General features: G+C 41.5%; 4 protein-coding genes across 7 annotated transcripts; 1 reads left to right on the top strand and 3 right to left on the bottom strand.

Annotated features, from left to right (window-relative positions):
- The first annotated feature begins 16,847 nt into the window (after positions 1 to 16,847).
- On the top strand, positions 16,848 to 30,872 carry HDDC2 (HD domain containing 2). 3 transcript variants are annotated; one of them, XM_054978015.1, is made up of 6 exons: positions 16,848 to 16,965; positions 17,631 to 17,752; positions 20,349 to 20,451; positions 23,044 to 23,112; positions 26,415 to 26,553; positions 30,686 to 30,872. In XM_054978015.1, the coding sequence occupies exons 1-6, from the start codon at positions 16,921 to 16,923 to the stop codon at positions 30,739 to 30,741; spliced, it is 534 nt and encodes a 177-aa protein (XP_054833990.1). In that variant the 5' UTR covers positions 16,848 to 16,920; the 3' UTR covers positions 30,742 to 30,872. The 3 variants fall into 3 exon arrangements, with proteins under 3 accessions (XP_054833990.1, XP_054833982.1, XP_054834000.1); XM_054978007.1 differs by lacking the exon at positions 30,686 to 30,872 and adding an exon at positions 28,267 to 28,425; XM_054978025.1 differs by lacking the exon at positions 30,686 to 30,872 and adding an exon at positions 28,128 to 28,260.
- Positions 30,873 to 31,408: 536 nt separating this feature from the next.
- Positions 31,409 to 78,721, bottom strand: TPD52L1 (TPD52 like 1). The gene is made up of 9 exons (XM_054971782.1): positions 78,650 to 78,721; positions 77,579 to 77,792; positions 76,057 to 76,169; positions 69,449 to 69,597; positions 48,785 to 48,886; positions 44,017 to 44,031; positions 41,923 to 41,961; positions 34,459 to 34,519; positions 31,409 to 31,557 (listed from the first exon to the last, which is right to left on the bottom strand). The coding sequence occupies exons 1-9, from the start codon at positions 78,719 to 78,721 to the stop codon at positions 31,426 to 31,428; spliced, it is 897 nt and encodes a 298-aa protein (XP_054827757.1). The 3' UTR covers positions 31,409 to 31,425.
- Positions 78,722 to 94,194: 15,473 nt separating this feature from the next.
- On the bottom strand, positions 94,195 to 124,197 carry LOC129344958 (centrosomal protein of 135 kDa-like). The gene is made up of 9 exons (XM_055001888.1): positions 124,069 to 124,197; positions 120,378 to 120,445; positions 118,674 to 118,788; positions 110,044 to 110,228; positions 109,600 to 109,754; positions 106,475 to 106,637; positions 98,636 to 98,794; positions 97,924 to 98,091; positions 94,195 to 96,634 (listed from the first exon to the last, which is right to left on the bottom strand). The coding sequence occupies exons 2-9, from the start codon at positions 120,402 to 120,404 to the stop codon at positions 96,431 to 96,433; spliced, it is 1,176 nt and encodes a 391-aa protein (XP_054857863.1). The 5' UTR covers positions 120,405 to 120,445; positions 124,069 to 124,197; the 3' UTR covers positions 94,195 to 96,430.
- Positions 124,198 to 133,781: 9,584 nt separating this feature from the next.
- On the bottom strand, positions 133,782 to 197,174 carry RNF217 (ring finger protein 217). 2 transcript variants are annotated; one of them, XM_054982980.1, is made up of 6 exons: positions 196,430 to 197,174; positions 175,646 to 175,879; positions 166,828 to 166,992; positions 159,845 to 160,046; positions 149,196 to 149,267; positions 133,782 to 140,622 (listed from the first exon to the last, which is right to left on the bottom strand). In XM_054982980.1, exons 1-6 carry the CDS (start codon positions 197,021 to 197,023, stop codon positions 140,543 to 140,545), a joined length of 1,347 nt encoding a protein of 448 aa, XP_054838955.1. In that variant the 5' UTR covers positions 197,024 to 197,174; the 3' UTR covers positions 133,782 to 140,542. The 2 variants fall into 2 exon arrangements, with proteins under 2 accessions (XP_054838955.1, XP_054838964.1); XM_054982989.1 differs by having other exon boundaries at positions 196,601 to 197,174.
- Positions 197,175 to 288,358: the final 91,184 nt, after the last annotated feature.

Genomic DNA, 288,358 nt, shown 5'->3' with positions numbered 1-288,358 from the left:
GGCGGTGGCCTCAGGCACGGGGTGCCGGAGGGAGTGCCGGAGGAGGCGCAGGGGGTGGGAGCGCACACCACAAAGCAGCAGCCTCCTATCCCTCCCGCCCCACGCCGCCGCCAGCACAAGCCCCCGGCCGGGCGCAGCCACCGCAGGCAGGCATCTGTGGCGGCGCAGGCTACCGAGCAGGAGAGCTTGGAGGCCACCCACCGCAGCGATCGGGCCGGTGGCAGCGTGCGCACTCCTGTGATGATGTCACGCGTGACATCATCACACAGCCTGGTGCGCGTGCGCACGCTTGCGTGCGCGTGGGGGTGCGCCCGGCTGGCCGGCCGCGAGCGCTGCAAACCCTTGTGCCACCCCTGGCCACTGCTTAGTAGTAGAGCATCTGCTTGGCATGCAGAAGATCTCAGATTCAGTCTCCAGCATTTCCAGTTTTAAAAATATCAGCTAGTAGGTGGTGTGAAAGACCTTTACCTTTGAGACCTGAGAACCACTGAGAGTCTGAGTAGACAATACTGACCTTAATGGATCAGTGGTCTGATTCAATATAAGACAGCTTCAGAAGAAAGTTAAGTTGGAGGAAGGCCCTTTAAGATACAAGAAGAATCTTCAAACTGGAGGAACTTCTTCCACCCTACACATGCCATTGCCAATGTGAATATGTTCTTTCTAGAGCATAGGCTATTAAGAAAACAAAGAAACATTGATATTGCTTTTTCCACCTCCTAATTCATGGAAAGGACATGCCATGATTCTGAACCTTAAAGTAGCATTACTCATCCCCAGCTGCTGCCCCCTGCCACCACTCGCCTGGCTCTTGGGGGGAAAGGTTCTAGGAAATGGGGGCAGCATGCCAGAGACACATGCATGAAGCATGCACGTGCCCATCTGCAGCACTGGGGCAAATGGCATCATTCTCCATTATGTATTCTCCTGAATGAATGTTAATATGCACACACATGTGCTGTAAGCATATTCTAAAACATACTGCTTTGGATTTTCAGCTTCTTTGTTTTTTGCAGCCAGTGGTTGTTTGCAAGGTTTTTTAAACATTCCATGACACTGTTCTGGAAAAAAAATGCTTTCTGTCTCACTCTTGTTTAATGAATGCCACCACTAATTAACTGACAGTAACATGCAGCTGTTCTTGGCTGCCTATGGATCTTACTGAGGTCATAATGGCTGTTGATAGCGTAATTTATTGCTCCATAAAGCATTTTGAGATACGGTGCAAGAAAGCCACTTGGAAAGTACCAAAGCATTGATGAGTCAGAATTTTCCTTAGCAAGGCGGTATGTTCTATACTTGATACATATCAAAATAATAAAGGATCAGAGTCAAACAGGGCCTCCAAATGAAAGATCCCTATAAACCATGTGTTGGGGAAGTGGATCTTCCTTCTTAGAGCAGAACCACAAGTGACAAAAGGCACAGATTGGACACTTGTCTGCTTCCCTCAAGTTTTGATGGGAAATGTAGGCATCCTGGTCTCGCAGCTTCGCTCTCTGACTGCTGTCCAATGGACTTTTCAACTGTCACTTGTCCAACATTCCGCCAAGCTGCCTACATTTCCCATCAAAACTTGAGGGAAGCAGACAAGTGTCCAATCTGTGCCTTTTGTCACTTGTGGTTCTGCTCTTAGAAAGTGAGTAGGGCAAGGGGTAAGAATAGGATACCCTTTTTTTCTTTATTTAAAAAGAAGAGTTAATATATTGAGATATAAGTTTGTTCTTGAAGGAAGGAAGGAAGGAAGGAAGGAACAAGCAAGCAAGCAAGCAAGCAAGCAAACAAACAAACACTGAAGTACTGTAAAGGGATCCAGTGTAGGTAGGTTAGCAGCATGGCAGATAATGAAAAAGTCCATGTTAGGGCTTTAAGTTGCACTCTAGTTGAACTCTACTAAATTAACCACACATAATGCCACATTCTCTTTTTTCTGCAGGGATAAAAGTTGCTGGATTGTGTCCCAGACTCCAACAGATAGCAATATCACATGCTACGTTGGCACCTCTTTTCCACTTATAGGACAACTATGTTAAACATTTCAATGTATTTCTGAGTTTGCATCCACACGTAGGGGTGAGATGGCCACCACATTTTTTCCTTGAGTCATAAGGCTGTTACTTGAGATCTCTTATGCAGCATGCTTTACAGTCATCTGGCGTGGTGCAATGAAGTTTTTCTCTTGCTCCCATAAAGGAGCAAGAGTCTATTTTTACAAGAGTCTATTTTTACAGAATCAAAAAGAGTCCAGTAGCACCTTTAAGACTAACCAATTTTATTGTAGCATAAGCTTTCGAGAATCAAGTTCTCTTCGTCATATGCCTGATACAGAGACTGTCTCTGTATCAGGCATCTGACGAAGAGAACTTGATTCTCGAAAGCTTATGCTACAATAAAATTGGTTAGTCTTAAAGGTGCTACTGGACTCTTTTTGATTTTGCTACCACAGACTAACACGGCTAACTCCTCTGCATCTATTTTTACAGAAAAAATACAATATAATTCAATCAGCATATTGTAACATACATGTTCTTGAGCTGTCTTTTCACAAGTTAATCAATATGATTTGCAAACCACTTAAGCTATAGTACTTTTAGATCCAGAGGAATTAGCCATGTTAGTCTGTAGTTGTAAAATAGTATAGAATCCAGTAGCATCTGACAAAGAGTGCTATGGCTTTCGAAAGCTTATGCTGCAATAAAGTTGGTTAGTCTTAAAGGTGTTACTGGACTCTTTACTATTTTACTTAAGTCAGTTCTCTTGATCATTTATGTTATTTTTAACCATTGAAAACTGGCATGAATAGAATCAAACTATCCACAAGTCAGTTTACTAACATTGTGGATCTTGCTTATAGTGAATGAAACATGCAGCATTAATTTATCTCATTTTTATCTTACGTTTCCTCCAAACAGTATTTTAGCTTTACAGTGAAGGAGTTTAATCATGAGACCTTAATTTCTTCATTGCATTTTATGATTTGAGTGATTTGAACTTAGATGATCCATATCCGTGCTAAATAGCTAATGACTGTACCATATTAAGTCAACTCTTATTATATTTAATTTTTAGGCAGTTAGGCAGTTAATGAAATAGAATGACACTTTTAAAAATCCTACTAAGAAACAGGTATAAATAATTAAAAGGAAATGTGGACTTTGTCATAATTTGACATTTCTTTGTAAATGAACAAGCTAAGCAGGCTAGAACATGAAGTCAGAAAATACACTTTGCAGTGCAATCCAAAGAATACTTTCCTGGGAGTAAGCCACATTGAATAGACCTGAGTAGGATTCTGAGTAGAGCTGCTCTCTAATTTAACTAGCATCACCAACATGCTCATTGGTCTTCATCAATTTTTTGTCATAATGTTGTCAAGTTTGGTTTGGCAGTTTTCACAAAAGATGCTTTAAGGCAGTAGATACCTTACTGACATGATTTGTAGAAAGCCAATCTTGCTTTAAAACGTGAAGAGTTACACAAAGTCAGATGGAGGAGTTTTTATTCTGTCTTGGATTGCCAGGTAACCAGTTTGCTTAAAGGTCAGCCAATTCCTGTTATCTTAGGCAATTAAGAATGCCACCATAAAGCTCTTCAGTTTGAGCCTTGTGTCATTGTTTGGAATTGCCCTGTAAGTTAAGTACAAAGCAACAAATATGATTCCTGTTGAATCATTCTTAAAGTATTGCTATAATCTTCCTAATGTCACCACTGCAACTTGTCAGTACATGAGGTACGCTGCAATGTGAGACAGCTACATGTCAGTTTATCAAAATATAAATTCCTTCTGCTTGAATAATTTGTCTGCCAGCAGTCTTGAAAAGTATTTTGGGATCTTATGTATAGGAAGAACAATCTGGTACATCAAGGAGACTTTTAAAAAAGAATGCTTGCAAACGTGTGTTATGTCCACAAGTGGGAATAGAAGGAACAAGCATATGGAGCTAGGTAAAAACTTAACACTCACATATCCAAATAGCCTGACAACTAGAAGGCAGAGACTTAAGTGTCGTATGCTGGATAAATACTGAAAGGAGGTTGGCCCATGGTTGTGCCAGTCACAGGTCAACAATTGCTGCCATTACCAAGTCCCCTGGGTGAATTATGGCTTTTTGGTATTTTTATTTGTAAGATTGTTTTGAGTGCATAAAACCTCTGCAATCTTTAAGGAAGTTTCCTGTATGCTCATGTGTGCCTTAAATGCTGGTTGTGACAATACGAACTGCCTGGTTCCACCTATCAAACTTCTCAAGGGATGTTTATGAGAAAACAACCCCACCATCCCAGGGCCTATATGCTCTGTGGATCAGATTCATGTGGATTCTTTGCCAGGCTGCAACACAGCAACCCAAACTCAGGGTGAGTGGCAGAGAGGATGGGCCACAATGGGCCACAGCTCAGAATCCTCCCTTCTGTATATGTTCTGGAAGTGCAGTTCTAGTCTGTTTCCATCATGTTCCAGTCCCAAGGAGTGGAAAATTGCTCAGTAGAATATGTGACAAGCTAGACGTCCTCTTTATGTGACTACATTAAGGCACTTGAAGCTGACTTGTACCACTCCATACCATAGTTCTATCAAGTTCGGTATTGTCTACTTGGCCATGACTTTCCAGGGTGCCAGGACAAGATCTTTCATTCTCCTACTACCTGCTGTTTTTAATTGGAGATGCTGGGAGTTGAACCTGGGACCTTATGCATGCCAAGCCGATTCTCTACCACCAAAACAAGCCCTTTCCCATCTTACTAGGGAGCCATGATGACCCTCTCTTTCCTGCTACATCACTTCTACTGGGTGCTCCCCATTCTTGTCTCCATCTTGGACACAATGAAACTCTTTCCTGGCATTTTCTTTGCAAATCAGGAAGTGAAAACAAAGGGTGTAGTTTGTAGACAGTATCAGGTTGCTAGATAAAATGTTTACCCCCAAAGAAATAGTAAACTGTGGTAGTGTCTTCTCTGTAAACCATGATGTTCTAGCTTTCAGAAATAAGGGGCAGTATTTTATTCTATGAAGCCATCATGCTTTGAAATAAGCATGTTTTCACCAAAACATGGGCAGCCTATAATCTTATTCCTTCTGTTCTTCTAAAATGAGTTCAGAAATTTGAATAATCAATGTTATATGGATCAATGTCATGTTAACCTCATGAACAGTAACGTAGAAGCCATGAGATATTTTCAGTTTGTCACGCAATCCAGGACTACCTTTGTGACAGTGCAGTTGTATGAAATCTAATCTAAGTTTCTGTTGCTTCTCTGTTGGAGGTATTTATGCTGGATGTGTAAGACACTGGTGGGGGCACTTGACCTTTCACCCACAGCCTGTAGCCCTGCACGAGTTGGCCTAAGTGAACCCAGGACCAAACCACTAGCTGGAGTTGTGCATCTCTCCCCCCCCCCACACACACACACTTTCTTTGTCTACATTATATTTTTATGTTTTTGGAAACTCCTTTGACTCTCCAAGCATTGCCATTTAAGAAGGTTGCTGACAAACTGGAACACATACAAAGGAGGGCAACATAGATGGTGAGGGGTTTGGAGACCAAGTCCTATGAGGAAAAGTTGGAGGAGTTGGGTATGTTTAGCCTGGAGAGAAGATGACTGAGAAGATAGCCATCTTCAAGTATGTGAAGGGCTGTCCCATATAGGATGGAGCAGAGTTGTTTGCTATTGCCCAAGAGGGCCAAACCAGAACCAGTGAGTTAAAATTAAACCAAGAGTTTCTGGCTAATTATTAGGAAGCATTTCTTGATAGTTAGAGAAGTTTCTCAGTGGAATAGGCTTCCTTGGGAGATGGTATGCTCTCCTTCTTTGGAGGTTTTTAAGCAAAGACTAACCCTGACTCACCTGGGATAATCCAGGTGAGCCTGATCTCGACAGATCTCAGAAGCTAAGTACGGTCGACTTTGGTTTGTATTTGGATGGAAGACCTCCAGCGCAGACCAAAGTTGCAGAGGCAGGCAATAGAAAACCACCTGCAAGTCTCTTGCATGAAAACTCTGCCGGGGTTGCCATAAGTCAGCTCTGATTTGAGGGCACTCTCCACCACCAAGCAGAGACTACTAGATGGCCATATGTTATCTCTGATTCTATGACTCAGTATGAATTTAGGCAGCTTGTGAGGAGAGGGAAAGTAGGGATGAGCCAGTGCTCAGCTCTTGTGGTCCTTTCTAATATGTCCAGAGAAATGCTGATCACCACTCTGGGGTCAGAAAGACATTTTCCTCCAGGCCAGACTGGCCAGGGATCCTGGAAGTTTTTTGCCTTCCTCAGAATGTTGAGCAGGGGTTACTGAGGTGTGACAAAGTGATTAGCTGTGGATTTCTTGCATTGTGCAGGGGGTTGGATTAGACGACCCTTGAGGTTCCTTCCAGTTTTATGTTTCCATCAAGTCACAAACAACCTATGGTGACCCCAGCAAGGGGCGTTCAAGACAAGTGAAACAAAAGTGGTTTCCATTGCTTTCCTCTGCAAAGCCTTCCTTTGTGGTTCCCCATCCAAGTATTGACCCTGCTTAGCTTCCATGAACTCACAAGATTGGGCTATACATGCTACCTTGCCTCTCATGAAAAGTAGAATGCACATATCTAAATCAATAACTAAAGTTGGCTAGCACAAAGCTTAGAGTAGGTTGAATAGTGCTACTATGAGAGTGGATTAGCTTGTAAACTGGGTAACTGCTGAAACTTTCATTAAAAAACCTTCTCAAATATCAGGACAACATGGGTCAATTCTCATGACCCACCTTGCTTGCGGCCTCTACTTTTCCCCCTCCGGCCATAGTATGGCTTTCTATTCTTAGTGAAAGATTCTTCTGGCTTATTTACTCTAAACAGCATCTTGAGTTTTGCTCCCAATTACAAATTATTTCAGCTGTGCTTCAGTCCTGGCTGATAGTTTTTATTCTCTACTCATAACCAAACACCACAAGAGGTGCATTCTTCATAAATGTCTGTATCAATATAACTGGAGACACACATGTGTCAAAAGGCACCCACTCACATACATCTCTGATTTCTTTCCATTAGGTTTAATTTGATGCATGGGAAAAACAGTTTTACACATTCAAAAACTTCACTTCAAGACAATACACTGTTGGCTGCTGGAAACATATGTCACATCACCATGTACTTGACTTTAGGCCACATAAACATTGCAGTTTTATTGCTGATGAATACTGATAAAGTGTTGTTTTGGATTACTCTCAAATGAAGTAAAAACAGAAATGCTTTCCTTCTATGGGATATTACAGTATGTTCTGCAATTCTCTCTACAACCTGGAGACTAGATTTTATTTTTATGAGTAACAGATGACTGCAAAACACTGTCTGGCAAATGGAGGCTTCTTTTTTTAAATTTTTCACAATCACGAGAGATCATTCTTCTCTAAGAACCACATATGTTGCCACTGTGATCATTATGTGGATGGTGAATCATGGCCACCAGCAGAATATTTCTGTTGCCTTTGTAGTGAGGAAAGACAGTGCTGTTTCCACCCTCAAGAATTGTGAATGTACTTGGTTAGGTTTTTTTTTTTAAAGTCCTGAAATGGTTTTCTTTCACACTATGCAACCCTATCACTGAACTCATTTTTTAACGTGACAAACAGCAACAAGGCCACAATCTCTCCACGTCTCCTTGAAAAACATTTAATGGACAGCCATTTTAACAAAAGTATCATGTAGGTACTATTCTAGTGAGAGCTACAGTATATTCTAGAAATGGATTTTTTGGGGAAGTACCCATGAAGACTACAAGATGGCAAACACCATTTTAAAAGACAAATTCTAGCCCCTTCTCTTACACAGGATGGAATGTCTCTTCTAAGTAGTGGTTGCTGTGACACACACATCATATAAACACCAGGGGAAAAACATTTTCTTTTTAAAAGAAAAAATTAATAGGCTGGATCCTGCAGTCCTTTAGTGGAAGGTACTGACAGTTGTGGATTTTAACTGCATTTTCCTTTTCAAATTCAGAACCCTTCTGGATGAATAGCAATGCAAGACTCAGTAGAGATGGGCACGAACTGAAATACGAGCCAAAATTAAGCACGAACCAGGCCGGTTCGTGGTTCGTGAACCAGCGGTCTGTCAGATCCCATTTCTGACGAACCACCATGAACTTTAGGCTGGTTCGTTTGGTTCATTTTTTGGTCCGTCACTGCAGACAGCCTGGTGCCAATCAGTTTCCTAGGCAACAGGGGATGGACTTCCTGCAGACCTTCTGCTGACCCGGAAGTGATGGTTTTCTGACCTGGATGTGATGTTTTCATGAACCAAATGAACTGGTTCGCGAACCAGTGGCAGGTTCATGAAAGTTCGTGGTTCGCGAAATTTGATGAACTATGAAGCACATGGTTTGGTTTTTTCCCAGTCTGTGCCCATCTCTACTCAGGAGGCTTCAGTATGGAGAGGAAAGGGAGTAAAATTGTCCTTTCTGCCTACTTCATTAGTACAGGTCCCCTGACACTAGAGGGAGGAGACGGTGACTTTGTCCTCTTCTTTCTCTCAGCCCACATGGCTATTACTCCACATGAGTCCCACAACACTGGGAATAAACTTTCCTGGGGTCAGAAATGGTTGCTGTGGAGAGGGGAATGCAGGAAATCTATGATCCTTGCACCCAGGATTCTCTGGGTCCAACCCATTATTTTTACTTACATGCAAATGTGTTGTATCAACTCACAGTTACCCGAATGATTAATATTTCTTTAATTGAATGACAGCCCCCGAAAATTTTCAACCATGCCTTGTGGCAATTTTGCCTCTTATTTACCAGAAGCAGTTTGGGAGCAGTAGGGAACAATCCTAAGCAGGTCTGCTCAGAAGTAAGTCCCATATTGTTGAGTGGGGTTTACTCCCAGGAAATTGCCTTTAAGATTGCAGTCATATTGATCCAAAACTATGCTGTAACCATGAATGTAGGCCCCTTTTTCTGTGCCTGTCCTGGAGTGCCCCATATCTTTGCTGCCTATGCCCCCTGTTTTATTAATTTTTCATTCTACCCTCTTCTATCCTGCAGTGCATATTCAGAAAGAGTTTTCAGGGAGGCGAGGAATTAGGAGAAACATGGCCATTACCTCCTTGTGTGAAATTGCAGTTCTCATTTTTTATTAGAAAACTCATAAGGAACAATTCAAGGAGTTCTGCTTGCAGCCATTGCCTTAAAGGCACATATAAGGGATACCATCACACACACATTCATGTATCCATCATATTTCAGCCACATGTTATACTTCATTAGAAGAACAAACATTTCTGATTCAGTGTTTCTATGTACTATGTATGTATTATAAAAGATTATACGGGAAACTTTAACAGGGGTGACTTCTGTTGATAAGACTTTTTGTTGTTTTTAGGCATTAATAAAATCTAACAAATATCTTTAAAGAGCACTATAATGTCTGTTATTTGTAATGCACTGGAATAACTAATTTATGGTACATTTATTTACGGTACATGTATTTATTTATTTAATCATTAATTTATGGTACATATAGTACATTTATTCTATTTCATTTGTTATAGCACTATTATTACATTTCATTTGCTATAGCACTATAGTACATTACTGTGCATAAATATAACGGATTGAATTTAGTAACTATTCAGTTAGATTGGGGCCTAACAATCCTGCTGTTATGTCCCTGCAACTAGGTTCATAGCTTTTGAATTCTTTTCCATTTGGTAAGGTGGGCAAAGTCACTGCTGAGATAGATCAGGAAAGAAAGGCACACAATTCACACAGGGCCAGTCTTAACTACAGGGCATTTGAGGCTGCTGCCCCAGGCCCCATGCTGGGGGGTTCCCTGGCTTCAGGGCAGCTCATCTGTATAGTGGTCAGAGGCCTCCACACATACCTGGTTGCTGCCCTGCCTGAATAAAGTTGCTGCCCATGTCTCCAGAGTCATGGGCAGCAGCTTCCTTCAGGCAGGGTGGTAATCACTGTAGGGCTGTGGGGGCCATCTAACTAATCTGCAGACAAACTGCCCTGAAGCCTCCACTGCTAAAATTCCAGAGGCTCCAGTGGCAAACAGACATAGGGTACATGGACCACTCCGCCCACCACAGTGATTCTGCAGACTTGACTTTTATCCATGGCCTCAGAATCACTAAGACTGCCCCTGCATTCCAACAGAAGTGACCATTTTGCCTCATACTTCTTATACAATATATGTAGGGTCTGATGTTGCAAGGTCAGTCCTTTATGATGCCACTAGAAGCTGCCTTCACTCATCAACTTTTGTTTTTGCAATCAACTCTCATTCTGGTTTTCTATAGCCACATATTTAATTTGAGGATGACACATGCCTAGATGGGCATATAGTGCCATATAGTGGCTGTGAAGTCAAAAGCATCTACACAACTCCACTGCTTTGTGCTGTGTAATATAACACCTAAGGAGAAACAAATGTTTTAGCAAAGATATCATTTAAAACATTTTTATGTCATCTGTGATATTTCAATTGTTTACATATGAAAAGCTGGTTCCCAGCCTTCTCCCCTCCACCCCCCCCCCCCCGCCTAAAAAAAGTCCTTCATTTATCACTGAAAGGAAAAAATCAACACAGTAGGAAATCTCCATGTTGACACACTCACATTGGTGACATTTTTTTGATCTAATCGGGGAAGGAAATGACCTTACAAGTAAGATTTACAAGCCTGGGTCAACAGCCTTCACTAGGCAGCAGCCACCCGTGATTCCCTCCTCATTCAGGATACTCAGTTTTCTAGGACTTTTTCCCAGTCAGTCACTCATCCACCACCTACCCTAGCTGTTCAAAGTCTGTTTTTAGTGAAAATGATGCTTATTTTGTTTTTAGCTTTTAACAATAATTTGTGTTTGTCCAGGGAGTGATTCTATAGCGCTATGATAAGCTCTTCCAATCTCTTTGGAAATGTTGAAGCAGACTATCAAAGCATATATTAAAGTTAGATATTTTTACTTTTATCAGGACAAGGCTCAGAAAAAAAAATCTAGAATTAAAAGTGCAGCTCTTAATTTAAAAAAGCCGGTGTTGGCGAATTTCTGGCTAGTCTGCCATTCTTGGGCAAGGTGCTAGGGTGGATGGTTGCTTCCCAGCTTCAGGGGCTCTTGAAAGAGATTGGGGGTTTTTTTTGGGACCACTTCAATCTTGCTGCAGGCCAGGATTTGGAACAGAGACTGTTTTGGTTGCCTTGGTTGATGACCTCCACCATGAACTAGACAGGGGGAATGTGACCCTACTAGTCCTTCTGGATTTCTCAGCAGCCTTCAGTACTATCAACCATATTATCCTGCTGAACCATCTCTTGGTGCTCAGACTAAGAGACACTGTGTTATGGTGGATCAAGCCCTATTTGAGAGGTTGGTCTCAAAAGATGGTGCTGGGGGTTTCCTGATAGGTCCCTTAGCCATTGGCCTGTGGGGTTGTGGTTGGTTCAGTCTTATCCCCCAGGCAAATTAATATCAATATGAAGCCATTGGGAGAAGTTATCAGGAGGTTTGGGCTATGGAGTCAATACGTGGATGATACCCAGCTCTACCTTTCTTTTTCGTCTATTTCGAAGGATGCTGTTGATGTTTTGAACTGGTGCTTGGGGTCAGTCATGGGCTGGATATGGGTGAACAAGCTGAAACTGAAACCTGGCAAGACAGAAGTTCTCCGGGTTAGTAGAAAGGCAGACCAGGAACTTGAGATCTCTCCTGTCTTGGATAGGGTTATACTTCAGAAGGCATCTGAAAACATTTTTTATTTAGGACTTCTTTTAATTAACTTTGTTTCTGTGTTTTATAGGTTGTCTTAACCTGTGTTTTTATTCATTTTATGATTATTTTATTTATCTTGTAAGCCACCTTGAGTTCCTGCAAGGTAGAAAGGCAGCTAATAAACGTTTTAAATCAATCAGTCAATCATAGGGGGAAAATACACTACTTCTAAAGATTTGAAAGATATGAAAACTTTCAAAACTGCCCTTTCCAAATCAGCTTTCAAAACAGCACAAATCTGTCAAAGGTGACAACTTTCAACATCTTGAGCAGTGTAAATAGACCAGTCCAGGGATTAGGGCTGAATCCATTTCTTGAGTTTGGATTTTTGTGCTGAATACTCAGCATGCCCCACTGATCAAATATTTAAACAAAAATAAAAATGTTGCTATGTATGCTGTTCATGATTTACATTACTGACCCAAAGAAGGTTTGCAACATTATTCACCTGGTTCTGCTCCTCTTGAACATGAGATCCAGACAGTGAGAAAAACTTAATCTACTAAATTTCTGTGTCTCATGTAGGGTTGCCAGCTCCAAGTTGGGGAATTCCTGGAGATCTGGGGGTGAAACCTGGAGAAAGTGGGGTTTAGGGAGGGAAAGGACCTTGGCATGGTATAATTCCATAGACCCCACCCCCCAAAGTAGCCATTTTCTCCAGGTGAACTGATCTTTGTGGCCTGGAGACTAGTTGTAATTCCAGGAGATCTCCAGCCACTACCTGGAGACTGACAACCCTAGCCTCATGCTATTTGATCAAGGCAGTGGAGGAGGGCCAATAAAAATGGTCACACCCCTAGTGTTTTAAAGCAGGCCACCAAATCAAATTTCTTCCAATGCAGACTTTAATTTTTGTGGTTAACTGGTTTCCCTCATATATTACGCCTTCAATGGATCATTACAATTCTGCTACCCCTAACAAGTTTCAGATTTGAGAAAATGCTATTTGTTGGTTGTGTGTGATCATTAGCTACTCCAACATTGCCAATGACAAATAAACTGCCTGTGGACAACACTTATGAATTAGGGAACTAAACTCAAAGAGGCAAAGGAAAAATTCCAAACCACCACTGTGTGGCAACACTGGGAAAGAAGGAAAGGGTCTTAAAAAATGTGTTACAGCTGTAATTTTCCACTAAGTCTCCAAAGAAAGAAATGCAAAACGGCTGCTGTTCAGCACTGAGCAACTTCTTTTCTTTTGAACAATAAACAAACAAACAAAAAATCACCTTTAGAATATTATCTTTTTGTAATGTAGGGAAAAGGTGAAGTGTGTTCTTTTATAGTATCTAAAGGCTGAGGGACTGGATTGATATGATCTCCAGAAGGAATGAAAAAAGGTAACTTCCTCTTTAGACAATTTCTAGGTAAAAGGGGAAGGGACCCATAGCAGTTTTAAGGGGAAAAAACATCTTAAAGTCCTGTGAATCCTGCATAAGCAGTCCCTCCCTAATGTGAAGAGACAAGCTCAATAGATGGATTAAAGCATTGCCTGCTTAGCATTATTTGATCTTCTACTATGAAAAAACGTTATTTGCCTTTCAAAACATTTAATCTTCGGAAGGGATGGCAACATCATAAACCATAAATGAAACCACCTTTTAAGAAATTGCTAAGCATAAACTTGGCCTTGAGTGTTTATGATAAAACTGTCAACAAATTCTGATTCAAGTCAGAACAGAGATGCTCTTTGCTTTTTGAGGTTAGCACATACAGAGCCCGGAATGAAGTTGTGGGTTGTAAATCTGTTGGGCTACAAACCACTTTTCCAGAGAAGCAAGATGACTAAAACTCACAGATTTGAGGAGGACCAGAAAAAATCTAAAACATGTTAGAAAATGTATTAATTTATTTGGGATTTTATTGATTTGCCATTTGGGTTCTGAATTGAATTTAGCATTGTTTTCAGAATTGTAAAACTTCACAAAAGAAAATGGACATCCTTCAGAGTGATGGTACTATTTGGATCATACAAAGCTTTGTTTTAGCCCGACTGAGGCATTTAAAACTGTTCATGATCAGAATTCTGTCACAAATTCTAGATGCTTGATACCAGATATTTCTCAGTTTTGAAAGAAGAAAGCTGCCAACTTGCAGTTAACAAGGGAAAGATGAAAATTATACAAAAGATACCTCTCTGGGTTGCCTAAAATTTCCAGGTAGTGTTTCAGTTTTGTACTCATAAATTGCATAATTTAAGAACCATTTCCTGCAGATATGTTCAAATAGGGTGAGGGTGTCATCCACATCTCAAGTCCCACATTACAGTATTTAATCACAACAGCTTATATGCCAGTTCATTGTGAAACTCTTATGGAATAGTTCACATGCCTACAGTCATCTTCTAAGTACATTGATAATCTGCAACAAGAAAATAAAAATATTAAATTAAATATGCTATGTTGTATACAACTTTGTCAATGCTTAAACCATATTAGAGTTCAACCTTTGGCAGGCAGTAGTATAATATAAAAGGAAGAAAATTCATTTGAAATGTGGTGGAGAGTTTTACAGATACTATGGACAGCCAAAAAGATAACTAAATAGGTTCTATATCAAATCAAATCTGAATTCTCCCTAGAAGCTAAAATGACAAAACTATTGAAATTTGGTCACATCAGGAGACGACAAGACTCATTGGAAAAGACAATGCTAGGGAAGGTGGAAGGCAGCAGGAAAATAGGAAGATCCAAAACGAGATGGCTTGACTCAATAAAAGAAGCCACAGCCTCCAGTTTGCAAGATCTGAGCAAAGGGTTGACATAGGTTGGAAGTGACTTGATGGCACATAACACACATACAGTGTGATATGAATTTTAATTTAACTAGTAAAGTAATACTTTATTCTTGGATTTTGTTTTGGACCTACTGGGTTGCCTGCAACTAGTTTCAATAGCCTGGTTAATAACAGCAGGCTGATTAATACAAGATAAATTAGCAAAGAGCGCCATCTGTCATAATGAAAGGGAATTACCTAAAAAGATAATCATAAACAGCATGTTTGTTGTATCAAGTTGACCAAATAATTGAATGACAGGAATCAAAATGAGTGCAGTGCCATTTCACATGACATTCCTCAAAGACCTAGAGCTTGTGACATATACAATGAAAGGTCATTTAAAATTAATCCAAAGTGGCAAGTAAAACCATAATTTTATTATAATGGATTAAAAGCAAGCAAGATGATTTAAATTAGTTTTTATTGCTAATATCTTAGATATCTCGACTCCTGGTTTCAATATGCCCATGAGCTAAAATGATATGTGTAACCGTTTTTGATAAACTGGAAGCTGAGACTTTAAATAAATATACATTATTCAAAGTATCCATCCCAGGTGCCTCCCCCCAACATTTATTTAAAGCCCTACTTGGAAGTAAGGCTTTGTAATGACACCCTTTCTCCAGATCTAGAAACTAGGAAGTTAAAATTTCATACCCTACAAACTTCTTTGTTTTTTTAAAAATATATACTTTTATTTTTATAATTAAGGCTATTAGCCTTCTAGTTCTCAATGAGGGCAATATCTGGACTCAAGCATTCACTTTACCTATTATGAGGGGATTATACGCTTGAAGGAACCACACAGTGGGCTTGATGAAAATAACTAAGAAAAAGGTTTATTTTAGTAGTATGTGTGGCTTGGTTGTTTCTTTGTTTTCCTTTTATCCAGTCCTTTCAGTATTACTGTAACAAAGTTACTGGAAAGCTGGGGCCTGAGAAAGCGTGATTAAGGCTTATAACATGGAACAAAAAGACTTTTAACTTCTGTTTTGACAGGAACAGCATCCAAATCCTACAAGCGTTCTGTATTTATAAGAGCTTTTAAGCAGCTGTAAACGCAGAGACACTCCTGCCCACACTGGGTGGTTTTTCCTTCTTTCCTCTCCATTCCCTTGTATTTGTCACCCTCAACTCCACTGCTGGAGAGTTTTTTGTCATTTTTTTAAAAAAATGATAGCAGCCAGGTATATTGCTATACTGTTATAGCAATACACCCACTACTGTTTCTTAAAGCTGCAAAAAGTCTATGGAAGGGGGTGGTATGGCAAGTGGATCAGGACATGAAATGGCAAGTGATGTGGGCTGGGAAGTTGAGAAAAGAAACATAATTAACAAAAGCAACACTATTGCTACTACTGAATTACAAGAAATGCTCCAAAAAGCAGATTACTTTCAGTGTATTTCACCTGTTTTGAAGAGTTTTTCATATTCCTAATTGCAACAAGATCGATCGCCCAATAATATTTAAATAATTACATACCAGTTTTTCAAATTAGCTTAAAGCACGTCTACACTGATTTTATATAGTAGCTGAAGAAACTGAATTTTTTAATTCTTAATTGCGAGTTAGTTTGTTTAGTGGGTAGTATCAGGGGGGCAGCCGTGTTGGACTGCAGTAGAAGAGCAAGATTAAAGCCCCGTAGCACCTTAAAGATCAACAAGATTTCCAGGGTAGGAGCTTTCGAGAGTCAAAGCTCCTTCTGAGGAAGAAAGCTCGAATCTTGCTCTTGTTTACCAGGCAGGAAGTCTCACCATGTTCAATTCGAGGCACTTTCAAATAGTCGCATATAACACTGCAGACCGCAGCCTTCGCGCTGTGTTTAGCTTTGAGATGTCAGATTGATGCTTCCATCCACTACCACCTTAATAATCAGTTTGGCAACAACAAAACAAGCCATAAAGTAGCACTTTCTTCTTTTTTAAAAAGAAAGTTGAGGTAGATACACGCCTAGTTCTAATTTGTAATAGTACCTAACGGATTTAACTCAACCCCCCCCCTTTTTTTTTAATATTAATCAGGCAGGCAACGCTATCCCGGCCTGTTCCATAAAGCAGGAGGGGGTGCGGATACGGTCTTTCCGGGTCGTTCTTCAGAAGCTGCTCCTTGGACTGACGGGCAAGCCTAGCTTCACTGCAGAAGTCGGTCCCGTAGCGCCCAATATGGCGCACTCTCACTCCAAGGGATCCTCGATTGCAGCTCGGATTTCCAACATTTTGATTGCCGCTCTGATTTGGGGGGCGAGGAGAGAGAAAGGAAGGCGACTGCTCGTTCCAGCCAACCAGCTTCGGAGGAGCTGCCCGGCTCTGACGCCACTTCCTTCTCCTCCTGCTTCAAGGATCTGAGTGGTGCCGGGCGTTGTATTCCTTGTGAAGTTGTAGTAGGCAGGATGGGGAGCTTGTTACAGTTCATAAGGCTGGTGGGGCAACTGAAGGTGAGCAAAGGTGGCCAGGGGGAGTTGGAGCCCAGGTGGGTTTTGCTTCTTCCTGCGACGCCTGCGATTTCCGCAAGCGCGCGAGAATCGCCGCTGCAACCTTTAAGGCGGCGCTTGCGAGGGGAGTCGTTTTCATTACACTTAGGCTTGTCCTTGAATACAGAGATACTAGAAGTCGCGCTGTGTAGCTAGATCTTTCCCGGATTTCCTTTCCTAGCCAGCTTGCATGTCGCTAGGAGGGAAAGATGCAGGGCGACTTGGAGGAGGACCTAATGCAAAGGTGGCGATAACAGGACAGGGATGCTGGAGGAAAGTCGAGAGAGTACAAGGCTGCAATTCAGTGCACTCTCACCTGGGAGTAAGCTGTATGATAGCACGGTGGGACCTACTTCTGAGGAAGTATGCCTACAGTTGCACTGTAAAAATAAACAGTGGCTGACCAGCAGAGGCAATGGGCTGACATGTCTGCTTGGATTTTGCAAGGGATGGCGCTATTGCCTTGGGGGAGGCAAGACTGCAACTGAGTTACTTGGTGCTAGCCTTGTGAAGGCCCCCTTGGATCCAAGGATAATACCGATCATTTTAAATGTAGGTGTGATGTGACAGCGTATAGTAATGAATAGTAACAAATCCTTGACAGTATTGCTCAACCTATTTTCAACTAGAGAGTACCACGGACAGGCTGGGTATATAGAAAAGTAGCAAATCCAGAGAGTGTCTCAGATCATATGTACAGGATGGCAGTCATGGCTTTGGTAACTGAAGATAAAGAACTTAATAAAGATAGGTGAGTATGCTAAGATACGTCATTGTAGGTATCTCTTGATCATTGTGGGGAACTGCAGATAATGGCCTCAATCCTGAGAAAAGGTAGTTGCTCCTATATCCTGTTGAAATCAGTGAGACTAAGATATGCACAGCTAACTTAGCCAGTGGGTTTCAGTGAAAGTTGCTCCTAAATTTTGTCTGGATCAGGGCTTGTTTATTTGCAAAACTGAACCATCAGAATTCCAAACCATCCAAGTAACAGAGAAATCAGAACTGTTCTTTTTCATTGATGCTGCCTTAATTGCACCATCCCCTGTAAGTGTGTCAAACTGGATCACAAAGGGCTCTTAATGTTTGACACATGATTTAACCAGTGCAGTTTCGAAAAGCTGGGACATGTTTAACAAGGTTTGAAGTCCCTTTATAGGTCCAGCCTGTTTTATTTCCTTCAGATTTCTAATGTGCAGAGGATTTTATATTCTTGCTTAATATATAAAAATCATTGGTTCCCAACCTTTTTGGTATGGCAACCCAGAAGTTCACTTGATTGATGTGGTGACCCATTGATTTACTGTCACATAAATTTTGGACCATAGGTTTTTGGCATCCATTGTTTTCATGCATTTTAACTGCAAGTTTGCCTATTTTATTACTGTTACTTCCAAGCAAAAATGTATTTAACACTTATTAATGTGGAATCTGTTGAAATGTTTATTGTACTTAGTTATTCAGTTTTTAATGCAAAAGTACAAATATAACTATATGATTGCAGTTTGTATCTTCATGAACTAAAAAAATTAGTCTAAAAATTTACAATTATGCAAGTAGTATAGATATGACATACTAAGAATCTTTTAATAGTTCAATTCACAATAAAGTCCATTTTGGCTAGTATCAGTGGATAAGTATGTATAGAGATTGAGAAAGCATAACATGGAAAAGAAGTTAGGGCTTAGCTGAAAACACCTGTTTAGCTGAAAACACCTTCTGTTTTCTCATCATCAGCTTAGACCAGTACGTCCTATCCAGAGTCCCAGACACATTCTGTCTGACAATGTCTGGTGTGAGGGAGGGAATGAAGCTGGCATTTTAAGCTTGTGAGATATAGCCTTGGAGAGCACATCAAAAAGAGCCTTCTTGGATTGAAAAATAATACATACATCTATGAGAGGAAAGTACAAGAAGATCATTCTATTCCTCTACCAGTGCTACCACACTGATCACTAATTTTACCCATTAAAATAGCAACTTTAAAAGGTTAATGTTGCTAGCCAGTAACTTGTGGATCAACAGAGCAGACTTAGTTATCTTTAAAAATGAAGAGCATCTAACAGTTGATAAGTGGTTATCATCCTTCTGGACCAAGCAGAACCCCATAGCCCCCAATCTGCAATTTCTTTTCTTTGTAGAAGTTTGAAGAGGTGTGCCCAGGAGACGTATATAAATTGTGGCTTCCCCAACAAGTCAAGGATTGCTTGGTCCTGACATTCCTCCCCTGTGGACTACCAGAGTATAACAATCTCAGTACTACTGCCCATGACCCCCCTGCGCTCCCATCCCTATAAGCACCTGGCCTCACAGACAAACTGCCTGGAAGCTGCTGCTGCGCTAAGCAAGGCTGCAGCAAGAAGCAGCAGAGGCACAACACATCTGAAGCACATAGGAGTTCAGATTTCCTGGGTAAGGTAATTCCTTTGGCCATTTGGTAAACATGCAACAGCAGACACAGCTCACAAATGGCATTTTTAAAAAAGGACCTCAGCAACTGCTGAGAAAGGGCTAGGTGGCATGGCATTAACGTCAAAGGAAATTGGGGGTGGGGGGGAGCATGGCTGAAGAAAGAAAAAATGCAGCTTCAGTTAAAAACACAGCAAGGCAAGCAACTCCTGTACAAAATTCTAAGGAACCTCAAAGATCCAAAGCTGTTCAGAAGGCTCCAGCAGAGCAGCTTCCGACCTCAAAAATTAGGGGAGGGGCATCAGATCAACAGCTAAGCTTGCCTAACAAAGATAGGGAGGGATAAAAGTCCATGCAGCTCACTCACTCACACCAGCCTTCCTCACTCTCTGTGTATCACTTTGCAACTGAAAGGGAGAGGTAGAAAGCCGTTTTGTTGCAACAGAAAATGCTGCTTAGTGTGTTTTACAATCATCCCAAAGTTCCGGACAGCTATCTACTGAGGAGGAAAAGACAGAGCCTGCTGCTGGTTTGCTGGGGAAGAAGGCATGTGCGTCTGCTGCTTTCCTGGCATGCAGGCATCCCTGCAGCTGAAGCCTTGCTATGGACTGCTGGTTGGCTGGCTTTCTATGCTCCACGCCCTCCGCCTCAGAGATTCAGTGTGTGTTAGCTGGACACCAGACATGCAGGAGAAGGAAACAGCTGTCATAAGTCAATGAGAACCCACAACACACCTCTGCATGCTTTGTGACTCACTTTTGGGTCAGGACTCACAGGTTGAGAAATGCTGAGATATATCAGTATCAAATAATGATACAAGCTTTTTCCATTGGTTGCAGAGGTTGGTTAAATATAAGGTGAATGAAATTTGGTTTAATGAACTCTGATGTAGACATAAGAGAGGGAGCTTAATTCTTGAATGCTTCTCTTCATCCCAGATGTATACGACTCGCTCTGGTTCATGATATGGCTGAGTGCATTGTTGGTGACATTGCTCCTGCTGATAACATTACCAAAGAGGAGAAACATAGACGAGAAAAGGTTAGTCTGATGTCATATAGAATGTCTACATGTACTGAACTTGTTGAAAGAAATAAGGAAGAACTATCTGAGAGCTCTTCCAAATACCTTCACTCCTATGCCAATTGTATAAAGCATTCTAATAGTTAGAATCTTTCTCTAGCCTGAGAAGATACTTAAGTTTAAAGCCATTGGTAAATATCTGAGTCCAATTCAAGATGTTGACCTTTAAAGCCCTACATGACTTGGGACCAGCGTACCTGAAGGACTGTCTACTCCTGTATGAACCTACCTGGTGGCTAGAAATCTTCCAAGGCTTTGTTTCAGGTGCCCTCACCTTCTGAGATCAGCTGGATGGCAATCCAAGAGAGGTCCTTGTTGACCATGGCATCAAAACTGTATAGATCTCTTAAAGCGCTGAGATTAAACAAAATGCATAGTAGTCTCTATAGTAATTATACTGGAGATAAATTTTAGTTCATGTCCTAAGTAAAGAGTCAATATAAGCCAACGTATAATAATATCCCTAGTGAAATTTCCCAGGCTTATTCCCTGCTTTTTATTTTTAACATCCAGCCTGGGAAAGATTTTGGACAACTCAGCAGCTTGCGCTCTTATGTTGTATGTTATTTTAGATAATCTTAATAAATATTACTGCAAAATGAAACAAATAATAGGGGCGCAAAAGAAAACGAGCAAGCTGGAAATACATCCAGAAATTGCTGTTTCATTTTGTTAAAGCAGCTTTCAGAATGGTGAACCAAATCTTGGAAACCAAATTGTAACGGCACCCTCCCACCAAAAAGTTTGTGTGTTTCTTTTTGGTTCTTGTCTCACAGTGGCAGGAACAGGAGGCAGGCACTGGGCTTGCATGGCAGCATCTTGTTTTCTTAACGGCATTCGCCAATCAGATCCCAAAGGGAGAGAGCCCTTATGTTATTAACTCTGTTGACAGGAAGGGGAAATGGGTGCAGTGTGCACGAGTGCATCATTTTTTTCCCTGTCACCACCCAGGCAATGGCATAGTCTCCCTGCCAGTTAGGTCCTTGCAAGGGGAGACCCCTCCCTGTGTGTATCAGCTTTGGAAACAGTTGGAAGGAGGAATGTGCAGACTTCAGTCATAGGCTGCAATATTAAAGACACTTCCCTGAGAGCAAGCACTAGTGAATAATATGGGACTTGCATCTAAGTAGACATGTTTAGGGTGGAATGTGCATCTTGGTTTGTTTTGAAGTGCTACCTAGGCACTGGTTCGTCTCTCCTACCCCCATCAGGGCACTTGGATGGATGGTCATTATAAGGAAAAGGCCTGTGGGGTGTGTGTGTGTATGCGTATGCACAAGTAGTTTGTTCAGACAGTGAAACTTGATACAAGTCCAGAAGACTTCAATCATAGGCCACAATTCTAAAGACACGTCCCTGGGAATAAGCACAATTAAATTTGATCTGGGTAGACCTGTTTACAATTGCTTACCCCACATCCTGCAAGCCATTCACCTAGTTTGCCCTTTGCATGCAATCCTGCAGCAAAAGGAAAACGTATGGAGAAAACACAGGTCTGTTTAAGCTGGAGGGTGGAGTGGGATTCAGACAGTCATGCTGCCTGCCAGTCTGCACATGGGCGATGGAGATTGGTGCTGATTAATGCAAGACATCCCCCCCCCCATTGTAAGACCAGAACTACAAAGCACAAGGAAGCATGGCACCAACAGGCAACAGCAGAATGTAAAGGTAATAATTTATTGGCGCTATAGAAAAAGAAAGAAGTGAACATAAAGCAAGATTGTTTTTGCCGCCGCCATCTCACTACCCCTTTGCCATCCAGCTTCCTGCCATAGTGTTCATCCACTAGCAGTCCCCTTCTTCAGGGTCTGTTGTATGTGTATGTAATGTAAAAGAGGAAAAACTTGGTGGATCAATGGTTTAGAAGAAGGACTGTGTTCTGTGTGACTTTGGTGTCGTTAAGTGCAAAAATGGCTGCCCAAAAGAGCCTGAAAGCCTACATTGCAAAGAACGGGGCTGAAACTCATGATAATGAGGAAAAAAAAACAAATGGAGTAGATCTGAGTTGGCAACTCCCCATCCAGAAAAAAAAAACAGTACATAGTTCCTTTGGAAACGCTGGAACCAAAACTGAAATATAATTTTTTTCAATGCACACCACTGGTTACTGCATGGCTTTCCCCCCTGGATTTTGCTGTGGACCAATTTAGTACCTATTTTTTGTCTATTATGATGGCCAGTAGAGGTCACCATCATAGTCTACTTCTAGAATCTTGTTAAGGGCCTACTGCCTTGCTTGTTATAGCGTTTGTTTGTTTTTTGCAGTAACCACTCTCTTTTAATTTCTGCCTTGATTACTACATTTTATTATGGGAATTAGTGATCAGCTAGCAGCTCATATAATTTTCTGCTTTCTTTGGCTGCTATTCAGTTGCTGGGGATAAGCTGTTCTATAAAGATTTTTTTTTGTATGTTGACAACTATTATTCTACCAGGATAATCTGGCAGTTCCTGCAGGTTCTAAAAAACATGGTGCTTTCCCGCAAAGCAGGAACTCAAATGTAACATTTTGTTTTAACACAAAACAAAATGTAGGATTCTGTTTTTCAGGAGGCTATGAAACATTTGACCCAGCTGCTGTCGGAAGACGTAAAAAAAGAAATTTATGAACTTTGGGAGGTGAGCTTTAAACATCTGAAATATGCTTAACTGTCAACAGGCTGAATCATGAAATGAAATGAAAACAGGCTGAATCATTCTAGGAAATAAGATGTGGAAAAATATTAAATGTGAAGACAAAGATAATATGCACATTTCTGGAATTTAAGAAAGTTCATTGCCATAAATAGTTAAACTGAATAACTCTAAAGAAAAGAGTTTTGTGTGTTTATTTTAAGCCCTCTTGGTTGGGTGAGAAGGTAGAATTATAAACATCTTAATTAATGTTATTTTGTCTTGTATGTACATCTTGTATACCACAAATTCTCCTAGTATATAAACATTTCTAATACATTTTGGTATGTGAAGGGAGCTGTTAGGATCCTAACCTTGGTGGCCTGCGGAAGCGTTCACTAGAAACAGCCCTTCTTGTTGGATTATGGATTTCAAGTTAATGAGGGTCACAATCTGCTCTCTCACCCACTTGATGCTGTTTGAGTCTTCTAGAGTATATGAGCAAAACTCAGCAAAACAGGTTTTAAATACCAGTGTTACACAGAACAGTCAGTAATTAGATAGAAATGAAATGAGAGCCAGCTCTCTATTCTGTAGATTTCCGCCTTCCCAGCCTCTTCTCATGGGAAATGTCAGGAGGCTGTAACTAGTCCATGGGTGCCTCTTCATATTTATTGTGCCTTGAGGTACCTTTCTGCCTTGTACAGGAACAGAATCCAGTCGCCTACTTTCCACCCACCAAAAATTCAACATATTCTTTTCATCTTTGTCACTAAAATCATTTACAGCATGCACATTTGGTCACTAGTGGTTTGTTTATGCCTACAGAATAATTGAACTGGTTGGATACCTCATGAATTCATGGTAGCATGGTGAAAGGATAAGTAGAGGCTTGCTTAACTCCATTTAAAATAATTCTATGAAAATGTTCGGTAACTTTGCACTGGCACAGGCAATTAATTCAACAGAAAAAATGTAACTTCTTCTCTTTCTGTTTGGACTGTGGCTTCAGAATGGGAAAGGAGCTGGAGAGTTATGTAACCCATCTAGCTTTAAAAGGGCCAGGTTGGTGGCTAGAGTTATGGAGGCCCCATTCAAAGCCTGAACTGCTGCTTATCTACAGCTTTTATTGAAAGATGAGGAAAACAAGTGGTATAGAACTGGGAGTTTTGAACAAAAAACTGTTGACAATGAGTAGTTCCAAATTTAAGGCAAGGGGAGAAGTTACGTCTCAGACACCAGAACTCATGAAATCAAGGAAAGTCTGGATGCCTAGTGAGGGTTTCCCTCTTTACAGGCACTGAAAAGCAAATTTTCCCCAAAGCAGCAGGAGACACTTTGGAACAAAAGGCTGATGAAGATCTCCAACTACTGTTCTCACTGCCCTTCTGCCGTCTGCTCTTCTCACTGCTCCATAGACTGTCTTCTCTGGAACTTTGTCCACAAAGAAATCTCCACCTCCTCAGGAAAAAACACCTCAGCTGCTGCTTCTCTCTCTTTTGGAGTTCTTGTGCTGTTCTGTGCAACAGCAAGCCTGCACAGAAACCCCTGTTCAAAGAGCAATGTTTTCAAAGGGTCACACAGTAACATAGCTTGTTACTGAACTTGCTCCCCTCCATCTACATCTTTAGCCTTATGTAGAAGCTGTTTATCATTTCCAGAATGCATTTATTTATTTAAAATATTTGTCTCTTTTCCACCTAATTAATGGTTCCCAAGGTAGCAAACATTAAAAAAGCATTTAAATACAAATATACATAATACAAATACATAATACATAAAATACAAACATATAAAAACACACAAATGGAGGGCTATTAAAAGTTAGTGAAAGAATGCCAAACAAAACAAGATTTTTTATAGAGGATAGGTAACTAAAGGGAACCTCCGAATCCAGAGGCAGTAAACCTCTATGCCTTGTTGTTAGCCCTCTAGAGTAACTGGTTGGTCACTGTGTGAAACGGGATGTTGGAGAAAGAGACCATTGCTACGATCTAGCAGGGCTCTTTTAAAAAAAATTATGTCTTTACCTGCTGGCAGAAAACAAAGATAGAGGGAGACTGATGAATTTCCCTGGGGAGGGAGTTCCAGAGGTCTGGAGCTGTGACTGCCACCTGTCTAGCATGAAATGACAGGGCCTCTGAAGATGACTGGTATGGTCAGGTATACAGGAATAGCCGATTTTTCACATATGCTGGCCCAAAGCTGTATAGGGCTTTAATGAAATTCTGGGAGTCATTGCAAGCTTGAAGAAAAGGACAACAAATTGGTTACTTTACAAAGAAGAAGCAATTGAAACATCAAATATTTAAAATATTATGAGGTATTCAGTGGCATTCCTTTCTGTGACATGGAAATATATGTGCATAATGGAAATCCTTGAGTAAGACAGCATTTTTACATGTAATAGATTTCAAATTACTGCAATGTTATATTGGTTTTCTTTCAGTTTAACTGTGTGGTTTTCTCCAGAGAATCATGGGAATTGTTGTTTGGCGAGGAATTCTGTTAACAGATAACTTGACTCTCTTGCAGTGCTACCATTTCTAGTATTTCCTGGGGAGAAGGAATTACTATTAAACTAGCCACTTCTTAATTATGGATTGAAAAGCAAAGACCTCAGTGTAGGGCTCCTGTTGAAAGATATATTCAAAGCTAGGAGCTAAAGATTCAGCAGGTACTACTGAAATCAACTAAAGCATTGTTTGAAACCTTCAGTGCTATTTTGGGGGAAGTTTCAGTGGTGCTTCAGTTTCTTGAGTAAACAACAACGCTACTACATAATAAAACTGAGACTGGTTCAGCATCACAAGTGATCTTAGCAATCTTTTATAAATGGGTAAATGAAGTTCTTGGGAGCTATTTAAGACACTGAATACAAATATTTAACTTCTTGCTTCTCTAACCATAAAAGTAGAAGTTGGAGAGTACTTTTGTTATGCTGACACTTGTAAATGTTGAAGGACTCTGAGGAGCCTCTTGGCTAAAGCTTTTGTGTCTAGGTGATTACATAGGTTTGCAATCTCTGGCTGGATATTGTTTACATCTGATCGAACAGTAATTTCCAGAACTCTAGTTTTGCATTTGCAAAAAGTGGTTCATGTTGACATCTTAACAAACTTACAGGATTAATGACACAGTTAAATGTAGGATAACTGTTGCATGTAATAATTTGATCCCTAGACAAGTTACATATTTGATGATTCAGGGGCGTAACATTCCAATGCACAACCTATATGGTTTCTTTCATCTTCCCTCTCAATAAAAGGGAGTTGAATACATTTTTCAATGATGCTCATTCCATTTAGGAATATGAATACCAGGCTAGTGCTGAAGCAAGATTTGTGAAAGAGCTGGACCAATGTGAGATGATACTTCAAGCTTTTGAGTATGAAGAGTTAGAAAAAAACCCTGGAAGACTACAGGAATTTTATGACTCAACTGCAGGTAAAAGTTGTGTTTGTTATTGATAATGGTAGAAAGATTCTGAACTACAGTACTTGGGTTCCATGAGGACCAAACCAGATTTGACAGCTGGACTTTTTCAATAGAGCACACCTTCAAATCACATAGAGACCATGGCATGAGAGGCAATCGAAGCCTTCCAATCTGAAATGGCCCCTGCAGAGCTAATATTTGCCATGTTGGGTAATCACAGCTGTAGATATGGGTACCTGTATGTTCACCCCAGTAGGAAAAACAGCAGCTCTGCCGGCCTGTTTCAAGACAGGAAAATGGTACAGAGGAGGCAGCTTCAAAGCCACCTCACACTAAGGTCTAATTCAGACCACTCCACTCCTGCAACTTCTGTTTAAAGAGAGCATAGCACATTGACCTTTGGAAAACTGAACTAAATCCCCAAGGAGGCACATTTGTTTGGCATTTATTTTGGGAATCAGACTCTCACATGCAGCCAGTGTATGCTAGGATTTTCTGCCAGCACTGGCTTTATTGACCGGTTTCCAGTGAAGAGGTGTACCCAGGTATGCAATATGCAGTCTAACAACAATTTCCTTCTGTATTTGTAGGACTATCTTGATGCAAAAACAGACCATCTCTGGTCCTTCCAGAACTGAACTTGAAATGTAGATAGCTTCCTTAACTCTGGGACTAATACTGCAAATTTGAGTGAATTCTAATATTAACCACAGCCAAATGTGCTTATAAAATTAAAATCATGGAAATGAAACTACTTGTAATAAATTTAAGCATTTTAGTGGCTATTTCCTGAACAAAAGAAAAGCCTTCTAATTTTGGAAAGGTTATCAGTGAGTCATTTGATTGCCAAGTAGCCGAAAGCAGGCTGGAAATAAACCTGTTCAGTGTTCTCAGGCTTTACATAGTAAATGGCTTCTATAATCAAATTGGGAGGACTGTAGCTCAGTGGCAAAGCATCTGCTTGCCATGCAGAAAGTCCTAGGTTCAATCCCCAGCATCTCATTTTTTTTAAAAAAAATACGTTAGTAGTAGATGATATGAAATACCTCTGTCCGAGACTCTGGAGAGCCGCTTCCAGTCTGAGTGGACAGTACTGACCATGGTGGACTAATTGATTCAGTATAAAGCCGCTTCAGTTCTAGCCATTGCATTTTAAATTCAAGCTGTCCACTCATACCTTTTCATTATACAAGGTTATAATTGTTTTCATGAAATTGTTAGACTCCCTACATTTTTGTGAGTCAAAAGGTGGGATGGAAATGAAAATATAGAGGTATTTTACAGAAGCATAAGGTTTCCATGCATTCAGTGGAATAAATTTCTTCTTCTTTTTAAACAAATCTGCCATGCTTATCACAAACATGTTGAAAAGCTGCTGTCTTGGAAGACCCATTTTGGGCATGTGGAATTAGGTGCATTGTTCATTGTGGTCTATGCTATTAACATTTCAGAATTATACAGCCTACACAGTATACTTTCTTCTCCATACTAGTGTGAATTGCTGGTACTCCATCTCTGTACTATTGGTGACAAGAGTCCCTACTTTATTGTGCCCCAAGCTTCCACTGTGGTTTATTGAACAGGTTGCGAAGACTAATGGGATAAAAAGGCATGTGCAGTAAGGAGCTTGTGTTGAAAAGTGCTTAGAAGTATCACTATCATTTTCAAGCACCTAGCAGAATGAGAAAGCATGTTAACGAACTGTGGTCTCTTGATCTACAGGAAAATTTAATCACCCAGAAATAGTTCAGCTGGTGTCTTCCATAAATACAGAAAGAAGTACCAAAATAGCTGCATCAAACAGTGATCCTGCATCTTGAGTAACATTTTGAAGTCATTTCAGCTGTTGTCTAAAATAAAAAATATTTTATGCTCCCAGTACCTTGTGTTGGTTGTGATAATTGTCCTTTAGGTGACATACAATGAAATCCTAAGCAGTTACTTCAGTATAAGCTCACTGATAAGCAACTGCAGAGCTGATGCCCACTGCTCTGTTTTTTAGCAGCTCTCATCAAAGTGACAAGATTCCTATTTCTGAAGTCAAGGATAAAGTGAAATATGTAGTGATTCTTTCATGAAGGATGGGAAGAAATGTGATAATCTGAAGGAAGGGCCAGGATCTGCTGTCCCCTTGGTATCTTAGCAGCTCAACCAAGGAGGTGGTGGTGGCTGCCTTCCAAGGGACAACAACTGCCTTGCTCTAGTGGAAGAGTCAAGCTTGAATTGGTTTTGTTAAACAGTATATATGCTGAATTGGACTTAACTGTCCTCTTGGGGGCACAACAGACTAATTTGTAGTTAGGATAGTTATATACCCCTCTCAGAAGGATGCCCATGAGCTGGTATATTTCATATTCCGGAATACAGACACAAACATCATGTTTTCTAGAAAGATATCTATAGTGAGGTTTCACAAGCGTTGTTATTTAAAACGTTTGTTAGCTGCCTTTCTACCATGCAGGAACTCAAGGTGGCTTATAATACAAATCAAAACAATCACAATCACATATTTGTTGACAAATCCATTGAAGAAGGACCTTGTTGCATTCTCTGCAATCAAGTTCTTTGTATAAAGAGCATGAAACCTAGCAAATTAAAGTACCACATTGAACCAAGTCTCACAGAGTTTGCAGGAAAATACTGTGATTTTTTTTAAAGGAATATATCCTGAAACTGTTCTGTGTAGATTCAGGGGGACCTGCTGCTCAGATAAATGAAGCTGTTCTTGCCTTCTATGGCACTGCTTTACATATTGCTGAATTTAAGATGCTCCTTACAATCACAAGATCTGGGGCAGCAGAGAGGTGAGCAACAAGCCAGAAAGATAAACAGAGACATTTGGATCAAGTAGTCGCAAGCTCCTGTTTGTGCTTCTGGGTGTATAAATTAGCAAGTGTTGTGTTGTACCAAAGTGCTTGTATATGCACAGTTCTTCAAAGGCACCAGCAATTCAAAGGACATCACATACTTGTGGAGGAGATGTGTTCAGGATTGAAAACTAATGCTCATAAGGAACTGGAGTTAGCAAAGATATCTGTTGTATTCACTGAACGGGCACAGTTGCTAATGGGTATTTGTGATATAGGTTGCTACCTTCCCAGTGCACACATCAAATTCTCCTATTGTATGCTTCATCAATAATCTCTTCCCCCTGATTTTGTCGAGGTCTGTTCTGATATTGTTAAAATAGTTAACATGTGAGGCAATACCACAAACTCCAGTTTTCAAAGAATTCCATGAAGAGGCTGCAGCCAAGTTCAATAGAGTTCTATTCCACATTAGTGTTTGCTGGTTATCATGTAGAGAAGTAAGAAATCATTGTGTTCCTGGGAAGGGGGAGAACTGCTAAAGACCAAGAATTTAACATGAAATTCTACCGCTGACCTCACACAGTTTTTTTGGCTGAGATCAATTAGCTGAACTTTTGTACAAATGATAATTATGATTTTGACAGCTAGCTCAACCAATTAGAGTCAAAATTCAGACCCACTGTATCTCAGGGGGAAAAGAACTACAATAAAATAACTCTCATGTGACTTTTGTATAAAGAGCATAAAACCCACATTAGTTTCTGCCTAAAAATGGCAGACACTGCTTGTATGAATTAACCCCTAGAATACATCACCTATGGCACCCATTCATGTGTATGTTAAGGCTCATGGTAGGCACAAATTGCATTACAAGGAAGGTGGTGCTGTCTCAATAGAACACCTGTGTTTCTTGCCCATGTCTTCCCAATGAGGTCAACTTAGAGATGTGATATTCTTATGTTTGGCGGGCCCACCAGCCTTGAGCAAGCTATTTGAAGGAAGCATAAATATGAATATTCTGAGTGTAATAAGATTATGTAACATGTCACCTTGAACTAAAATGTTACCATAGGGATTGGGCACATGTTTCTTGGCCCTTAATCAGTAGTAAGTCAATATGCTTTTACACGGAAATACGAAACAAGTTGACTAGATAACTTTGAAACAGTACTTTTGTCTTCATTTGTCTTAATTAAAAGAGGATTTTGATGTTTAACAAAACAATTTTAAAAATAAGTCAGCATTTCTTACTCTAGAACAGCAGCTAAAAAGTGCAGCTTATGTTATTTCTGAATACCTCAATTCTCTTACATTATTTTACTTTTTGATAGTAAAGAAACGGAAGCTTGGAGCCAGAATCCTCGAACAAAGGAAAACAGTTTATTAGTAACAAAAGTACTTTTGCTGTGGCACTGAATGCTCATTACAAAAGGGAGCAATCCACCAAGTCACAGTGAATCAAGTGAAGCCTGTGGAACAGCTGTGGTTGGTAGACTAAGGACAAAGGATATGTCTAAAGCTGCAGCCTGCCCTTTAAAAAAAGCCAGTCAAAAAACCAAAGCAAGAACATGAGAAGAAACAAGACATTAAGGACAAGCTGGTCATTTGTTAACAAATGCCAAATTATGAGAAATTCAAGTTAATCAATATATTATTTGAATGGATTGCTGAAAATATATAACATATATACATATATGGACAAATTTCTATAGAATACAACATTTGCAGAAGCCATGTTCAAGAGTGGAACAACCTTATCTTGTAAAAACTGGATGTGGAAAAAAAGCATTTATAAAATGACACATTTATTTTCTGCAAGTTATCATGTTCTGTGGCCGCACAAAAAAAATGCTAGAGATAACCAGGGTCCATTTCTGAACTAGTACCGTCAATCTTCCAGTGTCCTGTTCTGACAGGAGAATAATTATTGATGTCTCTGGTGCTTCCTGGTTCAAACTAACATTTTTCCATTTGATGTTAACCAATCACATAGCGAATATATATGCAGTGCTTACACAGCTGAATTGGTCTTATGTGGAGGCGTGGAGAAAACTAGTGCCATCTGTGCAATCTAACACTGAAGCTCCTCTTCTGTTTCTGGAAGTCGACTGCCTACACTGGAGCTCTGGGCACTGGCATGGGCAGTAGAACTGAGAACTTCTTCAAAACTTCCTCCACTCTGGCTTGCGCCTCCAACTTTTGTCTGAATGAAATCAGCAAGGACAACAAGGATAACATTTGATTAAACAAGATGGCTTGTTTTTCTGTTGTCTAAGTAAATGCTTAGGATCATTGTAAATAGACACAATCTGCATGTATAGTTGCTAAACGAGTAAATTCCAGGTAATCTTTTGTTTCTTTAGTTCGTAACAGAAGAGGTTATAACTATAGGTGGGCATGGACTGGGAAAACCCTATGGACCACCAGCCCGTGGTCTGTCAATTTTCACGAACCACGAACTTTTCACGGACCAACCCTGTGCACGGACCAGTTCATTGGTCCATGGTCTGTCACTTCCAGCAGCCCTGGCTCCGCCCCTTCACACCAAGAGAGCCCAAACTCGTAGAGAATCTTCAGCAGCCTCTTCTCCAGCCACCCTCCAAGTTTGGTCAAGATTGCATTTTGGACGTCCAAGTTACAGACCCCCAAAGTGGCCGCCCTCAGGAAACTTCCAGTAGATACTGGAAAATTGAAAAGAGTCCAGTAACACCTTTAAGACTAACCAACTTTACTGTAGCATAAGCTTTCGAGAATCACAGTTCTCTTCATCAGATGAGTCCAGTAGATACTGGAGTTGCAAATGCCAATAGACTTGCATTGGCTAGCAGCACCAAAAAGTAGCAATGAGGCAAAATCAAACAGAAAAGGGTGGGGGAAGAGCCCCCTCACTTACCACACAGACACCTTCTCAGCCGTGGCCTAGGGAATTAATTCTTGTTCCTTGCTCACATAGAGACAAATGAGAGCTCTCTGGTTGGCAGGCAGAGTTGCCTATCAAGGTTTTCAGGGCTAAGATTGGCTGCAGAACTTCCACCCCTCCCTTACAGAATGGGAGCTCTCCGGTTGGCAGGCAGAGCTGCCTATCAAGATTTTGAGGGCTAAGATTGGTGTTGCCATGGCTGCAGAACGTCCACCCCTCTGTTGCCTAGGGAATTCTTTCTCCTTGCTCACAGAGTAGAATGGGAGCTCTCTGCTCAGCAGACAGAGCTGCCTATTAAGTTTTTAAGGGCTGCAAAAGGTCTGTGGACATCCTCTCCATTGGCTAGGGAATTGATAGATTGGTGCCAGGATTGGTGCCAGGACTCATGGACTACCGGACCAGCCCAAACAGACCAAAATTCGTGAATGTGAGTCCTATGAACTGCGAGTTTGTGAACCACGAACTGGGCTGGACCATGCAAAAATTTTGTCTGTTTTATGGACCATGCCCACCTCTAGTTATAACTGTAACAGCAAGTGCCTTAAGGAGACACAAACACCTATTTAAACAATCCCTTTGCTGAAAGCTGCTAGAGCCAATTGCCAAATTGAGAATTATCTAGTTGTACTAATATCTCTTGAAAGTAAAAGGCAAAATGTGTGCATGAACAGCGTTTTGGCCCAGGTTACATTTTTGTTACAAATTCAGTTTTATGTAAGAGTATTCTAAATCCATTATAAATATATAGACTTTAATCGTAAGCCTTGCTTCCATTTGTGCTGTACCTTATTCTGTTGCAGCAGCAATCCTTCACTAGCAGCTTCTGCTTATGCAAAACCAGGATCTTTCAGTAAGCTGAAAAGCATTTAGAGCCACAGGAAAACACACACTGGAGGTCCACTTTTGCTGCAGTTTACAAACTGAAGCTACACCAGATCATATTCTTTATACACTTACATCACTGCTTGACTCAGGATAACTTTAAAACCAGATACAAGTATACTTCTGAATTGGTTGGTCATCATTGGTGTTTTCTAACATTAAATTTATAAAGATGTAATCATGCAGCAGAAGCAGGAAAAATTGCTATGCAGTACAAATTTTATTTAAAAACATATTATTAAATTCAGATCCTAAGATAAAATAAAAGCTAGCATATGAAGCTAAGGATTTGATCTGGACAAAGGCTGAATGTACTTTGAATGTTTCATGACAAGCTGTTCAAAGAACAAGAGTACATTGAATTCCACAGCAAGAACTCCATAAAATTCAACCTGGCTTTGGCAGAAGTGTCAGCAACAACAAACTGTCAGCAACAACAACTTTCGCCAAACAACAAGGGCAGTATTTTATTCTGCGTCTGTACCTTATTACCTTTTCACACATTTTCAGATACATTTGACCCCTAAACTGGAATGTTTTAATGCTCTAGCAGGTTTCAGTAGCAGTTTGTGGGGCTGTCATCAAGAATTTATTTTATCCATACTGTTGATCTAATTGCACAGAAGTATAAGTTAGTATGCACTGTACATGAACACAGTCAGAAGATGTTCTAGATCAGGGGGCTTCGATCAATGGCTTGTGACCACTAGGTGAGTCACCAAGCCTCATTTGCTAGGCTGTAAGCTGCTCTAGAACTGCCGTTTTGTTTTGCTCCCCTGCTTTTGCTGAGTAAAGGTACTATTCCTCCTGCCTTTCCTTGCATGCACTCTAACAGCAACAGGATGGAAATTCTCAGCAATGAAGTGGATTTCTCCATTTTTCTTGCCAGTAGCTTGTTCTTCTATGCTGCATCTTTTGGCAGTCTGTCTGTGCTTCGTATCTCCAGCTCTGCTGGTCTGCTCCCCACAGTCTTGGTCTTGACACCAGTGACATAACACTAGTTAACCTGGGGTGTTAAAGAGTGAAAACCACTGCTCTAGGTTGATCTTACATGAGGAAGTTATAGTTTCTTGGGTATACACAACCTGAAAAACTCTAATGGGGGAAAATTTATATTGCTCTAATGATGTACTGACTTGTCGATAACTGCCCCTTCTCTCTCCCCAGAAGTGAAAGAACAATCTGTGGCTTATCACAGGATAAGTTATGGTTTGCTCCCATTACTAACACTATTTCCAGTGAGAGATTCATGAAAAGCCAAGTGGGGGCAGACTGAACCTGTCACTACTTTCTTTCACATACCTTAAGGCTTGTGACAGTGGTCTCAACCTTTTCTTCAAAGGATTTGAATGTAGGAGAATTCCTAGAAGAGAAAACAACAAAACTGTCAGCTCTTTAATAGGTTCATGTCCTCAGTTTCTGCAAGGTTCTACAAAATTACTCTCTGTCAGGATTTATTTTTGTAGTTTAGCAATTGCAATTAAACACTTGCCACTGCCTCCAAATTTCAGTTATGATTTATGAAAACACAAGAGCAAGACCATGAGACTTAAAAGTTTATGATGTTATTTATCATTAGTATGTTTGTCATGTATTATCATTATTAATCATTTATCATGTATCATTTATTATGTTGCCATATTGAACATCTCAATGGCTACTGGAGTATTAACAATTAGACATGGGCACGAACAGCATTACGAATGGAAAAAACCCATGAACAGGCCGCTTGGCTGCTCACGAATGGCCTGTTTGTGATGCGCCATTCCAGCCGAACTGTCGGTTGGCGCAAGCCTCATTCGTTGTGCTCGGCCGCCGTTCGGGAAGCTAGACACTCAGGCGCCTTCAATCAATTGCCTTGGCAACAGAGGGCGGGGGAGTGCCTGAACTCTGTCTGCACTTCCTCTGTCGCCCTGGATCCAGAGGAGTTAGCCGTGTTAGTCTGTAGTAGCAAAATCAAAAAGAGTCCAGTAGCACCTTTAAGCTTTAATTGGTTAGTCTTAAAGGTGCTACTGGACTCTTTTTGATTCTGTCTCCCTGGACACCCCAATCAAAGCCCAACTTAGCTTGATGGGCAGGTCTTCCTTACAAGTGTGGAGCTGCAAATCAGTTACAATTGGTAATGTGGGAGCAGACACCAGGGGGGAGGGAGGGAGGAGGGGGTGTTCTGTGGCCACAGGAACTCCAATCTCATCCCTGCAAACCCTGTTAGGCAGTTCTGACTGCCAACCATAGGCCTCTTGCGTTTCTCAATCAGTCCTCAGCTTATAAAAGGGCACTGTGCTCCCAGTTCTGGTTTCACTTTCAGCAAGCAGTGGAGTGGGACAGAGCTCTTAATTGCCTTTTGGGGGAGAGAGAGGGAGAGTGCATTGGAGCTGGGATTTTTTCTGTGTGTGGTGGGTGGGATAGGGAGCTATCCTCTCTGGTTCCAGGGCTGCTGCCAGGCCCTGGGGCCAAGCTCAGTTGGCACCTAGGCTGAGGGCTCGCCCTGATTATTAGTGCCTGATCTGGTCAGGTCTCTGGGAGTGTTGGGCTAGGGCTCTACCCCTTCCATCTGGAAATGTATAACGCCGAGATCCATACTGCAATCTTGACCAAACTTGGGTGGTGGCTGGAGAAGAGCCTGCTGCACATTCCCTGTGAATATGGGCTCTCTAAGTGCTAAGGGGGCCGCTCTGGTGCCAATGAACACCAAACACTGAACACGTTCAGTAACGGGACGTGTTTGGGTCCGGTCGGCTGTTCGTGTTCGTCGTTGGGAATGAATACCAAACAACCTGTTCCGGTTTTCCCCCCCCCGTTCGCGCCCATGTCTGTTAACAATATGCACACCAGGTCAGCAACTGGCAACCAGAAGATAAATTTGGTTCCTTGAATGTAGATGGCTTCAGAAATCACTTTTCTCATCAAGGGGACACAGGTCTGGGACAAGCACTTAAGAGGGACCTGAGATGGGTATGGTGTGCCACTTTGGAAGAATCCTCAAAACCTTCTGCACCACCAGAGATAACTTGTGGGAGCATTCTTTCTGTACCAAACAGTTGGGTCAGAAGTAGGGATGTGCGTTTCGGCATTCAGAATGCCGAAAGAATGCCGAAACAAAAGTGTTTCGGCTTCTTTCGGGGAATGCCGAAACGTTTCGGGGAATGCCGAAACGTTTCGGGTAGCCGAAAGAAAAAAGCCGAAACGTTTCGGGATTCTTTCGGCTTTCTTTCGGCTTTTCTATGGGAAAATGCCTCCGTCTTCCAGGACGCCTGGAGGAGGCATTTTCCCACCGAATAAGCCCAAAATTGGTGGGGACCTTCCTCTAACCCATCTCTAACAACCACCCAAGTTTCAGACAGATTGGACTTTGGGGGGCCATGTTATGGCCCCCCAAAGCAGGTCCCCCCATCCTCCCATAAGAAAGCGAAAGAGCAGCATATTGTTAGCATGCTGCTGCTGATCTTTCTTCATTATTTCCTATGGGGAAAAAATGAAGAGGCAGGCTTCCTTTGCCAGGGGTGGCATTTTGCATGCAAAATTCCCCCCAGCCCTCAGGGGCCCTTCTCCCACCCCTCCTCCCACCCCCCACCAAGGCTCAGCCTGCTCCCACTTGGGGGGGCCATTTCATGGCCTCCCCAAGTAGGTGCTCTAATCTCTACCACTGACAGCTGGGGGAGGCTTGTGTTGCCAGGGGTGGCATTTTGCATGCAAAATGCCCCCCAACCCTCTGGGGCCCTTCTCCCACCCCTCCTCCCACCCCCACCAAGGCTCAGCCGGCTCCCACTTGGGGGGGCATTTCATGGCCTCCCCAAGTAGGTCCTCTCAGCCCCTAAAGTCCACCCCTTACAGCCCCACACAAACCCAATTCCCCCCAGCTGCCACACACAGACCCAAATCCCCACATTAGCCCCTCACAGACCCAAATCCACCCCCACCTGCCCCACTCCCATAACCCCAGGAACAGGCTGGCAAAGGCCAGCCCTCTCCCTTTGTTCCCTATGCTGGGAACTTCTAAACTTTCTTTCCCTAGGCAATTCTGCACAGCCCAGGGGTGCCACAATGGTGGGCACACTTCTGAGTACCAGCTGGTCCCTGTGAAAGAGCACCTGAACCACAGACACCCTCCCTCAAATTCCCCCACCACCTACAGAGATGGCTGGCCAGCCAGCCCCATTGTTCCCTATGATGGGAACCAACTGCACAACAAAGAATAAAACAAGAACAACACAAAATAAAGTTTTAATTTTTTTTTTCTCCCTTCCAAAGTACAAGTAGGCAAAGCATTATGACACATTACACCAGCAGTCCCCCACACAGAAAAATTAAAACAAAACTCACTTAACATCAGAGAATCACAAAGCATGATACCTGTCAAAAACACTTTATTTCTTGAACAGCTTTAGGTTACACAGCAGGGGGGAACACCAAAGGGCATGGCAGCACTATCTTACACAAAAATAACACAACTCACTTAACATCAGAGAATCACAAAGCATGATTCCTGTCAAAAACACTTTATTTCTTGAACAGCTTTAGGTTACACAGCAGGGGGGAACACCAAAGGGCATGGCAGCACTATCTTACACAAAAATAACACAACTCACTTAACATCAGAGAATCACAAAGCATGATTCCTGTCAAAAACACTTTATTTCTTGAACAGCTTTAGGTTACACAGCAGGGGGGAACACCAAAGGGCATGGCAGCACTATCTTACACAAAAATAACACAACTCACTTAACATCAGAGAATCACAAAAGCACAATTCCTGTCAAAAACACTTTATTTCTTGAACAGCTTTAGGCTACACAGCAGGGGGGGGGGGGACACCAAAGGGCATGGAAGCAGTATCTTACACAAAAATAACACAACTCACTTCACATTAAAGAATCACCCCAAAAAATAGCTGTCAAAAGCACTTTATTTCTGTAACTGCTTTAGGTTACACAGTAGGAAGGCACCGCAGAGCAGGAAAGCAGTGTACTACGCAAAAATAACACAACTCACTTCACATCAGAGAATCACACAAACACAATTGCTGTCAAAAACGGTGAAGTGGGTTGTATTATTTTTTGTAGTACATTGCTATCATGCCCTGTTGTGCCCTCCTACTGTGTAACCTAAAGCTGTTCAAGAAATAAAGTGTTTTTGCCAGGAATTGTGTTTTTGTGATTCTCTGATGTTAAGTGAGTTGTGTTATTTTTGTGTAAGATAGTGCTGCCATGCCCTTTGGTGTTCCCCCCTGCTGTGTAACCTAAAGCTGTTCAAGAAATAAAGTGTTTTTGACAGGAATTGTGTTTTGTGATTCTCTGATGTTAAGTGAGTTGTGTTATTTTTGTGTAAGATAGTGCTGCCATGCCCTTTGGTGTTCCCCCCTGCTGTGTAACCTAAAGCTGTTCAAGAAATAAAGTGTTTTTGACAGGAATCATGCTTTGTGATTCTCTGATGTTAAGTGAGTTGTGTTATTTTTGTGTAAGATAGTGCTGCCATGCCCTTTGGTGTTCCCCCCTGCTGTGTAACCTAAAGCTGTTCAAGAAATAAAGTGTTTTTGACAGGAATCATGCTTTGTGATTCTCTGATGTTAAGTGAGTTTTGTTTTAATTTTACTGTGTGGGGGACTGCTGGTGTAATGTGTCATAATGCTTTGCCTACTTGTACTTTGGAAGGGAGAAAATAATTTTTTTAAAACTTTATTTTGTGTTCTTGTTTTATTCTTTGTTGTGCAGTTGGTTCCCATCATAGGGAACAATGGGGCTGGCTGGCCAGCCATCTCTGTAGGTGGTGGGGGAATTTGAGGGAGGGTGTCTGTGGTTCAGGTGCTCTTTCACAGGGACCAGCTGGCACTCAGAAGTGTGCCCACCATTGTGGCACCCCTGGGCTGTGCAGAATTGCCCAGGGAAAGAGAGTTTAGAAGTTCCCAGCATAGGGAACAAAGGGAGAGGGCTGGCCTTTGCCAGCCTGTTCCTGGGGTTATGGGTGTAGGGCAGGTGGGGGTGGATTTGGGTCTGTGAGGGGCTAATGTGGGGATTTGGGTCTGTGTGTGGCAGCTGGGGGGGAATTGGGTTTGTGTGGGGCTGTAAGGGGTGGACTTTAGGGGCTGAGAGGACCTACTTGGGGATGCCATGAAATGGCCCCCCCAAGTGGGAGCAGTCTGAGCCTTGGTGGGGGGTGGGAGGAAGGGTGGGAGAAGGGCCCCAGAGGGCTGGGGGGCATTTTGCATGCAAAATGCCACCCCTGGCAACACAAGCCTCCCCCAGCTGTCAGTGGTAGAGATGAGAGCAGAGCACCTACTTGGGGAGGCCATGAAATGCCCCCCCAAGTGGGAGCAGGCTGAGCCTTGGTGGGGGGTGGGAGGAGGGGTGGGAGAAGGGCCCCAGAGGGTTGGGGGGCATTTTGCATGCAAAATGCCACCCCTGGCAACACAAGCCTCCCCCAGCTGTCAGTGGTAGAGATGAGAGCAGAGCACCTACTTGGGGAGGCCATGAAATGCCCCCCCAAGTGGGAGCAGGCTGAGCCTTGGTGGGGGGTGGGAGGAGGGGTGGGAGAAGGGCCCCAGAGGGTTGGGGGGCATTTTGCATGCAAAATGCCACCCCTGGCAACACAAGCCTCCCCCAGCTGTCAGTGGTAGAGATTAGAGCACCTACTTGGGGAGGCCATGAAATGCCCCCCCCAAGTGGGAGCAGGCTGAGCCTTGGTGGGGGGTGGGAGGAGGGGTGGGAGAAGGGCCCCTGAGGGCTGGGGGGCATTTTGCATGCAAAATGCCACCCCTGGCAAAGGAAGCCTGCCTCTTCATTTTTTCCCCATAGGAAATAATGAAGAAAGATCAGCAGCAGCATGCTAACAATATGCTGCTCTTTCGCTTTCTTATGGGAGGATGGGGGGACCTGCTTTGGGGGGCCATAACATGGCCCCCCAAAGTCCAATCTGTCTGAAACTTGGGTGGTTGTTAGAGATGGGTTAGAGGAAGGTCTCCACCAATTTTGGGCTTATTTGATGGGAAAATGCCTCCTCCAGGCGTCCTGGAAGACGGAGGCATTTTCCCATAGAAAAAAGCCGAAAGAATGCCGAAATAATGCCGAAAGAATCCCGAAAGTCAAAAGCCGAAAGAGATTCTTTTTTCGGCTTTCGGCTTTAACGATAGAGAATCTTCTTTCGGCTTTCTACTTTCGGCTATAGCCGAAAATTTTTGGCTTGCACACCCCTAGTCAGAAGTAGTAAAACTGCCTCTCATGCTGCTGCCCTGAGTGAAGCTGGAATGCAGTGCAAAGTGACACAGGGAACCACCAATCAAAAACAGCACATATGACACAGTATATTTATTACTGGTTGTATGCAACAATGAAGGAATCCTAGAACCCTGTCTCACTGTACACACAAGGTCTGTATTTCCATAACCTCCCAATTGCCTTTTTCTGCCCACTATTACAGGGTATAGCAAGACATTTGGGAGGAAAGATGGTTGTGATCTTATTACTACCAATGAAAAATGACTCAATATACCAGGCAATACACAAATTAAAATGCATTCACACTCTCTTTCTTGGTGACAGTCATGTCAGAAAATCCTGAAGACAAATTACAGTCACAGATGGCCTCAATCTAGATTAAGGCTGCCTGCAGAGGGCATTTAACCTGTTCATCCCTGCCTAGTTTTGCTAATTAAAATTACGCCGCCCCCCCCCCAATATTATTAGTCTTTTAGAAGCATAAGAGTATCCACATTTTGTCCTTTTCTCCTTTAGAGGGCTCTAATAGTGCAGGAAGTCCTGTTCCAAAGTCTGCAGGGATAAAGGGATTAAAAATCTTCTGTCCCATTCATGCATTGACAACACACAGCTGAAGTTGGACTTTAAGAGATCCTCAGAGTATACAGTCACAAATTTCCAGAGTCTCACCTGTTCTGAACTGGTCAGTTTAGATAGAACATTTATTTGGGAGTACTGTCAGTATTGGAAATACTTCAGTGTGCATATGATGTGCTAAGTTTTGAATGGTGACCAACCTGAAATGCATGTTAACTCCAAGCTGTGAACAGGAGGGATAAGGTAGCAGAAGCTCTTAAATTCCATGGAAGAAAACAGCATGGAGCATTAAACACAAAACTCTTTGTCAGTTCTATATACATTTCTGCATATGTTCAGGGTTTATTATTACAAAATTACTGTAAGCAATGGCCACATAGCTTAGACAGTCTTGCCTAAAGAAATCCAAAAATTGGTAGCATGACTGCTGCCAAGTTAAGACAACTTTGAATTTGGAAATATTTTTTACTTGGTTCTATTTTAAAATATGTGCCACTGAAAGACAGAAATTTTAACAGGGACAAACAGTATAATGTGAAATTTGAGTAGGATCTTTTCCCCTTTTCAGGGAGAACCCGAAAGCATTCCCTAGCGATGTCACAAAAGCATACAGACTGTTCCCTTATAGAACGGCAGCCAATTTTTCATCATTAGTATGTCCTGTTTCCTCTGTACCTCTAGCTGGTCCTTTCTGAGTGCAGTATAAACTTTCACTTTCATCATCACAGAACTGCCACCATCTAGATAGCCATCTTGGTTTTCTCTAATTTCTGATAAGGCATACAAGATATTTTCTGTGTGTGAGTTTAAAATAAAGTAGCAGTACATATTAAAAGAGAGAGGACTTTCCCCCCTCACATTAACATGAGCATTTCACAACAACTAGGGGCTTAGGATTACAAATCATGTTCTGCAATACACTAATATAACTACACTAATATACATTTTCCATAATACATGTAATATGTGTAACTTTTACCTCATAGCAGGCATGCTTATGGAATGACGAATAGAATAACTGTCAAAAAAGCATGGGAGAGAAAAGAGAAAAATATTAAATACAGGTTTATGTTATGATCAGTTTTGAAAGCTGAGAATTCCATTTCTAAATCAATATCTAGTAGTCATGACACAGTGGAAATTACATTGGAATTCACGTATAAGAGATGCAAGTGTCAAAAAAGATGAAAGGACCCCAAAGAAGAACAGTGTAGAACACAGGTTTCCAAATTCTTTAATGTGATTTACAGTGAAAGCTAAATCCCTTCTCACTGGTAAACCTGGTAAAAAGTATTAAAGAATGACATAATTCACAGGCAAATATAGAGGGAAGTGATGTGCCCAAGGTGGGAGATTATAAAATTTCATGAAAACCCCAAGGGATATATACAGAATGCAAGAGTTCCATGAAACTCTAGTAGGGAGACAGGTGTAGAAGATTCTCCTGGTGAAACTCTACTTTATACATTATATAGGTGTTGCAGTTGTCACTGAAAAACACTTGTCACACATTTGAAGTCTCCTTCAGAATGAAATTAATTACACTACAGGGTTCTTGTGATACGATCTAAATTTCACAACAATATTGACTGGTGGGAGACTAGAGAGAAAAGGTGAATTTAAAAAATGGGCAAAGCAGCCATGCCTGTCCCACAGAAAGGCATTTCCCCCCATTATTATGGAACTGCTATTGATCAATCAGGAATGAGACCTGCATCTCCTTGTTTCTCTTTTTACTTTTGGGATGATGAATGCCATGCTCAAGAATAATTATTGCCAGCTGTAATAAAATTTGGAACCCAAATAGTTCTTGAACAGACCATCTAGATATTTACCTAACTTGTCACATATTTTTAAAAAACTAAAGATAAAACCTTTAAAACAGTACCCAAAGTGTTTTGGATCAGGCCATGGTAAAGATGGGCACAAACCAGAAAAAAAGAATCATGTGGTTCGTGGTTCGTCATGTTTCACAAACCACAAACTTTCATGAACCTGCCCCGGTTCATGAATCGGATCATTTTGGTTCATGAAAATGTTACTTCTGGGCCAGAAAATCACCACTTCCGGGTCAGCAGAAGGTCACTTCCAGATCAGCAGGAGATCTGCAGGAAGTCCATCCCCTGTTGCCTAGGATACTGATTGATTGGCGCCAGGCTGTCTGCAGTGATGAACTGAAAAACAAACCAAACGAACCAGCCTAAAGTTCATGGGGGTTCATCAGAAATGGGATCTGACAAACCACTGGTTCACGAACCACAAACTGGCCTGGTTCGTCACAAATTTTGGTTCGTATTTTGGTTCGTGCCCATCTCTAGGCCACGGTAATGTTATGGACATTATTCAACAACACCATAACATTATAATACCGATACAAAAGCATATCCATCTATTGCAGCTGTGTGAGCAATGCTCTTGGGGCAGGTTTTACCGTGGAAATTAGTTGAGCTGCTATGAAAAAAAAACAGTCAATTTGATCAGAGACTATGGTAAGCACAAAAAATAAATGGATGTACCACAGACAGTGCCCTCATTCTGTATAAAAAGAAGCACACAGTCCAACAGTATTTTATAAAAATTGGAACAGCCAGATTAAAGCACACTGACACCTTAAAAACCAAGATTTTTGAGTATAAGATTTCGAGAGTCAAAGCTCCTTTCTTTGACTTTTGAAAGTTTATACCCTGAAAATCCTGTTGCTTTTTAAGGTGTCACTGTAATCTTGCTGTTCTACTGCAAACCAACACAGTTTCCCACCTGGAAAAATCAGAATTGTTGAAAGATAATCACATTTAATTAGTTTTGTCTGAGTGAGACATATTTTGAATGAACTTCACTATATGAAATTGGACCTTGTCTAAACCTGCCAAGAATAAGCAACTTCCTGAATCCTGTCCCAGGTTTTTGTTTGGTTTTTTTTAGTATTCTCTGTACTGGAGAACTGCAACAAACTGCAAAATTAAGATGTCCTGGTTGAAATAACACAAGTTTCTAATCTTTGGCCACAGTTATCAAGTACCATGTCAAGTCCTCTTCCACAAAACAAACAATGCCAAACAAGCATTAATCTTACCCAAGTGAATGTGACCTGGAACAGCAGCGCAAGGAAAAATTAAGAAGAATTAAGTGTTGGGATACAGGTAAACAAAACAGCTGGACACAGAATAATCAACATCAAAAGTATTCACACACTATGTCAAAAATAAATGCAGAGGTAAAAACAAGTTCCACTAGTTCTTGTCTGTACATTAGTCTATTTTGCATGAAGAGGCTCGAACACTTGACAGTTTGGCTCATACTATGTTTGCTGGTTGTAAACAGGGAACTGATTTTTCAGTTATCAGTTCAACTGAACATTGACTCATTCGTGGCTGTTTGGCAGATCGCTTCACTGTATTCTTCCATAATCATGCAGTACATCAATTGGCTTTTCACGCATGTGAAACACAGCCTCAGTCCTTCCTGTGCAAATGCTCCACTCAGCAGGCAATTGTTTAAATAGATAAATGAGTCACACAAAGCATACAAATCAGTCATAAAAAAATGCTATGTTTTAACAAAAGCCTACTCTTTGATGTTTGTCTAAGTAGTCCCTAGTGACACTAATAGCCTATTTGAATCAGCAGCATCTTTATTCATATGCATGTTTGTTTGGCAAAAGCCAAATACACTGGGTGATTGGTTTACATCTGATCTGCGCCTCTGAGCACAGTATGTTCAACATTCAAACACATTCGTGGTGAAATCTGCAGCATCGCTAAATGTGTATACTTTATTTGCAACATATTTCTTCAGCAATAAGTGGTGAGTGACATATGAAGAGATGGTTACATGCATGAAATGGCTAGAGGACACTAGGGTAGGATTCATAGTATAGATATTCCTCTATCTGAGCATGGAATCTTTTAAGCAGATTCTGACTGCAGGAATCCAAGTGTATCTCTACAAACATGAATGCTAGAAGTGCAATTTCCTGGCATCCTCTGCCAGTGCTGGCAGTTCAGATTGCTGACCTACCTTGGAGACCATGGTCTTTTGCTACCATTTGAAAACATGGGGTTTAGCCCCTAAGACCATCTCCTTCTTTAGAAGGGCCTGTGGCTACCCAGACCCACGCGATTCCTTATTTTGCCTGTAGGGCTTTGGAGGGTTGGAGATGGGTGGCACCTTCGATTCTCACCATCCCATAACTGTGGCCACTCTCACCAATATTCTACAGCAGCTCCCAGGCAATTGTTCTTCATCTTTTGAGGCCCTGCCGTTTAGGCCCAGCATCTCTGGGCGCACCACAGGGGATCAGGACATTAGGGTGTTGGCAGCCTGGATTCATATCCTCCTACAGTGTTCCAAGACTGACCAAAGAGTAATGCATCTTCATATTAGCCACAGTTGATACATCACTATGCCCTGTCCCAGCTACCATGATGACTATCACACTGTCCACCCACAGCACCCACAGCACACAGGCCCCTTCCTTATACACAGGGACTGTTCTCCCCGGATCTGGTTCTAGTGGCTGGCATCTTCAGAGGTGTAGCACCAAAAGACAGAGATCTCTCAGTGTCACAGTGTGGAAAAGATGTTGGCAGGTCATTTGTATCTACTCAGGAGGGGTGGGGTTGAGCTGAGTCATCCTGTATATATGCCAGCCCCCATTTGTAGTTGTATCACCACCCCCGACAGAAAAGAGGCATAATGAAAACATTAGTGGATCGTGCAAGACGGATATGTGAGCCGCACTTTCTCAATGAGGAAATTAATCATCTAAACCACGCACTTCAGGCAAATGGCTACTCCAGAAATGAAATCCGAAGAGCAATCAAACCCAGGATGAATCAAACAACCAAGGAAAAACAGTCTCCTACAGGAAAAGTGTTTTTGCCATATATCAAAGGAATTACTGATCAAATGGGAAAGCTTATGAAAAAGCATAACCTTCAAGCAGTATTCAGACCCACCCGAAAAATACAACAGATGCTACGATCAGCAAAAGACAGTAGAGACCCCCTCACCTCTGCAGGAGTATACCGTATACCCTGCAGCTGTGGACAAGTTTACATCGGGACCACAAAGCGTAGCATCCAGACAAGAATAAAAGAACATGAAAGACACTGCAGACTTGGACAACCTGAAAAATCAGCAGTGGCTGAACATAGCCTAACTCAAACAGGGCACAGTATCTTATTCCAGGACACCAAAATACTGGACAACACTTCCAACTACTTTGTCAGACTGCACAGGGAAGCCATTGAAATTCACAAGCATAAGCAAAACTTCAACAGGAAAGAAGAAACCTTAAGAACGGACAGAGCATGGTTTCCAGTTCTGAAAAACACCAGGCTAACAAAACACTCTATACTCGACAATAGCCCTGCAGAGAAGATTAGCACATCAAGCCCCAATCCATATGCAAAAGAACCTCCTCAGGATACAGTGAAGCCTCCCGCCATTAGCATTCCACACCCTGGGAAACTCTTACAGGATGACTCAGCTCAACCCCACCCCTCATGAATAGATACAAATGACCTGCCAACATCTTTTCCACACTGTGACAATGAGAGATCTCTGTCTTTTGGTGCTACACCTCTGAAGATGCCAGCCACAGCTGCTGGCGAAATATCAGGAACTACAATGCCAAGACCACGGCAATACAGCCCGGAAAACCCACAACAACCATTCACTTGTATTTCTTGTGCAACCATTTCTTTGCACCATTCTTTAGCATATGAGGAAGAGATTGGAAGCATTTTCTCAAGATAAGAGACAGCTGACAATGTCAAAATACTCACTTAAATTGGCTCTCAATGATAATTCATGTATAACTTGGACCACAACAGCAAGTGATGGCCTACCTGAGGGAAGCTGCCATCACAGGTTAAACATAAATTTCCAGTATCACCTCTCAATACCCACCATACAATGAAGGATATTCAAACAGCTATGAATCACCAAATAAGTGATTACTTTTATGTACATGTATATTTGTAAGTTATTCCAAACATAAAGACATTAGGGAGCCATTGCTATGGTATATAAACTTAGAAATGGTTAACAACAGTAGCTTCTTGTACTAAATGCATCTGATAAAACCAAGCTGTAATCAGCTCTGTCGTTTTCAATTAAATTGGCACATAAAAACTTAAAAAACAAACAAAAATGGTATTGGATCTAATTGGATACCAAACTTACTGACAAAAAGCTCTTCTGCAAACAAGTAGTTAATGAAGTATTGCTGGACCAGACTTTTTTTTTTTTAACCCTACCTCTGTTCTACAAATGGACATTAATTGTTTCCAAGTTGTCCCTGGTTTGTAATGAAAGGGTTGTTCTGAAATATGAAATGAGCAAAATAAAAGGAAGTCTGTCCAGTAAGTTAAAATCTAGCATGTAGTCTGTAGGAAAAGGAAACATCTCAGCATTTCATACTAGAACTTTTACGCAAAACATTCGTGTAGCATCTACAAAGCTCCACAGATCATGCTGTCAATGTCAGCCAAAGGGAAGTATAAAGTGACATGAAAGCAAAGGGTATTTTCCCATATGCCCACTGCAATGGAAGTGGCATTTCAACAATACATTCATTTTAGTTTTAGTTTAGTTTTATATAGCACCATCCATTTATATGATGCCTGGCAGAGTAACATAAGCAAAAATAACCAAAAAATTGCCACATCCCTATCCCCAAATAGTTTGTATCTCAACAGCAGAGGAGAAAATACAGGAAGTTTGTGGATGGACAAGAAAAGGTAACAGAAACCCTTTCATATGAGAACACACAACAAGCAGAATTCTGATATGCACACAAACCAGAACCCTGGAAAATCAGTGTTCTGCTACACATGTACCAAGGCTGAAAATATGAGTGTTTCCCCTTTCAGACAAAATGATGATTGTGCATATCAGGAGATTTGTGTGTTCTATGTTCTCCTGTAAACATAGTAAAATGTTAACTGGAAAGGGCTAGAGACAATAGAGGATTATGTAAAACAAAAAAATAGCAAGCATATACAGTTAAGATGTTCACAAATTGCTTTATTTCATTCAGGAATAATGAAATTGGAAATGCCAACATAAATAATTACACGGGCCTAAGAGCTGGCAGAAGTGATAGTCCCAGGACACAATCTTACTCTGTTAAAGTAATTAGGAGGCTTTCCACTAAAACCAGTGGAAGGAGGATTGCAAACATACACAATTTAATGACAACAGGAATCTTTCCTATCCTACAGGGTTAATCACAACTGCTTTCCCCCCCTACTTCTAGATGCCATATTAGAAAAATCTGATCCCTAGGCAAAAGAAAGTGTCTCTGGCCAGATCAACCATTCTTTGCTTAGAGCTCTCCACTGAAGTCAGCAAAGGGAGATAAGTAAAAAGAAAAAAAAGTCACACAAAATTCGCTGAATATGGACAAAAGTCAAATTACATTGTGCTCATTTTACAAATGTCTTTATTACAGCTTAAAATCCTTCAGGAATTTGTTAAAAAGATACAGTAAAAAGTACTGGATTAATCTTTCAAAGAAGAACTTGGAAAGAGTCTCTTCCTCAAAAGCTATCTACCTGTAAACCTTCACTCATGACACAATTCTTTGATTTAGTTTATAAAATTCCAAGTGGTATTAATTATAGAATTCTAACAAGTAGTATCTTTAGTTGTTTTGGGTATGCTAGGTTTTGAAACAAATGTTCATCTTTATTAAATTTATACTCCACTTTCCAGGCATAAAGGTCCTCTTAATAAACTCAATAATAAAGAAGCAATCATATACGATAAACAGAATGAAAGGTAAAGATGAATCGTGGCTGAAGAGGAAAAGAAAGAAAACAAACTTTCTATACCTCATATCTCCAAACTTCTTGCTGATGACTGTCCCAACATTGCTGAAAGCAGCTGTGGCTTTTTGTCCTGCTTGACTAAGAGTCTCTTGAGTCTTCTTATAACTGGCAATAAAGAAATCATAATATAAGCAACTGTCCTAGAAGAAAACAACGTGAAGGTTTTCAGGCCTCAGACCATTTGCTTATCATCTTCATCCTCAGCACTTCCATAGCTTCAGTGTTCAAGACACTTTTGTGTAATTTATCTCTTTGCAATCATTACAATGCCCCTGTAAAGTAGGTCAGTATTATTATTCTGCATTTGCAGATAGAGAGATTGAGAGAGCTGAGTGCTTCATTGTACAGAGATTAAACACAATAAACACTCCATTTTAAGCCAGCAATTAATAGACTTAACTCTGAAAGACAAAGCAAATAATAATACGTTATAATAGTAATATTGCAAGTGGGAACTAAAAAAATTTTCAGAAAGGATGCAAGCAAGTGTTACCTCCAAATTGTTCCCATACATGGACACATAAAGCTGCCAGGAGGACTGGGAAGATCAGTTTTGTCTACTCTGAGGGGCAGCATCTCTTCAGGATGCCAAGGAGAAGCCATATCACCTGATTTCTTTAAGATCAGAGATGCCGGGGATTGAACCTGAGATCTTCTACAGATTACACAGATACTGTAAGGATGCCAGGCAACTCTCAAGAGGAACATCTCAATAAGGAACATTCCCAATTCATCTCATGCATACATCTGAGCATGAGATGAATTGGGAATGTTCCTTATTTTGAATTGTGATTTTCTTTCATGGTAACTGCCCAGAAGGACAACAGAAATGGGACAGAAACACTACTACCCCCGTTGCAGTTACACTTCAGCTATGGAATAGTTCCATTTTTTGAATTTGATGGGCATTTCCCTTTGAAATTTGTACATATAGTATCTTTACATTGTGTACATTACTTGTAACTCAAGGCACTGACACTTTTATTTATAAGCACTGGTCACATTCTTACCTATATTTATTGTATATGAGCATATTGCACTTTATTGCTATACTGTTCATGATTATTGTAAGTTTGTGACCTTTACTGTTGAATGTTTACCTAATGGTCAAGCCTCTGAGTTTCTTTGTGACAGTCATGTGTGATGGACTCAGCTTCAGATACTGAGATTTCCAGTCAGCGAGCTATGATTGACATGTCTCCTCGCCCCATGTGGCTAGCCTGCAATGGCAGTTGGGGATGGAATGTTGGGGCAGCTGTCAGTTGGAGTTGGAGAGGAAACAAGAGAGTGAAAGAGAGTTGGAGCCTGGCTTTTGACCAGAGAGGGTCAGCCAGAGAATCCTCTGTGAGAGGAAATGATGTTTGTGAAGTACCGTTAGTCCTCGGACAAAAGTGGAAAAAACCAGCACTAACTCCTGCTTAGACTTGAGAGATCTGGAAATTATAGTGGGCCAAGAAAGTGGGTAGAAAGGAGTCTCCCCTTCAGTGCCAGGAACAGGGTTATAGCTCATAACTATAACACCTGCCCAGTATCTAGTAAGGGTTTGTCTCAGTGGAACACCCTTAAGTCTGGAGAGGGGGGGAGGAGTCGTGCTGTGTCTGTGCTTTAAAAGGGAAACATTTGTGAAGCAGTGTCAACCTCTGAACGAAGCCAGCAACCTAGTGTTATTCCAAGTGTTTTGTGCCTCACACTAGTGAAGTTCCTGTACAAAAACCTTTGTTTCTTCAGTTCAAACACCTGCCTACCTGCTTTTTGATTTTAACCTTCTGTAAATAAACCTTCTGTTACATTTTGAACCTCCCCAAGCCTTGTGTGCCAGTTTCTGCTAAAGGGAAGCGCAAACCCCTGATCTGTCCCCTACTAAGAGTTGGCTGGGTAACCATTTTTAATATTTCCTAAGGGTGAGACAAGAAGGAAAATTGAAGCTTAACATCAACCACGCTACCAGAGGCTTCCCAGCACAGAATACAACTTCATAGGCTTAAAGAGGAGAAATTTTACCTCAGAGTACGGGAAGGTCAGCCTAAGCCTGAGTTGGACATGGGTTTGTGGCATCATGTTATATCACTGAATCACAGAATCACAGAGTTGGAAGGGGCCATACAGACCTAGTTCAACCCCCTGCCCAATGCAAGACAAGCCTATAGCATCTCTGACAAATATTCATCCAGTCTGTTCTTGAAAATTGCCAGTGAAGGGGAGCTCACCACCTTCCTAGGGAGCTGATTCCACCTTTGAACTACTCTGACCATGAAAAAGGTTTTTCTAATATCCAGCCGGTACCTTTCTGCATGTAATTTAAGCCCATTGCTTCGAGTCCTATCCTCTGATGCCAACTGGAACAGCTCCTTGCCCTTCTCCAAATGTCAGCCTTTCAAATATTTAAAGAGAGCAATCATGTCCCCCTTCAATCTCCTCTTCTCCAAACTAAACATTCCCAAGACCCTCAGCCTTTCCTGTAGGGCTCAGTCTCCAGATCCCTAATCATCCTCATTGCTCTCTTTTGCACCCTCTCGATTTTGTCCACATCCTTTTTGAAGTGGGGCCTCCAGAACTGCACACAGTACTTCTGGTGCAACCCGACCAAGGCAGTATAGAGAGGGACTATGACCTCCTGCGAATTCGATGCAATGGCCCTTTTGATACAACCTAAGACTGAGTTTGCCTTTTTTGCCACCGCATCACACTGACTGCTCATATTTAGTTTACAGTCCACTCTTACTCCAAGATCTCTTTTGCATACACTACTACCCAGAAGTGTACCCCGCATCCAGTATTTGTGCTTCACATTTTTGTGACCCAGATGTAATACTGTGCACTTATCTGTGTTGAACTGCATCTTGTTCACAACTGCCCACTTCTCCAGAGTATTCAGGTCTTGTTGAATTTTAACTCTATCTTCTTGGGTGTTTGCCACTCCTCCCAATTTGGTATCATCAACAAATTTAATGAGTAGCCCATTTACCCCTTCATCCAGATCATTGATAAAAAATTGAAAAGTACTGGGCCCAAACCCGAGCCCTGCAGCACCCCACTGGACACCTCCCTCCAATCTGATGAAACGCCATTGACCATCACTCTTTGGGTGCAGTCCTCTAACAAGTTCCCTATCCACCGAACTATCCTGTAGTCCAGTCTGCCGTCTTCCAGTTTACTCATTAGAATGTCATGGGGAACCTTATCAAAAGCTTTATTGAAATCCAGGTAAATCAAGTCGACAGAGTTCCCATGATCCAGTAAGTTCATCACTCGATCAAAGAAGGAATCCAGGTTGGTTTGACAAGATCTGTTGGGGACAAACCATGTTGACTTCCCCAGATCACTAAGCGGTCCTTTAGATGCTTACAGATCAATCCCTTTAAAATCTGCTCTAATATCTTCCCAGCAACAGAAGTCGGACTGACTGGCCTGTAGTTTCCTGGGTCACCCTTTTCCCCTTTCTTAAAGATTGGGATGACATTCACTCTTCTCCAATCTTGTGGTACATCCCCCGTCCTCCAGGAGGCCTTGAAGATGATGGACAGAGGCTCTCCAAGTTCTGTAGAAAGTTCTTTGAGCACTCTTGGGTGCATACCATCCAGCCCAGCAGATCTGTATTCATCCAGTGCAGCCAGGTGCCTCTCCACAATCTCTCTGGCAATGTCAGCTAGCCACCCAGGTGTCCTGTCATGTCTTCTACCATCTCTAGATGGGCTTGAGTTCTTTAGAAAACAGAGGCAAAAAAAGTCATTAAGCCTGTCTGCTTTTTCTCTGTCCTCCATCAGAGTTTGTCCTTCTACTCCCAGCAGCGGTCCCAATTGCCTCTTTTACCTTGCGTTTGCTTCTCACATATCTGTAGAAGGTTTTCTTATTGTAGTGAGCCCCCCCACCCAGCCCAACCCAGCTCATACTGAGCTTTGGCTTCTCTGATGGCTGATCTGCAGTACCTAGTAACCCTCATATATTCCTCTTTAGAGGTCTGTCCTTCTCTCCATTTCCTGAACATTTCCTTTTTCCCCTTAGCTTATTCTGCAGCTCTCTGTTCATCCACATCAGTTTCTTGGAGCCCTTACCATGTTTCCATCTTGCTGGAATAGTGAGGGCTTGAGCTTGCAAAAGCTCATGTTTGAGAAGAACCCACCCTTCACTTGCTCCTTTCCCTTCCAGCACACTCCCCCATGGAATAACCCTCATCAAGCCTCTGAGTTCATTGAAGTCGACCCTACGAAAATCTAACCTACGAGTCTGGCTATAAACTTCCTTGGTCCCCCCACAGCAACTGGAATTCAAGGAGGACATGGTAACTTTCCCCTAAGGTCCCCACCACCTTCACCCCATCTACCAATTCTTCCCTGTTGGTTAATATTAAGTCTAGTATGGCCGAGCCCCTTGCAGCTTCCTCCCCCATTTGAAAAAGGACCTTATCAGCCAGGCAGGTCAGGAAGGTGTGTGATTCTTGTTGCTTTGCTGAGCTTGTCTTCCAGCACACATCAGGGAAGTTGAAGTCAGAATCATAATTATAAGGTTCTGATGTCTGGATACTCCACCAATCTGTTCAAGGAGGCAGCATTATATGGTTGAACCATTATATGGTTCAATGAATATGAGACTGAAGACATTTAATTTTTGTTTACTTCTTTATTTAGATACATTTTTTCTTTGTTTAGTTAATTGTTCATGGTGCCTGTACTGCTTTCTCTTATGTCCTTTTCCTCTCTTGGCAGCTCCATGCTGTTGGCCAGCTTGGTGTTGCAGGTGAAGTAGCTTTACAACCTCTTCTCCGTTTTCAATCTCACACGCCAGTTGTATCCACTCCAGCAAGGTACGTGGGTCATCTTACACCATGGCTTTGACCACTAAGTCTGGATTCAAGCCGGCATGGAAAAACTCCACCTTCACCAATTCAGTCCAGTCTTGAATTTTGGCAGCAAATGCTCTGAACTCGGCTGCAAATTTGCACACCGGGTGCTTCCCCCGCCACATGTACTTCAGTTTAGTTCTTGCTCTTTCCCCATCAAGGGGATCTTTGTACTAAACCTGCATTGTGTGCATGAACGCACTCACACTTTGCAGCTCTGGGGCTTGAGCTGTGTAGAGAGAGTCACATACTATTTGACCGCTTCTCCCCGCAACCAGGAGCCCATGCAGCTCACCTGGCTGGCTTCATCAGGGAAGGTGTGGCCAATTCTCTCAAAAATTCTGCCGCTTGCGCTAGCAAGTACTGCAGCTCCTCTGGGACCCCCTCAAAGTGGGCTTCTAGTTTCTGTAGCCCCCACAGCAGCTGTGGCAGAGGTTCATTGGTCCAGCTGAGATTCCCACTGGGCATATGGGTTGGACCGGTAAGCCAGCTGGCTCTGTGGCTCCTTGCCTGTCTGGGGAAGGGACAAGCAGCTAGCTGTGGCACCCTTGGGTGGCTTGACCCATTTGGCCACCTTGGCCTCCCAGGGGACCGGGCTGGAAGGCCACCTGCATCATCTGTTGAATATTCTCCATGAAAACATCCAATTCACACTTCGTCTCCCCCATCTCAGCTCGGATCTCTTACACTTCATCAGCGGAGGGCGCTTCCAGCATTCCCCTCATTTCTGATTCTTCACCACTGTTCCCCTCATTTGAGGAAATCATCCCATTGGATCAGGGATGGTCTGTGGAGCTGAGCCCTCTGATGATCTCTTGGGTCCAGCTCTCTCCTTGCTGACGCCACTTGCAAAGTCCATTCCACCAGGGTCCCTTCCATCCAAGCTCTGTAATCGATAGACTGCCAGGAAACACCTGTGCGGAGGCTTGCGCCAGCTCTGACTCCAGCCAATGCTCCTGCATTGAGCCTATGCTCCTTGGTGGGGTCTTTAAAGTTTCCCTCGGTCAGTTCTGCTGCCCCAGTACCCTTGCCTCCCTCAGCTGCCATGGCTGAGTTAGAAGTCTACGGTGTTAGGTCCAAGGATTAAGAAAGGCAGTCCTAGCAATCTGTAACAATGCCAGGCAACTCTCAAGAGACTTCACTTCATGAGTAAAAGTTCTATACTGATAAGATGCCAGTATCATACACTTATCCCATCCTTTCTAGGACTGGCAGCTACAGACAACTATCAAGCAGATATAGGTTCCCCAAGGCTACTCCTAATTCCCCCCACCCTTTCTCCTAACAGTCCTCTAACTCTGCAGACAGGAAAACAGGCTGTGTGATTCATGGACTGCTCGAGGTCAAGTCTCTCCCAGATTTGGGAAAGATTACAACAGGAAAAATACCTCCCATTCTCACTTTTTCACTCCTGGTTCAAATAACGGAATCATCCCAACAACATCAGCTCAGCTGCAGAGGGGTATTGGATATGACAGGTGATCCTGAGCACCTGACAGATACTACTACTGAGCCATTTTTCCCTATTCATTTTCCCTCACTTGTCCACTTTCATACACAACAGCCTTTTATGACCACCATGTATGTGTACAAGGTTAACATGCCACGCTAATGATATCTGCCCCAAGGATCATTTTTGTTGCATCATTTTAGGATGCTCAATGTATATTTTATGTTGTTGTATGCTGCCCTGTTTCAATTGAGTTGTGTTTTTTTTAGTGGCTTATTTTAACAAAGTTTGCTTATTTAAAGGCGTTATTTTACTTTTATTGGTTATATTTTAATGGTTGTGTTTTATTGTTTTAGTTATAAGGCACACAAATTTTCTAAATGAATAAATAAAAGCAGTGATACTATCTTCCACCTGTAGCCTACATGGGCAAAGAGCATATAACACATCCAGACTCTACATGCTTTGTTCTCATAATTGTGAATACTGCATTTCAATTGATCCCATTCATGAGGAAAGACCCGTTGTACACAGTTAGGGGAAGGGCCAGCATTCTTGGTTCCAGATAGGGGCAGAACCAATGTACTCTGTCCTACTGCCTCTCTGAACATACTGCCCTGTACCCATAATACCATGTGTATCAAGGGGGTTGAAGTTTTGCTTGTACCCGTTAAGGAGGATGGTTTTGAATATTTTCCTCATGTGAAAAGATGACTATATTACTGCACATGATAGTATCTGTAAAGCTCCTTAAGAAATTCTAGACAGGAGGTACATATTGAAAGCAGTCCTGTTTTTCCCCCCAAAAGCAGTCACATAATACATGCCATGTTTATTCAGACCCAATCCTCTTAAATCTCCACATGACCAAGGTACTTTGATTCACTGGCATTCATCTGGGATGCTAAGCTGTTTTAAAATCTAGAGACCAGCTATTCATCTACAAACCCATTTGCTAAGTAGGTACATTCTCATCTCACTATTCACTTCCTGTCTTTACTCTCAGGAGTGTATATTTTAATGTTACTGACCTAAAAAAAAACACCTTGTTGTGTATTTACACATTAATTCTACTGCTAGTAAATATTAAAAGTAAAATGGCATTCCAAATATTACCTGTATTTTTTAAACATATGCCACACACACACACACCATGGAAACCAGTGCTTAGTTTCTTTCAATATACCTAGGCAAGGCGTTTTGCTATCTGCTCTAGGCATTCAAAAAAAACATCAAGAGGACTTGGAGAGGAACAAGGACCAAATAAAAATAAAATGCTATCAGTAGGACAAGCAGTATTCTAGGGACATCCACTGTGCAAAGAAGATGACACTGACATTTATTTATTTATATCCCACCTTTCTCCCCAATGGGAATCCAGAGCAGCTCACATTGTTCTCCTCCCCTCCATCTTATCTTCACAACAACCCTGTGAGGCAGGTTAGGCTGAGACGGTGTGGCTGGCCCAAGGCCACCAAGTAAGCTTCCATGGCAGAGTGAGGATTTCAACTTCACCTCCCACCCCCGATCCTGCCGACTCTAACCATCATGCCACATTGTCTCGTATAACTCAACTGATCTGCTTTGGCTTTTGACTTAAAATTAAAATTCTGCAACAAGATATGTAACTGCTGCCACTTCATATTAATGTTCTCCCTCAAATCCCCTCACCCATGGGCTACATTCTGCATTGCTCTTCACCATGGATAACACTGATCAGGCTCTCTCTTATTAGGATTTGTAAAACAGCCCCATACCCCAATCCTGGTGGTTCCGTCTTCTTTTCTTTGCACCATGGTTCCAACAGTACCCACACAGAGGTGCAATTGTTTTTACAGTGCCATCAAATGTGCTTTACAAAGTAATCAACAGAAGACAAAGTCCCTGGATCAAATAGCTTACATTTTAAAATTAAACACAGGGGAAAGCACCTCACTGAAGCATATCAAGCCAAAATCCAAACACATGAGTGATTCTACAAATAGTTCAACTTTGTAAGGTCCCAAAAAAACTTCCATGGGGGACATGGGTAGGCTACAGATATGCTCACAGCTTATGGGCTTTTCCTTGTACAAGTTTTCACTTGTTTCCCTTTGGTCTCATTATATATGAATCTACACCCTTGGTAACTATTTTCCCTCTTGTTTTGTATGTACATAATTATTATTTCTGATTCTGATGTACTTAGAATTCCCCAGTTACACCATTGTTTACCCATCCCACCCTTCATTCTTAAAGTTGATGTGCTGTATTCTTTCAAGAAGCAAAGGACTATGGAAGATACAACTTTGATGATCCCTGAACTATTATTTATTATTTACAAATGTGCACTCTGAGAATCAGAAGTTTTAATGTCTTATCTTTAATACAGAACTCCTGGGAAAGATTGCTGGATCTTCCAGAGACTGCTAAATCCTTCCTTTCCTTTTCAGAGCTCTTATGACCAAATGATTTTAAGCAATGACTAACAGAATAAAAAATTAATTTCTAAAGAAAAATATGTTAGAAATTTAGCAATTGACAAGGTTATATTCAAATCACTATCCAGCACAAGTTAAAAGAAACAACATTCAATGATTCCTAAAAACAGAAAAAAGAAGACATTCCAATATTTTATGAGACCAGGTATCAATTTTCCCCTGGTCACAAGAATAGAAGCAATCTGAATATGGGATATGACAAAATCTACCATCCAATACTTCAGAGGGGTTAGCATTCAATCAAGCTAGGGCAAATATCTCATGTAGGACAGCAAGGAAGAGACTGCTAAATAGAATTTAACACAGAAGAGCCTCCGGACAATGGCAAGACATTGAAGTGCACTGACACAACATCTGCTCTACTGTAGGTCTAGTCAAGATATAAAAGTAAACTTCACAGTGTGTGAGCTCTATTTCTCTGAAAGCCCTCTTGATGATATGGATCCTTTCTAGACATAACACAATCAAAACGGTGTTATATATTGTTGACGTGGAAATTAATTCTGGCGAGCAAGTAAATGAACACAACTCAATAGGCAGCAAACTGCTTATACTCCCATCTTCTGCATACTCCAGTAATTGTGTTGTGTTGCATCCCAGGCTATGACCGATGCAGAAAACAACCTTGCAGAAGAAAAAAACACCTTGAGGAAGACTAAAGGATAATGATAGGATACTGTCTTCTAGTCAGCCAGCCATTGTTCCAGCAATTTTAAGTCCATAACTGGCTAAAAGGGTATCATCCAGGTATCCATTTTAAGCAGTTTCATCTAGCCTCTTTGTACACTGCAAAGAAGCCATTCACTTTGTATTCCTGAATAACTGAGATGGAAAAGAGGATTAAAATCAAGACAATTACGGTTTCAAAAGAGTGAGGATAACTTTTGTAGAGAGTTTCATTTAGGACCAGGAGTTCTCTGAAAACTTCTAAATTACTAGTCAAATTACAATTAACATGTCACACATTCAAGATTATATTCATAAATGAGAAATTATAGATCCCTTAATAACAATATGCAACTTGTCATTATAACTGGCTTTCTTACTGGAACTAGAAAAATAATAACTTATCCTTAAAAAGGAACTGGGGAACGGGATACAGGTAATTTTAGTCCAATTAGCCTAACATCTGTTCTGGGTAAATTAGTGGAAACAACTTTAAAGAAAGCGAGATAAAGCATACAGAAGAAAGAGCCTTCTGAGAAAGAATCATCATAGATTCTGTAAAGGCAAATCCTGTCTCATCAATGTTCAGTTTTTCAAGAATGGCATGGAAACAGAGATGCTAAACAACCCTTATGCCCTGCTAGTGAACTCCCAGTGGCAAATAATTTGCTAGTGGGTGGGAGGGGAAATGCTGGACTAGAAGGACTTTGGATCTGATCCAACAGGAATTGTATGTTTACTCAATGCCTAATCACTAGTCCTCTGCCCCACATGTATTGAAAAATATTTTCTCTTTACATATTAATTTCTCACACATTTGTACCCCATTCCAGAAATTATTTCTCCTCACAAACCTCTCTTTCAAAAACATTTTTCTCCCAAATTGAGAGACTCATTGGGGAGGGAGTTCATTATATTCTCTCCCTCCCCAAAAGGACCCAATTTCTTCCTCATCCGTTCTAGTTCTGCCTCTGATTCCATCATCTTTAACGCACGCAGCTCAATCCTCATGGTTCTCATTCAGTTGCCAGGCTGCCAGCTCCATTCTCCTTCTTCAGTAAAAAAATGTAGTTCAATCCCGAGGCTTCTGCTCTCCCAGCAATACTTCCAACTTATATAGGTGCAATGTTTTAAAGATGGGCAGCCATAATCAGCATCCATCCACCCCAGTGGCATGACAAAACAGCCAGCCTCCATCACTCACCCAGTGTAGCATAAGAGTACATAATCATATATATATAGCAGGCAGCAAACAAGCCCCTATTACCAACACATACTAGTGCACTGACTTCAGCTGAGAGCCTCAGAAAAATATTTTAAAGGATTTTTTAAAAATCACTGCGTGTTCAATAATGAAATGTCAATTTATTTATTTAGGTTACCCACATGGCCACTGATAATGATTTCTTTCCTCTCCTTTTTTTCCTTTTGCTGCCTCTTTTCAAAATGGTTAGCTTGGAATACTGTGCAAGCTGTTTACGAAGATAGCACTTCTCCTTGCTATGCAGCCATTTAAATAATGGAAGCCACTTTGGGACAAGAACAGCAATTTACACACACCTCAGAGAATGGGAAGGAGAAAATCACAAGGCAATCGAAGTAAAAACTACAGGCAGTCTACTAAGTCTATAGTTTTAAAATTTATTCTTTTATTAAAATAAAAATACAACATAACACAAATATAATACAAGTGTTATGGGACTAAACAGAGTTACACCAGTCTAAGCATTCCACAGATTTAGAAGAGTGTAATGCTGCTTAGGATTGTACTGTAAGTGCTTGTCAGCCATGTTAATGTCTTTACAGTCATTGGCTAAAACACTGATAGTACAGACTGAGCAACTGGGTAGAATAATTGGTAGGACTGCCAATAAGGCAACCAGCAGGACACTGGGGTGGTGGTAGCTGGCAGTGACAGCATAATATCACTTCTTGAACTTCCGGTTACGATGGCGTCAGGGAAACAACTTGCCAGGGAAGCTCTTGCAATATCACTTCTTGGAAAAACCCAGTAGTGACATCAGTCCTCTCTAGAAATCACCAAAAACTTTATGGTTTTAGGGAGATGATTAGAAAGGCGTGATGTCTCATCTGAATTTTTCCCAGCACTAATGTCATGGCACAGGCCCAATGGCCATTTAAAACATTTTTTCTGCCTGCTGCTGCTGCTCCAAGTGATAGTAGGAAACAAGAGGCAGGGGATCACCTGCTTCCCCCCCCCCCCCACCCCCAGGTCAGGGGCTGTCAGCCCTCAATACTGGGGTTATATTATTTTCTTTATATATTTCCATCAGTAAAAGATCTAAACAATATATGGGTCTTGAAAGCCTACAGATGCATGTACCTGAAGTCAGCCTCTCTCTGTATGAGTCCACCTATATATTAAGATCAGGGCAGCAAGATTAATCTCTCAACAGAGCAAAATTTCAGAACAAGATTTAGCCTAATAGAAGCGTGGATGTCGCATGGTCTGTCCTGAAATAAGTATGCAACCACTCACTATTATAGACTTGTTCATTTGCTCCAGCCAGACAGTCACTGCCGGCGCCAGGGTTTCTGGCGCCTGTGGCAACCCCCTTGTGTGTGCGTGCAGCGTGTGCGCGCCACAGACTGCGTGATGACATCATCGCACAGCGCAAGCCGGCGGCATTCGCTGGCGGATGGCTGGGGTGGCGGGCGGAGGCTGCTCCGCACTCCGCACACTGCCCTGGCAGCGGCTCGTGGCTGCTGTGCCCGGCTGGGGGCATGTGGCGGCAGCGGCGGCACGGGGCTGGCTGGCAGCAGCAGCTGTGGGCCAGCCACGCCAACTCCGCGGCACACGCCTTCGCCCCCGACACCCCCTCTGGCGTCTCTCCAGTGCCCTCGTGCCTGAGGCCACTGCCTACCTGGCCTCTATGGGCACACCGACCCTGCAGACAGTATGGCGAGGCTCCCGACTTACCGGGGAGCCTGTTTTGCCGCCGATGGGCCGGGCGGGAAGCTTGCTGGCGGCTGCCATGGAGTCCTCTGCGTGGCCTCCGACCAATCAGTTTGAATCCAGGGCGCCCAATCACGGATGCCCGGATTCGGACCAGGGTGGGCGAAGATGGCCGGCGGACTGCAGACCTGCGGTGTCCTCTATGGTCTGGCGAGCAGGTATAAATTCCGGTGCCTCACCCGCTGCCCTCTCTCTTCGCCGCTGGCTCAGACTGCCCTGTTCGGAAGAAGGACGAAGCGGGGAAGTGCACGGCTGCAGCAGGGCGGAGTGTGGCTGAGCTCCTGACCCTGTGCAGCTAGGAGCAGGCCAGCCCCCTTCAGAGAAGGAGCCGGGGAGAGCGGGCGATTCAGCGGTGGTGGCAGGGCGGAGAGGGGCTGAGCTCCTGATCCTGCGTAGCTGGGAGCGGGCCATCCCCTTCGAGCCTGTCGGAGAATGAGCCAGGAAGAGCGGGCGAAGGTTGTAGGGCAAGGTTGAGCTGAGCCTTCACCGTGCACAGCCAGGAGCCGGCAAGAGCGACGGGGCAGCTTCAGGCTCAGCAGCTGGGTCCTCCTTCGGAGCCTCCAGCGAGGCACCCACTCGGGGCGGGCATTTGCGGCTGGCAGGATAACAGACCGGGCACAGGGAGTATGGCTCCTGCCAAGAAAAAACCAGCGGGCAAGGGTCGCCCTCAAGGGGAGAAGGCTGCTGGTGGGGCGAAGCCACTTGCCAGCTGAGCCTTGGGGGTGGGTTCCTCTCGGGTGAAGGCAAGCCAGGGGGGCCGGTAAGGCCAGGCCGTCTCAGGGCCAACAAAGGGACAGCAGGCCGGCGAGGCCTCAGCCTACCTCTAAGAGGCCTGGCTTGAGTCCCAGGCCAAACTCACGCACTGCGGCGAGCGGGAAGCCTGCTCACCGGGCTGGGGGGCCCCCAACCAAGGGGAAGAGGCAAAAGTGCGGGAAAAGGGTTCAGGATTCCCAAGCTGGGAATAATGACGCTGGTTCTTTACAAAATATAGCACGTGCCTTGGAGATTCTAACGGCTCGTGTGGACAGCTTGGGGAACTCCGGGCCTGGGGCGGCCCCGCCTGCCCTGGTGCCTGTTGAGGTCCCCCAACATGGGAGTGGCAGGTCTAAAAGGAGGAAAGCAGCTTCCAGTTGGCAGAGAGCAGGTTCTCCTTCCAGTTCAGACGAGGTCAGCAGCATGGAGCACCATCGGCCTAGTAAGAGGAGGAAGTCTTCCCGCAAAAAGAGTAGCCGTCACAGTTGTCATGAGGAGTCAGACAGTGACTGGAGCACAGGTGAGTCATCCTCGTCTGAGGAGGAGGCCCTCGGGGGGGACTACTGGGAGGTTGATGCTTGGGTCCCGGGTCTCCCAGCCTGGGCACGCCGCCGGAGGGCGAGGGGCTCAGGAGGGGAAGGGGACCCCAGGGAGGTTTGGGGTTCTGAAGCCCCCCCGGGGGCCATCATTCACTGACGATGAGGACCCCCCTGGGATCCACCTTGATCGCAAGGTCCGTGAGCGCATTTGGGATGGGTATTATATAGACGTCCTGTCCTTGCTCCGGCCTGAGGCGGAGGATGAACGGTCCGCCCCCTTATCAAAACGCGATAAAAAAAGGGATAGGAAGGAACTGGCGGAGTGCACGTTCCCCAACTGGCTGGAGGGCTTCACTGTGTATATGGGGGTGGTCCAGGCAGCCTACCCCGATAGGGGTTGGCACCTATCGAATCTTTTGGGGAATGTGCTTCACGCTCGGGCCTTAGCGGGGAAGGGCGCTGCTATGGATTACAATGAGGCCTTCTCTAAGAGGCCATCCCATAATCCTAGGGCAAGATGGGACCTTATCAGCCAAAAATTATGGCTTTAACTTGCTGGAGGCGGGAAACCGCCCAGGACCGAAGAAATCACAGTTAGTCAATATCCAATATCCAATTATTTCATATAATTATACACAGACCTGAATCAAACCAATAACGTAGTACTTTCTTTTCTCACAAAAGGTCATGTGTAGCAGAACAATGTCATTTCTTATAGACTGTTTCCATACATAACTTTTTAAACCACAATAAACAGCTGTTACATACGCGTCCCACAAAGGAGACCTCGGGAGTGCAAGGTAAGTCCAGAAAGTCCATACAGATCATGTAGTTGGTTCATATAATAATTTTCTTCTTGTATTTTCTTGCAGGTATAGTGTAAAAAAAGCGCAGATTTAAAACATGCCCAGAGCTGGGGTCGACAATTTCCTCACAGCTTTTCGTCTGAGACGACTTCCTCAGGGGCAACAGCCTAACCCACTGTACAATAAAGACAAACGTTTCACCATTTTAGAGCTTTCTCCTATCCTGGTAGCAGTCTCCATTGGGGGGGGGGGGCTCCTGCATGACAGCCGGATCACCTTCTGGTGTGACAACCAGGCCTCTGTTAAGGTTATCAACAGGCAGTCCTCTCGCTCTGAGCGGGTCATGGGTCTCATCCACCATTTCATGTTGTGTTGCCTCAAAACTAACATCACGTTTTCAGCACGGCATGTAGCAGGTGTCGATAACGGCTTGACGGACGTCCTGTCTTGCTTCCAGATGGAGAGGTTCTTCAATCTGGCTCCAGAGGCTTGTCGCACTTCCGATCCATTCCCGGAGGAACTTTGGACGATTGGCACGACTCCATAATGCAGGGAATATTAAGCTCCGTGGCGCCAACCACGTTGTGGGCCTATTCCTCAGCGGCCACCAGGTTTTTAACCTTCTCCAGCGGTACGGGGGGGGATGGAACCTGGCCCCCTTCACAAGCCATGGTTCTCCGCTACCTGGGGCATCTGCAGAATCTGGGGCTTGCACCCAGAACCATGCACAGGGACCTTGCAGCCATCTCCTTTTCCTGTAAGGCTTCTGGCTTTCCTGACCCGTGTGATTGTTTCATCGCACGGTGGGTGGTGGAGGGCTGAGCCCGCCTGGCCCCACCGCATCCTGATCGCAGGCGCCCGATAACCCTGAGCATCCTCAGGGACATCCTGCGGGTGGTCCCTGGGCGTTGTAGGTCCTTTTATGAGGCACAGCTCTTCTGCACGGCCTTCATCCTGGCCTTCTATGGGGCGTTTAGGGTCAGCGAACTGGTGTCTGGCTCAAAAGGGGATCTATCGGGCTGTGCGGTGAGCGCAGGGGACGTCACCTGGTCATCCCACTGGGTGTCCATCAGGCTCAAGTGCTCCAAAACGGCACAGTGGGGCAAGGGGCATTCCATCCACCTGCAGGCGTCACGCAGGCTGTGTCCGCTCCAGGCGGTGAAGGATTACCATGAGCTATGGCCTGGCCAGCCAGGGCCGTTCCTGGTCCACAGGGATGGTTCACCCCTCACCCATTATCAGTTTTCTGCGATACTGCGGGCCTGTCTGCAAGTGTGTGGGCTGCCGCCGCGGGAGTTTGCCACCCACTCCTTTCGCATCGGGGCTGCCACGGTGGCTGCGGACCTAGGCCTCCCCAGTTCAGCCATACAGGCCATCGGCCATTGGTGTTACAGGGCATTTCAAACGTACATTCGTCCCACAAAAGGGGTTTCTCAATGAGGGTTTTTTGTTCCTTATGTTCCATCGTGCAGGTTCCAGGAAAATGGTTTGGGTTTGTGGCCACAGCATTGTCCATTGGGCCAGGAGATACACTGAGTCATCTGGCTGGGGGAGCCATCTGGGACTGGAGGACCGTCTGCGGCTTCGTTGGATGGGGGCCGAGGCATGCTCTGGGAGGCCTTGGTCCCCACTCTTCTGCATCAAGCGCGCCTCCTGGGCCCTCTGGACGCGATCATCATCCAGCTTGGGGAGAATGATCTGGGCAAGAGGGAAGGTCCGGAATTGCGGTGTGCCATGTGTGCGGACTTGGACTATCTCTGTGGGATCTTTCCGGATACCTTCTTTATCTGGTCGGACTTGCTCCAAAGGCGCACCTGGCGTGGTGCTCGTTGCCCTAAGAAGGTGAACGGGATCAGGCAGAGGCTGGCCAGGGCCATGGGCCATTTTGTCTCTGAGGCTGGCGGCCTCCTGATCACTCACTGGGACATATCTCACCTCGTTGCCCCCCTTTACCGACCCGATGGGGTTCATCTGTCTAGCTGGGGGATGTATATATGGCTCCAGGATCTGTGGGACGGCCTGCTGGAATGGTTACAGCGTTAGGAGTGTTGGCGGGAGCCCAGTGGGCTCTTGTGGCAGTTGGCATTGGATCAGATCCCATTTGGGGGGAGTCTGGGCCTGTGCGCACAGGCTCCCCTTGAAGGGGATTCCCTTAAGGAATCTTGGGAGTGAGCTGTGAGGGGCATGCCCAGCTCGGGAGCTGCCAGAGCACGCCCACTCCCAGGTGGCAGGGGAGTCACCAAGGGGTGTACACCGGGTGATCTCCCACTTTAATGCCACTCCTGGTTTCCCCCCTTGGCCAGGTCTGAGGGGGATGGGGATCATCGGCTGACAGGTGGGTCACCCGATGTTGGTCAGATCTGATCCAGATGCTGCGCCAATACACCTTACTGCTGGTACAATAAAGTTGTGGCCTTGTTTACTCCAGCTCTGTGTTTGTCTGAGTCTGTTACCAAGCTGCGTGCTTCCCTCATGGCCTTCAACCATAGGAGGCAAAAGTGCAGCTCAGAACATGTCAATAAGTAAATTTACAATGCTGCTTCTTCTGTCAAACTGAGTGGGGAAGCCATTCTTAAAGAAACTCATCAATACAAATAATAAATATAAATAGAATACTTAATAATAATAACTGCACTTATATACCACTCTTCTAGACAGATTAGTGCCCCACTCAGAACGGTGAACAAAGTCATCAGTGTTATTATTCCCCCCCCCCCCCACAATACAGCAGGAGAGCTGGGGTGAGAGGAATGGCTTACCCAAGGCCACCTACTGAGTTCATGGCTGTAGTGGGATTTAAACTAGCAGAGTGTTGATTCACGTTCCAACCACTAAACTACTATGCTACAGCAGATCTTGTATTCACATAGCGCTTTCACTTCATGCACTCATGATCTCATTACACTTTACTCTATGTATTGATCAGAACAATTACTAACCTCTGGATGGGGGAGGTAATATTCTCTTGCAGCAACATTTAGAGATCCACATGGACTCTGAGGATCATCAGGAGTTAACTGGCTTTTGATACTATGAGATATGTTTGCCCACACCTGTTAATATTTGAACTTTATCTCACTATTGGCGCAAACTTTATTCCACAGAAACAAAGGGAAATACTGCCAATCTTTCCATAATGTTATTACCTTGCTCTTAAGAGCATTACACTCAAATGAACAAAAAGCAGCATATTGTAGTTAGCAAAAATACTTTCTCTTAACATAGCTTGTTAAGAAGTCAAGCGTAGGTCTGTCAAATTATCAAGTTCTTAAACTCCACAGGGAGGTTAAAATTGCTACAATTATGGCTGACCTTATAAGAACATGCCTCTGAATTTCTGGGAACAAACCAGCATACATTTAGTGACAGGTTAGTTACTAAAGGCTTTCATACAACTATACATCTGGGCGTCCAAGGTCATCAAGACTAGCTCCCTAGTGGAATATGGAATCCTAATCTAAGCTAATTTTGTCAAAGGTAGCATGCACTTTCCCTTCAACCGACAGGAATTCTTGAATATCCAACTGGAAATAACCTTAAGCCAGTTTTCAATTGCTCCTTCCTCAGGGATTGAATCCATCTGAAATTAACCCAAAAGCTTGTATTACCTCTTTTCAGTGAGTTTTGTTTTTTTAAACAAGTGCTGGTACTCATACATAAGGCTGTGCCCGTTTGCGCCAATTTCCCCCTCCAAGTGCTGTGACGCTCCTCTAACTGTAATAGTCAAAACGTTGTTTATTTGATAGTGTGTGCCTGTAAAAAGATGTATGTAGGTTGTACTGGCAGAACTATTAAAACAAGGATACAGGAGCATTGTTCGAGACTGAGGAGGAAAGTTGAAGACGCTCCACTAGTTTCGCATTTCAAAGAGAGGGAACATAAGGAAGAGGACGTCACTTACACTGTGCTACATGTGAGCCAATTCAAGGACCCCTCGCTGGCACAACGGGATCTTTTGAGAAAGGAGGCTTGGTGGATCTTTAAACTACATTCTATGGACCCACATGGTCTTAATAATTCCTTTGATCTTTCTGTCTTTCTTTGAGGACGTCTAAGGGAGTACTGGCACTTTAAATTAGATAAAAACGTTGTAATTAATCAATTGGATGAGAGTATTTATGTGGATTCATGTATACATTGTGTGCTTACACCATTGAGCGAGCCGCTATTATGCACTTTAGAGGCTGTGATATTTTCTGACTTGCTGCTTGTAAGTATTAGCTTGAGTAATGGCTATGTTTGATTGTATTTATAATTGTATTTATAATTGTGAGACTGATGAAATGTTATATATATAATCTTTTGTTTTACAGTATTTATTGAGATTGCACATCCGTTTGAATTGTGGTTTGTGAGTATGGAATGGAATTTTAAATAATTTAAATAATTCATATACTATTTATAATCATGAATTTTTGTATTAAATATTTTCTGTATTTTTTACAGTTGTAACTGCTTTGAGGAAGGGGCATCCGGAAATGGGAACCTCTTGCTGGCGAACCCGTCAGCAGTTACATAATTTATCTTTGAAATACTATTGTCAAAAATTGATGTTTTGTGGGGTAATTTATGTACCTCTACATGTTTGTTGCAAGTCTTGGATCATTCATATTATTGTTAGATCCTTAGTGGTCTCTTTTTGAATTATTCATGCCTTTTTGATACTGTCCTAAACTGTCCTTGCCTGGTGTGCAATACAAACATTTTTGTTTACTCTGGGAGCAAGTGTTTTGCAGGGAGGATTGTGTGTTCTTCCCTTCTTCGGTTGGGAAAGCACATGTTTTTCACCAGTATTTAGAGCTTGGATAGCTAACTGCTGCATGTAGAGTAATGTGAAGAAGCTTAACAAAGTTTGTTTTTCACTTTTTGTATGTTTAAGTTTAGTAACGTTTCACTTAATTCCAGTTAGCTGGTCACGGTTTGGTATTTGGTGGGGTAGTTTTTTCCATGCCTCTCTCGACTGTTTGGTTACTTTCCATATATTTGGGAATCAAATGAGATTAGTTTGTCCAAAGGGGTTCAATTCACAATGCATTCAACAGCCAGTCTTCAATGGAACAGCTATTAAAATTATATTTGTACAACAAGCTCCTTCTAAAGCTTTTTTTCAAGTATGCTGGCATTGGCACTCTATAAATCCAATCACATTATATACAATCAGTAAGCCCCTGAGAAAACCAGTGGATGACCTACAAGAAATTGTGTGCCTGTGTGTTGGGGTTATTCTCATCCTCCCACCCATCTTTCTTTCTGCCATCCTCTTTTCTCCACCATTATCTTACCTCCTTGTTGTGCATCCTCAGTGTCAGCCCATTTTGCTAAGGCAATTCAAAATGGCGGCCAGAAGTCTTGTACAAAAAATGATCAGGTGTCCAGCCCCTGTTGTGCCACTGGAGTCTGTCCACAAAATATTGGTTGGGAGTCTGGGACACCTATAGCACCATAATCTGTAGATTGGCCCTGTGGCACAATAGAAGTCACACACTCTGGCATCTGCCAAATTGCTAAGGCAACCCAAAATTGCACCCAAAGTCTCACAAGGTTTTCAGGTGCTATTGCAGTTGCTTATGCAGTCTTATCTGTCAGCAATGCATCTCAGACACATTTGCCATTCACAGAAAGCTTGGTGGGCTGCCCAATTTGGGGTTTAAGGGAGGAAATCACATTTTCCTGCCTATCTGGGGATTTGCTGGATAGATTTTGCTATCTGTACAGGGAAAATACTTCAGATTTAGATACAGTATCTATTTGTAGAGTCTATTGTGCACTGGATTTTTAAAAAGTGAGTTAAATCTATTAAATTGTATAACTGGGGCCAGAGCATGTTAACTTCACTGGATTATAATTGCACAGTTATAGCAAGACCAGCAACAACAACAATGGCTGAATCTATCGTATTTATTTATTTTCCTCATGTGGAAAATCTCAGAATGACAACCCTGTGTGGTATATTAAACAAAAGGATAAGGAATTACCCAAGATCACCAGTGAGCTTCATGTTTCTGCAGCTGTTAGACCCAGTCCTCCCATTCCTAATGCTAGTATGGTGTGGTTAGCAGTCAAACCATTGAATCACATTAATTTTCTGACGATCCATGAAAGAAACACTTAGTGGTACACAAAAGTAAAGAATGAATGTGTAGGTAGTTTGTTACTCACGCAGTAGTGGTTTGCACATCATGCCAGCTTTTGCTAAAGTTCTGTTTCAGTTCATTCATCAGGTTGATACCAAGCTTTTGTTTCATTTCCACAAGATGCTTCTCTTTGGCTACCAACACTTGTCGTAAAGTTGCAATTTCATCCTCTAGCTGAAGAAAATTAAAAACAACATTCTTTTCAATATTTTCATTATTTATTGTGTTGTAATTACAAGTTAGGTTGACAGATCCTCAATTTTCATGTTGCATCATCGGGCTTCCTCTCTCTTCCTCATATGCACAACTTGAAAACTCACTGCTTTCATGGCAAACTACAGTTCTGTGGTTTTATCTGAACCAAATACCATAGGACCTTTCTTCGAAATCAAGATTAAATTGTGATTTGGAATCCTGGTTTTCAGAAAAGAGAACAAACTCCCCCCTCTACTTCTTTCTAACTTTCATCCTGTTCTCATCCTTGCATCCTCCCTCCTTTCTCTCTTCTCATCATCATCCTTGGTGTTTTGCCATATTGCTACAGCAATCACCTTCAAGCACAAATTGCCACAGTAACAGAAAACCCTACAAGCATGTAGAAAGTAGAGTCATGATACAGCAAAATACTGCAGCATATATTTCATTGCAATTAATATTTGGAGAACGAAGATTTATGAATATAGATCTATGGATTTTGGAATACTCATGGCACAAATTAAGCATTTTACCTTTCACTGCATTTTTGAAATTATTATTACTGAATGAGACACTTGGCTACACAATTCTCAGATGCTTGCATGTCGTCCTTATCTTCCCGAACATCAGTCTACCTCAAAAGGCTCACAGAATCATTGATTTAACCTGTTTTACCATATGCATACCTAGTTGGTAAACCTTAAAATTCTGCTTCAAAACTATGGAACTCTTTTAAAAGTCTCTCTTTTTAATACTAAAGATTTCCTATGCCAGCACATAATGATAAAGATATACTGAACATTCAACAACTAATCCCAAGCAATCTCCTAAAACCTGGAACTGAGCTATTGTTGTGCCCTAATTCCCTAGTATGAATGTCAAAGTATTAAATTTGCTGGACCTCCCACTGTCTCTTTGCATAATGCTAATATGTTTTAGAATATGAGGATTCAGGACTGGCTGACTTACACCAATAGAACATAACACACACTTTCACACTGATCAACAGGAAAAAATTAAAGAAAGAACAGAAATGGCCATGTTTTAAACTTAATGTTTAAATTTTCTAGGATCAGTATAGGAGGGGGGTTATTTTTGTATTTATTGTCCATAACGACCCTTCTCTAAAGAGATTCATGCACAACAGTGAACCATGCACCTTGCTAGGATATACAAGTATGTACTTACTTAAATGATACTGCTTTAACGGCCAACTGCCCACAAGCAGCATCACACTGAAACAACCCTGTTATCATCCCCGTTTACATTTAATTACCGCTGACAGAATTTTTTGCAACCAATAACATAATCCTTTTACCATTATCTAATAGTAATATCTGAATTCATCTCTGCAAAGAAAGATATAATTTATAAAATATAAACTGCCCTAAATATTTCTTCTCCAAGTCCTCCCCAAAGCAACTAAACAACAAAATACGCTCCAAAGTCTCAATCTGACCATCTCCACATTTACACATTCTATTTGAATAAGGTATACCAGCATAATGGCTCTCAGTAATCATAGATGGAGAGGGTCTTCCAGATACGTAGAATGAGGCAAATATTACCTTGATACCAAAAGAGTCACAGGAACTGACTGATGTTAAAAACTACAGACCAATTTCGCTAATAAACAATGACTATAAAATATTGGCAAGAATACTAGCAGATAGACTTAAAATATGGTTAATGGATTTTGTAGGAGAGCATCAGGCGGGGCTTTTACCGAACAGACAATTAAAAGACAATCTGAGGGTGGTTATAAATGCCATTGAATATTATGACAAGCATCCAGACAAAGAAGTCGGGTTTTTTTTTGCAGATGCAGAGAAAGCCTTTGACAACTTGAATTGGGATTTTATGTTTGCATCGATAGAAAAGATGGATCTAGGTAAAGAGTTTATAGAAGCTGTAAAAACAATCTATAAGAATCAAAGAGCAGCAATCTGTGTTAATGATGACCTGACGGAGAAATTTGAAATAAGGAAAGGAACAAGACAAGGTTGTCCACTGTCGCCGCTGTTATTTGTAATGGTCTTAGAAATATTATTGAGGCAGATAAGAGAAGATGAGAATATAAAAGGGATTAAATTAAAGGGGTCTTCATACAAGCTAAGAGCATTTGCAGATGATGTGATGTTTATTGTTGAAGACCCAGTACAAATTCTGCCAAGATTGTTAGCAAAGATTAAAGAGTTTGGAGATTTAGTAGGCTTTTATATAAATGAAAAGAAGTCGAAAATAATAACAAAAAATATGATGAAGAAGCAACAAGAATTGATGGAAGTAACAGATTGCGAAGTGGTACAAAAAACAAAGTATCTGGGAATAGAGATGACAGTTAAAAATATTGATTTGTTTAAAAACAACTATGAAAAGCTCTGGACTCAAATTGAAAAAGATATGATAAAATGGAACAAATTGGATTTATCATGGTTAGGTCGGATTGCTACAATCAAAATGAATGTGCTGCCTAGAGTTATGTTTTTGATGCAAACGATACCAATTGTTAAGGACAAAAAACAGTTTGAAAAATGGCAGAGGAAAATATCAGAATTCGTGTGGGCAGGAAAAAAACCTAGAGTAAAAATGAAAGTGCTCTGTGACGCAAGAGAAAGAGGTGGCATGCAATTACCGGATTTTAGACTGTACCATGAAGCAATATGTTTGGTATGGCTAAAAGAATGGGTGTCCTTATCCAATCATAAGTTGTTAAATTTGGAAGGCTATAACAAACTTTTTGGATGGCATGCATACTTATGGTATGATAAGTATAAAATGTACACAATGTTCCAGCACCACTACTTGAGAAGAAATTTACTGTCAACTTGGTTAAAATACAAAAAATTTATAGAGCAAGAGAAACCAATGTGGATTGTCCCTACAGAAGTAATTAACCCGAATTTGGAATATAAAGGAGATGAATGGCTTACTTATAAAGAATTATTAAAAACCGAAAACAATGAGTTGAAACTTAAATCGAATGAAGAATTACCATTTAAATATGGTTGGCTGCAATATCGACAAATCAAAGACTTATTTGAATCAGATCAAAGGAAGGCAGGCTTCAGAAATAAAAACTCAGAATCAGAAGAAGTTTTATTGGGGGATAATAATAAAATAATTTCTAAAATGTATAAATTATTGTTAAAATGGTATACTGAAGATGAGACGATTAAGGTTCAAATGGTAAAATGGGCAATAAATTGTAATAATGAGATTATGATGGATGCATGGGAACAGTTGTGGAAAAATACTTTAAAAATTTCAACTTGTACCAGTATCAAAGAGAACGGATATAAAATGATATACAGATGGTATTTAACACCGAAAAAGTTAGCCATCGCTAATAAGCAGCTATCCAATAAGTGTTGGAAATGTAAAGAGCATGAAGGCTCTCTATTTCATATGTGGTGGACGTGTGATAAGGCTAGAGACTTTTGGTCTAAAATATGTACTGAAATGTCTTTAATATTCCAAAATAATGTAGTTAAGAATCCAGAAACGTTATTGTTATCCTTGCATTTAGAGGGCATTGATAGAAGGGATAGAGTAATACTGTACTATATGATAACGGCGGCAAGAACTTTGTATGCACAATATTGGAAGAAAGAAGAAATACCGAAAACTGAAGAGTGGATACAAAGAGTGCTATATAGGGCGGAAATGGACAAATTAACAAGGAAACTGAGAGAGCAAGATCCAAAGGAATTTTTTGAGGACTGGGCGAAATTGAAAAAATACTTAGAAAAAAGATGGGATGTTAAAGGACAATTATGGTCTTTTGAGTGTTATTAAGTAAGATAAGATATAACGTAAATCTTTACCATTAAATTTAAAATGACAATTAAGAGATAGTATTGGTAACAAGAAACGGTGGGTTGCAGTGCTGTTGGAAGTCAATAGAGGAAAGGGGGTGGGGAGGGGATGGGGAGCATATACTATATCTATAAGGGATAATTAGTAAGTAAGATGTAATAACATTATATATGTTATGTTAACCATCCAATATATTTTTTTTAAGTTATCATAGATGGAAAGATGTTTCACCTAGCCAGCATAAACACCCTTCTGTTGTGAAGCACTGTTAAGTAAAAAACATATTGTGGAATAGAAATTGGAAGGGTTTAAGCAATGAGCAGCCACTAAGCCTAAGCCTAAACACTGTGCTCTCTTGTGAGTACTACAAAAATCCAAAGATGTCACAGCTAACTTTATTTCTTTTGTCTTGTATACATTATTTGGGTTAAAGCCCAGTGACTGAAACCTATTTTCCATTACCCTTTTCCAAGAGGTCAATGAGAGATCCTTTCTAATAAAACCTTTTTTTTAAGATAAAAAATTTATTGGAAAAGAAAAAGACAATAATAACACATAACAATACATAAAATACATAAACAGAATACATAACAACACATCTAAGCTAAAAATACTGCTCCTCTCCATCTCCTTACTTACTTTATACTCAGTATTTTATATTCAACATTTTAAAACACTAATTTTCTTATTAGTCTGCTCTATTCTTAGTTTTTCTTAATTGCCAGCTACATGGTATAAAAGGATTTTCCATTTGTTCTGAAATTCTAAGGTTTGTCTGTTATGTATATAGGAAGTTAATTTAGCCATAGAAGCATATTCACACAATTTGTTCATACACTCAGACACATCTGGACAAGAATCTGCCTTCCATTTTGTTCCAAATACCACACTTGCCGCTGTAACCATGTACTTTTGTAATATTACTAGGTAATATTACTAGCCTTCCCACTGGCACCGCAGGTAGGCCTCTGACAGGCCACAGAAGCAGCAGGAAGACCATGGACGGGGGCTCCCTTGTGCTGTACCTGCCCGCCGGCTCTGCAGGGGCCACAGAACCAGCGGGGAGGTGCAGCACAATTCCACAACCACCAAGGAGGCAGTGGGAAAGCTGCGCGGGGGGCTCCCAACCCCTCTGCAACCCCTCAGAGGCCTGCTACCGAGAACTCTCCTTTTATCCTGATGCAGGCTCACTGCAGGGTCCTCAGTGCACCTGCGTCAGGATAAGAGGTGAGTCATCAGGATTAAATGTAATAACCTTTTATTTAGTTTATTCCAAAATTTCTCTCTTGGGATTGAACTGAAAGCTTCTTTTAAATCTATAAATGCTATAAAGTACCCCATTTTACCACAGCATATTTTTCCACCAGTGACCATAAAACCAAACTATGATATTTTGAGGACTGGCCTTTACAAAAGTTGGTTTGTCCTAGTTCCACAATGTTGGATGAACAGATCCAGGAAGTTAGCTTATTATACAGGAAAGAAGCATAAAGTTTCCCAGCTACAGATACGTTTCTCATCTTATAGGTCAATAGTTTTGCGGAACGTGTAAATTGGAACAATAACAGCCCTCCTCCAAGAATCTGGCATAATTCCCGAACTATTTATTCTAGAGAAAACAAGAGCAAGAATCCTAGCCCATCACAGTGGATTGGCCTTAAATAACTTGGCTGAGTATAAGTTTGGACCAGGAGCCTTACGAGATTTTAATCCTTTAATTAAAATTAATATTTCTATGGTGGTAACTAGAGGCTACTCAGGAGTCATTCAAGTTTACTCCCCAACTACAGATAGTGAAGAGAGTGCTGACTCATAATCCAACCACTCAACTGCTAGATTAGAGATGGGCACAAACTGAATATGAACCAAAGTTCATGACGAACCAGGTTGGTTCGTGAACTGGCAGTTTGTCAGAGTCCATTTCTGATGAATTGCCACGAACTTTAGGCTGGTTCGTTTGGTTCATTTTTTGGTTTGTCACTGCAGACAGCCTGGTGCCAATCAATCAGTTTCCTAGGCAACAGGGAATGAACTTCCTGCAGATCTTCTGCTGGCCCGGAAGTGACCTTCTGCTGACCCGGAAGTGACAATTTGCTGACCTGGATGTGACGTTTTCACAAACCAAATGAACCCGTTTGCAAACTGGGGCAGGTTCGGTAAAGTTCGCGGTTCATGAAATGTGACGAACCACGAATTGCACAGTTCATTTTTTTTCTGGTTCATGCCCATCTCTAACCTAGATTCTACAACTGCTGAGACTACAACCTGTATTTTAAAACACTTTTGCTTATAACATGAGAGAAAGCCCAACCCTAGAATGAAGGCATAATCACATCACTGGCAGAAAATATTGAACACTTGAAACAACTACAGATGAAAGTTAAAGGAGAAAATGACAAAGTAGGATTACTGCTGAACATCAAGAAGGCAAAAGTAATGACTGCCAAGGAATTACACAGATTTAAAGCTATCAATGAAGATATTTTGTTAGTCTTATAGGTGCTACTGGACTCTTGCTCTTTTCTAATGAAGACACTGAAATAGTTAAAGAACCATCACATGGAACTTATTTAGTGGCAGTTTTAGTTTTAAAAAGTTAAGAAAACCAAAAGACATTACCTTGGCAAGTTCAGTTTTTAACTCTTCTTTCTCCTCTTCAGAAAGAATGTTGGTAAAATCAACATCAGTGACCACATCATCTGCCTCTTGCAATGCCTGTCTTTCCAACAGACCTTTGAAAACAAAGTCATGAACAAAAATGTGAGAAGTTTTTCCAGTTGAGGTAATGACAGCATAGAAATAAACAAATTTGGAGCTATTCAATTATTCTGGAATAGCTAAACAAGTGTGGAAGTCTCAATGGTTTTGCAACTCTTGAAAACATTTTATTTTCATGTAATTAGTTGAGCTTATAACCACCGAGGGTTTGTAAATTAGAGGACATAGTTTGCAAGTGTAAGCAGTCGGCCCGGCCTCCACTATCTTTAATAGCCATTTTAACATGGCTACTTGTGATATTAAATGGCACCAGGCCTCTGGATTTAAAATGACAGCTTGTATTGCAGCCAGAGGACCTCCAGCTAACAGTTGCTGAGTCCCTCCCGGGAAACTCAGGCATGAATGGAATGCCGCTTAGGAATGCAGAGAGATTCGTGGTGATTAGATTTGCAGTCTTCCCAGTCCCTAAGGAATCCAGTGCAACAAAGGTTTTGCAGAGTCATCCCCACTTAGCACATTCCCTTTCCTCCTCCCGTGATGAGATCTCCTGTCCTTGATTGAGGAGCTAATCAAATGACATTCATAAGTATTTACAGTTCATTCCTGGGCAGGTACATTCCCCAACTAAATTAATCAACTTAGCTCAGGTGGACTTCATTAGCAAACTCCCCCTTTGTGCAGCGCTAGAACAAATTTTGCATTCTCTTTCACATGCCCCGGCAGCTACCAATCAAGGCAATCAAACCTTTTGTTAATCCGAGGAACTGACAGTTGGAGCCTTTGTTTTAACAGCTAAGTGGGCCATCCCACCTCAGGGCACGTTTTACCTATAAAGAGTAGTGCCTTGGCCCATTTAAATTGTGCATGTTTCCAGGCTGCTCCCTTAGGGAGACTCCCTAAGTCTCTCTCTCTCCTCGTACATGCTTATCGGATCCAAAGCACTGTTCCCTTGAGGTTTGCCCTAAGCCTCTTGCTCTCCTGGCTGCGAACATTGGCGTTTGAAGCTCTCCCTCCACGGACTTCCCTGCTTTGCAATCCCTCAAATCTATTCCACCTTCACCACTGCTTTTCCTAGGCCTCTTGTGTGTTTGGTTGCAATTTTGTATGTATGCATTTGCCCCTCAAATAAAACCATTATCCTTTAATTGAGAACACCGGCTTCATGTGCGTATCCTTGGGAAAGGACTCCGTAAATTATTGGTGAACAAGATCCCATGGTTACCTGCCTCTTGCACAGCTGTCTTCCTTGATTGCTAATTCCCCTACAATTCTCTTATTGCAAGGAGACCATTCCAGGTAACACAGGGACCCATGCTCAGTCCCTAACATCTCCACTTAAAATGAGATCAGGAAGCAGTGCTGGCAAACACTTCAGCTTGAGGCTTTGGAAAGCCACTGGAAAGCAGTATTGGCTATCACATACAAAGCCCTCCACGACCTTGGTCTCTTGTATCAGCAGGACTGCTTCTCTCTCTATGTGCCATCATGACAGCTTCGCTAAACTGAACAAGGATGCCACCTTGCAAATAGGCAAGATCAACAACTGTCCGTACATGCACATTATCTGTTGTGGCCCCCTCCTTATGGAATGACCTGCACACGTGAGGAGGGCTCCCATTCTCCTGGCTTTCCTCAATCTGTGCAAAATGGAATTCAGGCGGAGTTTTTTGCAACACAGGTAGGAGGGCTGTACTGTAAGGAAATGGTTCAGAGAGAGGCATTGGTAGAGATAGGAAGGGACTACAGATTATACTACTGTACAGTGTCTGTTGCTGCAAGTATGGTCCTACTGGGTAATGCAAATGTCATGTTTAATTACTTATTCTTTGTTTCAGTTCTATATTAGATTTCTGCTTCTTTTTACGTTTCTGCAAATTTTGCATTTGTATTGTTTATTGAATGTCCTAGCTGTTGATTATATTGATTTACACCATGGAATCCACAGTAAGTCTCAGTGAGAAAGGCTGACTATAAATAATGAAAATAAATAAACAAAAAGTTGGAGTCAATTGTATGTGCTACTGTTAAATACTTTACAATAAAATCAGCACTGAAATCCTAACACAGAAATCTAGCTACTTAAAAGTAATATACGTGCGCTGAAAACAACTAGAAGATATATTTAAGTATCAAAATCGCGTTTGGAACATACCTTACCCCACTTCTCCCCCTCCCATTAAGGACAGAATGTGTGCATGTCCTTAATGGGGGAGAGGGAAGAAGTGGGGTAAGGTATGTCCCAAAAGAGTTTGCAATGGACAACCAATTTGAAGAGGGACATGCTCAATCATTTTAATTTAACTTCCTATATATGTGAAACAATGATCCATAGTGTTTGCTTGCTTTATTATTGTTGGTATCTTCATTTGTATCAGTAGATACCGTCACAATAGCGTTGCCAGTCCTCCGCTGGGGGACCCCCCCCCGCTCTCACTCTCCCACCTACCAGTCCCTCGCTGGGGGATCCCCCGCTTCCACCCCCCACCTCCCTTACCTGGCCCATGGGCCTCTCAGGTGCACTCCTGGGTGGTGCAGCACACTCCCGGGTGGCACCACACACTCCCATGGGCTGAAATGGGCCCCAATGGCCAGAATAGAGCCGCTGCCAGGCAAGGGCATGCTCCCCTGTCCAGGAGTGGCCCGTTCCAGGCTGATTTGGGCACAATCCTGGCTGTTTGGGGCCCGTTTTGGCCCAAAGACCAGGATCGGGCCACTACCAGATGAGGGAGTACTCCCCTGCATGGCACCAGCCCATTCCAGGCTGTTTTGGGCCCAATGCAGGCCGTTTCATGCCCGATTCAGCCTGGATTGCCCCACCCTCTGAGCACAAGAGTGTTCCCTAGGTGGCTACGGCCTGCACAATGACATCACTTCTGGTAAATTTGCAATTTAGTAATACTTCTACAGTGATATGCTTTGCACATTTTAAATTAAAAGTAAACACAATTGTGTTTTCTTAGAATATAACAAAGAACACGTGTCAATCTTTATCTCGTCCCAGGACTGTCCCTAATTTAGGCTTTATTTTTCCTTTCGGCCAGTGCTTTGAGGTCATCGTCAAGTAGCTAAGGCAGAACAACCTGAAGATGAATCCAGACAAGATGGAAGTAATGCTGATTTATAAAGGCTTTTGCTTTGAAGGAACAGGATTCAGTAGCTTTGCATTTGCATCGCAAAGAATGAGTTTGAAGAATGCTTAAGGACACCTGAGAATGCTTAAGACACCCAGTCTGCCTGAGAAGCAGACTGGGGCAAAAGCCAAGAGTGCTTTCTATCAACTGCATCTGGTTTGCTGCCTCTCCCCTTTCTTAGTCCCAACTGACCTGGCTACGTTAATTCATCCATGCCTCTGTAACCTTGCAGTTGGACTACTGTAACATACTCTTTATGGCCTGAAGGATCCTCTCTCCCTGCATGCTTCCTGTGTGCCAATTATGGTCCTCTTGTGTTTGTTCCCCTGCTTAAAGCATCTCACTTGGTGTCTAATGGAGCCTGTTCCTTCTCTATAGCAGCTTCCACTTGTAGAAGAGGTTCCCTAAGGAGCTGAGGAGGGGCACTGTCCCTAGAAGATGTTATAAGGCCATTTTATTTGCTAGAGCTTTTAATGGAGTTCAAACTGCAGATGTGTTGTGGGGAAGTGAACACGATTTTTTTGTATATGATTTTGGTTTGGAATTGTATGCTACCATATGTCACATGGGAGGTACAAATGTGCCCCACTCAGAGTGATGAACAATATCAGCATTGTTATTATCCGCACAATACAGCTGGGGAGTTGGGGCTGAGAGGAATGGCTTACCCAAGGCAACCTGCTGAACTGACATACACTTTTAAATAAAGCATAAACAATAACATTACCAACAAACATTCCCAACAACTTTTTCTTTTCTTTACAAGAGTAAATCAGCTGGTAGAGAGGAAAAAGGAGTTTGCAGCAGAAAAGTAGTGCAAGTGTGTGCACGCACCTCATCTTTTCCCTGCATGTCATTTCTCAGCATAAAATATTTTAAGAGACTTTCCCCATGTGGATTCAAGTAAGTGTTTTCCTATGGGGATTCATATACATGCTTCTTTCACACCATTGTTTCATCCATTTCTAATTTTCCACTCCAGAAGTTGTTTTCCTAAGGAAACTCACTACAAAAGCGACGAAAGTACCTAGAAGCACTTAAAAATGTTCCAACTGTTTCGCTTTATCAGTTCCTCTGTTCTGGTACCTACCCCCCGGTAAATCACTGTCCCTATTTTTGCTTTTGGTGGATACTATTTAAAATCATTCTTAGTATAAGACACCAGGGCTTCTTTACACTTCATCTCCCTTCCCAGGGCATCTCTCCCTCTATACACAAGTAAGTCCATGAACACTGAAGACCCCAAAAAGGCAGAGACTGCCATTAATATGCACTGCAATTTGTGTGGCACATAGGCACATGGTTTACAAGAGGCAACCACCTTGCTGAAGCTAGCAAGTCTGTGTCTATTCAGTCTAGAAACATTTGTCTACTTCCATCAGGTCCATTAAATAGTGTAATTACTGTGAAGTGTTGAAAGTACTTACTTCTGTTATATTTATATTAAAAAACTCAGCAACCATTTTGGCTTTCAAAGCAACAGAGAACAGGCTATTGCAGTGTAACTGAATACTGCATATAGCAGAAATAGGGTCTGATTAGATGATATACATGGAACTGGCAGTGAGATAAACCACCAATCCTCTGTGGCCATTTTCTTCTACAGTAAGTGCGAAGGGTGGAAAGGCAGACCCTCCTGCCACCAGGCTCAGGAACCAATCTGCCCCTCTCCCGCCTTTGGAGATGAGTCCTGGTCACAAGTTTAATGTGATTTGGGTTGGGGTTTCCAACTTGCATTTAACATACCATGTCATCATCAGACTAGTAGAAGAACCTTTAGCAAGTGTAATAATGGCCAAGTGAGGGTGAGCTTTCAGCATGGATCCTAAATATAAAGAGAGGAGTTACCTGCGTGTCCCTATTTTTATCTATGAAATGTTAGATGGTATACAGTTTTGGTCTGTTTTAGACTGTGAGCCAGTGAAATAGGAAGTTGGCTTTTTTATAGTTGAAAATGGTTCCAATAAATTCTTAGACTATGACAGATTATAAGTGAGTAAGAATGAAAGTTCAAATAAAACCAGAACACGAGTCAATATTAGATCTTAAATAAAAAGAGAGCTGTAAATTTGATATAAAATTATTCCACCTCTTAAATAATAGATTTAGTGCTAATATTTATTATTTAATAAAAATATTTCAGCACTCATTTTGGTGATATACTTTCAAGCATAAAATTATGAAATGTGGCACTTCACAATTTCTAAATTAGTTTTCAGTATAGAAAGATAAATAAAGGTAAATTCAGCCTTATTATTTCTATTACTTGTTGCTTTTATGTGTATAGCAGCTAAGACAATTCTACAAGCCTGAATCTAAAATTGAAGATATAAAACAAAATGTCTTAAGACTTATGAAGCTTTTTCCTCCCCTTCATCTGAGACTGAGGAGAGGATTCAGTAATCATTAGAAGAACTACCACTTCCCACCTTGCACTATTAAAACAGCTGAAGATAGAAAATAGAAATAAAGTACTTCCTATGTTTTGGGAAGTTAATTTCAAACTTTAGAGTCACTATCCAAAAGAGGATCACACAAGCAGACTGATCATGGCTTGGGTTATTCTCTAAACTTACTAGAAGCGTTTATTCGGTGCTTTTTTTTTTTAAGGTGCCGGTACTCATCTACATAGTTGTACTTATTTCCATCAATACTCCCTCTCAAGATTGGTAACTCTCCCAAAAGGAGCTGGTACTCTGTACTGCTGAGTACCCCCTCCCCAAAGCCCTATGTTTATTTAATTATTTGAAACATTTCTGTGCAGCCTGTCCACCCAATATAGTGTGCCCAAGGCAGTGAATTTCAGAAGATTAACATGTCAACATTAAAAACAGAGTTTTCTCATAGATCCAGAGGAGTTAGCCGTGTTAGTCTGTAGTAGCAAAATCAAAAAGAGTCCAGTAGCACCTTTAAGACTAACCAATTTTATTATAGCATAAGCTTTCGAGAATCAAGTTCTCTTCGTCAGATGCCTGATCAAAACTGGGCAGATACAGAAGAGGAGGGGGAAAGAGAGAGAAAAAAGGGAGGGGGCATAAATCACAAGAAGGCAGAATGCAATTAGCATGGAGGCTATCAAAACATTCCTTTGCTTGGAAATGTAAACATTTCCTTTTGGTGTGCAGTCAGTTTGTAGCAGTGAAGGTATCCAATTCCTATGTAGTATAAGCCTTCGATGACCACAGCTCTCCCTGCCAGCTGCATCTGACAAAGAGAACTGTGGTCCCCGAAAGCCCACACCAGGCGTCACTGGGCTCCCCCAGATCACGCCTCTGTAAAGAGAATCTGTTACCTGTGGTAATGTGATAACCATTCATAGTCTCTATTCAGTCCCCGCTTGACAGAGTCAAATTTGCATATGAATTCCAATTCAGCAGCCTCCCGTTGGATTTTGTTTTTGAAAGGTTTCTGTTGAACCACAGCGACCTTTAAGTCTTTGGTGGAATGTCCTGGTAGATTGAAGTGTTCTCCCACTGGTTTCTGGACGTTTCCATTTCTAATGTCAGATTTGTGTCCATTTATTCTTTTGCGTAGAGGTTGGCTGGTTTGTCCAATGTACAGAGCAGAGGGACATTGTTGGCACATGAGGGCATATATCAGAAACCTTTCAAAAACAAAATCCAACGGGAGGCTGCTGAATTGGAATTCATATGCAAATTTGACTCTGTCAAGCGGGGACTGAATAGAGACTATGAATGGTTATCACATTACCACAGGTAACAGATTCTCTTTACAGAGGCGTGATCTGGGGGAGCCCAGTGACGCCTGGTGTGGGCTTTCGGGGACCACAGTTCTCTTTGTCAGATGCAGCTGGCAGGGAGAGCTGTGGTCATCGAAGGCTTATACTACATAGGAATTGGATACCTTCACTGCTACAAACTGACTGCACACCAAAAGGAAATGTTTACATTTCCAAGCAAAGGAATGTTTTGATAGCCTCCATGCTAATTGCATTCTGCCTTCTTGTGATTTATGCCCCCTCCCTTTTTTCTCTCTCTTTCCCCCTCCTCTTCTGTATCTGCCCAGTTTTGATCAGGCATCTGACGAAGAGAACTTGATTCTCGAAAGCTTATGCTATAATAAAATTGGTTAGTCTTAAAAGAGTTTTCTCAGGTTGCCACCCATCTAACATTAGATGGCAGAGGCACCCGAAGCAGGGCCTCCAAAGATGACTGCAGTGGTTGGCTGGGCTTTAAAAGTCAGCAGCAGCACCTTGACTGGGGCCAGAAGCAAACTGGGAGCCTATAATGAACATTGGAGAGAAATGGACTGTACAACCCACTTTAGACACTATTCTGGCTGCAGCATTCAATACATAATTTCTTTTATAAAACAGAAGATTTGGGGTGGCCCAAAGTTTAACTGAAAAGGAGAGCTACTCAACTCTGAAAAGATCTGAAAATAAAAACAAAAAACTTAGGCTTACCACCAACCTCCTGACCCTTTTAGTATAACTGACTGAAGGTGGTAGCTGGCTAGATTATCTGCACAACGCATAGTCTAAGCAGAGCTGGCCAGAGCCACTTCTATTGTCCACTCCCAACATAGCTTGTGCAAGAATTCATCTAGTGCTACAAATTTCGACCTATGATCTTTTTTGGACACCAAGCCTCTGCAACTGTCCTAAATTGTGTACATATTTTGTTTCCTTTACCCTTATTTTAAGGGGAATGCTATACCTAACCTCCAGTACAGTGTTTCTATTTAAAATCTGTCAAGAGAAAAAAAGAATATTCTCTGAAAATAGAACACTGAATTTGTTCAATACCCAGATTCTTTGAATACTTTGGCTTCTAAACACGCTGCTAGGCAACAAGCAGTCCTGATCCCAAATCATGCCATCTGTGGATATATTTACTGCCTTGACCAGGTCTTAATTTTAAAAAAATCACCAAAGACAGATATATCACCAATTTACATATTATTACAGCATTAATAAATCTACATCCATATAAGAAAACAAAGAATAAATTATACTTTTAATGTGGCATAAGGATTTCCTTATAAGATTGACATAATTTTGCTGAAGCACAAAAAAAGCCTCTTTTCTGACATTATTCTAATGTTTCTAACAAGCATAAACTCAGTTTCCTGCTGACTAGACAATGGTCAACTTAAACTAAAAAATGAGCCTAATGCTTAAATTTTGGGTCCCTATAAACTGAGCAATAAACCAGAAAATGAGGAATATCCTAAGCTATTTCAGCCTGACAAATACTTTACTTCTAGACGCAGGGAACACTCCCATTATCAGTCTTCCAAAATTACAGAGGATATACTATGTATACAGTAAGCATTTATTCTACTTTAGCAGATATTTAAGTACATTTGGTAAATAGGTCTCATATCCATGATTAAATTTTATCACCTGGAACTAAGGAAACTGACCTTGTCAGCCCTACAGAGCCAGATCATAGTCAATATATACTTTATTCTTGATTTCCAGTTTAGTAACTCTTAACAGTTGAACTGGACAAACAGGTTTAAGAATTCCTATATGTCTGAAGTGGCTGTTTTCTCTGATCACATTGTTCTCGGTATCCAAAAAAAAAGTCTTTGAAAGTGTTTTGTTGGTAACCTTTCTCATCTATGCATGCTAATTTAAACAGTTTAGTATATATTAATGGGAACTCACCTCATCTGGTAACATGCTAGTTTCAGATATCTCTGCTGGGCCCCAGATCTCAAGCTGTTATTTTGACTTTTCTATTTTAAAAAAGCCCTAGGCCATAAATAAAAAAGCAAATAAACAAAATTACAATTCTATACTTAATTTCCAAGCAAAATCTGGGAATGTATTTTGTTGTTCTTGGGTGTTTCAGCACTGGTTATTTGCTTCAAGTACGATGCTGTTGCAAAGTGGTTTCTCCCCGCTCTCTCCCGACAGCATCACGGTGCATTTATGCATCTCCGAAGGTTTTCTTGGCTTTTCTCAGATCTTTCTCAAACCTGCTTTGCTCTAAACTTTTGAAAAAGATCGTAGCAAAGCCTAGGTGGCTGATATGTGAGTGGACCACTGGATACTCATCGTGAGGAGTCCTCCTCCTCTGAGGAAAGGAGGAGATCTTGATGGGTGATTCCCACCCTCTGTTCTGGGAGGCAGGAACAAATCTTCATACTTCCTGTCATCCTGGGGGGTGTCACCCTGTTTCTCAGTTCCAGCGACTCCCCAAGCAGATAACACGCTATAACTAAACTATAACAAAGTTCCAATAGGTGATAACAAGAGAAAAATAAGTGATATCAAGAATAACAACAGGACAGGAAGTGAAATCTAAGAATATGGAAGAAGGTGGAAGAGAGATGTCTTCAGGAGAGATATCTCCTTTTCTCAGAGAAGAAGGACCCCTCACTGTATCTGATAGTCCATTCTCCCTCCAAGGCAGAGGACATCTTGATGGGACCTTCCATAGCAGTGTCCTTATTTACTGCATGGGGCATTGCTTGTAATATATGCTGCAGCACTGTTCTGCTGAAAGCTTCACCTGTTGAGCTTATAGCATCGAATAAAGGTTGAAATGATGGTGGCTGCCCTTCAGACTTCTTCAACTGTGGCATATCTAGTGAAGGCTGCATTAGTTGTGGTGCTCCAAACTAAATGGGCTGTAATCCTGGTTGGTATGTTTAGCTTCTGAGCTTTGTATGCCTCTATAATACATGCCTTGAATGTGTTACTGATGGCTGGTTTTGACATTTTTAATCTCTTGTTCGGTGCAGAGATGGATATAAACAAGGAGTTGGTTTTCCTAATATGTTCTCTTCTGCATATAAACGTCTTCAGTGCACGTCTCACGTCAAGGGTGTGTCACATCCTTTCCTTAGGATGGAAGGAATTTGGACAGAAGGATGGCAAATCGATTTCCTAGGATCAGTGGAACAAGGAATTCACTTTCAGTGTGAATGTGGGATCCATCCTCAAGACCACTTTAACCTTATGAAACTCACACAACTCAGGGCTAACCAAGAGGGCCTCGATTTCAGAAATTCTTCTTGCTGATGTGACTGCAGTCAGGATGGAATAAGGCTCTCATCCTCAATCGCTTGACAGGAACCTCTCTGACAGGCTCGAAGGGAGGCCTGGTTAGGGCGGATAGAACAGTGGAAACCTGTGCAATCAAGGTGGGTCCTTTAAAGCTGCGCCCTTAAGAAAACAATGTATGTGTGGGTGTCTGGATATATTTACTCCCTGGAAAGGTGGTAGTACTGTTGCCAGGGCCACAACCTGTCATCTCAGAGTTAAATATAGCCACTCTGGATGTGGGTACCAGCCTGGGGTACCAGCCTGGGTGCTGTAGGCTGAGAGAAGAATTTGCTAACGCCACTTAATGAATTATAGCTTTGCACTTTGCACGTGAAAATCTTTTTGACTGGAGATTTGTAAGTATGAGGACTGTTTTTTTTAAAAAAGTATTTTTATAAACAAAGTATTTTAATAGGTGTAGGAAATTATAATGCAAGAATTGTATGTGATTTTACTTTACAGTAACTAATGAGAATTAACAGCAATCAAATTGGTAATTGTGAGTATGAATATCCTAAGGAATGTTTCAGGATTTCTGTATAATGATTGTGCAGTTTTCATGTATATTTCATGCTTGTATCTTATAGGAGTAACTGATTTGAGAAAGGGGAATCCGGAACGGGCACCTCTTGCTGGCGATCCCGTCAGCAGATACATCTCTTGATTTTTCCTAGTGGCATGTGCAATAATATTATTGAATATTTGAATATCTGAATGAAATTTATATATGCATGTATGGAGCACACTGTTGCTGTACTTTGCGCTTTTGAATGATAGCAGTTACATCTTTTGAATTTTCCTAGTGGCATGTGCAATAATATGGTTGGATATAAGGAATTATTGAATATTTGAATATCTGAATGAAATTAACATATGCATGTATGGAACACACTGTTGCTGTAATTTGCACTCTTGAATGATATTTAAAAGTTCTTTTGAATTGAATTTGAGAACTCCACATATTTACTTTAGTTAGTTGGGCATGGTTATTCGCATAGTTGCTGGGTGCAATGTGGGTGCAAGTCTGGCAATATTGGTAGTGCTAGTGGTGGACGTGTTGCTAGTTATTGCAGGGCACAGAACCACAGTCATCGGGGCCAGTTAGGAGCAACTACTATTATGTCTGCTTTTTGATCTTCTTGTTTAATTTGGGGAGAAGTAGTACGGGGGGGGGGGGTAGGCGAATAGGAGATCATCTGGCTTTTGTGACATCAGTTCGTTGGTTGCTTTGGCCTCTGGACGGTGGAATCTGGTGAAGAACCTGTTCAGTTGGTGGTTGGTCGAGGTCACAAACAGATCGATCTGGGGAAGTCCTAGGTGAGACGTGATGAATCGGAACAGGTCTTTCTTTAAAAACCGTTCGCCTTCCTGGATGGTTTGTTGCCATAGTTGCACAATATAACTCTAGCAGGTAACTAGAAAAGCAGTGGTAATTTGTTTTAAAAATGTATTGACTTCAAATATTAGTTTAAGCAGCAGGAAATAAGTATAATACGCCTATGCATTGCTTGTAAAAGAAATAAATTGTGCATTTGGCTTCAGCACACAATGCTGGGGGCTGCATTTCAGCTTAAATGCTTAAAGGAATGTGAAAGCATTCAGCAACTCCCATTATTGAGCAGGTCTTCAGAAATTACAGGAGCTCTCTGTTTCCTCCCAAAGTTTCTTTCTTTTTCTTATGTTCTTTGTGGTATTTAAATTGTCATGAGGCCTGAATAAATTAGATGCATACATTGATAAAAGAGAGGTTGTATATGTTATGGAGAAAAATAGGAATGTGGAACTAGTAGCAAGAGAGGAACATATGTCAGATGGCTCAGCACGTGCTTTGACGTATTTGAGTTCTACGGATCTTCCACACACAACCAGAACTTCTCAAGAGTTTTTGAAACATTTATAACATGCATATTAAAAAACCTGATTAATCTTTGTGATTTGCATTTTGTTAGTGGGTTGAATCCAACATCTGTTAGATATGGTTCCCTTCTTCTAAGTAGAGAGAAGGAAGTCAGTGACTTCAGCATACTGTCTATTGTACCCTGGGTTTAAGATTACTTCTTTGAAAGTACACAGTAAGGTGAAGGGAGGTTCTGCCATACCTTTTGACCAATTAAGCAGCAGTCCTACATGGATTTAGTAATGTGTTAATAGTAAAGTGATGAAAACCACTGTAGCATATAGAAAGAGTTTGGATGATGGATTCTAGGTTCAAATCCATGCTCAGTTATTAGGAGGCCTTGAACAGGTTACTTTTTCTCCTCCTGTGATGTTTCTGTTTTGCTTCTGTTTCAGAGACCTACACCTGCAGTTCAGAGCCCTCCCATTTAGACTCTCCATAGCACCCAGGGTCTTCACAAAAATTCTGATTCACCCAATTGCAGAATTAAGAATAGAAGAAATTCATGTTTACTCATATTTGGATGACCTGCTAATCAGATTGTTGGGTAATAATTGTCTGGAGCTTAGACGATAATGGTGTGAGTTTTCTTTAAATGCCTATAAAACAATGGGACAGGGATACGTTAGAAGACATTGGGGCTGATGAGCTACAGCAGAACCATGCCCCATAGTGAAGACTAAGGTATTAAGAATGGTGTGTACACGTGCAAAAGGTCAAAATGATATTTTGTATACTGTAAATCACTTTGAAGATTCTATAATAGAAAAGCCGGATATGAATATTTACTCTATTTATATTGGAATTATAGGATCATTTTTCAAGGAAATCAAAGGTATTAAGGACACAGAGGTTAAGTTATTGATGATGGATCAAGAAGCGTAGCTATTTATATTGATTAAAACAAACCAAGGATAAAAACTGGAACCACATCAAGACCATACATGTTGTTGTTGATGAACTTATCCTAACGTGTATATAATCCAGTGTTGTAGGACTGGATAATAAATGACTTGAGCACTGTTTGTCTTTTAAGAGGATCAGGCAAACTGAGTGAAATTGTGCATTCCCCAACAGCCAGAGAGATTGCAGTGTAGACAGTCCCAGTTTAATCACATCTCCTTAATATACCATGCCCAGCTTCAATGGACTTTCATTTACTTAGGTTTTTTTACTCTACTGTAAGGCAAAGAACTGAATGCTAGGATAATAGAATGAAAGCATCTTTCCCTTCTGTTTTTTTTATTTAAGGCACTGATGAGAGATATAGCTTTGCAAACTGCAAGCATACCAATGGTCTAAGTCTCAAAGAAAATGGACACATTAGAAAATGCAACACAGATGAATGTGCTGCATTGATCTGGGTTTGAAAGGGTGAATTTACAACTGGACTTGCCGGCAGAGCTCAATTTTTCAGAGGGTGGAAGACAGTCTACAACAAATTGATCCTACTTTCAGTTCTCAAACAACTCAACTTTAATTATGGTATTTGTATCTTTGTTAGTGCAGCTCAAACTCATAACAAACACAGCTTAAAGAAACAAGAGAAACAGAATATAAAATTCTCATATTAACTGGCAATGGGAGGGCAGAATTCTCTTCCTGTTCAATGCTATTTTTAAGCTAAAAACCAGCACCATAAATTAACCCATAGGCAAATAGGTAACCAGCGCAGCTACTAGAGATGACAGGAACATGAATTAGCACAGCTAGGCTAACATCAAAGTATTCAACATGGGGCTGCCCTTGAAGACATTTCTGTTCTGCCACGGCTCAATAATAACCTAGCTCAAAAAAGAAGATCTGTTACAGGTCTATGTTCAAAGACATCCCTCTCTTGACAGAGACAATTGCCTTCAACAGCCTCCTTCAAAGTTTGTCCATGTCTGAATTGGAAGAATTCAGTTTCCTATAATTTTATTGATGAAGATCATTTGCTAGGACAGTGAAGGAGACCAATGTGAATAAATTCCATTATGCTGCCCCCTTTATAATTACTAAAATAAGTTAAGAATTGTATTCATTTATTAATCAACGTCCCCAACACATTATATAAAAAAGGTTGCCTGTTGAACTGCCTGCTTTCTCAGTGGGTGCCAAATAGTATTAACAAATTTCCTCGCCCCCCCAGACTTTTAAATAACACAATAATAATTAAATGACCTATTACAGGCTCTACATAATAGTACCCGGTGTAGACTGCACAGTAGCAACACTGGCACTACATGCATTCTGGGGTAATCTCTCCAAGTAAGGTTTAACCATTATGGAATTTTGCTAACTCTTTACATAGAGAAGAACTGGGAGTGCTAGCTTTTGACTATCATTTGGACCCAAAATTAATAATTAAATACCACATGAAGCGTGACGAGAGTTTACATATAGATCTAATCAAACACCACTCAGCCTCACATCAGTCCTCCTGCATGAAAAAGAAATGACAGAGCATTTATACATTAATCTGCCAGCATATCTGGCTTTGCATAAAGCAGTCAATATGGGTGAGAATGAAGAAAATGGCTTTTTGAGCTGGCAGGTCTGATGAACTGAAAAAGCATGGTTGCTAAGGAGGTTAACAGCACAATCTTATGGAGATTTACGCCAGTCTAAGTACGATTTCAATGGCTGTAGACTGGAGTAATTGTTACCGTAAATGGTTTGCATCATTATATTTTTACAGTTTCTACCAGCTGACATGGAATGCCTTAATTTTGTATCACAGCTTGCAGACCATCAAATAACTGTAACTGCTGATGGTAGCAAGTTTGTACTATAGAACCTTGCTTACACCTAGTCACTACTAGTTACAAAAAGGCTTACAGCTATTAAAAGGAACACTACAATTTCTCAGATAATCTTCTAAAATGTTCCTTAGAATTCTAATACAGGGCCATACAAACTGTAGCTCAGCCCGGAAAAATAGGTGTCTGCTTAACACTAATGTGGTTTTTGCATCCTGGGGCAAGTATATTCAGTACTGGACCATGCTGTGAAGCAAGTTCAATAGGTTAAGGACTATGGTATTGCCTAAGCTTTCCTAAATATGACTATTATCATTGTTGATGAATGAAGTAGATTTTTCCCCATTTTACATAAAGTCACCCCACCCCACACACACACCAGTAATAGTATTTGCAGACTGTTTTGCTTGTCCCCTAAGCTTAATGCCAGCTTACACTTTGGAAGTATACGCTGAATATATGCCACTTCTGTTTCTGTGTGTACACATGCAACTGTGACTTCTAACTGACAATATGACAACATAATGAGACAAATGGGCAGCTGATTTAGTCAAGAAGGTGCACCCCGCCAGTATTCAATTCTTCCCAATATGCATGTGTACATCATATAGTCAATTACTATGCACTTTTACTGGGAAGGAAAGGCGTAAGCAGGCACAAAGAGAAAAATCTATTTGGGAAGTAAATGTGCATGTGAACTAGACTTGGGCCAGGTTACAAGAACAGTGAATTTTAAATCCCCCACCATACCGCTAATTCCTCTATCTCCGATACAGATGGGCACTCCAGTTTTTCCTAGTCACATATTTTCCATGTCTCAAAGTCTCACACAGTGTACTGGGATTAACTCCCAGGTAAGCACACACAGGAATGCAGCCTTCATCTGCAGCATGCAAAACACTGCCAAGTTATATTGAAAATTATTTCTAAATTAAGACCAGTCATTAACAAATACAGCAATTTTAAAAAAACTTATCTTGCATTGTTTTTAAGGACTAGTGTGTAACTTTCATTTTTAGGTTACAAGAAACTTAAAAGTAGATACACTGGTAGGATTTATGTATGTATGTATGTATGTACGTATGTATGTACGTATGTCATTTATAGTCTGCCTTTCTCACCGAGACTGACGGATTACGTAGTGTGAGATTAGTACAATCAGTAGCAAGGATGTTTCCATAAACTATGTCATAAGATTTTACAAAGACATAGCATTAGCAAGGATCCAATACAGAGTTGAAAAATTGCTGAAACAGAACATAATCAATTCTAGGACTGACATTAGACAACATGAAGCACTTAGCATATAGGAGTACATATTCAAAGCAACCGATAATATGCAAGGCAACATAGTGGTGAAGTCCTGGGTTCTGGAAAAGTGTCATGTTTAGAGTATGATATAGATGGATCTTTCTGCCCTGTTACCTGAAACAGATATATCAGCAAAGTCGTCCCATCGTATGTTTTTAGCTGTGGCATACAAGAGTATTTTTTTTCATTTGAAAATGGAGGGCAATATGGGTCCCTCTATGACTGGCTGGGCCTAGAAACTCAGTGCTAGGCATGCAAATGACGGTCACAAGAGGAGGATTATAGTTTCCACTGTGAGGACAGAGGTCATTAAAAAGCAAATGCTGCATGGAAAAGCTCTAATTTAACTAGACATTCTTCCGTTAATTACAAAGTTATTTTAATGCTTACCCATCTCAGGCTGAGCCTGATAAAAACATGAAATCTGTAATAAATCTGAGGCATACACAGAAATAACAAATGGAGAAAGCAATGAGTGATTAAAGCCAAAATTGACAATCAAGAACAAGGGAATGTTTTTTAGGAGCCATTACGACAGTTTATTTGCTCGGCATCGGACAAGCCTGTTATACAGCAATCCAGGCAAAGCTCTAGAGAGATATTACAGCAGAAACCCAAGTATAAAGATGGTTTTATACCAAGCAGATGAGCATATCATTAATGGAATTAAACCTCACAAAGTATTTTGAGAGCTATTACATCCCCAACAGCCTTTAACAGACAACCCATTTATTACTTTCCCTACATTACGCACACAGATTCAACAAATTAAGTTCTTTTACAAAAGAGTCAGGTAAATATTTCCATTGCTGTCATCTCAAGAAAAGAATAGATACAATGCTAGTGAAAAAAGCCAGTTGTTCTTTGGGGAGAGTTAGCGTTTGGGGAGTGATAGGATATTTTATAGCATATTACTAGCATTATAACAATTCCATACACAATGCAACGCAAATAAATGAGGGGAAGAAATTACGATAGACAACTATTTACTGGCTGAAGAGAGTTGAATCTTAACAGTAACTGGGATAGCAGTTTCAGAAAAGTAAGATGCCTCTCCTACAAAACGATGTTTAATATTTAACATGTAATTTGTCAAGTACGATCAGTGGATGGACTGTTCGGTTCTTGTGATTTCAGATCTCAGCTGGGCAATACATAACAGATTGAACATTATACATCCACAAACACTCTTCTGCAAAAACACAACACACCCCGAGACGCTTCTGAGTTTGACCTGTCCATTTTTGCCACGGGGTGCCGGCCGGGGAGAGAGGCCCTTCCAAGAATTTCTCTCCTCATTATAATCCAGGAAGGCAAGACAGGCAGGGCAGAAACGCCAAATGCCCTCTTGCCTCCCCATGAAGAACGGCCGGAAGAGAAAGAGGGTCGACCCGCCACAGCCACCTCCTAACTGATCGGGAAAAGTTACTGAAGTGCCGAGAACGGGAGACTTCTTCGAGCTCAGGACTCACCTTGAGCCTGCGCCTCCATTGTCCCTCCAGGGCCCGTTGGGATCCGCTTGTCCGACACGGCACCGACCAGCCCGCTGCGCCAGAAAGGCTCGCTCTGGATGGGCAGCCACACGCTGCCGAAGCGCTCCCCGCCGCCAGCAACTGTTGCTTCGCCTAATCTCCCCCGGCGCACTTGCTCGCCCGCCCGCCCTCACCCGCCTTTCCTTTCGCACTTGGACGGCAGCTGCAAAATAGCGCCACCTGCTGGTCTGCTTTCCGCGCAGCACGCTCTCGTTCTCTTTCCCAGCGCGGAAGGACGTTCTCGGCACGGAACACAGCGGTAAACGGACTTGGAACGGGGTTCAAAATGCCTGGGCCACCCAGGGTGCCATGGGTAGCAGTAAAAGCCCAATCAAGCATCTATTGTTTATTCTTAGGAGATCACAGAGGAAGAAATGTGACTAGAGACTTTATTGATTTATTGACGTCATTTATAGGCCACCTTTCTCACTGAGACTCAAAGCGAATTACACAGTACAGTCAGTTGCAAGGACATTTCAATAAGCAAAGATTTAAAACCAGCAGAAATCCAATACACAGAGTTGTTGGGACCTAAGAAAAGTGTGATAAAATAAGTGTTTCTCTCAAAGAGCAGGGAGTCCCATCCGCCTCTTCTTGCATGGCAGAAATGTGCACGAGAATGCTAGTGTCACATGCAGGTCGATTTTACTAGCGCACGCAAAGTATTTTGTGCTTATTAAAATGTGTCAAATGTTCCGCAGAGGACTAGACTGTTCCTGCACTTAAAAGCTGCTGCATTAACAGACCTCTATAATGATTCACGTGAGCAGCACAACATTCAAAATGGAAGACTGCAGTGCCTAAGCCATCACTAGATGCAGGGCGTTGTCCCTAGTCCTAGAAGTAGCCACTGCCATCTCTCCTGATACTTATTTATACATGGGGAAATAATCAAAAAAATCGGACAGAACATCAGTACCGGCTCTGACCTAATCTCAGTGTAGGCTGAAAGAATTCAAACTCTGGAGTGTTTGGAAACTTCACATAGTCCAAATGCTTGTGTCTTAGTGAGAGTTGGTCATTTTTTTAAAAAAGGATAATGTGCTAAGTAGGGTTGCCAGCTTCCAGGTGGGGCCTTGAGATCTGGAATTAACGACTGATCTCCAGACAACAGAGTTGAGTCCCCCTGGATAAAATTACTGCTTTGGAGGGTAGACTGTATGGCAGTCCTGCTAAGGTCCAACCCCAAACCGCACCCTCCCCAGGATCCACCCTCCAGATCTCCAGGAATTTCCCAGCCTGGATCTGACATCCCTAACAATCACCAGGTTGTGACTGGAATTTCAACTGATCTCCAGGCCATAGAGATCAGTTCTCCTGGAGAAAATGGATGCTTTGGAGGGATGACTCTATGGCATTATACCCTGCTGAGGTCCCTTCCCAACCCCTGCCCCCTCCAGGCTCTATGCCAAGGCTTACCAGTTGTCTGCTAGTGGAAGGCAATATCCTGGGGTTTGCCTGGTTGTGATAGGTGGGAAGTGGCAAACCTCCCAGTGATTGCCTGCCACTAGCAGGCACCGCAGGAAAGCACGCACCAGGCACCTGCCCAACAGGGAGTGACAATGTCACTTTCTGAAGTGACGTCATCGTGCCTGCTGCAGGTGTGTTCCTGCACTGGAGCCTAGAATTAGCCCTCTGCGAAACAAAGGAGCATGTCCATGGCCTTCTGGGAAGTGATGTCATCACACCCTTCGAAGAGTGCACGCCTTGCATGCAGACTTTAAAGGGTAAATCCTGAGTCCCTGACCTCCTGCCAGGAGGGTAAAGGGGGGGGGAGTCCCACACCGTGATGGGATGTCATTGGTTACAATCCAACATTGCCAGTTTTTAAAAATTTAATTTTCCTCATGCTTGTCTCTTTCCTTATTTTATAACACCTTTTGATCTCTATCACAGCAGTTAGAAGTGTTTCACCCCTATATTCATTTAGCACACTAATATGCTGCCTTTCCATTTAAAAAGAATGCTGTTATATGCACTTCCATTCTGTCCAGTGTAAGAATTTTTACAATAAGTTTCATGTCAGTTCTCATTGCATTTATCTTCAAATCAAGCATTTCCAATGTGAGTGATATATGACTTTGTGTTTGCATGTTTCATTCACTAAGCTTGGAAATTAACAGAGCTATGCATAATTATTCCAGCCTACTGAAAGTTAGGTAGAAATGTTTCATAAGTACACAACTAAAATCAGTGGGCTCAAATTGGAATAACTCTTAATAGGATTGCACTATAATTCACTTACTACATTTATAGCCTGTCATTTGGCTAAAGGTGCTCTCAAAACAGCTAAAATTTTAAAAAGTAAAATACGTTAAAAGGATAAAACCATCCTCAGTTATAAGCACATTCTCAGCCCTTGTCCAAGTTTGAATTAAACATTTTCTTATAAACTGGTTCTGAAGATAATACAGACTAAGCAACATTGACTATGATTTACCTAACAAATTCTCATCATTGTTTTAATTACAATGTCCACTTTAGTGTAAATAAATTTTAGTTCCAAGAATGGACTTGGGGGAAAAAAACTGACGAAATTCCAACAATAATTCTTCAAGTTCCATTATATCATATGAATTTTAGTTCATCAGTGTTTAAGTTACTTTGTTCGTCAGGAAGTAATGCCCATCTAGGTCATCAGATTAGTATTGCCCTGTATTCGCTACAACATCTGTAATCGACTTGTTGAGGTTCTTCATGGAATTTGCCATTTTGGAGATTTGCTCCCATTTTTTTGATTCAAGAGACTGATGCAGCACATGCTTTGTTTTTAATGCTGAAATTGCTTCATCCAGCTGCAGCATCCTTGTGGATGCCTGCAGGAAACTAGTTTCTTTCCCAGCAAGCTAAAAGACAAAAATCATGAAGTAGAAATTATTACATATTCAGCTGGAAGCTTGATTTGATTTTTAAATCAAGGCCAAAATCCTATACATCCTATACATGGGTGTACGGGCTGCTGTTGATTTTGCCGATGTGCAGGGTGGCACCTGCAGGAGACCCTATTTGGAAAAGCAAAGCTGCTGTGGAGGAGCATACGGAGGGAGGCGGTTCTGTAGATATGCTGTACCAAAGCCATGAAGAGCTTTGTAAGTAATAACCAACACCTTGAACTGAGCACGATAACTAATGGGTAGCCAATAGAGTGGCTGCAGGATGGCAGTGATGTTCATGCTCCTGCTCGCTCCTGATAACAGTCGAGCTGCAGTGTTTTGCACCAACTGGAGTCTCCTAGTTAGGTTAGATGGGAGACCTGTGTAGAGTGCATTACAATAGTCAAGTCTTGATGTTACCATAGCATGGATCCAGGTGGGCAGGTCAACTATGTTGAGGTAAGAAGCCATTTTCCAGGCCGAGGAGAGGTTGCAGAAACCATTTTTTGAGGCTGCCTTAACTTCTTTTTCTAGTAATAGTGCTGGATAAGTATAATCTCTAGGCTCTTAACCAAGTCTGCAAGGGTCAGAACTCCATCGAAAGTGGGGAGTACAATGACCTTCAGGATCTCTGCCTTCCCAACAAGCATCACTTCTGTCTTGTCTTGGTTTAATTTCAATTTGTTCGTTTTCAGCCATTTTACCACAATGATCCAAAATTTCTACTGAATCTTGTGGGGACCAGGATAACGAGATATAGGCTGTTTCCTCACAGTCTAAAAATAGCATGATACTCATGGAAGGCTGTTGGCTTCCTCACGCGATTTTTGACACCACCCCTTTACAAAACGCCACAAATCATATTTTTAGACCATGAGGAAATGGCCATAGAGTTGGGTGTCATCTGCATATTGCAGGAGTTCTCCTAAAGGTTGAGGTTGAATAACATGGGAGATAAGAACCCCAGAAGAACCCCTGCAGAACCCCAGAAGATAGCTCCCAATCTGGAGACAGCTGATCTCCGACAGCAACCCTTTGAGTATGTTCCATGAGGAACGATTTAAACCAGTCCAAGGCACATCTTTTGATGCCCACTTCTATCTCTAGAAGCCTAAACATGATGGCATAGTCTACTGCAGACAGATCCAGGAGGAGTATCTATACATGACAATGATCTCTTAAGAACATTATTTCAGTTCAGCCCTAGTATATCTTTACTTGCAGTACCCTAATGGTAACATAGAGATGGGACAGAAGAGTACCTTGTTCTCCAGGGCAACTATAAGATCAACCAACAAAGCTTTATCTCTTTTTAGCTCAAGATTATTCTGCTCTTCTTTGTACAGCATAGCTCTTATTTCAGCTACTAGGCTGCTCATTGTTGCAGTACTTAAATCGAGAGATGTACTTCTGTATTCCAAAACACTAATCTGTGATGAAAACATAAAGCCCATATAAATCAAGATCAAAGTTACACCTCCCATGAAAAAACACTTCAGAACGTATGCGACACAGGCCTTTTTTGCATGGCTGGTTTTTGCTGCATTTAGCTCCATAATGGAATTTGGTTTTCTTCCAAATTCCACATAATTCCCTTCAGATTTCAATATGGCATTTCAATGGTTCAATTCTGTGTTTTCTCGACTCAGAAAAAATGCAGGCAGGGGGAATTGTACAGAACTCAGAAGAAAACCCTAAGCGGGCATGGAGCCAAATGCAGTAAAAACCACCCATACAAAAAAGGCCCATGACAGAAACAAAAGCATGTGTATGTGTGTATGAGAGAGGGAGACAGAGAGAGACAGAGAGAGATGCAGGATTTGGCCCATTAGTCTATAGTCGTCTATGCACTTTCACTGAAACAGAGAACTGGGCAGTTGGGAAACAGAACAGTGGACTAAGTTGCAATTATTGGGCAAAATCCAGAGAAAACTAGGTATCCCCAGAAAACATTAGTCAGTGCAGTCATCCAACCTGTTCCTTAAGTTTCTGGAAGGTTTTCTTTTCCTGTTCCAGAAGTTCTTGGTGCCTTTTGATCTCTCGTTGCAGATGTTCCTGGTGGTCTTTCACAGTTAGGAAGTGAGCAACGCTAGCTGTGTGGGATGTATAGCTCTTTTCCTTGAGCGTTCTCTCCTGTAATAAGTCAAATAAACAAGTATGAAATTACATCTTATATCATTCTTGGAAACACAGCAATCCCTCCATGAGAATTAAAAATGTAACATTGAAGTAGTTTCAGCTGTGTAACTGGCATTTTTCTAAACTTGGGTTTCATAGGATGTTTTCACTTTTTTAGGTTGCATCCATACAAACTGTTTAGTTTGGGATGGACATTTTTCATTCATTCTTTTAAAACAGATAATCCATACAATGATACTGCCAACTAATTGCATTCTAGAATCCTAGTTATCCTCTTGCCTTTTATCAAACCTAATTTGTACTCATCTGTGACAGACAGAACTGGCTCCAGCTCCATCTGTCTTGACAGACAGCCAATGGGAACAGGCAGAATGCTGGGCCAATGAGAGTTAATGTCTGTTGAAGAGAAAGAAGTCTTTTGAGAGGCTGAAAGAAGGGTTTTGACTCTGCTGAGAGGCAGCAGAGATATTGCTAATTCCAAACCTGTACTGATACATTTAAACATTCTCTGTTTAACTCCGGTTTGTTTATTATTTTAAAATCCGTTCGCTCCTATGTTCCATCTTGTAAATAAAGTTTATTTTTGTTTTGTTTAACCCTGGCTAGCTTGAAATCATTGGCTGAGAGAAAATATCCCCCACACAGGCCTCAAACACATTAATCATGTTAAATGAGCCAAGTTTAAATTATGGCAGCATATAGGGAAAGTTATCTTCAGGTTCCCTTTTCCCCAATTGTCCTGGGCTATATCTTGGTGAGGGGAGGTACATGCAGGGAATGGGCTGTCTGTCTAGTAGAGCCTCTGGAAGAGGAGAGAGTGTGAGGATTTGCGTCAGGGATCTCTGTTATAGTGGAAGTTACAGGAGGTGCCATGTGGTGGACTCCCAGCCTTTACCTGCCTGGAAAGCCCCAAACTTGTGAAGGGAGTTTTGGGGTGGGTGGCAGCATGTGTAAGGCTTGTGAGGGGGTCATTGTCATACCATCTTTCTAAATTAACACAAAATTGCAATGTCAATTTATTCACTATTGGCTATGAAAGTACTAATGTAGTTCTAATGTAGTACTAAGTAGTTCTAAAGAAGCAAAATTAAAATGCAAAAAGACAAGCAGTATTTAATTTCTACCCTTTTCTAGAGGAACAAGGACTGATAATTAAATTGTGACCCAGGAATACCATGGTCTCTTTGAGTGAACAGGAAGCAACTAATTTAGCTGCAAGAAACATAAGAGCAAAATTCAAAAGGACAATTGGAGGGAGAAATAAAACAATTGCTGAACAGAATTTATTTTCAAGTAAACATATTGTCAGATCTTGCTGTTACTGATGGATATTGTTGGATTTTTATGAAGAAAACAGAGTTGCACTTACCTGTAACTGCTGTTCATCTAGGTCTTTGTGCAGGTACACATTAGGGACTGCACTTGTTCAGGCCAGCCACTTGGAACAGGATTTCTTAGCTTTTAGGCTATTCGGGAGGGGGGGGACGACCTCCCCTGCAAACCGCTCCAAGCCAGTTTTTCCTGCCTAAAATTGTGATATGGTGGTTGAGGTCAAACCCCTCCCCCCTTTCCCTCAGTTCTCCTGTGCCGCCACAAGACTCCATTGTTATATTCCAGAGAGCTGGGCAGGAGGGAGGGAATATGTGCCTGCAGGAAGACCTAGATGAACAGCAGTTACAGGCAAGTGCAACTCTGTTTTCGTCTACGGTCTTCAGTGCAGTCCCACATTGGGAGAATAGCAAGCTACTCACCAAGGAGGTGGGGTGATGCTCTCAAGCAAAGAGTGACTGTAGAACTGCCTGTCCCACTGCAGTTTCCCTTCAGGAATTGACATCTACTGCGTAGCGTTTCACGAAAGTCTCTTCCGACAACCATGTCGCCGCTTTGCAGATGCCTGCCAATGGCAGTCTTAGCAGGAATGCTGCTGAAGCTGCTTGTCCTCTCGTTGAGTGAACTTTCATGTTAAATGGGAATGGAACTTTGGCCACTTTATAACTTAGAAAACCCAAGGGGACACAAGGTCCTGAGAGACCTAAATGAATTTTTATAAATTTTTAATTTTTAAAGTTTTTAAAGTGCAAGTGCGAAAAGTGTAAACAAGGTCATTAAACATATCATATACATCAAAGAATCTCATCTATTCCTTATCATTCAAAAGTACCTCAAACTGTCAATTTCTCTAAATTGGTCAGTACCACAATTAATCCAAGTCCAATCCAAACCAATGCTTGTCAAAAGGTAAGTATCAAAGTTCATAGAAAAATTCATATCCATTTCTTATTCTTTCTTTAAGCAGAGGCCCATCAAGAAGAGTCCACAGGAAGAGGTGCTCCAGAGAAGTTAAAATAACCCGTTTTGCATCACTTCTTCACAAGCCAATCCTTTTAACTGCTGGTTCAATCCAATTCTCAACATGCATTGGTTTTGTGGATTACATGAGACCTGCTGCTTCTTTTCTTTTCTGCACTTTATAACTTAACCTGATGGCTGACACTACTCATCGGGAAATGGTCTGCAAAGATGCAGCCCTGCCGTTGTTTGGAACAGAATGACAAATAAAAAATGTTTGACTGTGCCTGAATGATTTTGTTCTCTCTCTATATAGAATAAAACAGCTCTTCTGACATCTAAGGAATGAAGTATGTGCTCTTGTTGTGAGGTAGAGTTGGGCAAAAACACTGGGAGGGATAAGCTCTATGGAACATGGAACCTAGAAACTATCTTTAGCAGGAATTGAAGGACTAGGGCGCATCGCTACCCTGTCAGAAAATATCTGTAAAAAAGGTGGGTCTATTCTTAATGCTTGCAACTCACCATTCTGACTGATGTTATTGCCAGAAGAAACTTCACTTAGTAGAAAGAAGAAGCTACATGTTGCTAAAGATTTGAAGGGTTTGAGCATCAAGTTCAACAGAACTAGTGACAGGGACCACTGTGGAACCAGTTGAGACCTTGGAAGAGTTCGGTTGTATAACCTCTTCAAAGTCAGTTTTGATAACAAAAAAGGAAAAATTGTCTTTCCATCTACATTTATGTGAAAAGCTGATATGGCCGCCAAATGGACTTCAATGGAAGACAAAGCCAGACCTGATGTTTGTAGGAATACTAGGTAGTCAAATATATTGTTTAAAGGACAGGTATCAGGGGCTATCCCTTTAGAGTCAGCCCAAAGGACAAACCTGTTCCACTTTAAGGCATACAACTTCCTAGTTGAAGTCTGCACGTGTTTAAGATGATATTCGCAACCTCATTTGAGAATTGCACATTCAGTGCTCGAGAAACCACACCATTAGATGCAGCCTGTTCAGGTCGTACTGTAATGCGCAGCCAAAATGAAGTAAGTCTGGTTCTAACAGGAGATAGTTATATAGTTCCCCTTGGCTATATTCTTGAGTGTGTGGAACCAAGGCTCTCATAGCCAAAAAGGGGCCCAATCTGTTTGTATCTTGCAAATTGTTCTCTGAATCAATGGGAAAGCATAAAACAATTCCCCTTACCCACTGTATTTGAAAAGCGTCTCCCCTGGAATTCCTGCCAATGCCTCCCCTTGCACAAAAGTGGAGCGCTTTTGTGTTTTCCTGTGTGGCAAATAGACCTGTTTCTGGTGATCTCCATTTCTTGACGATCTCCCATATGTACCTGTAGACTAGAACCCATTTGTGATGGGAGCTTCCTAATCTGCTGAGGTAATCTGCCCTGATGTTTTGAGACCCAGCAATATGTAGGGCAGAGAGTGTAATACCCTGGGAAATAGCCCAATCCCATAAACCGATGCCCTCTAGGCAAAGCTTTTTCGATGCAGTACCACCTTGCTTGTTTATATAGTAAACTGTTGTCATATTGTCTGAAAGGATCTGGACCTTCTTTCTGGATAGCATATCTGTGAGCGACTTAAGCATGTAATGAATTGCTCTCAAGTCTAGAAAATTAATGTAACATTCCTTTTCACTTTCTGACCTTTCTAGCCTAAGCCCATTGACAGACACATCCAGGGCCGGCGCACCTATTAAGGCCAGGTAGGCGGTGGCCGCAGGCGCAGGGTGCCGGAGGGAGCGCCGGAGAAGGCGCGGTGGGCGGGAGCACGCGCCACAAAGCACCAGCCTCCTATCCCTCCCACCCCACACCGCTGCCGCCGCCGGCACAAGCCCCCGGCCAGGCGCAGCCACCGCAGGCAGGCATCTGCGGTGGTGCAGGCAACCGAGCGGGAGAGCTCGGAGGCTGCCCGCTGCAGCAATCGGGCCGGTGGCGGCGCGCACTCCCGTGATGACGTCATGCGTGACGTCATCACGCAGGCTGGTGTGCGCGCGTGCGCACATGCTCGTGTGTGCACGGGGCCGCCCGGCCGCAAGCGCGGCAGACCCTGCCGCCCCTGGACACATCCTCACAATGGCCACCCCACCCAACCCTTCTAAGGATGCATCCATGGTAAGGGTGACCTCATGTCTAGGAAGCCTGAAGGGCTGTCCTTTAGACAGATTGTTACTATCTGTCCACCAATTCAAGGAGTGTAGAACCCATCTGAGAACAGAGAACTTAGTCTGGGTTGACTGACTCTGACATCAAATCGTCTAATAAACCATAATTGCAATGGCCTCGTTCTCAAATGTGCAAATGGGACTACCACCATCGTAGAAGCCAAAAGTTCTAATAGGACTTGAATTGTTTGAACTGACTGGAAGTGTTTCCTCAGGAAATACTGTGCTAAGCCTATCAACCTAGCACAGCGGTCTGCAGGTAAAAGGGTTTTATTGGCTACAGAATCTAGCGTAGCTCCAATGAACTTCATCATTCTACTAGGTGTTAGGTTAGATTTTTTTCTCATTTACTACAAGATCCAAGTCCTTACAGTCCTTACATGTGAGTGACATATGAGATTTTAATCCTCTGCAGAGTGTGCAGTGATTAACCAATCATCTTGACCATCTCCCATATGTACCTGTTGACTAGAACCCATTTGTGATGGGAATTTCCTAGTCTGCTGAGGTAATCTGCCCTGATGTTTTGAGACCCAGCAATATGTAGGGCAGAGAGTGTAATACCCTGGGAAATAGCCATACATGGGGAGATAGAGCATCCTAACCTCCTGAAGTGAGCTACTACCACTGCCATACATTTTGTAAATAACCTAGGGGCCATAGCCAAACCAAAGGGTAGTGCTGTGTATTGAAATACCCAATTGTGGTACACAAAACAAAGCTATCTCCTGTGTTCCTGGCAACCAGAAGTTGATGGGCAAAGTTGAGGGTACCACATCAGATCTGACACCTGCAACTTGCTTGGAGCCAATTTGGACTATCCTGATGCTGAAAAGGGGTAAGCTGGATAGTATTCCCACTTATGTGGATAGCCAGGTGGAAGGTACAATGGGTACCAAGGAGCCCTTGGGTAGTGGTATCGAGGCCTCTCCTCAGAACTGGATCACTGCGTCCGATGCTCCACCACTGACTTGGCTCTGTCTCCTGAAGCTGGGGAAGTGGATCTCCTAGCCTAGAGCAGAGGCAAAGATACTTGTTCTGCCAGATCTGGTAATCAGATCGGGGCAGGTGAAGCAGCTTGCTGACAAGACTTGTCTTGTCCTTGTGTTTACATCTTGGAGGCTTGGTGACATGTTCATCAGTTCCAATAGGAGCCGGAGATCTCGTCTCTCTGCTCTGCAGAGTGATTTGGTTGCCCTCGACCAGTAAAACGCTTGCCCTCGAATGGGCTGAGGTCACGGTGTCCCGAGATCAGGAGTGTGGCTGGCTCTGACCGCTCAGAACCGACAGATCCGATGGTGCAGCAGCAAATACTGGATCTGATGTTGGCGGTTGCTCCAACATGGTTCCAGCAGTCGGGTGCACTGATCGCTCCACCAGGGCAGATTTCTTTGCTGCCGGGCTTGTGAAGCTAGACACGGTCTTTTCCCAAAGCGTGGCCTTAAGTCTCGACATCTGATCTCTTCTTGCTGTCGGAGTAAATAGCTGACAATGTTTGCAGCACTCCACAATGTGACCTTCCCCCAGACAAACTAGGCATAATGCATGGCCATCTGTCTTTGCCATCTTGGTCCTCACACTTTTTGAAGAAGGACTTCTCGGCCATCACAAAAAGAGCTGGGGTGAAGTGAGCTCTAAATAATCCCAAGGCCAGGATAGCCTTTGACTCACCCTTCTTGCTGTCAAGACTAAAGCAAAGATCAAACTGTCTTACAAACTAACTTACAACTATTATGAACTTTACTGAAGTAATTATGAAAAATTGCATCGCCTAAGAAGATGTCTGTTCTCTTCTGCAGCAAAAAATAAACTGAGGGAAAGGGTGGGGGCGACCTCAACCACCACATGACAATTTTCGGTGGGGAAAACCAGCTCCAAGCAGTCCACAGGGGAGTCGCCCCCCAAATAGCCTAAAAGCTAAGAAATCCTGTTCCAAGCAGCTGGCCTGTGCAAGCGCAGTCCCCAAAGTGGGACTGCACTGAAGAATGAATGAATGAATGAATGAATAAATAAATAAAAACAACAAGAACAACATTTGATTTATATACTGCTCTTCAGGATGAATTAACCCCCTTTCAGAGCAGTTTACAAAGTATGCTATTATTATCTCCACAACAACAGTCACCATGTGAGGGGGGGTGGCTGAGAGAGCTCCTAGAAGCTGTGACTAACCCAAGGTCTCCCAGCTGGCTTCAAGTGGAGGAGAGGGGAATCAAACCCCGTTCTCCAGATTAGAGTTCCACACTCTTAACCACTACATCAAACTGGCTCTCAAGACTGTAGATGAACACAGTGCTATACTAAATGTCTGAAGACTGTAAGGAGTTTTCATTCTGCATGCAGCTGATTATGGAAAAGTGCAATATTGTGGAATCAGCCATAGTTCCTGCCTACGAGACTGATTTGTGTATGATGTAAGTTTCTGTAGGGTGATGAACTCTGGAGGGCTGCATAAGTGAGGCCTCTCAGGTAGCAAACAGCTCCAAGTCCCTACGATCTTTAGCTCAGTTTAGTTCATTACTGAAAGCCCTCAGCAGAAACCTTTGAAGAAGCATGTAGCCATAGTTAAATACAAGATGCTTGCACCAAACCAGAACAACGGAAGAAATTGCTTTATAAAAAGGTTAAGAGTAATATGGAGCAGGGAAATGGATTGTTTGGGAAGGATAACCCCCACTAGAGCCATACTAATCTCTGCCTACTAAGACTTGCGGATCCATTTTTGTAGTGTGAGTTCATATTTGGGATAGGGATTAATCAGATAATAAATATATGCTTCCCAATGTCCCAAACTCCTTGAACAGATGAATTCTCTGTGACCAAATATAATTTGCTCAGATTACATTTCCTTGCTCCATGATGTCTCAGCTTTCCTAACCTTGTTTTCACTAGGCTCTTAATGCACCATTGCATCATCTTTTTTGCCAGTGAATATTATTCAGACACAGATTAAATTTATACTTCAATCCTGCAATTTAAAAAATAGTAACATTTTCCTCCATGAGAGAAAGAGGAAGAATGAATATTTAAATGGCCTACTTCTATCAATGACCCTTAGGGATTTTCTGATGACCTTATTTGTCTAAATGTTTTTACCGGACTATGAAAAATTTCTTGAAGAATGTGTAACTGCAGCACCTCTTCCATCTATAATCTCTAGAGAGTTTTGTATCAGTTGGCCAATCATTGCTTTCCTTACAATGTCCATTTGCTTGCCAAGTTCCAACAGCCTGGACTGAAGTGCAGCATTCTCTTTGGTCAAGGCTGCATAGTCATCCATCATTTTCCTTCTTAAGACACGATTCTGTTCTGCCTGAAGCTCCTTATGCCGTATTTGTTGGTGGAAGAAAGATATTTCATTTCTGATCAGAAAACACATGTAAACAGGAGCACACATTAATAAACACACTTTCCAAACACACAGAAGAATCAAGTGGCCCTGGATCCCTCCCAGCTGATGGTTATAGTAGATGAGGCTCAAGGCTTTCTTTTACCATAGTTACTGTTCCAAGGTTGTACTACTGAATCATAGCAGTATTCTTAAAATGCAAGGCTGATCCTCCCTATGGGAACTAAGGATTGTTCCCTAGTCTTGTGGAAATACTTGTGTTATATTGGTCCACATCATTCAAAGCAAAAATATGTCCTAATTAAGTACAATTTTTAGATAAAATGGGTTAAGTTTGCTAGATATTGGGCCCAAGGGATAGTAAAACAACCTTCTGAAAAATTTTTAGTAGTCAAATTTCTCTGCTGATGAAAGAATCATGATGCCTTTTTCTCTATGGCATTATGGTATGTTATGAATTAAGAATAAAAATATGTGTGGAAATATCACACATACAAGCAGAGAGAACACACTATAGAATGGTTCCAAAGCGCACTTCACTTTTCAAGAAAAACAGAAGCTGTTCTTGCCAATTCCCCTTTCCCAGCGCAGACTCCCTAAGTCACTGTTCCTATTGATTCCCCAGGACACACTTTTTGGGAAATGCGGGGGTTACAGAGGGAAGGAGGTAGGAAAAATCAGTTATTCAAGTAGAACTCTGCAGTCGCTTGGATCCAATACTATTTCTTACATTTTGGTTTCCTGGGCCTGTCCTTTATGATTTTTAAAGAATTTGTTGTGTTCTTTTATTGGACTACATCTAAACGTGCTTATAAAAAATGGAAAAAAGAAAACAAGCTTGTGGTTCAATAAAAGTAGTGGTGGATGACTCTTTTAAAACTACATGTTTTCTATGGCTCTGTTACGCAGTAGCTAAGCTGAATCCTATTGTCCTCCCTTTCAGAAACATTTCTCTTTCAAAGCACTGCGTTTTCCCAGTGCTGCTCAAATATCAGCATATGGCTGCAGAGGAAAATTGCTGTTATTTTCTCGGCTAGCATGGCTAGTATGTGACCCTTATAATACAACTATCATACTGGCTACCCAGGGCTTTTTTTCAGTGGGAACGCAGTGGAACGGAGTTCTGGAACCTCTTGAAAATGGTCACATGGTTGGTGGCCCCGCTCCCTGATCTCCAGACAGAGGGGAGTTTAGATTGCCCTCCATGCTGCTCCAGCAATCTAAACTCCCCTCTGTCTGGAGATCAGGGGGCAGGGCCACCAGCCATGTGACCATTTTCTCCGAGGGCAACCCACTGAGTTCCACCACCTCTTTTCCCAGAAAAAAAGCCCTGCGGCTACCAATCTGTTCCTGAGCACAATTGGCCTTGGCCTTTAAAGCCCTACATGGCTTGGTACTGGGGCATCTCAAGGACCATCTTTCTCTGTATATTCCTACGTGGGAAAAGATCACAGGAAGAGGCCCTCCTGATTGTGTTATCAGATAAATAAGCTCACCAAGGAGGGCCTTTCTGTTGGCAGTCCCATGATTATGGAACAGCATCCTCTTAGAGATGCGCCTAACTCCCTCACTCCCAATCTTCAGGAGGCAAATAAAGAGTTTTATTTAAGACTGCTTTCAATTAACTTTGGAACTCAGTTATTATTTCCCAACATGACATAGATAGTCCAGGAGAGCCTGATTTTGTCACATCTCAGAAACTAAGCAGGGTCGGCTTTGGTTAGTAATTGGATGGGAGACTGCCAACAAAGACAAGAGTTGCCTAGGCAAGCAATGGCAAACACCTCTTTTAGTCTCTTGCCATGAAAACCCCACCAGGGGGTGCCGCAAGTCAGCTATGACTTGAGGGCACTCTCTACCACCACTATTACTTCCCAAACCTTCTCAATTGAAGCTTCCCTGTTTACTTCATTAAAATTTTTGCTGCTATCAACTGCATGTCCCTACAGTTTAGTGATGGAAGAACAATGACTATCTTATACACCCAGAAAAGGTGAAAGCTGGCTGAATGGAAACCCAGAGAGAAATTAACCTAATCAGGAACCACCAGTCCTGCGACTATTATTCTAAGCATTTCAATCCAATCAAGCATTGAATTGTATCTGAAGAAGGGAGCTCTGACTCTCAAAACCTTATAGTCTGAAAATCTGGTTGGTCTCTAATGTGCCAGTGGACTCAAATTCTGCTGTTCTACTGCTGACAAACACAGCTACCCACCTAAAAATCAAATCAAGGTACAATTTAGCACAATACGTTGTTGCCCTAACAACAGGATGATCTTATGCGCCATTCTGAGGCATCTCTCTCATCTCTTACTGTCCTCTTTCCTGCTCACCTTGGAAACTGCCTGGATCCCAGGTTGGCTCACACACGCATGCATATGCACGCACACTCACAAACGTACCTGCCAACTGCCCTTCAGAGAACTCCAGATCCCAGCCTGTGTGTCAGTCTGAAGTCTGCTTAGACCATCAGATACGTGGGTGTCTGCCTTTTCCCTGCTGTCCTTTTTCTGTGTCTCTTTACCTCTTGGTACACACTGCGTTATATAGAAATATTCTGTGGGCACTGGGAATAGCTGCATATATTTGTGTGTTTTATAGTATTTTTGTACTTAAATAAAATATTAACTGTTTACACATATCCTATTACCTCTTAAATAAACTATACCCTGTCATACTCTTGCCTTGTTCATACTTGTCCACACTTGACATGCAGCCCCATCACTTTGTCACTAATTCCTAAAAGGTGGTGGTCTAAGTTCAGCTTGGGGGCATATTTTCTTTCTTTCTAGTCAGGTTTTTAAAAATTAAGTCTAAAGCTCCACAAAAGAGAAAGTGAAGGATAACAGGCAAGATTTCTTTCCAACACTTGGCTGTTCTGGGTCCAGCTTGGGAAGTTGAGCTCATTCACACAGAACATACCTCTGGCATACACAGACACTTTGAACATATGGCAGATTCACTTGTTAGTACCGTAGTTCATGAGTGATGTGTTCTTGCATCGCTACTCTTTTCTTGAAGATTTCATCTTCCACTGTATGCACAGTAGATTGGAGTTTCAAAAACTCCCCCCTTTTTCCAGAAATCTGCATCTCCACCACCTTCTGCTGTTCTGACCGTTGCTTCACCTTCATTTCAGTATGTAAAAGTAAATAAATATATCACTCTGTGTATCTTTAATTCCAAAATGCAGTTAACTCTAAACATATTTCAACATTTTATGCAGTTATATGATGGTTTAAAAGTTTAAAAAATCTGGGTTGTTATAATAGAGTTCATGCCTTTGCACTGATATGGAATAGAGTATCTTGAACCCACATCATTCTATATATAAATTAATAAATCATAAGAAATAAAGTAGTAGAAATCAAGTATTTGTAATAAATTGCAAATAACTAAGAAAATCAGTCGATATACCTTTGCCCGTAATATAAGAATAGCCTGTTCACTGTTACTCAGGTTCATTTGTTGCTGTTCCAGTTCTTGCTTAGCATGCAGTATCTCCATTTCCTTTGCAGAGACTTTTGTGTCTTTTTGTACCTTCTGTCTCTTCAGTTGTATGATTTCTTCCACCAAACCCTGCTTCTCTCTTGAATAAAGTTCTAAAGGAAGAAGCATTCAAAAGTCTCTATTTCAAAATTCTTCCCAACACGCTTTTCTTGGAAAAGCAGAATAAAAATATTTTAAATAAATAAATACATGTTTTTAAACCCAAATTGCTAACATTATTATTCCTTTAGTTAATTAGAAACCTAAAAGGTAAAAGTAGTCCCCTGTGCAAGCATCGAGTCATTATTGACCCATGGGGGGACGTCGCATCACGACATTTTTTTGGCAGACTTTTTACGGGGTGGTTTGCCATTGCCTTCCCAAGTCATCTACACTTTACCCCCAGGAAACTGGGTACTCATTTTACCGACCTCGGAAGGATGGAAGGCTGAGTCAACCTTGAGCCGGCTACCTGAACCCATCTTCCGCCAGGATCAGAGCAGAGCTTGGGCTGCAACACTGCAGCATACCACTCTGGGCCATGGGGCTCTTAATTAGAACACTACAGTGTCCAATTAGAACACTACAGGAGATAAAATAAACAAGACTCTTGTCACACTTTAAATAGTAAGTTTTTATTCTAATATAAGCTTCTGTGATCTAAAATCCACTTTGGCCATTTTCACGTCTTTAAAATAGCACAAGACTCACCAAACACTGGTAGCGTCGTTGTGCGATTTCTGACGTCACCCTGTCATGACGTCCTTTTCGTGGCACCCTCGTAACTGCCTGCATCTGGGTGACGTCCGAAATCACATGACAAAGCTGCCAGCATTTGATGAAAGTGGTCTTTGTCAGATAGCTCTACTTTATAAGTGGTAAGTCAAAATTATCAGTAGTGAGACAAAAACACTTATATACCCAAACATAATGCAATATTCGCTAGGAATATACTTGTTGTGCATTACAAGAAGCACTCATTACACATTGAGAGGTTTTTGTATCTTTGCATTCATTTATATAAACTTTGCATTATATTTGGGTATATTATTTTAGTTAGTGTTCACAGTGGATTATTCTTGTATTGCTTTCGGTTCTACCATGATTCTCTCTGTTGTTTACTATGACACAGATGAGGCAGCAGAAGCCAGAGGAGCGCCAACCTACTGGACTAAAGTCAGCAACTGCCACTCAGAAAGGCAGTAGCAGCTTGATGGCATCAGAAGGAGTTGGGATGTTCCACCTGCAGGAGAGTCGTTCCCCCCACCCCCGCCCCCACCACCAAGCAGCTGCTGAACATGACAGCAGTGGCAGGAAGTTTGCCAGCTCAGGGCATTGTCTGGGGGCACAGTGAGCTGCAAGGGTCTCTGACTAGCTCAATGCAAACCCAGCTGGGATGAAGCACAGTAAGGAAGGGGTTAAGAGATGAACAAGGCTGAGAGAAGGGAAGAGCAGTGCTGGGCTTGGCCAGCATGGGTGGAGTGCCAGGATTAAAGATGTCAAAACAGACAGGGGAGTTCAGAAAGGTAAACTGTCTTGGAAAGGCTGAGAAGGCATAAAGAAGGGAGGAAGAGGAACCTAGAGGAAGAGCTGTGGCCTTGGGCAAGACAAGAAAGCCAGACTTGTGCAGGCCTGGTGGAACTGATCCACGGCAGAGGCACCGCTCAGCCCCCTGTAATTTTAAAAGGGCAACGTGCAAGGGTGAAGGGAACAGCGCTTGTGTGGATACCTTTGTGGACTTCGCACACTGCAATAAAAGGTACCTTAAGGAGCACCACTGAGTCTGGGTGAATCTCTGCTGACCATGAAAAATATTTATGATGCCCTCTTGCCCCCTGATGGGGGTCACAAGGCTACAAGATAATTATACAAGATAACTTACAAGAAACTAATGGGGGGCGGTGGCTTTCTTTCTTTTTTGAAAAAAAGGTTGCACTTCCCTGAAACTTCTGTAGATTATGAGGTCATCTGGCAATCACACACAGGAACTGTGCATGCATGGTAAACTTTGGAAGATCTTAGGACTGATTGGAATGTAAGACATTCCTTCTAACTCCAACATTTTTTGATCATGTAAGATGGGGCGCACCTCATCCTTCAGTTCTCTCAAACCACTGTAGTCTGAAACTAGTGTCATTACAAAGCTCAAAACTGGGGCACGAGGGAAGGATGGCGGCCTACACAGATGACTACTTGATGAACATCAGTTATAAATAAGCACAACTTTGTTTCCTTATTTGTGGACTTAGTGAAGTCCCACATGGGAAATTAATAAATACTTTTATTAGTGGTGGCTTGCGGGAATGAATTTCTTAGTTGAATGTAAACTAGGATTACCAGAACTCTTACCTCAGAAGTGAGGAATGAGATAGGGTTAAAAGGCAGGTGCAGGCCCCAATTCAGACTCCTTGCGTGCACACACCATAGGCTCTGATGATATCACTTTCGGTTGATAACCAGAAGCTACAGGGTCTCAGTGAGGCCAAAATTGACCCCAATCACAGCTTCAACTCTGGAGCCATGTGCTCTACTGGCTCCTGGCGTGCCTCCCCTGTCATTTCCCCCACCACTGGCTAGGTGAGCAGGGCTGGGCATCGAAAGGTGGAGGCTGGCATCCCTAATGTAGACTATGTAATGCTGTTTTCGCTATGCCTCTTTCTTTTATAGTATTCACTTGACTGAATGATATATAAGTGTCTGTCTGTGGATGAAGACTAGGTAGTTGTTCTACATATACGTGGAGATTCTTCTCAGAGCCAAGGATGCTTTAGCTTTAGTGGAATCTAAAGAGACACGTTAGTTTTGCTAGGTCACAAGTTTTCATGAGAAGAACAAGCCAGCATGAAAGGGGTTGTACAGAAGCTTGCATCCCTTTAGTTTTCCACAGTGAAAAATGAAGTTGTTCTATTTAAATAAAATAATAAAAGATCTTTTTAATATCTAAAGAAAGTAACACTTTCTCCTTTTATGTTCGGGGAGAGGAGCTAAAATGGTATCTGGATAGTCATGAAATTTCAAAATAATCTTAGGAGGAAATTCTAGTCTAGTTCATAAAACTACTTTGTCTTGATGAAACTTCAAGAACGTTGGGTCATGCCTAAGAGCCCTTAGTTCAGTGAGTCTACAAGATAAAATGATAGCTAGAAGGAAAAGTTTTTCATGTTAAAAGTAGTAGAAAACAGGTGGCTGATGGTTCAGATGGTTTTAGCATTGTTTGAGAGCACAAGGGGCAAACTCCACTGGACAATAAGAAATTGGAGAGTATAACACTTTAAAGAAGGCATTCTGTTTCCTTTGAGCAAACACTAATCTACTATTCAAAAATAGTGAAAAGCTGAAAGAGCTGCCAAATGACCAGTAATGCCTAGAACCCAAGCCAGTGTCTTTCAGGGATAAAAGATATTCCAAAAAATGAACTTAAGGAACAGAACTTATGGTTAATATTCTTCAGAGGTATCTAGCTACACAATCTCTTCCCTGGGCTAAGGAAGGTGTCATAGTTGAAAGTTTTCCAGCTACCACAAGGACTCCTGGCACCAGATCAAACAAGGACTCATTCACATCTGAATGAGCAAAGTTGAGAAGTGCAGTATTTCATAGTTGCGATGAAGCACTTTCCCCTTGACTTAACAAGTCTTTAGCCAGTGGAAACAATATATATTGTTCAGATAGTGATATAAACTGTGAACCAGGTTTGTCTGGGACAGCAGTGAGCTATCAGAATATGACGCATGTTGTCCTGAAGAATTTTGCACAGCACCCGTGGTATTAACCAGATTTTGGGAGGGGGGCATAGAATATTGCTTAGGTTCAAGGAATCTGAAATTCATCGCCAATGAATTCGTATCCTTTTGGACTTCTAGCATTACAAAATACATTAAACTCATTCATGATCCCCTGCTGGGAATCTGTCTACTATCAAATTTCAAACACCTGAAATACGAATTGCTTGCACTGTGAGAGATGCACCAGTTCCACACATCCAAACTTTGTTGTATAATGCCTGAGAGTCAATATCTTTCTGTCTCCTCAGTAAAAACTTCACAAGAACATTACAGCAGATTTCTTTGTTGCTATATCTATAAATTTTATCCTGGACCAAGTCCATAAAGCTGCTAAAGCGTATTTCATGGCTTTCCGCTCAGATATTGACACGTAGAGATGCTTTTAGAGAAAACCAACTGCTGCTTACCATCAGACCTATACAATGATCCCCCAAAGCCCAATACGGAGGCATAAGCTGTCACAGTTAAACCTGGGGAAATAATTCCAAAGGGTACTACTGCTTTAAACTCTTTTCTGATGTCCACTATATTAAGGAATAAATAAAGATAAATCTGAGATTTTCTTATCTTTCATGGTTTGAAAGTACCTTACAAATTAATTCTAAAAATAATGCATTTGGAGTCATGCAAATGGCCTACTGCAATAATCAAAGTTTTTGGATATTGAGGGCTATCTAAAAATGACAAATTTTGGAATTCCTCACCATAATAAGAGTACCTCTTATTCCTTCTGTTGGAAGAAAGGCTGTGCTTTGAATAGAATCCAAAATCGCCCATATATGTGGCTATGAGTTTTGATTTCTCCCAGTTTATAGCCTCAAATGCTGGGCAGTAGTTATAACAATATATACAAGTCTGGTAACATGGTAAATCCCTGAGACTTAGTTGGACTACAAGCTCCACCATAACCTTTGTAAAACTTCTTGAGGAATATTTTAGGTAGAGATCCCTGTACTTGTTGGCGGCAGCACAATCCACACTGTGTTAGGATTAGGACTTTAATCCCTACTTCTACTGACATCCCCCCCCCCTCAACCAGCGGGCTTCCCCTTTGTGTTTTCTTTACAGCTGCTTTGACAGACAACCTCCTGCACGTAGCCTCTGTCCCCCACCACTCAATAGGGCGATGGAGGAAAAATAAGGGGGCAAAATTGTGTCTGGCAATACTACATCACTTGCAGCTGCATACCATAGAGTTCCAGGAAGATTCGAGAGTGTTCCATGATGCAGTAATGTCACTTCCGGTTACACCGTTGGAAGTGATGTAATGACATTGTCAGGCACTGTTTTGGTCTCTGCCCCCCCCCCCTAGTCTCCTGGGGCTTGCCAGCTCACCCTAACTACAGAAAGGTGCTTTCTTTTATCACACATTCAAGATTTGTGTTGTATGTTGAGTACTGTATAAAAGCCAAAGACAGTCTGGACCAAGAACAGGAGGCCAGGTAAGGAAGATAAAAGGGCAGAGTTCACAAGGACATTTTCTAATGCACGCCGAATTAAAATGACTGGGAACCTAAAGTGAACTGATCTTCCTGACATGTTATAGCAAATCAATATGACTTTACCTTCAATATGCCTTTACCTTGTATCTGAAGAAGAGAACTGTGATTCTAGAAAGCTTATGCTACAGTAAAGTTGGTTAGTCTTAAAGGTGCTAGTGGACTCTTTTCTATTTTTACCTTCAAAAGTGACTCATGTAAGACACTCAAGTAAGTGATAAAAAATTAATTTTTACTCATACACATTTACTTTGCCTATATTTAAAAGTTAAAAAATCAAAATCTTCAAATCATTCATAGTATTCCTGTGTAATTTTAAAAAATTATATTGAAGTGAACAAAGCAGAAAGTCATTACTATTATATAGGTGCCTCCATTTACTGAAAAACTGTAAAATACTTTGAAGCCGTAATGCACAATTTTACCACACGATGGAGCCATTTTCTGTGAGAATCAAGAGGAAAACTAAAGCTATAATCTGAAACCTGAAGTTCAAGCCTTTGAGAAAAATATGTATTTTGTAGTCTCTCTCTCTCTCTCTCTCAGATCTATGTGCCCCTCCATGCATATTTTTAAAAGCCACACAATGAGACCGCTTAAGGTACATGTTTCTGCAAAAAGAGCAAACTAATCTCTTCCCCCATAAAGAGCAGCATCTGCACATGCATTGATTCTACAAAAAAAAGAAAGAAAAGAAAAACAAGGCAAAAAAACCCATCACCATTGGAGTTGCATCCATCAAGTTGCGGAAAAGGAAAGCAGAAGCAGGGCCAGGGAAGCAAGAACCAGCGATATGGGAACGTGATTTTTCTTTTCCCAGGAGTCCTTATGGATCCCCTGTTATTCTTATAAATGTTGTTGTTTGTTTCAAATTAAGCATCTCATTTTTCTCTCTCCTGAACTTTGTGTGGGTGACTGTTCAGGACTGGCATCGTCAAGGCCCACATAGTTTCTGACAAACATGGGCTCATGTAAGATCACCTTAAATATCACCAAAAAACAGTGGGGGAAATGTATGTTTCACTAGGTGGACAATAGGTAGCCTTTACAGTGAGCTTAAGGGCCTGGTCTCATGTGGTCAGGTTTCTTCACAAAGCCAATTACATGAGGAAAGGTTACTATGACATAGACAGCTTGCAGCCATCTCTCAGATCATGTTTGCTAAAAAGTGCAGCTGCAGTCAAGGAAATGGCTCACCTCAAGTAATGGTGAAATTTAAAACATATAAAATCCAATAAAACAAGTCAGTACAATTAAAACATTAATTAACCTTCAGAACCAAAAATGATGACCCTTAAAGAAAAACTAATAAATGCTCACTTAAATAATTTTGCCTCACCTGAAAGCTAGGGGCAGTATGAGTGTGTGTGTTTCCTTACACTCTGAAAGCATGGGGACTGCTACAGAAAAGGCTTGTATAACAACACCAGTGAAATGAACTTTTGCACAGGAGGGCACACAGAAGAGAAGTTGCTGCACAGACAGAACAAATCCTTCAAGTATTTGGATCACAGGTCACCAAAGGCTTTAAAAGTAAGCAACAGCACTCTAAAGTAAACCCGGAAACATACTGGCAGCCATTATAAAGATTTTAAAGCTGGAGAAACATAGGTGTGATGTTTTACTTCTGATTATATACAATCATGTGAAAGAAACTGTAGTATAAATTGCTCCTAAAAGCTGTGACAGACTGCACATTTTACAAAGCCTGGAAGTGAAGAAACACACAGCTGCAAGACTATTAAGGGTTAATCCCTCACAGAATCAGACAGCTTTGAGTGGCAGGCTACTGCAAGAGATCTGATTGGGTAGCATAAGCTGGAAAGAGGAGGGTCTGTTTTCAGCCCTAGCTGACAGGTCTTTTTTCAATCCTAGCAGAAGGAAAGTGTGAAGAGATGGAGTCCTAACAGAAAGAGCAGTTTGAACACCAACAGAAGAACCAGGGAAATCTGACAAGGAGGTTTGGGAAGTAGGTGCAGACTCCTGAACGGGCCAAAGAAAGGGGATAGAACTTCTAAGGGAAGTTTTTCCCATCCCAAACAGGGAGGTTGCTCTGGAGAGTGAAGAGATCCCTGGCTGGGTATGGTTGGAAACTGCCTGTGGAGACCTTCAGATTTTAAAAAAAAATCAGCACAAAAATATTACTACAGTTGTAACAACAGATGTAGCAGATTATCTGAATTCCCATTTTTCTTTTTTTTAATTAGTCTCTAGCCCTTTTCCTTGTGAAGACATAAGGGAAAAGGCATATCTCCACAAGGGAAAAGGCCAGAGACTTTTTTTTTAAGTGAAAGCTAGGAATTCAGAGAACCTGCTACACCTCATTACAATGCTGTAGAGCTAATTGAAATATATTTAAAAACAAGAATACACTGGAATTGGGCAGGAAAATAAAAAGGCGGTGCTGTTAGAAGCATTATGGACATTTCAAACAGTACTCTGCAGCCAACAGGAAGTGCGTTGAAAACTTGAGAACAGGGGAAACGGACTTTTTAAAAGGCTCAACTCCGCATTGCAAATGGGACACAAGCAGTTTTGTCTGAAAAGGTAAAAAAAATAGGTCTGCTTGCAGCTGGCAGCAATGGATTGATCAAGGGATACAAAAGAAAGGTATAAACACCCAATCCCATCCCTCAACTGAGTTCATTTCCTAACTGCTCCTATTCTAAGGCAGGTTTTCTAACTTACAACACTGTAAAAGCTTCCCATTATCTTGGAGTATTTGTCTGGGCATTCAGCCAATTGTCTGCTCCATGTGGCTCTGGTGGCCATCAAGATGGAGCCCAGGTGTGAAAGCTCCTTCCTCCAGATGGAATCAGCCAACATGAGTCTCCCTCCTGCTTGTCCTCTGCTCACAGAGAAAGACCTTTATAACAATGTGTGGGGTTTGTGCAGGGTCCAACCCTTGAAATAAAATGTATTTTCCCATACCAATAATAGTCATAGAGCCCGTGGCGCAGAGTGGTAAGCCACAGTACTGCAGCCCAAGCTCTGCCCATGACCTGAGTTCTATCCTGGTGGAAGCCAGGTTCAGGTAGCCGGCTCAAGGTTGAATCAGCCTTCCATCCTTCCGAGGTCGGTAAAATGAATACCCAGTTTCCTGGTGGTAAAGTGTAGATGACTGGGGAAGGCAATGGCAAACCACTCCGTAAAAAAGTCTACCAAGAAAACGTCGTGATGTGACATCTCTCATAGGTCAGTAATGACTCGGTACTTGCACAGGGGATTACCTTTACCTTTTCAATAGTCATAGATTCAGTTACTGAAGTATTACCATCTGCCACATGGATCTGGCTACTAAGTTGTTCTCTTTCCATACGCTGCATGTTCAAATGACTTTCCTTTCTCTTTATCTCCAGCTGAAAGCCATCGGATTGAGATTGTAATTCCTACGAGAAGATAAAACACATTGTATGGTGAAAGTCTGAACCATTTTAATTAGTGACATCAACACATTTTGAAAAGACAGGAGTTCAGACTAGTTTATTGTGATGGATTATGCTATCATTATGCAAAGCTTCCCTTTACACTCACATGATCTGAATATTGATTCATGGGTAATCAAGATAGCAGATCAGCTCAGCTTTTTGGATGGACAACTGATTCAAACTCCCTTGCAAAATGTGAGGAGAATGTGAAATTGATCTATCTAATCAGAGAGGATAAAATATGAATCAAGCAACATGGAAAGGACACATGCTTGAATTTGGAATGTACTGAAAACATGCTCCTTAGTATACTGTCAGTGCCCAACTGCATTTCTAGAGATCATGTCTCCATATTTAACATTTTTGTTTCTAATGATGGCTGTCCTTCAAAATGATTTGGTCACTGAATATGTAACTCTATGAGCTTGGTGCCCTGATGAAATTTGTGAGAATTTTTTTTTAACTCTAAGAGGGTGCCATAGGAGGCGTCCCAGGGGACAGAAAGGTGATGAGAAAGGGAGATGGAAACCATCAGAGGAGGAGTGTCTTGTGCAGAGAATACCATAACCTGGTGAGAAGCCTAAAGCACAGCTGCAGCCTCTGGAGATCCGCAGCACCACCGAGAGCCCCAAGAACAGCAGCATTACCACCAGGCAGACAGCCAAGCTGCAGGAAAATTTGAGTGCAAAAGGCTTGCAGATGCCCTCAGAGATTAAAAGTCTTTATTACACCTGTGGTCCCACTTTCCATTGCATCACCTAAGTTTGAGTATATATGTGTCCTCTTTTCGTTACCCATCCCTCCTTGTTAAATTACCCATGTTGGGATTCTGAGCTCTACTAGTGAATAGGAAAAAGTGATTATATGGTCTGTGGAGTTGCTTTGAAATTTATTTTCCTTTATTTTGCCTACTGGTAATTCCTGTTAGCAGCAGAGGAATCCATTAGGCTAAAGGCACCACTACTTTTTATTTTTTCCCACCCCCTCTCTTCCATTAATCCATTCAGGTCCCATACCTTCTTTACTCAACTGGGACTGGTGGGAGAAGTTGGGGTTATAAACTTATTTTAATGAACCTGTTTTCAATACATTTTATAATAAATTGAACTGAAAAAAGTCCTGTTCCATACCTTGGACACCTTTTGACTGCTGAATCTTGTTTTAACCTCATTTGGAAGTGCAATTTGATGGAGAGTTGCTCCTGTTTAATCCCATCAATTGCAACGGACAACGGGGAAGGTGTATGTGAAATTGTCCAGAGAGGAGAAGTCTTAACATCACAAGTTAGTTGACAAGTGCTGCTATCATTTGGGACTGATGTTTCTATGAATCTATTAAAGTGTTTTGCATCCTTGCCTCTGATAACCTCCTCAATTGTACATTTAAATAAAAAGAACAAGTTTTCAATATGCTTTCCTTCAAAAGATACTCTGCTTTCATTTAAATTAGAATGAAAATAGAAAAGATGGATTAGTGGACTGTAAAGTATTTGTTATGCCATTCCCCCCCAAATATAATGTGTGTGTATAAATATAAATAAAATGGCTTACCTGTAGCTTTCGCTGCATGTGTTCCATTTCAGATACAACTTGAGGCTGAAGGCTAGTGGCTTTTTTAGCTTGTTCACGAATGAACAGCAAGTTAAGGCAAAAAAGATGGTCAGAAGTGAATGGTAACATTAATCATATGAGTAGTTTCCTTTTAATTAAACTTTTAAAACAGCCAATAGTGCTTTACTTAGCTTCTATAATCATACATATTTTACTCCAATATGTTTTTAAATTACTCTTTTCTCTCCTATTATTTTTTTAGTTGATCAATTTTTAACTCATAATAGATAGCTATGTATAGGACAGTGATACTTACTCAATGGCTTGGGAGCCACTTATGGTTCTTCTGTGGACCATTCCCAAACATGGCACCTGGCTCATATTTCAGGAAAGTGGGCAGGCTATTGCCTTGTAGGAGTTGCAGTTGGCAGGCGGTTCACACAGCACACAGAAAGGTTCTAACCACCCTGCCTCTTGCAACAATAGAATTCAACTTGAAAGGTACTTTTAATATAAGGAAGCACTTACCTGTTAACATCTAGCCTCATAAAGAGTTCTGAAGAACATGATCGCTTGCACACTATTTTATGATGTAAATCTGACTTGCAAGCCCTTTCCCTCACTCCTAGTATACTCTTCTGGTTGATGGTAATTGTAAATGAGGCTCTCCATGAGACATGGAGTATCATGGGTACAGGATATAGAAAATTGGCTTCCAGTTCAAGGAAGTAAATTTGCTGCTGAAGGTTGTTGATGTACTCAGATTCTACACTTGAAGATGTATTCTCCATGTTTAAAACTAAAAAAAAAATCCTTAATCTTGTTTTGTTATCAAACAGTACTATGAATTACTGGTGACAGATACTAAGAGTTTGCATTTTACATACTCATATTTTGTATTCATTGTTCCACATGAGCTATGATATACAGCATGCAGCTCTGGGATGTGCCTGTTTCTCCTTTCATTCCCTTTCCCCCATCCATATGGGAAATTATTCATGAGAAGGAGCACTGGACATGTATGTCACTGTCCTCAGGACTGTCACTGGATTTCAGGCTAACAGGACTAGGAACCAAATCCTTATTGCTTAAAGATGTATACTTAAATGTTAAATAGATTTGACAAGATTTTTAGACAGATTATAGTTCCAGAATTTCTGTACATTTTAGTCTATTCTCCCAAATGCTACTATATTCTGCAACGATATAAAAACACACATATATTAATGTGCCACCACAGCCCAACTAGAATATATTTAAATTGGAGTATTTAGACAAAATCTGACTTGTTCTTTCAAATAATCTAGCTTGTCCAAGTATTTCATAGGAAGCCTAGTATTTCATAGGAAGCCTAGCTAGCAATGGGAAAGGTACAGTATTACACATCTACCATGCAATCCTAAGCAAAGTTAAACCTTTCTAAATCCACTGAAGTAACTCTGCTTTGGACTGCACTATTAAATACGCAACCTTAAGTGAAACCCAAGTATGTGATAAACCTCTTGCAATCTTAATACAATGCTATACAAGTCTATTCAGAAGTAAATCTCCCTATGCAGAATGGTGATTACTGCTATGCATAGGACTGCAGCCTGAGAGCTAAGCTACAAGTAAAGCCAGACACATGTTGGGGAGGCAAGTTTACCTGGGAACTGTAGTTGAAAACAGCATTATGTCCCTAGCATGGGGAGGCAGGACAGGAGACAAGCTTTTCATAGATAATTTTCAAAGACAAAGCCACACCAGATCATTGGGGGAGAGGAACTTTGCAATTGTTTTCTTGCAATCTCAACTGAGAGATGAACTACCAGCTCTTCCCCTCCCCTGCCTCCTTGCTCTTGCGATCTCAATTTTAAAGTTCTTCTCCCCCAATGATCCTATGCAACTCAGTTTTTGAAAACTGTCTTTGAAAAACTCTTCTCCTTCCCTGCCTCCCTGTGCTAGAGACATAACGCTGTTTTCAACTACAGTCCCCAGATAAAATTGTGTCCCTGGCACATGTGTCTGGTGTCACTTGTAGCTTAGCTCTGAGATTCAACTTGAAGGTGATTTGTATTGCCCTCTGAACTTACTAACCTTGAAGTAAGTTCTCAGTGAGCTTTACTTCCAGGTAACTGCTGCACATGCAAAGAGTCAGATTTCACATATCCAATTTACTGATTTTAATTTTTGTTGACATTACGGCACTCACCATACCTAAAGGTTTTTGTAAAAAGTTTACTCAAACCATATATATGGCTTTGCTGAAGTTCTCTCTCAATTTTTTTTAATGATCTCAAAGCTGGCAATGAAGCAAAACAGAACAGCAGGAGTTAAAATCAGAATAAAGTCAACACAGAGACTAAACAAACTGAATAACCTAACTCTTTCACAAGCAGAGTTGCATTATATATAAGGTGTACTTTGTTTGGCTTATTAAGATATTTGAAAGAAAGTCAACAAAAGATTTACTTTAAAGTATTACACAATTGAATACCATATTGAAAAGGCGCACTGAATTAGTGGTTGTTTTGGCAGGCAATTTGCAGCACCACCTGGCCTCACCTCATAAAAGCCAGCTGAAATTACTGTGATGCCAACTGCTTGAAATAATTTTCACAAATAAATACCAAAACAGAAATAAGACTGCAGAGTCATCTGTGATATTTTAAATTTTAACATTAGAAGTTACCGCTCCTAATGCTATAACTTACCATGTATAGGGAAAAACATCTTATACCAATTTTCTTTTAACATTTGACTCTTTGTAAATTTAATGTTTTTTGTCCATAAAGTTTCCCGCTGTTGCATAATAATTTCCCCCCAAAATTCCACATCCACTAGATCATACATGATTTTACTTGTTCTTCGGTATCAAATTGCAATCATATTTTATAAATTTGTCCCAACAGATGTTCCTTGTGCTGTGTGATCAATTTTTAAAATTGTTACGTCTCTAATCATTCTACTTGTGGCTTTTATTTCATTTCTCAGCCTTGAACTCAATTGTGAATATAATAGACATTGTATATTTTTGCCTTCATCTTTTACGTTTAAATTTATTTTATTTACGTAAAACATTTATATTTAATTATATTTAAAACATTTATATGCTTCCTTTCCACCCAATTAGGGTCTCCAAGGAGGCGAACGTTAGTCATTAAACATTTAAAACATTAAAACAATATTTAAAATGTATATACAAATATTTAACAATACAATAAATGCATTAATACTGTTTAGCAGGATTCACAGAAGGCGTGTTTGTGTGTGTGTGTAAAATGCCATCAAGTCACAACTGATTCATGGCGCCCCCCAATAAGGAGGATTTCAAGGCAAGTGAAGAGCAGAGGTGGTTTGCCCATGCCTTCCTCTGCAGAGTCTTCCTTGGTGGTCCCCCACCCAAGTATCGACCCTACCTAGCTTCCGAGATCCGATGAGATCAAGCTATACCATGCTGTCTTCCCTCCCCATATACGAATTAACTAGATTTTTATTTATAAAGTCCTGGAGGATTTAAAAACAGCATTTTTAAATGCAAAATTGATACGTCCTTCTAAAATATTAACTATAGTAAGCAGCTCAGTGTATTTCATACAGACTCTGAAATTATACAAGTATGTTAAAGCATAGATCCTTTCCTGCAAGATGGGACTCGGGGCGTGGCATTTAAGAACACTCCGGTTCACCAGAGCACACCGAACGGTCTCACCTGGACCAGCTGAGCGTTTTGTCAGAGGCAAACCCTTCCCGGCGGCCCTGGTTCCCACGGCAACGAAGCTCCTGGAGCAGAACCGACAGGCGCCCCTGCAAGGCTCAGAGACCGAACGCCGGCGGCAGGAACCGGGTTGGAGGGCTGTTGCAGGGGGTGGCCCGGCTTTGGAAAGCAAGATTCGAGATTGGACGAGAGGCCGCGAGTTCAGTGAGGCGGGGCGTACGAAATACGTTCCTTGGCAACTGTCATCTTTTTAAAACACAGAAGTCTGCTGACTTGAAGTTTACTTACAGACTCCATTCCCTTCATTCCAGACAGCGTGGAAACAAATATTGCAGGGTTTAGTTTTGTCTTTAAAGGCTGGTTCCAGGCAGGCGACTTTAAATCGCAGCTCACTTCATCATCTTCCTAATAATAATGATGATGATGATGATGCTACTGGACTCGAACCTTGCTAATAAACAAGAGTCTTATGACATTAATAAATTCATGGTGTATGGTTGTTGGGTCTCAACAAAACTGAACAAGTTCTCTCCACAAACCTTTCTAAAACTAAGGAAGGAACTGTGTTTAGGAGGTTTACCCACCACTAGCCAATCTGGCTTCCTTTGACTCTGTTCAGTTAAAAAGTTTCATGATTTTTCTTTGCTTGGAATCTTTTAAAGGACAACTAGTATTTCTATTTGGTATCAAATATCTGAGCAATTGCTAGGTCTTATATTTTAATTGGATACTTCCATTTTAAACTCTGCTACCAGCATTTTAGAAAGCGCATGCACTTTGGGTTATTTTAGGTTTTGGTTATTTTAGTTGGTCTTAAAAACTATTGTGTGGCTTTTATTTTTGGTCTGCTTTCACTCTGACATTGTGTTTGAGAAATATATGTGCAGCCAATTTTTAAGACATATTTACAAGAAGGAAATCCTTCTTGTACTACAACATCACCAATAAGAAGCAACAACAGTTAGAAAAGTTGGGTAAGAAAGTGGAGGACAATACCTGGGAAATGTCTCCCACTTTCATCTCTACCACAAGTCTCAGTTTCTCAGTGCTCATTCAGACCCCAAACATCACTGAATTTGACAAAGCTGCTTTCATTGACTATAAGAAACGAAATTGCATTTCAGCTACTGGCTTAGATTTAAACTCATGATAGACCATAATCACTAGCCATTTTAGTAGCCAGTGTGGCTGAAAAACAGGATAAAAACATATTAATGTAAAAACAATAAAATGCTAAAAAGTAGTCTGTTGGTCATCCAGCACCTATACACTAGACTTCAAGACAGCAGACTCTGCCATGAGCAGGTAGAAAGAGATGGAGGGATCATCATTAACATGAGGCGCATGGTGAGTTTCATGTGGGTAGCCGTGATTGTTTACAGTAGAACAGCAACATTTGTGTCCAGTAGCACCTTAAAGACCAACAAGAGTTCCAGGGTAAAAGCTTTTAAGAGTCAAGCTCCCTTCTTCACATGGATGAGTGATAGTAAACCTTCCTTACACTCACCCACCACTGCATTCTTCTGTTACTGAGCTGAGGAGAAAAACTTCTGCAGACAGAAGTCCATACATTAAAAAAAAGTTCTCATGACCTGCCTTTATCATCAAAGTCTGAAGACATTGTATAAGGGACTACAGATGCATAGCTGAATTTTTTCATATTTTCACTTTTCCTGAAGTATGAAACAGATTCTATTCAAATCTGAAGTGACTATATTCATCATCTCCAAGCAATATGATAACTAAACAAAAGAATCTGAATTTACATTTGTGTATTTGGGGGAGTCAAAATCATGGCTATTAAATCAATTTTTAAAATACTACTTTTTGCAGCACACATTAAAGCCACATTTAACTTTGCTTTCCAATCCTGGATAGTGACCAAAACAAAATGGATTACAGTATTAAGACGTAATGTTTGATAATGGGTAAATTATGCCTACAATGACCCTAAATTATTGTTGTACTCAAGTGTAATCCAATTAATTTGAACAGCTTCTCTTGCACTGTTACTTCACTTCTAAGTAAAAACAATTCCAAAATAGTAACCTTTTTCCTTCAAAAGTTTATTAGGAAGATAACACTATAAACAATTACATGCAAAGAAAACAAATCCTCCATAAATACATAAAATCCATACACTGAACACCCTTAAATACATATTTTTGGACCAAAGGCATATTTTTAAAGTTTACATTTCCTCTAATGGTCATAGTGATCCACTTTCCATTCATTTTAAAACACATTGAGATAAATGGTAAAACAAATGTAATCTACAGAACTAGAAGATTGTATGTTCCTGGATTATTCATTATAATCAGCATTCCCATTATTCACATAACACTTGGTTATTAAAAGTGCTTACTATGAATGCCATTAGAGTTACAGAGTAGAGGTATTGTACACAAAATACAGTTATATCTGAACAGCAGCAAGATAACATATTTTCAAAATAAAACTGTCAAAAATTCACTTAATTCCAAAAATATCCTGTCCAGCAGGACATATGTTGGCAGAAAATAACATTTCCTCATATTCTTAATTTTGTACATAACCCACATATTATCATCCAATGAAGATGTTAATTTTACATTGAATGGGACACATTTAATTCACTACTACTACATTATGCTCCTACATAGTAAGTGTGTAGGCCATTTCAAACAAAAGGCACTCACAAATAAGAATGGACAAGTGTTACAAAATAATTTGATGCCTTTTAAAACCATTGTTAAGGAGAGAACAAGACTAATAGTCAGTTGTAGAATCATCTAGGTTTTTATAATAGATACTGAGAAAATACCGCTTCAATTATGCTACTGAAATATACACAAGTGCTTATACGCATAAAAATGAATATAGGAAACTAACTACTAGGAAAGCATTTTTTTGTCTAAAATGCTGTAGACAAATATCATTGCCAAGACAGAAAAGCTATTATGGACTTAACCTCTGGATACAAGGTGCTGGAGACAATAAGGAACAGTCATCACCTTTATTTTAGCTTCCAAAGGATTTTATATGAATGTTGCTGGAAGAATGCTAGACTTTATAGATGCCTGATCCAGAAAGGCAGTTCTTAAGAGTTCTTATGAATACTAATGACAAAAAATGTCTTTTAAAAAAAACCTGCAAAGCCTTTAGCTACTCATTGTATTATTAAATACAAACTCTAGATATTGTAATCTCTGTCTGGAGATCAGGGGGCGGGGCCACCAGCCATGTGACCATTTTCAAGAGGTTCCGGAACTCTGTTCCCCTGCATTCCTCCTGAAAAAAAGCCCTGAGTCTGAAACAACTCAGAGAACTAAGGATGCATTTTAGGTTTAAGTAATTTAATAGTGTGATCCTATGCAGAGTTACTCAAATCTAAAACTATTCAAAATTATTAATTTTGTAGATTGGAAGAGATATAGATCTTTACTAGAGAAGAAGAAAGATATATTATAATTGTTATGATTAGATTGAGGTTAAGGTATATCGAAATTATTAACATATTATCCAGTATAATAATATATTAGGATATGTAATAAAAGAATAGAGAAGTAGGTTACAGAATTTAACAGAGGGTTGGAAAGCTGTTGGAAGTCCTAGTTAAAGGGGGGAGGGAAAGGGTGGGGGGTATTAGAAATAAGGGTATTAATGAAAAATTTGTAATTGCAATTTATACTCACCCAAATCTAAAACTATTCAAGTATGGATTTAGACTGAAGTATGCATTAAATTACACCATAAATTGTAGCAGAGAAATAACATTTTTCCACCCCAAAGGATCACATATTCTACAAGAAATACTGATAAAATGTTTCACAGAATTTTGAACTAAACTTATAAGCTGTTAGGGAGGAACAATTCTGCACTCAAAATCCTAAAGTGAAACAAATACTTCCTAAACAATTTGGCATGAATAAGGTCTGTTCAGTTGCTTAGCTCTAATCCTTGGCATATATTCAAACATTGCAACTGAAACGCAGGATATTCTACTACAGAAGAGGATAGGAACTGGCTATTTCCAGACACAATTATACTCTTTCCTACTTCATTGGTGATCAAATAGCACTATCATTTAAAATATTTTTCCATTTCAAATAGCAAAACTATGCCCTTCAAATTGTTCATTCTAAAACAGCCATAGACTACTACAACATTCCAGATAATTTCAAGGACCACTATTTTTACTCATTTACATTTACCTTTAGTTTTTCAAAAATGGGCTCCCAGATAAATCCATTTGCCCAAAATATGTAGAACTGGTTTAGTCTGTAAGGCACAAACATAGTAGGGGTATGAGAGGTATTCAGGAATCCTGATTTCAATATGTCTTTCAGTCTATTGAAGTAGAAAGCAATCACTCCGTTAAGTGGTATACCTGTTTCTCTCCATTTTTATAGGATTTTCTGTCAGATTAACAGATACTGATGAGAAATGTTTCTTGACATTTATATGAAGTATTTTGTTTTATTACAGGACAAGTTTACATAGTACTTTTCTTCTATGTGCAAGCAATTCTTCCTGGATCATTCTTGGAAATACCTTTATAGAAAATCATTTTTCTGCATTAATGCAAACAACAGTGAACTGCAGATACAGTAGCAGAAATGCACTCTTGTTGTGTTGGCTGGAAAAAGTGTAGTCACATTTGTGATCAGCCACTGCATTTCGCTATGCAAGCATAGGTTTTCAACTGTCCAAGGAAAGTCAGGAGTGTTCATATACAGAAGAAACCCTTTTCAGCAAACAACCTAATTGACTAGCTTGATTATCCACTGCAGCAAAGCTCAAAATACATGGCTGGAATTTATCCAAACCTAAATTATTCTAAGAAACAGAGTATCTTCACACCTTATACATGAAGATAATGGCTGGAATCCAAATACCCGACTTTTGAGCATCAGGGAACCCTTCAAAATGCAGCACACAGATTCAGCAGCATGTGTTTATATGAACAAGTACAAATTGGCAACCCCTTCCTTTGCAAAGCATGGAGCACTTTAGATCCAAACCACCTGAACGATATCTGTAATATAAGCTGTTATAAATGATTTCAGCAAAAGACAGTTAAAAGGCATTGGTTCTGAAACAAACACAAAGAACAGGAATATTTTTATTTTGTCTTTTATCACAGGAAAGTGTATTATTTTGATCTTCATTTTTATATATCTATCACCATAGTTTAAAATCCATTTATTTTGTCTTCATTAAGATCTGTAATCGGATATATCTTGCACGCAAATTTAAAGTACAATAGTTACAAATTCAATTTTAATATACCCAAACATGTTTTAAATTTAAAATAAGAACTAGAACATCAAGAGCTTGACTTTGTACTAGCAGGGGCTTCAAATACAATTACTATAGACACTTCACAGAAACTGAAAATTGAAATTACAAGGACATCACAAAAAACTGGCAATATATTAAATCATTTTATAAATGATGGCACAGAGCAAAACACAAGCTCACCTCTTTTGCCTTTGTAAATTTGGTATATTACTTCAACATCAATATATTCAGTAAATATTAAGTAGTCCATATATTCTGAAACTCTGTAGCCCTGACCCAATCTTCCCACCGTTTCAACATATGGATGCAAAAAGATAGTTGTTAATGGCAGCTTTGATAGAGATGATCACCTCTTCCTTTAAAGGAGTGTTTAGAATTAAATGCCCCCTTTCACAACAGCTGATCAGACAGCTCTGAATGGTCTTACAAGGCTGTGCTGACCTGGTAATAAATATGGGGATCCCTTCCCTTAAACAGCAGCAGGGCTTTTTTCTGGGAAAAGAGGTGGTGGAACTCACTGGCTACCATGTGCGCACGCACTCCCGGGACCACGCAATGACATCAGTTCTGGGAAGTGACGTCATCATGCAGGCCATGGCTGCCCCGGGAGCATTCCTGCTCCGATTCAGGCCCAAATTGGCCTGGAACACATCGCTGCCACACGGGAGAGCTCTCCTCCACCTGGCAGCGGCCCGATACTAGCTGTTTTGAGCCAGAATTGGGCTGGTGGGCCCAAAATGGCCTGGATCAGGCCAAAATCAGCCTGGATCAGGCCTCTGCTATGTAGGGGAACCCTCCCCCACCAGGCAGCAGCCCAATCCTGGCCATTTTGGGCCCAACTTGGGCTGAAATGGGCCTAAAATGGCCAAAACAGCCAGGATCGGGCCCGATTCAGCCTAGATCGGGCCACTACCACATGGGGTAATGCTCCCTCACCCAGCAGTGGCGTGATCCTGGCCACTGAATTGGGACAAAAGGGGCCCCAAATGGCCAAGATTGGGCCTGCTGCTGTGCGAGGGAGTGCTCTCAGCACCACTTCCTCACCCTTCCACCATGTGTGCTCCCCCCCCCCCACCCAGGAGCAGGCTTACCTTAACAGCCATTTGATCCAGAGGAACTGATCTCCATCTGGAGATCAGGGGGCGGGGTCACCACACACAAAGAGGTGCTGGAACACCGTTCCGGAGCATTCCAGCAGGGAAAAAAGCCCTGACCTCGATGTTTTGATCATAGGGGACCACATCCAGAAGGCAATCCACACTTAGAAGTCCGCTTTCAGGCACGAGTTGCCCTTGCTAGTATGAAGTGGTTGGCTGCAGAAAAAAAGGGACTGGCCAGTATATTTTAAATAAGGCCATGAAAGTTTACTCTATAATTCAACTGCCTTTTTCATATGGCACACATCCAAAGACTTTTGAGCAGCTTTCCTTTTGTTTTTTTACACTATGATTTCTAACAATCAAAATGTTCAGAAGCAAAAAGCAATTGAAATTATTCAAGAAGTAATTTTTTTTCTCCCAAGAGATATAAATTTAATGTGCATTACTCATAATTCATGGCATAACTTGGCAAGTATTTGTACCACATTGTGAAATAGGATTGTAACAGAGATTACAATGATATTACAGCTGCCAAATTTTGTTTCATTTTTATTACACTCTGAATGGATTTTGAGAAATTGCACTGGGAAACCTTAAATTTTTTAAAAGCTCCAGATTATTCAAGGTTTTCAAAAATATTAGTCATTTCTTAGCATCTATAAATGCTTTCTATTTACTGAAGTCAAATTCAGACTGAATGTGAATACTTTCTTAGATCAAGACCAACCTGCTAATATTAGTACTGATATCTAATCATGTTCCTGCCATGCAAATAATTATCTTCATTTGGCATTGTTTTAATAATTGAAAAAATAATGTACTATTCAACGTCTCTGGAACTGACAGATACAGATATATAAAATAGGGTTGCACTTACCTGTAACTGTTGTTCATCAAATGGTATTCTGTGCAGGCGCACACTGCGATTGCCCGTGTGCAGGCCAGCCAGAGAGATTTCCAGAGCTTTCTAGAAGACTAAGAATGTCCCCTCTCCCTTTGGCACTTTCCCACTGTAGCATGGTGGTTAAGTGGCTGGGTTCCAAGCCAGCACTCTGCTGGTTCAACTCCCACTACTGCCATGAAATCTGTAGGTGCCTTGGGTAAGCCACTCCACTCAGCCTCAGCTCCCCAGCTGTATTATGGGTTTAATAACAACACTAACTTTGTTCACTGCTCTGAGTGTAACATCAATACACCAAAAGGGTGGTATATAAGCACACTTATTATAAGACTAGGTGCACTCTCCTCCCTTTGGAATTTTCCCACCAAAAACATCACATGACCAGGGAGACACGATTCCCTCAGTTCTCCCCATACCACTGCCAGAGACCCCACAGTAACTAAGGTTCCATAGAGTTCACAGCACAGCAGGAGGGAGGGATGTGTGCTTGCACAGAAGACCAACCGATGAACAACAGTTACTGGTAACTTCAACCCTGTTTTAATGTTCATGGCTTCTGTGCAGTCCCACATTGGGAGAGTATCAAGCTCATTGACTGAAGGAGGTAGGTGTGAAGCTCTCAAAGCAAGAGACTATGGAAATCACCTTCCCAACAGATGTGCAGTCCCACATTGGGAGAGTAGCAAGCTCACTGACTGAAGGAGGTGGGTGTGAAGCTCTCAAAGTAAGAGACTATGGAGGATCACCTCCCCAACAGATGCTTAGCATTTCATTGACATTAACCCAGAGGTGTTTCTAAAGAAGCTGGGATCTCTCTAGAAGCGTTCCTGCCAAAGTACATGCAGGAATGCAGCAAGTAAAAAACAGCATTCTGGTAGGGTGAGCCATGCAAGGTAAAGTACACTCGAGAGAGTGTGCACTCATGCACTCAAGAGAGTGCGATAGCCTCTACGACTCCCCAAAGGAAGGCTTGTAGGGGGATACCGCCATGTCTCTCTTGGGACCTGAATAATTCAATCGATAGTGTTGTGAGACATGAGGGCTGAAAGACAATTCCTGATAGGGAATCCAGGCCAGGGCACTGGACACATTGTGAAACACCATGAATGGGGGAGACATAGGTTAGAACCCACAATATCCTCATTCTACAGGTGGAAGGCATGTATTCTAAAAATGAAGCACCAGGGAGGTGCAAAAAGTTGACAAGGGGTTACACTCAACTTGGAATGTCTTTGGAGATCCAATAAGGAAAACAAAAGTTTAGAGTGTTTGAGTCTCAAACGTAATCAATAACACAAGAAGCATGGCCCAAGTCCTCAGTGGAGGCTCTTACCCATTTTGAGGCGCAAAATATGGTCGTCAAGGAACAGCAGTTACCACGCAGAAAAAAACAGACTACTGCTATAGTGCAGGAAAAGGAGCAGACCAAAACTGCCAAAGTCATCAGCAGGAGTAAAAACATAACAGATCCACACCAGAATAATGAACACTGTGAAGCAGGCATGGTGGGGCAAAAGAACAGACAGTATGCACCAATTAACCTTGTGCTACTAGCAGAACCATCTGTGCAGAAAAAGCAGCCAGGAGATAAAACATAAAAACAGACTATCTTGCCAGTAGATTAGCAAGGGCATTCCCCAATGATGGAGGTACCTGGCAGCAAAGGAGCAAGCAAAAGGGCAAGCCATGGACTAGTGTGTCGCAAGGCCAAATACCTCATAACTGCAGTGCATTAGAATGACACGGGGCATTTTCAGTGAAACAAAAGACAAAGAAAGGTATGTCTAGTACTCTAGGTGAAAGTAATGGTAGTATGACAAAGTCATTTTGTGGAAGACCAGGAGCCACCTGGAAACAACCCCCATAGCAGGGCCCACACAAAGCGGGGGCAGCCACTGAGATGGCGTCAACTCTCAGAGTCACAGCATCATAATGTACTCTGGGCAGAACAGAGCACTGAAAGCATGAGAATGATGCACACATGCTCTGTCTAGGAAAGAAAACAAATTTGGGTATCCCTTGAAGTGTGAAACTTAAACTGAAGACCACATTCTGCCAAGGTGACACGTACAGGTATATAAGAACAGTTAAACCACTGGACAATCTTACTAAAATGTGGATCAACTAAGACTGAAAGGACAAACTCTTCTTGAACTAGTAGGACTAAAAGGAGGGTTGCTCTAGAAAGGGTCAGTAACCAACCATCAACAGAGCAGGGCCGATTCCAGATGACTAACCTTAAGGCGCTTCATGCCGCCCTCTTCCGGATCGCGACGGGGAAAATGCGAAATATCGCGTTTCCTCGCGCAAATTTTGCGCGACAACGCGCAAAACTCGCGCGAGGAAACACGATATTTCGCATTTTCCCCGTCGCGATCCGGAAGAGGGCGGCATGAAGCGCCTTAAGGTTAGTCATCTGGAATCGGCCCAGGAAAAAAACCCTATATTGCAGCCTCAAGTGGGATACCCTAGTTGTTGTGCATTTTATAAATATACAAGGTGTTGGAATTCTGACACTAGCAGTATGCACCCCCAACAGCAGAGGGCCTCTCTGCAGGAAGGGCAGAGATATGTATGAATAAGTCATCCAAGCACAATTGTAAAGACTACAATACACAAAATTAGATAAACTGGACCCAAAATGAGCTTTTCCCTCCATCCTCCTTAACAAGTAAAGAACACTCAATAATAATATCTTTTTTCTATCTCGGAGGGGGGGGGATTCTCAAGTGAATACTTCAATTAATGGGAGGACAGGTGACCTCCTTTAAGAAGAGAGATGGGGAAGTCTGTGCGTCTTTTGATCCCACAACGCGAATGTAAAAAAGAACTGTAGGAAATCTGTCATAGGTTGTGAAACACACGGATATCTGGAGTAAGCTAAACTTACCAAACTTACAAAAGGTCGTATCAAACAAATATTAGTCCTTAGAAAGCCACTGGGCTTTTTATCTTACTCTACAAAGATGCAATCTGATATTGGAGATGTTCAGTGGCCTCAATTTATAACACTTCAACCAATACCCTTTATGCCCCAGGGTGAGGTTAAAACATGGACTGCTACAGAAGGCCTGACCTAGGCCTTGTGTTTATTTCTAAATGATTACTAAATTTTACAGCGATGAGATTGAGAACCATGGGAAGTGCCAGTACAATTCCCTGGTAGGAAAAAGGGTGTGTGGGCATGCATGGAATAGATGGTGGTGGTGGAGGTCTTTAAAAACCATTGGGCTTAGAGATGCAGGTTTAACATCTGTTAAAACAGTAGCAGCTGAAGAGCCCTAATCATTGCATTAATAGTTCCAGGATGTTATGTCACTGTTAGCTGTATGTACCCTTGCCTCCAGGAACTGCATTTTGGAATCAAAGACAGCCTCAGAGGAGAAGGGATTCCTTGAGTCAGGCAGGTACATTTCTAAAGGCCTTGGGGGGAAAGGCTGTCAGGTTTGGATCCACTGACTCAGTTAAGTTACACCTCCAGATGTCTCCCCTCAGAGCTGACACAGCCAAGGGGAGTGGAGGGGCTGTTATTCAGGCTGGCAGGCAGCCAAAGCCTTTGGGAAAGAGCGTTGGAACCCAGGGCTCTGTCAGGCTACATTTCCAGCTTTCTCTCTTAGGAACTGAGGGTACAGGGGCCTTTAATCAGGATGGTGCACCACTGCAGACTTGAAAAGAGCCACTGTGAGGAGGCTCTGACAGGCTACACCTATGGACTATGCCCTTGGTAATCAAGGGTGCCTGGGAGGGAGCAGGTACCTTTAATCAGGCTGGTGTTTCCCAGTATCTTGAAGAACCTACTCTTGAGCCATAATGCTGAAGGGACAGAAACCTTTCTTCTTTAAATATAGTTTTATTCTTCAATTGAACAAGCATTGGTTTAAAACTTCTCTCCTCAGTCTGAAGGATGAAGTGAGGGGAAAGCAGAAAACAGCAATGCAGATCCTCTCTCTGGGGGCCGCAAAAAGAGAACCGAGGGAATAGTGACCCTCCTCCTGGTCATGTCACATTTTTGGCAGGAAAGTACCAAAGGAAGAAGCGCTTTTAGTCTTCTAGAGAGCTCTGGAAATCTTCTCTGTCCCAATATGAGATTGCGCAGAAGTCACAAAACTAAACAATTTATTTTTATATACCATATAAATGCTAATTTGTGACCAAAGTGCTCAGCGTTCACTATTTAGCACTGTTAAATAGAAATTGTCCTAAAAGGAGATCTTGAAACTATTTCAAGGTATATTTTAATTTTGTTTTAGTATGATATACATTATATATATGAAACAAAGACCAAGGGGAAGAGGGAGGTATATTCCCTTAATCTGAGTGATGTATGAATAGAGGCAGACATACATTTTGCATTGCAACTGGGACTAAGTTACTCTTTAAAATTATACATAAAAGATACAGAATAGGATAGCGTTATATAAAGCAAATCAGATAATGGCTTGTAAAATGCAAGAGCTTTTTCAGAACAATTCAAATTTTGTATAAGTTTTAGTACACAGTTCATGGTTGCTCAATTAGCATTTTCACTGATGTACTGTTAAAGCTAATTTAAGAACGTTTTAGAAGAGTTATTAAAAAGGAAGGCTTACAAAAGAAGACAGCAAAGCAGCATTCTAATCTCTTGCTTTCTGCTACAATAATGTCTATCAATACTCCATTTTCAGATACCAGTCAATGGAAAAAGGAATATAAAACATACTTCCTGAGATCATGAAATCAATTAAGCCTAAATAAACTAAAAGAGAGATGGCAACATGATTTGACTGTTATGTATTTAATGTGTAGAAGTGGCATGTTTTGTGTTATACTTCAGTGAAAAAGAGTTGTCTTAACTTGGCATTCTCTATAGTACACCTGGGTTTGTTCTATCTTGTCATGCCTTTCAATCACCCTAATACAAGTCATTTTCATATCTGAAATAACAGCCAGAGTTATTGCAAATGTCCATAAATTTTAAAAAGCAGAACACATTTATCTACCAAGAATGATGCACTTGGAGAAACAAGCTTCCATGTGCAGACTGTCCTTCTGGATGTGGTTTCCCATGCACATAAACAAGCACTGCATGGAAAAGAAACCTGTTCCTACCATCTATACCATATGGAGTCCCTTACCCCTGCATCTATATCAATGAAGATACAGATGGCTTTGTTAGCTCGATGTTCATATCTCCTGTTTGAGGAAAGGGGTACCTATGGTTCTAAAAAAGAAGAAATCAAAAAGTGACTGTGACAGTCAAGAAACTTCTGATGTTCTGGCCACCTGTTAAGATAAAGAAATATCTCTGGATGCAACTTGATGGCTGCTGCAGATGAACATCTCTGGGCTGGTTCCAAGGATTATATACTGCAAGCATATTTCAGATGTGTATAGAAAACAACAACAGCAAAATTGTAGGAAAGCCACAAGTAGTACATCAGGTGTTTTAAATCAAAAAGATGTTTTGACACTGCTTTAATACAACCTGCATGCCAAACACCAAATTTCATGATATAACTCTGATGCTTGAATGTCCTAAATATTAGAAATTTTTCTTCAGAAAAGTATTTGACATTTTAATGAAGGACTAAAATCCCTGAGTAAACCAAAGACAATGCACAAGTTTGGCCTGAGAAACACACAATATCTGGTATTAGGCAAAAGTATACAATCTTTTAAAAGATTTAAGGCAGTAGTCAACTTGGATAGTACAGTGACAGAGAAACATACTTAATGTAAACTAAAACACATATAATAGCATAGTGTGTAGAAATTGTAAATGGAACAACTCAACTTCGAAATCTTATTTAGGTTCTAACCAGATGCTAGGTTTTTGGACTTCACTGAGAACAATTTAACTGTATTAGACGAAACAATGGTAAATTTAATTATTATTGGGAGAAAACAGCAAGCTGGTGGAAACTAACATATTAAACCCAAACATAAGGCTGACATATTACCAGGCAAACAAAATGCTCTGCTAGTTGTAAGATCCGAGGTCCCAAAGATCAAACCATAAAATGCACTATGGATTGTTTTATATGATTAACAAACTGCTTCAGTAATGATGTGCTGAAATATTTTTACAGTACAACGTCGACTGAACAGCAAAAAGTTGCATTTTAATTTGCAACACATGGAACTTTAGGTTTACAACCAACTGAAGATTGCAGAGCAAGGACTTTTTAAACTCCTTTTTAACAATATATACCATGTTCTTCTAAAATCTTTATCATGTGATTTGATTTTTGTTCCGATAACTACTTTGACAATTCCTTAGTGTGAGTCTTCTTTCATCTGCTTTCTGTTTTATATTAGAATTAATAACGGTGACAGTAGTTTTTTTAAGGTCCAGATTGATTCTCCTTATTCTTAACTTGAAATCAAATATCTGACATTTGTCTTGTATTCCAGAGAAAGATATCATTAACCTATCATAACTTATTAATTTTAAAAAATCAAGAAAAAGAACAAAGACCACTAGATAATTTTTCCTCCATTCAAAATGTATCTGAATTTTATCAGACTGACAGTCCTTTAAGAGAATAAAATTTCAGAGATGGCATTTTAATGCAACTGATAACATGCAATGTATCTGTGGGCCAATTTTAGGTACTCAGTCCAGCAATGATATCTATGACACAGTAGAGAGTAGCCTGATACAGGCAACCCCTCTGAACAGAGCAAGGAGGAAGTGGGAACAAGTGTTCTGGCCCTGCCTCCTACATCCACATAATTGCCTGGTCATCTGCAGAGTGCAACTATACAGAGGAAGTGGTCACATGACATCCCTTCCCCATGATCAGCAATGCTGCTTTCAGAACACTGATGATGATGGCAAGGGTGTGCACTTATGACCAACTTCTCTGTGCAGTTGCACTCTGCAGATGACCAATCATATAGAAGAGAGGACACAGCCAGCATACTCATGCCCACTCTTCCTCCTTGTGCAGTGAGTCAACATATTGGGGTAGGGGTGGGGTCACCTGTACCAGGCTACCTGGCTCAGGAACTGGAAGCTCACATACTCAGCAGCATATGAAAGACACTATGCATAAGCTGGCCAATTTAATAAATATCTGTAAACCTTTTTATGCTAATGAATTATGAATGTCAGAAAAGTTATTACATGATGGCAGGTATGCTATTCTCAAGGACCACTATGAAGCCCTGTGAAGATCATTACCAATTGGCGTTTGTTTCAAATGACACTGTACTGCACTCAATACTGAAATATGAATACACCTTAATTTTCCAAGGAAAAACCTAGAAAAGCCTACTTGGCGTGTACTGATGCAGTTACACAGTGCAGGAACAGTGAATTTCTGGATTGTCTCAGGGCAAATTGCTGTTTTCCCCAATTGCACATAACTATATAGTTTGGAATATATTCCAAATGATATTCAACTTCATGCATTTGCCCTAATTTTGGCCACATTCTTATTTGCTAAGCATATGATGCCGCAATACTACAATATTTGTAGTTTTTACCACTTTCCCTAACTCATTTCAATGTCTTTGACTGAACTTTACTGGTCTCTAAACTTGTTATTCTTACTCCATGGCTCAGAACAGCCATATTTGCAATTACCATCAAACAAAAGATCCACATGACTGCTGTACATGGGCTCTGTAAAGGACAGATAGATAATGTGCCTGTTTTTTCTCTTGCTCATATCTGGCCAGCAGCTGTCGGAGCCTGCTCTGAAACATGCTGGGAAGACAAAGAGCACCCAGGCTTCCCATTACAGGGACCTAAATTAGGCCATGAGCACTCCGCGTGTGATGAGTGCTGTTGGCTGGCTCAGAGGTGGTTTCTGTAATGAGAAGCCTGTGTGCCCTTTATTCCTCTATCTTCTCTCTCTCTCCCTGGCCTGAGGCTCACAGCTTAGGTGAGAGCGAGAAGGCCGAGAAGATAGTGAGGGAAGTAAAGAGCACTCAGGCTTCCCACTGCGTAAGTGCTCTGAGCCAGCCAGCAGCATTGTGAAGACTCTCTTTGCTAGCAGCAAGTGCACCCATTACTTCCCTTTCTTCTTTCTTCTGCTCTCTTCTTTCTGCATGGTCATCTTACTCTCCTTCATGCTGCTGGGAAATCTCACCTGCTCACCTGAGCTGTTGTGCCTCATGCAGAAAACCACCACTCCACCCAACTGTGGTTTTTTCCCTGGGTGGCTACCAAGGCAGTGATAATTGTTTTATCTCTACAGCCAGCTTGCCTTCCTCCTGGCAGCTATCCAGGTGCACTGAGATGAGAGCACAGAAACTGCAGAAAGGGGTGAGTGGTTGTTGGAGTGAATGGGCCCTTTACTTCCATCACTGGCGCAAAACTCACAGCTCAGGGATGGTTTTAGCTTAGCTTACCTTTCCTCCAGTCCCTCCAGCAGTAGCTGTTTCAAGGTGGTAACCACCTTCAAACTACAAGCTCCACAGGTCAATGGCCTTGTCCACTGAATTCCAAGTCCAGGACCTGGCAGTATGTGAACCATGTTACACAGACCTGTGAACCATGTTAAATTTAACCTACTGTATGTATATATGATGGTATCTAAAACAAAAAAAAGATATCTTTGTGCAACTTGCATTTAAATGTTTCTCTTAGAAGGCTGAAAAATACATCAATAATTTCAACTGTGTGTGGCCAAATTAAATGCTCCTTTCATAGACCTATCACCAGATGTGCAGCTACAACAGAGACATAGGCTGGCCAAGAAAGTGAAGTTGATCTGAAAGCTTAAAAAATAAAATGGGAGCTGGTGTAATGTAGTGACTAAGAGAATGAGCTGTAATCTAAAAGGTCCCCTTTTCACATCTTATCTCTGCCATAAACTCCCAAGTGGCTTTATGCAAGCCACCCTCTCTCAGCTTCAGCCTCTATCTGCAACAAGGGAATAATACTGGCCGACACTGTAAGAATTATAAGATCTTGTGTGGAAAGCGCCTTAAGCACTAAAGCGCTATATAAATTCAAATTTTATTATTTAAAAGCCTTTCAAAAAGTTGAGAAGCCTCCATTTCTTCAGAGGCACCAAAGCAGAGAAGCATTCTGGCCCGTCTTCAGTAGTGTATTATTGTATACAGAGAACTCAGTAGATGTCCCTTAAGTTTCTGCCAGGGCTACAGCTTCAAGACAGTTAACCAGCACAATATTGCTGTGTTGCACACATTTTGCATAAGCCTTGTACGATCACCTCCATTCAATTTATGCTCACTCATACCAAGGCATTTCTGTTTGTGGCCTTTTCCTCTTCTTCTTGCAAAGGCAATAGATAGGAAACACAAATAAACCTGCCAAAAACAGAAAATATAGCATATTGAATTACATATACTGTCCCAAGTTCCTCAGTATGCTCAAAATCATGTAATCCTATGCTTCTCCTGAAGTTACTATGAGTCAAGTCAACCAGAGAATGCAACTGTTGTGGGCAGACGTTAACATTTCTTTTAACTTCCGTTAGAAAAATTAATGGTAAAAGTCTGATTCAAAAAGCCCATCATAAATGGGCACTATACATCATACCTTATATTAAAAGCAAGCTCACATTTTGAGGTAATTTTCAGTTTATTCAGTATGTAACCTACATATTTTACATTTTAAAAAACCTTCAAGAAAATGTAATGTTGAGAAAAAGATATTAAACACTGAGTTTCTAAAATAGCAGTTTTTAAAAGATGTGCAGGGAGATATAAGTGGGCATCAATTGTATGTTACCTCCTTTTATAATTAGTCTTGGACAGTATAAAAAACAATATTAAGGCCATGCTACTTTCCCTGATATAGCCAAGATACATAATGAAGCAACATAGAAAGCTATTAGTTACTTTGCCTAGCATATTACATCTCTTCAGATATGATGTAGGAATCCTTGGGGGGGGGGGAGGACAGCAGCATCCAAGGATTCAAATAAATCACGGTGTGCTTTTAATCTTGTTCTCCAAAGACTCACTTCAAAGCTCAGTATAGAAGAAGGTAATATACAATATACCCACTTCTGTTTTCTTACAGACTGGCACCCCAGACGAGAACATCTGATGGGAAAGCAGGCTTGTTGGGGAAGCAGGCCTGTGAAACAGTGGTCAAGAACTCATCTATCCTGTAAAACACGCGCCCAAGGGTTTGAAGACTAGGGCTGGTTGTTCTATGACCATATTAGTTGGAGAAACCAAATAAAATAAAGCAGAAAGTCAAATACAATAAGCCCAAAGGTAAGGCTACAGTTTGGTAGTGTAATCTGGGAAATGGAAGATTTGTATTCGCTTACAGTGAAGCTTCCTTTGTTGGTGGTTCTGGAGTGGGGCAGTCCTTACTTTTGAGGTATAGCTCCTCGTCTCCAAAGGCAGGGTCAGCTGCTTGATCCTGGAGGGGAGGGGCTTGTCCCTGGAATCACCAGTCTGTTCCCAAGCCCTAATTCCCCATCACGATACCAAGAGGGAAAATAATAACTCCCTTCAATTTTTTTTAAAAAAAATAAGTAGAAAGGTCCCTCCCTTGAATCCCAGACTATCGCCCAGCTCTTCATCCAATCCTAGAAGCCGCCCTGCAAGAAACTTGGGTGGGCAGGACTGCCCCACTCCTGGACCACCGAGAAAGGAAGCTTCACGGTAAGTGAATATAAATCTTCCATTCTCCAGTGGTCCTAGGAGTGGGGCAGTCCTCACTTTTGGGACATACAAGAGCAGTGTGCCCCAGGGTGGGTAGTCTGGCTTCCAGACCTAGAGGGTGTGTTGTAGTACCCTCCTACTGAAGGTTATCTCTGGGGAGGGCAACTTATCTATCCTATATTTCTTGATGAGAGAATATATTGATTTCCATGTGACCACCTTATCAATCGTTTCTAACGACTAAAGGATTTATAGGCTGCCTGTGTGGCTGTTTCCCATAGTGAGTGCGTCCTGACGTCTATGGGCATCCCCAGACCCCTGGCTTGACATGCCAGAATTATGTACCTCTGCTTTACCTACTTAGCCAAGAAAAGGACACTCTATGTCCCAAGGAGGACTTCCTGCAAACACATAACTAGCATCCCAGACTTGTGAAAAACTGTTTAATCCTGCCCAAGTGGAATCTCAAAACTCTACGTATATCAAGGTAGTGAGGGGTTTTTTTCTTCTCGTGCTTTGGATTAGGTTAGAGGGAGGGAAGTACTATCTCTCCTGTCCTACAAAAACATGGAGTTCACCTTTGGAAGACAGTTGTTTTTGTTCATAACTTGCTCTACCATCTTGGAGGAAAGGGCATGGATCTCTATCGACTGCTAGCGCCTGCCATTCTGACACCTGTCTAGCTAATTTTATTCTCATCTGAAAGATGGCTTTAAAGGTCAGTTCCTTTAGGGGACATGAGGTCATAGGCTCAAGGAATCTTTTGTATAATGCTCTCAATACCTGATTAAGATTTCACATGGGAAAAAACCAGAAAATTCTTGGAAGATTCAACAATGAAATCCCCTTTTAGAATCCATTGCCATGAAGGTGATATATAAGGGAACGTCCTTTCCTAGAACCCCTAACTGTTGGGATGGTGACTACCTGTTGTCTAAGGGTGCTGGTATTAAGACTTTTCTTCAACCCCTCTTGAAAGATAGTAACTCCCTAATTAGACCCAAAAGGTTACATGACTCTATCCGTGCACTCTTCTGGGAACTTGACAGGAATTTTTTTATATGCTCTGTGGAACTCTTCCTGGAGGTTAGCATAGTACCAATCATGCCTTCTACTTAGTCCAACCCTATTAGTTGTTTGTGTTCAACCTCCACACTGTGAGGCTTGTCAGAGCTAGTCAGGGGTAGTCGTATTGATCCCTGCATCAATGGGCCCTTCTCTTCAGTGGAGGTGCCAGGGATCCATGTTTGAAAGATTCTTCAGGTTTTGAGACCATGTCTTTCTGGACCTGAAGGTTGCTATTAGCGTCACTTCTGCACTTTACTGTGCGATCTTCTCAACAGCTCTGTGCAATAGCTGTACTGTGGAAGACATACAGGACATGTGAAGGCAGCCTGCTGCTCACATCATCTATCCTACGGTTTGAGAGTTTCTTCTTCTTGCGCCTTGTCAAAAACTGTGGTAGACCAGTTGGGGAATCTCTCTGGATAGCATCCATTCTGCTTGGTTCATTACTCTCTGCTTAGCCAGTCCGTTTCGGAGTTGTCCTCTGTATAAACATATAGTGATCTGTGGGAAGATTCTGAGACTCCACCATACCGTGTCTGATGGCTCTAAGTTCCAAAAAGTTTACCCTGTTGATCACTTGTCCTTCAGCCAGATGCCCTATGCCATTCTTCTTTGGGTGTGAGATCCCCATCCCCAAAGACGTGCCTATGGTCATCACTGTTCTCTCTGGTTCCCTGAGTGGGACACCCTCATGGGACTGAATGAGGTACAGCCACTGGTTGTTTTCCTGTTTGAGGATCTCTGGCAATTCAACTGTCTTGGACTCTTGTGATCTAACGCCCCATGGTATGGCAAAAGGCATCTCTGAAGTGCACAGGTCAAGATGTCGTTTGGATATGGGAAAGGAGCCACTCTCCATGGCCTAGCCATGCTAGCACTGCTACTAGGATTCTGATGAATATCATAGGTAGCGTTTTCAGCTCAAAGGAAAGGGCCCAATGTTGGAAGTGCTTCTAAGAGATCGATGGAAGCCAGACAATCTCCCTTCTGAATAGCAGTCATGACAAATTTTAGCCTTTCCATTCTGACCTTCTTGTTCCTAGGCTTCTATTTTATTGGTCCAAATTCTTTTGGATCTAGAGTAAAAGGGACCAGGTGGCACAGAATTGAATTCCACTGATCAGAGTATCCAACACCCGCCTGTTTCTTATTATCGGCTGCCAAAGGTTTGCCAAGCATTGTAAGCATCCCCCAAACACCACTGTGCCTGCTGCCTTGGTGTAGACTCATTGAGTTCTCTTCTTTGGCCCTTTAGTATTCTGACCGGATTTGTTGAGGGACAAGGTACTACCCTCCTCTAGGTGTTTGGTCTGCTTTCCTTTATTCAGGGTTTCTCCAGACAGGATGATATCTTTGAAAGGAACCGCGGTTACTTCAGCTTTGGGGGAAATGGTCCACATTCCATTTTCTAAGCTAAGTGTTGTGCCTGGTTGCCTGAAAACCATGGTTCTTGTTGACCACAGCATAGCATATTGCTGGGACTATTTTCTTAGTTTTGCTCTTTGGCTCTTTAAAGGAATTTACTGGTCACTGCAGCCAGGTCTGAGACCCGAGAGAATGTGACTCTAGGAAAAAGTGGAGCTGTCACCAATACTCTGAAGGATGTAGTGGAAACTTCCAATTTTCTGCGCATACCAGAAAATGGGCAGCACAGGATTAGATGGCAGGCTGGTTACCAGATCATCCACCAATGACAGCTTGCTCCTCTCAGTAACCCCTGGAACTAATGTATGAGACTGGGGGGGGGGGAAATAACTGTAGTTAGTTTTGCCAGAGTTAGACCGTGTGGAGAAACGCCATTCTGTTGGCGGAGTTAACTTTCTATGGGCTGCAGAGCGGAGGGGCCAATTCCGGAATGGAATTTGATTGGAGGGAGACCGAGTCAGTTGGTGGAGGGGAGTTGGAAGTTGACAGTTGGTGGCTGAAGAGAGTTGAGGGAGAGAGGGCTCTGAGGGGAGATGTAGATCTGATGTAACCCCCGGTACCCAAGTATTGTGCCTGCCCACACAACATCTAATTAGGGCATGAGTATAGAGAAGCAGAGGGAGACAGAGTAGGGGTTTCTGTTTTATTATTCCTTCTGTTCACTGTATATTTGCCTGTGTATAGTTAGAAGTTAAATAAATGATTTTTTGAATTTATGAAGGAAGAAAGATCTTCTGTTCCACACAGTCACCCAACTGCTTGGGCCCACTAGCAGAGAAGGGAGGTTAGGAGGCTGTCCCGCCTAACCAGGACTCCATACAGGGACAGTGGTGGCAGCAACTACCCAAAGACAGGAAAGGGAGACAGCCCCTTCAGGTGCCTGGCCAGAGGCAAAAAGGGAGGGGTAGGCAGAGCAGGGTCTACCAGTGGGAGGAAAGGCCCTGTTTCGCCACAGACCTCTACAAGTATGAGAGACTACTGGAAGGGAATCCCTGATGGGATTATTCCTGATTCTAGGGAGGATTCTCTCCAACCCCTTAGACCTTAAGGGAGAAGACTCCAGGATCGTCATCACCTTAGGGAGTCTTCTAGGATACGGCTTCTAAGGAAGACCTGCTAGGGAATTTTTCTTTCTTTTAACAGCTCCCCTTTCTTCTTGGCTGAGGGAGAAAACTGATAGCTCAAGGTCCTCAGATTGAAGGCTTAACCGAAATATGTGCTCTTAATGGCCCTTGCCTCCTCTTTAATCTGGGGAGGAGGCACCTCTTTACCTATCTGGAATCAGACTCCCACATTGGAATGCCTCTCTTGCCCATCTGAGAGTCTAGTGACTATTTATTGGTGTGCCTTCAGGACCTCTGAATTTATTTCCATCCTGGGCCATGTCAGTTCGTTTGTTAAATAGTAACTATGGCTGCGACTAAGTAAATAGGGGGCATGTAATTTCTTTCCCCTTAGCGGTGGAAAATATCATCCAGTCATAGTTGCCTCTGCAACGCTTGTCTCTTTTTTGGAGGTCACCCATCCAATTGCTAACCAAGGCCAACCCTGCTGAGGTATTGTGATCTGATGAGATCTGGCTTGCCTGGACTAACCAAATCAGGGGCTGTGATAAGGTCAGAATATCATTATTCCCCTAGAACCGCTAGGTAATTGAGACTGTTTTACCCAAGGTCAGCCACCGAGTTCAAGCAATTATGGGACTCAAGCCAGCAGGGTAATGATTCATGGCCCAGCACTTAACCACAACATTACAGCAAGCAACCCACTTCAGGCTTCCTTGCCTGGTGGTTGCAAACCCCAGACCTTCTCCCTTTCACTAGTCTCTTCAGAGACCCAGGAGTAGGCCGAGGCCTGGGAGCTGGGCAAGTTTAGGCCGCAAGCTTGCACTCTCTGAGGCCTGGAAAGAAGCTAGGCCTGCCTTTGCTGACATACAACCAGCAGAAAATTTTCCAGGCATTCTTGCCTGACAGGTCCAGGGCCTTGGGCTTTTTCTCTTTCACTGGCCTGTTGAGAGGCCTAGAAGGGGCGGAGGCCTGGGAGTTTGGAAAGTCTAGGCCGCAGGCCTGCACTTTTAGAGGCCTGGGAGGTGGCTAATCCTGCCTTTGTGACATTCTGCCATCCAGGCTCCTGGGCTTTTCTCTTTCACTGGCCTATTGAGAGTCCCAGGAGGGGGCCGAGGCCTGGGAGTTTGGAAAGCCTAGGCCGCAGGCTTATACTCTTTGAGGCCTGGGAGGTAGCTAGGTCTGCCTTTGCTGACATTGTGCCATCCAGACCCTTGGGCCTTTTCTCTTTCACTGGCCTGTTGAGAGGCCCAAAAGAGGGCCTGTGAGTCTTTGAGCCCTCTGAGGCCTGGGATGCAGCTGGGGTTTGCCATTATTGACATTCCCGCCAACAGAAATTTTTCCGCCAAAAGGAGAAATGAGAGTGAAAGTGAACCTCACAAGTCCCGGCTGAAAGGAAAGAGAAATAAAGGAGGGCTCCCTTTTATTTAGGGCGAGCTGGCTCTGAGGCTTCTGCTACTCTTTTCTCCTCCCTCCTTCCTTTCACGGCTCCCGTTACTCACAAGATCAGTCTTACTGCGGTTCAGTCGGGGCTGCTGGGGTTGGAGCAGGTCCTCTGCTGCTGCTGGAGGCTGCTCCTTCCAAGCCTGAGGGAGTTCCCGATAATATCGGTCTCTACAACAGGCTACCACGGACTCAAACACCGCACCCTCTGGCCATCTGAGGGGGGGGGGGTTCCTCTCAACCCGAAGGTGGGGAACCTTGGTGGAGTTTTGTGGTTGTGGCCATGTAACCTAGGAGAACCTAGGGACCTCCGGCTCTAATGCTTGCCATCGCTCCGAGCAAAATGGAGGTGGGGTAAGCGGTAGGGCCTTTCCTTTCCCCTGCGAGCTCCGCACTGCCTGTGGCCTCCCTGAGTACTGGGATTACAGGCGTGCGTCACCACGCCCAGCTCGTCTCTGGCAGTTTCTTCTTCATTGGGATCGCTGAACTCTGCAGAGCGTTGCTGAAGACGTTCTGCTCGGACGGCAGGGCCAGAAATACTGGTGATTCCAGGGACAAGCCCCTCCCCTCCAGGATCAAAATCAGCTGACTGACCCTGCCTTTGGAGAGGAGGAGCTATATCCCAAAAGTAAGGACTGCCCCACTCCTAGGACCACCGGAGAAGGAAAAGACTAGAACAACGGCTGAAAAAACTGTTCTCTCCATATTCTGAGACCTTGAATAGTGATATAGAAGGCAACAAGTGCCAGCATAACAGGAGACAAACCAAACATGCTGCCCAGCAGAATAGGGATATAGGCTCCTTGCCAGACTTCCTAATAAATAAAAGGATAGTTCTCATTTGCCAGACTAGATCAGGCCACCAAAGGAAACAGGAGTCAAAGGAACCTACCACCATAGGCATATTTATATAAGAAACAGAACATTAGCCTATGCTATTCAGTATACTCATCTATTTATATTTCACTGCAACTCACACAGTACTAGCTCTTTTGTCTACACTCCAATATTAAATGCACAGAAATATTCACCGTTCCTAAACAATGACATTTTAAATTATTATAGATTTCTCTTACATATGTAAAAGATTAATGAATTAGAACAAGAATATTGACACTGGCAATGTAAGATTATCAAACATGAACTGCAATGTGCCACTCACTGCAAAATCTTGTCCTTTCCTCCCCTTTATGGTTATTTCTGGTTATTCAACCTTATGAAGCAATAAGAGGTGAGTGCAGAAGACCCAAGAGATCTGTAGGAAAGTTCCATGACTAGATCTCCTGACAGCTATAATTTTCTTTGAAAGAAACCACTGAGGATGGGAAAGAGATGGGTGAAGCATTGGTCTCAGGATACAGAGTTAGGAGGGTGAGTTACTTATCCCCTTTCTTGGCACCCTGCCTCAGATAAGAACATTACCTACTTTCCTTACCAGTTGTGGGGGAGAAGGAAGAGTTCTATCTGGGAAACTGCACAGGAGGGAAGATTATTAGCCCTTTCTCCACCTGCTGCTTCAGCCTTGATCCAAATCAAGATCCTCTACAGATACTTTTAAACCGTATTAAATAAGTGTGAGCGTCTGATCTAGAATCTTCAGTTTCTCATGTAATTCAGCCCTATTATTACTATTTATGAACTAGTGGACTTTTAAGAGTTAACTTCTAAGGTCTCTACAACAGAGTGACCCAGAGGAATCATAAGAGCCCTGCCCCCACCTGTTTCCTCCCACTTGTTGTCATATTTCTCTTCTTCCCCTGAAGCTGAAGTATGCTGCTCTCACTCTAAGCCTTTTCACAAAGTACAATAACCCCAGCCAAGCATTAGGTATCCCATCTGACAGCTGATCCTAGGCCGAGATGCTCAAAGTCTCATGAGGATATCGATGGTATTTTGCTTGTCTTTACAAACTTATTAGTCTGCAATAAACTGAAGGTGTGCACAGACTGTAGAAACCACTTCTGTGGGGCCCCTCCCCTCTAATTTGGGAGTTAAAGGGTAGTTGATGTATTTTGCTGTGTATCAGAAGACTCTCCCAGATATGCCTGGGCCTGTTGTGCTGATTTCACTATCTGCACAGGGCCAGGACTTCAAAACCAGATGTAGTGATAGTGAAGTCATATGTTGTGTTACATGCTTCTGGAATATTGGAAACTGATTTCAATGAAAACCCTCCCCAAGAGTAGCTCTCTTTGAATAAGAAATATTCCATACATCAAAATGCTACAGTATACAGCTGAGAACACATTGCAGTCTTACCTATTATAACAGCTATGACTCCCATCACTAGCCCCAAAACCAGTAACAGTGGTGCAATAAGTAATTTTCCACCTAAAAAAAGAGAAAAAAGTAACAAGTTTTCAAATAAAGTTATTTTATTCTCTTCATGTACAGTTGTAAGATATTTTAAACAATATGCTTCACTTCTATGGAGAATTCATGTATTTTTGGTTTCAGCATCAGCTCACATGTCTCCATCCCTAAGTGACACAGAACAACAGAAGCCTGGGAGCTGTTCATTACCTCCTGGGTCCACTTTATCTATCCAGCCTTGGCCTGATACCAATGTTTTCCAGGTCTACATTCTCAGGAGCTGGGGATAAGAGCTCTCTCATAACACCAAAAAGCTCAGCTAGATGGCATTGCATAGACAAAATGATTGTGGAGAAATGCCATCACCACCACACAGTTGGCATGATAATACACTTGCACCTGAGTTCAGTTGCATTCATGTTGAGTTTCGTCCACTTGCACTCCAACTATTTTCCCAACCACTTCATCACTCCAACATCCTTGGAAAACCAAGGAGCATTCCAGGGCTCTGCAGGACAGAAGATGGCACTCTGGAGCAATTGTGTCCACAGCCCAGATCATCTCTGTATTCCACTGATCAATTAGGACTGCAGCAGAAACACCAATCTGACCTGCAGACCTGAAAATCCTCAAGAGATGCCAGGAAATGATCTGGACTTGTCAACCTACTTTAGCAGACCATCCATTCTTGCTGAGTTTCTGAGCATCTGTGAGTTTAAACCTCAACAAGTAATGGTTAATCTATGAAAAGGACAAACCATACATTTTGTCCCCAGAGAACCAGATCAAGTATAGGTTCCACTATAAGCACAGGGACTAGAATATTCTGGGACAGCCCCCATGGTTGTCACGGATCTAGTTCTCTCGGGGTAACCTCGGCATGGACACTGAAGTCCCCAAGGCTGACAAACTTTGCAGTACTTAGTGCCAAATCCAAGACTGCTTCAAACTACTCAGGCAAGGAGGAAGTTCTTTCCCTAATCTCAAGCACCAAGTACATACTCAAAATTATAATTCTGAGTAACAAAACACCTGATGAGCACCACAGAGGGCTTACAGACCACAGCCATTCTTCCTCCCTGTCCACCAAACTTAGGCTGATGCTGTGCCAGACACCCAGGAATTTATTGAACTGTTCTTCCTCCAGACGAAATGTAAATGGTATGGCATTGTTCAGATATTGTTTCTCTCCATCCCACGATTCTCTTCAGGAAAAGAGACCTTTGCTCTGTAAGTAAGAGGAGCAGTAAATGGTCAATCTAGAAAATGTTGTCTGAATGTAGGATCTCCCACTTCAGAAATGTGTCTCTTCCTCAGTGAGGATGGTGGGGCTTAAGTACTACATGAACCAAGGGTTAGATGAAGTATTTTCAGATCACACTCAAGGTTTGATCTGGAGAGAGTTGATCACAGCTATTCCAGGATACAACCAGGATATCAATTCCCAAACTTGCACCATGGTAAAGAAGATCCAAAAACTTCATTAATGTTGCGGTTCATCCCTATCCGTTGAGAAAAAGGCAGAAAAGCAAATTCCAAGCACACTTCTATTGCTTCTGAATAAGAGCTTCGGTTAAAAAAAATAAAATGCAGTAATCCTATAAGAACATTGATTGTGAATTTCAGATTTCTAATGATGATGATGATAACAACATTCGATTTATATACTGCCTTTCAGGACAACTTAAAGCCCACTCAGAGCGGTTTATAAAGTATGTTACTCTTATCCCCACCACAAACACTCTGTGAGGTGAGTAGGGCTGAGAGAGCTCCAGAGAGCTGTGACTAGAGATGGGCACGAACAGCCCAAACAGCTGTTCAAGAACAAGCTGTTCCTGAGGCCCCATTCTAAACGAACAGGTGGTCGTTGCAAGCCTCGTTCATTGCTGTTTGTCAAGTCAGACAATCTGGCACCTGCAATCAATTCCCTTGGCAACCGGAGGCAGGGGCTGCCTGAACTCTGCCTGAACTCCTGCTGTTGCCCTGGAAACCCCAATCTAAGCCCAATTTAGCTTGATAGGCAGATATTCCTTTCAAGTGTGGCGCTCCAAATTTGTTACAAGGAAGCAAAGAGCAGGGGGGAGGGGAGCTCTCACCTCTGGTTTTGCAGACAGTCAGGGAGAGACAGTTACTGTTGGCATTTTGAGAGACAGACAGGGAGAGTGCATTGGAGCTTGAATTTTCTGTGTGTGTGGTGGGATAGGGATCTACCTCTTCAAGTTCCAGGGCTGCTGCCAGGCTCTGGGCTAAGCTATTATTTATTACTGGTACCTTTCCTGCTGTCTGCTCAGGTAAGGTTTCTGGGAGTCATGTGGCAGGGATCTACCCCCTCAGGTTCCGGGGCTGCTGCCAGGCTCTGGGGACAAGATATTATTTATTATTGGTATATTTCCTGCTGCCTGCTCAGGTAGGATTTCTGGGAGTGGCGTAGTAGGGATCTTGATGGCTGGAGGAGAGCCTACTGGCCCCCACGAACAACAAACATGTTCGTGAACAGGTCATGTTCGTCAATGTTTGTTGTTCACTGTTCATGGATGGCAATGAACAATGAACACCATGTTCGTTGTTTTTTTCTATTCGGGCCCATGTCTAGCTGTGACTAGCCCAAGGTCACCCAGCTGGCAAGTGGAGGAGTGGGGAATCAAACCTGGTTCTACAGATTAGAGTTCCGCGCTCTTAACCACTACACCAAACTAGCTTCTATCATCTTTTGTTAATATAAACTCACAAGGTTTTGTTTTTTTCTTTTGAGCAAAATTAGTCATTTCAATAAATTTAGTAGATAGTCTTTATTCAGTTTTACAGTACTATAAGCACAGACTTTAAAAGTTTGCATTAAACTCAGGTTTCATATTAAATGAGAATGAAGAGACACTAACAGTGCAATCCTAAACCGAGTTAATCCAGTCTAAGATAACTGATTTTAATGTATTTTAATCCTATTAAAAATCTAAGATTATTTATAATTATTATTCAATACAAGCTAAGATTCTCTGTATGGCCCGGTATGTTATTAAATATCTCATCTTGAAAAAAAATCCATTTTTTCAAAATGACTGAACTAACAGCAGCAATCTTACAGAGTAAGTGGGAACACCATAGGGTGATGAGGGAATACAAGAGATGTAAATATCTCCCTCACTGACCTCAACAGATAGTCTGGAGGAAAAGGGTAGCTGAATGTTCTTAATTTCATTCAGAAACTTTTGAAAAGGGTGTATTTCAAAACTAGACACACTGAAAAACAGTCACATATTGACAGTTTTCATTTGTATTTTTTGCATTCCCTACTGGTAGGAAACCCATTTGGACTATTGTCATCAAATGTTTGTTCATTATGCCTTTGAGACTAGATTAATCAACTGATTCTAAGTATGTTTAGCTGGAAGTAAGTTTTACAGAGTTGTATGATTTAGTACAATGAACTACTATGACCGAATATACGGGACTACCCTTGAAACAGACATTTCCCCAAACAGTTTAGTAAGATACTCCAAGTTGGATGGTTCAGCCACACCAACAAGACAAACTTCTGTCTATTTTCAACATTTTTAAAAAGAATAGTGGTTATACTTCTAATGGGAAGGCTTCTGTGACAACTCCCCCCAAGACTAAATTCTCTGGGAGCAACGTACCATTCTGGTTCCAATGTCTGGAACCTCAAGGAGCCTTTCTCTAAACCTGCCAAAGCTGCCAGAAAGCCTTTCCTGGGTTTCAAGGTAGTCTCACTCACAAATAAACACTATTATTGCAAAAATATCGACATCTTTTTGAACTCTGATGGAATGCACTTTAAAGGTTTCCTAAGAGCAGCACTCAGAAAGCTGGAAGGAATTAACAATTGCCTGGACTGAGAGCTTGATTGTCAGACTGCTCCCTCCTCTATCTAATTGGCCAGTCAGAACAAGCCTTCAGGATGACAGTCGGTTGCTGACAGAATTTTGGGCAGAGAGAATGTGAGAGTCTGACAGGGAGTGAGGAAAAAGAAGTATTTTGCCCTAACTGTAACATCATTGTCTTGAGGGAAAATTCTAGTTAAGAATTCCAAGTATAAAAGCCAGCACAAGCTGAAACTCATTTACACAGCCATGATAGAACTGAGGGTGTTTCTGGCAAAGAGTGATTGTACCCATTCAAGTGGAGGCTCTCATTCAAGCCAAGTAAAGAAAGGTTAATTCTTCTTAGGAGAAGAAGATTAATTCCTGCCCTGTGTCTGGTTCTGAGAGAACTCTGGATCTGTTGTAAAGGGAAAACAGTTTTGAACCAACATCATGAAATCTGAGTTATAAAAGGGAACTCTTTGAAGAAACACTGTTGCTATAACCAAAGTATTAAACAAAACACCTCTCGCTATTTAAGATCAAGAACATAGAAACTAAGCTTCAAGAAAACTATTTTGCCTATGACTTAAAGAGTATTCTGTTCTACCAACAAATTTTACTACAGCTCTTTCATTCCCTGACTGCCCCTATTCCATCGCTGTCTGTTCAATAAAGTTGTTGTTTATTTTGAACATTACAGAGTCTCCAGTGCCATTTCCAACACAAAGGAACTCCTGCTTTTTCCCATCAATTTTCTGAGCTGAGTTAAAAGGTCAAAATTATAACTGCTTATCAGGGTGAGACACAAAACAAACTTTAAAACCACCAATAGAGACATGCTACTTGGGACTGCTCAGCCAAAGCAGGCAAACTTGAATTTTGGCAGAAAAATTTGCATCAGAGTAGAAGAGTAAACAGGGGTCCGTCATAACAACAAATAGAATAAATCTGTTAAAAAGCCATAGTCACAGCAGATCATGTAGCATTAAAATAACAAAGCTAACTGACTAGCTAATACATTCAATATCTGGTTTTGTAGCTTTAAATTGTATGAATTATATGAATTATCTGATATAATTTTAAATTTGTGTGTAAATTGTGATCCACCCTGAGCCTGCTGGTATAGGGAGGGCAGAATATAAATCGAATAAATTAAATTAAATTAAATCAAAGATGGTAGTTCACTCCTGAGCATACAGCAGATACTTGAGTTGTATCATAGGCACAAGGGCTAGCACAGTGAAAGATAACAACTGGAAAGCTTGGTAGAGATACAGGTGGGGCCCCATAGAGCAATAGGTAGATAGAAAAACACAGAATGACCCATGCTCAATTATAGCATTTGGCATGTTCTACTAGATGATCCATGGTAGCCAAAAGAATTCCCCACACCTAGCAACTTTCCAGAAGTCTCTCATCATTACGCCTTTCTCCCTCCTCCCAACTCAAATTATTTACAGATGTTCTCCTGGATGAAGAATCATGGGGAGATGATGAGGGAACAAGAGTGCCTCAGGCCAGGTGCATTTCATCAAGGAAGCTAAGCAAGTAATATTCATGTTAACCCTTTGGTGGAATGAGTGTTCTACTGCACTGAACTTTCATACAGAAATTGCAGAAAGGTGACCATGTCAGCCTGCCTAATCAACAAAAACTATTCTTGTGGCAACAGCAAAACTAACATTTAGTGTGGCATAAATTTTGTAGAATAGGTCTACTTCATTAAATGCATGAAAAAGTTACTGATGTAGATTGCTTCACTTCCAAAGGTACTATATAAATCATAAGTGATTTTTAGATCCGTAAGCATAGTTCCATTCATTGAACAGAGCATTCCTATTTGACTTTCTCTTGAAAGTGGGGGACCATTTGCAATGTTTTTTTAACACCACATGGAGGGATGCAGCAGAACTGAGAGGAAATCTGTCAAGATCAGAGACCATGTCCCTCAAGTAGGCAGAAATGCCTATGTCTATACTAGGATATTGTTGAACCAATCCATTTGATTAGGGTTACGAAAAACAGAAGACAAAACCATGTCACAATACTATGCGAAAAACAAACACTGAATATTCAGTATTCACTCAGAACTAATAGCTAGTGAAGATAAACTGTCATAGTAGGATCAACGAGGTGAACACACACCTAATTACTATCTCTATTACTATCTATCTATTACTATCTATAGCCATTGCTACTATTTTTTTTAGATCTAATTACATTGTGTCAAATTATTTACTTTCTTACTGAGAGCCTGCCTTTCTTACTGAGAGTCAAGAGAGATTAAGAAATAAAAAACAATGCAATCAGATAGCATAACACACCCAACGAACAACACAACAGGACTAGGATTACAAAATTAGAAGACAGTGCAGTCAAAAAACATTCACACTTGACATGACATACCATACGCAATGCAGAAAATGGATTACAAAAGCTGAAGACAAGGCAGCAAAAGTTAGACATTAAAGTGTTACAATATTTCTGTTTATTTTTGCTGCAACAGAGAGAGCCCAATTCAGACTGGAACCATAGCATGTGTTCTCTATAACACTGTCCTTGAAATTCAGTGGTCTTAGGGAGGCTTACTGGGGAAACATGGATAACCGATAGTACATGTAAGTCCCAGGAAGGCTCCTTAAGACCACTGAAGTTCAAGGATAACTTGCACAGTGGGAGCATACTATGGTTCCAGTCTGAATTAGGCTCTCTCTGTTGCAGTTAAAATAAACAGAAATATTGGAGAAATGTATGGATAATCCATAGTACATGTATAAGTTTCTCCAGAGGGGAAAACAGCAGCTTACTTAGGACACTTCAAGTCAGAAAAGTGCATAGATGGCAAGATTTAAACCCATCTCTCTGAGTGCCATAATCCAAATCTGAAACAGAGACCCTCAGAATTAAGTTCTAAGCATAAACAAACCCAGAGCTTGTCTGTCGACAGGACTAGGGCACACACAAGTACTTTGTCACATGCTATTAGGGTCCTAGCACCTCACAGGCCGTGAGGCTACGGAGAACTTTACTGACATCTCCTACTTGAATTCTTTTCACTGGAGATGCCAGGATTGAACCTGGAACCTTCTGAATGCAAGGCAGATGTTTCATTATGGAACCACAGCCATCTTGTAATGGTTTCTCTATTAGGTGGCCTACTGTTTCTGGTGAGAAAGTTTCAGGTTGTGGAGGGGCTTGAAGCTTACAGAGGTGTTTATTTTGTACCTTTCCAAATATCCTTTTTGTTCTCAACTATTTTTGTGACTCTCTAGCCCTTTCGAACAGTTATAACTTGCATGTCTATGATCAATACCACGTTCTACCCTACACCAATTTAATAGGATGCATATAGACTGTTTACACAGGCAAGTGCAGTATTTACGGCAGTTTTCACATGTGTTTTGGCCTCTCTTACAGGTTGAAAAGCATTGAGACAATTTCTATTGGCTTGGAAACATTTTTTTTTACTAGGCCCAGACACGCAGAGAAATGGCTACTTGCAAATCTGTTATTAATTTCATATAATCCCCCGCAGCATCCTCCCCCCCAAAAGGAAGGACCCTCCAGACCGCCCTGAATAAATGGAGACACCCGGAGCAATGTGAGCAGGAGGCCTGCATCCGCAACCCCCGTCTCCACTTTAAATCTCTCCCCTCAGCCTAATAACGAGGAGGGAAAAAGCTCCACAAGCCAGACCAGGCCTCAATTCACCTCCTCACATGCCGTGAGCCCAGACCAGAAAGGGCACCAATGCCCTATATAAATAGCTTGGAGAATCCTGATCATAGAAGAGCTTTTACCCTATTAAGATATGATGTCTTACCCTCTGCTGTCCTGGAAGGAAAATATAAGAAGACACCTTATGAAAAATGTTTGTGCCCATGTGGAGATGGGAGTGTCGAGTCCCTATGACATGTTTTCTTTGAGTGTAAAATATATGATCATATTAGGGAAATATATATTAAACCTATAATTGATAGTCTTCCGGAGAAAGAGAGAAAAAATTATATTACAATCATGTTAGCAGACAGGAATAGGGAAATGACACTCCAAGTGGCAAAATCCTGGCTTAGTGTGCAGAATCCTAGATAAGTATTGTTATTATTTGATAATATAAGGTAATTTGAATTTTAGGTTTTTAAATTATGTAAATTATAGTAAGCAACAATTTTAATGATTGCCTGGATATTTTAAGTTTATACTGTTGCCAAATAATTATGCTTTTAGGACTGATCAATTTTATAAGTAAATTTCTAAAGGTCGTAATTTGTTGAAATATGTACCTTTTAAATATTTATTTTAAAGTGGCGTGTGTCTCGCTGATGTGTAATCATGTAATTTTGAATTGATTCCAAGAATGTGATGGCCTCTGGCTAATAAACGTTGTTGTTGTTGTCATATAATCTTTGTACAACTGGATTTGCTGAGAATAATGACATTTGATGACAATTTCTACCATTCTAAAGTTCATCAGTTGCGGACTTCCAGAATGGAGTAGCGAAGGTTATGAGCAGCTGAGTTATGAGCTCTCTGCCGTGAGCTTCCTGGTTCCTTGGGACTCGAGAATTCGGGACCCCAAGTCCCCCCCATGGAGAGGGGGGCAGGCTGGAACAAGGTGGAGGAGCTCAAGGGGACTAGCAACCCCCGGGAAGCCCCCACACCGGTTCGAAAAGCAAGGACCATGGGAGTAGCCAACATGGCTACGAAACTACAAAAGCCGAAAGTCCGACAAGCGAAAATGAATTGAAGCGAAAACAAAGCAGATTCCTGATAAGACAAATAAAGACAACTGGACGACGGAGCATTGCGACCCTACAAGACTTTCCATCAAGTAAGAAGATTGTTTTATGACTTTACGAGGACTAACCAGCTTGATTGCAAGGCAGTTGCCCAGGCGAAGGCTGGGAAGAGGGAGGAAGGCACGGAAGATTGATTGCAAAGAAAACTCTCTCAATAGAGGTCTGGAAAGCAATAAATCCTTTGAAAATATAAATAAAAGCGAAGCTTTCTACCACTTTGACGAGAGTTTGGACATAACACTTATAAGTAACTTTGTAATGGCTTTCCCAGAAGAAGTATTTTCCAACTTGCAAGAAATTGCTAAATTGATGACTGAATTAATAACTAAAGCAGGTATGATATTTGGAGTGGAAATGGATAAAAACACTATAAAAGATGATAAGGCAGAAGAAATTTCTAAAGGGGCAGACCTGAAAGAAAACTAGAACGGAATGAGGAAAAGTTTAGCCTGCAAAATGGAGGAACACATCAGTACGTCTTTGTAAAAAGACAAGGCATAAACAAGAAAGAGGAGGGGCAACGAAGCAAACCCATGAAGAAGAAGCCCAGCGTACCGTTTCTGAATAAGGATAAAAGAATGCAATGTATCTTAAAGAAGAAGAATAAACAAGAGACCTAACACTATTCTTACTTACCCCTTCCAGAACTGGTTAGAAGATAAGAAGAGTCATCTTTGGAGGTGCAGATGGGAAAAAGACTTGATGTACCATTTTACAGGGAGGAAGAAGAAAAAATGAGAATAAAATCCAGACTGTGATCCAATAATTTAGGCTTAACCTTTTATATCTATCTGTCTCTCTAACCTGTTATACTGTTAAGGGATAAGAGAGAGGGAGGCCAATGGAGCTTTTTGTCTTCTCTTTTTGTTTCTTGTTTGAAAGGGAGAAAGAAGGAGAAACATATATTATGATTTAGGCTCCCTCTCTATGCTTAATGACATGTAATACAGACTTATTGAAAGTTTAGATGTTCTATAACATGTTAAGATTTTGTATATTTACTGTTAATGGATTAGTGATAATGTGATAATTGGGTCTTTGGAATTCTTTAATCCTTCCTAGGCTTTAGCTGTTTTCTTTAGAACATAAACTAGTGCTTAAGCCAAATACTTACCCGTTCTTCCCAGTCTTACTATTATGAAAATTCAAATATATAAATGTAGATGGCTTGGATAAAACAGATGAAAGACCTACCCTCTCTAGAATATAAATTAGTGTTTAAGCCAAACATTTATTTGGTCTTCCCAACCTCACAATTATGAAAATTCCAATTTATAAGTGAAGATGGCTGGGTTAAAATAGAGAAGAGAATGAGGGAAAACTGGTATAAAAATGTTCCTTTTTCCTATATTGATATATAATAAGAATCATTTATCTTTCTGCTTATACTCTATTTTTCTATTTTTATCTCCTATTCCTGGAATGATTAAGGGATTGACAATTTTGGTTAAAATGTAAGGGATTGGAAATGTGATTTATGCATAATATATATAAAGGAAAGAATTATTAGAAATGAATTAAGAAAGAGAGTAAAGTGGATAAGAAAGCATAGAATATAAATAATGATTGCAGAGATTAAAAGGGAAGCTTGAAGGTAGAAGGGGCGTTAACTGGGTATGTGATGTCTTGCTGTATTTATGGATGGATGGATATGTGTCTTGTACACGAATTTGCTATTGAAACCTTTTTGTCTTGTTGTAACCCTTTTCCCCACTATAAAATCCAATAAAAACCATTTATATAAAAAAATAAAGTTAATCAGTTGCCAGCCACAATTTCCATACAATATTTGTCTATTTCCATTTAGGTGAAGAACCCTCAACAACTACATTCCAGTCAATGAAATCATGGTATAATCCAAGTTTATGATGTGTGTTTCAGTACGTGTTTTAAAAAGATGGATAGTGTATTAACCACCTAACCACTTAACCACTTCATAAAAAAATTTATCAGTAACGTATTGTCTTCCACTCACCACAGACAGAGCCTCGCACTAATCTCCTTAAATGTGGTCTCTCAGGGAGGTAGCGGTATTTGCATCCAAATATACTGAGGTTTGATGTGTGATTTCCAAAGAAACGGAGTTGGCGATACCTTTCTCCACAGCGGTAACAGAAATTAGTATTACATTGTGAACAAGTCATGTGGTCACATCCTTCTGTTCTCTGGATGTGGATCTTTAGGAAAGGGAAACACAAAGAAAAAAGTTAGTTTTTAAGTTTTTTCTACACTACAGTTTAGTTAATTTATCTAATACAACCATCTTACGAAGAAATATCTAACAGGGTTCCAAGAAAAAGGCAGCATGAACGGTTGAATTCTATATATGCTCTAAGTAGAAGATGCTGGTGGCTCTTCTCCATCAGCAGGGAGGAAGAATTGGGTGAGACCGCCCTGCTTTCCTCTTCCACTGGCAGAGGAAGTCTGGCAGAGCAAATGGTTCTGTCCACACAAGAGGAAATTTTATCTAATCTGCCTTCCTGCAGCAGCCCCTACCTTGTCCTCTTGTCCCCCAAATCCACAGCATCAACTTTTTTAGAGGATCTAGGAAGACAGGGAAGAATGAAAGATCCATTTCTTTATGAACTACAAGTCTATGACACTATGAGTTTATAAAGCACTGGTCCCTCAAGAAGAAGCGCCAATGATTTAAAGAAATTATAAAACTTTATTTTACAGAAATTTAATCATTATATATGACCACATTGGTACTTGGCAGTTTACACAGCAACAAACAAAAGACAGGTTCCTACCCTGTGGACAAAAATGTGATGATCCCAGGGGGAAAAATGGAGTTTGGAGGGTTGGCCCCCCTCAATGATTTTTTTCCATAATTAAATTAAAAAGTTGCTGATTTATGGAAGATTCATATACAGTTGTTTCCCCCACAATATTATCTTTTAGGTGCTATTTTAATATCTTTAAAATATTTTTAACTACTCTTTAGTCCCTCAAAATAATTTTAGCTAATTAAATAACCATCCAGGACAATCAACAGTATTAGCTAATTATAGTTCCTATATACTATAGAGAGATTCAACAGTCAAATCCTCTTTCCTGCTTCAAATTCCTCCAACTTCTAGAGTACATGAAATCTATGCTCCAAAATAAACACCTTAAATCAACAAACAAGGTAATATGTTAAAAAGTAGATAAACTTGTTTTATCATTATTCTTTATCTTTATAGGAGTGGTCTATAAAATTCTAACCTCTGTACAGGAACAAGATTGAACAAGTTCTCGCCTAGATACTTACAATCCAAAAGACACAATCTTTTTTTCAGTCCAGGTGGATATTCAGTTCAGTGAAGACCATGGACATCAAAATGAAAGTTTGGAATTGGAAGCTATTTATCTTTCAGAAATAAAATTAGAATCCAGTAGCACTTAAATTACCAAAAAACTTTTCCAGGGTATAAACTTTCATGAGTCAAGTTCACTGCATCAGATCTGGAAACTAACATTATTGACTTTTCCAGAGAGTCGTCTTCTCTAGAATCCACTTATTTGTCTTTTTGGCCATCCATGGTAACCGCAATACTCTCTTCCAATACCACATTTTGAAAGAATCTATCTTCTTCCTGTTAGCTTTCTTCATTGTTCAACTTTCACATCCATACATAGTAACAGAGAATACCATAGTTCGGATTATCTTGCTCTTGGTTCCCAAAGAGACATCCTTATCTTTAAGGATCTTTTCTAACTCCCTCACTGCTGCTCTTCCAAGTCTCAATTTTCTTCTGATTTCTTTGTTCCAATCTCCCTTTAGGTTGACAACTGAGCCGAGGAATAGAAAATCTTGAACAATTTCAATTTTTTCATTGTCTGAAATTCAACATACACAGCACAATCCTATGTAGCTTGATTGTGAAGGAACTCCCACTCAGTTCCATAAGATTTGCGCCCAACTAAGGAGCAAAGTTTTACTTTTAAAAAAACCAAAAAAAGGTCAAGACCAGTCCTCAAGGGAAAAAGAGAAAACATGTTCCACAGCAGCATATCACACATGGCAATGGGCTGCCCCACTGATAATGAGGAATCAGTAGAATGACTCATCATTTTTAATAGGGTTCAGTTCTTTTCAAGGGTCCTGAAACTACACAGGTAAGTCTGGTTCTATATGGACAAAAACAAGTTCAAAGTTGGAAAGGAGGGTAGGTTTTTCTCTGTAAATACAGATATGCTCAACAACCTGAGTACTGGAACCGGATTTAATTTATTTATTAAAACATCCTGGTTTATCTTACAAAGGGGAGCTAATGTGACTAACAACAAAGTTAGTCAACATGATGCATTTTAAATGCCACTTGGACAAAAGTGACCACAATTTCAACACAGATAAATCAAATCCTGAAAAAAATGCTAATTTTTCTTCTTTTTGAAACCATTTTCTTATTTTTACAGGTACTAAGTTGATCCCATACCTTCTATTTCACTGCTGACAAAAGAATTCTGACCAGAGTAAATGAAAGCCACAAATAGCCATACCAAGATGACCACAAATTCACAAATGACATACTATCACCCAGGCTTCAAAAGATATTATAACCTCTTTATAAGTTCATTATAGTTACAAGAAATCAAACACATAAATGAATCAAACAAAATGTGTACTTTTTTATTCTGACTAGCAAAAGCCTGCAAGGAAGGAGTGTACACCACTATCTTTCTTATTCTGTCAATTCTAGCCTATTTCAGAAATCTTTTTGGGCTTTGTACAAATATAACAAAATGCATGAAGTTTGTTTTTAACTATTTAACTAAAATTAGGCTCCCTTGGAGAAAACGCTAAAAAATAAGGGAATCATCTTCCCAAGGAATACGAATACTGATCACAATAAAAAACCATCAACTGTTATATTCACAAATAACAAAAGTGCTCCAGTGCATACAGTACAATAAATAGTAATAAATAAATCATTCAAGTAATAAATAGATCATTTATACATCCAATAAATATACATCCAATAAATAGTACAATCAATATAAACTCATAATTTCCTTGAAAATGCTGCTACATTAATCTGCGTCCGTCCATTCAAGTCCTTGTTTAATTCTCTCTTTTCCTCTTTTGCAGGTCCAAAAGAATTAATCCACCACAGGATCCCAAAGGGCACCAAGGTAAGTGAAAGTCTCTCTGTATTTGTAATACCAATATAACAAGAGTCTCTTATCTTACAGATTTCAAACTGGCCGTGAGACGCTGACGGTGTTAGCTCTGCCCAACAGACTGCTAGCCCTTCCCGTTTCGCTGTGCTTTTTCAAGGGCTGATGTTTACAACTCACATGAACGTGACCGTGCAATTTTTCAACCAATCAGATGTTCAAGTACACAAGTGAAATATATATGTGTGTTATGTGCCTTCAAGCTGCCTCTGACCTATGGTGATCTTATGAATGAGAGACCTCCAAAAAGTCCTATCATTAACAGTCTTGCTCATATCCTGCAAAGTGGAGGACGTAGCTTCTTTTATTGAGTCAAGCCATCTCATTTTGAGTCTTCCTCTTTTCCTGCCTTCAACTTTTTCTAGCACTAGTGACTTTTCCATAGAATGTCTTCTCATAATGTGACCGAAGTACGATAGCCTCAGTTTTATCATTTTAGCTTCTAGGGAGAATTCAGGCTTGATTTGATCTAGTACTCAATTATTTGTCTTTTTGGTCATCCATGGTATCTGCAAAACTCACCTCCAGCACCTTATTTCAAATGAATCAATTTTCCTTCTGTCAGCTTTCTTTACCATCCAACTTTCACATCCATACATAGTAATGGGGAAATACCATAGTTTGGATTATCTTGCTCTTGGTTCCCAGAGAGACATCTTTGAGGATCTTTTCTAGCTCCTTCACAGCCGCTTTTCCAGGTCTCAATTTTCTTTTGTTTTCTTCACTGCAGTCTTCCTTTTGGTTGATAATGAGCCAAGGAATAGAAAATATTGAACAATATACAAAGTCAAAAACCAGTTATTCTTTCAGAAATGAAACCCCATGGTCAGGAAAATAGTAAAGAGTCCAATAGCACCTTTAAGACTAACCAACTTTATTGTAGCATAAGCTTTCGATGCATGATGTATCTGACGAAGAGAGCTGTGGTTCTCAAAAGCTTATGCTACAATAAAATTGGTTAGTCTTAAAGGTGCTACTGGACTCTTTACTATTTTGTGACTACAGACTAATACAACTAACTCCTCTGGATCTATGGTCAGGGAAAAGGACAGAATACATTATCACTACCAGCAACTGCAAGTCCCTAGGCCAAACCTAAGCCCTGAAAGATATGTTTGTTTCTCCTACCCAGCTGCCAATTCAGAAGGTTGAGTACTATGAAGAGTTTTTGGGGACACTGCCAATCTGAAAATTGGGGTCGGGGGGGTACTTATATACTGGGACATTTGGAGGAATATTGAAAAATGTTCCCGGAAGCAGTAAAAAACTACGAGTGAAATAAAAGACAAGGTTTTACTCAAAAAAGGTAGTATGAAATTTCTATATTAGAAAATCTAATGCAATTTAGATAAATAACAATTACTACAGTATACATAAACAGTGTTTTCAAGGATTTTTCTGTTTAAATGTAGGTAACATTGGCAACAATTAACATGCTGTCGTACATTATTACAAATACATTATTAAAGCATTCAGTCTTTTCAACGTTACAGAGTTAAAGATACATGCACTATGGTAGCATAGAGTGCAGCAGTTTCTAACGCTATGCCAGATAGTACAATTTTATATGCTGAGTTATAAATGATGCATGTTGTTAAAGTAGCTTAGGTTTGATAGGAAGGCAAGAATTGTACATATTTCAATTTCCCCCCAAACTTAGCAATGTAAGGATTCTCAGATACAGATTTCTTAGTTGCAGAGATCAGTTAATTGGAGACGGACCCTGGAGTTTCAAACACAAAAAATTCATCAAACCAGTAATTTTCTTACTGTTGTTCTCCTGCTGAAACACAAATTGGTTAAATGACAGATATAGTAAACCTGGCAAAATAACAGGTGAATGCCTGAGGGAAAGGAATTCAGAAGCTCTTAGCTAAAGTAGGTGTTGCCTCCTCACAAGACTATCCTCAAAAAGTACAGTATCTCTTTTTCAGCTATCATGATAGTCACATGCACTGGTGCTACTGCTGAGCTATGCAACCTCTCTAGCAGGAATTCCATAGTACAAAGAAACAGTTAATACTTTGGTATTAACATAAAACAAAAATCTAGCATTTGCCCACATTAGTCACTTCAAACAACTGCAGTGTCTTCCTATGCATGCTCTACATTGTCCATATAGCTTCAACTATATAAAAATCAGAATAGAAATGAGAAAAAAACATCTATTTGCTATAAGCACAGCCCTTGAGTGACAACTTGTGCAGCTTCCATTCATCTTACAGGCAAAATTCCTGGCAAAAGTGCTCTGAATCTTTGAGTGGTAATCTAATTTGGTTTCTCTCTTTTGTGTGTCACACCTTCCCACAGTCTTTTGTTTGGGGCAGGTTCTCAGGAGTTCCTCCTGGGGAGGGGTACCAGTTCTCCTAGTGTTTGTTTTGGACTACAGCTTAGGTCACCTCATGAATCTTTAACACCACCATATCCTTTGCCCCCCCCCCCCGGTGCAACCTGTCTTCCCACAAGTAAGCCACAAATCCCTGTCGGAGTGATCCATTGGTCTCAGTCGTCACTCCCACCTTTTGTCTGCAGCCCCTGAGCCTCTTCCAGATAGCCCTGGGCCCCACTGTATGCCCATCCTCTCAGAAGGCAAGTGTGGCTCTTCTGCCCTGCTATCAGAGGGTTTACTGCTGGTCCAGGCCTCCAGAAGCTCCTTGTGTGCTGCCTCTGCCAAAGGCCTTTCCTAGACTGTGTTAGGTTCAGCTGTGCCTGGCTCTGCTGCACCAGGCTCTTCTGTGCTGGGCTCTGCCGCTCTTCCCTCTCCCATCCACAGCCATTCTGGGCCTTCTCTTTCCCCCACAGCTGCTCCTTAAGCCTCCCCCCGGCTGTCCCATCACCAGCCTTTGAAAGTCCCAGTGGCTGGCCCACCCCTCCAGCAGCATACTACTGGTCCAGCTGTGTTTACTTCTAGTTAGGGTGTCAGGAGGAGCACCCAGCCACCATCCAGACTTTGCAGGGCTGCCTGGCCAACCACAGTGTGTTTTCTCCTTTCTACAGACACCCCACCAACGAATAATAATAAAAACTAAGCTGCTTAATGATACACACGTACCAGGTATTAACTGTTTTTAAAGAAAAAAGAATCAAGTTACATTCAAAACATTTATCTGTCAAGGAAGCAATTTTGAAATATATTTGTTTTGCCCACAACTTACATGAGATGTGAACCAGGAAATCCCTGGTTCAAATCTCACCTCAATCATGAGGCATGTTAATCTTCAGATCTAATATACACTGTATGTAAAATAAGATGGTAGACCAAGATGGTATCAATAACAAATTAATCTTCCATCTACAGCCACAATGGTGTAGCATTATTTCTGTTTTTCAACTACAAAATACTTTTTCATACTTGTACTGCTTGTTAAGTGAGTCTCTCTTGTTCCCTTGCATCAACTGTTAATTCTTTGAACCAGTATAATGCATACTGAATTGCTTGATAGCACCTGTAATTCTACTTCCATGACCCTGACATTCCACAAACATCACACCTGTCTTGACAGATTGTAGGGTTTTGCAAAAAGTGTTTTACACTGGAAAGCAGTAATATTAACAGCTTCAAAAACAAGCCACAAACAGAAGAGTGGCAGCAGATGAGCACTTTCTGAAAGAGGAGCCGTTTCAGGGGATAACAAGGATTAAATTATTTTGAATTTAACTCGAGCAGCAGCAGTTCCTTAGTAAACATGAATTCTACTGAGCAACAATGCACAGGAGCCTGCATTTGGAAAACTCCACAGACTATTCAAGCAAAGAACAGAAACATACTTGGAGCATGTGCTAAGTGCTTACCTTGCACTTTGGGCACTTCTGAGCATTTCTCTGCCCATGTTCAATTTCACTGGCCCAGTGACGCAACAGCTTGTCTCCCTTTTTGTACTCTTTGCAGTTGACACCTTCATGCCAGGGAGAGTGGCACTTAAAACACCACACAAATTGGCAAGATGGGCATTGAATCTGTATAAATAAAAGCACAAAATAAATATTTGAATAACCGACCACTAAGCATGTTTAGGAAACCACAACTGAAGAGAGATGACCTTTTCACATCAAAATTAATTACCCCATAAGCTTCATTTAAGCTTTCTAAATAATTCAAAATTAAACTAGCCAATAAAAGCAACTGACAACTGGTAAAGCAGAAGAACTGAGTGAGCATTTCTGAGAACTGTATGGAGGGCCATAGTGAAGTAAGCCACAGTATCTGATTCAATAATTTCTCAGCTTCTTAGCTGCATGCATAATGCAAGTGGAGAGAAATGAAGCCTGAGATGTTCTCAGTTCTTACCAGTCAGAGGGCAGGCCAGTAGCTGGGCACCGAGAAGCTAAAAAGTAGCTCGGATTAGGCCTTAGCAAGAGATTTGAAACCACAGTGTGGTCACTGACTAATACTTTTCACATCTGGATCATTTATCACTGTAATGACAGCTCCTTTCCAAGCACTTTCTTTTAAGACTGTATTCTGATATCATAAACTAACCTCTTTCTTTGACAGATAGGAATCTAATTAATGATCATGCTCACATACTTTCTCGCCTCCTCCCTTTCACATGGAACACTACTGAAGACTTCCTGGCATTGGAATGCAAGTCATATGTCTGGTCAACTTAAATCAGTCTTAAATATATTGTAAAATAATAGCAGGGCTTTCTTAGAGGGGGAACACTCCAGAACTATGTTCCGGCAGCTCTAGAATCTGCCCACATGATTATTTCCTCCTTCGGCCCCGTGCAGAGGAGGCTGAGCTGCTCTGAGTTCATTCTGCTCTCTTTTCATTCCTCTGTGAGAGGTAGAGACCAAGCGAGCTGGGGCCCGGCACAGGCTCTGCAGAGGAGGCTTAGCTGCTTTGAGTTCATGCTGCTTTTTTTCATTCCTCGGTGAGTGAGTGAGCGAACGAGAGAGAGAGAGAGAGAGAGAGAGAGAGAGAGAGAGAGAGAGAGAGAGCGCACTGGGGCCCAGCACAGGCTCTGCAGAGGAGGGCTAAGCTGCTTTGAGTTCATTCTGCTTTCATTTCATTCAGGGGTTTATGTGAATGTGTGTGCTGCTTTGAGTTCATTCTGTTTTATTTTCATTTGGGAGTGGGTAGGGCTGTGTGTGTACATGTGCTGCTTTGAGTTCATTCTGCTTTCTTTTCATGGGGGTGGATGGGGCCGTGCGTGTGTGTGTGTTGCTTTCATTCTTTTGTTGACATTGTTATGGTTCCCACAGCATTTGAATGCAGATTGGTTCTGTGTTAGTTAAATATATCAGTTATGGTTATTCCAGTTTTATGCTAGGAATGGATACGTGCGTCCATGTCACAGAAGGCTTTCATCAATATATTCATCAGCATATAGGTGATCTTATGTCTTAATAGCTGTAACTCAAATGGTTCTCCCCACCCTCAGCTGATTAACACCACTGAAATTGCAGTGGACATATGGGTGTTAAGGAAGTTTTTATGAATATTGTTTGTCTGGGACATTGGAATATTTATGAGCATTTCACAATGTCACAACAGCTTAACCATTGGTAAGGTAGAGTTGGCAGGTAACAAAAAAAAAAGCAATTTTAGACTAAGTATAAATCTAATGCAGATAAAGTTGAGTATCTAATTTTGATTTGCTGCAGTAAAGCAAAACCCTTCCTGAAAAATTGAAAATTCAATATTAATTAAATTAGGAATTTCAGACTCTGTGGAATTTTGAGAAATAATTTTGGATTTTTTTTCTACGCTGGCAGAGGGTATCTGTTAGAATTTAGATTTGTGAGAGGGGTTTTGGATTTTTAGAGGCCCCCTCCTTCTTGCATATTTTAAAATATGATTCCAAAGAAATGAAATGTTTGGGAAAGGGAATGGAAAATTTCACTTTTTGTAGAGGATACAGAAAGGAAAAAAAACCCTTTCTCATAATAGTGTAATTTCCCAAGCTTACTAACATTTATCTCATCATAATGCATTGTGCTGGGTTCTAGGAAGCAACGTTGCTTCCAGAAGTAACGTCATCACGCATTTCCGGGAGAATGAGCGCTTTGCGCATGCACATGTGATAACAGGGAGTTTCACCACCTCTTTTCCCAGAAAAAAAGCCCTGAATAATAGTATCCTTTCAAGTAGTGCATCATTAGATTGGACTACAGTCTTGCCTAACTAACACAGAGATACATATACTAATGTGTTGGATGTTATTTTTATGTATGAGCTCCCCAGTGTTCTTTCTGGTTTTTAAAAAAGGCACTGGGTTTTTTACATAAGGTTTCACTTATTTCCCCAAATTCTCTCCTCAGCTCTTCAGAGAGCTCCCCCCAAGCCAATGCGCCAGTACTCAGTAATGATGAGTATTGCCATTAAAAAGCCCTAGATCTGTCTGTTTTCTAGTATTCTAGATCAAATAAACATTTGCAACTTGTGCCTCAGAGAAAGGAAGTCTAAGGGCCAAGCTACAAGTGACGAATGACACTTGAACAGCAAGTGGATTGAGTGGAGGGCAAGTGAACAGGGAGAAATACACTTGCTGTTCAAGTGTCATTCGTCACTTGTAGCTTGGCCCTTAGTCAAATTCCACAAATAATACCTCACTATTTCAATTGGTCTTGACCAAGCCACACAACAGCGGGCCCTTTCTTTAGCCTGAGAACTTCTGATAATTTCAGGATCAAAATAACCAGGATAAGAAAAAGGTTAGTAATGTAACAGCTATTACGTTTTCTGGCTCCTAAAGGAGACTCAATCAGGGAATGTTTCATGTAGCCCAATCTATCTCATCCATTGTATCCTTTAAACTTCAAGATGTGTTCTGCCTCACTGCAAAGGAGCTCGTACTTGGATGGGGGATTACCAAAGACAATTCTGCAGAGGAAGGCACTGGCAAACCACCTCAGTTTCTTAGCTGCTTTGAAATCCCCTTGCTGGGGGTCACCATAGGTTGGTTATGACTTGATGGCAGCATGTGTACCCACATACACACATGTTGCCCTAAAGGCATTATCTTTCATCTTTGCTCAGAAATAGAGATTTAACTGTACCTTACAACACAAAGAACCACTAAAGTTATTTTGTATTGCAATGATAAAAGTTACATTTTCTGATTAACCTATTTATTGAGATGCTTTTATAATATTCATATTTACAAAGCTGAAGTTTCTATTAAAGTACTGCTTCTGCCAGTCAAAAAGAAACAGCTCAAAAAGCAGCTGAACTTTGAAATATCTGTGCCTATGCAGATAAGCCTGGAGCTTGGCAATGCATACTGTGTAAAAGTGAGTCATTACACAATCAAGATGTTCCACTACTTTAAAAATACGAGAACAAGTACATCTTGCCAAAAGACTCATTACAGTCATAGATGTAAACAAAACTGGCTTTGACAACACACCACGCACAGGTCAATACTATGGCTTGGAAATGACTTTTCTATTGATATAAGTGGAAGAAGGGGCCCCTTTTCACCTCTGCTGGGATTGTGGAAAAAAAGTCATGTAAGGCGGGACTGCAGTGAGAAGGAGAAATAGGAAACGTTGCCCATCTTCCTTTTTACCACAGTAGAAAACTAGTAAGATCCAATTCTACACTCAACCATTTTGCAGTACCACAAGTCTGACTAAAAGTATTTGGGGAAAAAACACACCAGCAATTCTGAAGCAGAAGCAAAGAACATGAAGCAAATGCACTACGAGGACTAAGGAATTTTACTTCCCTTCACTGTGAAAAATAGATACATAACAAAATCAGGAAAGGAATATAAACTGCTACGATTCTACAAGCTCAGCCACTAAAGTTAATAAACAAAAACAATAATAAAAAGCAACTTGTATGCAAATATAACAGTTCAGAGAAAGAGGACCAGCACATAACTTCAATGTCTTATACAGATAAATCTAACTATGTTTTGATACATTTGCCTGTACCAGGCACACACTACAACAGGTGAGGTCTTGTGGCGGCCATCTTTTTTCCTCTTGTAGCCTCCTCTCCTTACTATTTCCTATTTCCCTCCCTCTGGCAGCCCTATAGCCTTTTTCTCTCTCCTGCCCACCCACTAACCTACCTTTACCAGCCCCCCTTCAGCTTCCCTTCCTTCCCTTCCCCTGGCAACCTCTCCTCTTTTCTTCTCTCACACCCACCTAACTACCATTTCTATTTCCTTCTTCTTTCCTTCTTCTCTCCTCTTTCTAGCTTCCTTCCCTCTCATCTTTTACTTTTTTTCAGTCTCCTCTTCTCCCATGCCTTTGACTGAGAACCAAGACTCAGAAGGGTAGCAAACCCCCAAAGTCCACCAAGATCTTAGAAAGTAGCTTTGCAGCCTCAGAGGCCATTTATTTCTGAAAACTACAGATGCTTCTTCTTTTTACATTTCAGTTTTTTCTGCAAACATGGAGGTGCGCTCAGGTTTGTACAATTTTTTTCCCTGTCTGTCCCTGGCCCCGTTGTGTGTATTTTATCATTCACACACTAAGGTCTGGTTCAGAATTAGATATAATCATATGTCCCCTCAAAAATAACATTGATTCTGCAATGTTGCGGGCCTTTGCATGGGCTCCCGCTATTGTTCTTCTGCCCTCGGTTACATATGAGAACTTGGTCTTCCAATGTTAATACAACTGCCTACCAGACATAGCTTTTCTATAAACCGTGAAACAAAGAATTGGATTTGCATAAAGCATGCTTTTCGTAGATAGTTGGTAAGAGAACTGAATTTTGTTTATTTATATAAATGCCTTTCTGCCCATATGAAAAGCGCATAAATCCAACTGCTGAGATCAATTTGAGATTGATATCATACCACAATTGCACTAAAGGATGCTAGATAATTTTAAAATATCAATTGCTTTTTTAAGTAGGTACAAAGATTAAGTAGGAAGGATGATGATTTAGCAAGACTAGAGCCACTCACAGTTGATGGAGTAGACAGCTACAAAGCAGGCTAAGAGCTTGAGGGTGCTCAAGGACCCAGCTTCCTGTTTGAAAAACAGGTTGATGCAGTGGCCAAGAGTGCTAAGCAGGGTTGGCCTTGGATAGTAAATTGAATGGGAGACCTCCAACAAAGACCAGAGTTGCAGAGGAAAGCAAAAGCAAACCACCTATTAGTCTCTTGCCATGAAAACTGCACCAGGGGTCACTATAAATGACAGCTATGACTTAATGGCATTCTCCACCACCAACACCAAGTACAGGCTAGATGGTCATGTGTCAGCAATGCTGATTCTGTGACTCAGTGTGAACTTATGCAGTTTGTGAGATGAAGGGCAGGAAGAGTTGAGCTAGCGCTCAGCAATTATGGCTCTTTCTTATGTGCCTAGGCTAATGCCAATCACCACTTTGGGATCAGGAAGGAATTTTCCTCTACATCAGAATGGTCCAGGGATTCTGACAGTTTTTTTGTCTTCCTATGGGCATTAAGAAAGGATCACCAGGGAGTAAGGGCAGAAGCTGTGAATGTCCTGCATTGTGCAGGCAGTTGGACTAGGTGGCCCTTGGAGTCACTTCCACCTCTATGATTCCATGAATTCTAAAATATCTTCTGTGTGTTGGAGAAGCGACAGCCTGCTAAGAGACTAGTTACTGTAAATACTGCTGGAAAAGTCCACCAGTTTAGTCCTCTTGTACCTTAGGGGGCGCTGTGGAGTATTCTCTAGTGTTTAGGGTTTACTGAAGTGTAAAAAAAAAAAAAGTGCTGAAGACACTGTGATCAGGCTCTCCAACTACTCAATGCACAGGTGGCCAAAAGCAGGGCACTGATTTTAAAATTTAATGTTTTGGAAGCCATTATGAGTGATGAATATGCAATGTTAATGTGAAGCCATGGCTCAGTGGCAGAGTATCTAGTTTGCATTCAGAAGACCCAGGATAAGGTTTCCAGGTGCCTGCTGGTGGCGGGCAAACTCCCAGGGGTTCGTCCACTTGCCGCTCAATCTACCAGAGATCGGTGGGAGGTGGCAAGCCCCCAAATGGGCCAAATCAGCCCCACACAGAGCGCAGGAGCACTCCCATGGCTGGTATGGAGTCACTGCTGGAAATGATGTCACCGGAAAGTCAAATTCAACATTTACCTTGCTGCAGTGCTTTTACACAGATACCAAGGAGTGAATACTGTCCTTTCACTACATAGCTCTCTGGTATAGATCTAAGTTCAGAAAGGGTGAAAATCATTAAAATATGGAAATGGGTCCAGAAATTAATGTTCAAAAATGTTTGACTGAAAGTCTTCCAGAAGTCTTCAACTGAGTAATATTTGCATTCAAATCTTGATTTGGCCTGAAATTAGCTGAATGGCCCTTGGTAGGTTATGCATTCTTTCAGCCTCAATTCCCCATCAGTAAAATTACCTCCAGGGCTGTAGTCAAGACTGAACAAAAAAGCATAAAGCAAACATTTTCAAAATGTATAAAGCAGTAGTGTATATAAACAGTTAACAACATTGGTTGTTGTGGATTTTCTGGGCTGTATAGCCGTGGTCTTGGCATTGTAGTTCCATGGAACTACAATGCCAAGACCACGGCTATACAACCCGGAAAATCCACAACAACCATTGTTCTCCGGCCATGAAAACCTTTGACAGTTAACAACATTTTCAGGCACTACATGAAAATGAACATTACCATAGCACCAACAAATCTTAGATGCTAGTTGTATACATTTTTCTCTCAGCTTTATTGCACATAGGCCACAAACACCTTTTCTCACCAGCTTTCAAAGCCAACCTTTGATTTTAGCATACGTTCTGCAATATTTAATCACAATGATCATGTACAATTCACCCAATACCAGTTATTTCAATATCAAACCCATCTGGAAACAGGACTGCAGTAAGAAAAATGTCTCCTTAAAAAATAAATAAACATAATTTGTTTTAACAGAACAGAATAGCATGGATCCTTAGATCTCATGCAAACCTCTCCTCTGTGAAGCCATAAATCAACAACCATGCTAGCAAACAAAATAAAACCCACAACCACCAAATCCCACAACACTCAGCAGTTTAATATACTTTTATAAGTCTGTTAGCAGTTATTGCAGTCTGTAAGTAATCAGACACTTACTACAACAAATTCTAAAATGAATAAAGGTATCCAAATAGTCTGACTACGGTCAATAGAAATATTTAGGATACAAAGTACTTCAGGAAGACAACATACATTTCTAACTACTTAAGAGATTATTCCAAATATTTTCACATTTAAACTTTCAGAATCTGTCCAATTAAATCTGTCCAATTAAATAAGATGTTGTATAATGAATCTGATCAGCATACTAACTGGCTGCAGCTTTCCAGCAGCTAGGCAGAGGTCTTGCCAAGGCATGCTCAAATTTTGTTGAACTGGACATGGCAATGTCCTGAACATAGAACTTTAGGTATGCAATAACTAATCAAAGAATAACTTTGGCTTCTATACAACAGAGACAAGGACCGTTTTCACACAGCCGTTTATTCCACCAGTCTTGTGCCATGAATCGTTTTCTATGATCTCGCCATCAAAACGCATTCTCCCGACTTGTAACGACTAGTGGCGCTTCCACAGGTTCACATTTCAAGGCAGAAGCACAAGAGGGGGTGCTCAAAGTACTCATGTCATAGCACACACATTCCTGCCCATTTTCTCTCTCTTTTTTTGGCAAACTTTTGCGCTATATCACACTTTCATAATACCAAATATGCGCTCACTCACCCGCAATGTGCCCTGTGATAGGCAGTTGAGTTTGCCTGCCCATGAACTGCTGAAACCATTGGTTGAACCAAATTTTCACCAAATTTGAACATCTTTAAATAGCCGTGGGGTTTCCAAAATCTTGTCTAAAGAGCTCTCCAAAGACTCAACCATGGCCCCACAGAGAGCAATTTTGCTTCTGTTGGCGCAGCTGGTTGGATATCTGCTACAAGTTTCTTTCATGCCAGATTGCGCTATTGCAATATCTCATCAGTACATCAAAATAGTGCAATACAGCTTCCCATTTTAAAAAAAAAATGCTGGAGCCTGTAGTGGCTTGCTGGAGTCCTGGGCAGGAAAACCTCTTCAAATGATCAGAAAATTTTAAAAGGGGGGATGGGTAAAGTGAGAAGTTGCTGGTTTTGCATTAGAAGTCTTTAATAATCGTTCCCAGTCATTCACATGCAAGCCATAAAAACAGAAAACAAGAATAACAAAGCGGAATAAATGGAGAATGAGCAAAATGCAATGAAAACAGGAGGTGAGAATTTCTCAGAATTGCTGCAGAAGGAAGCAGTAGTTTAGCGCTAAATTTAGGATGTGTGAAAACGGCCAAGAACATTGTGCGCATGCGTGCACACACGCACACACCTACTATCCCAGTTCACTAAAGGAAGAATGTAAAAGGCAGCCCATAATCTAGTGGAAAGTATAAACTGCAAGATTTGGGGGTCCATTTCAAACTGCATGACTCATTGAACACAAAGAAGGAGATACAAGAAACTAATAAGTCAACTGGCTAGTTATTATGATTTTAAAAATTAGATAATATGTGGTATAAAACTATAGATTTGTATTGTAAAAGTACAGTTTACACTAAATTCCATTAAGAGAAAAAAGCCCATTTAATGCCCACCATATCCTGGCCTATGTTTGCTGCTCACAGCTGTGTCATCTAATCCATAGCTCTGGTGAGCATGCTCACTTTGTATTTGTTCTCCATTTTGGTAGGGGTTGGAATGTGGCCTCTCTTTCTGAAGGTTGTAAAGTGCTTGCATTGAGGGCATGGCTTGGTGCTTGAGCCAATACGGCCAAGTTCCAGGAAGTATTTATACTTGATGATGTCATCATGTGGCAAGTTGAAGAGGACAGTTGTTTCATCCAAATGTTCACTGCATTCGGTTATTGGACACTGGATGTCTGCTTGTCCCACCTGCACCTAAAGAGAAACATAGAAGTGATGATCAAAAGTATGTTGCCATGATCAGTGTATGCTATCTGCAGATAAAGAGTCCACATTACCTTATGCGTGTATATTAATAAATTTATTTTAAATTTTAGGTTACTGTGTAATAGCATAAAATGTTACCCTTATAAGGCTGGATATTAAGAGTTCACTGAATGTTTACATGTTACAGAACACAAATTATATCAAAGAAAGAAAAACACCTTTCACAACATTAAAATACACAAATTTACAGAACATGCGCTCATTAAAATCCATTCTTTAAAGAGGATGAAAGGAAAGAATACCTATGCACCATTTTGCTTTATTGCTTTATTTATACCTTTATTTATACCTTTTATTTATTTTGCTTTATTTATACCTTTATTTATACCTTATACACACTTTTATGGTGTACTCTGCATAGAACTGTGCCCAGTTCTTTAAGACAAATTGCAAGCAAGAGTGTAGGAAGGGCAGTTTTACTTTCTCTGCTAGAAGCCTGCAAGAGTGCAGGGCCTACTAAGAACTCTTCAGAACTAGGCCAGGACAACTCTGTGCCTAGTGGACAAGAAACAGACCTTAGTTAAGTATTCTTGTATCTTTTCATCCATGCCAGGTTACCTGCCTTACAGTTAGTATTCATAAAAGAACTTTCAAGTTTAAGGAACTGAGTGTTTTGTTGTTTGCTCCACTACACAATACCCTTTGCCAGCTGGAAACCGATGGTTTTTATTTTCAACATGTTACCAGTATATCAACAATAATCATATAGCACCACCTCTCCTACAATTTTTTTACTAGTTACAGATATAGATAGTGACTAGTTAAAGGCAGACAGGCCATGTTCTGAAAATTCAGACTCCTCTACAGCCTTGAGGGATACAGCCTTACAAACTTAAAATTGTGCAAGACAGAAAGCAGCTGAGTTTTTAATATAAATACACCATGTAATAAACACAGTATACTCTGAGGGAGTTGTCATTCTAGTTAGGTCAGTGGGATGCATGATTAGCCACAAACAAACCATTTGAGACAGATAGCTTGAAACAGTCTCTTGAGCTCATAAACTATGAATGGAGGGAGGGACCATACATTTGGTAAAAAAGAGAAAAGTATAAAAAGACTGACAATGTATTGCCTGTTTAGTAAATTCTACTCTGAAAATCCTGTAGGAAAGTAATTTCATTAATCTCTCTCTCCCCCGCCCCCTATCTCTCACACACACACACAAACAGAAATTATGTGGTTAACAAAAGTCAGCTATGAAGTAAGGCTACCACTATTAAGGTAAAAGGTAAAGGTTATGCATGCAAAACGAAGGCAAAGTTAAAAGTATATATAGGGAATGCAGTGTTTTCCTGTGCCAGACCCACATCATCTTCACTTCATGATGCTAAAGCAGCAAATATTCCTGGACCATTCTATTATACAGCTAAAAGGCAGACAGATACAAAAATCTATAGTTTCTTTTCCAAAGTTACTGATTTCTAGCTAGGGAACTAAAAAAACTAAGAGAACCAAATTTCAATACTGAGCATAGAGATGTTAATGCTACAAATATTTGTCCTAGCACAGGGCAACTTTAGAATATGAAAGAAATGTGTCATATTAAGTCATGTTCTGAAAGACGTATCTCATAGTGTGAGGGAATCCCAGTATGTAAATCTTGTACAGAACACAAAACAGCTTCATCCACAGACAAATATAGACAGGAGTATATATGTAAAATTAACATCTATGAAGGCATGGGGAAGGGGGGAGCATTTCCCCCGTTTTTTCCTGTAAAAAACCCAAAAATTTTGGGAAGAATTTAAATATATATAATTCTAATTTTCCTATCAAACCTACACTTCTTTTATCGATTGAATAATATTAACTACAATGTTTATAACTTAGCACATAAAATGGTACTACTTGGTATAGTTATGAAATTTACAAAAATAAATATCTTCATTTTCTGAAAGAAAAATTGTGAGTATACCCAATACTACCCTAGCACATGTACCTTTAATTTTTGTCATCTGTGAGGCAGGAAAAAAAACAAAAGCTGAAAGTAGAAAACAAATTCCGTAGTTAAACAAAAGAAAAGTGTTATATTTGGTCAGAAACTCATAGGGTCATAAGAGCATTTTTTGAACTCTTTAATAATGTTTTATCATTAAATCTTATCAAAATTATTATATTTAAACAAAAAATATCTTTAAAATATTTCTGCAGTATACTTTATTACAGTGCCTCTACCTCAAATTCCCCAATGTTTCTACTGGAAAAACTGAGAAAGCCCTCAGACTTTTTGATGCTGTGTCTTTCAAATGAATGAAACACTTTGTAAGCTAAGATTTTCCTCACTGAAAATATTTCAGTACTCCTCAAGATTTCCTAGTTTTTCCATTGGAAAAACAGAAAAAGCCCTCAAATCATTTCATGCTATACATTTTGAGCGTGGAAAACATTGACTTAAAAAGCATTTATTCATTCTAAAAGAGAAATTATCTCACAGGAGTTTCTTTTCAGTGTTCCCCCTAAATTTTCCAGTTCTGTTGGGAAAATGGGAGAAAGTCCTAAGAGAAAGAACAGGAAAAAAAAAACGTTTCTCCAAATTTTTCCAGGTCCTTACATCTCCAGACAGCAGCTAAGTTGCCAAGTGCCTGGAGAAAAAATAAGCTTGCTCCTTTAACAGAGGTTTAATTAGATATAACTTGCCAAGTGATGTTATTTACCTCCACGCCATGAAAAACATCAGCTGTTCATTTGTACTCATTAAACCTTTATTAAAGGAACATGACACCTTTTCTCCAGGCTTGTTGGAAACCCGGGGTGGGGGGGGGGAAGGGGAGAATATACTTCCTCAAAAGCACTAGTAAACAACAAGGAAAAAGGAAGTATGCCAAAAAGTGTCTCAGTACAACTATATTATCTGTATTATCTATATTCTGGATCCATCTGGCACCGTTTACCTTCTGGCGTCATGAGCAAAGTTTGAGAGAATTCTACTGTATTGGGACTTAATTCTCTCTCCCTGCATGTATATTGGACTCGCTGTAGATATTGTAGATTCATTGTAGATATATTGATTTACTCTTAGTGTGGTACAGATAATATAGTTGTACTGAGACACTTTTTGGCATACTTCCTTTTTCCTTGTTGTTTACTTGTTGGAAACCCTAACACAGGCTTACAATGAACAACATTACTAGAATTAATGGTAGGGTAAGAGCTTTCGTGAGCCACAGCTCACTTCTTCGGATACCAGATAGTGAGCTGTGGCTCATGAAAGCTCATACCCTACCACTAATTTTGTTAATCTTATAGGTGCCACTGGTCTCTTGCTCTTTTCCACTGCTATAGACAGACTAACACGGCTACCCATCTTGATCTAACATTACTAGAGCAAGAGATCACTTGAGTCTGGCCAGTGTGGAAACTCCAGTAACAACACTGCTTTGGCTCAATTTGAGGGACTTATGTCATTTATAGCCATTAATGTAGCCTGGTTAGGAATCTAAACATTTGTACATGCCTTCATTATTTTCAACACTGATAAACAATGCCAGCACACAACAAAGTGATGGAGGTCAACAGTGTCATTTTAGTGCTCACTTTATATCACAGCATTTAGAAAGCAATACATTGCTCCATGCCAAAGTAGCAGTAAGCCCTGAAAACAGCTGTGTAGCCTTTGAAAATTGTATTTCACTCAGCTTTACATGAACTATTTATGGTAATTAAATTTTACTATATTCAATTCAGTATGTATGTAACAGGTGGCCTGACTAGAAAACCCCAGGGATGATATGTAGATACACTATGTATGTAAATATGTAGATACACTAAGGTGATCCATACTTTTGGCAAGAACAGATCAATCAAACACCATCAAAAAATAAATTAGTGAAGAAACTTCAAATCTCTAATCCCGAGGCTTTCCTTCACTATGTTCCCCTGGTGTCCAGACCTTTTGAGATCAAGCAAAAATGAAGTCCCTTGACTTAAAAATCCTGTAGGTGCAGCTGATAAGATAGTTCTTTGGCCTTTAGCAACAGTTTCATAAGCCTTTTTATCGTATGGGATTGTTCTGTTCCTACTGAAATTCTGTGGATTGTAAATCCCATGTTAAAGGCAGATAGTCTGATGGACACGTATGGAAATCGTAGACTATGATATTCACTTACATTTCTTCACTTTTGCCTTGCTGGAGCATGAAAATAAATTACAGTATTTACTCAAATGCGAGACTAGTTTTTTCACAGGTATGCCATAAAGAAGAGAAGAGTTCATCTTTCATCTGTGTACAAGTTACAGTTATGTCCAATAATAACATTACTTTTGTGTATAACATTCTTTAAAAACATTTGGGGTTGTCTTTCTTCAAGTAAATACAGTAGCAGCCTTAAATCACTATGTTCCTATGTGCATATGTGCACATGCATGCAAACACACACAAAAGTGTACATACCTCTCAGCCAAAAATAACAAAATTTGACACTATTTAAAATATGAAACTATCTTTCCTCCAAATAATATAATGACCTTCAACTCTTGGAAGAATTTCTCTTACACTTCTGCTTTTCACAGATTTTTAAAAAATGATTATGCTATACAGAAACATACAATACCTGCACATAACAGCACTTTCAACATTAACATTATATCTTCAGAAACATCTTTAAAGTTATGTGCTGATCCCAATCCAGCAGGGGAAGCATGAAACCTCACTGGAGCACAGATATTAAACTTATTTATGTATGCCTTATTTTTCTCCATAATTGAGACACCAAGCGGTTTGCATTCTTCTTCTCTGTTCTATTTTATTCCCATGACAACTCTGTGAGGTAGGTTAGGCTGAGTGTGTGTGACTGGCCCAAGAGCACCCACTGAGCTTCCATGTGAGAGGTGGAGGTTCCAACCTGGGTCTTCCAGATCCTAGTCCAACAACCTAATCTCTTGTGTGCTTCTTTCGTTATTAGTTATAATAATTATGAAAATTGGGTGTTTTGTAAATATTGTAATTAATATGAAAATGAAACAAATTCCCCATCTGAACAGCCTATAATGAAGAAGATTGACCTTTCCTGGTCAGTCTGTCTCTTCCTTGTGCTACTGTCCACCAAGCAGAGGGGGCTGCAGTGTTGTCTCTGTGACTGTTTGGAATCTTTCCTATCAATCATTGGTGAGTGCCTTTTCAGTGCCTCAAAAAGAGAGACCTCTTTATTGAAATACAGAAGTGTGGATGCCGGAAGCATAACCACTCTAATTTCTGTCAAATTTGCATGAAAAACCATGAAGAAGTACAGACCTGAGAAAGGAGGGGGCAATGATAAATAATAACAAAATAGAATTATGAAAACAAAACAACAACAACAAAAGAAACAACATCAAAACAAGGCCATACAAAACAACCCAATAATGAAATTTTGGGATTAATAGCAAATTTGAAAGCAACAAAAACTCCCATGCAACAGTCTACTAACTGGCTGTAAGTTGTATCTTAAACAATCTCAAAAAGAAAATGTTTATAACATTCTTCTCTAGAAATCAACTCAGCCTCTAGCAGGCAAAGAACACCACAGCCAGATTATTAGAAGGAGTTAGGTGAAGCATGCATATTATTCCAATGTTCCAGTCAACTCCATTTGCTTCCCATCAGTTGTAAGGCACAATTCAAGATGTTGGCTATCATACATAAAATCCTTCACGGCCTTGGTTCCTCATAACAATGGCCTCTCTTCCTATGCTCCACCACAGCAGCTTTATTCATCTGAACAGGGCCTTCTACAGGTGTTCCCTTGCACATGGGCAAAAACAGCTGCCCATACATGTACATTCTCTGTGGTGGCCCCCACCTTACAGCTCTATCAGATTTCTGCTTGTTTCCAAATTTCTGCAATTTTTACCCTATTGTATTGTTTAATGAATGTTTATTGAATGTCCTAGATGCTGATTGTATTGACCTACATTGTGTAATCAGCCTTGAGTCTCAATGAGAAAGGCAGACTATAAATAGCATAAATAAATAAGAGGAAGTGCAACTCCCAGACTCACTTGGGGCCGGATTTGCAGGGGAGCACACAATGCCATGGCCACCATTTTCTGTGTCAGCATGGCTCCCTCCCAGGGGCTTCCACTTCAGCGTAGGAGCCTGTGACTTGCCTCCTCAGCTTGCCAATCAGGTGCTGGCTTGGCTGGCCAGGGGGCGGGGCCCTGTGGGCAAACCTGGAAGGGAAGTTTTCCCTCCGGGCCACTTGCTGGGGATGTAGATAAAGCCACCATGCTACAGCAGACATTCTGGCTCAATTCTCATTAAAATCGCTCTAGTCTTAGCCTACTGAAACCAATGGGTTTAAACAAGACTAAGTATATACAGGACTGACATTATTTTATTTAGCACAAGGCAATTTAGTGAAATTTCTCAATAGGCTCAAAAATAAAAAATAATTTTTATAACTGAAAAATATGTATTATACTTCCCAGCGCATTTGTGATGTGATATAGGATTAAAACACCAGGAACCCAGTATTGCTCACACTGACTTTCTTCAGTTGAGCAAAACTGAAAATATGAAATCCTGTAATTCAAAGACTGTGAACTAAGACTGCTTTCCTCAACTCTTCACATGCAGACGTTTCCGCTAATCACAAGAGACCGATAATAAGGATTCAAGGATCTTTCGCAAGAGCTGTTCATATATAAAAGTAAAGTAATGAAAAACACATAAAATCAAATTCTCACCTGGCTTTAAATTATCTCCACTACAGCTTATGCAAGTATTTCCTCCCCTTGATAGTGCCTCAATTTCCTTAAATTTACCTTAACATTTGGGGAACACTAATAGTACTGACTCTAACAGTACTTACTTAAAAAAAAATCCTTGGCACTTGATTCAAATTGTTTTCCTATAGCTAATCCAACAGTACAATCAGCAATTCTGCAGAAGAATTGATTTAAAGTATAACTGAACAAACTGCTGCAATTTGACAAGAATGGACCATGTCATATATTCAATGGACCACCATTTTTGCTGAATAGTTCGACCAGTAAAAAGGATTTTCTTTGGAAAGAGAACTGACACCCCCCACCACCCACAATTTACTAATTATCTAATGCAAATCTTTTTTTAGATCTGATGCACAAATCACATCTCAAAAGGCATACAAAAAATAAGCTGAGGCAGAGCTAAATCTTCATTATCACAACTGAATGAATCCAGTTTGATTGTTCAAGTTATCAGAACAAAATAAGCAGTTTTCCATTTTAAAAAATCTACTTGGACAACGCTAGCTTGTAAAACAACCATTCTTCCAATATACAAGAATTGGTCAGTAACAAACAGGTTTCCATTTTAGCCTTAAAGAACTACTGCAGGGGTCCCCAACATGGAGCAGATCTAGTGTTTTTAGAAAGTAGGCAGGGCCAGATGGGTCTTTTGTCCAGCAGGGCTGCCAGCACTAGGTTGAGTAATTCCAAGGAGATTTGGGGGTGGAGCCTGGGGAAGCTGGGATTTGGGGAGTGGAGGGACCTCAGCTAGGGTTGCCAGCTCCAAGTTGGGAAATTCCTGGAGATCTGGGGGGGTGAAACCTGGAGAAAGTGGGGTTTGGGAAGGGAAAGGACCTTGGCATGGCATAGCTCCATAGAGCCCACCCCCCCAAAAGTAGCCATTTTCTCCAGGGGAACTGATCTCTGTGGCCTGGAGACCAGTTGTAATTCCAGGAGATCTCCAGCCACTACCTGGAGGCTGGCAACCCTAACCACAGCTGGGTATAATGCCATAAAGTCTACCATTTTCTCTAGGGGAACTGGTCTCTGTTGTCTGGACAGGAGTTGTAATTCCAGGAGATCTCCAGGTTCCACGTGGAGGTTGGCAACAGTAAGCAGGGTTACTGACTGACCACTCGAGATCTGACTGCCTCTGCACATTTTAAGAATTTTGGTTTGGCAGCAGCTGCCACATCAGCACAAGAATATTAACTGTGTGTGTGTAAGCAAGAAAGTATTTTAAGGCAATATGTTCATTTTAAAGACATATTGTTAAACAGAGCTTTTGCCTGAAATGGTTAAGAGTCAGGCATAACTTAACTCCTTGGTATTTGATGTTCCATCTCCTGAGGCTGCCATTTTGTAGGTTGGGGACCCCTGAACTACATTATTAGCTCCACGTGAAGCTGAATGTCAGGGTCTGTCTCTTTCTACCACACATGTCCAAGAAAAGGAAAACAGTCCCATGTTCTAGAGGTTTTATTGCTGCTTTAAGCTGTTTTCACTAGATTTTAGTATATTGTAGTTTTATTTTCCATACTGCAAGCTGCCTGAGATGTAGTGAAACAGAATTGGGATAGAAATATTTTGAATAAACCAAGAGTCTACAAGTGATGGTTGATTTTTTTTTCAGTCTTAGGTCTAAATGCTCCCATCCTTTAATTACACTCCCCATACTCACAAACTGCTAACTCACAAAACATTTACATGATTGTCAAACTATACCTTGCGTCTTAGGTTTGCTAATCTGATTGCCTGGAATGAATTGTTACTCTGCCCAAGAAAATGACTAACTCAACCCTGAAATAGCCTGCTTCCATTATTCCTGTCCATCCAAAGCAACCAATTTTGGAACACAGACTATTTGAAAATGGCACTCACAATGTCATTTTACTAAGTGAGAAAGAACATGACCACCATGAAAAGCGCAAAACACTTCCTTTAAGCAACAGAAACGTCGTGCTTCAGGAGTACTTCTAAATTTAGCAGCTGACACATTAATTGTACCTTGAACTTCAACATAAGCATTTTTGTCAGCACTTATTAATATAGAATTTCAAAATTATGTACTTAGATTTCTGTGATGTCACTTTGAGCGAGACAAAGTCCTTCAGCTAGGATATCATCATATGTGGACAGATGTTTAGTTTAGAAATAAACAACATTATAAGTCATAATTTTCCAGCACGAAGAAAGAAGGCATCAATTTCACATGTTAGCCACTTACTAGGCTTGAGAAAACACTATAATATGAAGATACATGAAGGGTGAGCAATGAGAATCAGGAGGAAGAAAACAGAAGCTGCCTGCAATGACCGACATATGCAAACCTTAAGAACTGCTACATACTACCTGCAATTACTACTGTCAAAAGCCCAAAATAGAATTAAATGTCCTGACATGGATGGCCCAAGCTAGCCCTTTCTCATCAGATCTTGGAAGCTAAGAAGGGTCAGCCCTGATTGCTACTTGAATGAAAGACCACTACAGAAGTCCACCATCATTACACAGAGGCAGACAATAGCAAAACACTTCTGAAAACTCTTGCCTTGAAAACGGACCTTTGGACACTTACCGTGAAGGGTCCTTCTCCTCTGAGGTTAGGAGGACATCTTGGGTGATTCCCACCGTCCAATCAGGGAGGCAGGAAGTTAAAATCTTCTTCCTTTTCCTTGGCGTGTGGGACCACCCCCCTTGGGCTCTCAGTTCTGGTGGATCCCCACAGCAGTATCCTCTCCACACTAGAAAAAAAACTGAACCTGGAACTATAATCACAACCATAGACCAAAGTCCTATCGGACTGTTAGAATATAACCATTCAACCACAGAGAAAAAAACAGAATCAACAAGATAGACAGAGTAGACAGAAGTCTCAAGAGATGAAGATCTAGGGATGGCAAGATGTCCTCGTTACCTCGGAGGAGAAGGACCCTTCACAGTAAGTGTCCAAAGGTCCGTTCTCCCTCTGAGGCAGAGGACATCTTAGGTGCTCCCAATGTAGTCCCCTTATGTTCTGGGTGGGGTTAGATCTTTATCATCCACAACATGTTGAAGAACTCTTCTTCCAAAGGCTGCGTCTACCGATGCATATGTATGTAGGTGATAGTGCTTGATAAAGTTCAAAAGTGATGACCACGTGGCCGCCTTACATATGTCTACTACTGAAGCATTCTTCCTCAAGGCTGCATTTGCTGCTGCACTCCGTATCGAATGTGCCGTAATCCCTGAAGGGACGTCCAACTTAAGACTTTTATATGCCTCTTTGATGCAAGTTTTAATACTGTACACAATTGCTTAGGCCAACATGCATTGTCCTAATTTAGGAGGCGTAACATTAAAGAATAGAGAGTCCGTTTGCCAGAACTGTTCAGTTTTAATTAGGTATACCTTGAGAGTTCTGTGCACATCTAGGGTATGCCATACTCTTTCCTTTGTGTGCCTGGGATTTGGGCAGAAGGATGGCAAATTGATCTCTTGCGTACGATGAAATGTCGAATACGCTTTGGGCAAGAAAGTTGGATCCATTCTCAATACGACTTTGTCTTTATGAAAGATAAACAAGTCTGGGCATGTGGAAAGTGCCGACATTTCGGAGATACATGGTGCAGATGTTATTGCTATCAGGAAAATTGTCTTTAACTTCAACCATCGCAGAGACACATCTCTCAGAGGTTCAAAGAGAGGCTTGGTAAGAGCCAACAATACAATATGTAGTCGCCATGTCGGAAAGTGGTGTACCGTTGAAAGATTCAGTAACATCGCTCCTCGAAGGAACCTGCAGACATGTGGATGTAATGCCAGAGGATGTTTCTCCATAATGGGTATGATTGTGCCGATAGCAGCGACCTGTTTCTTTAAGGTCGTTGGTTTCAAGCCTCTGTCAAGACCCTCTTGCAGGAAACCCAGGATGTTCCGGAGTGAAGGGGTCCTAGGGTCCACTCTCTTACGTTTGCACCATCTAACAAATGCCAGAACTGAGAGCCCAAGGGGGGGTGGTCCCACACAAAAGGAAAAAGATTTTACTTCCTGCCTCCCCGATTGGACGGTGGGAATCACCCAAGATGTCCTCCGCCTCAGAGGGAGAACTGGGGTGGGTACTATAAGTCACCTGCGACTTGATGGTACTCTCCATCACCACTCAAGACATACAAACACAGGTGCACAAGTTAACCAGAGTCCGTTCTTTCTCCCCCTCTAAACACAATGCAGCCTAAATTAAATTCTGGTGTAGAATTAGATTCATAGGGGAGGAAAGAAACTAGTTCTGTGCTACTCATCTGCCTTCATCCATATGCTACAAGTACTTAGTGTTAGATTCTAGGAAAAATTACATCACAGAATTACTCATAAGGAGGAAGAAATGTTGATCACCTGCTAGCACAATCACAAGCCCAGTTACTAGCCCAAGCTGATGTTCATTTTAATTTAACTGAAGTTTACTGACTGATGCAACTGAATAACTAGCTTACTGAGCAGCACAACTGCCTTTGAGTGCTGTTTCTTTGCTTTATTTCTATTTCAATAACCACTCACCCCCCTGTCCACTTTTAGTTTGGAATCTGTATGTGAACACTAGACTTTCAAGATAAAAGCCAAAGAGAACTAATCAGTGTATCATTCACATTGTACAGTAACCTAATCCAACACTGATAAATGCATTCTAATTTTAAAGTTCTTTCATAGTAAGAAATATGATAGTTACAAAAGCAAATTAGTTAAGAACCAAATCTATTGATGTTTTAAGTATTTATTTGTTATTCTAACAGATAATATTTATGAAAACTTCATTTGTCAAGCAGTACCTAGAAAGGCTGGCGTAAGATCCTGAACAAAAGAGCACTTTGGACATGATTATTACTACACATACTGTACAGAGGCAGGGAAATCCCCTCTTGATTAGGGGAGACAAATACTTACTCTGGGTAGAAAGGTATTAAACAAGCTGTTCAGGGTCCATCACCATCAGAAAAAGGCAGACCCTTAATCTAAATTCTCATCCACACCACTCATTACACAGAAATCCCCAGAAAGAAATATACTAAATATTTAAGGATAGCATCAACAAGTCACAGACTGCCAGATTCTGGGGACTGTGCTCTACAAGGTGACATACACTGGTGCCCAGCAGGAAGTTTGATTTTGTTAGAAGTCAGATCCCTTCCTCATGCTAGGAGGGCAGTTTACGGATGGAATATCATAAATGTCCCTCATAAGTTGAAGGCACTGGGCGGGAACCTGGAAAACTACCAGAATCAGAGGTGCTTGACTGACTGATGGCCCTTCCATGCCCCAGAGAGATGCAGAGATATCAAGGTTTCCTAAAAAAACCCTTCCCCCTCACCCACCCTATCCCAATCAAAGCCATTCAGTAAACCTTGTAACTTTCTCACCTGGTGCTTGCCAGGTCATCAAGCAATATTTTCACCTATAGGAACCAACAAACCTCTCCCAACTTATTGTTCTACCACCAGACAAACCATTAAGCCATTGTTTTTGAGAGCAAGATGATATATGCACAATTTTTTAAAAAATGACATCAGCTCCAGCCCCCACAAAAGGCAGGTTCAGGCACATCTCAACTCTTCAGGAGACAGCAAATCGCGTTGAGGCCATGTAGTGAAGAATGCCAGGAGCCCAAGCCGATTCAGCGCTGATCAGTGTGAATATGCAGAGGCACTGGCTTAAAGTGTGCTGTGCGAAAGTGGCCTTGGTTAAGCATTAAATTAATGAAATACTTGGTGTATAACCCAAGTTCTCCCATATTTCCTAGTGGAGCTATCCCTTTTTCTTTCAACAGAAGGCCCAATACTGATAAGAGACAGGGAGGTAAAGCCAGTAAAGGGCTTTACTGATAAGGGACAGGGAGGTAAAGCCAGGGAGGTAAAGCCTCTGTCCTGTGGCTAAAAACTGCAAATGCCTCAACTAACCAGATGCTAGAGATGTTCTCTACCAAGTCCATTACACACAAAATTAGAGAAAGGACAAAATGTCTGTCTGAAAACCTGTGATGAAGTAGCGATTCAACTCATCTTCTCAGAATGATGTCTAATTTTGCTTGCTGAAAGATACAGCCTCCGCCCTCAGGTTATGCCCTTTTTTCTCTTGTGAGTTCTCTCTGACTCTCTTTGTCTCTACTGATCCATACTTCAGTAAGAAAACAATACCCCAAACAAACAAAAAGGCAATTTACTCTCACAAAATACTTCAGGCCAGCAAAATAAAATGATTGCAAGTAGCCTGAATACAAGAATCTTAAAAATAGTATTTTAACGTACAATACATAGAAGTTATATACTTTGCAGGGTAAATTGTGTTTAATTTTATGAAACATGTACATTTATGTTAAAATCTGCAGACAGAAAGGTGAGGGTGGAGAGAGATCTTTTAACCTGGTATCTGTTTGTAACAGATACCAGGTTATCCAAGTGAACAATGCCCTCACAATGAGCAAGGACAGCTCCCAGCTGTTAACTGAATAAAAGGAGTAACTTAAAATCAGATCTAATCTAGGAAGTTGCAGGTTGAAAGACAATAAACAGATTCAATAAAAAGTATAGCAATATAGCTGGACGAGTTAACTTCTGTCGACAAGAAGTTCAATACTAATTCAGCAATTTCATGTTCACTTGCTTTTATTCCCCCTTTTTCAGAGAGACTCACTGAGGATTACAAGTTGTGGGCTCTCCCTCTGGTAGAAGAACAGAGACTGGAAATAATTTTATGCTGATAGAACTATTAAAGATTATCAGTCTGTGTGTGCATGTAAGTAAATTAACAGTTTCTTAATCAGAATTCAAAACTTTAGGAAGACCTAGAATTTTTGTAGCCCATTCTGCACTGATCACAGTGTAATCTGCCTTCAGAAAGGCAGACTATAAAGTAAAATTCAATGTGCACAAAAAAGTTTCTTGCCTTGAATGCAGTTACAGATTTGGTCCATTAAATGTACAATCTCAACCCCCACTTTCTTTAGCATTCTTCGGTCAGATCTTCCAATAGCTGCTGCAGCTGCTTTTCTTTTTCCAGTACTGATCTATATGGGCACTGTAAAGCTGTTTAAATGTTGAAACGGTTGAAAGTTTGTGCCTCTGAAGTATAAGTTTGTGAACCTTAGACTGAGCTGTCATTGTCAGACCATTGGTCCATCAAACTCAGCTTCATTTACTCTGACTAATTCTCAGACAAATAAATCCTTCCTAATACATAAATCCTTTAAACTAGAGATGTCAGAGACTGGACCTGAAATCTTCATGCAAAGCAAATCAGGTTGTCTATCACAAAGCTATTGCCTATCCTCTATAGTACAGTAACGGTAAAGGTAGTCCCCGTGCAAGCACTGAGTCATTACTGACCCATGGGGGGACGTCGCATCACGACGTTTTCTTGGCAGATGTTTTATGGGGTGGTTTGCCATTGCCTTCCCTAGTCATCTACACTTTACTCCAGGAAACTGGGTACTCATTTTATCAACCTCGTAAGGATGGAAGGCTGAGTCAACCTTGAGCTGGCTACCTGAACCTGCCTTCTGCCAGGATTGAACTCAGGTCATGAGCAGAGCTTAGACTGCAGTACTGCAGCTTGCCACTCAGCGCCACAGGGCTCTTCATAATACAGTAAAGCTAGGTATAAAAAACAAAGCATAGAGCCAAAATAATATTTTGTGACTTTTATTTTTTTTTAATTTACAATAACAGGTGGAAACACAGAACCTACTTTAATTGCATTTTAATTTTAATAATGAAAACAAGTATTTTTATTTCCCCAGCCTTCCCTTGCTTAAACATTGTTCTTACACTGTTCAATTGCCACAAAATAACTCCAGAGTAAGATATTTGCATTTTAAATTCTTAAATTAACTTTATATAATCTCTGGTAGAAAGGAAAGCCTTACAGAATGGATGAACAGAAAGTCACTAAAGAAAGAAAAATCTCTTCCAGACACTCATTCTAGCTCAAACAAGAATCATTTCATATTCTGATTGAGAAGCCAGGTGTCAACGTAATGAGAATGCAGTTTCTATTCCCCAGAAATTCGTCGGTTCTTTTCAGACCGGGTAAAAGCTGTGCCTTGTCTACTGCCAGCCTGCAAGGCCACAGTCATGTACTACCACCTGCTTCGATCCAGCACATGACCAGCACATACCTTCAAGTATAATGCTTGCAGGATGATGTCATGCAAAACATTTTCCCTGCTTCCTGGCCAAGTTCTTCTCTTTACTGAGCACATGGCTGAAGTATGAAGGGACTTCATTCAGTCTATCAGAATAGATCAAAGAGATCAGCTGCTCTTTTCTACCCATTAGCCCCATCTGCATATTGCTTCTACCAGACATGTAAACTATTATGCACCACATTCTATGGAACATCAACAAGTAAACAGTTATTCTAAAAAGTTAAGGAATTAGCTAACAAATGCTTATACATACGGCCAGCCCTTCCTACGATAACTCCATATAGTCGTTCACACCCAGTAAGATAAATATTTGCTCCAGTCTTCGCATGACTGGGATCCACAAACTCAACTATGCAAAAGATTATGTGATTATGTGGGTCACTTTGCCCTATAAACACCACATTATAAAGCTGCTGACACTACAAAGTGCTTTAGAGCACAAGCCCTCCAGTAACTAACTCTGCAGAAGGAAGTCTATAACTTCCATTTTTAAGATGAGAACTTTATTAGCTATCATACTGATCCTACTTGATAAGAACTATTGATCACTGTAGTTTCAGGAGGAGGACACTTTAAGACTTTACATGGGAGAAGAGGAGTGCTATAATCAATATCTTTGTCCACAGTGAACAAATCTTTGCCCACATTGTGCAGAATTCTGCTATGGCCTATACCATGAAAAAGTTTCCAAAGCAGCAATCAGAAATCTGAAACAAATACCCAACTTGTTCTCAAGTTGTTGAAAAAAAACTACCAGCGATGTATCTAGGCTTTTCCTCACCTCCTCTCATACATGTGTGAGCCTAGAGGCACACAAACAGCACTTCATACACCTCCACTCTTGTCCTTGCATCCAAAGGCATTTCCAAAGGTACAAATCACATTCAGGAGACAACAATGGAAAGCAACAGTTCCTGCTTCTGTCCCCTCCACACACACTTCTCTTTGTGAAGAGAATTTTTTATTCCATTTCCTGTTTCTTCCTTAAAACAAGTTATTTGGGAAGGCACTTAGCTCATGAAACCAGGTCTGGGTTTTGATGGACCGAAGCTGTGTCTTAGCCATATTAGGCAAACCTTTTCCATCACCACTTGGTTCTTCCTCAGCAAACCACTACTCATATCACAGTACTCAAGAGAAATACTATTCCCTACCTCCTGGAACAGGGGAGCTCACAAAGAGATGCACAATACTGGTTTATTTACTTCATCTATACCCCACCTTCCTACCCTATGGGGGATGCAAAGCAGCTTATATTGTTGCCTTCTCTTCTATTTTATTCCCAAAACACCCCTACAAGGTAGAGTTAGGCTGAGAATGAGCTTTCATGGCAGAATGGGGATTTGAACCTGGGTTTCCCTTAGTCCAAAACTCTAACTACACTGGCTGTTTGTATTATTATCTGTAATTTATAATACTAATTTATTTCAGGGCTAAGATATAAGACAATGCATAAGAAACACTATGAATATCACTGTATACTATACAAATACTCAACATTATGACAAACAATGGAATGAACATGAACGAAATGAAAAAGCTGTTACAGTCACTCAATGTTTTGCAGTTACCTTGACCTCTATGGCACTGGGGTAGGCAGACCTGGGAAATTTTATTCAAGAAAAGAAGGAAGTGTTTTATCATTAGATACTATCAGTTAGTTTGCATTCCTGCAGACTTGAAAGACCTGAATTTACTATCAAACTATAAAATTCAAAACTCAAGGAGGAAAAAAGCATCTGCAGTTGCATCATATATTCAGCCTGAGAACTGATCAGAGAATACTGTGCCAGACAAAGATGGGAGAAAAATGTATGAACCCCCTGCCCCCCCCACTATGTCATGGAAGTTTACTGGGTGACCTTGAGCCAGCTACACACATACTCAGCCTCTCTCTCTCTCACGGGGTTATTGTTGAGATGATAAAATGGAGGAAAGGACAGCTGTGTTGTAAGCTACTTTGGTTCTCCATCAGTGAGATAAGCAAGGTATAAATAGCTAAACTAACAAACAAGCAAGCTCACAAATCCAAAGGTACTTAAGTCATCTAATCCTGCTCCTTGGACATAAAACAAGACAGTTGAGCAGTCCTACAAGTTACTAATCCTCTCTAAGTGCAATACAAACCATAAGTATACATAGAGAACAATAAGCTACTTGTCTTAACTCTGAAGTTGCGAAAAAGAGGCCCAGTGTGGTCCTTTGAACAAAATGTCTGACTTTAACACTGAAGTCTAGGATAGGCTTGCCAAGTCCCTATATCCTCCCAGTTGGGGAGAGGGGGACCCGGCACTTACCTGGCACTGAGTGTTCTTATCGCACGTGCACTCCCAGCACTGCTGTGATGTCACTTCCAGGAAGTGGCATTATCAAGCAAGCCATAGGTGTGCTTCTGCGCTTCATGTGGGGCCAATTCAGCCGGTTTGAAGACCAAACTGGCCCCAGCAAGGCATGGGAGCATACTCACGGCCAGAATGCTGACACCACACCAGGAAGTGATGTCATTGTGCCCCACTGGGAGCACGCCCAATGCACCCTTTCCCAGGTTGCCTGCCACTGGCAAATGATCACAGGTGGAGGGGTTTGTCACCTCCCACCAATCGCCAGTGATCAGCAGGCCACAGAGTAAACTCCCGGGAGATTGCACACCACTGGGGCAATAGGAAAGCCTAGTCTAGGGTCAAGATTCACTCAATGAAGTATGATGGCATCCAAGTAGCGGAGATGGAAACAACAACAAAAAATGCTGCGGGGCCTAACCCTGCACCTGAGAGTGCCTTGGCTGGTGGGGACCCAGGTGGTCTTTCCCCAGCTGAAGAAACTAGGAAATGGAGCAAGGGGGTGGACGGACAGGAGCCCCTGCAGCAGCAGAAGTGAGGGGCTGTGCTTGCTGTGTAATGAGGGAGCAGATGAGGCATCTCTATCACCTAGCAAGCACAACCCCTCACCGTCACTCCCACAAGGGCTCTTGTCTCCCTGCTCCACTGTTCAGCTTACCAGACACCTTCACCCAGCTTTTTAAAATAAGAAAATCCCAGACTTAAAATGGCAGAGGCGTCTCCATGTCTGCCATGGGGACCCCAGCACATCGACTTTAGTTTTTATCAATGGCTCCCTAAGTGGCCTTGGGCAGGACATTCTTTTTCAGCCTTTTCCACTAAAATGGAAAAGTCACATACATCAGATCATTATTGTGCACATAACCAGGACTGAAAATCACTTTGTCCATTAAACATGCTATATAACTGACAAATAATAATCAGAAGGATGCTATATTAGCATTCACCCTCAGATGCGTACCAAACCTTACTAGAAAAAGCTAGTGCTATCTAGACTGTGTTCCGAATTAGGGGTCGGCTTTTATTTTTGTACTGGGAAAATACAATCTTCCCACTATCATTCTCAAGATGTCTAATAGGCATTTCAGGGAATAATGTCCCCTTTCAAGCTTGTTAAACAAATAGAGAGCTAAGGCATCTGCCTCTGTGTGACAGTCTACTTATAAGTAGGTGCCCAGCTTACTTTTTGAAGCATTATGTAGGAGAATCTGCTGACAAATCTAATCTATCATCCCTGAACTGATTTCCAAACACACAAACCCATGCTACAAGAAGTTCCAATGTGGACATACAATGTACCTTAAGAGTCTACAGTCAAACCAAAAAGAAACAAAAGATGACACATGAACTCTTAACACAGACATATATTAAGACATGAGTTTTAGGTGAAGAACTGCAGTCAGCCTTACGATGTACAGTAGAATGTGCACCTTGGTGTAGCAATGGCTTTGATATTTCGATAAGCACAAAGTATACACACAAAATTACTATTTGCTATTTCCTACAGCAATTGAGTAAAAGTAGACAGAAGGCAATTTCCTCCTCCTGAATGGCAGATATGCCATCAGCTTACTGTACTTCCTTTAGCAATCCATACGTCCCAACTCAGAGGTACCAGCTCTTATTAGATCAACACAAGAGGGGAACTTCCAGGGACTTGAAGGTGGGGGGCACTTTACTGTCCCCTGTATGCCCCTTCCCACACTATTTCCTCTCTCCCTCCTCTTTGCAGCCATCACATCCTCTTCCCCTTTCCCTGCTTCCTTCCCTTCTTCTCACCTTTTATCTACCCCCCCATCTTAAACAATACTTATTTAATTATTTATTTCACGTATATCCCGCTTTTCTCTCCAATGGGGATCCAATGTGGCTTACAACATTCTCCCCTTCTCCACTGTGTCCTCCAAATAACACTGTGAGGTAGGTTAGGATGAGAATTGGTGATTGGCCCAAGAGGGTCACCCAGCAAGCTTCCATGATAGTTCCAACCCTGAGACTCCCAGATCCTAGTCTGACACTCTAACCACTACACCACACTGGCTTTCATACAGTGGCTGCTGTTGAATAGTAATGAACCTCTGGGCCTGGGTGCTTCACGCAAGTCACAAGATAATGTGTTGTCCAGCGGCTGCTGCCATGCCTAGCCCCTCAAAGGCCAAAACAACCCTGAAAAGGGCCCGCCCTCTCCCTCTGCCTTTTACTGACAGAAAGCAAAGCATGAAGACTAGCAATATTGCTGTGGTTGCATAGCAACCCCACAATGCCACTGAGAGTCTTCTATTATTTTGAGGTTTTTAGCACACACACACCCCATGTATTTTTTCACTAACTAATTTTTCTGCTAACCTTGTAGAAAGATCTGGCTTGTCTGTTCATGGTATTAATCTCTGGATTTAAGTATTCGCACATGGGGCCACGTTGAGAATCAGATACTGATCCTCCCCCTACTAAACGGATTTGGGTTGGAGGCAGGCATTGTGTTTTTATCTTGGAGGAGGGTATGCATAAAGGACAGCCATTTTCCTGAAGCCTTGGAGAATGTAGATAAAATATCTACCTTGAAGAAAGCTTCAAGAAGGGACTGGGAAACACAGAAGAGGCCTGAGATAAAAAAAACTCTACAAAAGAAGCAAAAGGAGTGATATTTGTACATTTTGGTGGACACATGCAAAAAAAATATGGACATTTCACATTGGGAGACACCAGTAGGAAGAGATTTTAGGGAATAAATTTATTTATATTATAGTCCACCTTTCTTAATCAGACTCAAGATGGATTACAACTGCATACATTTAATATCTGAAGACTCACACATCTACCTACAGGAAAGAAAAGGGAGCAGCCGGGAGTGACAAGTTACCTGGAATAACTGGGAACAACAATGGTCTCTTAGAGAGACGCAAGAGCTCAGGCCCGGAAGCCGCATTTTCTATTCTGACCCATCTCAGGTAGGGATACCGAACAGACAGCTAAATCAAAAAGAGTCCAGTAGCACCTTTAAGACTAACCAATTTTATTGTAGCTGTTACTCTGCACATGTTCAGAACCCTAAGACTGCAAGCGGGGTTCTAGAACTGAGCTCACTGGAGACTTGGGAAAGAGGAAACTTAAAAACACATTTAGCCTTAACACCCCGCTATAGCGCTGTGGCCCTTGCCCGGCAGCAGGGCGCAGAGCCTGAGAAAGAGGGCGCGTCTAGCCAGGAGGCGAAGGGCGTCTTCCTCTCCAAGCTTTGGGAACAACCAAAGGGTGGGAATGAACGAGAATCGTATTTACTTGGGAGCTGAGATAGCGCTTCAGGCACTCTTCGCAGACGGGCTTCTTGCAGCAAGGCAGGGGCTTGAGGGGTTTCTCCTCCAGACACACGCGGCAGGTCAGCACCAGCAAGGGCCCGAAGTCCCCAGAGATCAGCCCCGAGAAAGGCTCGGGCAGAAGGTACAAGTCTACCTCGATGCCTCCGCCTCTCCCCCCTCTTCGCAGAGAGGGCGGCGGGGTGGTTGTGGGGAGGGTCTCCGCCCCTTCCTCGACCGGCGACAGCGGAGACTCAAGCGGGGCCGCGGGCCTCCGGTCGCTCTCCACGCAGTAGACGGTGCAGCAGACGGGCCTCAAGGGAAACCGGCGGCTGTCGCTGATATCATCTTCCGAGCCGGGTCTTTCCTCCGGGGAACCCCCGAGGCCGTCCTCCGTCTCCTGGCCTTGCGGTTCAGCAGGCGGCGGCGCTCCGGCGTCCTCCTCCGGCTGTGGCCCGGATGCCTTTCCGCTCTGCCCCGGTTGCTGCTGCTGTTGCAGAGCTTCCGCGGCCGGCAGAGGCGGCTCAGTGGCGGCGGCTGGCTCCGGCGGGGCGCTCTCTGTGCTGAGCTGCTCCCCCATGCCCGCCGCCACGGCAGCCACTCTCGCCGCGACCGCTTCCCATCCAGCCGCGCAACGCAGCCGCCGCCGCCGCGACTTCCCCGCTGCCCTCGCAGCCTCCTCGTTGCCGCCGGGGCGACTGGGAACCCGGAGCCGCTCGCGTCCACTCGCCGCTGCGCCAGCCTTTCGCTGGGAGAGCCCCGCCTCGCCCTTGCCCGACTGGCCGAGTTCAAAGAGGACTGGCCCCTCCCCGCCGCTCCGCGCTACCTGCCCCCGAACACGCCCGCTGACGGCAGCCCTCCTTCTCTGGCAGGAAAATTCTGCAGGCAGTATACGACCCTGCTCCCTCGATTCGCCGTCCCCTGTCCTTTCCGTTTGTTTTGCTTTAGAATGCCTTCTTTTTATTAAACTTTATGAGAGGTCCATCCAATATGTTACATTGATTTCTATGAATACGATTAAACTTATACTTTAAAAAATCTCACGCCTGTGGTTGCCAACCTCCAGGTAGGGTCGGGAGATCTCCCGGAATTACAAGTGATTTCCAGAAAACAGAGAAAATGGAGGGTGGACCCTACAGCATTATAACCCACTGAGCTACCTCTCCTCCCCAAGACTCACCCTTCCCAGGATCCACCCCCACCCCCCAATCTCCCAGAATTTCCTAACTCAGAGCTGGCAACTATCCTCCTCTCTCTCTCTCTCCTATATATTACGACCTTTATTGTCTCCCGTCCGATTTTTGCTTCTCAAATGCTCATTCAGTCTTATACATGTATGAAAAATAACTGCTGGCTTTTATATATGGCTCTTAAACCTAGAGTTTCATTAATCAGAATTCTCATGCAGTCTCTGAAAAGTGAATTGTGTTTGGAGTAGCAAGTATTTCAAAGGTTACCCTGAAGATAGCAAGCTGTTCAAATAGGCAGACTGGTATTTGGTGTTGATGAAATAGTAAACCATATTGCTTTCTGTCAATAAAGTAAAAAAAAAACACCCTGCTTCTGCGTACTAGCAATTTTTGCAACTGATGTCAGTGGCAAAAAAGGTGTCTGTATGTCCTCCGCTAACAATTAACAGTAGTTTTAGTCTTAGGCCAGATTTAAACATGACACTGCTTAGGGCAACTTTGCACAGTTTTGGCATCTCTTTTAAACTATGCTTCAAACTGTGCAAAGCAGCTACATGTGCTTAGTTAACACTAAGGCTGCGTTTTTCTGGTGTGGGAACTAAGCACATATGGCTGCTTTATAATGGATGTTGCGTAGTTGAAAGTGAGCCTGTACAAAGGCACATGGGTGAGCTCTTAACTCTGCCACCATTGCGTTTAAATCAGGCCTTAGTCCTGCTGTCTGTGAGGCTTGATTTAAACTTTGAGACAAGGCAAAAAGTTTCCCTGTGCAATTATGCGCTGGCTGAGGGTATCATTTCACTGGTGCGGCAATCTACACAAAACCAAATGCTCATGCTTCAGTTGTACAGTAAGGGTACATAACCTTTATTAATTAAACATGTTTGCTTTGTACTGGTTACAGTATAATTTTTAAAGATATCATGTTCATACTAAATTGCACAGGAAAACTACCTGGAACCTCTTATGTGTAAAGTATGTGCTGTGCTGCTGAGCTGTGGTCCCATCCCATGTAAAGGAACGACTGGTACAACTCACATTTTGAGATCTTTTTGCCTGTGACCTCCACTATATTCCTTTTCCTTGTTGCATTACATAAAAGAAGAGCTTCTAGGGAGTTACTTTGTTCACAACTGGTTTAATAGACTAGTGTTAAAGTGGAAGTAGGGAAAAGGCTACCACAAGACAGAAGTACCAATTAGCATGAATGTTTACACACCACTCACTCTTTTGGAATGTATCACTGATCTTGCTATTTCCTAATCAAGCACTGGGACTAGCAGATAGCAGACAGTGTTTGTGAGGCTTAGAAATGTCAGGTATGTTGAATCATTTTATAACGTCCCCCCAAAACTGGAAATACCCTTACATTTAATTAAAAAAACAGACCCAGCCCAAATAATCTCAAATACAAATAGAATCCTTTCTCCTCCTCATGTCTGTAATATCACTATTCCAATTGCTATAAAGAAAATACTGTGATTCTAACACCAGTATTTTCTGTAGTCTCAGGATTGCTGTGAGAGACCAATTGACATTCGTGCGGGACTTGCCTTATGGGGTTCCACAAGCTTCAGTCTTATCCTCTATGCTATTCAATCTCTAAGTAAAGCCCCAAAGGAAAATTGTTTCTGATTTTACAGTAGATTGTCCTCAACATGCTGATGACACCCAGCTCTATATTTCGTCATCATAATTGCCTAATAATGCTGTAGCAGTCCCAAACAAGTACCTTGCTACTGTGGTTAAAGTGCTTAGGGTGAATAAGATGAAAGTGAATGCAGACAAGACAAAAGCAATGTTGATTGGGAAGGCTGAGGTTTTGAAGGACTTTATGCTACTGGACTCTTTTTGTTTATGCTTTCCGTTTCTGATGGGTTCCAGCTGATGGGGTTATTCCAGCATTATTGTTAGAGAAGCAAATATTCAACACCTGGACCTGCCCTTAGTCACAGCATGACTGTGCAATGGTGGCAACCCAACAACCTTCCAGGTTGGGGTTGGACAACCAGCATCAGGCAGGATAAGATGGGGGGGAGCACTGGGATGGCTACTGCCTGGCTTTGGTCCACACCAAGGTTCTCAATAAGGTACACGTGGTGGACAACATCTCTGCTGCTATCAAGAGGCAAATAGTGCAGTGGGCAGGCGAGGATGTCACTACGGGATATATGGTGACTGATGGCTGAAAAAACATCCAGGCAATGGCAGTGAAAGTGGGCCTTAATCACAATTAATATGTGGGTCACAAACTTCATCTTGTGGTGAGGGATGCACTGGGTCTGGGTCCGAATACTGAGGATCCCAGGCTGGACACTGCAACTTGTAAGTTCCAGTGTCTTATCATGAGATGCCCATGTATCACAGGTCATTTCTCACGCAGCATGAAGACTACCTATCAGCTGCGCCAAAAGCAGGTCCTGGCTAGTGTGCCAGAGCATCACCTGATCAGTGACATAAGCACTCACTGGAATGCCGTCCATGCCATGCTTGTGCATTTGGTTGAGCAGCAGGCTGCCCTCCTACTGTGGCTCTCAGAGGGCAAACCTGGGAGCGGGGGGGAGAGGCAGTTCAGCCAAGAGTACTGATCATCTCCCAGGTGGTGGAGGTCCTTAAGAGCTTTAAGTCTCTTCTGATGTAGCAACGATGGGTCTGGTCATTCCTTTGATCCAAATACTTCAGACGAGTATGGCAGTCTTTCTATACCCAGGCACGGGACGTGCAGTGCACAAGCTTGTGAGAAGGCTGCAAGAGGACCTTGAGTACCACCTGTAACATCTCACCGAGAACAAGCTGTAAATGTTGGTGACCAAGTGCACCCTACACATTAAGGGCAGCATCGCTGAGTGAGCCAGAAAGCTCACCAGCTTGAGAGACAAGCTCTCTCAGAGGATGCAGCGGACACAGGCCAAGAGGGCACCCTGTCAGCAGAGAGGGATGAGGGGGGGACCAGCTCTCCTGGAGCACCTCCCCTTCTCAGCAGAGTACCCCCTAGAGATAGTCCCCAGACATCCATGAAGATGGAGGACGATAGGGATGTGCTTAGCCCCTCTGGGAATGTGGGGTGTGTGAGCCAGGATTTGGCATCGGCAATAGTCAGGGACTACCTTTCGAAGCCCTGTGAGTTGCATCTCCTCTGAGCTACTGGGCTATGAAAGAGACGGTCTGGCCAGACCTCACCAAGAGGCTCCTCTCATACCCTCTGATGGGTGTGCAGAGCGAGCATGTCTTCTCCTATGCGGGCAACATTGTCAGGCCTCATTGCACTTGCCTGGTCCCCTGGAGAACTGTGAAACAAATGGAGGACTAGCCACAACTGGGAGTATAGGGATTACCCACTCCCTAATGGAAAGACTGTCTACAAAAAAACAAATCATTCGACTTGAATTATTAAATATTTTTGAGGTAACTTGAAAAGTATTAGCAAAGTGACCAAATGCATATATAAATAGCTACAATAAATAATCCTAAAATCCATACAAAAATCTAATCCATTTCCATCAGTTTTACATAATCATATATTCATATACCAAAAGCATTTCCTTCACTGGCCGTATATATAAGAACAATGATAGCAACAAAGTCCAATATAATATGATGCTTTCTCTCCTCTTCTTGTAGGTGCGCCAACTCTCTTGTATCTGTCCACTAACAAAGGTAAGCGATAGATAACTGGTTTCTAGAGGATAAGTCTATAATAATATAGATGTTTCTTCTTTTCCAGATAGGACCAGAATGTTAGGGGGCATGACACACCCATAAGCCCCCAGCCCAGTGAAGAGCCAGCTATTGTAAACAACTTGTTTCATATAGCAACTCTTTCAAAAGCATCACATTGGGTCCAATATCTCTATATATCTGAAATAATAAAAACACATTCTTGAAACTGTACTTCAATTTCTTACCTCCTGCGTGTAATAATAATAATCCATGCTTACCTCATTTCAGAACAAAATTTTCCAAACCTCAAGCGGCAGCACACCAAAAGGAACAGCCATGCGCCCCACCTCACCTAATCACTCACAACATAAACACAATACAATCAACAGAGTGAGCATTTCTTCTATGCAGGCAACATTGTCAGTCCTCATAGCACTTGCCTGCTCCCCTGGAGAATTGAGCAGTTGGTCTTTCTGAAGGTCAGTTTGCTACTCATCAGTTTTCCAGCTCTGCACTTTCAGAGTGAGTGAAGTGAGCACACTTTGTGCCTGCATCCTCTCTCGTTCTGTTTGGGAGGTGGTGAAAAGCACTCTTCTCAAAACTTAAAACTTAGGTAGAAGTTCGACAGGACAGTTTATCCAGTTGGCACATTATATGAAATCTATATCTCCAACTTGGAATTCTAACCCCTCCCCCAATTTTTTTTTAAACCACCATCCCAGCAAGAATACTCATTGGATCCTGGCACAATTCTGTACAGGAACACCAAAAATATTGTTCTCTTGCCTCTGGAACAGGAAGATTCAAAGAGATGTTAGGGAAAGTAGAGACCACATTGCCAGTGCTCAGGGCTCATTTGGAGGGGAGACGCGCTGGACGGCGTTCCTGTAGAGCTGAAAAGAGGTCACCTGGGTTTTGGCCCCACCCACGTGATTCCTTTTCCTCCCCTCTGCCTCCCCTCTAAAGGACGGTAAGCTGCTTCAATTCATTCTGCTGCTTTGTTGTCATTCCTGACTCATGAGAGTGAGTGAGTGAGTGACTGAGTGAGTGCAAGCTGGGCTACTGGGCCTGGATCTCCAAAGGAGGGTAAGCTGCTTTAATTCATTCTGCTGCTTTATTTTCATTTGTGACAAGTGCAGGGCTCATTTTGAGGGGGAACACACAGGAACGCAGTTCCGGTAGTTCCCCAAAGAGGTCACATGTCAGGTGGCCCCGCCCCACTCTTGGCCATTTTGGGCCTGTTTCAGCCTGGATTGGGGCCAAAACGGCCCGGATCGGGCCTCTGATGGATGGTGGATCACTCTCCCGCTCAGCAGCGGCCTGATCCTGACCATTTTGGGGCTCTTTTTGGCCATTTCAGCCCCTTTTTGGACCCAATCTTGAATGGCCAGGGTTGGGTCCAAAACAGCCAGGATGGGTGATGTCAGGGGGTGTGGTGTATGCAAATCAGTTATGCCAATGACACATTTCCGGTGATGTCAAGGGGTGTGGCATATGCTAATGAGTTATGATAATGAGTTCCTCCAGCTCTTTTTCTACGAAATGACCCCTGGACGAGTGAGTGAGAGAGAGAGTGAGTGAGTGCGTGCGTGCGTGCGTATGTGCGTGCTGGGGCTGGCTCTCCAAAGGAGGGTAAGCTGCTTTAAATTCATTCCGCTTTATTTTCGTGAGTGAGTTTCCTCATTGTCCAGGGATTCTGCCTGGCTTCTGTGAGTGACACTGGTCCTGTTGGGCTTGCATCAGTGTCCCTTGCTTCACTTTGGTTCTTCTTGGATGATCTGGTTTGACTTTAGTCCTTTTGGGCTTTCTTGGTTCCACTTTCATTGGCGTTGGGCCTTGACCTTTGGCCAGTAGTTACCTCTTAGTGTTAGGTTAAGGTTTTATACTGGAAAACTAGCTTGGAATTTTTCTACCCATAGAGAATAATGGAGAGTGGTGGGGGCAGCTCATTCAGGGGACCCTAGAATTAGACCCGGAGTCCAATCTTCTTTAAAATGGGGGTGTTCATCTTTAGTGGACAGGAAGGACTAGGTTCCTTGTGACTTTTGGTGGAGTTTGCACAAAAAAGCATCCCCCCACCTGGATAGGTTGCCCCATAGGGAACAACAATAGATCCAAATGTATTTGGATTGCTAAATAAAACCTGAATCCAAATACTAAATTGGTATTTTCAGATACTAATATCTGGAATACCAAATACATATGGTATACCTTTTTTAAAGTGCATATCCCAAGGGGGGTGGGGGGGAACAAACATGCTTGCACTATTATCCATTCCAGATCATGGGCTATGACTTTCGTATAGAACTAGAGGAAACTTTCCTGCTCTCCCCTGTTATGTATCCTAGTCATTCATGTCTGAATGTATTAAAGTCTGCTGGTTACACATGACCATTATGGCAGTCAAGCAGTGATTGGCTAGAGCTAAAAAACATTTTGCCCCAAAATATTCCATTGCAAAAGATTCATTCATTCATTCATTCATTCATTCATTCTAGCACGCATGCCCTCCCTGCAAGTGGGCTCAGTGTGGGTTACAACAATTTCAATACATTTTAAAATCATAGCAAAACAACAGCAATATCAGTTTCCATTAAAAACATAGTTCCAACAGAGTTTAGTGCAGCCTACCACTGCCAACAGTGCATGGGGTGGGTGGGGGGAGAGAGAAAGCCATCCTTCCTCTCCCAGTACAATTTGTGTGAGGGACCAAGGTAACCATACTGCCCCCTTGATAAGAGACTGGTAGGGAGGCTCCAAGGATACAGAACCGGTCTCAACCATATGCCTGGTGGAACAACTCAGTCTTGCAGGCCCACTGAAAAGATAAAAGATCTTGGTGAACCTGCGTATCTACCAATAGGGAGTTCCACCAGGTTGGAGCCAGGACCGTAAAGACCCTGGCTCTGGCCGAGGCCAATCTAACCTCCCTGGGTCCAGGGACCACCAGTGCATGTTTGTCAGCTGATCTAAGCATTCTCCGGGGTACATATGGTGAGAAGCAGTCTCTCAGGTATGTTGGTCCCTGTCTGCTAAGGGCTTTATAGGTCAAAACCAAAACCTTGAATCTGATCCAAAACTCCATGGGGAGCTAGTGTAGCTGATGCAAGATGAGAGTGATATGAACCTTATATGGAATACCTGTAAGGATTCATGAAGTAAGTTAGGCTGAGAGTGTGTGTCAGGCCAAAGTCAACCAGTGAGCTTCAACAGCAGAGTAGGTTATGCAGGAAAATTGTATTACGCTTAAGGCATAACAACAGGGTTACCAGATTCCAAAGTCCAGTTGAAGCAGAAGCCTTTTTGACTACCCTATGAGTGATGCTCATTCAACTTTCCTGCATTCTTGAGCTCAATTGAAGACAGTGATACTTTATGTAGCAATCTAAAGTTCTGAATCAGCTATGAAGCTCTGCAGAAATGAGATGTCTGCATCTGAACTGATTTCAGGGGTTTCCTGCACTTAGCAAGACCTCTCACCAGTCTCATGCCTTCTACAGTCTAGAGCAGTGTTTCCCAATCAGGGCTCCATCAGGGCTCCTCCAGGGTTTGCAGGACATTTGACAGGGTTCCATAAGAAATTGTAGAATGAATCTATATCTATATCTATATCTATATCTATATCTATATCTATATCTATATCTATATCTATATCTATATCTATATCTATATCTGCTCTTTACAAATAACATTTCTTGACAATAATTTATCAGTAATCAAATTGTGCTCCCAACCATCAACTGTTTCTGGCCTGTAAACATTTCATAGGTAGAGATTCCTTGGGATTTGGAAAAAATTATGTAGAAGTTTCTTCATGGGGAAAAAAAAGTGAGAAACACTGGTCTAGAGAACCTACACAGCAATCATCCTACAGATCCCCTCAAGCGATTCCTATGGCTGATGCATGGTTTGCCAAATATTCATTATATTGCCACATCTTTCTTTCTTTCTTTCTTTCTTTCTTTCTTTCTTTCTTTCTTTCTTTCTTTCTTTCTTTCTTTCTTTCTTTCTTTCTTTCTTTCTTTCTTTCTTTCTTTCTTTCTTTCTTTCTTTCTTCACTGAGACTAATTTAGGGTTGCTAGGTCCCCAATTGCTCCAGCCAATCCATAATAGACTTTTACTCCACTGGTGGCAGAGCTTTAAAGGAATTAATTAAATATATCTAAGTCTAGTAGGTAGATGGGGAATCCCCAGTCTTAAGCTCCAAGTTGATGGGAGGTTCATCCCAACTAAAAAGGTCACAGTCTGAAGAACTGACTGGACCTTTGGACCCACTAGGCCCACTCTTAAAAATAACTTCAGATTTGGCCTTTGGAGGCCCTGAACTAAAGAGAGCGGAACACAGGACGTTTTAAAAAACTTGAGAGGGGAAATCAGAATGTTTTTTCATATCATAGTAACTGTTGGGATAAATGGGCAATTGAAGGAAAGAAGTAATCTTCTTGCCCTAAAGGAGTTGTTTGAACTGACCTCAGGGAGGTAGATGACCCTTTGATATTTAAATGAGCCTCTAAAAACTGTACTATACCAAATTTGGAGTTCCAGAAGGGAATCCCAGTATCCAATATGATCTTAATACAAATATGTTGGGACTGTAACACCAGTTGGCTAGTATGTGACACACTAGGAGCCTCTTGCAATTGCTGCTCAGTAGAGGAGCCAGCTGGAGGGTGGGATCTTATTAATTGTCTCTCTGATAATGCATCACTGCTATCAGATTTCATCACAACACTGATAAGATGGTCCAGTTTAGAGAGGGCAGAGTTCAACTGGTTGAAAATAATTCTCACTGACCTAGCCGTCAGAGAAGAGAGTTCTGTGACCACATCAACCCCTTTTTCCTCCATCCGATCAGCACTGAGACCAGCCTTCCAGGGACTGTCCCCTTCTCCAGCCTTGGTGCCGTGCTATCAGAATCAATATCAGCCAAAGGTGTCTCCATTTGAGGGGCTGTATCTAGCACAGAAAACCTGTTAGCGACAGGAACATTAAACTCAAGAGGATCAGACAAAACTACGAAGTCATCTGTTCCCCTTTGCATAGAGACCCAGGTGGGCATAGACTCAGTCCATTTTCTAGGTGGCTTATGAGCCCCCATCACTCACCCTCCCAGAAAAAATTAAAGATTGGGATAACTCAGAATAAGCTGGATGTTCCAAGATGAATCCAGTTATTATCACTCAAAGAGTTAACTCTTAATGCAGATGACAGGTTTTGGTTACTCTCCAGATCCTTGTGGCAAATTCTGGCTGCTCTCCAGGTCCTTTCGGAGCTCTTCAAAAGTCCACAGTGAGGTGTTTAAAGGAGTAGGCCAAGGACAGATGACTCAGAATTCTTCACCGATGAACTCACTGAAGCAGGGGTTTTTGCTGAAGGCTGCTGATGCAATATCTCTGGAGTAGCTAGATATATCTTGAGAACTGAAATTCCTCACATCTGCACTGGACATCTAATTCCACAACCCAAGGAGAGTAAGCAGAAGTTGGAGACGATCCGATACACCAAGCAGCTCTGGTCCCACCAGGGGTAATAATGTTCTATTTTTCTCCTTTTCTCTCCCTCTCAGTTTCCAATAATCACATAAACTTGTCAAAAGCGCTAATATTCCCAGGAGAACATAAACAAAACCGGCAGAGAAAAAGGGAAGAATTTCACCAACAAAACCCTGCAGAAGCTGCCTGTCGTAGGGGGGGGGGAGTCACAGTGGTTTACCTCTGTAGCTTCATCTTAGTGCAGCTATTACTGAGTGATTTACAGTGAAATCCTAAGCAGAATTACTCCCGTCTAAGCCCATCGACTTCAGTGGACTTGGACTGGAGAGTAACTCTGCTTAGGATTTCACTGTTAGACTCCTAAGATTTCAGTCAGAGTCCAAGATACTAACTGCCCAGAGATTGGTACTATTAATTTTATAATTGTTCTCCAGATTAGTGCAGGGTGTCTTACTTGCCTTTGTGAAGATAAGTAGCCACTGACAAGCGGGATGCTGATACTGCAGATGTTAAGTCAGGACAGGAGACTTTCAGTTCTTAACAGATTGGAAAAGGCAGTCATTCTTTCCCTGCCACTCCAAAAGCATTAAGCCAGCTGTGCTTTGTCAAAGCACACTGCTCAAAATTAAATTAATACTTTAAAGACAAAATGTAGGCAGGAACGTTGTTTCAAGGTGACTGCTCAGGTTGCCATCTTCACTCCTCCCCCTGCCTGTAACTATATTGCAACAGTTAAAGATAAAGAAGGACAGGTTTAAGCCATTCCAAAATCAATTAATGACCACTTCCAGGAGTTTTATTTGGCTCTTTATTCTATGGACCATGTATCTTTTTCTGTGGCCTTTTCAAAGTTTTTGAGCAAGATATACCAATCAGCTTTGGACAAGCAACATCACAAATTTCTGGCAGTTCCTTTAACAGATTCTGAGATTACAACAATAATCTAAAATATGAAAAGTGGAAAGGCTCTAGGGCTTGATGGGTATGCAGAATGCCCTGAGCAATGACTTGGTACCCCTCTTAGTTCGGATTGCAAGTGATGCGCAAGATTCTGGTATTCTGTCTGTGTGAAGCCTCCATTACAGTTCTGCCCAAACCTGGGAAAGGCCAGCTTCTCTGCTCTAACTACAGGCCAATATCCCTCATAAATGTTGATGAAAAATCCTTGCAACAGCCCTTGCAATGTGCCTTAAACGTGTGTTACCTATGCTGCTCCATCCAAAACAAGAAGGTTTGGTCCAAGAAGACAAAGTGCTAACCATCTCAGGGTCTCACCACACACTGACACCTGGCACGTGCTTTTTAAGTGTTAGGTTTCGCAATTTTACTTGTGAGCTGTAGTTTTAAAAGAGCTGTTGGATAGAGAACAATTCACTCTTTTTGTAAAACAAAGAATTGGGTGAGGGGGGGTTGAAAAAGAAAAGAAGCTTTTGGCTAGTGCTCTTAACACCTTAGTTGCTGAACTACACAGTCTCTCCCTCCCTGCCCCCTCTGAGTGGAAACTGCCGGGGGGCTGGGTGGAATTGTGTAGTTCAGCAACTAAGGAGTTAAAGGAACTAGCCAAAAGCTTCTTTTCTTTTCCACCCCACCCTCCCAAATCTTTGTTTTACAAAAAAGAGTGAATCCTTCTCTCTCCACAGCAATCCGATCTAGCAACTCTTTTAAAATTAAAGCTCCCAAATAAAATTGCAAAACCCAATACTTAAACAGCACGTGCTAGACGTCACTGTGTGGTGAGGCCCTCAGACACCCGATTAACTTTATTGCTGCTAGAGAATACAGGCATGATCCTTTGCTGGCCTTGTTGCTGGACGCAAAGAAGGCTTTTGACAGGTTGAACTGGGAGTTTCTGTATTCTGTGAAGCAATCCTTTGTCATCTCTTCAGAAATTATTAACTGGGTAAACGTCCTTTATAAAGAACCTTTTAAGTAATAGTAATAATAATAATATTTGATTTATATACTGCTCTTCAGGACAACTTAATACCCACTCAGAGTGTTTTATAAAGTGTAACTAGAGTAGTTACTAATGGGTTCCATTCGGAGAGTTTTCCTGTTGTCTGTGGCACATGCCAAGGTTGCCCTCTCTTACCTTTACTATTTGACCTGACTCTAGAGCTCTTGGCATGTGCCATCTGGCAATCAGTAGGCATTAAAGGTACTAAAGTGTGGGACCCTTAATTCAAGTTTATGTTGTATGCAGATGATGCATGGGTTCTGCTATCTCATTCTAAACAATCTTTACCAGAATTGATTGACCTTATCACTGAATTTGGGTAGATACCAGGATACTGCATTAATTGGGATAAATTCCACATCTTGTCTTTGGGAGCACCAGTTTCATCTGATGTTTGCAGCATGTGGCCATTTAATTTTGAATCTCTTAAATATTGTTCCAATTGGTTCCTTGGTTCAAATGAATGTGAAGTAGATTTTGGAACCTCTTTCCCAAGATAACGTTAGATGGGTCTCTTTAACTATGAGCATGTGGGTTAGAATGAACACATTTAAAATGAAAGCTATTCCACATATCATTTATGTCTTGAGAGGGCTTCCAGTACATATTCCTCGAAGATTTTTTGGGAAAAATTGACACATTATTTTTTAAATTTATTTGGAGTTACTCAGGCAGGCCTAGAATCCAGCTGCCAGTAGAAGAATGGGGCATTAATCTCCCTAATCTGTACCAGTATCACTTAGCCTTCCTGCTCTCCAAGGTGAAATACTGGATTTCTAGCTCTGGAGCAGGAAACATCTGAATGGCCCAGCATCTAGAAATGGCCCATTCTGTCCCCTGTGTAAGTGGACAGCCTTGGGGTCTATCCATTTCTCCTATAATTGAGGTTACTAGGCTGACCTGGCAAGTGGTTGGCACTCAGTTATCCTTTGACCCATTCACGCACAAGGTTCTATTTGGGAAAATCCTAAGATTAAGATAGGGAACAAGGATACTTTTGGAAACACTTGGATGTCTAGTGGTTTAATGTTCCTATCGTAGTTGGTTAGATCAAACGATAATTTCAAATCCTTGAATACTCTGCACAGAATTTATAATCTCCCAGCTACAGTTAGCTGGCAATACATTCAGTTAAAATATTGTCCAAATTCTGGTTTTGGTCCTGACACTTTGGCAGCTTTGGAAATCCCCTACTGCTTTCTCTACTCCAGTCCTCAGAAATTTTCCCTAGACACACTATCATAATATACAATTTTTTAAGAAGCCAGATAAAACACAGTCCAGATTGTACCTGTTCCCAGTCTACTTGTCTCAATGGCAAAATGCACTTAAATCTATTAAATCAGCTACTCTCAATTTGCATCTAAGGCTCAGTCATCAAAAGCTTTTCTGTGAGTATATTGGTTTTCTGCTAGATTTAGCCATCTAGGTTTTGCTGTGATGCCTGTTGATACTGCCCAACTGGTACAGCCAATCTGGTCCACATGCTCTGGGGTGCCCCCAAATTGCACATTTCTGTCAAGATGTTATAGCTCAGATTAATCTCACACCTTCTACCAAATTGTGCCTGAAAGCCAATAATCTAATCCTGAGCTGTATACCATCTCTATGGGCACTTCCCAAGGACCAAGTGCTATGGAGTCAAAGGGTTGCCAAGTGAATTATCTTGCAGCACTAGAAATCTCATATTCTTCCCTCTATGGATAACTGGGCCAATGATAAATTAGATTTCTATGAAAGGGAGAGCATTGCCAAACACTTTGCAGAACACTTTTTGCCAAACACTTTGCAGATGAAATCTCTCACATCCATCCCAACTTGGACTCTAGATTAGCAGTGACAGGATCAGATGGTCCCAGGGTTTGTCCAGTTGTGTGGGATATCTTTCAGCTTGTTTAGTCTGAGGATATGGACAGCATTCCATGAAGTTTGAGACCTCCCTCCCTCTTGTATGACTCTTGCCCCTACTGACTGTTTCAATCTGCTGGAGGAGGGAGGCTGATGGATTGGGTCTGGGAAGTAGTAAATGCCTGCATAAGAGAGGGGGTGGTTGCTTTTCCCTTGAAGCAGGCAGTGGTGCTTCCACTCCTCGTCAAGCTGGTCAAACAGATTTTTTTTTTAAAAAAATGGTTCAGTGAAAAGCCCCCCTCAGATGCTACCCCCTCTGATTTCATTAGCCACCCTCTTCACAAACAAAAACATTGTTCTACCTCATTACTTGTGAGTCTGGAACTGTTTTTTCTACTTGCATAGATTCATTTACAGCTTTTTCCTTCTCCTGGTCCTCTGGAGTCTCTGAATCCTCTAACTCCTCAATGGGGGTCTGGTAAACACACCAGAGAGGATTGGGTATCCCCAAATCCATTTCATCTGCAGGGTGGCCAGTGAACTCTGTCTGTATTATACTGGTTTCCCCATGTTTGTAGCATTGGATTTTCTATGTTTGTGGGGACATTTAGGCCTGGCTCTGGAGACTTGGGCTGTTCGTGTGTCACAATCTCCTCATTGTGGACCTGGAAAGTACAACACATAGGATGGAGCCCTCCAAAGTACATCTTAGCCACTGTTGAGGTCTACATAAGTACTGCAATATCACCAACTTTCAGAGAAACCTGCTGCAAAATGACCATATGGCAGCAGTTTACAGAGAGAAAGAGGACAGTTGGCTGGGGTAAAGTTGCACCTTTCTGGCAGTATGAGAAGTAATCAGATGCAGAAGGCTGGTACACTGTTTGTTTTTGGAGGGTGGGGGAGGCCAACTGCAGGAGAGAAATCTTTGAACTGAGCAGTACCTCAGCACCTTATTTCTTTAGCTATGTATAGCTCAAGAAAGGAGCATGTGAAAAAGAGAATGTAGTTTTGCAAAGTTCTCCAATAAGACTGAGGTTAAAATATGGAGTGAAACAGAATATATTTGTCCTCATTTTGACAGTGAGCCTGACTGATAAACACCAAAGCCGCATCCAATCCATGTGAGAGTTGGCATAGAGCATCTGTGTTGTAAGGAGTGAATATCGCCAAATTTCAGACAAATCTACTTTAAAATAACAGTAACAAGATGTTACCGAGGGATGAGCTGGCTGTTTTCAAACTCTCTTGCTGTTTGTGAAGCTGCTTCCTGGTAAACTGTAATAGCAGTGTGGGACGCGGGTGGCAAGGTTTATTTTAACTCTTCATAGGGCAAGGTTGTGTAATATTGAAAAGTGCTCGAAAGAAATTCATGAAAGCATAGCAAGAGTTTGAGACTGCTGCACATGAGCCCACTGTCTACAGAAAGATCAGGGCCAAGCATAGATATATGGAGCCCATTTTCCAAGTGATCAGTACAATGCATTTACTGTGTGGTCATTACGTGGTGGCTTGTTGGAACATGGGTGAATTGGAAAGTAGCTCAACTGTTTTCTTAAACTAAATGTTTTCTGACCATAGGTGTGGATCCTCTGATGCATAAACAGAATGAACTCCTGACAGCAGCCCCTAAAAGTTGATGTTAAGGGACTGGAAGAGGTTCATGGGCAAAATTCTATGTGGCAGAGGAGACTATATTGAAGAAAGAGAAATTGGGCAAAATCACCCCTCTTGCTCATGTGCAAGTGGAAACCTGGGTCTGCCAGTGTAAAAAGAGGTGGGGTGATTTATCCTAATCCCCCCCCATCATCTCTCTGCAGCCCATTGTCCCGCAAAGCATTTTGGACGCTAGGTTCCACAAACTCCCAGCATCACCTTTTTTCGGAGTCAAGGGAGCTGCTGTGGGAAGTAGAAGGCAGGTAAAATCTCCTTATTTTAATACCTTGTGCTTATGGAAATAGAATCTGGACTCAAATGTATCTTCTGCCAAATCTGCAATGATGCCACAGTTTGTATCATGTGTGCAGTTCAGATTGTCCCACATCAGGGATTTCCATCATCAGAATGGGGCTTCCTCACGTCTCCTTCCTGCTGCATCCCAAATAGCATCCTTGAAATGCTTCTCCTGGTGGATAGGGGACCCCCCCTCTCTTTGCATGAGAAGGGAGCTGGAGGTGTGTTGCAAGAGGGAGAATCAATTAAACCTACCCCCTTTCTGTTGGATACCACAGAAAATTCCTGCTAAGCTGAGGTCAATAAAAGTGATCATGGCTGGAGTAACCTCTTTGCAAGGGAAGGCTGAAGCATTTGAGGCTTTGTAAAGAAAACAACTGGACCTCTTTGATCCTAGTCCAACATTCTAATCAATATACCACACAGGCTCTGGTAGCTCAGGAAAGTTGTTATCCCCTCTTTTTTTGAAAGGAGGGGATATTTCTACTCTCCCTATCTGTGCTGCCTTTCCCCTCCCCCCGCCCCCCAGTGTAGACACAAAACAGTTCTCATCATTCTCCTGTCCTCAAAAGGTCATCCAGCAAGCTTCCATAGGAGATTGGGGGTTTGAAAGTGGCAGACACTGAATCAAGTTCTATTGCAAATAGTGGTGGTGGTGGTGGTGGGAGGGTAGATTTTTGGACTTGACGTGGTCCAGCCTGGTCCAGTTCCCTTTATTTTGGGCATTGCAACCCCCATAATCATTCTGATGCTAGTGGCCATTTTTGAGAATGCTCACTTCATTTTCTGAGGAACTACGCTTGTTAAAGATGGACAGAGGGTTATACAGGTTGACAGATGGATCTTTTTATTATAGATGATCCACACAAATTACTTGGTGCTGGCATATTATTTAGATAAAAGTACTAAACTGTTTTAAAATTAATATGTAGCATTGGCTTGTTTTAGTCTAAGAATGCAATTTAATGTGATAGCTGTCATTAAATACCTCTAAAGGGATGTATGAAGGACAGTATGCTGATCTTTTGTCACTAGTTACAGATTGTCTGAAGAAGGGACCTTTGATTCTCAAAAGATTGTTTTGAGTAATCTTGTCTTTCATAGCCTGGAAGAAGTTGAGGAGAGATGCATTTCAGCCACCTGCGTTCAAGTATTTTCATTAGGGTAAGTGTAGTGTAATGGAATGTTGGGAGGCTCAGGAGGACCCAGTCCACATTCCGCCATAAAGCTCTCTGGGAGGCTTTAGTCCAATCACATCCTTAGCCTAACCTATTCCACAGGGTTCTTGTGAGGATAAAATGAATAAGGGAGGCCATATGTGCTATTTCAGACTCTTCAGAGGGAAAGTGGGATTAAAATGTGTTAGACTGCTATGTTCAGCAGCACTGCAACATGATAAATTCCAACAGGGAAAGAATAGTCTGAAATAATTTCCCCATCTTGTATACATATTTCTGTTACAGGACAGCTCCAGCCTCGCTCAAAGAAGAGACCTCCCGTGGGAGAGACTGAGAGTAACTCAAGACACATCTTGTGGGCTAATATTCCAAATATAAATAACTCTGAGAAATGTTCTATTTCTAATGCTATGCCTTTGGTTTCTCTGCCTCTTAACTAGGGACAGCACAAACATGCTGAAGAACTGAAGTTACCATATTTGAAGATATCAATCAGATGTGAGTCGATCACTCAATTTGGTTCAAAGCAAATAGCTAAGAATACTGACAAACTGGTTTGCATCAGGTTTTCACAAAATTGCACATGCACAAAGATACAAATTAAAACTGATTGGCAGCCATTAGCATCATGGGGCTGGATTAGTATCTTCTAATCTGCCCTCCCAATTGCTGTGTTTGGGGAAGACTGAAAGATAGCAGTTAGAGACCAGTGGGTTCAGATCTCTAATTTAGCTGTATTTTAATATTTCCCAAATACAGTGATTGGAAAGTGGGGGGTAGATTAGAAGTTTAATCCTAGAGATCACAAAGCACTAGAACCATGTCTTTTATTGTGCCATGCATAAACATGGATGTGATATTTATTTATTTAATTTATAGTCCGCCTTTCTCACTAAGACTCAAGACGAATTACATTGAGTGAGATTAGCACAGTCAATATCAAGAACGTTTCAATAAACAATGTCATAAGATAAATAAATTCAAGTTTACAAAGACATAACATTAGCAAGAATCCAATACAAAGTTGAAGAAATATTGAAACAGAGCATAAGCAACACTAGGACTAGACAACAGAACTACCTGAAGGGTCATATTTAAAGCAACAGGTAGTACATAGGAGCACATACATAAACAATATGTATTCTTCCAATGTGTTTTGGGTAATCCCATGTAAAAATCATGAGAATCTATTATTTTTATGGTGGTGCCTGTAGACCAAGATATGAGTTATTATACAATGGCAAGTTTGTTTTCGTTCAGTGTGAAAATCCTATGATTCATGAGGATCCATTTAAATTTAAAATTATCCAGATCTGACTTTTACTCTTAGAGAATAGGTTTCTAACCCACCCTTTCCACTTCGTTTGGGAAAGCATGAAACACAGCAAAGTTATAGATGTGAAGCCTCAGCTTGGCAGGCAGTCACATTGGCTGATTCCGCACACGTTGGATAATGCACTTTAAATGCACTTTATCCATCGTTTGAGGTGGATTTTTTGTTCCGCACATGAAAAAATCCATTCCAAATGATCTATAAAGAGGACTGGAAGTGCATTATTCAACGTGTGCAATAAGCATGTGTGAAAAGCCAAGAAAAAATAAAGTAAAGCATATTGTGGAACGCAGACAAACAGACTGATGACCTGTTGAACTGTTTATTGAAAAACCAAGTCCCTGTTTGCAACCAGTAAACCAGACATGAGCTGAACTGGCAGGTGTTCAGTTATCCCCAAACTTCACTAGTCACATGACATTTCTGCAATTTGTGCTTGGGCCTCTGCTAGTGCATGGCCATGTATCTTGTGTCCTTATGTTATCTTGCCCTTTCCCCAGGGGTCTCAAAGTAGCCTGTTGGATCCACCCTCCCTATTTTGTCCTCAAAACTCTGTGAGATAACATTAGCTTAAGAGAGAGTGGCTGGCCCAGGATCATCCAAAATGCTGCATGGTAAAATGAGGATTTGAATATGTATCTCTCACATCCCTCTCTCTACCTATTCTGGCTTTTAAATCACAAGAACCTTCATTCTCTGCCTTCTGATGTCTTTTAGTGCCTGTGTGTGAGATGAACAGCATGGAGACCCCATGAAGAGGGAAAGAAGGCATGAATGTGACTGTAGATGGACACAGTGCTGCAGCTCTTTTTATTGGTCTTATTTCTTTACATCTGACATGGAACAAATAAACACGAGCTCCTCCTGACTTTGAGATGACACAAGGGTAAAATCATTACCAGTTTAGTTTCTTCACATTACTATTAAGCCAGCATGAAAAAACATGGCAACCTTCAGCTGCTTTCAAGGAATATCCACTACAGATAGCAACCCACTCTTCTTCATGTATTTTTTACCTACAGTCCTACTAGTAAAGGATTCATTCTCAATGAACAGGTGGGTGGATAGAGTCCCACATGAGCGTAATTGATATCAACACATGGTGTAAATGCTTAGAATCATCCAAATAGATTAGATCTAAATCAAACGTGTGAAATTTATCTCAGTATTCTGTTAGGGTGGCAGGGATGGATGGTGGTGGGTACTGCTTTGATATCTGCCATGATGTCGTCCATTACTGATGTTTTCCATCAGAACAATTAGTTGCCTGAAAAAGTAAGTAGTAAAATAGCCAGTGTGTCTCTACGTTTATGTATTTTTGCATTTTTTAAACCCTTGACGGTGACATGACTTTCTTCCAAATATAGAAAACAAGCCTGATCACTGGACTAGGAAAGCCCCCTGTTTGTCAACCCCACCAGGCACAGATCCAACTATAAAGGCAATACTTAATTTTTAGGGGCTGCAACTACATACAGTTAGTCTATTATTAGAGTGTGGTTGCCCACACTTCTTTTTCAAATTGTTGAGGTTGACGACTCCCTGATGGCTCATCCATCATCACGTGTCTCTCTTTGTACCTAATGACATCGGCATGAAGACTTTCTTGCATAAGATGGAATAGTGTGGCAAAAGTTGTAATCATTATGAGCTCCCACTTGTCAGGCAAACTCAGTGTTCTACTATGTACAGGTGAATACCACAACCAGGGGAACATATGTGATGGTTGGGTTGATGTGAGGAGAGATTAAAAACAGGCTAAAACCAATGCGTTGTGCTATCCTCAGATCAAATTACTCAACATGGTGGGAATTCGTAAAGCAACAGTCCATGGGCATTCATTCTCCTTCAGTCGTTGCCTTCTTGTACAATGTGGAGCAACAAGTCCGTTCTTAAGCCTTCAGGCTTCCTCCTCTTCCCTTTCTCTCTTCCCAGGTCTTGTGCAAGCACAACTTCCTTGCTACTGCGGGTACACACGTACTACCCCCAGAAACCACAGCATTAGATCTTAAGAGAGTCATAGTTACTCAGGATTCCAGTCATGGTACAGAGCAAGAAGGTACAGGTAGCTTTATTACATCACTAACATTGCAATCAAGTCTACAAAAAGCAACATCAATAATTAAAATCAGGCAGGGTAATCAATAAGGTCAGCATTTGTCTGGTTGTTTAGGCCACTTGCAAATAAGCAGATTATTAGAAAAACATTTTCCCTCCCACTTGATTTAAGCTGCTTAGCCTTTCACAGTCTGCCAAAAGAGCCAGATGCTGTTTCAGGAAAAAAATATTTAAAAGCATTTCAATTTATGTATGCCAGAAAAGAGAAATGCTAATTCCAAATAAGCCAAAAGATTGTAAAAAAAATAAAAATCTGTCTCTCTGTTCATGTACTTGGAATTCATGACTATTCTTTAGATAAATTAATTGATTTCTGGTCAACTAGCACAGTAAAATCTAACTTATCCAAATTGCTGTCTTTGTCAGTTGGTTCTTGCTACGGACATTCTTCTACGGACATTTGGGTTCAATGCTTTTTTATTGCTGATGTGCATTTTTCATCCTGATTAAAATCCAGCAGACAAATGTCATGTTCTATAGAGCGTTTGCCAGTTCAGCTTTTAATTTTTTTATAACCTTAAAATAACCATGAAAATTATTTAAATCTCCCAGAGTTTGAAAAAAATAAACATTTGGCTCCTTCAATTTGCTGTTTGAATTTCAACTCTTTGGGATTCACAGTTCCCTCACCCAAACACTTTGCTAACCCTGTATGATATAGAATAGACATCACAGAAATAAATAACTTGGGAGTTTTATAAAACATGATGCCTGCAGTAAAGAACAAAACAAGAAACACTTCATTTTTCTCATTGGTACTACAGGAATAGAACAGCAGCAAAGAAAAAACAGAGAGAAAATGTATGGAATTTAAGCAAATATAGCAGGATTTTCAGGGAATAAGCTTGTGAGAGTCAAAGCTCCTTCTGAAAATGCAGGTTTGTCGATTTCACTAATATGTTAACTTTCACAATGGAGAGATGAAATGACAGTCAGAATACACAATGTAATTTGCAAAACAGACAAACCAAAAAACAAGTAGAAGTGGTGATGAAACAGGACATGGCAACTGACCTCATTAAAACTGCATCTAACAAAAGTTTGTTTTGTTCATCTTTAAGGTGCTACTGAACTCAAATTTTGTTCTACTGCTATAGATTAATAGGGCTACTCACCTGAAACTGTCATTAAAGCTAAAGAATCTGAGTTTTAGAAAATTGAAAATAAATTTTTATCTTCTTCCTCTTCTCCCATTCAACTTGACTGCACTGTTCAGTCTATCTTTTCTTTACAGCTGTAAGATAAAAGTGTATTTTCAATATTTCAATATTTTATTATATTGCATTTATTGCAGCTGACACCACCCTCCTCCTCTCAATCCTCACAATAACAACTGTGAAGTCAGTTGGGCTGAAAGAGTCACTTGAGTAACTTCCATGGCAGAGTGAGGTCTCAGACCTGGGTTTTGCCGATCCCAGTCCAGCACACTATCCACTACACTGCACTGGGGTCCCATAAACATGACACCTTCTAAAAGCTGAGGTTCTCGGCTGATATTCAAATGTCAAAAACAACACTAAAGCATCCATGAAGCTGAAGTTGGTTCCTAGTTTCCAGTTCCTCATTTGAAGTTCCGAGATCCTTATTTGCAGACAAAGCCCAGTTATATTTTAAAAAGGTGTCAGGGGCTGTAAACTTTGACATATACTGGGTCCTCCTACAAAGCCCAGTTCTGGAGTTAACAGCTTGAAAGTAGGGTAAGAGATACAAGCCCTCTGCACCCCCCCCCCCAAATCTTGCATGGTCCCACATCACACAGCCCTGCGCTCACTAGACTGACCCCTACAACCAGACAGGTGCTGGTGCCCATCCAAACACTGTTTCTGGAGCTAGGGCCTCCTGTTTGGGCTGCCTTCTAGAAGCTGGTGTTGGGAAAGCAGTGTTTGCATTGGGGCCCAGCACACATCTCCTTGTAGGGGACAGTCTCTGTAGGGCTGAGTGATGCAGAGAGATCCAAATATTGTTTGAATGTGCAATCTTCTCTCTCCCTGCCTCTGCATTTCTCCTGGGGGAAGCCTGCTTTGCAGCAGATCAACCCTGTGAAGTAGGTTAGGCTGAGAGTGTGTGACTTGCCAGAGGTAACTCTGGCTACACTTCTCTTCCCAAAACAGGCTTGTGTGAGACTGCCCAATAAGAGCTCTTTTCTCCAGAACCAGTCTTTCAATCGCTTCCAGTCTATGTCTTGTTGTAAGATCTGGGACATCCAGGTTCAAATCTTCACTGAGCCATGGAAGCTTGCCAGTGACTGTGGGCCAGATATACACTCTTGCAGGCTTTCCAACCTTCAGGGAGGGGCTGGAGGCCTCCCACAAGTACCACTGATCTCCACACAATAAAGATCATTCTCCCAGATCAAATGCCTGCTTTGGAGGGTAGATTCTATGGCATTCATTATGTCTTGCTGATTTCCCTCCTCTCCCATAACCTAGCTTCACCAGCTCCAACCCCCAATTCTCTAGGAATTTCCTAACCCAGAGTTGGCAACAATACAGTCTCAGAGTATCTTGCCTGTCAGCATTGTTGTGAAGGCAAAATAGAGGGGAGGAGAATGATGTACAGTGGTTTGGGTCACCATTGTTGAGAAAGGCAGGTGTTATAGAAATAAATAATAATGTTTTGTTTTAGGCAACTACATGTAAGAAAAATTCTGGTTTTTTTATTCCTCTAAGAGTCCAAAGAAGAATGAAAGTCATCCTTGTCTGATTTCTGGCATCTAGATGTAAATAGTGCAGTGCTGGCAATAAACCATTTTCCCACTGACATATGAATTTCTGGACTCTGGATCAAAGCAGGTTCAGATGAAGAGTTCTGTACCATTTGGTCAAAGTTTATAGCCCCTGACACCTTTCTATAATATAACTGGGCTTTGTCTGCGAATAAGGATCTAGGAACTGTGAATGAGTTCCTTATTCGCAATTCCTAGATTCTTATTCGCAAACCAGTTCCCAGTTCCTCATTCACAGATCTAAGAACTGGGAACTGGGAACCAACTTCAGCTTCATAAAGCATTCCCAGTTACAAAAGCCATCCTTTTGGCATAAAGTAAGTGAAGGCACAGATGCGGGAACATGTAAGTTTTCCTTTCCACACTTAAAGCAATATTATAACAGGGGTATGAGATCTGGGTTCAGGAACCAGCAAAATAGCTGACCTTATCCTGATCTGGCAGGATATCCTGCTATGATATCCAGTTCCCCAGGATGAACTCTGGATCGAATCTGGGCAGCTGGAATCTGCTGGGCCAAATTATCCAGCTGTAAGTACAGTAGCCGATACAGGCAGCCACAGCAGATCTGAGCAGCTCAAAGCAAGAAGGCAGCAGTGCAAATGGAGCTAAGTGCCACGCCACTGTAGGAGAAGGGCAGGACGAAAGAGGAGGCAGCAGGCAGACTGGATTCCCATCCTATCTGCCCCTATTCCCTGCTTGAGCTCCAAAAGAGCCCTTCAAGCCACTACTGCTGCTGCCAGTCACCTTTTAAACTCCTCTGCTCGACAAGCCTCCCCCTTGCTTGGGATTCTCAAGTTTGACATTGGGATTCTCAGGTTGGACATTGGTTAACTTGCTGCAGTTTGATTCTGTTAGGCTTTGTTGGTTAAGCTTGCAAGGGAGTTTTAATGTCATACCAGAGAGTCCTAAGTGGGGGTGGGGGGGAGCCACAGAGTTTAAAAGACTTGGAAATGTTTCTCCCATAGGAAACAATGGAGAGTGGCTGGAGGCAGCTTGTTTAGGGGCACACTGAATTTGACCCCAGGGTCCAATCCTCCTGAAATTTGGGGTGTCTATAGTGGACAGTCAGGAATAGGTTCCCGAGAAATTTGGTGGAGTTTGTTTTAAAATGCCCCCATCCCCCTGTCATTTTCCTCCATAGGTAATAATAGCCAGATTTTCTCACCTGGATCCGAGAATCAGAGATACTGATTTTTTGGTACCCCTGAAACCTGGATCCAGAACACACGCACACACACACGTGTTTTTGGTGCACATCCCTGTCTTGTAGTGGAGGATGGGGTTTTGCAGTGGCAGCCAAGAAAGCAAGCCTGAAAAACTGCTTGCATTGGAAAAAAGATTTCAAGTAGTAGGTAAGAATATTACAAACAATGCTTCCACAATGGGATGTTGTCTTTATAAGTAGTTCTTCTGGCAGAATTGGCAACGTAAATCCTATTTAGAAATCTTGTTGTTTCTTTGGATAATACTGGAATTTTAGGAATAATATAGTAATGATGACACTTGCAAGCAAACAAGTTCTTAGATACCCTGGAAGTAATATTTTTTGTATAGAAACTGAAGATCAAAGAGGGGTACCTAGCAGTAGCAGCAATGTTTTCCTCTAAACTGCTATCTAACAACATACAGGCCAAGATCCTCATCTCTGTTTTGGTTTTCTTTCCTGCAGGTAAGAAGGAGGAAATTATTCTATCATGGAGATAAAGGGGGCATATTTACAGAGTTTAGCGTGATGGGACAAGGAAATCCTGTTGAGCGGCATGCAGAAGGAAAACAAGACTATGTCTATTTACCAGTGTCTCTCATTGAGCACCCCTGACCTACAAAGACCCATTTCCTGAGTCACTGTTTCTATTGAGGTAGGTGTCAATACAGACGCCTTTGGCTGTGGGATTTCCTCTTTCCTTCTTGAAACCAGAGTGTCTGTCTATATTATTCTCATTCCTGAATCCATGCAGATCTTGTGACGGTCTTAAGTTGTGGTCTGCTGCACATTCCTCCTTTGCTGCCTTTATTTGTGGTGGCTTACACATTCAGCCACCCTGCTGCTGATCTTATTTAATCTCTGCATCAACATAAAGAATTAACATACACTCTTTGATCCCTGTTCAGAAAAGAACTCTTTACTGTAGACAGCAGGGCATTGTCGTTGTGGAGGCTAGAGAAATCTGAGCAGTTTCAGCTGCTGCCTTGGGAAACCAAATATGTGAATGTTTAGGGCTTACTTGCTTGGAAGGCACAGCATAGTTGATAGTTGAGTAACTCCCAGGGAGGTCCCATAGGCTTTATGTAGCCTGTGTGTAATTGCAGCCCCCCCCCCCCCCAAATCAAAAGTTGCCTTTACAGTTGGACCTGTGCCTGGTGGGGTTGACAAGCAGTGGGATTTGGAAACTAACACCAACATTTTCCGAAGTCAAGCAGATCTTGCAATGGAAGAGAATTGTGCTGAAAATTCTTTCCACTGTGTTTCCATTGATTAAAGCTTACCATTGGCTTGGGGAAGGCTTTATCAATTTCATTTCTAGTGCAAGTATTATATCATCATGATTGTTTGTACTGTCATAAAGATAGCTTCTTGTTTTTTCTTTTGCCCTGCTTTCCTGGAGTGCTGAAGCATAATGTCTGCTTAAATGCTCTTTGTATTAAAATGCTGCAATCACTCCCAAAGATGCTGAAGGTCTTTTTAAGTATTCATGGTATAATTTTATTCATAATAAACAAAGTAAAGAACACAAGGCCTAACAGAGTCCTTAGCAGTTTTTCTAGCAGGCCCTAAATAAAATCTACTCTGGAACTATTCTAGACTCTGGTACCCTGGAACTGTAATAAAACATGAGCTGGACTTCTAAATATTACATCCTGCCTGAGATCCTGGAGGTTTATGCAAACATATCCCCTGTATATCCCCATACTAAGTCAGCAGAAGGGTGGGGAGGAGTCTGGGGCAAGTAGGGTTGCCAACCTCCAGGTGTGAGAACTCCTGGAATTACAATTGATCCCAGATTTCTGATCTCTGGAGAAAATGCTGCTTTGAAGGGTTAGCACTATGACATTGTACCCCACTGAGGTCCGTCCCCTTCCCAAATCTTGCCCTTTCCATGCTCCACCTCCAAATTATCTAGAATTTCCCTACCTAGAGTTGGCAGCTCTATCAGAAAGCACTTCCAAGGCTGGTATGTTGTCAACTATGCCCCAAGAGGATATTAGCAGGAAAGAACAGCAGCTCCACTGCTTCTTGCTTTAAATAAAGTCTTTTTCATCAGGCAGGGGGAATGGTTGTTATATTTGGTTCCTCAGGTGAGAAGTAGGGAAAGCAGTGTATGCAAAAGGCATTTGAACTTTGCATATATCTTACATGTGCAAGCAACCCCTTTTTCTTCTCTTTGGGAGAAATGGCAATACCTTTTACAGTTGTGAAATAATCTTGCAGGTTTTAAAAAAGTTTATTAGTGAAAAAAACCTAATCAAAATGGCAGCTGCTTCTGAGAACCAGCTGTGCAGCTTTTGCCATATTCAGCAGCTGTTGAGTAGAATGAGAAAACAGAAACTCTGACCCTTTCAGATTCCACAGTTCAAAAAGGGTAGCGTATAGAAATTTGTTCTGGAAAATTACCACATCTTAAAGCAGAAATCTGAAGTTTCATTTTAGCTAAGCCTGTATGGTCAAACCTTTAGTTTCAAAACTTGGAGTTGACTGGTAGAAAGGAGCAAGAGTCCAGTAGCACCTATAGGACTAACAATTATTTTGATGAAGGAGTGAGCTGTGACTCACAAAAGCTCATACCCTACCACAAATTTTGTTAGTCTTATAGGTGCTACTGGACTCTAGCTCTTTTCTATTTGCTATAGACAAACACAGCTTCCCATTTTGAGAGCTGACTGATAGTTTTCAGGCCTTTTCAAAACTCTGCCTCTTTTGCCCACCCCAGTGCTCACAAGATGATGTAAGACTGTGTATATTGCATTATGTACATCCATTCCAGGAAAGCTGTCTCTCTCCATGCATCTGCTGCCTAACTGAGTACCGAACAGTTGTCAAATTACTGGATTTAGCATGTGGTACTTCACATTATCTTATAAAAGCTTTCTAAAAAAATATTTAAGTTTCTATCCTCCAAGAACTTATGTGAGGTGATCTTTTGAATATCTAAAGTCTACAAAACTACACCACCTGTTTAAAATGAAGTTACATGAATTATGAAATATTCAGATAATGTGAGAAATTGCAGTGTATACTGACGGAAACAAATTAGACTCACTGTGAATAACAAGAGAAAATGCTGTGTCATTCACAATGCTCCAGGCTATTCAGATTCTCCCATTGATTAATGGAACCTATTTAAATTAATTACTTTGTCCTCTGAGGCAAAGGAATCTCTAAACATGTTTTGGCTGGCCAGCTCTATGAGACATATTGGGTTTTCCAGAACCAATAAAAGACTCTGCAAAGGGGAAACATTGCTGGCTTTGACCTAACTTCTTAATTTTATTTAAGATGCTTACATTTCCCTCTACCTCTTTCCACTTAAGAAAACCCAAACCTCTCTTAAGCAGTGGTCCTCACATGGTGGCCATGTGCCCACAGATACTTTTCCTGATGCCCGCCAAGTGTTCTTAGAAAATGGGTGGGGACAGGTGGGAGTTTTGCTCAGCTGAGCTCCTGATTGGTCATTGAAGATTTGATTGACTGTGCTGATTTTCAAGAAGTTGCTTTGGCAGCAGCTGTCCCCACAGCACAAGGATCTTCACGGTGTTGCTAAAGGTAAGCTGTGTGTGCAAGAATATATTTTTGAACAATACGTTCATTGTAGAAGGCATCCTGTTAAATAGAGATTCTGCTTGAAATGCTGAAGAGTTGCAATTAGAGTTATGCACTCCCTGACATTTTGTGGTTGGCTCCACCTCCTGCAGCAGCCATTTTGTAGTTGTGTCCACCCACGCACCCCATGCCAGAATTCAAAGGTGCCCACAGGCTAAAAAAAAGTTGGGGACCCCTGTTCTAAAGATTGTTGACAAAGGGATAAAACAACCACACACTATGCATAACAAATATAATATAAAGATTTGGGGCTTTAAGTGATGGCAGCAGAGGCTTGACATAGCAAAATACTGTATTTGGAGCCTATTGGACTTTGGGTTTCAAACTGAACCCTTCTTGGATTTGGCACTGACTGCATTCACTGCTAATTCCCAACCCTTCCTTCTCTGAACATGTATTTATTAAAGAGACACCTCAGCTACAGATTTTTATATATAAGGGCAAAACCACTATATAGTGTACGGTAAATCAGCGTGACTGCCTTCAAATAACTCTGCTTGGATTTTGTAAGATTCTATTAGCCTATGTTCTTCTGAAGTCTAAGGATAACCTTTTCCTATGTTTCCTGGGCCAGTGAAAGCAATGTTTCTCTTTCTTTAGTGGTATTCCCTAATTCTGCAGGACATCCAAAACAATTTCTTTTATTGGCATCTATAGGTTAGACTCAAACTGGATGAAAGGATCAAAACATTCCATTATCTGTATTGTTCCCAATGAACAACACAGGGTGTAGTCAAAGACTCCGGCTGAACTATCAAGCCCACAATGTTCTGCTGCTATCGAAGCATCTACAGAAAGAAAAGTTCCTCTGTTAGTTAAGTTTTTGCTGCTGTTCATAGCTTTGACACACACAGAGAAGGTGCACAGCTTTCAGTGTGGTTGACAGAACTCTGCTAAGACACTGTGTATGTTCCCATTCTGTTGCTGACAACATGAGAGTTCCATATTATTATTTATTATTTATATCCCGCCCTCCCCACAAACAGGCTTAGGGCGGCTGAGCAACCAGAGTGCTATTGCAGGGGAGATATTTATAGTTTTATTCTATGATATGATGTTTACAGGATGCTTTTGTTATGCATAACATCAGAGTTGAATTCCTGATGACTAACTTAGTTTTATGTGGGTAGTTGTGTTGGCCTGCAGTAGAACAGCAGAATTTGAGTCCAGGGACACCTTAGAGACGAACAAGATTTTCTGGGTATGGCTTTCGAGGCCAAGAACTCCCTTCTTCAGGTACTGTATCTGAAGAAGGGAGCTCCTGCTCTCGAAAGCTCATGTAACTATATATATTGGTGTCTTCTTGCTTAACTTTCTAAGAAACTTGTGGTTTCCAAGGCACCTGGATGTATTCTCATGATGGCAATATTATGGTACAGAATGACTTCCTGTGATGTTCTGGAGCATTTGTACCTAGGTTTGCCAACTCTAGGCTGAGAAATTCCTGGAGATCTGGGAGTGGAGCCTGGGGAAGGTAGGGCTTGGGAAAGGACATGAGTGGGGTAGACTGCTATTGAGTTCAGCCTTCAAAGCAGGCACTTTTTTCCAGGGGAACTAATCTATGTAGTCTGGAAATTAGTCAACTCTTGGAGTTCACAAGGCCCCACCTGGAGGTTGGCAACCCTCTTTGTACCCTATCACAAGGAATTTCTCATGTTAGATACTAAATAAAAGTTTTTTTTCTATTAGATGTTTCTGAGCTATACTTACACCTGGATCTCCCAGAAGTCTTGTAAGGAAAGGAATTGATATAGCAATATTAAAATAAACTGGATATAAGAAAACTTGTTATAGTTTCTTTGTGCCATTGTTCCTAGAAAATTTGTAACCAGAACCCAGAATCATCTCACTGCTAAGCTAGCCAAAATGAACTCTAATCCAGTTAACATAATATGTCCACAGACCTCCTTTGTTCTGAGAGCAACCAGGTGGCCAGTTAGGAAACCTGAATATATGAAAACAAAACAACCTTTAGTTTGTTTTTGTTCTACCTAAGCCAGATAAAGAAACTGTGTCATTCAAACTCTCATAAAACATTTCATACATATATGAAGATTTTATGTTCTATAAACAATTTTTTCTAGATTTCTGAATTCTCTTGTTGGATCAAAAGTTTGTAAAAAATTTATGTAAAGAAGCTTGTTCTTTAAGCTATGTGAGTAAAATGTTATGAAGAACCTTATGCAGGTCAAAAGCTTGCACAGCACTTTATAGAGTTTGTTCAGTAAATTGGTCATGTATACTTACATGTAAAGGTGGGCAAGGGCAAAGTGTTTCTTTTACACAACCATTGTAATAGTGCGGCTAAAATATGTGCTTTTACCCTTCTTACATTTGATCTTTGACTGCATCTAAGAGAAGCAGCTCAAATGTGCTTTTTTACTTTCTAACTGAAATTAATCTCCTGCTCATAAATTGACATGCACAGGCTTTGAGACATTCAGTAACTTGGCAATAACACAGGATTTTTCTTATTTACTTAATTTAAACAAATACTTGCACTCTGCTAAATTGTAACCAAGTAATTATGCCGCTTACTTCAAACCTGAAAGGCCTTCAGACAAAGGAATAGTCATGGGAATGTTAAAACTATGCAGGACCTGCTCAAAATATTTTGCTACTCCAAGGTCTTGTAGGGCTGCCACCTCTGGGTTGGGAAATTCCTGGAGATTTGGAAGGTAGGGCCTGGGGAGGGCAGGGACCTCAATAGGGTGTAATGCCGTACAGCCCACCCTTCAAAGCCCACCTTTCCTTGAGGAGAACTGATATCTGTAGTTTGGATATCAGTTGTAATTCCAGGAGATCTCCAGGAGGTTGGCAAATGTAAAGGTGATGGTATGTGCAAGCTATGCTCATTGCCTCCATCCATGTCTAGCACTGCCCCGTTGTGTCGAAAATGAGATCCAGCTGTGCTCCCAGCACTTCTTGCGCTTGCCTTTGGGCCTGGGTGGCACCATGCATTTGGGCAGTAGCAACAGGTGAAAGCCATGCCTATGGCCTCTGTTGGATGGGAGCAAGAGAAGGGCTATAGCGTCCAGACCACAGGGTCTTGTGTTGTCCCCAGGGGTTGCTTTGGTGGAGAACAGGCCATGCAACTATGTTTTACAACCAGTTACGTACGGTGGAGACTTGGCTTTTTACCAGCTCATCCCTGTATAATTTTTTTCACCAGCCCATCACTATATAAATCTGCGTTTCCTCATTCCCAATACCAATGTGATATTAGCTTAAAAGCCTTTCATAATGGCCCCACTCAGCAGAGTTTGAAAGTATTTTGATTCTGTAAGCATACCTGTACTTCTTAAAACTGCAAAGATATGTGGGACATCCTTACAGTAATTTGTCTTGAGTGCTACCTAGACATGCTTCAAATGATCACCAAAAGGCCCTTTCTTCATATTTGTCAATGTTTGCTCCAAGAACTTCAGGGCTACTTGATTTATAGTAGAAGCATATATGCATGAGATAGAAGTTAAGTCATTTTTTAAAAGGAGATACTAGAAAAAGAATCCTACAGTTACTTTGGTACTTTTGATTATGCATGTAATTTTGCTAGAATTAATAGGTAACTATCAGTATGGTACTATAGGTATAGGGAATTTGGCATTTATAGATTTGAGATGGAAAGATACACAAATAGCCTTTCAAAATGCATGCAGTTTCAGTACCTACCAGAGAATCTATCAATGTTCTGGAATGGTGCAAACCTGGAAGCTATCATATCAGAATATTTTTTCCTGCAAACCCACTGATCAGTTGGCCACACAAGGAGAACAAACATCAATACTTTGTTCTGACTCTCTAACTCATTTCAATTCCATGAAAATCATGCTGATCCTAGAGCTCCCTCTTGTGTATATATGTGAGTATGAGAAAGCCAACATTAAGCAACCTTTGTTCATTTAAAAGGTATTATAGGGTACTTGAAATACTTGTAAATATGGACACAGGGAGAACTATGTACATGATCCTGAGGTTCAAGGAAGGAGGGTTGGATGAAAATGTACATTTGTAAATAAATGACAGCTATTTATTTACACTCATAATATTTACCATGGATGAAAGCACATACTCAGATTATCAACAGTTTGTTTGAAATATTATCTTTTTTAAAAAATGGAGGAAAACTATCTGATTAAAGAGAAAGCTAATTTAGAGTGTCCCAATGGTTCATGCTATTCAGTTTCTAAACACAGCTGTAAAAGATTGTAGGTAGATATCTGTGTGGAAGGATCCATAGAAAAAAAAATGAAAATATATGTTTTTATTAGGGCAGGCTAATATTACAAAACATGTGGAAGTTTACAAGTTCCCTAGAATTCTTTATCAGACTGGATTTTTGTGCACAAAATCAAAAATAGGGTAGAGGGAAGGGAACAGAAAGGCGTTTCAGGCCATGATAGAGAGGTCCTTAAGCCTGCAGTTTGAAGAGTCTTGAAAAGGAATATAGAATATGTTGCAGATTTAACTGGGTTAAGTGGTTCTGGGTGTAAAATAGGTTTTAAGTTGCACTAAAGATTTTTTGGGACAAATAAGGAATAAAATGGGATTCTCCTTTTAAGAACATACAAGGAGCAGTGAATCAACTATGGTTCCAGTTACTGGATCAGCTGGAGAAAGGTTAATGGCATCCATTTCTGACTGTAGTTGCTGCCTTCCACCATGACCAAAGACATTGCAGTTGGTTCATGGTGTGAACTGCACAGCTCATGCTGAGTTTCCTCCACAAAGATGCTGAAAAATACTGCACTGTGGAATGGTCCTAAAACAGGCCATACAAGTGATATTAGTTTTAAATAATTCTCTTTTTATAGAAGATCCTAGAAATTGTAGGCTTGTCAGGTGAGGCTTGGAGGATTTCTAACAGATAATTCTCAGCATTCCATCAAGCTACATCAAAAAGAGCCCAGTAGCACCTTTAAGACTAACCAATTTTATTGTAGCATAAGCTTTCGAGAATCAAGTTCTCTTCATCAGATGTATGGTACAGAAACTGGTCAAGCTACAGTTTCCTGGACTCTTAAGAGGGAGCCACGATGGATCAAGTCTGGATTGCAGCTTTGCCTGATGATCTACTTTTTACATGCTGTGAAGAAGCAGGGAAGGAGAAGGCCAAAGGTCGTTTATACCCTTTCCTTTTTAAAAACATGGACAGAATCCATTTGCTACTCCTGCTTTTCACTTTGGGGAAGATCTTTGAACCACAGATTATTGTAGAAGTAGAAAAGGAAGGGAAGCTGTTCTTTGTTCTTCTTTTCATTCAAGTCCTAAGGAGCAGTCTTGTCTGTTTGGCAGCAGTCCCCTGCTGGAATGTGGGCCACAGCACATTCTTGACCCTGTGAATTGCTCCCTTGGTCTTTTCTTTCTGTGCTGCTGCCTTCACCCCAGTGAGTATATCAGACCATCTGCAGGGTAAGGGCAAGGTGGCTCTCCTCAGGATACAAGCTGTGTATCTACATGCAGTGCTGCAGTAATACCACGTAATATATTAAGCCTGTCAAAACCTGGGCAGAGTTGTTTCTGAGCAGAGACCCTGTGCCAGTAGATGTTAAATAGTTCAGATAAGATATAGCACTAATACAGTGGTGACCGTGGACATTATTTGTCTGAGTCTGTATAATAGCAGCTTCATTGATGATCAGTAACTTTTGTTGTCTGACCTAACATTATTATTGTTTATCATATGTGAATGAAATAAATTATTGTTTAGCATGATATGTGAATGAAAATAAGTAGAATTCTCTAATGACTTGGCTGCAACCATGTACTAGAGTTCCATTTTTGTGATTCATTTCCTCCTGACTAGATTATTTTATATGTTTAGTATCAGTAATACACTGGCTATATCTTGAAATAATCCTGTTTTCTCTCTCTGATTTCTCCAGCTCAACATATTAAACTAGAGGAGCAATATTCTAGGTTTAATCTGAGCCTGGGTTGCTCAGTTAATTATATTTTTATCCTGCCTTTCTTCCAAAGAACTCAAGGCAGCACAGAGAGAGGATAAAGTTAGGTATTTTGAATAAATCTGTCTGTTCATGCTGGTTAATGGTAGTTCTCCTGAGCTTGTTCCTTTTTTTTTTTATTTACTTCATTTATTCTTTGCTTTTCTCCCTGAGATGTAAGGTAGATTGCAAAATATAAAAATCAATTCACACAAACAGCAAAGACCTCCAATAAACAATGCATTAGGACTAGAATTACATACTTGGAAACTAAAGTAAGCAAAAAACTGTCTAAGGCAATACAAAACTGTTTAAGCACAATTAGAGTTCCTGCAGTTCCAATTGCTGTGACATATAAATGTGTAAACCTGTTCAGGTTTAAGGAGTTTTGTTCTTTTTACACAAACTGAAATTCTAAACTATCTTGGAATTCTAAACCTGTGAAGACACATGAGCCCTCGACATGTATCTGTGTGGATAAGGACAAAACTGGTCCAATGCACTCTGGGAAAGCATGAGCCTACAGAAGAAACCTTTTTTCCTCTACTCACTCCTGTGAGCTGCTGGTTTGGGTTTTACATCTAGTTTGAGGACTGATGCAAATAATAACTAAGAGATTGGCTGACATAGTTACAAGGCTCCTTAATGTACTGATATATGCCAGAGACAGCCCTATTCAGTAGGTAACTAATAAGCAGTCACAATAATACTACAGTTACGCCAAAAACTACAATGCCTACATTAAGATGAAAATATTCTAAGCAAGCACACATCAAAACATGTATCACTCAAGAAGCAAAGTGCAGGATCATAGAAGTAGAACTAGAGCGTAAAGCAGAAGTTTGCAGCTACTTGGCTGAGCAAGTTCCAAGCAGAGATCTAGTTCTTTGAGCAAGGATTTCAAGCATCAGATAAGCCAGTTAGTGAAAAGGTAAATCCAGAAATAAAGGCAAAATTTCTGTGATGTCAAGGCAAACGGGAAGGGGAGGTTAGGCCACTGAACAAACACTGGAGCAGATCATAAATATGCTTTGGGGATAGATTCTGGTTCCAGATGGATTTGAATGAAAAGAAAGAAGTAGATAAGAATCCAGGTGGATGAACTGGAACATACCCTGATTGATATAAAGTGAGGAGGAAGAATTCCTAGGTACTGAGAATATTTCCAGATAACAAGAAAAGGAAGTCCAGGGAGCAGGGCAAGAAGAAAGTGTGTCCGATGCAGTCTTTCTTGCCTCATTGGATATGGATTGTTGGAAGCCATCCTCAGTTGACCAGTGCTGAGTCATGTGAGTGGAAACCTGTTATTTCAGTAAGCAGATCTGAGCCTAGGGGGGCAATTCACATTACATTTTGCAGAGGTTATGATGGGCTTCCCTTCTCTGTGTTTCAGTCAGATGTGACTTGATGCATGTACAGTACTCAGTTTGGATTTGGACCTTGGCACATGGTGAGAAGGGGCTTTAGGCTCCCCCCTTGCACTGTTTTCCCAATTTGAAATGGCTGTGGGGGTACTTTCGGCCCTTTTGCAGAAACCCACGTTTACACACTCAGTGCATATGTATGGGTTCTATGGGGCTTAGGAAGCAAACTCACACAATTGTAAGTTAAGAAAAAGCAATGTAAAACTTTTTAACAATAAATACAACTATTTTTTTCTTTAATTAAACTCATAAGTGCAACCATACAGAAACGTTCAGCCAACAATGTCTTTGAAAAGGTAAACAGTTCAACTTGTTGGATCCCACCAAGTGAGAGAGTCCTTTTCCACAGTCCTTCTATTTTGAAGCAACTGGAACCCAGGCTTCTGTCCTCCAATACAATCCTAGTAACAGCAACCAAACACAATAAACAAACACCACTTTTAGTCATATTGTTCACACACAACATTTCTGATTGCCTTATTCAAGGTGATAAGAGCATCTTAATTATTATTCAGCTCCCCAGCAACCAGCTTCTTTCTCAGCTGCCTGGCTCTAGCTACTGACTCTGCCCTACTGGACTAAACCAATTACCTTGTAGGGGTTATACATGTGTAGCCCCCAGTGGACCAAATAGCACCCTCAGGACCATTTCAGGTTGAGAAAATAGTGCAGGGCAAAACTGAAGCCCCTTCTTGCAGCATGCCACAGTGCTGATCCAAATCAGGAGACGAAGGACCTTGAAATGTAAAAACCCTCTACAGATCACATTACACATGTTGGAATCAATAGGGATACTGGGTAAATGGGCAGAAGTGCTCTGGCTTGGCCTGCACCTATACACAATCACTGAGCATGGAATCTACAAATGTAGGATCCATCCACTGTGACCAGGAATGCTAATTTTTCTAACATTTGTTGCACACACAGACAATTTGAATAGTACAATAGTAATCGTTTAATACATTATGGGTATATATAAGAAAATATTAGAATATGTCTGTATGTTTTCTTCTGTAGGGCAAAGATCAACTATGAGGAGGAGCAGAGACAATTTTTATCTAGAAAGTTACATAGAGAGAAAGAGAAGATTAAAAACTTCTTCTTCACTGTCCTGTCCTCTACTAAAATTAGGAATACTCTGCAGCTGCTTTCACTATTTCAAAAAACAATAGGAACTCCTGGATCTCCAGGTCACAAAAGGTTTCCTAGGACATGTCTAGTTTGGCCATTAGTAGATTTTGAAGGAAACTACAAGGGTTCACTACTGGTTGTATCTGGTACAAATAGATCATTTGGAAACGAAACTCTTCAAGAGTCATCTTAATTTTACACTTTGCCAATAGGTGGTGCTGGCAAATTATAAAGTATTATGTGGCCCATTTTGCTTTATTTCAGAATTAACAAAGCTACCAAATTCTACACCCTCATCCAACAGTTCTGTGGTAATAGTTCCATAAATTCTAGCATGTTTCTTGTACATTCCTGGTTTGTAGATATACTTTGTAGCAAAGATAAATGTTTGTGGGCTAATAAAGATTCTTCCTGAGCATAATGACATAATTATTGGTATAAATGTACGGCGTTGATTAGACTTTGAATAAAACACCCAGGGCCGTTAATATTCAGACTCTTTTATTCAGTTGAGACTGATTAACTTTTGCTCATAGAAATCTTTTGACAGCAGTTTATTTTCTGTGTTATTGATTTTGGCCAGCAATTGTTTCTATGGAAATGTTTTCTCGAGTGAAGCGAGTGCCCCATCCTTTCTTCTCAAATGGCTTTCCATAGATGCTGTTCTCCTAACTTTTTTTTTAAAGTACTTGTGGTCATTGGGGAGCCAAGTGCCATTTTTCAAAGCATCAGATTTTGTGGCCATCTAGCTGCTAACCCTTAGTTTAGATGCTCATGGTTGAGTTATATGTGGTGAGAATGAATTCTGAAGAGGTAGCCATCATCTGTTGCAGCAAAAATCAAAAGGAGACATGCAGATTTATTGTGGTGTGAGTTTGCATGGGCCAGAGTATACATCAGATGAATGAAATGAAACCTCCATCAACAGATACATTGAGGGACCACAAACAAAATTGTGAATAGTAGGGTTAAAAGGGCATGAAATACAAGAGTTTGTCAGTTTTTATTACTTGATTGTTAGATATTTATCTTCCCCCTGTTTTGCTCTCCCATATGAACTCAGAATAGCTAACCATAGCATTTTCCCCTCCTCCATTTTATCCTTACAAGAAGAACTCTGTGACGTAGGTTGCACTGAAGAACAGTGAGGTTATCCACTGGGCTTCCAGGGCAGAATGGGGATTCAAACCAAACAGAGCAGTCCTAAGGGGTACTGTGGCAGAGGCATACAGGCACCTGCATCACTACAGAGGTGCCACTGCGCCACTACTCAATTCTTCAGCAGAACAAAACAGAGGTCCAATGATACCTGGAAAATCTACCGGAGTCACCCCAGCATCCCCACTCCTGAGCAAGAGCCCACCCTCTGGGAGGTGTGAAGGGGCAGCCCTACAGGGAAGTGACAGGTGGGGGGAGCTGGGGCAGAGAGAGGCACAGAGCCAGTGTCATCTACACACAAGAAAACAGGGAGAGAGATGAGAAACAACCCAAACTTTATGAAACTGCAAATCATGAAGAGGGCCCTAGGACCCAGGTTGCCAACTTGTGAAGTCAGGCTCAGCCACCCCTAGTGTTGCATTCTCTCAAGCAAGACAAACTCCCATGTAAAACTGCTGCCTGAGGAAAGATCTCCAGAAGCCAGGCTGGAAACAGAGTGACAGGAAGTGTACCCAAGTGTCCTAGTTGGATTGCTACCTGCAGGAAGGAAAAAAGATACATGTGCTGCGTTGGCAAAGAGTGCAGCCTTGGCATCAGCCACAGCCAAGTCTGTAGTACCCTGGAAGGAACCATAGCCCCATGCCAGGGGGTGTGCCAGGAGACCCCACTGAAGCAGATGCTGCCGGCATCCAAAGGAAGTGCCTGTGACAGATTGATTTGCTCCAATTGCTGTTACCACTGCTGCTGCATGGGGCTGTCATCTTGTAAGGGAATTGGTTCCAGGGTTGCTTGGCAACCTTAATGGGGAAGTACAGAAAGCCAGCTCCCAAGCACTCCAGCCCGAAGTTGTCCCCAGCCCTTGCTCCTGAGGGTTTTTTCCCTGTCAATGTAGTGTGCAAACAGCCCTGTGTGGAGTTGCAAGCATCCCCCTCCCTGGAGGTGGCTCTGTCAAGTACATTTCCCTGGGAGTCTGGCCCATTATTAGACATGGGTCATGGTGCCTAGAGGTCCAGGCTCTGGCCACCATCTGCTGGCCTTGGTTGTGGAGGCCACCATTGTGGTGGTGCCTGGCCTTGTGTGAGAAGAACAGGGCAGACAGATGTGGATGAATGAACCAGGGTGGGCGTATCCACTGCTCTTCCTTACCTGTCAATGCATCCTTGCTCCTTTGAGCCAAGCCTCTGAAAATGAGGTACCTGTTAGAGGTCTGCAATGAGAGACATTAGTCAAACATTCTGGATGTTGCTCTCCCCCAAGAATGTAAGTGCAAGTGCTTGCCCAGTTTTGTAAAGTGCCCACTCTACTTTTTTTTTGCTACTGAGGTGCCTTGTGCTCTGCATGGCAGGAAGGTCTGAGACTGAATTCCCAGTTGTGTCCCCTACTTACTGAGTTCAGGGGCATCCTAGATGGGGCATGATTGGATGCTGGGGAGGAGGCTTGGCTGCTGCTGGGGTGTGAGGGGATTGGTTGCAGCTGTAGTTGGCATCCTGTGCTCTTCTGGGCCATTAGAGTGGGGCCATGCCAGTGTGTGTGTGTGGGGGGGGGTTTGACTTTTACCTTTAAATGGGTACCTATGGGCTATGCTGTCTTTTTCATGGTTTAACTGTCCACTGCAGTTCGAGGGTTTTACCCAGCCTGGTGCAGTTTAGGAAGCTGACTAACTCCAAGCCCACCCCCTTGCTTGTTCATTCCCATGCTGGTACGGGGATTTATACCCAAGATCCACTGGCGGCTGGCTGCAGTGGAGCAATGCCAACTCAGCAGCTAGGTGGGGTGCACACCAGGGAGCTGCGCCTGCCTAACTCAGTCTTACGCTGATGTAAGAGTGAGATACGCTGGCATTAGTGCTAGCTGGATCCCTGAGCATTTTCACCGCCCCTAGGATCGTTCTGCCTGCCTTTCAGATCCTAGTCAAAATTCAAAGGCATGCACAAAATACATGTACAAGAGGTAGAAAATCTTCTGCTCAGCAAGTGACATTTTACACAAACCCAGCATTGCTTGACTCTGTGTCACATGTTCAGAAAAATCTGGAGATTCTTTAGCACTCAGTTTCTGAGTCCTTAAAAAATGTTCGAATTCTAGTACACGTGCTTTTATATTGTGTCAAGGCCATCGCTTGTTCCAACGTTTCTTCTTTTTAACAGCCTGTGTGCATTGAAGAAAAGCAGGAGAATGGATAAGGCACTTCGAGCACTTACACAAACCATCTAGACCGGATTAAGGGGCGGGGGGTTTTGGATGGGATCAAGATTACAATTTTTCAAAAGGTTTAGACAGCATACACCAGTACTGAAAGAAGCAGATTCTTAGAAATGAAGTATCTCTCTAAACACGGACATAATTGTTGATGTTAACACCGTAAATCATAATATGATTTTTTTTAGTCATTGAAATGACCCAGTTGGGACCAGGCAGCTTATTGTTAGTTGAGGACAAGGCAATTATATTGCTTGTATTCTGGCACATATTTTAGCATCCCAAAATGTAGGGATAAAAATGCTAAGGTGAGAACAATATTGAACTTCCTCGTTGCCTACTTCATTTTCTACTCCCATTTTATATGAGAATTGGGTAAATTTGTAGTCTACTTTGGGACAGAGAGAAGGTTTCTGTTATTTATACAGCTGAAACAAACTTCGGGAAACCACATTCATATCCAGCTTTTCAATACTGCATTAACCTTGTGGCAAAGAAGAGATGGTTCAAAACATTCCATCTCCTGAAATTATCACAATAGCATTTTCATGGTGGTAAACATATAATGAAATTAAATAATTGGCACCTTACTGCACCTCAGACTCTCCCACTTGAGATAATGCTGCCTTTGTCAAATGGCAGGGGTGATCCTATAGTAAAACAGCTGGAAATTATTTATAGCAACATCGTCACAGAAAGCCAGTCAACCTGGGGGAGATACTGTGAGAGGCTTGTGCAAGGCCTACGAAAGAGAAAAAATAAAAAATATCCTATCACCTCTTTGGTTTGAATGTATACATATTTTCCTACTTTGATTTTCCAGTCCACAGGCAGCACAATCCCAAAGGGGTGGGGGAAAGTACCCTGGAAGCTAACTACGAGTGTTATTTCAGCATATCCTGGACTTATGCCATCATAACCCCCCTACGATGGCACAGCAGCCTGGCACTGCTCCATCTAGGTCCTCCACTGGAACTTGGTCATGTTGGCTGGCCACAGGCGTAACTGGGGCATAAGTCCCTTTGCTACTGGACTGGGGGTGGGGGCACAAGTTAGTCTAGTCCCTAAGCCATTTTGGCCTCCTGCAGTGGTGGAAAGTTACGCCATGAAAAATGGTGTAGCCCATAGATGCCCACTGCAGGGGAAAACTCACCTCCCCCTCATGCCCAGCCCCACCCAAGCAGCCTGGTGGAGCATAAGATGCCGACTACCATGGTGACCATTCCACTCTCCCCTGCAGTGGCTGAAACCCCTCCTCAGCACCCAATCAGCCCCCTGCCTACCCTACATAACCTCCTGCCCATTATTCCAGGTAAGTTGGGACATGACTGGAGGCTCTACCTGAGAGCCCTTTGCTGTGGGAACTTAAGAGTGCGGTAGGAGAGAGTTTATACAGTGACGGGCAAGAGTGTGCTGGGGGAGCTTTGCGAAAAACAGGATGTACCTTACACTCACACACAGGAGGAGAGTGAAGTCCAGAATGTCTGACTAACAACCACCACCAAGTTGCCTTACAGGTTGCCTGGATCCCAAATTCTAACTTGGGGAGGTCTGAGGGCACATGACAGGTAAGAAAGAGCTGAGAGGCCTGCTGCTGCAGCATGCTCATTCACACTGGCCTACCCTCTCCCCTCCCCTCCCCGGTACACTCCCCAATGATGATCTCTGTGGCTGAAGCTTGCCAGTGGAGGGGGCACAGTCCATGCTTGCCAAAGAGGCAGTCGTCCAGAGATTTGTGCTCAAAGCAGCTGTCCCAAGCAGAAGTTCAGGCCAGGGCTCCATTCAGATTTCCTCAACCAGGCTCCCTCCTTTGGGCAGAGGAGAGAGTGCAGCTGTGGGTCAGGGTAACTAGGTAATCGTTCTTACAATTCCCCCGTGATCGCTGCGGGCAGCCGGGTCCAAATACCGGTCATGGTCTGCACATTAATTGCACCTTTGCTTGCCACTTGCATGCCTGTCATGGGGGCAGTGTGGCCATTGGTGGATGCTGATGGGGTTGTCAGGGTGTGCACCTCCTTCTGTGGCCTCACCATACCTTGCTGGGCTTGGCCACTGGCAGAGCTCTCCTGCAAAGGTCCTTAGGGAGTGGACAAGTGGCGCGCAGGTATGCAGGCACACAGGTGCTGGTGGCACAGTGGGTCTCACAATTGTGCTGTTAGTTACCTAATTCCTACGCATATTTTTAAGTAAAGTTTTTGAAGGGTAAAAGTTTAGCAGACAACTCCCTATCCACTTGGTCAAAGCTGTGTTTTTTCCCGCTCTTTGTATTTACCCTATATATAGAGTCGGGGCACTTGCACCTCATGCTCTTCTGCTGCAGTCAATACACATGGAGGCCTGCTGTAGGGCTCCATGTGTATTGACTGCAGCATTTGGGCCCCTCAGTGGGATAAACTGGGCCTGGTGGCTGTTTTGGTTCAGGAAAATAGCACAGAAGGGAGTACAAGCTCCTCCCATGACATGCTCACAAACTAAATCCAGTTCTTCAATGCCTGGGAATATTAATTTCCTGATGTTTAGGGTTGCCAGGCCAGGCAACCAGCGGGAGGGTTGGGGACAAGGACGTGTGGGGGCATGTCATGTTGATTTCACAACAGCATTTCCAGGTACAAGTGACAAAGTGTAGCTCTAAGAATCACTGCAACTCTATGGTAAAACTCTATGGGGTGGGGGTTACCATACTGTTTCTGGCAATTCCTAGAGCCATCCATCATCACTTCTGGGTTCTACTCAAAAGTGACATGCCAGCAACTAGGTCAGAGCCCTTCTCTCTCTCTTTTTTCTACTACCACTGCTCTGAACATCAGTGGACAATAGAGCAAATCACCAGGAGATTGCCCACTGTAAGTGGACAAATGGTAAACCTACATGTTATGTGTGGCACATCAGTTTGTGGAACTCCCACCCTGACTTGTGCACATATATTGTCTGTCTGAGCCCTGAATCTCACATTCTTTGACGAAGTTAGGAATGTGTGCTAAATGGATATATGAAGAAAGCATAGACCAATCATGTCCAAATCAGCCTGGCCCAGTACCTGTTTGTATGTTCCAAAGGATGAGAGTTTCCCTTTTCCAGACAGACCCTTCAAAACAACCGTTCAAAAATAAAGGGGTTGGGTGAAGGGGAACATTCCAATTAATTGCACGTAAAACTACTTTTGCTTCTACTGAGTACAGTTTCATGAAAAAAGAAAGAGCAACTAATGTTTACTTGAGGATCAGGCTTCACGCGGCTGAATAATAAAGACACAATAAAAACTGAAATAATGTGACTATATTGTGTCTCTGAGGAATTAATGGCATTTACCTGTGATGCAGGTTTTAAAGTGGTTATTTACAGGGCTTTGGGTAGGATAGTAAAATTGTGTTAAGAGTTATATTGTAAATAGCAGCATAACAGGACTTTGCATGCTGTCTGAATTCTAATTCCTCATTAGATTGCATCAGCTGAGGAAAAACATTTAACTTTATGATGTAAAAATATTTCTCAATGATTAGTTTGAAAACTGAATATTTAAAATACACCTAAGTGATTTTTCTTGCCTTCTGGAAAAAAAATGACATTAATCAGGTAATTCCTGTATTTTCACCCTGTTTTGTAGTTCCCCAAGAAATTAAGCACTGGCTTCGTTTACATATTTCAGCATAGAACTGGAACTCGTCAGCCATGGAAGGGAAAAGATCCATCAATATGTATATCATTCTTTAGACAACAGAAAGAACCTCCATCTGTGCCAGCTGCCCTGGAGAAAAATCCTGTTTCTTTAAGAGGCTTGCAGCCCAATCCTAAACAGGGTCGTTTCCACACTACTCACCTTCATCTGGAATGCTGCACAATGTTGCAAAAAAAACCCCCACGGAAGATAGTGTCTTCTCGCATGAGTTTTGCGCAATGTCGCGCAAAACTTGTGCGAGAAGATGCTATCTTCCACGGGTTTTTTTGCGACGTTGCACAGCATTCTGGATGAAGGTGAGTAGTGTGGAAACAGCCCAGAGTTACTCCAATCTAAACCCATTGATTCCATGGGCTTAGGCTGGAATAACTCTGCTTAGAATTGTGTTGTTGAAGTGCTGAAATGAACAGTTGAAGCTTTCCATGGTATGACAATAAAAAACATCACCTGGCAAATAACATCCCACTCAGCTTCTGTAAAAGGGACAAGACATTTTTCTCCAAGCCAGTTGGTAAGCCTGCACTTGTGATTGTGGTACAACAGCAATACTCCATTGCAGAGCTTTTCTTTCTTAATTCCTTTTTAAAAACTATATTTTTCAAAGTTTATATAAAGTGCATATTATGGATCCATTACTGTACTTGGATAGAAAGATAGTGGTTTTCTTTTTATTAGTATCTATCAAACATCATTATTGTTTGAGATGGGTTTCTTATCATAATAACCCCTTACCTTGATGCCTGTTTGCCACTTATAGGGATCTAGTTGGTCATTCCTATTTAGTAGGCCTGTTGAACATTACACCAGCTGCCTATTAATTTCCAAGTTCAATTCAAGGCGCTGGTTTTTATCTTTACAGTCCTTCTCGACTTGGCAACTACATATCCATAGAACCTTCCCTCCCAATATAAACCTGTGCAGTACCTTGGAACTTCAGATCAGTATTTTTATTTCATCTTTTTTTCAAGTTGGTTAAAACCTCCACTGCTAGGTTCCAGACTTTTCCAGTAGTGATACTGGCACGGTGTAATGGCCTTTCTGAATTTGTAAGAAAGGCACCCACTCTTCTAATTTATGGAAAACTGTGTAAAGCAGAATCCCCTCCCAAATAAAACAACAAACCAGCACTATTGAATACCTTTTATTAAGACCAACCAAAATAACACAACACATTGTGTAATCTTTTCAGTTCTCCAGAACTCTTCATCAGGCTAGATGATAAAAAGCAAAAAGGAAGCTGGGAATCTTTAGGCCATGGTTGTGAGGCTTATCTGGAAAATGAAAAATTGTACAATGTGTTGTTTGGCTTGGTCATACTACAAGGTACTTGATGACTTTTTTGGATTTTGCTACGGACCAATGCAATTACCTACTTTTTGTCTATGTTAGGAATACTTGAATTTAGCCAATGAAGAAAGGGACACTTCAACTAAAGAGGACTGGAACATAGCACTAGGCAAGACTACAACAATATATTGAGTGCTATGTTTTTTTCCAGACCACCAGCCTTGCAAAGTACCCGTGGGTTCCATTTGGCAACTGAAAGACATTTGAGAAACTATCTATTACAACTTGATACTAGCTAGCCACAATCTGCACTCACTGAAATCAACAGATCATCCGACACAAGATGCAGAAAGAGATCTAACTGCAGTTTCTGTTTTGGGGGTTTTCTATGGCCCAATAGGGCTGCCTACTTTTTTCTAAAGCAAAATTGTTTACAATTATTCATAAGTTAGTAATTGATTGTTGTTTTAAATGAATTTGTCAGATTATTTTATATATTGTTGGTATGGTTCTTGCTCTCAGATAGCAATAGCAGTCTTTGGGTGCTTATGCTTAACTGAAATAAGGCAAGCTAAAAATATCCTTTATAGATTCAGCATCTCTCCCTTGGGGAGCTTAAAGCAAGTATGAAGAATATATATCTCCTTTGATCTGCCCCCACTGTGATTGCCTTTAGACAAGCAATATCATATAAAATGACTGCCAGCTTTTTACTTGGACATGCACAATGCAGCTGGAGCATGAATTGGACACATAGAAAGTGTTCTAGGGAAAAGCTGGTAGCAGGAAACAAGATACCTATGGAGAGAGTTGGTGTGGTGTATGGGTTATTAATTTATACCCCACTTTTCTCCTCAATGGGGACCCAAAGCAACTTACATCATTCTCCCCTCTTCTATTTTATTCTCTGTGGGTTACATTAGGCAGAGAGAGTGTGGTTGGCCCAAGGTCACCCAACAAGCTTCCACAGCAGAGTGGAAATTTGAACGTTGGTGTCTTAGATGCTAGTCTGATATTCTAACCACTACTCCACATTAATGTGTCTGACAGTGGTTGTAAAAACTCACTGTTGTGAAGTTAGCGGATAATGATGGCCATACTTTGCTTACATCACATGGTTGTCATAGGATTAAATAGAGGCATATTGTGGTGAGCACCATGGAAGAGGGAAAGATAAAAATCTAATAAATTATGCTTGTCAGTCAGCAGAGCAGCACTAGAGCACACTACACAATGACGCTGCCGGAGAGTGAAGCACTGACCTTGAAGCTAAGAACCAAAATTATGGTGGTCTGGACAATCATTAATCATACTTAAGGAGGTCCAAACAAGGTTGCTATTTTTTTAAATGCAAGAGTTAAGTTGTGTGCTCACTGTGGTGTATTTTGAGAACTTCTGGTGTACAGTATATGACTTTCACCTTTAATAAGTAGGGTTCTACAACAAGTCAAGCACAAATTGTTGATACAAAAGCTCGGCAGTTTCCCTTTTAAAAACAAGAGATGGTAATTACCCCAGTTAATTGGCATTCCTGCACTTAACTTGTCCAATCAGCCATTTCTGCAGGAAAAGGCTTCATGGTATCACAGCTGAATTTTGATTTTGGTTTTAAATCTGCACTGACATAATTTATTTCCTAATTTTTACATGGACATATTTGTAGTTCTCAGTATTTAGGTGTACACACACACACACACACACACACACGTAACTTGTTTTGCATATTACAAAAGCAATAACTGCATTAGGAGAAAGAATAAATCCATTCGTGCATCTAGGCTGTCATGGGATTTAATTTGGAAAATTTGTGACGAGGGAGAACACAAACAGAAGCCCAGATCACTTCTCCCCATTTCTTGTCTTGTGCCATGCTGGAAAAAAATTAAATTGTCTTCAATTGCAGAAGAAGAGTACTACTTATTCTGGAAAATAGAAAACACACACATCCTGAAAATGGGTGACATGTTGCTCTGTTTAACATTTGTAATCATGGTTTGGAGTACTTAGTACATTCATTTTTCCTCCAGAGAGAGAATAATAGAAGCAAGGAGACAATTTACAAATTGGGCCATGAAACCATAAAGAGAATACATTATGGAATTGCTTTTTCTGCCATTGTAGTTCTAAATTATAGCATAATGATCATTGCTTAAATGGCTTCTTTTTCCTCCTTCCTTTTCATTAATTTAATTTATTTTTGTGTGTCTTTCTCTCCACTCTTTCCCCACTTCCTCTATCCTTATTAGTCTTTTGCATTTTGTAATGCTCTTGTTAAGTACTTAAAATCCAGTTGTAATCAGTTGCAGCAGCATTTGCAGAGCTGAAAGGAAAACATTACTGAGTTATCAGCATGTTTTCAACTTCATTTAAAATGACAATGTGGTAATCAGCCATACATGCTATGGTTGCAAGAGGGGAAGAGGGATCAGTGTTAGTCTTTTGCTATTAAATCTTTCTAACGGCAACCCACGTATGTTTTTTTAAGCAATTTGAGCTCTTTGATCTGTATTTGACAGTTCTCTCTGTACTAGTGCAACTTCTCCTTGTATGGGTTCTATTGGGCTTAGGAAGCAAACTTTCACACAAATTTAAGTTAAGAAAAAAATCTTTAAAACCTTTTAACAATTAATACAATACAACTATTTTTTTCCTTTAACTAAACTCACAACTGCAACCATACAGAAACTTTAAACCAACAATGTCTTTGAAAAGGATAAACAGTTCAACTTGTTGCATCCCACCAAGTGAGAGAGTCCTTTTTAACAATGCAGAGGAGTTAGCCGTGTTAGTCTGTGGTAGCAAAATCAAAAAGAGTCCAGTAGCACCTTTAAGACTAACCAATTTTATTGTAGCATAAGCTTTCGAGAATCAAGTTCTCTTCGTCAGATGCCTGATACAGAGACTGGTCAAATACAGAAGAGGAGGAGAGAGAAGAGGCAATTAGGGGGAGGAAGGGGGAGGGAGCAATCAAAACATTCCTTTGCTAGTATATGTAAACATCTCCTTTTAGTGTGTGTATCAGTTGGCTTCAAAGGAGTTTGCCCTGTTAGTTTGTAGCAGCCAAACAGCTAGACCATCCAATTCCAATGCAGTATGGGCCTTCGATAACCACAGCTCTCCCTGCCAGATGCATCTGACAAAGAGATCTGTGATTCCCGAAAGCCCACGCCAGGTGCCACTGAGCTCCCCCAGACCCCACCTCTGTAAAGGAAATCTGTTACCTGTGGTAATGTGATAACCATTCATAGTCCCTATTCAGTCCCAGCTTGACAGAGTCAAATTTGCATATGAATTCCAGTTCAGCAGCCTCCCGTTGGATTTTGTTTTTGAAAAGTTTCTGTTGAACTACAGTGACCTTTAAGTCTTTGATGGAATGTCCTGGTAGATTGAAGTGTTCTCCCACTGGTTTCTGGACGTTTCCATTTCTAATGTCAGATTTGTGTCCATTTATTCTTTTGCGTAGAGGTTGGCTGGTTTGTCCAATGTACAGAGCAGAAGGACATTGTTGGCACATGAGGGCATATATCAGATTGGAGGATGAGCAGCTGTAAGAGCCAGAGACAGTGCAGTTGATGCCATTGGGTCCTGTAATTGTATTCCCTGGGTAGATATAGGGGCAGAGCTGGCATCTGGGTCTGTTGCAGGGCCTGGTACCTGTGCTGGTGACTCTGCTGGCCGATTCATGGTTGTGAGTGAGAAGTCGTTTAAGGTTGGGGGGCTGTCTGTAGGCAAGGAAAGGTCTTCCACCCAGGGCTTCTGAGAGAGAGGTATCATTTTCCAGGATGGGTCGTAGCTCACTGATGATACATTGGATGGGTTTGAGCTGGGAGCTATAGGTGACAACCAGTGGTGTTCTGTTGTTAGTTCCTTTAGGTTTGTCCTGGAGTAGACTGTTTCTGGGTACTAGTCTGGCCCTGTTGATTTGTTTCTTCACTTCATTTGGTGGGTACTGTAGTCCCAAAAATGCTTGTTGTAAATCTCTTAAGTGTGAGTCTCGGTCGAGAGGACTGGAGCAGATACGGTTGTAACGTAAGGCTTGGCTGTAGACAATAGACCGAGTGGTATGTTTAGGGTGGTAGCTGGAGGCATGTAGATATGAGTATCGGTTTGTTGGTTTCCGGTATAAGGTGGTATTTATTCGTCCATTATGTAGTTGTACAGTGGTGTCCAGGAAGTGTACCTGTTGTGTAGAGTGGTCCAAGCTTAGGTTGATAGGGTGAAAGTTATTGAAGTCCTGATGAAATCTCTCAAGAGCTTCCTTCCCATGGGTCCAAATGATGAAGATGTCATCCAGGAATCTTAAGTATAGTAGTGGTTCCAGTGGATGGGAGCTGAGGAAGCATTGTTCCAAGTCCGCCATGAATATGTTAGCATATTGTGGTGCCATGCGTGTGCCCATGGCTGTGCCATTAATCTGTAGATATAAGTTGTCACCAAATTAGAAGTAATTGTGAGTGAGTACGAAGTGACAAAGTTCAGTGGCGAGGTGTGCTGTGGTTTTGTCCGGGATAGTATTCCCTATGGCTAGTAGTCCATCTGCATGTGGGATATTGGTGTATAAAGCCTCCACATCCATGGTTGCTAGGATGGTGTCATCAGGTAGGTTGTCAATGGACTGTATTTTCCTGAGAAAGTCAGTGGTGTCCCATAAATAGCTGGGTGTGCTGGTGGCATAGGGCCTGAGGATAGAGTCCATGTATCCTGAGACTCCTACCATGATAGTGTCTCTTCCTGAGATAATGGGGCGTCCTGGGTTACCCGGTTTATGGATTTGGGGTAGTAGGTAGAATTTTCCTGGCCGTGGTTCCTGGGGTGTGTCCGTATGGATGCATTCTTGTATGTCCATGGGAAGAGTCTTTAATATTTTATTGAGTTCTCTTTTATATTGCTCCGTAGGATCAGCAGGTCGTATTTTATAGAATGTTGTGTTGGAGAGTTGTCTTTCTGCTTCCTGTATATAATTCTGTTTGTCCATGATGACCACTGCTCCGCCTTTGTCGGCTTCCTTGATTACGATGCCAGAATTGTTTTGGAGGCTGTTTATGGCATCTCTTTCTGCATGGCTGAGGTTCTGCTTTAGGTGTTGTTGTTTGTCAATTATTTCAGCCTGGGTGCGTCGACGGAAGCATTCAATGTAAAAGTCCAATGAAGAGTTCCGGCCCTCAGGGGGTGTCCATGTGGAATTCTTTTTTCTGGAGTTTTGTAACGATGATTGTGTATTGCTGGGTTGGGGGGGTGAGGGCTGCTGTGATGGTGTCTGTTCAGTGCTTTGTTCATCGTTTTGTTCAGCAGAGTAGTTGAAGAATTCTTTCAGTCTTAGGCGTCTGAAATAGGCCTCCAGGTCTCCACAAAGTTGTATGGTTTGTGTGGGTCTGGCTGGGCAAAAAGATAGTCCGCGTGAGATTCCTCTGCTGGGCTCAGTTTATGGCTGGATAGATTGATGATGTTGCTGGGTGGATCCAGAGTGTTCTTGTTCTCTGTTGCATGCAGGATTTTTGAGAATTTCTTCTCCTTTTTGTTCTGTAGTTCAGTAAATAGTGTGCAATAAATAGTTCCTCTGGTTTTGGTAAACATCTGCCAGTTCCTGGTCTGTGCAGAGGGGTTGTTTTTAATGGAAGAGTCTAGTTCAGAGATCTCTTGTTTGATCCATTGTTGCTTGCTGTACATCAGTCCAATGAGGTGAATTAAGAGTTTTCTGGATAAGGTGTTACATAGTTTCTCACTTTAGTCTGTGTGGTAAGTGGATTTCAATGGGTTCTTCACACACAGTCCTTTGGGTAGAATGTCCAGTTTTTTGCATTTAGAAAGGAACATGGTCTCTGTATCAGGCATCTGACGAAGAGAACTTGATTCTCAAAAGCTTATGCTACAATAAAATTGGTTAGTCTTAAAGGTGCTACTGGACTCTTTTTGCTTTTTCACAATCTTTCCAGTTCGAAGCAACTGGAGCCCAGGCTTCTATACTCTTTGTAACACCAACCAAACACAATACACAAACACTACTTTTAGTCTTATTGTTCACATACATTTCTGATTCAAGGTGATAAGAGCATATTAATTATTATTCCACTCCCCAGCAACCAGCTTTTTCTACAGCTGCCTGGCTCTAGCTACTGACTCTGTCCTACTGGGCTATAGTTTAGCTACCTCATAGGAGTTACACTATCAAATGAGATCTGCACTGATTATCCATAGAGAACCATCCAATTCGAAACAATCCAAAAATAGTAATAAACCCCCCTATAATTGTCTCTACTTTACTGTGCTATTATTAGCATGGTATGTTAACAACATTTCCCTCAACATATCTGTGGTGAAATTAGTTGAGCATAGGTAGTCAAGAAGATTTGATAGAAATAGATCCTTAATACAGGATAATAAACCTTAAATGTAATGGCGATGCTTGGATCACAGACAGGTCTAGTATGCTGGTTCTTTTTGTGCTTCACTATAGTCCACAGGCACAATGTTATAAACTTCTGTGCATGTATGAAGCTCTGCCCCTCAAACAGTAGCATAATGAGAACTATAGTACTTGCCACAGGCACAGTATAGTCAGGGTGCAAACTGTCTAAGATTGTATGTTATATTGATAGTTAACACCAAACACTAAGAAGCATATTTCAAGATAGCAGATAAAAGCCAGCTTGTTCAGAGGTTCAGAGGAGGCCAGGTAGGTTGTCACATCTGTAGTTGCTTATTCCTGCATCTTAACATAGTATGACATTGGACAGCAGCAACCAGAAGGGTTTTGCCTTTTTCTTCATAATATCACTGAGTTGGAGTAGTCTGAGTAGTGAGAATGTGGAATTTTCACAGCTCTGGTACAATAAAGGTTCACAAATAATTATTTACTTAGCTGCCTTGGTGGCCCTGATGAGTGAAGAAAGGTGGGATTTAAATTTTGTTAAATGAATGAATGAATAAAATACTTGCTGTGATGAACCCTGAATTGGGATGCCTCAATATGTAGGTACTAGTGCACTGGCCAAAAGCTAGAGTAAGTTGTTAGCTTCACCTCATTCAGCCTCTGTCATTTGTGGTGCCTCATTTTTTCTTGGACTTGTCCTTCCATTAATCTTAGTTACCTTGCTTCTGCTTTAAGACTGCCTCTTTCCCAAATGGTGTGAAGATTTAGGAGCCTTCTGAGGACTCAGTTCTCTTTTGTGGGACAAAAATAGGAATCTTGTGCTTTCCCATAAAACTATTGATGCATCAATTTACAGGCTAAACTGAAAAATCTGCCAAGCAGGACAGGTTTCAGCCATTATAGTTATGGCTCCATGAATGTCTGCAAAGGCAGAATTTTAGCTGAAGCTAATTAACATTTTACAACTTGTTCTATTAACTCTGCTTACACTGGTTAAAGTGTAGGGGAAAGGAAGTTGTTTCCATGTTTCTTTTACCCGTTCATTCTTGCCAAGATCCATTTGCTGACCTAGGGGAAAAGTAGAGAAAATGGCTCTGGATGACTGGATTTTAAAAAAAAGTTTCCTACAACTTGGGGAGGAATCAAAAGGGTCAGCATCAGCACACCCTATGGTGGGGCATCTGCCAAGGCCACTTTTTGCCTGCCTATATACCTCCTCTGCCACCTATCTGTGCACCCTCCCCCTGCTCACTTGCTTGCAAATGCTTCCCAACCTGCGCTCCTGGCTGCCCCGGATACCAGCACCACCAGAGAAGATTGTGCAGATGATTTAAGCAAAGCTCTTGATGGTTGCAGCAATGTCACTTCTGACCACACACACCACCCAGTGCTGTTGAGGAAAGGGCACACAGCTGCCTGAGACTGTGGGCAGTGGGAGAAGTAATAAGCAAGCTGGGAAAGGACACACAGGCAGGTACAGGGTGCTGGGCATAGGTGTAAACTATGGGGGGGGGGCTGAAGGGCTCAAGCCCCCCTGGATTTGGCCAGGCAACCAGTGACAAACTCTTGGGCAACCAGTGACAAACTCACATGAGGGACCCAGTTACAATGGCAGTTTTGGATTAAAAGTTATAAAACACTTTGGCAAATTTGAAATGCTATTACAAAAAGTCAGAAGCCCCAGGGATTACACCCTATCTGCACAACCTAGGCAAGCCTGTCCCAGCAGTCATTTGCACATATTTGCCAAGAACCAAAATATAACATCTAATATGTACAGGCCAGAATATTCAGATAAGGAAAATATTTGCATCAGCTGCTACCAGAATTAGCTAAACTTATCAGAATAGGCCTTATCATACCTGTTTCCTTCTGCTCCTCAGAAAGTTCATTCTCATGCCTTTATAGAATAAAGATCTTTCTATGGTCAATTATGAGACAGGCAAGGCTCAAACACATGACTCTTCTTCATGGACATAAACTGCTATCTAGGAAATTGATTTCAATGGTACAGCTAATGAGTTCATTCAAGGAATATAAATTAGAACAAACACATTCAATGTAACTTAAAATCCTAGGTGGCATAACTGTGAGTTTTCTTTGGGACCATGGCTATGGGCACTGTTCTGAATTGTCTCAAATGTGCTTCTAACTTACAGTATATGAGTTTGAAGTGAGAAGGAGATTGCTACTACTCTGAACTCTGTACATTGCTCAGAAATTGAGTGCACAGCAACTGTTTTGTATTCTGCCCTGGCTCAGAGACTTCAACCACACATTTACCAAATGAAGGCATCTGTGGTGCCATAATTTAGTAAATTTCAGTACTAAGTCACCCTTATGAATAAGGCACAAACAAGACTCCTGTAAATGAATGTCCAGACAAACTTTTAAAATGTTCCCCTATATGATTTTCTGTGTTGCCTTTCTTAGTGTCAAATTTGTGACCATTAGTTTGTCCTATGCACAAGGGGTGTGTATTTGAAGATCTTAAAGTGACTATCCTAAAAGTGATTTTCAAAAAATATGACACAGCAGATGCCTGAGATAACACTGTAACCATTGGCAAACCTTTTCCTAGGTTTGGCCCAGCCCAGGGGAATTGTTAGGGGGGTGTCCAGGGGTGCCTGGGCCCCCATAAATTTGTAGGGAGCCCCTTCCTAAATCCCCCATGGCCCCACTTCCATAGATAGTAGAGGCCTCTCCCTATGATGTCACCAGGCCCGGTTCTTGTGAGGACCTAGCATAGCAACGTCTCTGGCCCAGTGCCAGCCCCCACTCCAGGAAATTGGAAAGTTTACATCCCTGGTACTGTGTACATGATGGGTAATGTGAGTGGGCAGTTGGCAGCGGGGGGGGGGTCCTCTTCACATATTCTGCCCAGGGATCCTCAAAACTTGGAATCAGTCTTGTGAATCCACAAAATCTGTGCTTTCCATGGTCATAGCTCCAGAGGAGTTAGCCATGTTAGTCTGTAGTAGCAAAATAGAAAAGAGTCCAGTAGCACCTTTAAGACTAACCAATTTTACTGTAGCATAAGCTTTCGAGAATCACAGTCTTCTTCGTCAGATGCGATGAAGAGAACTGTGATTCTCAAAAGCTTATGCTTCAGTAAAGTTGGTTAGTCTTAAAGGTGCTACTGGACTCTTTTCTACTTCACAAAATCTGTGTTAGCAATCAGTAATTTACAAGAAGTAAAGTTAGCATCAGCAGCAGGTTTGTAGTCCTCATTCTTATTTCCTACTTCTCTTTAAACATTTTAAAATAATTCAGGATTTAATGAAGAAAACAGAGGTCAAGAAAGACCATGAGACTTTCTATGCAATCCTAAGAAAAATTACTTCAGTCTAAGCAAGTCCAGAGTTCATGGAAAGGACAGGTGCACTTGGTAAGCAAGACAGGCTTTAACTCTGGGAATATCAATGATCAGGTTTATCTCCTCTAGATTCTGAAGTTATGAAAGCAGAAAATTATTTTGAGGAATCTTTATCCTAAGCGGAAAAAACAAGAATTAATGTTTATGATTATCTGACCAGAAGGGTCTCCTCAAACACATTTGTGGCATTCCACTGTTGCAATTACCTTTCTTTTCTTAAAGTCACAATCTTGTGCAAGTTTAGAGCACACCTGAATTTGACTTTGGGCATTGACTGTCACTAAGAGGAAAAATGATGTGCTACTGAGTTGCAACCAACTCATAGTAACTCCCTCCTTGGGGCACTTCAGATGAGACAAGAGGAGATGTTTTTCCATTGCCTTCCTCTGCAAAGCAACTCATACTGTAAGAATTAATGTGTATTGTAAACTGTATAACCCAAGGGTCAAAACAGCCAGGGCTCATTTTGAGGGGAATGTGCAGGAACACAGTTCTGGTAGTTCCCCAAAGAGGTCACATGTCAGGTGGCCCCGCCCACCTGACTCTCGGCCATTTTGGGCCTGTTTTGGCCTGGATTGGGGCTGAAACGGCCTGGATGGGGCCTTTGATGGGTGGTGGATCACTCTCCTGCTCAGCAGCGGCCTGATCCTGACCATTTTGGGCCACTTTTTGTCTGTTTTCAGCCCCTTTTTACCATTTTGGGCCCAATTTCGGCTCTAAATGTCCAGGATTGGTTCCAAAACAGCCAGAATAGGTAATGTTAAGGGGCATGGCATATGCTAATAAGTTATGCTAATGAGTTTTGCTAATAAGTTCCTCCAGCTGTTTTTCTACGAAATGGCCCCTGAAAACAGCATTTTGTCACATCATACTACATCAGTGTAACATATGTACCCACTGATCCCAGAGCCATGACCTTAAATATACCAGTGATGAAGTTCAGCTGAGAATGTGTGATTGACCCAAAGTCACCAGTGAACTTTCGTGGCAGAATGGAGAGTCAATCCTGGGTCTCCCAGATCTTAGTCTGAAAGTCTAATTGCTACACCAGTAGCTTTCATGTGTTAGCTGCTGCAAACTGCCAGGCGATAGGTGATCGCAAGTCATCCAGAGGTTGATACAGGGCCTGGCCCCAGTAAGTCCTCCCTCAAAGGCCAAACAGCCCTAGAAAGGGCCCTGATCATGTCCTCTGCCTTTTCCTGACAGAAACCAAGGCTGGAAGGCTGGCAATAATGCTGTAAAGATACAAGTGCTGCTTCTATTATTGTGTGAAAGGGGGAGGGTTAACCTGCCAATTTTTAAAAAAAGATTTAAGTTTTTTTTCTGAAAACCTGGGGCTTTTCTCAGGGTTGTAGAAAGATCTGTCTTGTCTGTCCATGGCTCTTATCTCCAGATGCACTCCAAACCACTGCAGCCACTTGGCTTCCTAAGGCAACTACTGCGTTGATCCAGAACCATATGAATCAGAACCCTGAAAAATCAGGCGTTTGTGTAGTGTGTACAGAGGCGTGGGCAAAATCCACATGTCCCTTTTAGACAGTATTACATCCACCCAAATTGGGAGGATTGTGGATAGCACACGTTTCCATCACTTACTATTTACAGGTTCCCGGTACATAACTTCTGAGAAAGTCTCTTTTCTCTCATGCTGAAAAGGGGCATATAGAAGGTGATAGCAGCCTATGGTTGTTATGCTATGGTTTTGATTTCAATTGCATTTTGAAAGGTTTATACAGTGTGTTGGATCCAATGAGTTTTGCTCTGTAGAGATTTCTTTTGGTACATGGAGCCTTGTGCTAGGGGAAGAATCTCTTGAGTCAGAGGAAAGTTCTGTCATTAGTGCAACACATTACATTTATGAATGGATGATTTTATACTCCCTTTACACGGCTAAAATGATACTGTCTCACTAGTTTAAGCTCCCGTTGTTCCCCCTGTCCCCAAATCAGAGCTGATGAAAGTATTATGGTTCTTACTGCTTCTATAACTCCCTTGGGTTGTCTAAGAGTGAGGTCTGAATGATTTCTGATCCTCTTGGATTTTTTTTTAAGCAAAAGGAACTGAGAACAATTCTAAATTTCCTTAGAGTATATTTGTGTTATTTTTATTATTATAACACATTCCCTATAACACACATATTATAACACATCTCGTATGATGAGGGATTTGTTGTGTAATCCCCAATGAAAGTGCCTGTGTGAACTGAACACAGTTTCTTTTCTCATTGTCTGAACCGTTCTGTGTTCCAAATATGTAAAAAAAAACCAGTCAGCAATTGTCTTGCTATCCTGATGTGAAAGTGCCTCTGACTAGACAGCAGCTGTGTAATCCCCAATGAAAGTGCCTGTGTGAACTGAACACAGTTTCTTTTCTCATTGTCTGAACCGTTCTGTGCTCCAAATATGTCAAAAAAACCAGTCAGCAATTGCCTTGCTATCCTGATGTGAAAGTGCCTCTGACTAGACAGCAGCTGGTCCATGTCATGTTTACCATGTGAGCCCCCAGGTATTTCAGAAACATATTCCTATGTTATGATACAAAGCTATAGATCCTGCAGCTGACTGTAGCATGCAGGATAGGGAATTTCTAATTTCTCGTTGGTGGAAGCTGTCAATGTACTTACCTTGCATAGGCGATCCATACCAAAAAAAAAAATCATAGTTGCTTCAAGCGTCAGAGCCCCACTAAAAGCAAAATGATTGGAAGAAGTGATTTGGGGGGAGAGGGGAAGACAGAGTTCAGCATCCTCTATTGCTTGCTGATGCTTTGCTTTAAATCCCCCTGCTACATAGTGTGTGCCATCTCATATAGTTAGTCTCTTAGCATTCATCCAATATGAGTGTTTAGACTATTCAGCACTCCTGTGGAGGAGAGAATGTAATTTAAGCAATTTATTTACCTTTTAAAATGTTTGAATAAGTTTTGTTTTGGGGGGGGTTCACTTGATTAATGTCCTTTGAGTAAGGGCCCTTCTTCTTACATAGACCTCCGATGATTGGCAGGGCTGACAGTGATGGGCAGGGTGCTGCCATGGCAATGCAACAATGACGCCCGGCAGTCATTAGAAAAGCAAAACAAAAAGCTTCAGTGCTGTGCTTACTATGGATTTAGGGGAAAGCCCTGTTCCCAGGAGCAGTCATTCTAATCTGCAACCTGTCATTCCAGTCCAAGAAGACTTCTGCTATTCCCAGGTGCTGTCATTCCATTGTGGGGCCTGTCATTCTAGTCCAAGAATGCTTCTACTACTACCAGTCCCAGTAGTATGGACCCAGAGACTTTTATGGAAAATCCATTCCACATTTTCTTTGCAACTTTTTTTGTGCTGTAATGCTTTTCAATGGAGCCCATGCAAGTAAATTGGCATTCTGAACTCCCATTTTCTCCAATGGGCCTTCAATCTGCTCCTGTTATTTTCAATGGGCAATCCTGTCATTCTTTTTTGTACATCCCTGGCTGGCTGCCACTGCCCTGCCAATTCTTCCTGAGGGCCTCTCCACACACCTCTTTCGGAAGCCACACCAGGTTTCCCCCCCAGCCTCATTGAGCCTCTCTTCCTGGGAACCACCATGATGCCTGTCGGGACAGAAGAGGGCTGGGAGGGGCTGGGTTTCACCATGCTCTCCACAACTGAGTGCAGCTGTCTGGAGGGAGGGAGGGAGGGGGGAGAAGCCCAGGCACTATGCTCCAGGTGCCAGCTGGGGTGGAGCAATGGCAAGGCTGTGCTCAGAGGTGCACGAGCAGCGGTCTCAGAGCCTTGCCTGCAAATGCCTCAAAAGGGAGGCAGTGCTCAGGCAGAAGACTGCACCTGGGAACAGCCCCCAGGGGGAGGCAGGCAAGCAGGCAGACCTCCAGGGGCCTGGACAGGCAGGCAGAGCAAGCTCTTAAAACATCTGAGGAGAGTGGGGCAGGAGAAGGGCCTAAATTCCCTTCACTTGCCTTGGGCTTCACTCACCACCCCTGAAGAGAGGGCTTTGGGGGAATCCAGGATCAGCCCACCTGCGGACAATCTTTTAATAGGCCAGCCCAGGGCAGGGTGAAGAAGAGTCAAACTGTTCCTGAGATGCCAGAGGAGAGCAGGATAGCTTGAGGGAGGGCAAAGACACGGACTAGGATGCAACAGAACCTCCCTGAGGTTCACCAAGGCCCAGGGCTTAGAAAAAGGAACGCTGGAGGGTGCTGCAGCCTCAGATTCAGACTCTGCTGAGAAAGAGTCTGACAAGATTATATTTTGTGACACGGGAACTGGCAGTGATGAAAGGGGGACATGTAGCTCTTTATCACAAATTATGAACACTTGTATAATTGCACTATAGCTATGTTTGTTAGTCCTGATGTAGACAATTGGGTGAATGTAGAATATCCTAACATTTTGACAGTGGAGGTGAGAATCATAGAATCATAGAGTTGGAAGGGGCCATACAGACCATCTAGTCTAGTCCAACCCCCTGCCCAGTGCAGGATCAGCCTAAAGCATCTCTGACAAGTATTCATATAATTCCTTCTAGTTAGTAGGATTGTCCAGGTTAGGAAAATTCTGAGGATTTGGGGGTGGAGCCTGGGGAAAGTGGGGTTTGGGGAGGGGCTTCAGCTGGGTAAAATACTATAGAATCCACCCTCCAAAGCAGCTATTCTCTCCAGGAGAAGTGATCTCTGTGGAGATCAATTGTAATTCCAGGAGATCTCCAGACCCCACTTGGAGGTTGGCTGTAAAGATACAAGTGCTGCTTAGCTGCCAGCTAAGTTGATTAGATTGTTGAGAGCTGAAGCATAATTCAAAAGTCAGACTTCTCAAGATGGAATTATTGGGAGTACTTTAACCAGGGCTTTTGAGGTAAATACTTACAAGGCGCTGGATGAAGAAATCAGTGGAAGTGATTCCAAAATGAAGGGCCATTTTAGATTTATAGGTTATCAGCAGTAGAAGCATGGGGAGAAACTTTTCTCCACAGTAAGGACCTGAAGCAACTAACAACGTTTCCCCCCTCCCCCATTTTATCTTCACAGTAATAACATAGAATATGAATATATGTCAAACTTGGACCAAGTGTAGCTTGATCTAGGCCTGAAGCAGTTACATGTATGAAAAACTACTGGAGTTTTGCATGTGTAACCTACATATTTGGTGCAGAAGAGAGAGTGAGGGCAGATTTAAGTTCATGGAAACTTTAACATGCAGGATAGCAATTAATTGTTTCATTTGTTTTGTTTTACAATGTATATTTGTCCTTTGTTGTCATAGAGAAGTCCAAAAGAACAGTAAGAAATTGAAGTGATTTATAAACGGGGTTTGTGCGTTATAAATATTTTTTTCTACAAAATGCGTATGTCAGTTCCTGCCAGGTAGATCCCTCTGTCCCTCTCCAGTGAACACACATTGGTTCCAATAGAAAAGGCTTTATTCAGGATTTTACAGTTCAGGTCTGAACTCCATCACGGAGCTTGGTAGAAGTGACAATTCAAAATAAAAAGTCAATATTATACTTGAGTTTTCCTGTGTTCCAGCAACAGTTATGTTTTGGCGTGCAGGGTTACACTGGTTCTGTGAGAACCCATTATAGTTTAAACAGTGATTAGGTTCCCAGCATCTGGGCAAAGTAACAAATGCAAGCGCCTGAAGTCTCCAAGGTCGTCTCTAGCTCGGAGATGCATAGTTCTGTGAGATAACAGGGGGGCCCATCCTGCCTGGAGGAATAACAGTTATAATATGGGAAGAACATGGAGAGAATACAGCAGGTTAGCATTAGACATTCAATATACTGTGGCATCAGGGACATAACAATCATGGCAGGGCTGTACACAGTAATGACATTCTGCCTCCCCAAAGATCTCCTCCTCTCACAGGGAACCAGGTTTATTAGGATACAGTTTATGGAACTTTTTGATTAGTCTTGGAGCATTCATGTCAGAGCTTTTAATCCATTCTTGGTAAGCAGGGTCAAAATATTTCCATCTTACTGGGTAAAATAGCTGATTGTGCTTGAGTTTAGGGTCCAGAATGCTCTCTATTTCATGATGAACTTGGCCATCCAATAGGATGGTGTGAGGGGCTCCTTGTTCAGGATGCCATTTGTCTGGTGGGGGAGCTTTCTTCAAAAGACTGAAGTGGAAGACTGGGTGGGTTTGGCGTAAGTTATTTTGGTAATTCCACTTCTACTGTCACTTCGTTGATCAGTTTTTTTCACAGGAAATGGTCCTAAGAATTTCCAGCCGCGTTTTTTACTAGGCTACTCTACCCTGAGGTTTTTTGTGGAGATGTACACAAAGTCTCCTGGTTGAAGCTTGCAGGGGGAGGAGCGTTTCCTGTCAGCAATTTTTTTAAAATAATCCTCTGGCTTTTGCGAGGGTTTTCTGAATAATTTCCCATTGGGATGTGAGAACAGTCCACTACTCCCCCAGATCTCCCGGTTGCTGAGATTGTGGGGTTTGAGCAAAAGGCATCACGGTTCCTTCATAGCCCTGTGCTATTTTGAAGGGGGTTGCACCTGTGGAACTGTGCACTGAGTTATTATATGCATATTCAGCAAACACCAGAAAATCACTCCAATTATCTTGCTGATAATTGATGTAGCATCTTAGGAATTGTTCTAACACTGGGTTAGTTTTTTCGGTTTGTCCATCAGTCTCTGTATGATGGACGGAGCTAAGCCCTTGTTCCTTTCCAGTTACTTGGAGTAGCTCCCACCAGAAGTTGGCAACGAATTGTACTCCGTGGTCAGAAATGACCTTATTAGGAAATGAGTGCAGCCGGACGACATGCTACATAAATAAAGATGCTAGCTTTTTCGCTGTGGGGATGGTGGTGCAGGGTATGAAATGAGCCTGTTTGGAAAGCAAATCTACCACCACCCAAATTACAGAATTCCCCTTGGAGGGGGGGTAGGTCGGTGATAAAATCCATCGAGATTACCGACCAGGGTCTGGCAGGGGTTTCTAGTGGCTGTAGTAGGCAGGAGAGGGGGTTGGATTTGCGCTCGGCTGCAGGTAGTTACTGCCCCTCCCAATTGAGTGGGCAAAAACATGGTGTTGATCACCTCCTCCCTTTTGCTTTCATGTTGAGGCTTGCCTGAGATAGCATCAGCCAGGAAATTTCTTTTGCCAGGAAGGTGTTTCAACGTAAAGTTGAACTTGGAGAAGGACTCCGCCCACCGTAGTTGCTTAGCAAGTAGTCTGCAGGGGTTGCGCAAAGCTTCTAGGTTTTTGTGATCTGTCCATACTTCAAATGGCACCTTCACTCCTTCTATCCAGTGCCTCCATGTAGACAGGGCTAATTTAATAGCTCCCACCTCCTTATCTCAGACAGCCCAATGGTGTTCAGTTTCAGAGAACTTTTTGGATACAAAAGCACAGGGATGGAGCTTTCCTGCATCATCTGCTTGTAACAAGACTCCTCCCATGGCTACATCACTAGTGTCCACTTGCACAATGAACTTATGGTTCACATCTGGGTGCTGCAGAGCTGGTTCAGAAGTGAACGCTTTTTTCAGTTGATCAAATGCCTCCCTGCATTCTTGTGACCAATTTAATTTTGCACTTGGTTTTGCCCCTTGAGGCCCTTTCCCTTTGGTTTTGAGTAAGTCAGTTAATGGTAGGGACATTTGGGCAAAGTTTTTAATGAATGGGTGGTAGAAATTGGCGAATCCTAGGAAGGATTGCAACTGTTTCATCTGTTGGGGAGGGGGGCGGTTCCACCTCAGTACTGCTTGGATTTTCTGTGTGTCCATTTTCAACGCCCGCCCTGAGACTCTGTAGCCTAAGAAGTCCAATTCCTCCTTATGGAATTCACATTTGGACAGCTTTACTGGCAAGTGATTGTCTTCTAGGGCTTTCGATAGTTTTCTGACCAGTTTGACATGTGATTTTTTATCGGAAGAATAAATCACGTCATCTAGGTAAAGAACCACACCTTTATACAGGTGTTCATGCAGTACTTCATTAATTACATTCATAAAAACTCCAGGAGCCCCTTGGAGACCGAACAGCATTGCCCGGTACTCAAATTGTCCCAAAGGGGTGTTGAAAGTAGTTTTTCATTCATCCCCCTCCTGAACTCTTACCCAGAAGTAAGCGTCTTTCAAGTCCAGTTTAGAGAAGATTTTCCCTTGGGCGACCACGCTTAGCAAATCCTTGATGGGGGGGGGCATGCGTTTGACATGGAAACAGCATTTATCCCTCTGTAGTCCGAACAGAGTCACAGTTTCCCATCTTTTTTCTTGTGAAAAAAGACTGAAGCGGCATGGAGGGAGCTGGCTGAGTGGATGAATCCTTGCGCCAGGTTTTTGCCAATGAACTCTCTGAGCTCTTTCCGCTCTTCCCTGTTCATTGAGTACAATTTCCCCTTTGAGAACTTTTTCCCTGGGATGAGTTTGATGGTGCAATCCGTTGCACGGTGGAGGGGGGAACTCGTTGGTTTCTTCCTCCTCAAACACTTGTTTCAGATCCCGATATTCTGGGGGGATTTGTTCTATCTGCTCCTGGGTGAGCAGCACTGGTTCTAATGGGGGGGGGGGACATTTCGTCCCCATTCCGAAGCCCGTCCATGTGCTCAATACTCCCCTTTCTCAAACACTAGCAATTCCGTTTTCCAGTTGATTTGGGGATCATGATCCCACAGCCATCTGATCCCTAGTACCAAATGGTAGGTAGTGGCTGGGCTTACTATGAAAGTCCTGGATTCCTAGTGATTTCCCATGCCCATGGGAGTGGGTTCTGTTCGATAGTTAACAGGTTCCCCTTTCATTTGGGACCCGTCCATTTGTTCTAACACAATGGGTTTCTCTAGTTTGGTGACATCCACTCCCAGTCCCGTCACTAGAGCAGGGGCTATTAGGTCTCGACCACAGCCTGAGTCTATTAATGCTTGCATGAACATATGCGGCCCCTTCTTTGGGTTTACTAAAGTCACTGGCATAAAAAGTAGGACCCCTTTGTGTCTCACCTTCAGTGCTGGTTGAGCTGGGACCTGCCATCGGGACCGTTTTATGGCAGGCCGTGTTTCCCCGTTGCGAGGTGGTTTGCCCTTATTCCTCCTTGGATGGTGCCTCGGTGCCCTCCTCTGTGACTTCCAGGCCCGGTTTGAGTTTGGTTCACTTCTCGGCAGCCTTCTTCGGCTCCAGCTTAGTGAGCAGCGGCGTCTTTCGTGGAGGTTGGGGCTTTCTAGGGGGCCTCTTCTGCTTGGGCATTCCGTTGCAAAATGTCCAAAGCCCCCACATTGAACACATTGGTCTCTCTGCGAGTGTAATTGCTCTCTTCCAGCTGGAGGGTTTTTGGGGTGAGGCACTGATCTGTCCTTATCTCTTGAATTTGGATGCCCTAGTTTGGGTCCCCCTTGTTGCTGGGATTTCAAAAGTTTTACTATGTGATCATGGTTTTCAACTTCACATGCTAACTGGATCCATCCCAGTAGGGTGTCGGGGTTATCTTGTATTAGGGCTTTCATGACTAATTCTGCATTCAGGCCCTCTCGAAAGAATTCTATCTTCATCCCTTCAGTCCAGCCATTTATTTTGGCTGCATATCGCCTGAATTCTGCCACATATTCATGCACCAATCTTTGCCTTTGCTGAATCATCTTGAGTTTGGATCTGGCTCTTTCCTCTTGCAGAGGATCTTCGAATTGGTCTCTGAGCGCCTGCACAAATGCATCTAGAGACCCCAGTTTGGGCACAGTGACCTCGTAGAGGGTTACATACCAATCAGCAGCTGGTCTGCTCAGGTACGATCCCAAATGGTTCACTCGACTGTAGTCATCAGGGAACAGGTGACCCCTGTTTTGGAAAAATTCCAATGCTTGTATCATAAAAAATCCATTTTTCTGGGATACCATCGAAACTTGCTTCAGGTTTTGGCCAGCTGGGATCCTCTTCCCCCACGAAGGGTGTTAGTGCTCTTGGTGCTTGCACATCTGGCTGCCCCGGCTGCAGGGGAAGCATCCATCCATCAGGAGGTGGTGGCACTGGTCCCCCCCACAGTTGTGGTCCCAATCTGGGTTGAATATATGGTAGCCCCCCGAGAGGTTATCGGGGAGGGATGTTTCGCTGGGGTTGGGGCCCTGGTTTGGGCCTCGATCTCCCCGGCACTGGAATCTGCCGCAGTGGGTGATGCAGTCACAGGCTGGGTTAAGTTTCAATCCCTTGGATCTGTAGGGGCCGCGCAGCCTGGATAATTGGGTCAGACAGCCTCCCTGTCTGGTCAACTGGTTGAGTTCCTGGCTGAGGGACTGCATTTTGCAACCTCCCAAATGGAGGTATTTGTAATCCCATCTGCTGTGCGGTAGCAGGTCCCATTTGTAATCCACTTTGGGGTGCGGTAGCCCAGGGTAAGAGACCTCCTAAGGTGGATCCCATCCATGAGGCAGATGTGGTGCTCCTGTGTGACGGGATGATGATCTGGGTCTTGCCACTCCCCACTGATTAAATTCTGATCCGGTGCGCCGCTCTCAGTTTCCCTTGAGATCCCCTGGGTGGTCCAGCTTGTTGCTGCTTGTCAGTAGTAGCGGCCATGTTCCTCACCATATCAGAGGAGAATGCTACCTGCCAGGGGTCTGGGAGAGAGGGGACTAATCCTAGGGTTCCAACCCCAAGGTGAATCGTTGTAGGGCAAGCAGTTCACTTTTCACCTCCTGCAACTTGCCGTGGATCTGGTGTATGCATTAGAGGTCAGCATCTTCTTCTGCCTCCAGAGAGCCGTAATAAACCTCCAGCGGGGTATCACTTCCCCAGGGCATATAGCTCTCCTTTCTTAGGGTGGAACTAAAATACTGCTCCACAGTAGTCTATTCTATAAGTCTATTCCATGTCCAGATGCTTCTTCAGCTGTTTGATCTCTGCTGGCCGAGTCAATGAGGTGGCTCCCAGCCCGATACTTTTCTTTCCCCCTTGTCCTTGTGGCAACCTTCTGGCGGGGGGATTGGGTTCGGAGCAGCATCTCATCCACATAGCTCCCCATGAGTCCCATGGAGGGGTCAGGATGTCTCCACGTGTCAGGAGTCAGGTAGGGTTCCTATCCGTGGCCCCAGGATTGATTCCTGGGGTCTTGTGGCCATGCCGTTGCCCCGGACTTTGCCGAAACCCAGGCAGTCTCAAGTCCAGGTGAGCCCATATCAGGTGGAGCTGTCGGTGGCCATTCCACTTTCAATTCATCTCCCAAGTTTAGAATGGGGTAATCCCCATACTGAAGCAATAGCCTCTCCAACTTCATCATTTCTGGGGCTTCCTCATACAACATAGTGCTGGTAGTTAGCTCCGAAGATAGACAGGTGGAGAGAAAAAGGGACTTCTACCAAAATGTCAGTTCCTGCCAGGTAGATCTCTCTGTCCCTCTCCAGTGAACACACATTGGTTCCAATACAAAAGGCTTTATTCAGGATTTTACAGTTCAGGTCTGAACTCCATCACGGAGCTTGGTAGAAGTGACAATTCAAAACAAAAGGTCAATGTTATACTTGAGTTTTCCCGCATTCCAGCAACAGTTACGTTTTGGTGCTCAGGGTTACACTGGTTCTGTGAGAACCCATTATAGTTATGGCTAAACAGTGATTATACAATACTAGGTTCCCAGCATTTGGGCAAAGTAACAAATGCAAGCGCCTGGAGTCTCCAAGGTCGTCTCTAGCTCAGAGATGCATAGTTCTGTGAGGTAACAGGGGGGCCCATACTGCCTGGAGGAATAACAGTTTTAATATGGGAAGAACATGGAGAGAATACAGCAGGTTAGCATTAGACATTCAATATACCGTGGCATCAGGGATATAACAATCATGGCAGGACTGTACACAGTCATGACAGTATGTATGAAACAGCCTAGAAAGGGTTAAACCTCCATTTCTGAATATTTTGCAGGGAAATGTCCTTATTTATATATACACATATCATTAATAAACTGTGTTCTTTTTTTCTCCAGAACTAGGGTTCAATTACAAAATGTAATAAGCAGACAAGACTAGACTCTCCACCAACTTTACCAAAAGAAAAATGTTGCGGTGCTTTGGGTTCACCATTTCAGATAAAATATCTCATATATTTGGAGGGAGGTAAATAGAGGTTTGATAAGGCTAGCAAAATTCCTTAAATGGGTGTATGCGTAGTTGGGTCAGTGGAATCATGAAGGTTTTCCTAATGAGAAATGTTCAAGGCAAAATTTTGAAGATTTCTAGTTGGACAAAACACTTGAGAAATTTTGAGAGAGGTAAAAAATATGTCTGTTTCATAAGGCCTGCGAAATTCCCAATATCCTTAAGATGAACCTGAGTACTATGTCTTGAATCCTATCAAAAATCTCAGGCAGTGAAAAAAATTTCATCAGCAGTGTGTGCTTTCTCTACCTTCCTGTTCTGCTGCAGTCCAAAATACCCTCTGAAATTTTGTTCCTGGAGAACAGGGATCCCCAGTAACCGCATGAGGTGGGAATCATAGATTTGCTGTTGGGAGGATAGCAAACACTCCCCCCCTCTGCCCTGAGCAAGTGGAAAAGATCAGCAGTATCTCACCCAGTCACTGGAGAACTTGAAATCAGACAGTTGTGGTCTATTGCCTCTCACTTAACATATCTCTTATCAATGCTGTTGGTGTCTCAAAGCCAATGTGAAATGGAAGGACAAGAGAAATGCCTTTGCATTCTTTGAAAAAATTCTAAATCAGACTATGTGATCTGATTTACAAATATAACTCCCTATCCACTGGGAGGAGAATGTTTGCCAAATATTTATGAATATAACAATAAAAATAATGAAGAAAAATGACAGAACGCAAACCTTTGAAGAGAGACTAAGCAGTATATGGCTTTGCTAAGTAAGTCCCGACAGGACTCTTAAAATGACTTATTGGAAAATTGAATCAGTCTATCATCTTTTGATGACAGTATCAATTTGCAGACTTTTTGGTCTATAGGCTTTTTCAGAGTTGCATCTATAAAAGCACATCAGTGTAAAATGAAGTATGGATTGTATTTATCTAAGAACACACGTGTACAATTTTTTTACACTGATTACTATGAGATTCAATTATTTTACTGATCTAACACTATTGGCTCTAACACTATTGGCTCTAACTCCCAGTCCCATACTTACTATTTAGCAATCTGATGTAAACTGACAGAAAAAAATGCACTCCTGAGTAAGGGTGTGAAATGGAGCTGCCAACTTTTTCTCTGGTACGTTTTATTTACTAGACAAACCTATTCCTAATTCATACAGCAGTACTAAGGAATTCCTTGGTGATACAGTAATATGAAAAGCTTGATTTATTAATTTTCTGCTCCAAAGAAGATTGCCTGGCATCTGTGCCTGTCGTAGGATTTGTTTTGCTTCCTCCAGTAGTAGCTTTTGTTTCTTATTTCAAATTAGCCTATGAATAGTCATTTTGCCTTTTCTCTTTAATATCATTCAGGGCTTGGAGTATCTAATGAGATTCCTGTGCCTGACTACTTAACCTGGTCAGTCTGTATCTGTGGTTCATATAACTGAATGATCTCCCCAACGACATATTCCCTGCACATAGAAAACTAGATTATCAGAGACAAGACAACTCTAGAATCCTTCTTCCTGGCATTTTTTCTTCAGTGCAGAGATGGTTTTTGTGGAGGAACATGCAATCATGTGAGCTACCATCTGCGCTCTGAAGATAAGATTGAAGTACTCTTGGTTAGGAGGACTGATGTTGACTATGGAAGCGTAGGATGGCCTACTTGGAACTGGACTATACTCCTCGATGGAATAGGCTTGCAACTTGGGGTGCTGTTAGATCCAGATGCACAGATGGATGCCAGTTGTTGTGACCTTTCCTTGAGAAGTATCTGGCCAGGGTGAACCATTCTCAGAACACCTTTAGGTTAGGTTACAGTAATGCTTTCTGTGTGGGGTTGCCCTTGAGATAAATCAGAACCTTCAGTCAGTCCACAGGACAGCAGCAAGATTGGAGTGGGCTACATCTTCAAAGGCAACACCAGTGCCACATATTCTATGACTTCAGGGAGATTAGCAGGGGATCAACACATATATTGACTGAGTTGTGTGGACACCTACTATATGAACACATCTAAGACATGGGGGAAACCGCTCTTGTTAACAGGTTCTGTGTGCATTGTGCAACTTATTTCATGGTCAGGCCCCCCTCTCAGTGTGTCTGAAGAAGAAGGCCCATGAAAGTTTATGCTGGAATGAAATTTTGTTCATTTTCAAGGTGCCACAACACTTCTGTTTATTTCTGTTTTTTTCAACTGTTTAAATATGAATAAGTTTACATTATACCTGCTTACATCTGTCAGCTTTTTCTGTTGCTTGATCACATGGTATTTTAAGTAATTAACAATGGGCTTAGAAGTATTTAATTCTGTTTAAGATTATACTGCAAATCATAAACTATACTTTCATTTAGTTTTATATCTTATTAGACATTTGGAGTATGGGATGTGTGAAAGATAATCCACTCCTCAGGACTGCTATCTTGCTAAGCAAGGATGTCATGTGACCACAGTTCCTTCTGAAACCCAGACGTTCCTGCTGGTATTTTAGCACAGTATTTTTAGTCTGCCACAACCCACTATTCACAGTTCAAAAATGGATTCCACATTTGTAACATCTTTGGACTGTGTGCCATAGATGATTTTCTTAAAATGTTTGAATTACAGTACTGTACTAAAGTATATGCAATATTACTTCTTAACAAGGATTAGTTACTGCATAGTTGAATATCGTTGGCTATTGTAACCCTGTCAAAAACTGAAATCCTCTGATGAGAAGACAAAATGAAAAGACATATTCTAAACGGTTGACAGTCTATTACAGTCAGCCTTGTGAAAGAAGCCTTTTAGTGTCACAGTAGATAATGAAAATACCAGTTACCTATGACTGAGTTAAAATGATGTCATGACCCAGCAATTTCTATTCAATGCTGACACATCCACGTAGAACACAGCTCAGAATTGCCTGCATGTAAATGTAATCGGATTCTTTCCTTGTTTTATTTAATCGTCTGAGAATTATCATTCAAGAAACTTGTGAGAATCAGCGTGTTTGCGTGTCCATCCATTAATAGCTTGGAAAGCTATATTTTTAAATTTTATTTTTTAATGCAAATTACACTAGTCAGTCAAAAAAATCACTTTTGTTAAAAATACATTCAGAAGTAACAAATGACTAAGAAAAGAAAGAACATTGGATCATTAACACTTGCTTTCTGGATACTTGGATTTATAACAACAAAACAAAAGAAAAAAATCCCAGTCTAGAAAAATAACATTCTTCACTGGATTTTGAGGAGGATACAGCTTTACAATTCAACAATATTTCAGATATTCTCACACTACTGTGCTCTAAACTCTTTCCATAGCAGATGTGTCCACTAATTTATACAGTATAGTAGTAATTTATACAGTATATAGTAGTCAACAGTCTTGAATTTCTTTTGGTGGTTGTGATTTTAACTGCAACGTAATCAAGTATGAAAGCCTAATACTGACGTTGTGTGTGTATGCATAGAAGAAATCTTGCTAGATAATTTGTTTAGAATCCTCATCTAAGAATGTCAGCACTCTCAAGGTTTTGCTCAGAACATTCAGGGTGATGGCTGTGACCTCCAGCCTGAGCCTCCTCCTCTGTGCCATCCTTTTCCTCTCCCACAGCGGAACCATAACTTCATGAATGTGCCTGGGGGGAAGACCATTACTCTATCTTTTAGTGATCGCTCCTTCTTAACTCAGGCAGCACTGGCCCCAGACATACCTGCTATCTAGGGTTGTTACTTGCCAGTAATGGAGATTAAGCTTCCCCGTCTCACTCAAAGGAGTTGGGGGGGGGGGAATGGAGGGGGACTCATGGAAATTACTTTCTGTTATAGGACAGGAAGCATTGTCATGATGCACTAGAAATTTCTAACTCTCTATGGTAAAACTAGTGTAGCTAGAGAAAAATTGCCTGTAGGAGAGGAAAGTCCTTTCATCACATTCTGCTAGTTGAGTGGTGGCAGAGAAAGCTAGTCAATCAAAAATAACATTATTTTGCACAGCAGAGGTAGCTATTCCATTCCTACCAACTATTCTTCAGCCTATGCTTGAGACTTGCTGGCTGCACTAAGAACTATTATTGTGTTCAGCTCCTCAAAAAAGTTGGCACCAATGTAGTGCAGCTATAAACAAGCTTGAATTCTTATGTAGTTGCATATGACAGTACAAAAGTTATCATTACCTCTTATGGGGGCCCTTCATTCTTGCACATTAGGAGATGTATGGGCATAAAAACCATGGGAAATATCTTTTACAATATACTTTTATCCCCTGCCGGATGTAACTATTTTTCTAATGCACAGGCATTCCTATGGGGTGACAGATTCCAGATAAAGCCCCTTATATATATTTTACAACTTGTCACAACAGCTGCTTCCTCTATGAGTTTAGAAGCAGGGATTTACCTTAGTCCTAAGTATGGGCCATGATGTGAACTGAAGACAAGTTGCTGGCTAGCCATATTAATTCATTTTGTATTGAATTGAATCATATGCCTCACAAACATTTGCTGAAATGCAGCGAGTGAAGCTAGATGCCGAAACATTCTTGTATAAAGGATTATATGAACAACAGAAATACACATACAATTTGTTATTTAAAATAAATTAGGCTTAGTAAATGTATAGTAAGGATGAACCACTACACAGGTTAGAGTAATGGATCCGCTCCAAAGATGTGCAGTTAAATATCCTCCTTGAGGAGTCTGAGATATACAAAGGCCAACATTTCAAGGCATCAAAACTCTAGATTCTGCAGACATTTACTGATTTTTCTAACATGCTTTGCCTCTTCGCCTAAATGGGAATAGAATGCCAGCAGTGAGAGATCAATGAACAATTCCAGCAGCTTCACAGTCTAAGTGCAGTCCTAAATACGGAGGCTACAGCTCAAAACCTGAAGAGTTATTTCATTAGTTTTCTTACTTAAGTAATGATGGATAAAGCCCCAAAGAAATGATATTAAGTTCCGGGGATGTGAAAAATAGGATTCAAGATCCAATCTTCATGCTTCACATTCCTAAGTCCACTACTAGTAAGTTAATTTCAAGCGTACAAGAAGTTACTTCTAGCTCAAGCCTAAAATGGTGGTCCACCAAATAAGCATATTCAGGGGTTATACCAGTGCAACATCATTATTCACGATGGCATTCTAGTACTGCAGCAGATCCAATGATGCAAATGCAAATATTTGATCTTACAGGCTTGACTGTTTCTGATTTCACGTGTGCTCTCTGCTAGTCATTATACCATGCCATAGTACCCATGTCATTGTATTTTATAATTAATTGCACTCACTTCCATTCATATTGTAGCAATGTTACTTTTGTTGCTGGAACCTGACAAATGTGTTCATTTCTATAATGACTGTTCTATTGTCATCAAGATTTATTTTTGTGATATATTATATCCATGCAGAGACACCAAAATTGGGGAGGGGGGAGGGGGACCAACTGAACAGACATAGAGAGTTATCATGATGCATTTTATATGCCACGCAGAATGCACACATTTGGCAAGCACAGAAAAGAGTTGCTTGACAAAGATTTGGTGGGCAATTTGCCCATGCCAAGAAGAAACTACACCCATCAACTGTTTGTGGCTGATGTATCTGCTGGTTTTAAATAAAGAAATAAGGGCTATTTGTGTTCCAAAAACACCTGAGCAAAATAATCCCACCACTCAATGAAAAGCCACTGAAGTGGTTGAATTTACAGCTCAAATTCAGAACAAAATGGATGTTTTTAGGAGTTGAAATTATTTCATAAACACATTGACCTACTAGTAAAATTCCCAAAGGCATCTTGTTGCCAACTACATAACAGCACAGGTTGGGGTTTTTTTTAGCCACAATAATACAAGAAGTTAAGATACACATTCTAACACACAACCGATCCCCCAAATACCACAAAAAGTTTTCAAAAATATCACCAATGCAACTACTCCCACCCCAACTTAAAAAAAAACCTAAACAAGGAAGGTCTTATATTATACAGAGTTTTTTCTTTAAAAAAAGCTCACTTATGTAGGATTTTTAACCAGAATTAGTTATAAAAGAGTAAACATAGTTAATACATATTTAGTTGGCCTCTGTTGATAGAAATACACAGATATCTCTGTCATTAATAAAAGTCATAGAGTCACTTATAAAAGCACCTAGAGTGCAATAAATAAAAACAGTGGGGTTAAGGAGCACTGTTTTTGTTGTTTCTTTCCAGTTATTAGTAAGAGTTTCTTTTCCTGCATTTTCCAGCTTCCCCACATGCCCAATTCTTCTAATATGTATTTTAAAGTGTTGGCATCCTGGTGGCTTCATAGTAAAGCACTTACTCTCTGATGGTTTTCTTACACAGTTGACTCTGGCAGAAGCAGAGTCTGTTACCTGACCCAGCCTTAGGAATCTTTTAGAATTAATGAACAGCATGTTGAGCCTAAAAGAAGTTGCTTCAGAAAGCCCACACTGAATTTCTCTGATGTGCAACTTAGGATGATTTAAGGCAAGTATGTACTATCCAACCTTTAGAGCAGACAACTTGCTGTCTATTGACTTCTTGTTTCAAGGTCATCATCACAGTATCTTTAGCATGTATTAAGAAGACACGGCTCCAGACAGTACAAAAGAACCTCAGAAAGAACCAAAAAGTTGGAGACAGTAGAGACAGGAGAAAAAGGGAAGTAGATAGCAGCCAGAAGATGGCACCACTGCTTCTTTGTCTGAAACTTCTGTATGTGAATTTGAAGATTCCAAAATGAGAGAGAAGGAATCTTGTGCACTTCTCTCGGGACTTGTTAGAAAGAGATTCCTCAGTTGCCTGGTCTTGTACGTACTGAAACAGAAATGGTTGGGACTTCTTTTATTCTTTGCAACACACAGGAGGCTATGGTGGAATAAGTTCTTGGACTGGTTCTTCAGCTCAACCACATGCTTTACTTGTGTCACTTTGACCTGAAAGAGAAAATTTTAAAAAGGCAATAATTCTTTGTCAGAAAAAAAGTTGAGTTGTACTTTTTTCTTCACTTAGAATTTCTCTCTTCCACAACATATTCAAGTGGGCATGGTTTTTAGATGAATTTTTGTACATGTTTAGTTTCAGAGTACAGTCCTTCCACTGCTCCTGAAATGGCACCAGTGATAGGTTAGGCCATTCATAAGGGGTTGGGGAGAGGGTGCCTGTCCTGATCTGGATCCCTCCCTGTCCCATATATGCTTCTGCCTAATAGATGGTTATGGTTAACGCTGCCAGGGGTTGGGAACTTGATATATGAGAAGTACTGAGAGAAAGAGGGTGCCCACATTCACCCCAGAATCTTCCCAGTGATCTGTGAGAGCTCTTGGGTTCCAACTCATCTTCTAGGCTGCACGAATGGCTGCCTTAGCAGGGCAGTGAGTCTCAGTTTCTTGTCTGTAAAATTGAAGCGATAAAAACTAACCCCATAGAGCTGTGAGGGAACGCACATTCATGCAGCTACTGGAACTGACTTTTAGAGAAACAGTGAATGTAAATCCAAAGAACAACACAACATTTTATTGTTGCCATTTGGAGCTCATGCAAATGTAATAAATAAAAAAGGAAGCAAGTTGCTAGGATGACCTCTACAGAACAGTGGAAGAATAGTAGGTCATATGTGAAATTAGAAAATCAAGATAAACAATATTTGTTCAAATATCAGAAAATAAATGGGAGGATGACCTGAATAAGTAAATAACTTCTAATCTGCTTAGAGGACCACAACTTCCATAAGGCAAACTGCACCAGCACCCTGGCACTAGAGATCATAGCCACACTATTTCCAAGAATTACAGATTCTTTCTTTAATGGTGAGCTCTTCTGGAGCCATTTTTCTAATGCAATATACATCATTATACAAAGTTGTTGCCTTTTTTTCAACAAAATATCTGTTTTGAAGAATGTAAGAGATTGGCACTTTTTTACTTCCTTATTTCTGTGTCCCTATTCTTCAAAAGATTATCTAGGCTAGAAAAACACTCTTATAGTCCAGAGGCTTATCCCACAATTATTTATTCTAATATTGTTATTATTTGGGGAGGAGCCATGTCTCAGTGGTAGAGCATCTGCTTGGCTTGCAGAAGGTCTCAGATTCTATGTGAAACATGAAAATCCACTTGCATGCAATCACTAAAGTGTATTGGAAGTGTGTTATCCAACATGTGTGAAAGCAAGCCAAAAACAAGCTTGGGGAAGTTTGTCCAAGACTAATTCTTTCTCTGCCTACAAATCAAATAATTGATATAGGATGCGGCACTGAGTTCTCTCCATGAGGTGAAAAAAGTGGTGATTTTAAAAAATCCCAATTGGTGCTACACTGTAGCTCTTGTGTCTGTGCTGATCTCCAGTAGCTCTCGCAGCAGGTCAGGAGAATTTGCATGACCAGCACAAGGTACCAACCTTGTTCATAAAGATGGAAGCACAAGACCCTGTGCAACATGGCACTTACTTATTCTTATCTTTCCTGCATTTTCAGTTTTGCACTAAAATGCTAATTTCCTCTGTAAGCATCCCTCCCCATGCTATTACTGCAGGACTGAGAAACATTAAAAAGCAACATATTAAAGAAACCCACACCTTACATAACATTCTCACTGAATGTTAATGTTTCTGTGTTGATTTTTCTCACCTAAATAACTTTGGAGGACAATTCTGGGTAAAAATTAGACTAAAATTATTGTAATAAATAAAGAAAAGGGACTTAGTGGAACCTTTCTGGAACTGTACTACTTCATAGCAGGTATGAGGGTTATCAATATCAAAAATGCCTATTGAAATTTAGCATATGAGAGGAAAGAGTTTTAGCCCTCTCTGACATGATCATTTTCAAGCATAGTCTTTCTGTTTCTTCTCCCTACTCCCACCCCTTCCTAATATGCTGAAGTGGCAAAGTCCAAAGTTATTCCATGTGCTTCTTCCCACTTTGAGTACTAAAGAGTTTTGTTATGGCAAAGTTCCTTTCGGCACTTTACTAGAAGCAACAAGTCACTTACCCATTTCACTTTTCCAAATATGCTTTTTCACATACATGTCTTTAAGAAACAGAAGGGAACCAAAAACGAGGAAAACAACCCGTAGTTCTTAATGTTCCTCTTGTGTTTCCTTGTGTTCAGTTACAATCTTCAAAATTTATATTGACTTCCTTTGCCCTATAGCTTCCACTTTCTTCCCAGCCGGTTTTAGTAAACTCTGTAAATGCAATCAGCTACTCTTGAAGCAGAGGACATAAAAAGAATGGGATAATATCTCAGCTAGAAGGCTCCATATGTTGATGGCAAGGTATGGTTTATGAAGGAAGAAATGGGATTAGAATTGCTCTAAGTACCTAGGAGCCATAAACAGTGACTGGAAGAAATAACATTTTGTCACTGTATAACACTTTTAACTGAAGTGAAAAGAAACATTTCTTTGGGCAAATACAGGCAAGAAACTTGTTTTGGATCATGTTTCTCAACTCTGGTGTCTGTGCATCATCACAGGATCTGTATTTTTATACACCTTGCTGTTTTGTGGAAGTACATTTGGGACAATTCAAATCATATGGTCTTTAACATGGTCTTTAACATGGGGTGGAAGGATTTTGCATACACTGTCTTTTGGATGGGCTGTGGCTCAGTCACGGAGCCCCCAGTTGCATGCAAAAAGGTCTCAGATTCATCTTCAGTCAGGAGATATCAAATATTAAAGATGAAGTTTCTCTCTTTGAATCCCTTTGGAGCTGCTGCTAGTCAGAATTAGAGATGGGCACGAACAGCAATATGAACTAAAAAAAGCCAGGAACAAACCAATCAGCTGTTCATGAACAAGCTGTTCCTGAGGCCCCATTCTAAACGAACAGGTGGTCATTGCAAGCCTTGTTTGTTGCTATTCGTTGCTGTTCGTCAAGCCAGACAATCTGGCACCTGCAATCAATTCCCTTGGCAACCGGAGGCAGGGTCTGCCTGAACTCTGTCTGAACTCCTGCTGTTGCCCTGGAAACCCCAATCTAAGCCCAATTTAGCTTGATAGGCAGGTCTTCCTTTCAAGTCTGGAGCTCCAAATTTGTTAAAAGGAAGCAAAGAGCAGGGGAGAGGGGGGGCTCCCAGCTCTGGTTTTGCAGACAGTGAGAGAGAGACAGTTGCTGTTGGCATTTTGAGAGAGAGACAAGGAGAGTGCACTGGAGCTTGAATTTTCTTTGTGTGTGGTGGGATAAGGATCTACCTCTTCAAGTTCCAGGGCTGCTGCCAGGCTCTGGGCCATTATTTATTATTGGCACCTTTCCCGCTGCCTGCTCAGGTAGGATTTCTGGGAGTGGTGTGGTAGGGATCTTGATGGCTGGAGGAGGGCCTGCTGGCCCCCACGAACAATGGACAACAAACATGTTAGTTAACAGGTCATGTTTGTCAATGTTCGTTGTTCATTGTTCGTGGATGGCAACGAACAACAAACACCATGTTCGTGTTTTTTTTTTCTGTTTGAGCCCATGTCTAGTCAGAATAGACAATACTGAACAATGGGCAAACGTATAAGGAAGCAGGTTCCCATATTTGTTTGGATGGCCAGTCTCATGAAATTTCATGCTAAAAAGACACCCAGTATGATGTAGTGATTAAAGGGTAGAACTAGAATCTGGGAGATTCAGTCCCTACTTAAGCATGAAACTTAATGGATAATCTTGGGTTTGTCAATCTCTCTCAACCTAACCTACCTCACAGAGTGGCAGTGAGGATAAAATGGGGAAGAAAGATCAATGTATGCCATCCTGAGTTCCTTGGAGAAAAGATGGGATAAAAATGTACTAGCTACCTAGATACCAGTGCATATTTCTAACAGACATTGGACAGAGCATACGATGGAGCCAATGTTTATATAACATGTTCATTATTACATAAATGGCACAATATATATAAATCATTTTGTGGCATGTTACAAATAAAATATTAATATTTTGTCATTTTTCTTACCAATTAACTAAAAACCAAAACAAAATAATCTTCTAATAATCATTAAAATTTTGTCTTAATAATTCCAACCAGAATATGACACTCATCTCAGGCCTTGCTTCATGTTCCCTGACCTTCAGAGGAATGGTCAGGACCCACTCAGCTTTTCACTGCTGGCTCCCCAATTATGGAAAATTCTTTCTATAATTCTGGCCATATTCTGTCCCTCTGTTTGGTGCTGTTGCCGATGATTTTCCCTTGACAGGCAAAGCCTTTTTTAAAAAAGGAAAACAATTCTGAACAAGCTTTCAGTTGAATGATTGCCCCATTTTGTTGATGTTTCTGTGTTGTTATAGTTAATGCTGCTTTCGATTGCAGAGTTTTTATACTTATTATAAGTTTTCAGAAAGTTTATGATTAGTTTTATTTTATTCAAATAGTTTGTCTTTTGATATGTTGTAACTTTCCCCCACAGAGACAGTATATAAATAATTTAACAGGGCAATCCTAAACAGAGTTACTAAAGTCTAAGTCCATTGAAGTCAATAGGCTTAGACTGGCATAACTCCGGTTATGATTGCACTGTAAATAGATGAAAAAAATAGACAACAAAGTTCCGATTCTTGCTGTCTTTAATAAAGGATATTGTTTGGTTGGAGGTGGGATAAGCATGGTTGATAAAGTTTTCATGTCATATTTTGTCTATTCTTTTAGTTTTTGTAGAAAATGATAATATGTCAACAATTGTCTTTCAATGGCAACCCCCTTCCCACCTGTATGTCCAAGGTATTCACCTTCAACTAACCTTGCTTCTTTTTCGAATAGCTTAATTGCGATCTTTACTTATTTCAATATAAGAGAAAAATTAAGGACAGAGTCTTGTTATCTAAACAGATGTGTTTAGTTAAAGTATTATCTCTTTTATACACAATCCAATCATTAGAAGCCAAATTTAGCACTTCTGCCAAGCATATATAGATTTTAGAGGGTACTTGGTGATCCAAGCTAGTATTACTAGATGTCTTACAATTTGCAGCAACCACAATTGCTCTGAGACAGTCAAAGCCCATACTTTTGCCTTATAGCCCACAAATAAATTTCTGAATTCCAAAGAACAAGAAGTGTACATGGCAAAATCAATTTGTCTAGCCATGTCTGATCAATTTTCTTTCAGGACTTTAACATGAATTAGTGGAATGAGCTCTCATGTACAGATTATCCTCCCCCATCTTAAATTCTAGCCCTTAGCAGGCACTGTTTCACAGTAAAGTTTCACCATGTAGTTCAGTCGAAGTAGCAGTGAAAGTGTACTGGTCTGCTGAAACCACTGAAGAGAATGGCAGAGCTGTGGTGTGCAGGGAGAAATCACTATATATGCATTAGAGCCTTCACAACTAGAGATACAAAACTTTCCAAAGTAAGTCAAGTTTACAGAACTTCTTTCTGCATTAGCAAAGTTAAGATCAGTTCTTTTTTTTTTTACTTAGGTCATAAGGGAAGCTGATTTGTACCATCAGTTAATGTTAAACTAATATAATAAGTGTCACAATCTACATATGACAGCAGTTTTTTTGTAGGACAGAAAAATTAGCAGTTTGATATGCCTTGACTTTAAAATACTTCAAACTCTTGAATTTAAAATACCCCCAAACTCCTGCACTATCTTTCTTCTCAACAACTGGCATACTACAACATATCATGTAAGTTAAGTACTCACATGTACATGGGCTGTAGCTGTAAATGAGATGTCTTCTGAGGGCCTTGATAGCCATAAGAGTCAAATCCACCTATGAAATCAACTGAAAGAGAAGGAAATTGTTTTCATTTCTGAAATCAGTGCCAGAAGAGAGAGCATCTGCATTTTAAAAAGACTACATTGGGTACACATGCTTAATAGTGAGACTACATTGAGTAGATTTACTTAATTGTGTATTAAAATGCAAGTGACTGACAGTGCAATTCTATGTTATTACACCCTTCTAAATCCCCTGAAGCCAAAATTTTAGGTATGCACAGCCCTTATCTTGTAGATGCTGCACTAGCACTGTTCACAAGTCACTGTGAATGCACAAGCTATCTGTATACAGTATACACTTGATTTTTCATTACATATGCACTGGTTAATTCTCATGTTACATTCAATGCAGGTACATCTTATTCAGGGTTTCTGATGGAATATCAGTCTTCGGGATCAAACTTCTGGGAAAAATGGATCCCATTTTACGAATTCATAGAAGCAAGAGATCTACAACCTCCCTCTTCACACCACTCATTGTTGATGTATTAAAGTTGAAGCACTGTGTTAATATTTGTAAATGCAATGTATTATATTGGTTTGTTGTTTGATTATTGTTACAGTTCTAAAATTGAATAAAAATATTAAAAGGAAAAAAAATCAGGGTTTCTGATAACCATTTACTGTATCTACAACTAGAAAGGAGAATTACACAGTGTTCTGGTTATTAATGGGTATAAATTTGTTTTAAGCTTTACATTCTGTAAAGCTATTCCTTTGCAACATACATGCTTTAACTGGTTACAGATTATTGTGTCACATTTGTAGCTCAACTAAACAAAAGACCAAAGGGAATCTGAAAAACTGACCCAGACACCATCAGTCCAAGTTCAATCCAAGCAGATATGTCTCATTGTGTTTTCCAAAAAATTAATTGTTCCTTTGTCTACTACACCTTGGGAAGCGAGTGCTAAGACCCTTTCAACGTGATCATTTCAACTTCCTGTGGCAATGAATTCCATAAAAATATAAGAAGATCCCTTCTGAATTTTACCAGTGGTCCATCTAATCCAGCAGCCTGTTTCACAGTGGCCAATCAGTTGCACAGGAGAGCTGAAAAACATTCCTACCATAGAGTTTCCAGAGATTCCTAGAGGCATGATGTTATTTCCAGGTTTTCCACAGAAGTAACATCAGATGGCCATCTTTTAAAATTTGAGAGGCAGGGGTGGGTATGGCAGACCCCAGGCTTTCACACAGTCTGCCACCCACCCTAAACCTGCCTTCACAGGTTTGGGTCTTCCCAGACAGGTAAAGTCTGGTTACACATGCCACTTGTTTTCCCTTCCATCTAGCAGGCAGAGAACACTGACCCAAATACTGACAAGGTCCCCTCTCTTCTCTTCCAGAGGCTCCACCTGACAGGCAGCCCCTTCTCTATATTTACCTCCCCTCACCCAACTACTGCCTAGGACTGTTGGGGAAAGGGAATTTAGAGTTTTTTCCCCTATATATGCTGCCACCATTTACTTCACTAGGGCCATTTAATGTGGGCAGAGTTTTTGAGGTCTCTGTGTGTGATATTTTCCCTCAGCCAACGACTTCAAACCAGCCAGAGTTAAACAAAACAAAAAGAAACTTTATTTAAAAGATGGAAATTAGGAGTGAATGGTTTTAAACTCATAAACATACTGGGTGTAAACAGGTAATGTTTCAATGTAACAATGTAACAAAACAGATTAATCTCTATGTTGCCTTCTCTCAGCCTCTCACTCTCTCCAATGGACTCCAACTGTCCTTGGCTTAGCATTCCACCCCCTCTCATTGGCTGGTTTCTCAGGAATGGCAGAGCTGGAGCTAGTCCTGTCTGTCACAGTGGGAAATTCCCCATTCCCAGCGGAGGACTGACAACTCTACCATCACTCCATCCATGGGTAGTGAATTCCATGATTTACAGTGAAATCCTAAGCAGAGTTACTCCAGTCGATGCCCACTCATTTCATTGGACTTAGATTGGAGTAACTCTGCTTAGGATTTCACTTATAATGATTCATTGAGTAATGATGTCTGTATGAATTTATTACCCATCAATTTCATTGGCTGCCCTCAAATTCTAGTATTTTGGGAGAGGGAGAAAAAGTCCTCTGTATCCATTTTCTCCACTCAATGCACAATTTATAAATGCTTATTAAGCTCCCCACTTAGTTGTTTTTTTCAAATTTGAAAATTCCTAGTCGTTTAAAGCTTTTTTTATAGGAAACATGCTCCAACTCTTTAATCATTTTGGTTGCACTCTACTGTACTTCCATTCTATATATTTGTTCCATGTTGGCTTTCAGTCAATTTCTTCAGATTTTTCTAGCCTGTGATACCCTGAATGGATGCCGTATATAGCAAAGAGATTCCAGAATAATTGCATCTAGTGTCTGTAAACTGTAATATATGTAATATTTTTTTCTTCCTGACTAGTGTTTCAGAATCATAACCAGCTTTTCTGAATCTCTGGTGTCCAGATTGAGCTAAAAGTAATAAATACCACCATCAGCCCTCAACTATCCACGCCAACTACTGCCCTTTCAGCTGGCTTTTTGATCCTGGCTGTGCCTAAAAGGTCAGTAAAAGTGTCACACTGTTTCTAAGTCCTGACATTATTAACTTCGAATGAATAAAGTCTATTGACTGGATGACCACAGGAGATCTAAATCCAAAACTGATTTATCAAACAAACTTTAGTACTTTTTTTATCTTGTACATCACCACCTCCACTGTTGTAGGTCCTTCCCTCTTCACAGATGAATCCAAAACACAGAGCCATTATCCCAATGATACAACTCATAAAAGCTTTGATGCATTCCTGGCAAGGAGGTATAATTTTAAATCTCATGCAGCCTGATCTTGTGCATGATTACCAAGATATAAGTCCCACTAGTGTCAATGAGACTTATTCCTTGGAGTACAGAATGGCACTTTCTTCTCTACTGCGTCCTTCTCAAACACAACAAACAGAAGGGGTTTTCTTCTAGGCTTCTAAGTTCTAACAAAGGATGAAATATCTATTCCATTTTTTATAGCTAAAGATTGTTAACGAAAATTAGAATATTGTTTGATTGCAAAGACTTTTTAGTGACATCTATCTTCCATAATAAATATATTACCTAACGTACTTGCAAAAGATTTACTTTTTAATATAAATTTTCTAGAAAAAGATTATTTTTAGTAGTGCAAAGAACACTGTAGAAAATACAAAATACCATTGTGACCAAAGCATAAAGCTGAGGCTAATGGCACATCTGTAGAGCATAATCCTGTAACTGAGAAACTTTGACAGTATCCTATGAATCCACATAGCAGCAATTGTTATCGAGTCACAGTGCAGCTGCCAATGCCCAGTTTCAATGCCTCCATGTAGAAGGAGCAGGACATGCTCTCAATTTTCCTTATTTTCCTTAATTAACACACATTATGGATTGCTAGCAGTTTTTTCCTTGCTGTAGTCTCCTAGAAACATAAGATGCCCATAAAACTTTGGGGTGCATAAGAAAGAAGTTTAATAGTAGTTGCTGAAACATATACCTGTCAAAGTCCAGGTTCATCTGGTCTGCACAAATGCCTTGCAAACTGGAATTTGATAGTTTAAATTTCTAGAAATATTTGCACAAGTATTTCCCCCCACAATAAATGGCAACTACTCTGAACAGAAGGGGCTCTGCTGGCACAAACATAGCCTTGGGACTTGGTTGCCTCCACAAAGGGCAGCAGAGAAAGAATCAGCTGAAAAAGCAGATGGACAAATAGGAAAGAAGCATATGGTACAAAATAGCAAAATCATTTATCTTATCATCATCCAGGCAACAAAAGATAGCAAATTATAATGAAAAAGTTGTGAACTAGACCAGAGGTCTAGTTTACGGGCTGGGACCCTGAGGTAGGTTGTGGAATCCCACCTGCAGAGTCACACATCTATAAACAACTGTCATTTTTTGCTTCTTTTTGGAAGGACCTGCTGCTTGTGTACATTCACAGAGAAAAAGGGGGTCATACCTCTTGCCTCTCTTTGCCACAAGCTGAGAGAAGCAGCAACCTGATTAGGTGAGGTCATCCATGCTTCTGACACTTGACTTGTTTCTCACTACAGTGTGCTGCCTAGTGTTTAAACTGTGTTTTTCTGTCCCTTACTCTCTTGGTCTGCTGTCCACTACCCTGGCCTTGAGGTCATAACTCCGGTTCTCCATCTTCATGTCACATGATTGTGATATTCTATTATTCCAGCTTAGCAGCCCATTCCCACGGACTGGGGTTAAGGTAGTTAAAGTGGGTTGACTGAAAGATTGAAGAGGCTCAGTTGGCCTCAACAAGGGCCAGGGCCTGGTTGAGGCCAACCAGGGAGGCTTGGTCAGCCAACCAGGGAGGCTCGATTGGCCTCAACCAGGGCCAGGGCCTTTTCAGTCCTGGCCCCAACCTGGTGGAACTCTCTGTCTAAGGACACCTGGGGCCCGTCAGGATCTGTTGATTTTATGATGAACTGTTGTTTTATGAATTGTTTTTATATTTGTATATTTTTATAACTGCTGTACCTCGCCCTGAGCCCGCTTGCGGGAAGGGTGAGTTAGAAATGTAATTAATAATAATAATAATAATAATACCACCAACAACCTAAACACTTATATTACCCAACCAGTGTGGAGACTGCCAGTTACTGCTTCCACATGGCAGCAGCATTTTACGGTATTTTATTGGGCTTAATGTGGTTGTATCCTCACTTATGTGAAATGTATTCCTCCATTACCAAGTGCTACCAATGGCATTCCTGTAATCAGTATGTCCAAAACCAGTATTACATCCTATAGTTTGAAGTGTCAGCATGTGAAATTCTGGGGTTGAATAAGTTCTGAAACATCCTTAGGCATCTGTCTCTGTAGAAAGATTAGGTATAGAGACAAAGATGCATAATTCCTGTTACAGGAATATTCACACAAAATGATTTACCAGTAAAACTTATGTTAAAAGGACTGTGATTGAGGGCAATTTCATTTAATTTGTCTTCCAAATGTCTGAATCAATAAAATGTAAATAAATAGCATTTATATCAAATGAAGAAAGTTTTTTTAAAAACGAAACAAACAACAAATCCTCCTGAGCTTCAGACTTCTCTTAAGTTGATGTCATATTCAACGCTGTCCACCACATCATTGATACTTAGAGCCCTACAGAACATGGCCTAAAATTTGCCACACCTATTTATTGCCAAATACTGAAAATAAACATGTGTACACTTACATTACATGCACAAAGAGCTTGTGAAAAGTTCACGGAGGAACAGGAACAGGAAGCAACCAAGGCAGGATATGTTTGGACTTTTCTCTCCCTATTTACTGTGACCCCACAGGCAGCTCTCTCTTCTGTGCTGCACTATGTGACGGCTACACATTTTTTCCTAGCCCAATTCTGACTCATCATGATGACACTGGAAGGGGCCATGGGCTTTTCCAAAAGCCATGGTAACAAACCAATCAATCCTTGTAGGCACTCCAACCCTCCATCTTGTCAGGGGAAGGGGAGATTCTTTGTCTCCCCCCCATTCTCTTTCTCCATCTCATTGCCCCACCCCCATACCTTGGATAATGTTTGGGCAGGCTTCACAAGCTTGGTGTGCATATAGTCTTCAGAATGCCTTCCAGTAATGTTCTTACCCCTCAGAGGCTAGATTTTCCAGAGCACCCCTAGTACTTCAGGTGTTAAGCCACTGTTCAGTTTACCATGGTGAGGAAGGAGAAAAGAGAAGCACGAAGCAGTGAGCTAGAATATCTTTCATCCTCTTGTCAATCAGGTTGAGAAAGCAAGTGGGGGTGCAGGGAGAAGAACGAAGCACAGATTTGTGGAGGAAAGGAAGAAGGAATTCTTCTCTGACTCAAGAATCCAGTAGTACCTTTAAGACTAACCAACTTTATAGTAGCATAAGGTTTTGAGAGCCACAGCTCTCTTCATCAGATGCATGAAGAGAGCTGTGGCCACTGATGAAGAGAGCTGTGGCTCTCAAAAGCTTATGCTACTATAAAGTTGGTTAGTCTTATAGGTGCTACTGGACTCTTTACTATTTTGCTACTACAGATTAACATGGCTAACTCCTCTGGTTCTATGACTCAGAAATGCAATCTGATACAGAAATATAATGCTTGCCTTTATTAGTATCATTGCTACTATTAATTATACTATATTTTCAAAAGTAAAATTGTTTTAAGTTGCCAACATATACATGCATATACTCATATACCCACACCTATGCACAAGTGTACTATTGACAATCTGCGTGTAAAATTCAATAGGTACTCCCACCTCATGTGAAATATGGCATCATGATTCCCCCCACCCAAATAATTAAAAAAATGAACAAAGGACATGAAAACAGAAATCCACAGAGGTAGATGAATTAGCATGATCCAACACATGAACATGCAAGGAAGTAAGGCATCTCAAGATGGTTGAACTGCTGGGTTTGTGCTTATATTGACCCACTTACAGAGATGGATGCAGACAGGATCCTGGCATCTGTCAAGCCCACTACTTGTGCTCTGGATCTTTGTTCATCTTGGTTATTAAAATTACGTAAATGCTGCATAAATGAGCCCTTGATGTAAATAAATCACTAATTCAGTAAATAAATCACTAATTCAAGTTGTCATCCCCCACCACTCAAAGAATCACTTATCCATCCATTACTTTAAAAAACATCCCTATACAAAAATGATGCAGCCAATTATCATCTAGACTCTAACTTGCCATTTCTAGGCTGAGATTATTAGAACCAGGGCTTTTCCCCAGCAGGAACGCGGTAGAACGGAGTTCTGGAACCTCCTGAAAATGGTCACATGGCTGGTGGCCCCGCCCCCTGATCTCCAGAGGGGAGTTTATATTGGCCTCTGTGCATCTGGAGCGGCGCAGAGGGCAATCTAAACTCCCCTCTGTCTGGAGATCAGGGGGCGGGGCCACAAGCCATGTGACCATTTTCTCCGAGGGCAACCCACTGAGTTCCACCACCTCTTTTCCCAGAAAAAAAGCCCTGATTAGAACTGTAATCTTCCTACTGTATTGTAGTTAATAGTATACCTTACCTTAGGTAGTTTGTAGTTCCCATTATTCTTTAATTCTGTAATCCACCTTGAGTATCAGCAAGAAAGGCAGACTATAAACCAAGTACAATTTAAAAAATAAAGTAAACCAAAATAAAATAAAATAGTGACAAATCCCACCTTCAACCTTCCAGCCAGCAGTGGGGACCAAAGCTCATGATATTAAAAAACATCTGAAATATGGTGGTTCATTTAAAGGCCTTTCCAGATGACAAAACCAACCAAATCAGAAAGAGCATGTTTTATCATTTGTTTAAAAGTTCTACTGTAACGAGGATCTATTAGTAGTGCAATATCCCTAGCCTTCACAACGTATAGTCCTGCTGCAAGCAGAGAGCCATGTTGAGAGGACAAATGCATATGAGCAACCAAGAATACTAGAGCAAAATATTTTTTTAAAGGAAGGGGTTCAACAATAGTGGGATAAAGTGGAAAAGAATAGCCTTGTTCATCTTTACCATGATTTTTTAATTATTATTATGATCACCCTAAACCTCTCCTCCACTAGATTTCTAAAGCAAGAGAGTGGTCAGCCTCTTCCAAAAAACAAAAAACAAAAAAAGAGTTCCAAAAATAGGATGGGCTTCAGGAAAGGGAATCTGTATTACTTGTTACCAGTGATGTCACGCAGTCATAGCTCTTGTGCAACCATACCCCCATGCAGTAATCACACAATACCAACTACTGAACTAGCTGTAAGGGAGCTATTTCCCTATCAATACCATTATGCTGTGGAATACATAGTGCCACCCTAAGCAAAATCACACCCTTTAGAGTCTATTCAAGTCTTAGAAGGGTGTAAACTGCTTGGGATGGCACTGGCAATTTCCTAAGCAGAGAAAAGCTATTTACAGTGCAATCCTAAACAGTTACTTTAGTCTAAGCTCACTGAAATCAATGCGTTTAGACTGGAATAACTCTTCTTAGGATTGCACTATTTGTGTAATAGGTCTGTAACAACTAACAAATAACTGCATATTTGTTACACCAATAAATCAATGTTCTGGAAAGACCATTAATTACCTTTTGCCTTACAGCACATCTGCATAGCACTTATTGGGGCTGGGGGCAGATTTGCATATGCAGATACTGAATTGGATTCATGCTGGCCCTAATTCCCACTCATCTACAAGCATTGCCTGTCAGGTCTTTAATATTCTAGTTCTGCAAGTCTTTTCAGTGTTCTCCAGTTCTTCAGAAATCTTAGCCACGACAGAAATGTAGAATCTACTACTATGAGAACATGGCACATTCTACAAGTACAAAGAACTACTGATTGCCTATAATGGATTTGTAAAGACCTTAGAGAGGACATAAGAAATGCTTAAAATATAATTTTGTCCTACTTTCTAAATTATATTTCAGCTGAGTCAGGATATTTCTAGCAACATTTCCATCATAATGTGCTATATTGCATGTGGGGACATTCTAAAATGGTCCCTAAAGTATTTTCAAATTGACAAAATACTTCAAATAGGCTGGAAAATTCTGCAAGTTGTACCCAATCATCACAATCTAGAGAAAATGCAAGCAAGGTTGGATCACTGTGTCCCAAATGAAATAAGTTGCCACCTATGTGCTATGTTTTGGCTGGGTTCCAGCAAATGATACACATATACTTCTGTTTGGTTGGAATGATCACAACTTTATTGATTACAGCCAGATTGGACCATTGCCTAGACATCTGGGCAGCAGATCCTCTGGCATCCAAAGGCCCTGTGCTGTTCGATTCATGATACCCCAGCCCAATGCTGGGCCCAAGGGAGCAAGTGGTGTTCTATCCAGCCCTGCTGGCTGGCCCTTGCTTCCTGATTCTGCAGCGGTGAGCCGCCTGTTATGCCCTGCTCACCCCTTGAGGATCCGGCCCAATGCCTCAAAACTGCCAAACCCATAAAGTTGTGACTGGCCCACTGGCCACCCTGAGAAGTGGTGGGTGGGCAGGAAAGCATCCTGCTCTTGCTGATACTGTGCTAGAACGGTGCCAGCATGTTATCTCTTTGGAAGAGGCCTCCTACAACTCCTCCCCTTCCTCCTCTGGACCACGACTGCTTCTACCTCAGCCTGGCCCTCAGTGGCAACGCTGCCCGTGGTGAGTCTGTGAGCTTTCTCTGCCACCTGTGTGCTATATTTCAGCTGGGTTCTAACAAATGATACACAGACATCTCCGTTTGGTTGGAATGGTGACAACTTGATTGATGAAATCAATGGGCTTAGACTGGAATGACTCTGCTTAGGATTGCACTGTCTGTGTAATATGTCTGTAACAACTAACAAGCAACTGAAGTGACATAACATCTCTTTAGGAATTGCCAGAAACTTTACCATAGAATTTCCTGCAATACCCAGAGAGGCATGATGCCACTTCTGGCTTTTCCCCAGAAGTGGTCATGTGATTTCTGACAGCTGCCCTCATTTCCCCGTGCTCCTCCCAGACTCCCACTAGTTGCCAGCCCAGCCTAGCAACCCTGCTAATGGCTGAGTCTATACAACTATGGTAATATTTGTATGGAGGAACCATATAATTGGTCTGATCCTGAGTCTGACCACAGAGCCCCATAGAAGCACCTGCTTTAGGCAATCTATTTTCTGATATAGTAATTTGTGGGTAAAACTATTTTTGACATAGTATTATGGAGGTTTTGGTTTGGGGTAGATTAATTCTCTATACTTCTGTCTAAAGAAACCCTTTGAAATAACGTATAGAAGATAGATAAGAGAATAAGAAGAGCCATGGACTGGCTCATCCAGTCCAGTCCTCTGTTCTCACAATGGCTGACCAGTTGCCTCTAGGAAGCCCACAAGCAAGTTGACTGCAACAGCATCCTCCTGCCTGTACTCCCCAACAACTGGTATAAACAAGCATACTGCCTCTGGTACACGAGGGAGATAGATAGCCATCATAATTAATCACCATGATAGCCCCGTCCTCCATGAATTTGTCTACTCCCCTTCTAAAGCTTTCCAAGTTGGTTGCCATCACTACATCCTGTGGCAGTGATTTCTTCAAGTTAACTATGTACTGTGTAAGGAAGTACTTCCTTTTGTCTGTCCTGACTCCTGAAACTCCCGCCCATCAGCTTCAGTGGATAACCCTGAGTTCTAGAATTATAAGACAGGGAAAAAATTTCCCCTGGTCATTCTCTTCACACCATGTATAATTTTATAGACCTCTGTCATATCTCCCCTTACTCACCTAAGCCTTTAAACTGATCTTCATAGGGCAGTTGCTGTAGCCCAGGATCATTCTGGTTGCTCTTTTCCACATTTCTTCAAGCTCTATAATATCTCTTTTTCAAGTGCAGTAACCAGAACTGTACACAGTATTCCAAGAATGTAAAGGTAGTGTGATAGTGGCTGTTTTATTCTCTATTATTTTTCTAATTATGGCCAGCATGGAATTTGCCTTTTTCACAATAACTGAACACTGGCTTGACATTTTCATCGAGCTATCCACTACCAACCCAAGATCCCATTCTTAGTTTATTGCTGCCAGCTGAGATTCCATCTGTGTATATGTAAAGTTGTTTTTTGCCCCAATAGATAGTTATTGCTTTTAAATATATACAATGTTTATTATACTCTGTTTACTAAGGTTCTGAGCAGCTTCATAAAATAACTTAAAATAACATAACCATAACCACCGACCAAACATTACGAATCAGAAAATAATCTAAAACATCAAAAATCAAATCATTTCAAAAACAAATCTGGACTCTGATTTATTAGTCAGACTCTAAAAGTGAATCTCAAAATTTTGAAAGTCAGGGTTCCCCAGTGTGGCACCCATGTATGTCATGGCACCTCCTAACACTGTTCCTGGTACCCACCAAGTATTTTGAAAAAGTGGGTGGGGCCAGATGGGGCTTTTGGCCAGCAGGACCTTTCAATGGCCATTGGAGAACTGATTGGCTTGATCAGATTTTCAAAAATTGTTTTTGGCAGCAGTTGCCACCAGAGCACAACAATTTTTATTACCTGACTGAAAGTAAGCTGTGTGTATGTAAGAAAATATTTTAAAATGATACATTCATTTTAAAAAGCATCCTGTTAAGTAGAGCTTCTGCCTGATATGCTGAAGCATAACTATTAGAGTTATGCATAACTTCACTTCCATCCTGACATATTGCAGTTGGCTGCACCACTCGTTGCAGCCATTTTGTCTTTGGTTCTGCATCCTGTGGCAGCCATTTCGTGTTTGGCTTTGCCTTCTGTGGCAACCATTTTGTGGTTGTGCCCACCACCCTATATCAGAATTCCAAGGGCGCCCACAGGATCAAAAAGGCTGGGGACCTCTACAGTAGGTCATTATGGAAAACATCCTGCAAGGGATTCCCTCCATCCTAACCTTCTGAACAAATGGGACTCTAAGCAAGACATTCAAATTTTTAAAGGAATACATACTCTGGTTTGCTCCAGGGAGCCAGTAGACCAATCTTCCTCCCATCATCGGGTATTCAGCTGTGAATTTTAGCAGGCCAAAACTCAGATAAGAGTTTGAGAAAATATAGATGTGATTTTTCTGTGCTAGGTAGTGCTTTTTAAAGAAATAATTAATAGACAAAGGGATGCTGCTTTAGCTACTACAAAACAGTATCATCCTGTTAAGCTGTAAAAGCTATTTGTAGTGGGGTGGGGTGGATGAAGAGAATATGAAATAAGGCAGCATGCAGTGGGAAGATGCATAACAGTGGCCAATGGGATGTGGGTTTATGTCCCACACTGGACTTGGACTCTTGTTATGCCACTCAGGCTGATGTAGATGTGCTACCATCTGAATACTAGCAATTAGAAGTGGACCCTGGACTACATGTTTCTTTCTCTCTTCTCCCCTCTTGCACACAAATTCTCCCCTCAACCCCCAGTTAATCCAACATTTGGTAGCCCTAACTATGGGAGTACTTAAATCCCACCTCAGAAACCAGAACACTCAGAAACCAGATAACACTGAGTTAGTATTGTTTCATCAGCCCCCCCCACCCGTATCAGAAATGAATGAAACAAAAATGTGCTTGATAAATAAAGTCTCCCCCTTAAACTACTCACTTTCCTAATACCAGTATTTGAGTGATTGGAAAAATACAGAGTCTGGGTATAGAATTTATTTTGTTCTTAAAGGTGGAAATATAACCTTTTGTGACATATGCAGTTATTTAATGAACCAGTTTATTTCTACAGCAGATTGTCCTACAATCAATTGGTATGATTTAAAAGATCTTAATTTAAAAAATATTTTCATGTAATATGATAGAATAAGGGGGGGGAATAAAAGAATGCCATTCATGATGGGA

This window comes from Eublepharis macularius, chromosome 1 (assembly GCF_028583425.1).
Source record: "Eublepharis macularius isolate TG4126 chromosome 1, MPM_Emac_v1.0, whole genome shotgun sequence".
In the NCBI taxonomy this organism is placed as follows: domain Eukaryota; kingdom Metazoa; phylum Chordata; class Lepidosauria; order Squamata; family Eublepharidae; genus Eublepharis; species Eublepharis macularius.
The sequence above is the reverse complement of the archived record's forward strand: the minus strand, read 5'-3'. Positions and strand labels throughout refer to the sequence as shown.

Coding starts and splice junctions, on each gene's coding strand:
- TPD52L1 (XM_054971782.1), bottom strand. CDS start 78,721: ATGGGAGTGTGTGGTGCCACCCGGGAGTGTGCTGCACCACCCAGGAGT. Junction 76,170..77,578: donor CCAAGGTCGTGGAGGGCTTT/GTATGTGATAGC, acceptor TTGTTTTCAAAG/GTCTGTTGGAAAGACAGGCA. Junction 31,558..34,458: donor CCACTGTCACAAGCCTTAAG/GTATGTGAAAGA, acceptor GATTTCATTCAG/ACAAAAGTTGGAGGCGCAAG.
- LOC129344958 (XM_055001888.1), bottom strand. CDS start 120,404: ATGGAACACATGCAGCGAAAGCTACAG. Junction 118,789..120,377: donor ACATGCAGCGAAAGCTACAG/GTAAGCCATTTT, acceptor ATCTTCTCGTAG/GAATTACAATCTCAATCCGA. Junction 98,092..98,635: donor TCCAGAAACTTAAGGAACAG/GTTGGATGACTG, acceptor TTTTCATCACAG/ATTAGTGTTTTGGAATACAG.
- HDDC2 (XM_054978007.1), top strand. CDS start 16,921: ATGGGGAGCTTGTTACAGTTCATAAGGCTGGTGGGGCAACTGAAG. Junction 16,966..17,630: donor GGCTGGTGGGGCAACTGAAG/GTGAGCAAAGGT, acceptor ATTTTCAACTAG/AGAGTACCACGGACAGGCTG. Junction 17,753..20,348: donor AAAGAACTTAATAAAGATAG/GTGAGTATGCTA, acceptor TCTTCATCCCAG/ATGTATACGACTCGCTCTGG.
- RNF217 (XM_054982980.1), bottom strand. CDS start 197,023: ATGGGGGAGCAGCTCAGCACAGAGAGCGCCCCGCCGGAGCCAGCCGCC. Junction 160,047..166,827: donor AGAAGTGCCCAAAGTGCAAG/GTAAGCACTTAG, acceptor CCTTTCCTAAAG/ATCCACATCCAGAGAACAGA. Junction 149,268..159,844: donor AGTGCGAGGCTCTGTCTGTG/GTGAGTGGAAGA, acceptor CTCTTTTTTTAG/GTGGAAAATTACTTATTGCA.